This window comes from Antennarius striatus, chromosome 20 (assembly GCF_040054535.1).
Source record: "Antennarius striatus isolate MH-2024 chromosome 20, ASM4005453v1, whole genome shotgun sequence".
Taxonomy (NCBI): Eukaryota; Metazoa; Chordata; class Actinopteri; order Lophiiformes; family Antennariidae; genus Antennarius; species Antennarius striatus.
Window position 1 is genome coordinate 4,171,148 of NC_090795.1, and position 218,340 is coordinate 4,389,487.

Below are 218,340 nucleotides of genomic sequence, written 5' to 3' on the forward strand. Positions count from 1 at the left end.
CTTTTACTCTTGAGGTTTCTAAACGTCCACTTTCACCTGCGTAGTGGTCATCTTATACAGCCATGTTTAATCACGGATAATAAATGTTCTAGATTAGATTACGTCTCAATCACTGATAAATAATTGTGATTGATTCCAGTCTCCAGCAGATGACAGTCTGCCTCCAGCCAGTGACGACAGGCTGTTTCTTTTTAACCCCCCGTCGATCTGACGTCAGAGAGGGCGGGGCCAGTGTTGCTAGCTAAGCAGACTGCGCATCACAACCAGGAAGTCATCAAAGTTGCTAAATAATTGTTATTTCGCTCTGATTTTCCTACATTAACGTTGAAACAACGGCATGAGTTCTTCTGCCCCACCGGTAAGCTCGCAGATCACCGAGCTGCGTTTGCCGTGACACCGTAGCGCGCGTTGACTAGCTAGGGTTAGCATTAGCCTCGTCATCGGGGTCCATCAGCTGTGAATGCTAACGTTGTTTACAGACAGCCTGTACCGCATCAAAGCTTCCCAAAGTACCGTTAGCTTTACCTTAGCTTGTTGCTATGTTATTTAAAGTTACTTTCCTTTTGGTTTATTACCGATTAATCCGGACTGACTGTGATTAAGATTAAAAAGTCTGGACGAACATTAACTTAGAATGAGAGGGACGACAGTGAAGGCCGGCCAGACGGACGACATGCTAGCATGTCGGTAATGAAGGACAGTAAATGAGACATCGTGGGTTTAACTATTCGACCTTTCTATGTCTGTGACCCGGTTTACCAGCATAATACAGTATAGACAGAACACATTGATCAGACAGTAGTAAAACATTGTAGAAAACTTAAAACGTAATAAATGGATAAACGACTCAACAACTTTTAAACGCGTCATTCAAACCGGGAGTGCGTCGATGTCACACGATTCAATTCAATTCATTTCAATTCAAAAAACTTTATTTGTCCACTGAAAAGTTGCAGAAGAAACAAAATACAGTTTAATGTAAAGATAGATGTAATAGAGGTGCAGGGTCTTATGATATACAGTATAACACATTTACTACAGATTTAAAAATGAATGTGGCATAGAATAGGCATTGGGTAATAAATATAACTTGATAATATAAAGTTCAACAGCCTAAATGTGTGCTTTAACTCAAAATATAAATCTGTTTGTTATCCTGATCCAAAATAAAGAAAGCCTGATCAGCTGTACTATGCTAATCATTGTTAATTAAGGCATCCAGTTTGTGCTTTAAAGGTCGTTCAGTTGTTGTTTGTATTATTTTTTTGTAGACTATTGGGGAGTTGTTCCTCATCCTGAGTGAGATGGGTTTCACAGAGGAACAGATCCAGGCAGCTATCCAGGCCGGACATTTTTCCGTGTCTGATGCAACTGAGTGGTGAGTTGTCGCAGCCTTTAATTTTTAACATCTTGAATAATTACCATCCTTTAAACGTTAATGTAATTGTCTTTAAGTTTGCAAAAGGCAACTCTTTCAGGAAATGACATTTGTGTCTTTCTCTCAGGCTCCTTCACGGTCAGTATCCACGACACAAGTTGGTGAAACAGTCATCGCAGCCGGCTGAAACTGCGTTTTCAGCATTCAACCCTCCCAAAGTGGCAGCAAGCACTTCAGGCACACACACATCTGCCTCAGGTAGCAGCAGACTCTACTTGCCTTTAACAAGAATGTTTTCAATACAGCATTATAATATTCTGTGAACATTTCTGTGTCATCGTGCAATTGAATTTTTCTGTGACATTTAAAGAATGGTGTAGGGTGTGGTTTTAAATGTGGGAACTTTTTTTTTTTTTTTCATTTCAAAAGCATCTCCTTCATTGTTGCTGAGACCGTCGCAGCCATGCAGTGAATCCCCACACCCCCTACCCGTAGAGTCCCGGATTAAACCTGACAAGAGTGACTTTGAAGAGCAGCAGAGACAACGTGTTGCTCAGGAGGCCAGAGCAGAGAGAAGACAGAAGAAACAGGTCGGCGCTGTTAATCCTTCCCATTCAGGCTGCTTTGCAGTTTGTTGTTATGCAAATGACAGAATCTTCAAAACCAAACTTTTTTTCCCTGCATAGAACAAAAATTTGCGTCCACACGACAGCATTTTTGGAAAAATCTCCCTCCAAACGTAACCGCATAAGTGCGTTGATCAACATGTTTATAAGCAGAACAACTCCGAGAACGACAGGAGAGAGGACCGGGATGGGTGGAAATTCACGCCTTTCCTCCTTGAGGATGACCTCCATCACAAAGTTCTCCCACCAGCAGTCAGCGCATCCCGGTCTAACTCAGAACTGGCTACGGCGTCTTAGGCGAGGAACCAATGAATGAATAAATGAATAGATATATAAACATAAAGAAAGAAACAGACGAACAAATATTCAACCGTCAAGCATGTTTATCAACGCGTCTTCGACGTGGAGCTGTTATGCGTCAGAAAATAGCTGTTTTTAACTCCGTTCACGGGTCACACACACTAACGTCACAGCGGTTTCCCTCGCGGGGAGACGCCCCCCAGATAGAAAAAGTTTCGGTTACAGCATCCACACGACAACGCAGACCCGGCATTTTCAAAAAACTTCACTTTGGCTGGCGTTAACGAAAGTTTGTGTTGTCGTGTGGACAGAAGGCATAACCGTAAGAAAAACTTGCATTTTCAGAAAGAGCCGGCTAAGCGTGAATGGGGCCTCAGAACCGAACGTGTGTGTGTGTTTTCCTGGCAGGAGCGCGAGCTGGTGCTGAAGCGGATAGCTGAGGATCGGAGAACTTTACAAGAGAAGACCCAGACGAACGTCAACGCGGAGTCGTCTCCTCCTACTGGTCATGGGCAGAAGCTTGGGGGGAAGATGCAGACCAATGTGGATAACAACTGCGTCCTCATGGTGAGGCTGTGGAGAATTTCAGACGTAGGTAAGGAAAATGAAAGAAGAGTAGTTGTTAAAAACTTTTTTTTTTAATATGCTTCAGATTCGCCTGCCGACTGGGGAGTCGATGCGCGAGCGCTTTCCAGCCGACGCACCTCTGCGGCGTGTCGTGGAGCACATCAGCGGACGCCACCCCACGCTATCCTCCTTTTCCCTTCTCCAGGGTTTCCCACGGAAACGCTTTGGGGAGGCAGAGCTGGCCTGTTCCCTCCACTCGCTCGGCCTCACGCCCAACGCTGCGCTGTGTATTCAGACCACTCCACCACAAAGCCCTCAGGACGCACCGAGTCCTGCAGAGCCGCCACCAGCGCCGCAGAATGTACCGTCATCGTGTGACGTGTCGCCTCATGTCCCGGTGCTTGAGGGGGCGGGAGGGCAAGAACTCGTTCTGCCCCCTCCACTCCCCAACCAGCTGTGGGAAGAGGCTGTGAGTTACGCAGGGATACCTGGAGCTGGGGCTTCACTGTCTGGACAATCTCATTTCTGGGGTAAGTTTAAATGAATCTCATCGTATTGTTCAAGTATTCAGCAGATTTGCTGTTTTACATCTCAATTTTTATTCATCAAGGCTTGTTTGTCGTGTGCAGTTGTGCAATTGTGGCAGCCTGCATAAATTATACAAGGAGTTGCAAAGTGGAGTGAGATGGTGCTTTTCCTCCGTACCAAGTTCCTGTCTAGAATGTTTCTTTCAATTATTTCCCGTCACCAGTGTTACGTGTTTGTGTTATGACCTGGAGATTAACAAAACATAGTTTAAGAAGGCACTAAGCTTTTAATTGCAATGCGCTGGATTGTTAATTCTATTAGGCGTGTCTCCTTCCTCCTTCTTCGGTATGTAACAATAGTTGCAGTCATTTCATCATTTTCTTTCCACGCACACAGAATTCTTCCACTTTACGCAATGGTATTTTCATGACAATAGAGCTCCAGCAACCATTTAGCTGAAATGCATTCGGTTGTTTGTTTCATCAAGGAAATCCTTGCCAACCTTTTAACCCTTCCACCTGCATGTTTTGTGAAGGCTTTGCTTATATATCGTTAACTTATACATAGTTAACGTACAGCAGGATTGAAGAACATTAAATATGAGCCTGATATTTTTTTTCTAACATGGTGAAGCAGCACTTTGAAAATATGAGATTATAATTGAGTTCAATGAACATGTATTAACATAGTATTTATATCATTATGTTACAAATAACACAAAAAATGATTCGACAGGTATGGATTTGCTTTTGTTATTAGTAATCAATCAATCCGTTTGTGCTGCCGTCATGTGTCATGGTGATGTTACAAGATAGAGTACAACGGTGAAAAAGATCATTTTCAACAGGACGGGGCCAGAGGTTGGTTCCTGATAATGCGGAGGAGGCTGCTGATGAAGAACAAGAAGAGGAGGAAGAACCACCTCTTTTGCTTAATGGTACCACTTCCTGTGTCTGACGCCCCTCTCCACTCTCTCACTCCTTTTTCCTCCCACTTAACGCTTTCCTTTCACCTATAGGATATTTCCTGTGTGTCTGTAGGACTTATCCGCCCACATCAATCATGTTTACATACATCTTATAGAAAGTTTCAATTGTCCTTTCCAGAACCAGATAATCCTGGCTTCTATTTTTAGCCTTATACTCATTTAAATACTATGTTGCGTGTATGCTTCATTGTATTTACATTTGACTGACTACCCTAGTAATTACTTTCAGTTTTAAGACTGATTGGGTTTATGACTTGTGTAGGTGGAAGCTCCCCTCTACCAAAAATTGTCGAGGTAGTCCTCAACATACAAGCACAATTGGTTTCGAGAGGTTGTTCGTAAGTTGAATTGTTCTTAAGTTGTGAAAAGTTCTATCCATACTCACCATTTGAGGTCATTGCTACTCTAAATACGGAAGTACAATTGCCTAAGACTTATTAGAAACAAGTACAAGACACAAAAACAACACATAATAAAATAAAATGCATGTACAAGTTATTTTGGGTTAAGTCGTTCTCAATTGTACGTCGGTTTTCAAAAAAATACAAAAATAAAAATCAGGTTTACGTCACTTCACTCGAATTTACTTCTGTCCACCACAAATATTTGACTCTTAATCACTAAATCACATGAAAACCACTACAAACACATAATAATATGTTATTGTACAAAAAATAAGGATAATAACACATGATCATATTAAAATAAGTACAAAAGAGAATTTCCCCATTCGAGGGATCAATAAAGTGAATTTAATCTTTTAATATTTAATATAATTCCAATATGTATCATTAAGCATCACTCGGGATTCAGTCGATTGCTTTGAAATCAGATTAGTTTATGGTAAACTTTTGCTCCTTATAATTTAATCCTTGAGGAGAAGAATAAAAACACTTCAAGAAACTTCAAGTTTTTCTATGTTGAGGACAACCTGGACAAATAAGTTCAGGGCTGCTGAGCTCTATGGAGAATTCCTATGCTAGTTATTGAAAGTCAGCCAATCATTGTCAGCTCATCACAACCTGGGGCTCTTTTATAATGTAGGGCGTAGCCTACATTAGTTGTTGAGAGCAGTCGAATCACATCCAATGCCTGATAGGACAATAGCAACATTCAGAGCAGTTGATGTTGATAATTTCTAAAGGCATGAGTGCAGAAATGGAATGTTAGCTATTCACACAATAGAATCAGCCAAACATTCAAGAAGTGACCGAGACTGTAAATATATCAACCGGTTGTGACGCAAAATGACGACTTTGAGGGTCATCTTGTTGATACTAGATCGTCCTCTGGATTGCAGTTTTATCTGTATTTTTTTTTTTTTTCACAGGATTGCCAAGGCTGCCTTTCTTTCCAGAGAATAGGTTCAGAGGAGAATTTGAGCCCAGACACCGCTGGCCAGAGCAAGGCAATCGACTCAGGTGGGTGTCTGGACTGAATGGCATGTATCAGTCCCGTAGGCTCTGGGAAACTCTAACAAGAGATTTCTGCTTGCATTCGTATCTCAGTTTTTTTTTTTTTAATCTCTGAATTTAAAGTTACAAGGAAAATTGCTCTCTGACAGCGACATCCTGATAGTCATCATTTATCAATATTAAAGACGTACAAGGCAGAGACAGATGATTGAACAGTCTTGAGGTTAAAGTGCAGCGATGTGAAATGTTTTCAATTTAATACCATATGGTCCACTTGTCCTTGTGAAATCCTCTCTTGTAGCTTATCTGCAGTTCAGATTTAAATCCCAGGTTCAATGCAGTATAAAAGTAAAAGACTGTTGTTGTTCTCAGGGAGGCTCCAGAAGAGGAACCAGCAGAGCCTGAGGATGCTGGAGTTCGGGTGGCGCCTGTAGCTGCAGGTCTTGCAGCAGTGGAGCGTCTTCAAAGAGCCGCACAGCAAGAAGACCCCCGTGTCTCGCAGGCACAGCCATCGCCCCCTAAAAGACCTTTCAGGACGCCCCGCATGCCGTCCCTATGTGCCTTGGCCACTCGTGCAACCGTACACCTCATGACTGGTAAGAAGACACGCAGAATGCTACAAGATATGACGTCTCACGGCTTGGTTTACACCCTGTTGTTGTTGCGTGTCGCTACTCAGCTCCCAGCATGCAGTACAGCAGTAGTCTGGCATGCCTCACCCCAGAACTAGCAGAGCTTCTGCTCAACCACATGTCCCGCGAGCGGCTCCTCCGTCCACGCACCCTGGAACTGTTCTTCGGCTGCCCGTTGCAGACGTTTGTCCTAAACTGCTACCCTTACTCCACCAACGAGCTCCTGAGGCAGTTGCGGGCCTTCACGTCACTGAAGCATCTGAGTCTGGTCAACTCGCCTCTCATCACTGGTACGGAAGTCTGTCCAAGGACGGACATTCTAGGCTGATATTGTCTGTCAATCATGTGTTAATTCAGTCCAATCTCCCAAAACCTGTTCTGTTCAGACTCGGGGTTATCAATCCTCTCTAGCCTGACCAAACTGCAGTACCTGAACGTGGCCTCGTGTAGCAAACTGACTGACTCCTGTCTGCAGCATATCACCGGTGAGGCTTTGTGAACGCTCTAAACGTCACATCTCTGCTGCTCTGCTTGGAGCTCTGGTGTTTTTGCCTCTTCTCACTTCTTTCCTTTCTGTCTTTACAAGGTTTAAAGAACCTGTGTTTCCTGTCCCTGGATCAGACTAAAGTGACCGATGCTGGGATGGTGTTATACCTCCAGTCAGCTCCATCATGTCTCTCCCAGCTCAGCCTGAACCAGACAGCTGTGACGGAAGCTACACTGGTGGTCTTATCCACCTGTGTTCCGCAACTGAGACTCCTCAGCATCAAACACACGAAGGTCCTCGAGCTCTTTTTCTGTCAACTAAGTCTGCCTCTTAATTTACAGAATAAGGTCAGTTTTGACCTTTTGAATTTTATTTTTTTTGTCTTGATGGGTGTTCCCTCAGGTAAAGGATGTGACAGCTCTGGCAGAGCTGCCTGGCCTGCAGACTCTGAACCTGGATGGGACAGGGGTGACAGAAAGCTCCCTGGAGCGGCTGGCCACCCATCCTACCCTCTCCTCCATCAGTTTGTCAGGGATTCCTGTTGCAGATGGCAACCAAGCACTGCAGATCATCTCTGGTGAGTAATTGGAAATGCGAGCAGGTACAACAGTGTTTGAGCGTTCAAAAACTGGAGTGGTTGAACTTCAGTAACCTACACACACACACACACACACACACACACACACACACACACACACACACACACACAGGAATTTCCCTCCATCAGAAACACTGACGTTGCAACATAAATCAATTAACCTGAGGAGTGGTTCTGACTGTCTTCCCAGGTCTGAAGTTGACTCAACTGACACTCCCAGGACGTCACTCTGTGACAGACAGCGGCTTGTTGTTCCTGTCTAGATTGTCTCTGTTGTTGGAGTTGGACCTGACAGACTACAATCAAGTCACAGACCAGGGCGTCAGCCAGCTGTCTACCATGACCAGGTGACCTCACCCCTGCTTCGAAGCTGCTTCATATCCTGCGCAAAACACGCAGAAGCTTTGGTGTTATTTCCAGTGGGATATTAACCTCAGGACTGCGTGTAGGTTGAAGAAGCTGTCACTCAGCAACACTCAGGTGACAGATGCGGGGCTTCCACCTCTGTGTGGCCTGCAGGAGCTGCAGGACCTCTGCCTGGACCGGACAGCGGTCACCAGCCGAGGGGTGGCGGATCTCATCATCTGTCTGCCGCACCTCCAGGTGTGTTTGTGGGTGAAGCGTGCATAGTTAGCTGATTGTGCTAGGAGAGGCATTTATTTTATATTTCAGTTTTCAATTACATGATAGGGTATCTGAAATTATCTGATTTATGGTGTTTATTCCTTTTTCAGGTGTTGGGGTTAGCCAGCACTCGGGTGGGAGACACAGTAGTGAGGAGAGGTCTGATCCACTGTAGTCAGCTGGTTAAACTCAACCTCAGCCGCACCCGGATCACAGACCACGGTAACGTCAGATTTGATATTTTCACTCCCTCCATCATTACAGCAATTTAATAAACAAAAAAAAATGTATGTTTTTCCCCCAGGCTTGAAGTTCTTGAAACACATGCACCTGGCTCAGGTGAACCTGGACGGCACCGGCGTGAGTCTGATGGGCATCGCTAACCTCTTGTCCTTCACCAACATCAGCAGCATCCGGGCCAGTAACACTCGCACCGTCCCCCGAGACGAGGTGTCCGATGAGGAGTGGCAAGCTCAGTGAGCACGGACGCTACGCAAAACTCTACCTGAGTGCATGTCCTGTTGCCCCAGAAACGCGCTGCCAACAGGAAAAAAAAAAAAGTCCCTGCAGAAGTGAACCACTCCAATTTGCACTGTGGATAGCAACGCTAATCTGTCAATCAGTTTGAAACCCTAAATGGGTTTGACTTGTTTAGGTCATTTCTGAAGTTTACGTATACAGTTTTTAATCAATCTGTATTTACTGCAGCCCCTTTTCTCTGCATAACTCCCATTTAGAAACGTTAAAGCTTTATCTGCAGCCTTATAGGTTGGAGCATTCGGTTTCTCACAGTTGGCACTTTTTGAGCCGACAGGCAGGAACATTTGATGCTGGGAATGTAACATAACGCAGCATGTCTCTTCAGACCGTATCCACTAAGAGGTCTCTGTAGTATTTAAGTGAAAACCGTAAATTGTGAAGTCAATCAACCACACGTGGTTGAATCTTTTCAGAGAACGTGAAGGCAGATTGTCTTCCAGCAATCAGAACTTTTGTCAGTTGCGCAGACAACATCAAATCAAGCTGTGCTCAAATTTTTTTATTTATGGGATACTTGAAAAAATGGAACTCTAATCAACAGAAACCTGTGAAATGACAATTAGAAATTTCAATTTGACATGAATACACCTATACTGATTATGTAATTAGTTTGGAATGAACATTAGGTCTATAGCTCACCTAAAACCCTATTAGTTTCCCCTTCTGGAGATGCTTTGAATTTTAGTTGACTTCTCAGAACCTTATAGCAATCTTTAGTTCTGACAAGAAGTGCCATTGATGTTCAACGGTGCAGCCATTTTCAGTTTACATAGTAGGCGAGGTGAGCTATTCAGCTAACTTGCAGGCCGCAATCCTGACTACTTTAAATCTACCAATGTTATCCTCTTGTTTACAGAGATGTAAATGTTTATTTTCCCTACTGTGCTTTTTTGATTTTAGATATGAGTTCATTAAATTAAAAACTCTTCAATCTTCAAATGCTGTTTTTATGTTCTGTTTATTCAGACAAACCTTTATTGCATTACATTGTTAAATAAGGCAGAACTGCTTTTTTACAGAAAAAAAAAAAAGTCAACTTTTAAATATCATAAAATATGACCTAAAAGCTGTTGCGTACATGATAGGGATAAAACAGAACATTCGGAAAAATAAAACTTTCCTATGAAGACAGCACAATGGAATGCATTCCAAAATGCACTGAGACGCTTCGGGTGATTCAGCCAATCAGAGTGCAGCCTGAGGTGGTGGGAGGAACAGTACGTACAGTACAACATGTACAAGAGACGTTTCCAATAAGATGCATAAGAGTTTCAGTTCTACAAATCCAACCTGTCTTCGCAGGCTCCTGTTCAAAATGCAAATTAAAGGAGTGGCTCAGTGATAATTTTTTTTTTTTTTAAATGTCATGCGTTTGCTTCTCAATCTTCGACTTCAAATGCTCCTTGTAGGCCAGGATGTCCCTTTTCCACTTTGTGATGGTTTGATTTTCACACACCCAGATCTCCTGTGCCACCTAGAGAGGAAGACAAATCGTCATGACGATGGAAGCTACGGCTGAGTAATTCAGATCTTGTTTACGACGTCATTTTCTCATACCTGCTGAATCAGCCTGAAGTCGTGGCTGACCAGCATCATGCCGCCGTCAAATTCGTTGACCGCTTCTGCCAGCGCGTCAATGGTCTCGATGTCCAAGTGATTGGTGGGCTCGTCCAGGAACAGCATGTGAGGGTTCTGCCAGGCCAGCCAAGCAAAACACACCCGGCACTTCTGACCGTCCGAGAGGTTCCTGATCGGACTGACCTGGAGGATAATTCAGGTGTGAGGAGTCGCGGACGAAGACAACAACATCTCGCATTGTCTGGACGAGCATCCGGACCCTACCTGCTGTTTTCCCGTCAGGCCATAACGACCAATGATCTTCCTCATCTCCTCTTTCTCTTTGATTTCCGGGAAACACTTCATCATGTATTCCAAAGGAGAGAGGTCCAGCTCCAGCTGCTCCGTCAGATGCTGTAACACAATTGAATTGTATTAGCCTTTTAAAGATGAAGAATCTCATTTTAAGAAATGTTTGAAATTAGTCCAGAAAACATGCCCGAGGCAAAAGGTTCCACGTATTACCTGATGATATCTGCCTATCTTGACATGAGAATGTTTGCGGATCATCCCATCGGTGGGTAGGAGCTATAGAAGGAAAAACAGAACATCCTTGACGACTTTGTGCGGGTTGCTGCAGCGTAATACGGAAATAATGAAACACCTACCTCTCCCATTAGGAGCTTCAGGAGCGTGGACTTCCCCGCTCCGTTGGGCCCCACGAGAGCCACTCTTGTATCCAAGTCAATACCAAATTCTAGGTTTTTATATATGTGCGGCTGTGAAAAGACATTAAAAACATGAACCAGACTGAGAAACCCTTTTAAAAAAATATTTTAAAAAACCATGACATTAACTATACTCACCGTGTTGTCGCTATATTTGAAGCTCACATTCTGAACCATGATAACTGGAGGAGGAATCTTCCCACAGGGAGGAAAATAAAATGACAGAGTCTGTGGGAGAGAGGCAGGCCATATTACCATCACATAGATGTGACAGTAATATCGTCACATCTATGTTACGAAAAAGCGTCATTTATTCCTATGCCTCACGAAAAAAAATCAAAATGACCAAGCCGGTGATGCAACACTCTACCTTGTCATTCACTACTTTTTCAGTCAGGCCAGACGCCACCATCTTCTGCAGCGTCTTCTCTTTGCTCTGTGCCTGTCGTGCCAGCTTTGCAGAGCCGTGACCAAACCTGGCTATGTAATTCTATAAAAGATGGAGGGGAGGGGACACAAAAACAGACATGGCAGATGTCTGTATGGAGAAGCCTGTTTTGTCTGACATGTGCTGTAAAAACTGTCTCGTGTTGCTCCTTTACCTTCATGTGTGCTATCTGGTCCTGTTCCCAGTTGAAGCGCTTCATCTGATTCTCTTCCAGCTCCTCTCTGGTCTTCACATACTGGTCGTAGTTACCCTAAAGCAAAAATAGATCCGCATGGTCAGCGGTGATGCATAATTAGCAACAGCTCATCCCTGTTTTCCTTCTTTAGCACAGACTCCATTCATGATACTCCTTGAAGTTGTTCCGAGGCAGATGTACTGTACGACGCCGGGTTCGAGTTCAACACAAAGCCATGGTTTCAGTATAGTTCTTACCGTGTAGTATTTCAGCTTTCTCTGATGCAGGTGGATGATGTTGGTGCACACACCGTTCAGGAAGTCTTGGGAGTGCGAGATGAGCACCAGGATTCGCTTGAACCTGGCAACAGCAAGAAAGATGAGTAATACAAATCCACTTTTTGGACTTGTGTCATGGCGTAGGATGTAAACTTACGACTTGAGCTCCTCCTCCAGCCACACACAGGCATCCAGATCCAAGTGATTCGTGGGCTCATCCAGTAATAGCATGAAGGGCTTGATAAACAGAGCTCTGAACAAAATAAAGAACAGTCAGAAAAATCTTTACAGATATGAAACTAATAATTGTAAAACGTTTTGTATCAGTGTTTAGTTTGAATATGACTAGTATTAGTTGTACATTGCAATTTAGGAAGAATGAATGCTGCCTTTACATGTAGAAAAACATGGACTCCATCTGTTCAGACAAAAGACTAAGACACACCCAAACCAAGTTGCTGATTGATGTAATAGTGTTTTTTTTAACCTGGCCAGAGCAACACGCATTCTCCATCCTCCGCTGAAGTCTTTGAGCTTCTTTTGCTGCATCGCAGCAGTGAAACCCAGACCGTGGAGAATCCGAGAGGCTCGCACTTCTGCCTTGTCCGCATCCAGCTCCTCCAGACGTTCATATAGCTCCATCAGCTTCTCACACTCCGCTGTGCAGTGATGAGAGAAAGGAATTTAAGAGCCATTACACTAAACATCAAAGCGCTGTGGCACAGCTACCTTCTCACCTTGTTAGCTGTACTCGTTTGGATTATTTGTAGTCTTGACTATTTTACCTCTGTGACATACTTAACGACATGTGCAGTTATTACATAACACTCGACTTACAGTCCTCATGGGCAAGTCTTTCTGCTTCCTTCTCCAGCATAATCCTCTGTTCATCCACCTCCATGACACACTGCAGGGCTGTTTTGTCACTGGGGGCCATTTCCCGGGTCAAGTGGTAAATATCGATGTGCTCTGGGATAGGAACCTCACGATGCCCGATGGCTGACAACAGCATGGATTTTCCTGGTACATAGAAATAAAATTTATTTGTTTTTGTCAGCGCACACTCCATCAAAACCTCATTTCAGTTCTGTTCCTTTGGTTGAAGAACTCCAACTTTTAGGATGTCCAATTTCCTGGACCAGTTCAAGAAAAGCAGAGAAGAATCAACCGGACTTGTTTTAGGTTTGCTGAAGATGTTTCACCTCTCATCCAAGTAGCTTCTTCAGGTTTGACTGACTGGAGCAGAAAACAACATACAGAAACCACTAAGACAATAAGTCAGGTTAAGAGTTCACGTGACCGCCACACTCTTGTGAACAATAACGACTCATTGTTTTGGTGGTTTTGTTCTTTTGTATTCTGCTCCAACAGGAGTATAGGTGTCTGGTCTCCCTACCAGCCAGTCAGAACTTTAAAAAATTGGACGATAGTACTAAAAGAAACTCCTGGCAACATTGCTACGAACAAACAATTACCTGTGCCATTAAGGCCAATAAGCCCATAGCGTCTGCCAGAGTTGAGCTCCAGGCTGGTGTCTGCTAGCAGCTCTTGTCCATGGAAGGTGAGTGATAGGCTGCTGATGTGAACGTCGGTGCTATTGGGGTGGGATGCCAGAACGCCGGTCACTGCTCGTGCCTCGGTCTTCGCCAGCTCAAATTCATCCAGCGCCTCTGTCAAACTGGCGATTTCTGTTAAAATCCAAGCATTTAAAAAAAAAAAATTTTGCTCACATTTCTTCTTAAAAATGAAACTATAACAAAGAAAAGCAGTCCAGACATTAACAAATCATTTCAAAAACTGATCTCGGCTGTGAAATCGGCCACGTAAATCACAGCAAAGATCATGATTTGATGAAAAGGTGTGTAAACTTACCATTGCTCTCTGCTCCATTAGTCTGGGTCTCAGAGTTATCACCATTTATCACATCATCAGGTTTCTTGGTTCGTTGGCGAGCTTTAGCAGCTTCCTTCTTCTTAGCTGCCTTCTTCTTTGCTAAATCTGATGGCATGATCGCGTAAGGCTAGGGGGGAAAAAAGAACAAAATACTGATCAATAAACCTATTCTATACATTGATTCATACAAGTAAAATATCACTGGATACCATTAATTACAACATCGATATTATAAGTTGTTCGTGGATTCAGTTCACAGCAATATATTTTAGTTATTCCTGATATTTCACTGTCCTTTTTGGTGATAACGGTTACGCTAACGGTTCCCTTCAAGTAGCACGTTGGTATCTTACATTCATATAGCTCGCTAGCCCAGCTGTTGCTAATGCTAATGGTTGCTTTTGCCGCGAATATTAACAACAGATTTGTCACTTAACAATGAATCAGCCCACGGTAGTACCAAAAGAGTTATGTTATCTGGCTGAGATCAAATGTCATTCATGGGAGTTTTTTTTTTTTTTACAATTTAGAAAAACCTGCCATTGACTACGTTAGCTCGTTAGCGTAGCTTCTAACGGCAGTTAGCTAGTCATTTACAGCCTAAAGGCCTGAACGGTTAGTGCTAACTGACACAAGGCCCAACAAGCTACTCGTTCTAAAAAAGAGCTAATTCGTCGATAAATTATTATTTTTCAAACTAAGTATTATTTTAACAGATAATAACGTATAGTAACTACGTAAGACGAAGCTGTCAGACAATGTAAATGTCCGTATTACCTTTAAATGAATTGCTGATATCCGGAGCACACCGTCGTCGCGTGTACAATTTTCGCCGGGTGAAGGAAACCGACCGACACGCCGCGAGACTAACCATAAATGGTAAAAAAAAGGGCGGCGAGTCAGAATGGACCCGCCCCCTTCTGGAGTGATCGCAGTAGAACATATAAAAGCTCTGCCAAAGCGATAGGATATTAATTTGACAAATTGCTTTATGAAAATAGTTACTATAACTTGTCACAACTAAACGTGGCAACTGTGTTCTCTTATTGTATTTTAGGAACAGAAAATACAAAAAGAGTTTTGTTTTGTTTGGTTGTTTTTTTTTTTTGAATCGAGGAGATAGATAGACACGACTTGAACCAGTCAGCGGGCCGGGTTGCGGAAGCGCACGTCCGGGCAGTGACGATGACGGTTCGGGCTATCAGAGGGGGGACGTCTGCCTCCACGGCGGTTGTATGTGGCACGCAAAATTTCGAAAGTCAACAAAAAAAACGATGGATAGCGGATCGTATAGAATGCAACTAGCTGCCTTTTACCTGTGGCAATGACGGCAAAGTGGATGTATATCTTTAGCTCAGTGTTCGACGGGTGATGGATCGGGGGGGTATCTGTAGTAACAACGGACGCGTTGCTAGCTTGCTTTCTGATGTTTTGTCCACCTTGACACGCTATTTAACGGCTAATACAAAGGTTATAACTTCAAATGCGTTTCCCCGGAGACGGTAGTTTGTAATAATGGCTGTTATTACGGCGCTACCTTTAGTAGGCTATATTTAGCTTGTTGCTAAATCCGTCGACCGCTTCAGACGTGGCTGTTATCGGTAGCCGGGATCTGGTAAACTAAACACAACGACGGCTTTAATCAGCAAAACCTCGTGTTGCTTTTCATGACTTAACTTTAATACACAGAAGTTGAAGCCACGTGGATTATGGAACTCTGTTTGGGTTTTACGAAATAACGTGAATCCCATCGCTTTTAACAGTTTAAATTCAATGACCCGAAGCAGCTTTTTTTTTTTTTTTTTTTTTTTTTTTTTTAATATATTTTGAGAAGGAAGTCTCAGGTATGAACACAGTAGTTTGTTATTATGGTGATTGGAAAGTTGGAGGACTGAAAGTATGTGACCTGTGAGGCGTTCCTCCGTGGATTAGTCTCGTCAGTATTTCATTCAGGTGAAGCTCTCAAAAATGCGGCTCTCCCCGTTTCTGGCCGTGTTCAGGCCTGCGTTACCCCTCATCCTCGGGCTTTCTTTGGGATTTGGTCTGAGCCTCCTGATGGTGTCCTGGAGGCAAGGGGAGACCGATGACTCCTGTCGGGATAAGCTGGGTGTCGGGATGGCTTTTCTGGACAGAGATTCCCAAAGTGACCCCAAGGACGGATCTAGAAATGAAGACGTCCAGCCACGCATCGTCCCCTATCACAAAGACCCCAACAAGTTACACAAGAAAGTTCTCAGGTGAGTTTCTGGGGCAGTTTCTTAACGATGTTAGGGACAGATTTGTTGTGGAAACACCATCATAGCACCTCCATACCTTACCGGATTTGTTTTAAGAAACAAAACGATTTAAATCCAGAGGATTACAATTTGTAATCCTATTTAAATAGGTGTACATGTCAAACTCCACCCGCGATTATCCAATCTATCATCCTCTATTTTGATGTCATATGTCAAATACTGGATGCTGATTATTAATAGGATCAGAATACTTGATCTGATCTATAATCATTCAGAATTATTGTGTCAAAATCCTTGTTAAAGTCTGTATTCATGTGTTAGAAACGAGCTGAAAATATGTTCTGATCTTTATTGTACCTGTAGGGGAAATTGGATTTGCAGCAGAGCAGGCTATTGTATTGCAAAATGTATCCAGAGTAAATAAATAAGAGCATGTCTTATAAATAAAATGCTGCTGTGCTGTATTAAACTGCTGTGCAGTCGAGTTTTAACTTCAATGCAAATTAAGCACATTTATTTCCCTGGAAACAAATGGAAATTTTAGCCTTATGCTTTTAGGCCTGGGGGAACCTTTATCTTGGTCCTGATGGAAGAACAACATATTTGTAAGCGGGTGGTCAGGGTTGTAAATGTCTGTCGGGAGGGCTGCGGAATGTCGACTGTCTTACTTTTTGAACATTTCAGTCAGACGAGTTTTCCTCGCACCATGAGAGGTTCCCAAACCAAGAGATAAAACCTAAAGTTAAAATGACTTAATAAAAGGTCTTTAAAATAAAACCACCAAAGTCTTGTCCACATTAAAATTTTTTAGTCTGCACAGGAATTATAGTCTGCTGGCTGTTTTTGCAAAATGAAGAGGTGTTAAAATTGTGATTCAAGCTTTTGTCGGTTCAGGTATTTGTAACAATCCACTGTCTCAACGACCTTAAGACCTTTTTTTCCCCCTGTTCTTTCCAGAACGCGGTACATCCTGTCTGAACTGGGCATCAGGGAGCGACTGCTGGTGGGAGTGCTGACGTCCCGGTCGACTCTCAACACGCTGGCTGTGGCGGTGAATCGCACCGTCGCCCACCACTTCCACAGCACCTTTTTCTTTACGGGACTGCGTAGCCCTAAGGTGCCCGAAGGCATGACGGTGGTCGCTCATGGCGATGACCGTCCGGTTTGGCTGATGTATGAGACGGTGCGTCACCTCCACAGGAACTACGGCGCCGCTTACGACTGGTTCCTGCTAGCCCAGGATGACACCTACATGCAAGCGGATCGCCTGACGGAGCTGGTGGGCCACCTCAGCGCGGGGCGGGACCTGTACATGGGCCGGGCGGAGGAGTTTATCGGTGGAGAGGAGAAGGCGCGCTACTGCCACGGCGGCTACGGGTATCTGCTGTCCCACAGCCTGCTGGCCCGGCTGCAGCCCCACCTCGACACGTGCCGTAACGACATCCTCAGCGTCAGACCCGACGAGTGGTTGGGACGCTGTATTATTGACTACCTGGGTCTGAGCTGCGTGGAGATGCACCAAGTAAGAAAGCAAGAGAAACTTGCACGTAAATGACAAAACAAATAGCAGTGTGAAGCAGTTTTACAGAGTTATCTGCAAGATATTCGTATTAATATTTCTTCTCTTTGTCAACATCTGTGTGGCTCACAGGGGATGAGCTATCGCTACTTCGAGCTTGGAAAAAATGCTGATCCAGAACGTGAAGATAGCATCCAGTTTAAGAACGCCTTCACAGTCCACCCGGTGTCAGACCCCAACCTCATGTACAGACTCCACAAACGCTTCAGTCAGATCGAACTGGAGTCGACGTATCAACAAATTCAGCAGCTGCAGGTTTGTAATACCTAAAACGGTCCCACCTTGTTTTTTTTTTTGTCTGTCTTTTGTGCTTTGATGGATTGTGGATCATTGCCAACAATGCATACATCCCTCACAAAAACACCTACAGTCTTTGACTTTGACTGACATCAGAGGAAATAAATTAGGTTACAAGTCAAGGTGGCATAATCAAGTTTAGTCAGAGAACTCTTCCGGAAAGACGAGGTTGATACCCCCCCAGAGAAATCACACTCTCCACGTCACGATGTCATCATACCGTTCAGGTTGTGTTTTCTTTAATCGCTTAATTTTAAACCTGACGTGAGCTTCTGTGTCTTTATCAGGTGCAGATCAACAACCTGAGTGACTTGACACCCGAGGGTTCCGCCGGAGTTACGTGGCCCATCGGAATCAACCCTCCCTTCAACCCCAGAACTCGTTTTGAAGTCATAAGCTGGGAGTACTTCACTGAAGAGCACATCTACTCGTGCATCGACAGCTCCCCCAAGTGTGAGATGAGAGGCGCCGACCGGGCCGACGTGAGCGCCGTCCTGGAGGTGGCGTTGCAGCACCTGAACGAGCGCTACCAGCCTCAGCTGCACTTCCGGAAGCGGCGCCTGCTGAACGGCTACCGACGTTTCGATCCCACCCGAGGGATGGAGTACGTGCTGGACCTGGCGTTGGAAGCCTACACCCAGAAAGATCACAGCCAGGTCATCTCCAAACGGGTCAACTTGCTGCGACCTCTGAGCGCAGTGGAGATCATCCCCATGCCTTACGTGACGGAAGCGACCCGAGTGCAGGTCATCCTACCCGTCACTGCCCAGGATCAGGATTACGTCGGGAACTTCCTGGACATGTACGTGATGAACACGCTGGACACCCACGACAACGTTCTGCTCACCTTCCTGTTCATTTACGATCCGTTCGACGCACAGCGAGTCAGCCAGACCGACGTGTTCGCCGGCATCAAGGCCATGATCGGCGAGGTGGAGAAGCGCTATGCCGACGTGAAGATTCCCTGGATCAGCGTGAAGACGGAGGTGCCCTCGCAGGTCAAGCTGATGGACATCATCTCCAAGAAGCACCCGGTGGACACGCTGTTCTTCCTGGCCAGGGTGGGAACAGAGGTCAACGCCGACTTCCTGAACCGATGTAGGATGAACGCCATCAGCAGCTGGCAGGTTTTCTTTCCCGTTCACTTCCAGGAGTACAGTCCCGCCGTCTACCGCGATCAGCAACCCTCGACCTCCCCTTCCTCTTTCGATTCGGAGTCGCTGAGAGGCGGCCACTTCGACCGCCACGTCTTCGACGAGGCGTGCTTTTACAACGCCGACTACATGACCTCCAGGACCAAGATGGCAGCCGACATATTGGACAACGAAGAGCTGCTGGAGAGCATGGACGTGTACGACATATTCGTGCGTTACTCCGGGCTGCACGTCTTCAGAGCCGTGGAGCCGGCGCTGATCCAGAAATACGTGAGGCGAACGTGCAACCCACGTTTCAGCGAGGATATCTACCACCGCTGCGTCCTCAGCAACCTGGAGGGGCTGGGCTCGCGCGCCAACCTCGCCATGGCTCTGTTCGAGCAGGAGCAGGCCAACAGCACCTAGAAGTCTGGACTTCTTGAATGCAGGCACAAACTGAAAGATGTGAATTATAACGTAGGACTTTTTCTGCGCCTACTCGCTGCAATACTCACATGTGTGTGAAAGAGAAAGATCCGGATCAACTACAGACAAGCACTGTGTTTGTCGCAGAGATGAAACAAACGAGTTCTGCTTACGTGCGACTCTTCGCAGCCGCAAGTCGAAAGCATCTTTACTCAGTATTATCAAAACCAATTGGTTCTTAAGTCTGACAGTTAACGTCATTTCCAGATGTATCTCGAGACGTCTCCTCTCATGACTCCCTGAATGTAGACTATCTATGTTTTGCAAGCGATCAAGCATGAATATTTATGTCCCAGTGTCAAAAAGAACAATCCAGGAGGTTGCGTCTTGTAGTTTTTCATATAAAAAATGCCTCCATTACCTAGTAGTTAATGAAAAACCGTGAGCCATAAGTCGTCTTACTGAAGATGTTGTAAAACAATACTGGAAACAAGCTGAAGCCATTGGCTGCCTTTACTTTATTATGTTCTTTTTTTAAAGGGTATTAAAGGATATTTCTGCACAGAGTTCTTTTTTTTTCCTTCTCTTATCTTAATATCAAGAATTAATTTGTTCCATCCTCATCGAAGACAGTTTGTTAACCAAATCAAGAGATCTGCCTGAAGCGTGTTAGAAAAGAATGAATCGTGACAGTAAAAACCATGATGAGAATCATACTTTTCATGTTTCTCTCAAGTTTAAACTAAAACCGTTTTAACGTAAAGGCTGGAGGCACTGAGCGGTTGACAAAAAGTCCTGCCCCACCTCATCTCACTATAAGTCAGTAAATCTCCACCCCAGCCTGGGCCTCCCTCCCTGGGCGTTGGAGAATATTCTGTGCACATATGGCTTTGGGGAGGGTAGCAAACCTTCAAGAGGGAGGGTCACGTATACCTTGCCAAGGTCTGCCTAGGCGTGGGTGGTTAACCTTCACAGGGAGAAGGTAAAAAAAAAAAAAAAAAAAACCTGAATGAGTCCGCTTCACATGGTCTCCCCTCCCTTCCCGGTTAAAGGCGTGAGCCACAGCCAACCAATCCTCCCCCTCCTGTAAAAATTTTTCCACGCGCTCCAGCGAGTGACGAGCAGCAGAGTGAAAGGGGCTCTTTTCTTGGGAGAGAGCGGCGCTTCAGTCGTCGATGCTGCAATGAGGTACGGAAAAAAAGCCCCCACCTGCTTCCTGGCGGTGAGGACGGAACAGTGAAAAGTTTGTCCAACGCCTCTGATACTCGACTCTCTGGCAGAGTGCTCAACCCACCAATGAGCTCCAGCATAAAGGTAACAGTTTACTGATGTGGAACGCTTTTTTTGTGAATTTTAATTTAGCAGGACGACGGTTGCATCACTGGATGTCTCACGGTTCATCTAGAAACTGTCAGAAATGATAAGTGAAAAATCATGCACGTAAAGTCATCTCTTCAAGATGAAAACTACCACAAATGTGAAATAGTAAACTAAAATTTAAATTCTGTCTTTGCATTTTTCAGAAGTATCAGTTATTAAAAAGGATGTTTTTAGCTACAATCTATATATACAAAAAAAAGGCACTCATTTATGTGATGAAATAAAACTTACACACCCTCGATTAGCTTTTTGTTCCAGACAAACCACCTCTAGACAGAATCTGACGCAAAGTTTTAAGAAACACCCGCATCAACGTAAAAAAAAAAAAACACTTCAGAAATGGTGGCATTTACAAACTTTGGCAAGCGCTTTTTATTTACATCCAGGCTGTCTCACAAAGTCACAGCTGTTTTCCCTTTTTCTCTTATTGGTAGAATCACTACACGAGTTTGCTCTTTACAGATATACAGCATCAGGTGTATAATATGGACCTCCCTGTCGGCGACGCTCTGAAAACAGTGTAAACAGAGAGAAAGAGCAGTTCCCGCTCTTCACATATACATGCAGGCGGTGGGGCAAACATGTCGACAGTATGTTTGAGTAACAGGAGACAACAGTAGTCCGTTCATTTGTCAGATATTCCCATAAACCGGAGAGCTCAAGATGAGGTCAGTCAGGAGTTGCAGCTTCTAGGTTCCTCCACAAGAGGGCGCTAGCGAATCAGCGACTACATGACAACAATGTGAATGCCAAGGCCATACAAAGAAGTTTCACCCCAGGACTAAGATACTAACAACGACTGTTTCTCCTCTAGTGAGTGCAGTTAATATAACTTAATAACACAGAAAATCGCCCCTACTGTTAGTTGCTGGTAGGACTTATCATTTTTGGCAAAAAAAGTTCCCAGAAGGCATTTCATCAAGTCTTTTCCACTCATCACACAGATATTCCCGCCAGCTGGTTCGTATGTACATAAAACCTTCTCGTCAGATGTGTTCGTTAACGTCCATGGAGCATGCATAGGTCATTGTGAAATCATCCAATCACTTTTTTTTTTAATGTCCTGACAGAATTACAGCACAGTGCAAAGAAACCCCGATTAAAAAAAAGGGTCCCGGCTGGAAACTGACTACTAGAGAGAAAAAAAAAAGAAAATCGGACATTGCAACATATACATAGGAGTCAGGTGTGATTTTTTTTTTTAAAAAGTGTGAAAGGGATGGTGCAGATTATATCATGTGTTACAGCGACTAACACTGAAAGAGTCGTTCTTTGTTGCAGCTCGTAGCTCCCACGATAGTTACGGGATGGGTCTAAAATAAACCACCCCAGACCCGAGATAGTACACAGAGGAACACTAACATTCCTGCCCTACTAATTCAAAACTCATGGAGCTCCCATACTTCAAACATGTAATCCCCCCTCCCACCCAAAACAAACACACACAGATAGTCTGTTGGCATATACTGTACAGTCGGTCCCCCTTAAGGGACAAAAACATATTTACATTCACATCTCTAGAAAAGAAAAAAACATTATTTTCTTCTTCGTGTTACATAAAAAGGGTAGAAATGAGCAGAATGCTCCAAAATCTGGGTTTGATTCTGACATCTGATGAAGAAAATTTAGGGCTTCAGACACAACAAAACATAATTTGGGATAAATTCTCATTTGTTTGTGTACAAATTTTTGGAATTTCTGTCAAACCCAGACAAGGAGCCTTTTTGCCCACTTCTGCTTCAGTGATCATGTTCTCTTCTTCATTTTGCGACCTTTGGTAATTCCTTCAGAACATAAACGCATCGCAGGCAGGGGGCAGAGAGCGACTCCAGCTTAAGAAAGTCGACAACGTTTTGCTGGGATTAAGAGAGGGGAATAACGTTATTCTGAAAATCTGGACTTTTTTTCTCCTTCATTAAAACACTCCTCTTGATCTGAACAGACCCAGTCCGGTTCATACGATAATACTTTAGCTCATGTAACTAATACTGTAGAGGGAATTACTGTAAAACCACCGTCTACCGGCAAAAAAGACAAATATGAGACACCCATGTTTATGGATTTATAGATTCCCTGCAACCCTCTGAGTCACGCCTGTATTCTTGACTTTGCTGGTGTAATTAATCTTTCTGGAAACGCTTCCAATGAGAACAAAGGAAAAGCACGGACATTAAGAACAGAAACAAAACAACAACGCGGCGTCCAAAAGCCCTGCGAGGGTCCGGCTGGGTTTGTTCTTCGATCCGTCTGAGATGAAAATCCAAAAACACGGCGGCGCGCGAGGAGTTTTCTCGTGATGCGTTTGAGGAATATTTACAAAGCGGGTGGGTGGAAGAGGAGGTTGTGTTTAATGGGCTTGGGACCTAGGATACCTGCGATCTGAGGGTTTGATCTTCTGGGGGGGGTGAACACATGGCGGTTTTAGGACAGCGACAGCCTCACGAGCATCCGGACAAAGACGCCGCCCCGCCATTCCGTTCAGGAGCGTTCGGCTTTAGGTGTTACGTACGGCTAAGGCCTGTTCCAGCTCCTGCCTCCTCTGCTGGATCTGAAAGGAAACCGCAGAAACCTGAAGATGGAAGCGAGAGGCTTGATGGGGGGGGGACGAGAGTAAAACGTCATTTCCTCACCTTGCAGTAGAAATAGCGGCTGACGGCCTCCTGGGACCAGGGCTCGTGGTAAAACGCCGCCCTCCTCTCCTCTTCGGGGTTCCCCACCACATCAGTCATTAGCTACAGCCAATCAGAAGGCGCTCATTAACATTTATATCTCAGCATTTCATCGACTTGCTTTGTTTTCTTATCTTTCAACTGAAACATGTCAGAACGTCTGACTAACTCCAGAAGCAACGGTGCAAGCGTGCTTCGATATAAATAAAGGAATCGAACCTTGAGGTCGCGGCTCTGGGATTTCAGCCAGTCTTGGATGTAGCCCTTGGGATCTCTGGAGAAGCTGAGCATGAAGTCCCTCTGGATTTTCAGCTGGTTGATGGACTCGATCGTCTCGTGGATCTGAAAGGACCGTCAGAATCTCTTGCTAGTAAGAAAAAATTATGTTTCACAACATCATATTTTGTGTCTTTAGTAACAGCTTTAGAATAAAATCAGCCCACGTGGCGACTCATCCCTCACCCCGGTGATTTCCGGGACTGAAAGAGCAGCCGAATCTACCCGGAGCGCGTCGGCGACCTCACCTTGTTGTCGAGCGAGGCGATTTCCTGCTGGTTGGCGGTGGACAGGAGGAAGCTGCTCATCTGACTCTTCAGGGGGTCCTCCACCTCCACGTCGATGTCGTAGCACGCCGTCTTCTTCTGGTCGTTGGGATCCACGCTGCAGGGAGCAGAGGATGGGAGAAAACCTTTCTGTTACCAGTTTCTTCAGAGCTAGCTTTATGAGGTCTAATGGCTGCTGTTTTAACCATATTCTATTCCCTGTCAAGGAATAAATTTCATTGGAAAGAGGAAAATAAACAATTTAGAAAAACCTTGGAAGAAAATGTTTTAAGTCTTGAGGCAACACTGAAGAAAGAAATTTTTTTTTATATTTACTTGAATACAATAACTTTTAAGAAAACACTTTTCTCTCCAACATCTAACTGAAAAATGACATCAATAAGAAATTTTAGTTTTAGGTTTCTATGGAACAGGAACCCACCTGATCACATGGTTGATGACGATGGGGTCCGGGGGTAAGAGCAGGTTGGTGAGGCGCTGAGGAATCTCAGAGAACTTCAGTCGGGGGCAGTCGAAAATCTGTGGAAGCATGAGTGACATCTGTGAGGAAGTCGCTCCTTCAAAGCACAGCTATTAAAACACGAAGTGAAACGCGCCAAAACACATTTCAGGAGGCGTAAGACTGAAAATACTTCAGCAGGTTTATTCCTCCCGCTCTGAGGGCATGTCAGACTTTTATTTGTAATAGACGGATGCGAGTGCTGCATATTTTCAGCAATATTTTTATCAATATTCACACGACAGAAGTGATTTATGGTCCCTACCTGTTGGAAGTACTTGTCACAGTTGATGTACTCCTTGTCATGGGAGTCCTGCAGCTTGTTGGTCTTGATGTACTGCCAGAGGGCCTGGATGATGCAGGAGCGGGTCTGCGTGTGAATGCCAAGCAGGCGAGCCAGGCGAGGGTCCAGCTTAAACTGAGGGGGCTGAGGAGACGATGTAATCGCATTACATTTTACAAATCGCCCACCTCAGAGGCGTTACATCAGCTCCTGACACCCTTATCGCGTTTCCGCCGGCGTGGAACAGATGTCAGCTTTGAAAACGGAGTCTTAAAGACACTCTGGTGTTGATGTAGGCCGGTTTTATCACAGATTTGAGGCGTGCAGGGTGTCGCTATAACCGCTGGGTCCATAGCGCGGATTAGCAACAGTGGGAGGAGTCTAATTCTGGACCGCCCACCCCCTCACCTGGTAGTCCAGCATCAGCAGCAGAGTGCAGCGTACGCTCACGTCTCCGGGCCGCTTCACCTGGAAGCCGTCTGTCTCCTGGGTGGTGGGTGTGCGGTGCCACTGAAATGACAAACCAGCGCACGTTGATCACACACATCGACTTTTTCTCATGCAAACTTGAATGTCGCTCGATGCTAACCACGCGCATGCGCATGTTTCTGTATTCTATTTATACGTTTTAATATCTCAGAGCCTCCCCTGCGTTTCACCGCTGATGAAATATTATTCACAAGTCAGTTTTATCCCAACTGTTTAGAAACGGAAAAGAAAATCACTTAAAAATACCATCGGCGGTGCTTCGCGGTAACTTGGCATGCAACACGGGCTAATGCTTTCCTCCAATCAGCAGCTGACTCAGAACAGATTAAGTACTGATTGTACCTCAAGGTAGAGAAAAATTCTTTTGATGGAAAATCATTCAAAGCAAAACATCTGAGTGCTTTTCTAAAATACCCTCTAAACAGGACGAACCTTGAGAAGTTATAATTTTCACTCAGAAACTCTAAGTGGTTTTTTTAAAGTCAATAGTTTTTGTGGAGACAAAGAGCGAAGGGCAGATAATGATTTGTGTTTTTTTTTTTAAAGTAAGCACTTGTTTCTTCCAGCTTTGCAAAGTTGAAAATTAAAAAAACAAGCAAAAAAAGGAAGCTCTTTTATACCATGACGCAGGTCGGAGAGAGACAGTCGGGGCACTGAGCCACGTTTGGACTGACCTCGACCAGGTGGTTGTCGGGACCGTAGAGGTCTTTGTCCAACTCGATCACCAGGCTTTTGAAGAAAGAGGAGAACTTCTTCTTCTGCTTCCCCGGCTGAGGATATTAAAAAAAAGGAGATAAATAAGACACACAAACAAAAAGGAAATGAAGACACTCGCTGCGACGTTCCTCTGGACACCCTCAAGGTTCCAGCTCCTGAATGCTAAACGGGAACATTTTATAGGCTCGCATTTAAAACACTCCACGTTCAAGATCAGGTGTCAAACTCATTTTCACCGAGGGTCACATCAGCATCTCAACTGTCATCAAAGGGTCAGATGTAACTTATAAATATAGCTAAATGTAACTCAATGTAATGTAAAATAAATGTAACTACTCCTTAATGTTAAATAACTCTGAATTTATTAATGTGTTTGATTACTGCATTGTGGGAAATAGAGTTTTGCTCAAAGCACACTTTTGACCTTTTTATTTTCAGACACCCTCACATTTTATGCTCTCGCAGGCCGCATAAAATGTTGTAGTGGGCCACATTTGGCCCCCGGGCCTTGATTTTGACACGTGTTATAGATGAACAAAACTCACGTCGTCCAGCAGCTTCCCCTCCACTCGCAGCTCCCACGACGCAATGCTGCCGTCTGAGTCGTCGGCATCGGGCCGGGCGGGGTTGAACGTGTTGGATATATACAGCCTCAGTTTACGCTTTTGCTGCTGACACAAGGGCCAGTCAGAGAAGAGCAGGTTAAACCAACAGCTCAGCAGGAAGGCGGGATAAAAAGTAAGACCCTGGTGTCCTGTCCTAACCTTCATTGGTCTCTTCAGTGCTTCCTGGATGTCCACACGCTTGCGCATGATGGTCTGGTCCAGTTTGCGCTCAAACGCCAGCAGATCCATGTAGGCCTGAGACTCGGGGACGAGCTCGCGGATCTGTTCAGAAGGAGGACAAAGTTTTCAAACCTTCAAATCACCACAGCCACAAAATTTCAAGTTAAAGCAGTCAGATTTTTATTCATATATGGATATATGATTTGAATGTGGCTCAAAATCTTAAGCAGCTGAGCCGCGTGTCCGGTCCTGGTTCTGTAGGGGGTCTGACGTCTGGTTTCAAGGACATTCATAAACAGATTTTCTTTTGCAATTTGATTGGAATCTATCCGAGAATAAAAAAAATTATTAGTATGACTAGCAGGTCGATGGAATCCAAACAGCCTTTTGTGAGGAAATTCAGGACTTTTAAAAGAAAACATCTGATTGAAATCTCTGCAGCATCTGAAGCAGGTTTAGAAGCCATAGACAGCGTTTGACTTATTTTAGCCAGAAGCTTTACATTCATTAACTTTTCAGGGGCGGACGGGAGGAGAACCGTCCTCTAGCTGATGCTCGGTCCATCAGTGAGATGATGTTGCGCCATCATCGTCAATGCAGGGATAAAAATGAGATCCGGACTCGACCAGCCGGGACTCCAGACATCAGCATCGCGCTGAAAGTCGTCGGCGCATCAAGGACTGCCGCTCACTTACCAAACTGTGCACATATACCCCCCCAGCGCCCCCTCCCTCCCTGCTTCATGCCTCTTTCTAAATGGCTGCCTTCATTGTTCCCTCTCATTCCTTCTTTATCTCCATCTCGGAGCCTTTCGCCAGGGCTGAGGTGCCGAGCAGACGGACAAGTGCGGCAGACATTCCCCGTCCCTGACTTATTATTACGACGTGGCGTCCCCCCCCCCCCATCCCAGCCCTCCCCCCACTGGCCACGCCGACTGTTATCTCACTGTCTGGGTTATGTCAGAGGATAAGACCCGAGCCAAGACCTCCATCGCCAGGGATAAGCCCTCCATGTGCTGACCTGGAGGCGTGGGGGTGATAGAGAGCTACAGGGGGGCGGTGGCCTCAGTCGACACATATTCACCTGTGGAAATGTGTTGGTTCCGCCACCTCTATTGACTCTACTGACGGGTCAGCGTCCGCCTCATCCTGATGACTATTTCATATTGACCCCAATGAGACGCCATCTAAATTACAGACCCCCCCCAAACCCCCTGATATACCCCGATCGCTCCCCTTATCCTCAGTTTGAAGCAACACATAATCATCTGGCCCTTCTGTCTTCAAGCAACAACCCCGACATTAAAAAAAACAAAACTAAACAAGAAGAAACAACCAAGATTTTTTTTGTTCTGCACACAAAAATAACACACAAAAAAAAAACAAAAGGTAAAAAAAAAATGCAGCCTCACCCTTTGCGGAAGAATCTTGTCTGCCATTTTCCTTCTCTTAGCACTGGAGAGGGGGAGAGAAAGACAGAGAAAGAGGAAAAAGATGTTACTATGGTGACGGATAGCGTAGCACCCAGGCCATCTGCTAAAATGCTGGGCCATATCCAGCACCCCAGCATCCCAGCTGTGTGTGTGTGTGTGTGTGTGTGTGTGTGTGTGTGTGTGTGTGTATGCGTGTGTGTGTGTGTGTAAAATGCAGCGGTTCACTTGGGAAGTGAGAGACTACAGCAGAACCAGAGGATGATAGAATGTGTCAGAGGGGAACAGTTCAGGTTAGTGTGTGTGTGTGTGTGTGTGTAGGTGTGTGTGTACGTGTGTGAATATGTTTTTATTGATGAATTCCTGTATCTACGTTGGTCTGAGAACAACAAGTGTTTACAGGAACCTCATAAAGTTCTTACCAAGGACGTACAAGAAGAACACGACCCAGTCTGTGTCAGAACTTTACTATTAACTATGATAAATATATGTGCATATATGTATTAATGGAGCACTCATGAAAATGAAAAGTCATGCAGTTGTTTTAGTCGTGGGGTTTCAACCTGGATGGAACTACACTGCAAAAATAAAATAAAAAAAGTTAAAATAACTGACATTTAACAAATTGCATTATGCGTAATGGAGCCTCTTTAATAAACAGGTGTAAAACGCAAAGGAAGTCACGCCTCACTTCTGAGGGTTTTATTCTATAGTTGTGTTTTAGCGTATTAGCTGTTCAATTACGCTGAACCTACTGATTAGCAAGTTTAATGTGTTTCATTGCTTTTATCACCTCATTATGCAGTTTATTAATGGTTATTCATTGGATTATTAGTAGATTTGTCTTGTAAGAACTGAACAAGATATTTAAAGGTGAGACGTGCTACATGAGGTTTTATGCTAAGCTAGGCTAACAGTGTACTAGTGAACTTGAGTAGATATGTTACAGTATTTAAATTCGGAATCAAACTAAATCTACTTCTGGAATATTTCATATATCATTTTACGGTATAATACATATATTATTAACCTTATTTGTTGGATAAGATGTTTTTCTTGTTTTGTAAGAGGATTTTTTGCAGTGTAGAGGCATTTTACTGTCACCGAGCTCTGGAACGATCTGTGAGGCGTTACATCAGCATGCCACATGTGCAACGCAATGTCGCTGAATTAAGGGTTTATATCCGTCTAGAAATAACAAATACGCAAACAAGTCTGATGCAAAAGGAGCGTTCAAAGATCCTGGGGTGCAAAGGGGACACACAAACCTGCAACACAACAATCCGTCATTTCAAAGTGTTTCTAAAGGGGGGGTTTGAGGTTGGATTCTTTTGATTCAGGATGGTCATGCCATGCTCCAGTCCAAAGCATGCACAGCTACATATTATGGGTCAACTTGATGGCCCTTGTGTGCAGCTGGCCAAAAATCATTCAGGGGGTGCTGGGCTCAGGTGAAAGACTCATCAAAAGGAGGAAAACGGACATGCAGCAGAATAAAATCCTACTTTGATCCGAGCGTGGGATCTGATTGGGGCTCTCTCATGTCCATCTGCCTCGCCGGCATCTCGCTGGCTCCGGGGAATCCGACCGGCTTCCTAAGAATCAGTGAGGATTCGAAGGTTGTGCGATTAGAGTTGTGCGCGAGACACGCACTCGGTGGCACCTGGTGGTTCTGGTTGTTTGGTGTGCTTGTTGGATGTGTTTCGAGTTCAAGGCTCTGTTAGTGGGTGGGTGCAGACTTGAGAAACTTAGACAAGGGCAGGCACTGGGATGGGCGTGTCGCTGTGTCCATGCACCGGGACGAGGACCCGGGAGGCGTCTCCTCTGAGGAACGCGCTCCTTCAACACAACGTCTCCGGGGGAACCAAAACAAGCATGCTTCACACACACAGACAGACAACACACTGGAGATGGGCACGCTGTGAACCCGAGCATCCTCGCGTTTCCACGATCAGATTACAGGCAGCACAAAAACTGGGACTAGAAAAGCTGCGCTGAACAATTTTCCAGACGTTTCCCGTGGCGTCGGCTATGCTAATGAGATGTTATTCACCTGCATTGATTTTTTCAGGAAAGAAGAGTCAATAAGTGTTTTTAAGAACCATTTTCCAAATATTTCCTGCTGTGAAAAACATGTTTATTAAATTACACACCTTTATCGTTTCATGTTTTTTTTAAGAAAAGGAGGAAAAACAAGAAATGACAACAATATTTGGAAGGGGTTTGATCAGTGTTTTTAAAGGAAAAATATTTCAAAATTGCACGAGGTTTTATATCTGGAAGGATATAATATGTGGTTTTTCCTGCTTTCATGAGAGTAGACAGAAACCTCTGAGGTGATTCTATTGTTTCTATTTCACTGTGAGATCCTCATGGAAACAAAAAGTTGTCTCGGAAATTAAAAAAAAAAAAAGCTGCTTCTCTCGTCTGCCAATCATCCTGCTCCATTTGGCTCCGCCTCTGATTGCATCCGGCCGGGCGCCCGCTCATCATCCAGTCATCAGCCCGCCGACTCTCCCGCCGTTAAATCGACAGATCCGTCTTTCTACTCCAGACGATTTATTCCCCTCCTGATTTTTTTTCCTGCTGTGCTCCAAGATCACTCCTTACCCGCTCCATCCCATCACCTTCTTGACTCTCATCACTCGGTTTCCATGGTTACACAGCAACCCGATGATGAAAGTCATTCCAAAACCTGTGCTCTGCGTTCGGACTGTCCACAAACGTAAATTCTACCACACTTAACACAAAGCGATGCGGAATCAGGTCCTTTTCCTGCAGTGGCGCTGTGAAGGGGGGGTTGCTCTGCAGAGGCAGCCGAGCTGCAACCAGAACGTCTCAATGACACTGCAGACGACCCGCCCTTCACTGGACGCCATGGGGGGTCCGATCTGCACCGAGTAGAGCCGGAGCAAACGCTCCCCACAACTTCACAGGTCACCCTGGACCATTGATCAGACCCTGAAGCTGGGCCGCTCCAGGAGAGAGGGGGTGGGAGGGTGGAGCCAACATTTCTCCTGACCTGTTCGACAAGCCTGCTTAATTGTAAATGGATCAATCGTGCTGCAGATACTGAGAGGATGAGACAGAGAGAGACAGAGGTCCACTGAGTGTGCATATCGATCTCCTTTCTAATGACCATACCTGCCACACACTTGTCTCCTAATAGACATGCATCCACTCAGTGCGTGTGTGTGTGTGTGCCTGGGATACTGATGTTCAGATCCTTTCCACCCGATAATCAAACATCAGACGATCGATGTCGTGAGAATAAAGACGAAGCAAGGCGTTAGCAGACAGCAACCACACGGACATGAGCAGGGGGTCAAAGAGACGACGAGTAAAAAAGACACATTCAGAGTGAAGAAGAGAAGGAGGAATGTTCAGATGATGATGATGGACAAGGAGGCAAGGAAGACGAAAGATGCAAAGAGGTGAACGGGTCGCGGTTTCACTTAAACTCTATGGGATTTTGATGTAGTTTTTAATCTCTCAACACTTATATAGTCTCTTTTCTTTCGTAAATAAATCACAAAATCATGCCATCTGCATAGAGAGGTTTACAAATCTGTGGCTTCTTGATTACTTCAGAATAATAGTTTAATTCAAGACTAAGAAAAGGAGAGAATCTAAAACACTTCTGTCAGCTGGAGGTGTGTTGGTGGGGATGGGTCCTACTGATTTATCTGTTTGGATCCAGACAGTAAGACCGGTTTACGTTTAAAACCATTTAACTCAACACATTCAACACAAGCAAGCACACGAGCATTTTTCCCGTATGACATAAAGTCTAAGATTAGCAGAATTATGAGGTTAATATGGAATTGTGGGCGCAAAAAAAAAAATTCTTGCACATGATCCATGACTGTGTCCATTTTTGGATGGAAGGAGCTGTGCCAACATCAGCAGAACCAGTGGAGTTCAAAGTGTAACCGCAGCCGCTGCAGCCGTCGCACACAGGAGCAGACGGACGGGGAGCCATGCGGTGTTTCGGTAAGGGAGGGGGGGCTGTGATGGGGCTTTATACTCACTTTCTGGCGCGGTTCTGGACGGCCTGCTGCTGCTGCTGCTGCTGTTGCTGCTGCTGCTGCTGGACCTGCTGGGAGGGGGCGGGCCTCTTACGGCTAGGCTCCATCACCGGGGCGGGCAGGCCGGGCCGCACCGCCGGGCTGCCTCCATACGGCGGGCCGGGGGGGCCCATCGGAGCTCCCTGGTGGGGCATCCTCGCTCCAGACGGCATGCCAGGACGCTGCGGCGAGAAAAGTAGAAGTTAGGATTTATATTCTGCACGTTTAGAAAGAATTCGGATTAATTGACGACAAAATGTCGCTTCTAAAAATACAACTGAGGAAACGTGAGATCAGTTGAATCTTTTTTTTGTCAGATTGATGTGACAAAAGCACCAGAAACAAAGACAAGCACAACTTCACAGATGTAGCATTTTTTAAACCTGAGCACCCCCCCGTCTCGCTGTGACCTTCGGTGACCTTTCGGTAATCAAACACGAGGCGAGCCGATGGACCCCAACACGCGTGACGTCAATTTGGATGTTTTTGAGTCTTGAATCTTTTCACTTTGACCTCACATACACAAAAAGAAGCCAGGGAGGGGGGGCTTCAACATTGCCATCCAGTCAGGGGGGAGGGTTGTGTTTGTTGGACGGTTGACGACACAAACCAACATGAACTATGGAGCCCGAACGGTTTCAGCAAAAGCCGTTTTGGTGGAACACAAATAACTCGACATCTGAGAAAAAAAAGAAAGAATCAGCTGATCCTGGTGCAGCTTTATTTTGTCCTGACTAAAGATAACACAGCTAAAAGGAGCGGTTCTGAGAACAAACAGCATTGTCTCGCTTTCTCTCTTCTTCAGACTCCACTGAGTTTTGGGTTTTTTTGGAGCTCAAGAAACACACACACACACACTCCTCCTAAACAATGCAAACAGTGTCGGAGTCCAGGGTCCCACACTCCCATCCTGACGCCTGGGAACAACTGGGGGAGCTCTCACCTGCGCTTGTCACTCCCATAGCAACAGCTGCCTCCCGCTTCACTTCTTTGTCCGAAACCACTTTAGGGTTTGTGCGGTAGAAGGAAACTTTGACCCGGACCGGAGGACAAACCACCGCCGAATAAAAGAGGAGATAGAAATATTCCAATGGTTTAACGTAGGAATAGTAGCTGCAGTTAAAATGTAAAAATCCTACATTTTCACTGACAAGCAGTGATATTTTAATTACAGCAAAAAGTATAGACTCATGGAGTTATCACTGATGAACTAACCTGTAAACATTGGATTTGATGTAAATCAGAGATTTTAAGCTAAATTTAAATTTTCACTGAATTGATCATTAATTCAATTCATATCTTATTTAAAAAATTCTTAAAATCCTCTATCCTGTCTGATGGGAATTAATCATAACATTGATCTTGATCTATTATAACATAAATTAATTCAATGAAGTCTGATTTATAATGTTAACAACCTCTATCCCATAATACTGGACTGTTAACAACTCTTGTAAATAGAGGTCAGTGCTTCCATGGCTGCAAAAAAAAACCAAAACAGTTTGCATTTCCAAAGAATGTGGATAAAGTGTCATTTATAATTTGAATCCTTATCGTCCTGATAGAAGGAGTTCAGGGAGGTGTGGGCGGAGGCGAACAATCCAGCAGCTCCGTTTCTACCTTTGCTAATGTGTGCATACTTCCCTCGCAATCCAATCAAACTTCAAGGACTTGATTTAAACCTTTGTTCAAACCTCCCTGTTTCACTTTAAATGCTTTTTCGAAGTTTAATATTTCAATTAGAACAAAAGGATTTTTTAAATTTTGTTACTTTTGGGGAACGACGCACACTTGACATTTTCCTTCAATATTAAAATCAAAACAAAATTCAAATATATTTCTTTCTTGTAGAGACATTAAGATAAAAAATTAATGATTGAATTGTATACTATAAAGGTTGCGCATTAATTCATTTGCTCCTGACATGTGTGCCAAACAGTTGGCTAACTAGCTTTAGCTTTCACACAGATGCATTAGCAGCTGCCTCTTCTTTCCATTACCTTAACTTTAAAAAAAACCTTTATAATTTCTAATAAATTTCTTTTATTTTTAAAAAGTCTACATCTACATTTCGAGTTTTAATATTATTTAGAATTAATTAAAGCTAACTTGTGTAGCCCAGGATGGAGGCTCTGATTGGGGCCCCCTGAGCCTTTCTTGTAGACCCCAGGCGCGGGTTGAGCTGGCCCTGACTATTGTGTGGTTTGATCTACAATGATGAATATTTCATAAGTCTGTGACCGGGTTTGCAAAAATGGAGTGAGGTAAAAGAGGAGTAGGAAAAACATGAATCTAAATAAATAAATCCTCTATGAAAGGCAGACAACGGGTCACTTTGCATGTTTTATGTCAAAAATGATCTTCTCTCTGCCTCCGTCACACAAAAGAACATCCAAATCTTGTTCAGCAGACTTCATATTTAACAAACGCCTTACAAAAAGATTTCTTTTTCTTTTTCAAACCACCGAAGAAAGCTGCTGTTACTTCTTTATAACAGATGACAAGGACAGCTGAAGGATACAAATCAGGAGTTTCATAACCTCCCATATTCTGATGTTAATTTCCCAATATTTCCCACTGTTTGTGCGTGGATATACGCATGAGATGTGATCTTTAGACTGTTCACAAACATATGTGAGCGTCCCTTTGGAAAACAAAAAAAAGAGGGGTGGCACAATAACACAATAACGGCGCCGGTGATTGGAAATGCAGACACAGATTTAATAAAAACAGCGTCTGACTGCTGAATTGAACGTCCTTTGAAACAGTGACCAAGCAGAGATTGCGCGATAAGACGCCCGAGCAGGCGCTGCTGTCACTCCAAACCCGGGTTGTTCAATGGGGGAGGGGGAGGTTTTGTAGGGGCAACTGAGAAGGGTAACCAAACAGGACAAGCTAAGACAACATATGGCAGCCGCCTGCTTCACTGCAGACTTTATAGACCCCTTCTTTTCTTGGACCCCCACCCCCACCGCTAAGATGGGCAATTACTCCCAAATGGTCATCAGACTGGACGCTCAGCAGCCGGACGGATGTACATTTACACCCGCCCGGAAAGTCTGAGCCTTTTCAGATGACGTCTACAGAAGAACGACAGCTGGATAAGATGAGTTTCAGCTCCGCACAAACACACACGACTCGTATAATCTGACCCGCTGAACTGGCTCCAACACTTCGCCCGGAGCTCAGCCAGCCAGCCAGCAATCGAATCCGCCATGTGGATGGATATCTGAGAAGTGTGCTGGCATCTATGGAGGGATTTGAAGAGGCCAAACTTAACCCACACTGTACTAAACATATGAGTCTGTGGGCTGAACCGCCGACAGACTATAAATGTGGAGTTGTTGGTTTTTTTGAGGGCTTTAAGCTAAGATAATTGATTTATTGTTTAGTATATAAGTAATACACCTCAAAAAAACTTGAAAAAGTTTATATTTGTTCAATAAATTCTAGTTTTACAAAGATATATAAAGCAAATTAATTTTTCAGTGCAACAATGATTGCTGTAAGTCTTGATTATGTCAAATTGATTTATCAACAATCTCGTTTAAATATTGTTTTCACATTTTGAAATTGTTGGAGAAATATTAACTTCATTGACGCTCAGACACAATGTGAATTATTACAGCTTTTTTTCGACAGCCATAAATATAGAATAACAAAACAGAAGATGACATAAATCTTATTGTTCATGCATATAATTATACTGATTATAGGTGAATCTTTGTATTCTGTCACTGTTTCAGTCATTTTCCAAGCCAAAAAAGGAAAACAGTGGTTCATCCTCTAGTTTCAGCTTCAGTCATGTGTTCTTTGTTGCTTTCTTTACATGTCTTGCATTTCAAAAGTAGTTATTTCACAATCACTGGCATCCAAAACCTTTAAACTAAAGTCAGTTTCTGATTTATAGGGTTGAATTTTGTATCTTTGGCTTTTACCCTGCTGGTCAGACAACAAAAACAGTCAAAAATCAAGTCATCAAGAATCTCGAAACAAATGTTAAATGTATGAGGGCTGATTAGTGGACAGGACGTTCTATGCAGATGATGTGTTTGTATTTGCAGATGATCCACAGAATTAACCAAGCCAACAGAAATATATCGACAAAGCAAAAAGATGAAACTATACAATCTGTTTCTATTATAAACTGTTATGCCCTCCCCTAATCTTACCACAAAATTAAGTGCAGTGGGATTTGTTGGAAATATTCACATCTTTCAATAACTTTGATGAAATTCTCATCTTTCAAAAGATCCCATCACAGGAATTTTATTGACTGTCGATCAAGGCAAACTATGCAGCTACTTTTTGTTCCTTTAAATACCACGTTTCAATGCTGTGCACATCATTGATGAAATCTCCATTAAACTCGAATACCTCCCAAACTATCTTCTAAAGATGAATACCGCCACAGGTAACGGGAAGAAAAGAAGTTTCTGACTTTGAACCCTTTTCAAAATGTGATCCAAGTTATAATGACAATCTGGATTTGAGAGGAAATGTGAAGCGTATGTTCAAGAGTCGCATCGGTATGATCTGGCGTAAACACACTGGCACACAAAAACATTTGCAGATGACAAAGTCGCAGCACGCCGCATTGTGTTTCGGTTTATCGTGGATTTCCCACGCAGAAGGCCGGGAGGCTTTTTTCTTCAACGCCACGGACCTCGCTGACCTCCACACCTCTGCACAAGCCAGAGAAGAAGTAACACGGCAAGGGGGGGGGTGAGGGCAAGGCAGATAATGAAAAAGTAGAGCGACCTGATCCGGGCCTTCAGCCCACCCATCGGTCCCGGAAACTGGCCAAACGCTCTCCCCCACAGCACACGCTGTCGATGGGAGGCAGGAACACTCTGACCTCCTGAAACCACAACAATACTGACCTATAATGTACTTGGATATAATCTTGTGTGTGTTGATGCCTCCTTTCCTTCATTCGCCCATGACGGGAAAGCAAACGTCATCCAGACCGCCGAATCTCCCCCACATCTTATAGTATAAATATTTCTCCATTCTGCAGCACACAGTGAGGAACCTGTCCTGAATATTATAACAAGACTTTTCCATCCTTAAAATGTGGGAGGAGAGAAAGAGGAAAGGGAGGAGAGGGCGACGGAAGAGGCAAGCAGGGAGAAAATAATCAGAGGGAAATATTTGGCTTGGAGCAGCCAGCTCCTCATCAAGGTTAATTGGTCTGTTGAGAGGACACATTCATCTGGATCATCAATCACCTGCTCCATTGTTTCCTAAAGTCTGTCGGTGTGTACAGGGCTTCAGCCGCTGTAATGACCGCTCCCGTCAAAGACACAATACCTCACCTCGTTTCAGTGTATAAATCTATCCGCCCCAACATCAGCGCTGATTAAAACAGACTATTGCTTTATATCGGGAGTCACTCCAGCTCCTTGTGAGAGTCTCAAAAAAACAAATGACAAGGAGTCTTTTTGACCTTCTCGGTGTACTCGCGGATTTAAGATGCGGTGCCAAGTTTCAGCATCCCTGCAAAGGTGAGGTACAGTCTGACGGGAAGTTAAAATAACCTCCAGAATGATGCATCTTGACGACAGCAGGAGAAGAAAACCTAAAAAAATCATTAGCTGTCATCTAGAGAAGTCCCGACCAGGCAATTCTGAGTCTTTCTGCTTCATAATCAAGCGTAAGAATCATTTTTAATGAGTGTTCTGATGCTAAATGGCTTCAGCTCTGGAGGCTACTTTCCAAGCAGGAGATGGGGACCACACAGTCTGTGTGCTTTCACTTCCTCATGATTAAAAGACGAGCCCCAGCAACGACCATGAACCTCAGCATCCCCCGGCTGATGTCTGCTTCGTCTCCATCCAGCCCCCGATTGTCCCGGCTACCCCTCCCTAACATTACATAGAAGCAATCATAGAATAGAAATTAATTTTTTTTTTTTTAAATATTACAAATTCGGTTTTGGAATTATTTTCTTTTACATTTTCAGAGTACTGGAGCATTGGGAAGTGATTCTAGCTTTATGGGCAAGCAGTTAGGTCAATGTGTCACAACAAGCCATACAAATAGATTACTTTTTTTTTAAATGCCTGAATAAATGAAAAAAAGAAAGATTTTTTCATCTATCATGCGTCACTCTGCGTTTTGAGGTCCTAAATCCATTTAAAACGGTCATAAAGGCCTGAATCGACTTACATTGCAATACATTTTCGCCTCCTCTTCAGTCGACCGATTTATCTCCACACAGGTTAAAAAAAACTTCAACAAATATTACAGCTCAAAAGGTCAAGCTAATTAGCTTAGCATCAATCAACATTTTGCTAACAGTCCCCTCCTTCAGGCAAAAGTGGTAATTGAAAAGGTCACATTACTTCTAGCCTCTCTGGGGGTTGTTGTTTTTTTTCTTCATTTATCAAAAGAAGCTTAAAAAAAATCATGAAATTACGGTGAAAATTTAAAAGACTGAATGGTTTCACCTTGAGCTCTGAAAGCGTTTTTTGATTCCGTTCTCCGCGGAAACACTCGGCGGTGAGCCTCGTTCAGCCGAACGGGCAGGAAAACATTCCTCACGCGGGCTCGAGGACGCGAGTCACGAGCGCAAATCAAATGTATCAAAAACACGTTGTGTCAGAGTTCGTGAAGGCACGAGCCGATGACAACCACCCTCCTGCCCGCCATTCGAACCACAACAAACCACCGCGGCTAATGCTAACCCCACACACACACACACACACACACACACACACACACACACACACACACACACACACACACACACACACACACACACACACACACACACACACACACACCCCTTTAATCCGTGATGAGCGACACTTGACATTTCACGCCGGTTTTCGCGTGAATGGACCGATTGGTTCTGCGTGATTTCCAGCAGCTGCGCCCGGTTAGCATCGCGGCCCACAGCGGGTTCGAACCCGCGACCGGAGCCGCCGCCTGGACGGAAGGTGACGCCGGCTGTATGGTGGAGAACGGAGCCGTCGTCCCCTCCCCTCTCCTTACCCCCCACCCCCTCCTCCTCCTCTGGATGTCTGACTTCCACGGTGCGAGCCAAACGGGGGAGCTGGCTCCTTTATTTTTTATTTTTTATTTTTTTCTTCTATTTCTACACATTTTTTTGTCTTAGAAATTCTCTGCCCCACATCCCTACTCCGGCTCCATCCATCCATCCATCCATCCATCCATCCATCCACGCTGCTCCGCCTCTCCTCCCGGTCTCCTTACCGGGCTGGGATCCGGAGGGGGGGGGGGGGTCGGAGGGGGGAATGGGGCTGGAAATAACCTTCACATGGCCGGCTTTACCCGGCTATCTCTCACACACAGACCGCCGCTACCGCGCCGCCTTACGCGCGCACACACACACACACACACACACACACACACACACACACACATACAAATACACACACACACACACACACACACACACACGCATGCCAGAGCCCAGCTCCCTTCACAGGAATGACAGACAGCGCCACTCACCACTCCATGGACCAGGAACTCAAACAGTTTGCTCTTGGTGGCTTTCCTGGCTCCCCCCGCCGTCTCCTCCGTGGCCATTTGCTCGGTCCCCTCCGATCACCCTGCTGCGTCTCCCCGCTCCTTCTTTTGTCTTTCCCTCTCCCTTCACCCAGCCTCCTGTTCCCCTCCCCTGCTCCACTTTCCTTCTCTTTGTGCTCTCCTTTTCAGCACTGCTTGTCCCTGACTCTCTCTCTCTCTCCCTCCCTCTCTCTCCCTCTCTCTCTCTCTCTCCCTCCCTCTCTCTCCCTCCCTCTCTCTCTCTCTCTTCCCTCCCTCCTTCTATTTCCAGTGTGCGGCAGCCCCTGTCGAGTCTCACTGTCTCGTTCACTTTTTAGTTGCGCTGCCTTTCAGGAGCCCGGCACGTCGCTCGGAGGAGGAGGTAGGGGTAGTATGGGGGGGGGGGGGGATTCGCAAGGGGTCTAGCAAGGGGGTTTCAGCCAACCCACCCCGCTGATCTGCCCCCCCCCTTCTCCCTGCACAGCTGTTGCATTCCATTGGTAGATAAGGACACCCAACAGCAAGCAAGCAAGGCTGCCTCCTGGCTTTGAGAGCCATTCCTCTGGTGGCCAGCCCGGGGGCCACGGTCGGCAGGCAGAGATCATTCTCCAAAAAATAAAAATAAAAAAGATGAAGACTTTTAAAAGGGGGGCACGTCTGCCTCCATGTATGTTCAAGTGACGGCGTCACTTCAAAAGCACCTTCATGTCCGGCGTTCCTGTGTCGGACTTTGTCAAGAGTGCGTTTGGAGGTTGGGGATATTTCCTGCTCTCCCCTAATTAGCTTTACCTTTAACCTATTAGTCAGCTAACAAGGCTACATTCAGGCGGTGGACAAACTAGCCCAACCAGGTGACGGCATTCAAGTCCCCCTGAAGACTCTACGTCTTGTGATTTATTGATGAGCATTGGAGGTGGTGACACCGGTCTGACCGGACCCACATGATGCTTAAAATTCTGACTCATTCACATACAGAAAAGTTTCAACAGTTCATGTTTCAATTTGAATGTTTTCGTGTCGCAGGAACAAAAACAAAAACAAAAAAAACAGGCGATATTGTGTGGACAGCTGGTTAGTGGGTCTTTAACCTTCGGGCCAGAGGTCACGACCTTCTAGAAGGAGCTTAAAATAACTTGAGCTGTTTATTCATGCACGAGTTGTGTAAAACGTAGGACATAAACGCACCCTTACCAACAGACAACACAAGATCAAGAGTGAAAACACACCTGATTATTGGAATCTACTTATCGATAAAGCAGGCCTGTCAATGTGTTGCTTGGTGGCGCCACCTGCTGTTGAATGGATCGCACTACAGCTGCTATGAATGAACTGGGATTGTTTGAGGAATCTATAGAACCCAAAACTCTACTGCTCAATCTCCAAATGCAGCTTCGACCCAGAGAAGTCATCCCTGTAGTAAAATACCGCAAGACCGTCAAACCGTGTCAACATCACGCAACAGACTAACGCCGAGTTACGTAACACCTGAAACACGCATTATTCATCCACACAGGTGTAGGTCTGGATTTGCTGCAAGGTCAAAGCGTTTGGGACGTTTACCCACGCCGATTCAGAGATTGTGTCTATCTCCCGTTACTCCAGCAACTGCATGTGGGTTCAACGATAACAAAGAGATCCAACCACTTGGTCGATGCAGAAAGGAGCCTTGAGCGCAGGAGTACTCCCTGCCAGAGCCCCACCGTCTCCCTCACCAAAGCCAGTCAGTCTCACCAAATGGTAATACTCCTGTGTGCAGCAGACAGGGGGTAGAGGGGCTAACAGGGGGGTAAGGGAGCAGCAGTATTATTCATGACCAACAGAGGGAGCAGCCAGGCAGGTGGGGGTGCGACTGAATGGAAGGAAGGTTCAAGGTTCGAGGCCTGGTTGAACAAACGCACAAATGATTGAACATAAAGCATCGTCCATGAAAGCAATGACTGATTTTTCTAAAAAAAAATAAAAAATTCTCATCTCTTTCTTAAATTTTCTCACCATAATCATGTTTTTTTTTAAAATAACGCACTTCCCTACTTGGCCACAGGAGGAAGACAAAGAGCCCAGTCTCATAATAAATCAATACAAAGTGCGAAATCTGTCTGGTTTTCCTCTTCTTTTGCCAGTCCAACAGTCTTAAGAAATTCAGTTTACAGTAAAATAAAACAGATTAAATCCGAAATTACTCATATAGCATGCTAAACAGGCAATTCAATAATTACAAAAAATAGCAAAACACTGACATTTCATAGCTATGATCAAAAATAAAAGCTCAGGAAAAACATCCTTGAGTTAAACACACAAGCAATCTGTGAGGTTCGATCGAAATTCACCAGCATGAGTTGGTGACATCCCTGCTGCTTTGCCTCAAGTGTTGTTGAAATCTGATTGGTACAAGGAAGTAGTGACGTCATCCTTTCCACATCTGAGCCCCACCCACTTTCAACAACAAAAAAAGGAAACAAAAACTCCAATTTAAAATCATCTAAACTACTCTGACATTAAAAAATGGTGTTAATATATGAAAATGGTAAAAAATAATTTAAATACTTTCACCTGATGAGTTGTACATTAAAATGTTGCAATAAATATTTCAAGCTTTGTGTGTGGGAAGATCTTTTTAGTCTGAGCAGAGACAAATGAAGAGAAATCCATAAAATTATGACTGTCCCTCCTTTTTGCATGCTACGTATAATTCTCATTCCCAGTAGTAAGGCCTCAGAGGAAGCAGGAACCTGCCCACCAGAGCATTATTGTCCCAAACAGATGGGGTGCATGAAAGGGAACGCAGCCCACACCGAGGGCACCGAGCGAACTCCCGCCCACTGCTGGACCGCTCCATTTTTCTCTTTCTTCAGTTTGAGAGCGGCACACAAAACCCAGCTCAAGCTGCTTAACTGCCAGAGCCCTCCAAAAGCTGCCCAATGGCTGCCAGCCACCATCAATAGGAATGCACAAAGGCACGCCGACATGCACCTTCACCGAGGGGGGGATTAAGTACAATTCTGAAGGGATCTCACGCAGCTTGGCAGGTGTAATGGAGAGGAAAGAAATCTCCCATGGTGGCAGAAAATAATAAGGCATCTGCTCATATTTGGTGATCAAAGTGATTCTGTAGGAAATACCGTGAGGACTTTGGAGAATGAGGTCACACAAAGTGGCGGCCCCATGCTAAGAGCCTCACCTGCAACGCCACAGATAAGAAGTTTCTCATAGACGTTGGTTTTGTGGACTTGTTTTGGACAAAGCATCTTTATCCAAACGGCGTTTCAGACTCAGATCCCTGACAAAAAACAAAAAAAAACTACAAAAAAACCAGGCGTCATTGTGGGAACAGATGGGAAGATGGTGCAAGAGTAATGAGCCCGTTTTCCCCCGCAGAGCAACGATGCCATGCCAGAAGAAGGCCTAAGGCATTACCTGCTTCGGGGCATTTCCTGTTTGCTGTAACCATGACAACGGAATAATCTGCCTTGCACCCAATACGAGCAACCAATCTGGTGAGAGCAGCGGCTCCAAAACTGGAGCAGCAGCTGGCAAACGGGGGGGAGGAGGAGCTATTCTGGGGCTTAAAATGTGAAACTCAAAAGAAGTCCTCGGTCTGGAGGAGAAAAGGATTCTGGGGGGCTCGTTCACCAGGGTCAACTTTGACGCAAATCGACAGTGAGAAATGGTTAGTCTGAATAAACCTGACTCAAAATCATCCCATCTCTTCTGTTTCCAGATTGTGCATCCAAGCATTAACCTGGATTCATCAGCACCACTAATCCCTCGCAGGATGGGGGGAGAGAGGAGACAGAACCGGGTCGGGATCGGGCTTCAAATGTATGAAACAACTACATGCTTAATGTGAAAATAGATCCACTCCATGTGGATCGGGAGACACCATCCCAAAAGCCGTTTGAGATATTTTTCCGTCCTCTGGTGTGTTATAGTTACACGTGAGCCATTAATTAACCAGCTCATTGAAACATTTAACGGGGAGGCTAGCTCCGCCCATTCACAGCTCTGCATTCCAGCACAGAGACGTTGAATTATTCATGGTTAACATATAACTTATTTATTTCCCTGGCCTTCAGCGCTACATCTCATCCTCCGCCTCAAACAAGCCGGGTTAATTCTAGTCTGGTTAAGACCCGCCTCCTTAAAAAGCACACTCTCTCTCCTGATTGGACAAATTCCAGTTCAAGGGGCCACACCCATTGATTTATAAGAATAAAATATGAAATAATACATTTGTAATTATCAATTTTTTTTCAATATTTATCGATAGTACAATAGTACCTGGAGATACGAATTTAATCCGTACCTTGACTGAACTCGTACAAATTTTCCGCATTCAAAATTACTGAAATAATTTTAACCTGTAAAGCTTTGTAAAAGAGCCCCAAACCCTTTCAATATATATTTTTATCAACCAATAGACATGCAGACTCTTCCTGTCCAGTTAACTATATATTAGTTAAGTAAACAATGATAAAGTATAAAAAGAAATACAAAAGTCACGAGAACACACAAGCTATGTCTTTATTCCGCAAACACAAATGAGATCCGGTCTTAGCTGATATTGTATCCATCCGCCAACTAGTGGTGGCTCCTATGTCATTTTACACGTATGCTAATCAAAAATATGGACCGACTGATGATTCGTATCTAAAATAACTCGTAAGTCGAGCAGCTTGTATCTCATGGTACTACTGTGTGTTGTTAATGTAACATAATATAAAATATTAGTTTATTGTTATAAAAGATAACTTTTCAAAATAAAACTCAAACTTAAACCAATGCTTGGTTTAATTGTGGAAATAATGATCAGATCACTTGATAATGAAAACAGATATAATCTGCAGCCTTAAAATATTTTGTGTACAATAACTTTTAAAATCGAAAAAACCTTTTAAATTATATTTCCATAACTCATCTAACCAAATGTTTCTCAGCAGAAGAGAAAATAGTCCATTTACTTGTGTCAGCTGTGTAACTGTTAATTGGACTACGCTGAATCTCTATTGCAGTATTGAGTGTTAAAAATCTAAATGGGTCAAAGCAGCTGCTCGGTGAACTGTAGCTCCATCCAGACCCACACAATTCATCCAAATCTCATTACACAACAACACTAGAAATGGGAGAAACATACAATAAAGATAAAAACACTTTGATTATCTGACGGTAGAGGATGAAGATGGGAGCTCAGCATGTCTTATTTAATATGGGTCAAAATGCTGCCTTTCAACAGTTTTAAATATGTTTTGTCCAACAAAATGACAAGTTTTTTGATTCAATAACATCAAAAATAAAGAAAAGCAGTAAATCTTCATGCTTTTGAGGCTGGGACTAGTAGTTATTTGGCAAAAAAACCCAAATGATTCTTTGATTATTAAAATTTTAGTGTTAAATTTTACTCTTGATCAACTATTTGTCTGATTGATAAACATTGAGCTCTAAAAGCTCGCAAAACGCTTTCCTGTGTGCTTGTTTCTTTCCGCCATTGAGCAAGCACATTCTTCCTCTACCAAAAAAAAGAGAGGAAAAAAGGAAGTGCTCCATTGTCCATTTATCCCTCGGAATAACACCGACCCAAAGCCGGGAGGGAGAGGCTTAATTGGGTGAGCTGCTGCATGGGAAGCCAAACGTGTCACGTTTAGAGTCAGAGTAGAAAACAAATCCTAAAAAAAAGAAAGAAAGAAAGAAAGAAACGACAGAGCTGAGAGCTTTATGCTCAGCGGAACAATGATCGACCTTGATGAGTCTCCCAAACTAAATTTCAAACATGACTTAACAAAGTGTCTGTGGTGTGTGTGTGTGTGTGTGTGTGTGTGTGTGTGTGTGTGTGTGTGTGTGTGTGTGTGTCAAGGGAAGAAGGAGGGGGGTTCCTGTGCTGTTTTCCTTAAAAAGCCAGGTCAAGCATCCAGCAGACTGTAAAAGGAACTGATCCTCTATCAGAACTCAGGAGCTGTGACGGCACCTTGCACACGAATGGGAACGCTCCCCATTTCTTCCCACTGAGGGAATATCTGTCCTGTCTGCTGGGTCAGGGAAGACTGGGGTTTGGAAATGAGCTATTTTAGTCGTATTAGTGCACAGAGGGCGCACCTGTAATGAGAATCCATCCATTAATCTCAGTATACAGGACATAGTTTAAGATCTCAAGCGTGGACCGGATGAAAAGGTTTAAAAGAGGAGCAGAGGAGCGGTTATTTGGAACAGTAAGGAAATCTAATGCATAAAAAGCCTTTTCACTCAGGTAAAATCAATGCAATGACTTCTAAGGGATGAATCCTGTCAGAATGGTTGCACAGTTGTCTGTGGATTCAAACGCAGGGGTTTTCTTAAGGGGAGCTTTATTCTGAAGAGCAGGACGGTGCAGCTGAGTCACCAAGTCCTCCATAAGCAAACGTGTCTGTACGTGAAACCAGAGCAGCCAAGATGGAGAGAGACGGAGGGAGGACGGAAAGAGAGAAGAAGATTTCAAAGACGCCATGAGTTTGGTGGAAACCTTTTCAAAATAAAAGCTGAAATGTGTTTTTTTTTTTCTAATTTAGCTCTAACTGATGATGCAATCATCAGGAAGCAGGGATCACAAGTTAACCAGGAAGCACCTGACTCCACAAACAACGTTATCACTAATCGATTGCTGCATCACTGAGCCCAGGAAGTACAACGGCACACGCTGTGATGCTGTCATGATGACATGGCACTGAAATCCATCTGAATCTGCATCATCCTGGTGACGCAAACGTGTGACCAGACACACACCAGCCTCCTCAGGCAGATATCAACTGGATCTGGATGTTAAGGCGATCCAGAATCCACATCCGCCTCGAAATTTGGCTCAACTCACTTCACCCAAAGAATACAGCTAAACACAAAATTTCATCAAAATCCATCAATGATATTTTGAGATACGGTATGGAAAAACACACAACAATAAACCAAAGCCGTGATGACACAAATCCTCTTTACACATGAAAGAAGTTCGATGGGGAGACCTGACTAGAACTTAAACTATCTTGTTCTAAACTAGGCCTACCGGCTGCTCGCTGTTTGCTTCATGCATAATTTAGAGACAGGAGAGATAATGTCATCTCAGCAGCAAAGTAAAAACGTCAAACTATCCCTTTAATACGGAGTTTAAAGCAGCTCCTCCATTAAACAGTCAAAAGGAGCTTTAATTCCAGCAGAAGCGATTATGTTGCAGTTGGAATTAGATTTTCCTTTGGATCAGCAAATCTAGGACTGGCTTCCACTGTACACCCAAAATTCCTGTGTTGCTGCATGTGTGTGTGTGTGTGTGTGTGTGTGTGTGTGTGTGTGTGTGTGTGTGTGTGTGTGTGTGTGTGCGTGCGTGCGTCAGCGCGTTAACGCTGAAAGTTTTCCTGCAAGATCCAAAACACGCTTGTAGACTATGTGGGTATCAGAGGAGATGACTGTGTTGCGCCCTGAATCAAAGTGTGTGTGTGTGTGTGTGTGTGTGTGTGTGTGTGTGTGTGTGTGTGTGTGTGTGTGTGTGTGTGTGTGTGTGTGTGTGTGTGTGTGTGTGTGTGTGTGTAGGAGGAGGAGGAGGTGGAGGAGGAGGAGGAGAGGGGAAGGAAAGGGGTGACGGCGACGGGAATAATGGCATGCGTAAAGCGGCGGAGAAGCACCGTCCGCGCTCACGGCGGGGCTTCGCGACGCATCCACGCGTATTGCTCCTCAAGTGTCTGTTTCCCACTCAAGTCAAGGTTAACAAGCCGCGCTGGTGTCTGCGTCGGCTGGAAAAAACGGGGAGGGGTGGGGGGGTGGAGGGGTGAGGTGCTGCAACTATACAGCGTGATGCAGACAGACCTACTGTAGCCCACAGTCCCCTTAAATATTCCCAACCACATCCCACTCCCTGCTCAGTATTCTCCGGTATACGGTGCACCATGCGCCTCGGGAAAAGAAAAAAAAAACGCGTGGATACACCACGAGGTAGACATTAATCCAGGCTGGGTTTTTTTTTTTTTTTTTTTTTTTTTTTTACATACACAATAAATTACAGCGAGACGGGGGAAAAAAAAAACTACGGCGCGCACTAATCCGGCTCACAGGATGAAAATACCCGAAACAATAGTTTTAATGGTGGATGGGGAGACTGAGCGGATTCTGGCGTGGCAAAGTGATGTAAAATAAGACAAACGTGCTATCATAAGGTAGCAGAAGCATCCATACCTTTCTCTCCATCACTATGCGCTCTTTTTTTTTTTTTTTTTTTTTTTTTTTTTTTTTAGGCTACTCAACAACAGCAACTGTAGGATGTGTCTCCGTGGAGATGTCCGGTCCGGCGCGGCGCGTAACGAAGCTTCCCCGCACTCCTCAACTTCCTCACGGCTTGTCAGACGGCAGCGCCTCTATCACTTCCCCATTACTGGACGGCTAGGAGACTTATTAGCACTAGCCTGTGAGACGCCGAGCCGGGGATGGAGCGAGCGCCAGGATTGGCGAAGCCCAGTTCGGAAGGGGAGCTGGAGCGCAGGCGCGGTCTCTGCTGGAGAGTCGATACACTGAAATATTACCGATCGCAGGGAGCGTCCTCAAATTATCCTCCCGGATTGTTTCTGTTTGTTTTTGGGGTTGTTTTTTTTTTAAACAGGGGGGTCAGATGGAGATTTAACAAAAGACGACACCGAGGAGGGGATTTTGTTTGTGTTTTTAATAAGAGTTGTATATTTTTAGTTTTTGTAGGGAAAAAAATGTGAGGCCTCAGGTTGGATCAGTGAGACATCCTTCAGTCATTTCATTACATTCTAATACCTGATGGAGCAGGTCAAGGCATCTGATCATAGTACAGGTTGGTTTAGAAGTTGTGAGAAGACAACAGATGATCGGACCCCCCCCCTCCCCAAAAAAGAGAAAAGAATTGATGTGAAATCAAATAATAAACAGAGAAGGTTGTTTTCTGTATAGGAAGCCAAGGGGATTTTTGTTCTGAACATGGCAACCCAAAACGACTTGAACGCTTACAGAGCACAGAGCATAAGTAAAAGGTTATTGCTGCTCATCAATAGTGTAATATGAAATATGGGATGTTATGCAGTTATTATACTAAATTCAGTCCATGCAGAAACATGCTGAATCACTAGAATTTTTTAAAAAAATGAACCTGCAAGTCTAAGGAATGTTTTGTTTTTGTAGAAATTTTAACTCTTGGTATGAATTTTCTTGATTGACATTTTAAGTCTGTATGAAAGGATTATTAATGAGTCCCTTGAAATCAGTGAAAAATTGTGCACCACAAAGAATGGAAATGAAAGTGTCAGCGGACCAGCACCACTGGTTTAATGAAAGGCTCACAATGTGAATCCAAACTGTGTCGAGGCAGGATGACGTTAACACCAGAATATTAAAATCTGAACTCTTCTAACCTCTCTGGCAGAAACTCTCCATTAATTTGAGAACAATTTAAAAACTATCAAGCTAACTGAAAGTGCCCTGAAACAAGTTAAACCGACCTAAGACATCCATCGGGTTTGGTGGAAATGCTTTCAGAAAGGGCAGCTTGACTGTTCTGACAGTAGCTGTTAAAAGCAAAGCTCTCTCTTCCCTACCAGCCGCCCACAAACCCCATCAGAGCTGCAGAGGTTTACTACCCAACCCTTGGCTCCACACCAGCGCCGACAACAAATAAAGGTATCCTCTGGCTGAAAATGCTTCTGGCACATAGTTTCAAAATCTTACAGAAATCTGAAAAAAAATCTTCAGGTCAGTTATGAGTTAAAAAAAACAACAACCTCAGTCTTTATTTAGTAAGGTTGAGGGACCGGCTGCACACAAAGGAGGCTGAGAAAACAACCGGCATCTTTCAAAAATGAAAAGATGCCTCCGTTAACATCCGTGCAGGGTTTATCGTATTAAATATCTTGATTCAACGGTAGCACAGCTGTGTGTGTATGTGTGCGTGCAGTTTTCCTTAAAAAGCCAGGTCAAGCATTCAGCAAAATCACATGCAAGAGATTTATTATATAATAAATCCTGAGGATTTTGTATTGATCTGTGAGGCCGGCAAACGTAAACTGTAATTTTGGCAGATGTGTGCTGATATTATGAGAGGATCCTGAGGGTTAGTCCTGGACATCAAAGTAATCTATGACCGGCTCCTCTTTGACCATCTTGGACCAGCTGCTTCCGCTGGCGGCCCTGGGAGGAGGAGAAGGGGAAAAGCGGTCATAATCAGGAGAGCAAATCTAATAGGAATAAGAAGGACGACGACCCAGGATGCTCCTGTGGCGTCCGGCTGCAGTCAGGAACCTCCCTCACCACAGAAGAAGACTCACTTGCTGCTGTGCTGTGACCTCTGCCAGCTCGTGGATGATGTGCCGGTGCTCTCTGTTCATGTGTGTGTGTGTGTGTGGGGGGGGGGGGGGTTGGGGTGTCAGTGGGTCCTCTTTGGCTGCTTTCCCTGCAGGCCCATCAGGCCTTAAGGCAACGTAACAAAGTGATTTGAAAATATGGCTTCAAGTCAGACCTGTTTTTTATTCCACCACTGAATCACATTGACAATTCATCCTGTAATAGACCAGGAGGCCAGAGAAACTCAATGCAACACAGAGACTCATGTGACCTGGAAACAAGTGGCTAATAGCATTAGCTTCTCTTTAAGGGACTGTCTGTCACAAAGGCCTCCAACCTTTTTCTCTTCTACTTTAAACTGCAGACACTGAATGCAAAACTTCTCAATCATAATTCAGACTGTAGAGTAATTCTAACCCTGTTTGGGGAAGACCCTTTCCGTCCGCAAAATAAAATGTCCCACTGCAAAAAAAGCCAAGTCCCCAAAATAAATGGCCTTCCCAGGCTGGGTGTGTTTTACCAAGCATGTTATTGCTGTTTATTACACATAGAGAGGTTAGGAGGGCGAGAACCGGCATGAAACGTCTGTTCTTGTTGCCAGATGCTAGTTAGAAAGCAAAAACTGCCAAGAAAATAAGATTTAATACCCTTGGATTTGACATCGCAGGGGCTCACTAGAGTAGAAAACAGTAACGACAGAGCCGCATGCAGAGCGTTCAACAAGAAACACGTCTGACGACAGCTTTCATTGGAAGGCAAACGCAGGAAAGCGATTCCTTGTTCCAAACAGAGGCTCAGCTGGTGATTAACAAATCTTTACAGAGAAACCAAGGCAGTGACCTTGAAGCCTCATTCTTGATCAAACAGAACTGCAATAAGAATATGGAGACATTTTTCCAACTGTCCCCACGAGGCAGCTACTAATTTAGTTTGTTTTAGGAACCGTTACCAGACAGGCCTCGCCGTCCTTTCGGAAACCTAAAAGCGACCGCAGCTGGATCTGAGCACCGGGTCCACCGAAGGTTCGGCTTCATGCAAAAATAGACGAATGTCTGACGTCTGGTTGAAGAATAATTTACCAGTGATGTCATTTTAGGTTAAACTTCACACATGAACGTCAAGGTTAAGTAGTTTAAGCCGTACACTGTTTTCTAGTCTGACTCTAACTCTAAGCAGTGAGTTAAAGTGTATTTGACAGGGTTGGTGTAAAGGAACTTTAAGTCCTGTATTTTATACAGGAGCTGTTTATGGTTTAAACCTCTCTGATCGATTTAATCAATCATCTGTAGACCATTAAAAAAACATCAGTGAGCAGCATTATGGATAGTAGTCAACAGTGAAAACACACAAACAACAAGGCAGCACATTCTGAAACAGTAAATGCGACGTGCTGCCTTCAAGTTCACGCTGCTGAATGCTGCAGCTGGTTTGGTTCCTTCTGTGCTCACATGGCAGCTATAAATCCAGCATGAATCACGGTAAAGGTCGCGGCGCTGCAGCCAGCCGGGGTAAACCGTAAGTCTGTGTCAAGGGGGGGTGAAGCTACTGTCCCTGCTTCTCTGTTTGAGGGGATTTGTGGTGAAGCCCAAGTAGATTGTAGAGTTGGATTTTGTCTTGTGGTCGTGACCTGGGCTCTAACTGAACCGTTACAGGTTTCTGAAGGGAAAACACTCGTTCATTTTTTTAAAACTCTTGGGAGTTTTTCACATTTGCGAATACATCAACCAACCAAAAAGAAGCAATTCATTAATTTTTCATTTTAAAAAAACAACAACAATCAAGAGTGAATGTATTTGTCTGTTTGTAAACAAAAATTTAGGCTTGAAATTTAAAACAAAAAAGGGGATTTAATGTTTCGCATAAGAAAACACAAGCTTGAACATCTATGATGGAACACTGAACAGTCCAACATTAGCATCTGGTGATGTTATTTAATGTCTATTTCACTGCAGCTCACAACTTGCTTCACTTTGTTTATGCTTTACTTTATTTTCTTCCTTTTAATGACTTCATCTCATTCGTCAGTTTGGACTCTGGCTGGCAAAGTGTGAAATATTCCAAAAGAGAATGATTCATTCTTTTCGAATATTTTAAGCCACATGTGGGAAAAAGATCCAATTCCACGTGTAATCACAGAAACTACTATTACGATTTACCATCGTCTCTTCTTTTCGGAGCCCTACTTCTTCAAGAACATGATAGAATGAATGAAATTTTCATTTTGCAGTTCTCAACGCAGCCAGCAGAGGGAGCTGCATTAAGTGTAATAAAGAGCAATAACACAGCCTGGGAAGGCCATTTATTTTGGGGATCCTGCTTTTTTTTTTTGCAGTGGGACCTTTTATTTTGCAGAGGGAAAGGGTCTTCCCCAAACAGGGTTAGAATCTCTCTCCAGTCTGAATTATGATTCAGAAGTTTTGCTTTTGATGTCTGTCTGCTGCTTAAAGTAGAAGAGAAAAAGGTTGGAGCCCTTTGTGACAGTCCCTTAAAGAAAAGCTAATGCTTGGAGAAGGAAATTCAAATAAACATGACACAGAGGAGGGTTTTTTTCTGTTTAATAGGAGTTGTTTATTATATTTTTGTATGAACAAATATGAAGCCTAAGGTTGGATGAGTGAGACATCCTTCAGAAAGGCTTCAAGTTGAGATAATAATCCTTTCAATACATTCTAATAGTTGATAAAGCAGGTCAAGGCATCTGATCACAGTATAGTTTGGTTCAAATGTGAGAAATGCTTTCAGAAAGAGCAGCTTGACTTTTCTAACTCTCTCTTCGGTAACAGATGCCCACAAACCCCATCAGAGCTACAGAGGTTTACTACCCAACCCTTTCAAAATCTTACAGAAATCTGAAAATGTATCTTCGGGTGAGTTATGAGTTTAAAAAAAGTCACTCTTTATTAAGTTGAGGGACCGGCTTCACACAAAGAAGGTTGAGAGAACAATCGGCATCTTTCAAAAATGAAAAGATGCCTTTTGTAACATCCGTGCAGGGTTTATCAATTAAGTGTCTTGATTCAAGGGGAGCACGGTTGCGTGTGTGTGCGTGTGTTGAATTACATGTAAGAGATTTATTATACAATAAATCCTGAGGATTTCGTAATGATCTGTGAGGCCAGCAAACAAACTAATTTGGCAGATGTGTGCTGATATTATGAGAGGATCCTGAGGGTTAGTCCTGGACATCAAAATAATCTATGACTGGCTCCTCTTTGACTATCTTGGACCAGCTGCTTCCACTGGCGGCCCTGGGAGGAGGAGAAGGGGAAAAGCGGTCATAATCAGGAGAGCAAATCCAATAAGAATAAGAAGGACGACGACCCAGGATGCTCCTGTGGCGTCCGGCTGCAGTCAGGAACCTCCCTCACCACAGAAGAAGACTCACTTGCTGCTGTGCTGTTTTCTATGAGCGATGGGAGGCGGAGCTCTCGCTGCCATCTCTCGTTCTATCACTGCTGTCAGGGTGGAGGTGGGACAGGTGGATTTTCCCCTTAAAAAGAGAAGCAGAGCTCGTGTTTCCACCACGGTATCCCGACGGCGTGAGCCTGCAAACATGCTCGTCTCTGAACGAGGACTTACTTCTGGGCCGTGATGACCACGTTGCGCTTTGGCTCGCTGTCGTAGCTCACGCTCTCCACGCCGTAGACCTCTGCCAGCTCGTGGATGATCTTCCGGTGGTCTCTCTTCATGGGGGGGAAACAGTGGGCCCTCTTTGGCTGCTTTCCCTGCAGACAGAAGAGATGCAGGTCCATCAGGCATTCAGGTAACAAAGCAAAGAGAACTGAACGTATGGATTCGAATCAGTGCTTTCTTTTTATTCCACCACTGAATTAAATCGATAATTCATTCTCCAATAAACCAGGAGGCCAAAACCACTGAATGCAAAGAGCTCGTCTTGCACTGAAGAACCATCTCACCTTATTAGCAAGCTCAACAAGATTCTTGATCTCCTCTTCCACCTCTGTGACAAATTTCAGGTCTTTTCTGTTGAAGACAAGGAGCAGAGATGTACAGAGTGTTTGTGTGTTGGACAAACTGCACAGACAATAACGATGAGCCTTAAAGGACTGACCTGGCATCCTCTTTGAGGCTGTCGCTGTAGGTAGAGCGGATGTGAAAGGGGTCAGAAGACGAATCGATCTGTAAAGCCTCGGCCAAACGTCGGTTTCTCTCAAGAGTGGCGCACTCCTGGTCGCATTCAAGCCTTAGAAGACAAACACCCAAGAAAAGAATCAATTCAGTGCTGGAGGCTGAGTCACATCCAGATTTGTTTGCACATGCTGTGGAAAGCTACTTCTATCAGCAATTTTAAAATGTGTCATTATTGCATCTTGTCAGGCCTTGAATCATCTCTTAATAATAATACTCTCTCTCAAATTATCTTGTGTTTCCCTTCAATCATTTTTACTCTACCTGGTCTGTTTCATCTCTTTCTTAGCTAGAAGTGGGGCCATGTCCATGGAGTCGCCCAGCTGCATGTCAGATAGTTTGCTCGCCATGGCGATGGCTGCATACCTGAAGAACGGGGGAATGAAAGATATTTCCACCGCTTCGTCATTAAAAGTTCAAATAGCTGAGTGCAGAAACCATTTGACTGACCTCCGATAAGAACTGGCTGCTTCTGTGCAGTTGACCATTTCCTTTCGTCGACCACAGTCACACTGAACATCCACCTGGGACACGGATGAAGGGTTAGACTCAATTACAAACAGACATTGTGTACAGGCTGCTCTTGGCCTGTTATACCTTGGCGGTGCAGGTGGTGCGTGGACAGCTGCTCCCCTCGTGACAGGGAGCGCTGCATGGATGGCCGCACTCTGGACGAGGCAGCACGCAAGGCTGCTGGCATCGGCCTTCTGGCAAACACTCGTCTCGGTGGCAGATCCTCTTGCAGCGATGCTTTTCACATGGAAGCGTTTTGTTACACGTCAGGCCGCAAGAAATGTCTTTTAGGTGACACGGGATGTTGCTGCGTTGCTGTGGGCCAGAGGACAAGAGTTTAATCACAGGAATAAAAACAGTTATGTAAATGTATGACTCAGGAGGGGAGGTTACCTCGTGCTTTCCCATGCACCATTTTTCAGTGAGGTAAGTGCAAGGCGGACACTTCTCCTCACTGTGGCAGTTGTGAAACACTAAAAGAGAGGGAGGGTTAATAAGAACAATCGAGAAGATTGGGTGTTAATGCACTGTAATTATTCCCAGTTTTATCTCACCTGGGTGTTCACACTCATGTCTTCTTGTGCACATATTTTTGCACTCTGGAGGCTTCGTGCCACAAGAGATGGGTGGGTACAAGACAGTGAGGCCACAGTGACACGTCAGCTCGTCAAAACCTACACAAACAAGTAGTTGCAACAAGGAGGAACATCAGGAACCAAGGAAGAACAACAACACGTCATTTCTGAGACTTCAGAATTACAGAGCTTTTGGGCTGGATCAAACAACTCACTAGTCTGCCAGCAGGGCTCACAGTTTCCACGGTGACAAGGCTCCTGGCATCGATGGAGGCCACAGTTAAGCTTGTAGCCGCAGACCAGGAGGCACTTATGCTCCCCACTCTGGACAGAGATACAAGATGCCTCCTCCAATATTTACAACTGTTAACTTTACCTGTACAATTTACTATAAAACCATTTAAATATTTTTCCGATGTTTGCTGAAAGCTAAAAGTGTTAAAGCACAAATCACAACTTCTGCTCATGTTTAAAAAAGTTTTACCTTAACTTTTTGTTTTTTGGCTGGTATAAATCACAAGACTGAATACTCACAGTACAACACAGCTCGTTACACTTGTGTCGGCCGCAGGAGCGCTTCTTGCTGCAGCGCTTCTCACAGGTGAAGACGAGCTCCTCTGTGATAGAAAAAGCCAGAAGTGAAATACAAACGTGGGCAGTTGCTGCTTTTACTGTTTCAACTCATCAGCTTTACTCTCACCCTCTTTTTGGATTGTTGCACAAGGGACCTCCTGAAAGCAGAAGGTCTGGTTTAGTCTCTGATGCCATAAATACTGGCTGATAAATGATGTGCCTTCTGCTGGTGGTTCTGCCTACCTTGGTCTTAGAGCCACATCTGCATCTGATGGTGGAGGTCAGGGAGCAAGGCCCACAGCTGCCTTCATGGCACAATTGCTCACACAGGTGGATGTCATCTGAAATAACACAAGCTCAATCAATCAGTCCTGAAAATTTTTAAGAAAAAAGCCTGTGAGGCAAATCTTGTCAGGATCCCTCTTTAAGTCTCAGCAGATCGTCAAAGCGTCCAGTACAGAGTCCCAGCATCCTTACCATTGGAGCCACAGGCCATAGGTTGGTTGCACGTCTTCCCACAGGAGGGGATGGGATCGCAGCAGCTCTGCCGCTCAGAGTATCCCAGCTCCATCAGTTTGGTCAGCGACGTCTGACCGCAGGGACACGTCTTCACCAGGCTAGGGGAGCGAGGGCAGGGCTGGCACTGAAAGCGGTGACAAAGCTGCTCACACTGGTGGGTGCCACAGTTTAACATCCTGGGTGGAAGACGGTAAGCGTCAAGCTTTGGTGGGAATGGTCACACCAAAATACGAACTTTATCAGTAGCAGGATTAACTTACACCCCGCATATTTTCTGACAGGAAAAATATCCCGAACCGTTAAATCCTTCTTTATCTGTGCCACAGGGGACGTCACGATTCGTAAAACCACAGTAGCACACTGGAGAAAACAAAAACAGACACATAATACACAAGTTTAAAAGACATGCATCTGTCAGCACTGCAAAGGGCGGTGAGGGCAAAGACTCACCCTGCTGTACTTGCAGCTGACATGGGGGACAAGGCCCACTGTGGCACACCTGGGCGCAGGTGTGCTCCCCACAGTTCAGTAAGGCAGCACACACATTCCCACACTGCAACAATGTGTTCTGGCCACAGCGCATTGGTTGACTGCAAAGAATCAGGCAACAATCATGCATTTCATTCAAACGCTAGCAACCAACTGATTGACAATTGAGATAGGATGTGATCCTCACTATCAGCATCAGTTTCATTAATTCCATCCAAAACCACAGCGTTCAGATATTACACCAATAGTTGTTCTCTTTGAGGTCTAAAGCTCTCACTCTCGTTTTAATGCCGCAAAGTCAAGACAGAAGATCAACACAAATAGAAAGTATGATTAAAATGTACCTGGTCTTCCCACAGATACAGAATTTTGTGACATAAGTAGGACACTGGGGACAAGGTCCAGGGTGACACAAACTAAAGGGAGACACAGAAAGTTTCGTTTAACACAAACACAAAAATGTTGGATTGATGACATTTAGAGAAACACTAATGTGAAAAAAATTGGGTGCAACTTTAGAATAATATGAGATAAATTTGAAGCATACTGGATTAACCAAATGTTTTTTTGAAAAAAAAAAGTTATTTTTTGATTTTCTTCCTGCTATGTTTACAGTAAACTTCAAATTTCATCTTTGACAGATAATAATTCTAAAACAACTCAGCCTTCTTCACTCAGTTAATACCAACGACAAGCTTTGTGATTCCCCATTTCTTTTGATTTTCAAAGCTCACATGTTACAGGCGTGGTTGCAGTCGACTCCGCTCCTTTTCTTCCCACACACGTTACCACAGCTGTGAGGAATCTCACTGCGCTGCCACTCCGGATTTGTCACTTTATCTGCCATTAAAATGTGGGAAAAAAAATAAGATAACAAAAAGTTACTTTTTAAGATTACTTTTTATAGTTAGTATTTAAATGCATGAATGAAACTGTCACTCACCACAGAAGCAGGTGTAGGAGGTCGGCACCTTCAGAGCAACATTTTGGCAGGCTGGACAACGCCAACCTTCAGCTGAATCTAAACAGAAAAAACAGCTCTAGCAAAAAAATATTTTTTTATGTAAAGAGGACAGCAGATATTTCCACTGGTTTCAAACAGCAATGAAACATGATGCGTTGATTGGTGCAACAGGCACACGTAAACCTCACAGCTGTGTTTTGTTGTTTGTTAATGGGGCATCAGCGGAGCGATACCGTCCATCTGCCCAACATTAGTATGCATTGCATTACACAGACTCCCTGTCGTTATGTAACCTTGGTGATAACTGCGGGAGGGGGGGCTATACCATCTGCCAGAGAGGTCGGGGATCGAGCCCACTTCTTGATGCAGTTCAGGTGGAAGACGTGGAAGCAGTTCTGGCAGCTCCACACCGGGGCCATGAGCCGGATGACATCACAGCAAACCATACACTCGTACTTCTCCTCTGACAGCTGTTCAATCAGACACCCTGTGGAGGGATGAGGTCAGAGGTTAAGGATGCTGGAATACTTCAGACATCCACTTGCAAGGTTTCCCAGGGCCAGAGCCCATCCCAGCTGACACTGACCGACAGGCACGGTAGAACTTGGACATTGAACAGTTCATCACACAAGCTGACACAGAAAAACAAAAAACTTTCACTCATCCAGGAGCTTCAGACAAGTGAGCCACAATTCACTTCTCTAACCTAAAGAACCCTTAAGCAGCTCCATTAGACAATATTTATCTGTTAATTACAAGCAGTATTCAAGCAGATTTTTGAATTCATGCAATTCAAAACTTTTCCATCTTTAAAGTCTTTGTCATCACATTTCAGTACTTAGTATAATTACACAGATGTCAGCTGTGATTTGCCCGTTTACTTTGATTAAGGAGGACATACTTTCACCTGTGAAACTGAAGGTTTGTTTGTATGTTTTTCAATATGGCTTTCATTTCTTGATAAAAAATAACAAAGACTACCTGTCTGTGTCTCTTTGCTCTCTGGTATCCTGGCAGTGTTCCTCCTAACCAGCCTCTGGTTTTGATGGTGTATTCTCCCCCCACCTCTGGCCTGAAGTGATGTGTGTCTTCCTGAGTCACGTCCATCTTTATAGTTAGGATCCTGGGATGATCTGCTGGGCTCAGATTCATCTTGAGCACAACCTCCTCCCTCTGTGCTCATCTGGTCTTGAGTTGGTGGTTTGGGTGGTTTGATCGGTCCTTGGCGTCGCTTGGAGTCGGTGTGTTTCCTCTGGTGAATATCATGTTGGAAATCTGGACCTGTCCTACTCCTCTGAGCTGTTTCTCTGTTGTCTGAAGGAGGGACTTCTTCTTTGGTGCTATTTGATCTCTGACTCCTTAATGGTTTGTTTTCTTTGTAATGAGCACTCTTTCCATTTTGTTGTCCTCTCTTCTGCTCTTGGCTAATCCTCCTGTGTTTTTTAGCCTGGACATCCTGATCTTCATTGGTTTGTTCTAAAGTCCTGTCCACATTTTCCCTTTGCCAGTTGGGTCTATCAGGACTAGCAATGGGATGTGCTGCTGAGTGAAAGGACTCAGCACCTCTGCTACCACCATATGGGCCAAAGTCATTTCCAGCTCTTTCCTGCCAAGAGCCAGAGCCACCAAAATTTCCATTTCTATTTCCTTCTCTTCTCCCTCTACCTCTGCCTCTACCTCGCCCTTTGGCTCCATCCTCATTTGGGTAGGGAGAACGCAGATGCATTGCATTATCTGAGTAATAGTAATCGGATGTGGGTGTCAAACCATGATGAAAGTGTCCATATTGTTGAGGAAGACCACTCTGGTTTCCTTCATTGTCATACCGGGGTCGGCCTCGTCTGGGTTTGTGCTGATATGGTTTATGATTGAACGCCTCATCTGGAGCGAAGTCGGGTGGGTCTGCAAACAGAAAACAAGGACTGCGTTGAAGCACTAAAGCTTTGTACATAATATAATTGGAGTTTGAGAAGGTAAAAAGTAGTCTCAGTCATTTTTGAAGTGGTTATTACTGAGGTTCTCATGATTTTACATTTTTAGCTGATGGATGTCATTCAAATTTAGTGACTGAGGATTCATCTGTAAATAATCCTTAAGTTTAATTCATTCTGTGATTGTACACGTACTAGTTAAGCAATAGGATGAAATCAACAATAAATAAATAAATAAATAAATACACATTGGGTCCATAAATCATAACATACAAGTTTTTGGAAAGAAATAAAGTTTATTTCCCTCAGCTAACAAGCTCCTAGCTTTTAGCATCTGATGCTACTGTGAACGCACAAGCCAAGTACGTGATTGTTAGCTTCTCTCCATCATGTCAGGTGTATCCAATGCTTTTAACTGCTCTTACATTTAACACGTACACTCTTACCTCCTGCTAATGGTCCGAGCTCACTGATTCGCTAATGTTAACAAAGCTAAACGTGTATCATAAATGGGAAACAAGCCAATACGTCAACTCGTAAATGTTTGGCCAAGTTGACCTGGGCTCACGTTAGCATTACCTCCAAGTTGGTCTCATCTAACATTAGCTCAAGTCAAGCTAGAATGTCATGTTAGCAGTTGAATCAACAGGACAGTCTAACGTCACAGAAGTGACAATCTGATATTTATATGCAAAAAAACAACAACTATATTTATATAACTACATATACGTATACAGTATTTCTATTTTTATGGCATTTATCAGTTGGGCAATACTCATGACACTCACCCGAGTTCCCCTCAGCCATTGAAGTTGACGTCTGGTTGTTGCGGCTCCTACGCCGAAAGTTTAACAACAGGCTGTTTTATGAAAGATGACGGGCCTGTCCACGAATTCCACGACAACGTCCTCCCTTTTCAAGAGTGTTCTGGTGATTAAAATTGAGACGAACTCCTTTAAAAGCGGCAAAATATCACCTCCTTCTTCCCCGCTGTACTAACGCTAGCTTGATGCTAATGCGGCAACTAAAAGCGGAAGTTCCGGTCAGACCTGATTAAATAAAACACAATTACAAGATACTCTACAGTACCTGAGATATTTTAACTTCTATGAATAGACTTTCCCCGCTATTAAAATAAATAATTTCAAAAATATGTTTTGGACTGTAGATAGAAAAACCCATTCACTAACCAATGCAGTAACTAATTCGATGATCCGAGAGACTTTGAAGACGTTTGCTCCAAGCGGCCACAGGGTTGCGCTCCAGGTTGAATTGTTTCAGACTTTAATCCCTTTTATTCATTTTATTCCTTTTATCCCCATACTGAATAAAAGGAATATTTACATTATATGACAGAAGAAAATTTTATTCTAATCGGGACGATGTAATTTTAAATTAGTCTGACGGTAGTTGTTTAACTACTACACATTTCTTTAGCCAGTTACTTTAAAGATTGTTGAGGCTTATATCCAATTAGTCCAAATTCTGCAATTATCATCATTGTAAAAACCTGGCAGACATTGCAACTCAAGTTTCCAGAAAGCCCATTTTAAAGTTTATCCTTTCTTCTGAAGTGAGAACTACATTGAAATAATCTCACCTGGTAATTGCCCCTTGAGGACTAATAAAGTTTTTTGAGTTTTTAAATTTGAATTGGCACGTTCACCACAACCGATTGTTATTTTGTGTTAGTTCTTAACATTTTTTGCCTTCGAAAAATAATGGAATGACCGCTAACGTGTCTCACATCACGCATGCGTAAAGCGACTACTCGGCCCCCTAGACCAGGCAAGGTGGGTGGGAGAGAAATGCGTCAAAACTAGCTAATGGGGACGAAATACCGGACATGAAGTAATTTGATTTTCTAAATAAAATAAGAAAATTCTATCACGATGTGAGCTATTTTCTACCTGCACTTGTTACGAGAAACAAAATACAACCATTGGTATTAATTATTATAGCGATTTGAATTAATACCAGCAGGTGTTGTGTTTTGACACCCTAATGTTTTATATTTATCATCACATAATCTGGTCAATGATTGATTACAAATATAATAAAGTGCAACTGCAGATCTGAGTCGTCATGAACCTTTTACGTGTGACAAGCTTATTGCCATAACTTCATAAACATAACTAGTTGAAGCATCAATTACTCGTGTTGCTGTTAACAAAATAAAGTTACCGTCGGCTTTTATTTTTACAACCCTAACCGGAAATCACGTTATAGTCCCCGGAAGCTTGACGTCGGCTCCGAGGAGCTAGAGCGCGGCCGAGCAGAAGAGAGTGGTTGTGACTGTCTGCAGCAGCGTTTAGCATAAAAATCACTAACTACGGCTGAAGACGAGAGTACCAAGCCTATTCGCGGTTCGAGACAACCTCAGAAGAATATGGACTATTAAGAATTCTGAACGGAAGCTTGTGAAGGTGGGCTGTTTTGACGACAAGCGGTTTATTGAACATCTGCAGACCAAAATGAGGGCATCCGTTATTCTTTACGTTGCTTTTTCCTCCGAGGTTTAGTTGAGACGCAGAGTGACACTATTTATAAATGCGTCGCTTTTAGGCAACCCTCCGAAGAAATAGACACATCCTTTAGAAATATAGTCAATTCCCTCCTCCCATGGACCCAGGAGAACAGTGAAGTCATTCGAGAAGTCACCGGGGAAGAAGACGCGTCCTAATCATCTCTTCAGTTTAGCTTCAGTTTTGCGAGAACAACCCGTCCGTCCTCCATCGGATCGCTCACACCAGCCTGCCCCCCCCCCCCCCCGGCGTTTCTCTCTAGTTTTAAATCGTACATGGTTTTGGTTTTCTGAGCATTCATCGCCAATCCTACTGTGGGCATTTCCCCCCGTGAAAGGATGCCGGATCAAATATCGGTGTCCGAGTTTCTCTCGGAGACAACAGAGGATTACAATTCCCCGACCACGTCCAGCTTCACCACCCGACTGCAGAGCTGCAGGAACACCGTCAGTGTGCTGGAGGAGGTAAGGCCTGTCTGTGTGATGAATGGGGTGCACAATTAAACTGCATAAAGAAATAAATAACTATATTAAAACCCTTAATGGAAATACAACAGGTTTTAATCATGGAGTTCAGTTAATATCCAGCCAAGGTAATCAACCCCTACATCCAACTGGGGACATTTGTCAGCATTTCAAAATCCCACAAGAAGCCAAAATGGATTATAATAATGCACATCCACCCACATGTGAATGAAAATAATTGCATCTGTGGAGACACAGTTGCTGTGAAAGTGTTTTTTAAAAATTTTTTTTTAATTCATTACCTGATAAAAATCTGACATTTCCCCCACATATAGTAGAAGCTGGTTTGCGTGGGTGAACACTCCTGTTGTGTATTTGTGAATCTGCTGCTCTTGACAGATATGTAGAGCAATAATAGGGGGGTGGATGGCTTTGGTGAAAGAGTATAGAGCATAGGAGGATGTGCACTCAGGCCTGCAGCTTTCTGTGTTCACTATTACATAACTGAGCTTCAGAGCAGGCTGGTAGGCTGTATCAGTGTGTCAGAGAAAGGCCTTCTCTAGTCACATCTAGTTGGTTCAGGATTGTAAAGATTCTTCAGTCTCATATAGGCCAGATCTCTTTTCACATAAGTGGTACAGAAACAGAACAGAAAGACATCCAGTCACATTCTGGTTTTTGTATTACCGTCAGTCTTATAGGCCAGGTATGGAAGTTATAATGTGTGTTTCTCACCTTCTCACCTCTACCACTATTGCTGTCCATTAGCATCCTTCTTCCTATGATAAAAATGTTTGAAACACATGTTGCTGAAGTCGCAAGATTACTTAAATATCATGTTTGTTTGTCTAATCAGTTAAATCAACTTAACATGCTACCAACATTTAATTTGTGCTACTTTAAAGTGACTAAATTGGAGGTTATTTGCAATTTCTAAGTTCAAATGTAAACATAAAGATGAGTGGACAGCAACCAGAGATGAATGGTTGTAAAGGAACAAAACCAGGCCTGTTCTTCACTTTAACACCCCCAACGTTACAATCCATCAGCCCTAACGTCAGTCCTTTACAAGCTTATAATAACTTAGTAATAGAAAATTTATCAAAACAGAACCGGGACAGGAGTTTGCGTCTGCTGAGTGCGAGGGAAAAGGGGCTCGCATCATGTATCCCCTCTCTGGCTCTGCGCCTCTGAAGCAAGAGAGACTGCAGCAGGACAAACGAAAAACATCTGTTCGAAAGGGTCGCCATGTGCGATGGGCTTCGGTAGCCACTCTGGAATTTTTTTGCAGAGATCACATGACAGGGAAGAGCGTTATTCTGGTATCAGAAAGGGAGCAACATGCTTGTCAATGTAAATGTAAGATAGAACTTAAACATTTCAGCAAGGATAGCTCACTCAGCCTCTTGGGTTACTTGGAAACATCCATAAGATGCAGATTGCGGTCAATGCACAAGCAGCAGACAGCCAACCTAAAGTCATTAGCAGTTAGATTAGTGCTGGTTTTAATGGGCTGTTTTAACCCTTCATAGACATGTGAGGATTCACGTGCATCACACACCCAACAGGTCCGCTGCAGCGAAGGATGAGTGCCTTCGGCGTCGCCTTGCCTCAAGTACAACATTTAAATGTTTTGTGTTCTTACTGAGCTGTGTTCCCTTGCTCAACTTACAGCAGTCAACCCATTTCCTTGTTGACAAGGTAAATTATGCAAAGGAACGACTTGAATATTTAATACTGTAACTTGAGTGTGTGAGTTAACCCACCGGAAGGTAGACTTCATTCTCCAAGTCGTGTGAAGGTGCAAAGAAAGGTGCAAAAAGAAGTCGTCACAGCATCATTTCATCTTAATTCAGCAACACTCTTTAATTATTGATCTGTGTATAATGAAACACAGGCTTTCATGACTCATCAGCCTCCACCTCCACCCAACATTCCGCTCTCTGGTTGCAGCAGGGCACACAAAGTAATAGAATTGAAAATTGAATTAGATTTTTTTAAACTCAATTCCAGATCTGAGCACCTTTTTTTTAAGTAGTCACACGTTGTGGTTATCAAAGGGAGAACCAGAGGGGGAAAAAAATGCTTAATGGGACCTTCCTACCTTCTCTTAAGAGCCACCCTGAGGACAAACAGGACATTTTTAGCATCACTATGAAACCAGAGAGAAAGAGAATCACCGTAGGTATCTCAGGGCCTCGTTCATGAGTGAACATAAACAGTGAGATGGACAGGCGGTATATTGAATGCCAGACTGTCATGTTGAACAGGGGGCTGAGGTAGAATGCAAAGTCCTCAAGTTATCAGTGGGCTTCCCTCAGCTACAGGTATAGTCATGATCCCTGGGTAGTGATCAAAATAACGAGATTGTGAATACAAGCTGTGGCTATGAGCTTCCTTCATTGACTGGCCATGCTGAGCTTTAGCGTTAGCAGATGGGATATCCAGAGGGAGTCGGGGGCTCCTTCACATGGAAAGGAGCCAGTGGAGATGGTTCAGAGATGTGATGGAGATCCCTCTAGTTGCTTATCTCCTCAGATTTTTCAGTGACATGTAACAGGAAGGAGTCCCTGGAGAAAGACCCAAAACTGGCTCAATGGATCACACATTTTATCTCACGTAGGGATCCCAATGGGGGCCGACACGACCCAATCTCAAACAAGTGAAAGGACATGGAATGAAAAATCTCCCTGAGTATTTTTTAAATTCTTGTCAATAAGAATCTTCACCTTCACCAGATGTTTTTCTGAGAGCCTGAATCGTGTGAAGTAGTTTCCTTTAAGACACTGGTTAAACATTACCTTGCACTGCCTGAGTTCCTTATCATTAACATAGACTATTGATCATCTAATTGATTAGTCACCAGACAGAAAAGATTTAATCAAGTTTGATTAAATCAGTCATTGTCTGCAGAATTATCAAGTTTCTGCAACTGTTCTCTGTTCACCTTTGACTTTTTGACTTGGTGTTAATGATTGCAGCCTACAATATTGCACATTATTCCTGATGAGAAAAGAAGGGATACTCCAAACTTAACAATTTAGTATACATCTAAACAAATGTTCTCTTTCCATGCAGCAGAAATATGACATTTTGCTAAAACGGATGCGTTCAAGGTTATTACCCCGTGACCCTCCTGCTCTCTCAGATTTTCTCTGATACGAGTTTAAATTGACAGCGGGGGGCACTTGTTCTACCCCCGTGGGCATGTACCTTCTCGCTATTTACCTCACAGATGTCACTTTGCGTCATTTGGTTTGCTTTGCTAAACCGCAGAGCCCCAGCAGCGATTGAGGGGGAAGCCCTCATTGCGTTGGCATTCCTTTGAGCGTGCCTCTGTCCACATCACATGGGCCAGAGCAGGAAAATGTTGACTTTTCACAGTCATTGTATTCAAGCATGGCTGAGCTTGACTTAATAGGCAGCGGTCCTTTTATATTCTTTCACTTTTACATAACGTCCTTTTCAATGGCATCATTTTAAGCTTGAGTCTCTTCAGAGGGATATTGCTATTCTGATGCAAAAAAAAAGTCCAAGAAAAAGAATCAGTCGCGACCCAGAAAGAGTGTGTAGAAAATGAATTCTATGTAAAATGAGTTCCTTCTATGCGAACAGCATAACCATGTTTAATTATCATCACACAATCACACACAACTTAAAAGACTTTGGGTCATCACTGCTTCGTCTCGTGGAAGACTTTTTATATGTAGGGTTGTTGTTTGAAGGGCAACTTAGGCAACATCCTAGACGAGCCGCAGTCATGTGAGTCTTCAGCCGGTCACATGTAGCATCCAGTGGACTGTCAGAACAATGCCTGCACAGATAGCACATAAGGTTAGCTTTCTTTCCCTCGCATATTTGGTCGTTAAGGATTAGAAGATGAGTTGTCTGCTTTTTAAACCATTCTTGATCCATTTGAAAGTCTTATTTAACGGGGTATAACGGGAGCATATGTGTTCTGTCCGTGGGGAATGCATTATGTTATATACTACAGTTTGTATCCCAGTCTTTTTGTGAAACTTAAGTACTGTACTCTAACAGATTAAAAAAACTTGTTTTATGTTATGTTTAGCTGTGTATGGTAATTACACAGACTTTGACATGTCTTTGCTTGATTTAGCTCTGTATTTCAGGCCACTTTTAGTACCCGCTTACCACAGAAAAGAGGTAGAAATGCTGAATCTCTGAAAGAATTGTAGGTGTTTATAATACTTTATAATTAACAATGTATTGGAGGCTCCATTCTGCAACATTGCAGCTGAGGCACACAGCTGTGGCTGGATCAATTATTGATGAAGTTATAGCTTTTTATTCATTACCAGTCCCACTGTATTGTGTGAGAGAACAGGAACGTTTTTCATCCAGTGGTGGCACTACTCACATGACGTATTGTTGTAGTTAAACTGAACTGTAAAAAAAAAGTCCAAAAAGCAATGCAAGCGGACATTTCCTTGATTCATAAACTCATCTTTGACGTTTTTAGTGCCCATGAAATGGTCTTGTTGAAATGGTGTTGTATAATACAGCAGTAACACCACTCATTGGCAATGCGTGTGTATTTCTTTTTGTAGCTCAGGTATTATCGACCCTTTTGACCTAGTTTTTTTAACTTTTCAGTGTTAAAGCAGTAAAATCGACTTCTCTGTGTGGATATGTTTCAGAATGTTCCTTCAGATTGGAGCTGCGATTTTGGCTCGCTGACTGCATCCAGTCGGGCAGCTTCTCACAATTTTATCAAATTTAATTCTTTGCCTCAAAGTAATCATGTAATCAATTGCGTGATTATGCAAACATCAGTTGATGCTTGTTGACCAAAGTAAAATTGGAGCAAAGAGAAAATGCAAAAGAATGAGTGGAAGTTGATGACGAAGACCAATAAAATGTTAGAATTCTGAAAATTTAAAATCCAATTTTTCTCCTCTAATTTGGCTGCTTTTATTTGCTAGCATAGGACAAGTTCCCTGGTAACAGTGAATTAATTGAACGCATGAATATAAAGAAGTAGAAAACAATCTGAACAGCTGAGGCCATATTTCCAAATGGTTACTTCTATCACCAGTCTTGTTGCATCATTTAAATGCACATTGATACTGAGCCTGAGTTTCTTCTGCAGTTTCCAATGACATATTTATGCAAAGTGAGCTCTTAAAGGTCCACTTCCATCAAGAACAAGTGCCGGCAGTGACGTGTCTGCCTCTCTTCCATCCCTGTCAGAATAATAGATGGGTTGTGTGCATCCTCCGGTGTCTTAGGTTTCCTGCTGATTATTCTGGAGGGTTACGGCATTACTTCTAAATGGTTACATCAATTAGAAGTCTCTTTGTTGCATCACTTTAAATGTAAATTAATTCCAACCAGAAGTTTCTACGACAGGGTTTGGATATCATCAGAAAGGGGTTACGCAATGATTTTAAATAGTACCAGTTTCGCAACAGTTCTCAGTGATGTACTTGAGTGAACCGAGCTTTTAAGACCCAACTTACATCAAGATCAAGCACATAGAGCGACTGATCGAACAATATGTCTGCATTTCACCCATCCCTGCCAGAATACAGACTTAGGTTTCTCACGAGTAATAAATCACATTTACCTCCCATCTCAACATCCACTTTGTATGAGTGTGTACGAGTGTGCGGTGGTTGTCAGAGGGGATGTAGAGCGTTCAATGTTAAATGCATTTTGGACTCAGGTGAGTCCAGATTTTTGCATCCTTTGAAAGTGACCACAGCGATTAGATAAAAGAGCGTCCGAACGGGCTGTTTTCAATCTCCCTCTATAAATACTAACAAACCTCTAAGCTCTGCTGTGGTCGGGGTCCCACAACGGGAGGCGAGACTCTGTTGTGTTGCTTGTTTGTCGCCTTGTTTGCCGTCTGCGGCTGCAATCTGATAATCAGTTTGTGGGCCACAGCTGTTGGCCTACCTTCCTGCCACAGCTGCACTATGTATATCATCAAGGGCTATTAGCTGGCAGCGGATTAGCCTCAGACCACACTACTCCAGCTCTCTGATCCCTTTGCTCTCACCCAGATTTAGGCGAGGAAGACTGGGCCAGTGTTCACATCTGTCTTCAGGCTTCTTCGCCCGGATAGATGGTGTTAAAGTCTCCCTCCCATCAGCAGCCATTTTAATGACTGATGGAGAGATTCAGTGTCGCTACCAAGAAAGATTCAGCCTCAGAAATGATGTGTTATGTCTGCTTTTAATGAAGGCTAATGACAAGAATTGAACCATTGTACCATTGTAGTCCAGATTGTTGTATCCCAAAAACTACTACATGGACTGAAAAGTCAGACGGTTTCTTGACTGTGCAGCCAGCTTCAGTGTTGTGGGTTGTGATGAAACACTTGCAAACCTAATAACATCTCCATCTATTCATCCTTCTTTTGCAGGCTAACTGCAGTGACAATTGCTAAAGTTTATACATCAGGGTCTATAAACAATCCATCCTGTTCTACTGTTTTTTTGTTTTTTTTTACCTTATTATTTTATGTGTAACTGTTTGGCTGCAAAACAACAATGGCTCCACTTCATCATTTCGTCTATATTTCTTCATCTGTGATTTATTTCAGTGTAGCAATAACAATGTTAGCCCTGCGGAGACACAGCCTTGTCCTGTGATCATCGTCTATCTTGCTGAGGCCTGAAGGATACGTGGTTCATCTCTGTCCATGAGCTTTGATGGTGTTTGGCCCTGGAGCATATCTGTGTGTGTGCGTGTGTGTGTGTGTGCATGTGTGTGTGTGTGTGTGTAAACCACAGCTAAACATTTGATGAAGCTTTTCAACGTCCAATTTCCATACTGTCTTTCTCTGGACCACCAGGGGTCTGCCGAGGTCATTCAAGCCTGGAGGAATCTGCTATCCTGAAGTTGTTTACATCTTTGTTCTAATGACTTTTTATGTCAGTAAAAGGTGTTATGTCACTTACTTTCCTCTGCATCAGCAAAAAGCTGGAGCCCGTATTCTCTGGATGTTGTCAAATGAGCAGTTGAAATGTAACAGCGGTGCAGGTTTTGGTTGGGAGTTGTCCAGTCTGTCCAGTTGCTCTCAGATGAGCCAAAAAGCCCGTGGGAGTGGATACACCTGTGGGTTGGGAATAGCTGGTCTTTCACCCAGCAGTGTCCCATAAAGTGTGAAATTCGAGACTTGTCTGCAGGAAAACTTCAAGGAATGCTGCAAAGCGCTCTGCAGAGCCTGTGACTTTGGCCAAGGACTCATGACCGAGTGGTGCGCAGGAATGTTGCTCAGAGGCCAGAGGAATCATTTCACTTCTGATTGTAAATGCTTATCAAGAGATATTCATGGCCTAGTGTCCAAAAGATTTACAACACAGATAGCTGCTGGTTGAAAACGGAGCTGATAATAAAGAGACCAAAACATGTAGTGGTTTATTTAAGTATTTTTTTTATCAGCCCTAGTTTGTTACGCAAGACAATTTTTGATCTTTTGCCAGTTCTTTTGCGGTTCTTTTTAACTCTATTATAAATGATCAATACTCAAACATAGAGGATTTAATGTTCATATAATCAACCAGATTCTTTTTCCATCATTGTTTGACTCATGTCTGAACAGCCTAAACACATGTTTGTTACTGATTAACAAGATGACAATAGTGGAACAAAACACGCAAGAACAGTTTTGGTTTCGGTTTGCTATTCATAAGAATAAATCTGTTTCAGTTAGTGATTTGTTCCATGAAGTTCCCAGAAAACCTGACATATTGAACTATCCTGTTTTGTCTAATAATGGTGTCATAATGAACTAAAAAAACTACTGTATTCCCATCTGACTGTCAACAACCCCCAAATGTTTGATTTGTTCGATAAAAAGAACAGATTGCTTGGTAACAGAATATTAGCGAATTAATTTCCTGCTGATCACGGTGTCATGCAGCCTGAACTGCCGTTATCACAGAAAGACAGGTTTTTAAACTTAATATCAGTGAAAAATGATAATATGTGATGTGTATTTAGGTTTGTAGGTTCATATTCCTCAGGAAACAAACAACCTCTTTTTTGTGCTGCTTACTGTTTTGTCATTATATCAGATTTAACGCTATGACAGCTAACACTTTTAAATCAACTGCCAGTACCTCCTACTATTCAATAATGACATGAGATTAAGGTTTGCATTGTGTTTCACATCAGGTGAGTGTGAGTGTATTTGTGAAAACATGCTCAAAGCTCTGGAAATGAGTGCTGAGCTCGACGAGAGAGTGCTGCAGAGAGAAACCGACGGATGATGTGTGAATGTAACACCCCAGCACGCACGGCTTGACTTTCCTGCTGCACGCATGCGCTGCCAGTTCCTGTGTTAAATGTCTGGAGATCTGGAGCAAAGAGTGAGGATCTAAGCTGTTAGACGGCCTAACCAAACTCATTTCTGTTTCAGAGAGCAGCGCTCTAATGGAAGCAATGTAGACTGGAGTCATCTATGACCTGTATTGACTTCTTATAGTGACCAATAGCATTAGCATGTCCGGTATGCTGGCTCATTAGAGCAAATGTGTATTTCAAACCACCATGAAGAGTGTTTCTATCACTGCTAACCGCTGGCTCAAGTTTGGTTTTCAGCAGCTTTTGGTTTCACTCCGTTTAATCTATGGACTCATATTTTTTAATTCTCTGTCAAAGTGAGTGGTTTGAGCTTTCCCTGCAGGGCATTTAAAATGGAGGTCAGCATAAAGGGAATTAAATTCAAAAAGCATTCCGTAGAGAAGCCACATCTGGACAGCAAACATTATAGGTCCTCTATGTTCAATTTCAATTTAAAATAGTGTTTTGACATTTTGTTTAGCATTAGCATAAGAATTAGCGTCTGTTTTCCATCCTGGAGAGAAAAAGAAATATAAGTAGGTGCAGGGGCATATATAAAAACATTGATTCAAGTGATATTTACATCACAATACACCAGGATGTGTTCAAGTGATTGCAATTTTATTGCTATTGATCGGTAACCCCTGCAGAAATGTTGCACTCTGCTTGAACAAGTTGAAGATTTCCCCTTTCTCCTTTGTTCATTCTCAGAAAAAGACAATTAAAAACCCTGAAATAAGACTTTTCCGATGCGCTACATCATTTTGCGTAGCTGCCTTAACGACATAACAAAAACCACTGGCAGTCGATCACTCTTTCTCTTTCATTACAGCGTGTGTGTGTGTGAGAAATAGGTCATCTGAACCCAGCTGCCTTTGGAAATGTTACATCCCCCTAATTTTTCCCATTCTACTTGGAAAGCTGAAGGCCTCTTCAGGCTGCAGGCCCGGAGAAAGGGATGTACATTTGTTTCCTGCCAATGAAAATGGCTCCCCACCCTTCCTGCTTGAGTCATGCCACATGGACTCATCAGACAGACTGACCGAATGAATTGACAGACCGACTGGATTTCCTCTTCATTCAGACTGAAATAGAATCAGGACTGCCTGTATTACCATAATGCACCTAAAAACATACACTTTTGCTAAGGAACCGTGAGGCAGAGAAGAAAAGAGCAAAGGAAATGCACTGGCATGAAGAATTTCAACAGTTATCATCACTTTCCTCTCTTGACATTCCAAAGCAGATGTTTCTGAACCCTGCACTCCAGCTCTGGGGAAGTCCTTTCATAGCTGTGCCCTTTCCTGTTTTCTTCATCTATGACATATTTAGCATATTAGCAGTTCCTGATGTCCCTGTCTCCTCTGATTGGCACAGTTGATTCCCGGCATACTGCTGAGGAACAGAGAGCGGGTTAGTTAGTCAGAGCTGCTTCCCATAATCTCCACAGTTAAGAATGTTGAGCCGCTACGTGAGACAGCCAAATCACATCTCCTCAGCCGCCCACCAGCGCAATGCCAAATACCAAGGTGGAGGAGAAGAGCGAGTATTCATAGCTGGAAAAGATGAGTTCGTGGAGGAAATAAGAAAGACAACTAACGTTCCATGAAAACTACGGAGGAGGAATCTGAAGAGCGGATCAGCGAATCAAGAAATAGTGCTTCCCAGCCAGCAAGGAAAGCATGTTTATTCCTCAGCTGTCAGCAGAGAGCAGTTGGTGTCATTAGAAGGAGGGCTGTCGACCCTGGACAGGACCGTGACAAGCCTGGCTGGCTTCCTGCTTCCTGTCCGAAGACGGCTGCAGGGGAAGCAGCAGGGCTGTGGTGGGAGGATAAGGCCTGGGGCAGGAAGCATGAAGCTGAGGTATGGCCTCCAGTCAGTCATGGCTAGTCACTTCAACCACACTTATTCCCCGAAGATTTGACCTCCCGGGCACCACTGTGGGTATTTGTGTGGTTGTTTGGGAACCAGGAAGTCTGTCTGCGTTCACCTCAGTGGCAGCATTGGTCGTATTTAATGGCTTTTGCTCTGTTTCCGAGCATACTTTTATTTTCAGTGCTCCAGCTTAGAATTGTTGTCTTGTTTTTCATTTTAAATAGAGGAAAGATGCCTTTAGATATAAGTTATGTGGAACTAAAACGGTGATGTATCACTATGTCAAATTAATTTATATAAAACAGAAAAATAGTTGTTTCCTCATGAAATTGAAGTCGTAATAGTTTTTAATGATGAATAGTAGGTTGTAAACTATGAAGGTGATGTTCGAACAGGATGAGATGGTTTTCCTGATTTTTTTATTCCTCACACCAGAGATTTGATGACCTTGGGAAGGTCATGAGAGGAAATCTTCTGCTGAGGCATCATGAACGGCCGCCGCCCTTCACCCCCTTCAAATCAGCCCTTGACCATTTTGCCTCAGTCTCTGATGGACGTCCACATTAAAGCATTGCGCCATGGTCATGTTGGCTTTGACACAACAAATTGTTGTTTCTCTGTCCAGTAACTCATGGCTGTAGAATTTATGCTCATGTTTCATGGCTGCACTAAATAAACACACAATGAGGAAGAGGCGAGTTGTCGCAAATCATTTAGCATTGTCACAAAATCAATCCCTTCTGGTTGATTCACTAGTTGTTGGTCTTTTGGAGAGCAAATATTTCTATGCATTCCTGCCTTTTTGCTCAGGAATTAGTAAAAACCTTTGTGTAGGTATGGATTGGTTTTGGCTAAAGGTCCAGATTATGTTCAACTAATGTGAATAAATACGTGCTAAAGAAGTGAATCTACTAAACGTGTCGGTGCTGAATATTTAATTTGGTGCACAGACAGCATGGATTACGGGTGACCCTTGGGTGGCGGTGCCAGCTGCTCTCAATACGAGCGCCCGGCCACTGTTTCGTGCTCTTCATCCTGATCAACTCATCACTATAACCTCTTTGCAGACACAGATTTACTGCGGAGGCTTTAAACTGCAGACGGACTGGGATGGAGTGATGAGGGTGTGGTTTTGTGCGGTGTGGAGGAAAAACAGCTTGTTACTAAATGTGTCTGTGGTTTGGGGGGGATCTAATCTGCGACTTCTGCTGCGTCTAACCACTTAGATGAGGTCAGCTTGGCACAACTGTCATCCGTTATGAAAATGAGTGATTGCCTTTCAGCTCGTACAAAAATATCAGTTGTATTTCTGAATAGATTTCTTCAGGGACAGTAATTTGATGTGTCTACACAGTTTAAGGGTTGCAACTAATGATGGGCATTAATCAGCTTTAATTTTTTTTTTTGTATAGTCATAAATTTATCTGCCTTAGTTTGGTGCTTTTTTTGATACCCGTGCGAATCAAATACAGGAAATGACTCATTTCTGATTTGTCTCTTTCTGTGGTAAAGACTTGGCTAAGCTGCTAACAAGCTGACACCTTGTCAGCATCAGATGGTCCAATGAAGTGCAAGAATGCAAAACAAAATGTGGGGAATTCTTTATTAAGTTACATGGAGGAAGAATCCTTCTATGTAAAATAGATTCCAAGTGGCTTTTTGATTTGTTCTGTATAGAAATGTGGGGTGTTGTCTTAGTTTACCAACTTCTCATGTCTGCTGTACGTAAAGATTATCTAGGGCTGCAACAAAGATCCTTTTTTCATCACCTTTATTTTTAGCTGAACAACAGTGTGACGTTATAACACACAAGTTTTTGCATCTTTTATAGACATGTATGTCATCAGCATAGTATTTACTTTCCCTTTTTCGTAGAGGTTGAGTCCATCACTGCTCAGAGGGTGATGAGCTCCCATATTTCACAGTATGTCCCAAATTTAAAGATATTAGTAGCTGATTTTCATCTTCTTTAAATAAGCAGTCTCACCTTGAATAGGTTGTCTAAATGGGGCTAATATAAAGCAGTTTAACCAATAAGTATGATGGTGCAGCGCTTCACTCAAGAGAACAGGGTTTATAGAATAAGTAGCTTCAACTTTCTACTGTTGCTCTCACCATTGAAGTCTGTTTGCCTCCTGTTTAAATTTTAATTATAATGATTACCACCATAATATATACAGACAATATTGAGATAATGGTTCCCTAAAGCGTCATATTATCACAAGCCTGTTTGGCCCAAACATCCACCGGATAATGAGGCCGTCGCAGCACCAGGTCGGGTCTGTTCCCATGTGCTGGGGTGGGGGGGGATCAAAGGCCTCGGTCCCTGCAGAAGGAGCCCCGGAGCGACAAACTGCTGCTGTCATAATTGGGGAAGAGCCATGTAAAACTGTCCAAGGGAAGCCAAGGACGGCTTAATTACGTTGTGAAATTTAATTAGCCCGCTGTTGTGTGTAACGTGTGTGTCTCTTCACCAGCTGACCTCAGTCTAATGGGGGGTTTTGCTGGCGTTTACCATCTATTTTACAAGCAAACATGACAGAGTTATGGTCCCATGGCCTCCGGGATGTGAAATGTTTGTGCCGTCAGAAAAAAGATGATTGTGAAAAGGGCTCGGTTTCAGTCGACGCCGGCCATTCAGGTGTGTGTTCTTGTGAATTTTGTCCTCTTTTTGTGAGTCCAGCCATCTTAACTTTCTCTGCAGTAGATTGGATTATGTTAGGAGTCACAAATACACATGGTCTCCATATTGGTTGACACAGAAATACATGTGTGACTGCTGTCTTTATTCACAGTATAGATATACAGGTTATATTTTAGTACAGATAATAACACTGTGATTACAGATAATAACACTATTCACAGAGAAGCTGCTGAGCAGTTGTAATGGTCTAGTTGAATAGACACTGATCGGTATTCAGGATACTTCCTAATAGCTCTCATTTGACGTATAATTGAAGTATATTGCATAAAATGTTTTAACACCAGGGTGTCTTCACAATAGAAGAAGACGATTAAACAGTTGCGCATTTAAGTAATTAAGTAATTATAATTATAAAAATAATTGAAAGTTATTAAATGATGATAAAATGAAAATCACACAAATTAAAAGCAACATGATGCCAAAAAGAAGTGAAATGCTACGAAATTATAAAAACTACAAATGTGTTATGAAGAGATATGAATATGTTATGAAGTACAGTAGTAAAAAAAATGAAAACAGCTGGGATGAGAATAAAAGCATGAACGTTAATTTTATCACAAGATAGGTTTATAAAGGAACGGTTTTCCTTCACGATGCTGAATTTTGGTCGTGTGAAGTTGTTTTTCAGGGGAGGGGGGTGTCTGGATAAACCGGTTCAAGGGTCACGCCGGCTTGGCTTTGCGGGATTTTCTCTAAATATATCCGTGCATTATCGCTAAACGAGTAACCACCATTGGCGTGATCTACGGCGTGTGAAGCGAAGTGCGAAGTGTTTCTATTTGTGTTCGTCATTGTTTTAACTCCCCGGAGCTTTTGATGAATGAATTCTGAGCATTAATCTCTGAAACTGCGAAGAAATGAGACAGATAGCACACAGTAACAATAGGTCAGTAGCCGTGTTTATTGTTTCTAGCAGTTGAATGCTTCATTGTGAATAATGATCTTAATAAATAGCTTAAATGTGGTAAATTTGATATACCGCTTGTGTGTTTGGCCTGTTACAGTGCACAAAGGCTTTGCTCCAGCTGCCAACAGTGTTGAAATAATGATTTATGCCATATTCAGGTCATGCAGTGTATTGTGCTCTCTCTCTCTCTTAGCTCTCTGCATGCTCAGCTACTAGCAGATAATATTTTTCATGCCATTCTTTAAAAATCAAAATATCTGTCTTTGGTTGTGAATGAATTGTAAATGTCCCTAAACCACCTCTCCTCTTTACTCAGGCTTTGGACCAGGATAGAACCTCCCTGCAGAAGGTGAAGAAATCAGTCAAAGCCATCTATAGTTCAGGACAAGGTGAGTTCCTGGTTGCGAACGTGTTGCCAGTGCTTCTCAAAACAATATTCCCAGAGAGGAAAATCCAGGATTTCTTCAACATCCTTAATAAAAACTAGGATTGCTTTTTATGGGACAGATGGTATTCTTTTTTGTGTGTGTTTGCATCCAGTCCATCCCAGAAAACCAACACCTGAGCTTTTGTTTGTTTGTTTCAATGACAGAGATCCTCAGTAATTTCCACTAAATACTTCTGAGAGCAGCCTCCTCCCTGTAAATTGACAGTTTCAGATGTTTGTCCCACAGAAAACTTTGTTTGCTCCCAGACTAGACAGCTGACCTCGCTCTCGGGATGAATGTTATAGGATGAGAAACAGCTGGAAGATCCTGACGTCGAAAATTCAAAGAGACTTGTTGTGGTTAAAATGAGATAAATGTTTATGATCTTAAAATACATGGAGGAATGTGATTGTGATGCATCCTGAAACTCTAATGAATACCTTGGCTTTAACTGTTGGCAAGGCTTTTTAAACACGCAGGTCGTAAAGTTATAATCATTCAGATTTCAGTCGTGGCTGATCTGGAGACCCTTGTGGTTACCGTTGGAAACGGGAAGAGCAGTTTAGCGCCGCAGCAAAACACTTGTTGAAAAGATGCTTTGCTAGAAAGGCAAGAGAAGAGCAGCTGGCGCGTCTCTCTTTACAATGCAGTCAAATAAACACACAATGTTTTAATCTAAAGAAGTATGTCAATAACTGGCTTGTTTTTTTCCCATCATCCTTTGAGCAACCACAATTTGATTTCATGATGCAATCGACCCGAGCAGCTTTCTGCTCTCCAGCTGGTGCCGGTGAAGTCGGTTCAAACACGGCATCAAATAACTGCAGCAGTAAACTGCAGATAGCAAATACAGTAAATACATATCTAAGATTATAACTTCCAAGAATAACACTCCTCCTACTGTTTTAAAACACATAATAAAGGTGGACTGGCAACTTTAAATTAGTTGGGTGTGAATGGGTGTTTGTCAGTCCAGGGTGTGTCAGCTGGGATGCATCCAGCCTCCCACCACCCTGCGCTGGAGAGGCGGTTACAGAAAATTGATGGATTGGTTCTTAAACATGTCGGGGGAGGACATGATTCAGTGTTATCGCTGGTTAACTGCAGCGCTGCTTGGCCTGCTTTGGAGTTTCCAGAATGACAAAATGTCTGCTGCAGGAACACGCTCCACGGGGCGCTCATCTCGCCCCACATCCCTCTCAGGAATCCCTCTCAGATTTGGCAAGGGTTTGAAACATCGCTCCCCCATCCAGTTCCCCCTCTATCGCTCGCTTAATGACGAGGACAGATGGACGCCTCCGTTTGACGGACGGCTCCCGCCGAGCTGAACATACCTTGAGAACTGTACATCTTGGAATGCTGACATTCGCTGTGCATAAAGATGACTTAGTGTTGACCAAATGTATAAATCCAAGGTCTCTCCGGAACCAAGTTGATCATCTATCGTGTGTTAAGGCTTTCCATCCTGGGATCTGTTCACGATTTGTTAATTATGAACCCCAGGAGGACTTTAAAAACCCGTTTGTTCCAGATCTGCTTCCAATGAGTCAAATATTATCCGTAGCCCTTTCCTTCACGTCACTTTAAGTTACATTTTTGTGGTAAAACAAATCTCATATTCAACATTCTTGCTAGAAACACCAGCTCCGCCTGACCTGCATGGAATCAGCCTCATGAATCAAAAGACCACCAACTGCTTTAGCATTAAATCGCAATGAAATTATCACATTAATAATGAATGAATCCTGGTTGGAGGTAACATCATCATTACTCCATCGACCCGTGTGACCTGCATTACACCCCCATCAGGACATCGCATAGCCTGCTGGTGTCCCCCAGCCATCTCCACATGTTAATTATGCTAATCATGCGCTAGAGTTCCTGTCAGATGAAGTAACCTGTGGGGGGGGGGGTGTTTTCTATCCAGACCACGTCCAGAATGAAGAGAACTACGCCCAGGCTCTGGATAAATTTGGCAGCAACTTCATCAGCCGGGATAACCCCGACCTGGGAACCGCCTTCGTCAAGTTCTCATCGCTCACCAAGGAGCTGTCCGCCCTACTGAAGAACCTGGTGAGCGCCTCTAATCCAATCAAAATCAACTCGGGTCTCTTGATTTCAGGTGGATGGAAAGAGCGAAATTCTCCAAAGAGATTATATTTTCTCGTCTTTGCTCCTATAAACAACAAAGGATTTGGGTTTGAGGTTAAGATTAGGATTATGTCGAGGGTGGAATCAAGCATCATCGTTGTCTGATCTCTACCTCCAAGGTTTTATTTATTTTTTTCCACCAGAGGTTCTTATCTGCCTGATGTGGATTTCCCTCTGGTGTTCCTGTTGAACGGTGTGCGTCCTGTTTGAACCCTATGAGCGCTTGTTTATGGAAGAAGAGCCGGTACCCTCTCTCTCTCTTTTTCTCTTCCTCTCTCTTCCTCTCTCTCTTCCTGTGTGGCTGAAAGCGAGATTAGACTCCATAAATACACTTGGCAGCGCCAGGAACAACTCTGTGTGTGTCCGTTTGGAAAACGCTCTCAAATCACCCACCTGTTGACCACTCGAATGCTGTGGGAAATTATTTCTATTCATCAGTTCTTTGACTCTTTTCATTTTCAGTCTTTCATTGAATTTTTTTAGACTTCAATAACCCCGAGTGCTGCTGCTGTGCGCCTGCACTGCAAATGGGAATTGACAAATAGTGCCTGTTCTAGATGTCCTACATGTGTTATCATCTAAATGTAAGGATTTTATCGACAGATCGGTCAAGCTGATGCCAGAATTTCTGCACATTTCTCCGCATTTATTGCCTTTTTTAAGAATCGTACACACTTGTAGTAAGAGAGAGTTTCCTGTTCCTGCCAATCGGCAGTCGAGCTTCGGAGGATTGATTCTGACGTTGGCCGTATGTAATATGAGCACTTAAAAAGCACAGTAGCTCCCATTAAATGTTGTTTACTTCCCCGATGTGTGTCTGTGTCGGCTTGGCTAACAACAACAACAACAATAACAACAACATCGGGGATTGAAATGCCAACAACTGTTGTAAATGAACTTGCTGATGCTAGCTGAACACGAGCTGCTGGCAGTGTCCATCTTTAGCTAATTCTCCAATAAATGAACTTGCACTGTGGTTGTTTTTGGCAGCACCTTTGCCATTATTTTCTGATTTCTCTTGTAAGCAGCAGCATGATTGTGTTGTTGCATAGCGTTATAAGTGAAAGGACAAAGCCAGCATTAATCTTTGCAGAACTTCCAATGCGTCACAGCTTTCAGTCCTTTTCTGAGTTATCTGTTAATATGTAATATTTTCATATTTCTGTCAGCAACATTTCAGCATCTGCACATAGATTACAATATGGATTATCCTCAGCCTTAAGCCATATAAATCTGCCGCTGCTTTGTTTTATGACAGTATTTTCTCATGGTAATCACAACATTATAACTCACCGTGTTCTTCTATGTGTGTTCCAGCTCCAGAGCCTCAGCCACAACGTGATCTTCACTCTGGATTCGCTGCTGAAGGGCGACTTGAAAGGCGTGAAAGGGGTGAGATTTACTGTAAAACAGTTTCCCTCTCTCGGGTTTTTATTCTCTCCCTCGTCTCTCCCGGGCCATCAGATCGCCTGGCTCAGCAATAGGATGGGGGGAAAAAATGGACGCCTTGTCAGCAAATCTCTATATTAATCTCTCAACATCTGTGCATGTGCATTTTGGAGGGTGTAAGCGAGAGGAGAACAGAGAGATGGGACAAAGCTTCCTTTATTAAAGATCACACTGCAGATCCCTCGGGAGTAAACACCGCCTTTGCGTTGTGCTTGAGGAGCGTGGCGAGGAACTGGGTCATCAACCTTTGATGTTTGGGGCAGGATGAGGGGTGTGGCCGCTCGCTGGCGGGGTAGAATCTGTGAGCGGAGCGAGGCATAAGCTGGAACTTTGTTTGTGAGCCACAGAACTCCGTCCCCTCGGTGACCTCTTTGCAGTTTGCTGATGCTTGTCCTTCTGTGTTTCTGCAGGATATAAAGAAGCCCTTTGATAAAGCATGGAAAGACTACGAGGCCAAGTTGTAAGTAGATCATTAAAATGGACTTCTGTAAAACCACATGTTTGCACCATCCAGCTTATTAAAGCACTAAATCATGCATTGAGACCTGCAGCAATAAAGTCTTAAGATATGTTGTAGAGCGTGAAACTACTTCCATTAGGTAAAAATCTGACAAGGTCAAGCAGTGCATCCGTAAAGCGAGCATCCTTTTGTCTGTGCCAGTACAAAAATAGAGAAGGAGAAGCGAGAACACGCCAAACAACACGGGATGATCCGCACTGAGATCACCGGAGCCGAAATTGCAGAAGAGATGGAGAAGGAGCGACGTCTCTTCCAGCTCCAGATGTGTGAGGTAGGTTGGGAAAAGGATTATAGAGGGTCAGTTTCTCAGCTGTAATCACACCTCTTGAGGTCCCATAACCGGCAGGTCACAGGTCAGATCTCCTCTAACTGTGTTGTCTTATTTTGAAACTTTTAAGCTGCTGTGTTTTAAATCACTTACACTTGTGTTGGGTTGTGGTCTCACTACTTGTGCATTCTGTCAAGCAATACGGTCTCATCGTCCTTATTTGTTCCAGCAAGACAAGAGCAAAACAAAAACCACATTGTCATCTGCTAAAAGAGTTGAACCCTGCTTCATGTATGGTTTAATATCATCTGACAGTTTACGCTTGGGATTCCAAACATGCATTCATTCCATTATTTTCCCTCCCTGCCATTAGACAGACTTGTTTCTAACACCAAGTCAAGACAACAAAGTTGTTTTTGCAGCGCTTCTCAAAAGATTAGATGAAGATCATACTCTTTCTTTTACACAGATCCAACAATATCCCTTCAAAATGGTTACGTGTTAGCATGGAATCAATTTATATGAATTTTAAAGTTGGGGAAAAACATTCTAATTAAAGGGCAGCTCATGAAAAGACGTTCAGCCCCATGTTCAAGGATAATGTATGATAACATACTGAGCCAATCCTTATCCCCGCTGAGGGTTTTCTAATTAAGCTCATAACACATCATCATTAGGAGAGAGTTGACACAAAATGAGGGCCGTTAAAGATCCCCGGTTGTGATCGAACCGGAGACGACGTGAGTCATCGTCAGCTTTTGGATCCCTGGTTTCTTAAAAACACATTTCATCATGAAAACCATCCAGTTTTATGAAATATTCTAAACCACTGAGCCTTCAGGCACGCGTCACCCAAACTCTACTTCCTGGATCCAATTTGTCTTCTCATGGCTGCTTGCAGCAACACCAACGCGTTTTGCTATTTGTGGTTTGAACAACTGTTTGCTAAAATGTGAAGCGTTCTCTGCTCGCCGCCTGTAAACCAGATCTCAAACTGGAGTCGACTCTTTCTCTCTGATGATTTGAGCATTGTATGGAACAGCTTTAACAGTCATGGAGCTCCAAGTGCAGGGATTAGAGCAGCCCCTAAACATGCAGCTGTACCGGCATTAATTCATGTAGAAAGATCGTATTGCACTGGTTTCTAGCCTGTAAGCTCCACTGAATCTGGTCATTACAATGATTGTTTTTAATGGACAAGATTTTAAAATATAGATATTCTTCCTGGTATTAAATCCTGAACTGTTTTGTATTAATATAAGCATTTAAAAAAATGTTCTCCTGGTTGTATGAACATGTTTCTTGTGACTACTCTGAGGTATTAATGCTCTAAAGGCTGCATTTAAAGAACAGCTAGAATTAAGTGTAAAACAAACGTGAGTTCTTTATGTGCCTGAGAGAATCAGAACTAACAGTTAAAGCTTACTCTGTCTTGCCAAAAAACCTCTCTAGTGGTGGGTGGTGACGCCTACACATTGTTCACTGTTAGGATTTTTTTTTTTTAACTCAAATTACATAATGGCTGTTGCACTGTTTTTGGTCGTATGAATAATTCACCACTGAACGGACTCTCTGCAGTCTTCTTTTTTGTGCCGACCTGCTCTCTTCTCTGAGTTCCAGGTGTTTCTTTGCCCATATTTATCACATGCGTTCCAATTTCTTAGAGTGGTTCAAACTAGCATTGACAGCGCTAACATGTGGATGTTCGGCACACATGATTTCAGAGGGATTTTCAAGTGCTCTCAAATAGTTTCAGACATGTTTACACCAGAAATAAACCCAGACTACTCGTGCTTCTAATCTTTACTTTTAATTCTTCCAAGTCAACAGTCGTCCTGACTGGAAGCAGAAGGCGTGTGTCGGCCAGTGGCTTCAGTCAGTGGTGCAATCCGTTCATCCCACTTAACCTCGTTTCCCTCTCGCTCTCACTCCCTCTCTCACTCCTTGTTACTCAATCGCCAGATTACAGGATGCTCTCACTCTCTTCCACCTTTTCACCTCGCTTCGCCGCCGGTCATAGAGTGTGGAAAGGTCCGCTTTCAGCATCTGGCTTTATTCTCTGCTTGGATGCTGGCGATGCTGCTGGTTTGCACAAAAGAGCCCAAACACGTGGCAGCACCGAACCTCCACGAGGCCCAGACAAAATGTGGATAATCTCCCTTCCGACGGGAACTGTTCGCCAGACAAAGAGACAACACATGCGCGCCTGCAAGCACATATATTCACATACATGTGCGTTCATGCGGATGCCAAGCTAAGGGCATCCACACACGTGATATACAGAGTGACTGTTGACGTCAGAGGGCTTTTGTGTAGTAGATTAAATTATGCCGCAGCACTGAAAGTGGTCTTTAGCCATGACTCTCGGTGAATCTCTGGATTTGCATCCCGTGGGATTAGCTGAGATTATCCTTTATTTGTTAGTTTGGTGGGAAGTGCTGTCTGAAGACGTCTTGTTTGTTGAGAATCCACAGACGCCGAGCATACAGTCCACAAAGCGCTTCCCCCTCCGGAGGCTTTTCTCTCTTTTATAATGCTAATGTGAAAAATATTTCTCATCATCCTTTTGAAACTTTATTTAGATCAAGACAGAGGCACGGTATTTTCTTGTTCTAGAAGTGTGTTCATCTGTCTGGTCCCCCACACACACATTCTCTCACAGTTTCGAGGCATCCTTGGCTCGTACTTCAAAGCCTGCATAAAGTATATGTGCACTCAGATGCGATTATCATAATGCAAAATGTTCGTAGTCTTTACATGTCTCAGGCAGAGCAGAAGTCTTTATTCTCAGCCTCATTACACCTCATTAAACCCCCCCAAAAATCCTTTAAACACGCCCTGAATTTGGACTCCTGGTTGAACTCTGCTCCTCTCTTCGCTTTGCAGTACCTGATCAAAGTAAACGAGATCAAGACCAAGAAAGGAGTGGACCTCCTCCAGAACCTGATAAAGTATTACCATGCACAGTGCAAGTAAGTAGCACCTTAATCCTCCTTAGAGTGTGGCATCACTTCCACTCAGACATTTACTGCAATACATGTAGAAGAAAACACACACACACACACACACACACACACACACACACACACATAGAGAGAGATATCTATGTTTGCTGGTGTAGGATTTTTTGGGTAAATAAGTAGCCTCTCTCTGCCAGAAACACATCTTCACGCCAACAAGTGACAAAATGACAGATTTTTCCTCGGTGCTCTGGTCCTGTCATCATAAAAAAATATATACTCCTGTGTTAATCTGTTCAACCTGGGTCATGATGGATAGGGAAGTCGCAGCACTGATGGATTAAAAACATGAAGACAGTTGACGGAGAACTGCGGGAAGCTCGGTGCTGAAAAGAAAAATAAATTTATGTTCCTTTTTACTGTCTGAACAACTTCCTTCGACAAATTAAGGGCGGGTGTTTTTTTCTTGCATGGCGACACGCGGATTAAAGCGAGAGCGACATCAATCAGGCCCAAATGCTCACAGCTTTCCAAAAAAACAGCTCCAAACCAACATAAATAATCTCAAACACTTTCCATTGAGTCCAACAATAAACACAGAATAAAGATGTTCTGAAAATTCTCGCTGCAGTTTGTTGTTAATTGCGTCACAATTATAGAGCAATTAAAACTGACTTTTGATCTTCTGAAAGCGTCTGAATTCCATTTTTCTTGCAGTTTCTTTTTTCCACTTTGCAAAACAATTGGCTGGGTTTATAAATATGAGGAGAAAGGCAAGGATTTAAATTTCTTCCATCGCTCTTTATGTGCACATCCAACAAGACATGCAGCGTTCCTTGCTGATCTGGGGAAGAAGCCTGGAAGCTGGGCTTTCAAGTGTGGCCATTCAAAGCTCTTTGAATCTTTCAAACAAAGTCACAGAACCTCACTCATGTCAAGGATCAGGAGCCCCAAGGCTGCAACGTGAGTGATCCTGAATTAGATTATATGCAATATACTTTAATGATCCCAAACTTGGAAATTCACAATTATACACTGATGTTGAAATCAGCTCAGTGTCTTGCTTGTCATTATTCACACACTTATCAGAACATTATTCCTCCGGTTCCTGGCAAGATAATCAGCATCCTTCAGTCTCCTCACTAGTAAAACTCATTCCATATGTACATCAGCTCACAAGTTAATCCAATCCAATCCACTTAATTTCTATGGCACAATTTAAGTAAACAAAAGGTTTCCAAAGTGCCGCGCAGTCAATAAACTGACAACACAACAGACACACCATAAAAGCAATGAACACAATGTGTTCAAATAAAATATCAAACAATAAAATCCAATAAAGGAAGTTAAAAACGGAAATAGAATCAGATAAAAACAATTTAATAATGTGAAAAAATGTACAAAATCAACACTCTAGATGGTGTCAAACTCCAGGGAAAAGTGGGTTTTAAGAAGAGATTTAAAATGAGACAGAAGAAACCTGCCTGATGTGCGGCCGGAGCCCATTCCATAGGTTAGGAGCTGCTACAGAAAATGCGTGTTCCCTTCTGAGCGTCAGCCTGTATAAATATACAGGATGTATATTTATGCTTTAGCTGCATGTCTATATGTGCAAAACAAGTCAGCTGAGGTCAGTCTTTTCTCTGCCGTCCTACCCATGATGCATAGCTGTCAGTAATTGACACTGAGAGCTGGATGGAGTGGGAGGGACGATGCTGGATGCTTGATGAGTAGAGGAAGTGAGAGACATGTTCCAAGAAGAAGAGGGTGGTGGGCAGAGGGAGGTCATTACTGGTGATTTACTGCTGCAGCGCCACATCGACATGTAAGCTGCCGACAGATCCGTAATGGATTTCAGGACCAGGAAGCACCTCTGAAAACACGCTGCAGATGCAACCAGCTGCAGTTTCTGAGCCAAGAGTCGAAGTTGCAGGATGGAGCTGAGCCTTACATTAAACATGAACTGCACCAACCTCCTCTCTCTGTGCGACGTTTGCAGTATTACACCTGAAAATGACAAAGCAGTAAAACACTCAAATGATGGACTCATGTTGACTTTCACATGTACCTTTTGTGCTGCAGTTTTTTCCAAGATGGCTTGAAGACGGCGGATAAACTGAAGCAGTACATCGAGAAGCTGGCTGCTGATCTCTACAATGTAAACCTTTTTCTTTGTCCTTTTCATCTTGGGTTTTATGAAGCCTGTCTTTTGCATATTTCTCTCAAATTTTCTCTGAATGAACTCAATAAATTGGATTTGCTTACAGAATGCCCACTTACTTGCTTTTCCCATATCTAATGCCTCTTTTATTGAGGAGATGAAATTCTGGTAGTGATGCTTTTAAAGCTCTGAAAAAAAGATAAGTGGGCCTGAAGTTGAATTTTTGAGGATTGTTACTTTTACCTAGATTAAAATAGCAGAAACAGACACGTCATGTTGTTAGAAAGAGTTTCATTGTGCTCAGCAAAACATATTTTGCTCCATCATCACTATAATGCAGCACGTCTACCGCAAAGACGATGATTCAGAATCTCCAGGAAACTAGAAAACGTCACATATTCAAAGGTGATGCCAAGAAGATGCCAGGACAATGTCTTACAGTGTTCACACAGTTTTTTTTAAATGTTTCTTTGACCTTTAGACGACTTTTTGAATGTACGTCACTTGACTCTAAATTTGTACACCAGTGTGAGAAACAACAAGGACAATTAACTCAGGATACGTAGACTTTCCATGTCAAAGGTCAAGGCATCAACACGGCATTTATCAGAGCAAATAGACGGCTTCGTATAAACACGTCTAGTAATCTCTCAGATCTCCTGGTGCATATTTTCCTCATCCTTCCATCTGTTCTTTTCAGATCAAACAAACTCAGGATGAAGAGAAGAAGCAGCTGACTGCCCTGCGCGATCTGATCAAGTCCTCTCTCCAGCTGGACCAGAAGGAGGTAGGCAGGCCACATCTGGAAGGACACACCAGGCCAAATTTAAACGTAGGCGGTGGAGTTCTTAACAAGATCCTCGCAAAAATCAGCCATCAAGGGTTAAACCCAAGAAATGGCAGAAAGAAAAGTCCATTAGAAACTGATTTATTACCACGCACCTCCTGTCAGTGTGGCCGCTACCAGGCTTGGAGCTTGTCTCCTGCAGCATGGAGCGAGTGCCCAGTGCTGTACCATGCTGGTAGCCAGTGTGTGGTCGGCTTTGCTGGTAACCAGCGTTGTGCCTCACTGGCTGCTCAGTGGAGAAGCCACTCACTGTCCGACTTAACGCCTAACTCCCAAACATAGCCCTCCTGCTGTGTTTTTCACACATTCACACTTGGCTGTTCTGCATGTCACAATCTATAGTCTGTTCACATTTCATTTTCACTTTCTGGAAGCCTCCCTTGTTAATAGCACACACACACACACACACACATACACAAACACACGTTAAACGTTGACATGAAAAGATTGTCAGTCCCGTCTTTCACATCAATCGCTGGCACCTGAACTGGATATTTCACACCTCTCCCCTCTATGTCCCCCTTCTCCCCCTCCCCTCCCTTTTGCCTTCTGCTTGTCTGGAATCAAGTCTAGAAGAGTAAGTGCTGGTGCATGTTGAGCATGCTGGCGTATATTTGTCTGTTCTGCTTGACAGTAGAGACTTTTGGCCCTTTAGAGACGTTACAGAGCATGCATAAGTAGAATGAGTTTTCCTGTTACACCCTCGCTTTGTTTCTTTTAAGAAGAAATCCTTTTCCTTGATGGGATTGCAGTGTGTGTGTCTGTGTTTGCACGTCTGTCAGCAGCTCGTCTAAATACCCCCCCTTCAGTTTTAACATGTGGCGTGTGTGTTCTGTGCAGGACTCACAAAGTAAGCAGGGCGGCTACAGCATGCACCAGCTGCAGGGGAACAAGGAGTTCGGCAGCGAGAAGAAAGGCTACCTGCTGAAAAAGAGTGACGGGTGAGTCGCCAGCATAGCTGTGGTGAAAAACACCGCAGAGCGTCACGAGTGTTACGATAAAATTCAAAATTTAAAAGAGATTTAAAAAGAGAAACGCCTTGCTAATGTGGTCGCCATCCTTTCTGCCTTTCACAGCCTGAGGAAGGTGTGGCAGAGGAGGCAGTGCTCAGTGAAGGCAGGGATGCTCACCATATCTCATGCCACGGTGGGTAGATAAACACACACACACGCACACACACACACACACACACGCTCTAATACGAACCCGCTGACCCCCGTGAGTGATTGTGGGGATTAAAGGGACAATATGATGTGGGGATGGTGCGTTTTGGACCTCCTCGGTCTGGAGTGTAATTGACATAGATGGGTTGTCATGGCAACCCCCCCATCTCTCTCTCTCTCTCTCTCCCTCTCTCTGGCCCCTCCCCCCTCCGCTTGCTGCGCCTTGGTGACTCACCTCGAAGTGAGTGTGTTACTGTATGTGCCGGCGCGTCCGTGGAATCGTCTCCGCTCTTGTGCAGCTGCAGCCGGGTGGAATCCAGACATCTGGCTGCTTGTGGCAGAGAACTGACAGGCGTCTCATTCGGCACACATGTTCAGTCACCTCTGAGAATTATTTGATATGAAAATGAATAAGGAATTTTGCCTAAATGCTGCAGAATTAAACCCTGAAGAGATTCTGTTCCCAATCTACAAACCAACAGGTTTTCGTGTCGAGAAAACCATCATTTGTTTGTGACAGCATAGACTTGTTTGCGGTGCACATAGTACATAAAACTAGTTTTAGCCACATTAGCAGCAGACTCATGTTGTCTTTCTATTTTATTCCAGCTTACATTTAAATTTCTGGCGCTACCTCGGTCTGAAGCTACGCCTTTAATCACAGATTTGGCCTCCTGCTGTTCATCTAAACGCTCTGGGATTTTCCACAGTTGAAGAAGAGGACACTAAGCCTGTTGACGTTGCACGTTGTGAGACAGGGATGATATATTCTATTAGCACACAATGACAGATATATTGGCTGCAGTTGTCATTTTTATAGTTGTAGGGCGTGAGCGTGATTTCAGCCTTCGTGCAGCTAACAGTAACACGCAGTAACATCATTTCTGTCTTGGATTGACACTAAAGGTTTCCTTATTGTCCTGTTGAGGAATGAAGAATCTTCACCTGGTCTTTCTTCTCTGGTCCAGTTTGTGCTATTTATATATGATTAAAATATTTCCCTGTTTTTATGGAAGCAGCCTGTTTTTTTGTCTTCAAGGAAGTTGAACTCTAGGTGACTGGAATTGACATGGCGGGTTTCCAACAAGCTAGTCAAGCTCCGAGGGTCATCACGGCCTCTTTTCCTTTCATTAGCGCACGTCTTGGCTCCAGCTCGGCTCAGGCGCTGGCAGGAGACGTTGCTTGGTGTACATGAGCCAACTAGGCTCAATATTATGTCAACTGGTGCAGCCGCCATGATCCAGTTTTTGAGAGAGTTCCTGAGTTCAACCATTTACTTTCTCTTTAGATGTGTAAATATTTTATTGTGTCTTTCCTTTATGATGGTTTTGATTCTCCATCTGTATTCTGCTTACAGTCTAACAGGCAGCCGGTGAAACTCAACCTCCTCACCTGCCAAGTGAAGCCCAGCGGCGAGGACAGGAAGTGCTTCGATCTCATTTCTCGTAGGTTTCACACGAGCACAAAAGTCCCAATATCTACAGTCCAGGGATTTCAAAGCACAACACTGTGTTTATCTGAAATTTAGCTTAAATACTGAGTAAGAAAGAGACAACAAGGTGTCCACATATTAAATTTAGCATGTGATCCAACATTTTATCCCAGTAATAATTAGTGTGTTCCCCATCGCTACTGTTGATGGGAGGAATTCTCCTCGGTACCGACTGGCAGCGCTCCAGATTCCCTACTGTGGGACGGTGACTCTCTGGAGGCACTGCTGAGCCTGTGGAGGATGTTCACGCTGATGAACTTCCACATTCAAACAACCCCGCAGGTTTTCAATTAGAGTTCAGGTTGCAGCTCATTGATGGCCAGTCCAGTTCTTAAAATAGCTTGAGTAGTCCTGCAGATGTCATTAATCTCTGCAATCTTCATTCTTTTTTTATAGGGGTGGTTGAAGAGGAAGGATTTTCCCCCAATTTTTCCTACATATGGAGGAATAAACTTTTATAAAAAGGAGAAAAGCTTCTATCAAATTGGGCCAAAAAATTAGCAATATGGTTTTTATTTTTTTCTAAATGTATGTCCCTGCTTATTACAAAATTAGATGCTCTTTTGTATTAAACAGGTATCACACACAAAACCACTGTCTTGCCCCTTATTGTCTGTGTTTCTGTCCCGTAGATAATCGGACATATCATTTCCAGGCTGAGGATGAACAAGAGTTTGTCATGTGAGTTTAAAAAAAAAAACTGCTGTTCTCTTCTGCTGAGTTTTGCTTTATGCTAACACGTACATGAACATTCATCATGCTGTTATTTATTGATGCCCTCCTGTCGTGGTGGACCTCGATCCACCGGTGCCTGAGCTCTCTGTCTTCATGTTCACGCTCATCCTCCGGGATGCAGCGTTCCGTTCCGTCACGCGTTTCTAGCTGCAGCATCTTCTTGGGATTTTCCATAAAATATTTAGTATTCCTGATCCATGCAGTCACGCTCCTCACACCCCCCCCCCCCCCGAGCAAACCAGAAGCATATTTTAATGCATGAAATAAATCAACACACAATGCTTTGGATTAGTGTTTGCACACGCACACATTGTGTTTGTGTTTTCTAACACATACAGATGAATGAGTGTCGCTCCCTGTCTGGCCTCTGCCTGTGCAGACAAGGTGGACTGACAATGGCAGTGCTGACGTCAGCTTAATAACCCCCAATGTGTGTGTGTGTTTGTGTGAGGGGTGTAGTGCAGGAGTGGATTATACTGTGTAGAGCGGCGGGAGGCCATGTTTGAAAGGCAGCTACGCTGTTTCCCATCTGCATGATTCTTAGTGACAACAGTGTCATTTGTATGGAGGGTGTGTATGTGTGTGTGTGTGTGTGTGTTTTACCTTTTCAAAGCAAATAAATCTTCCAGCGCAATAAAGAGTGTTGAGGAAAAGAATCCGACACAGGAATGTTTCTCACGGTATAGAAATAATAAACGAGAAATTGATCCTGTTTTTGTCGTTACTAAAGGAGGTTTTTCGTTTATCTTTAGTGCAGCTTATGTTCATTGCTTAGTTTTTGCCATCTAATAATAAATTACGTGTGTGGAATGAAGTATACAGGCAGGTGTTGTTGCATGCCAGCTGTACAAAGCAATGAGATCTTTCACAGCTGTAATTATTTTTCTGTTATTTATGGAGAAGTGTTCTAGAAAATAATTGATTTATTTACAAAGTGAAGTTTCAGGGAAAAATAGAAGTATTCTTTTCATCTCAGGGTTCTCAGTTTTTTGCAGTTTTTTTCATATGAAAATAAATAACTGTGCTTGATCGTATTTTCAGACCCAGGAATCTCAGGAATTCCCGGAGCTTTAAGGAATTTTAATCGGTGTTTAACTGGAGATTTGAGAAATTTCAGGCAGTTGTAGTCGTAGATATGTCATTTTTTAGCTCAGATGTTTGGTATCCGGTTGCAATTTTGTGTTTTTCTTATAATTAACATACTTTGATGTGTAAAAAGTCTTATTTTTCCTAACAATTGGGATTGTTCTTGTGAGCAGCTGGATCTCGGTCCTGACCAACAGCAAGGAGGAGGCGTTGAACATGGCATTTCGAGGTGAGCAGAGCACCGGCGGTGAGGACGGTTTAGAAGACCTGACCAAAGCCATCATAGAGGACGTCCTGCGGATGCCAGGCAACGAAATCTGCTGCGACTGCGGCGCTGCAGGTGTGTAAGACGTGTGGGCGTGAGTGTGTGCATGCAAACCTGATCCTCCCCCCGCATTAGGAAGCTGAACCTCAGCAGCAGCGGCGCAGACGTTCGGGCCCTCCAACGCAAAGCACGCAACCTTCCCTCTGTCAGCACAAACACACTGAAGCTCAGCAGCGGTGGGACAACTTTCTGCTTTAGGGGGGGGGGGGACATTTCTGTGCTTTTGAGAAACATTACATCATGTTGTTACATAAGTGACACGCTCTCTGTTGGCCCCTGCAATTTGCAGAGGGAGGAGGTAATTTTTCGTAGCTGTGTCCTCTCTTGTGTTTCAGGAGTTAACTCATGCTCCAGATGTGGATCCAAATGTTTCTGCTTTGGATCCTATTGTTTTTTTTCCCCCCTCGTTCGTTCTCGATGGATGAAAGGCGTCGCTCTGACAGAGTTTCCTGTCCTCGACACCATAAATTAACTTCACAGTTGAAAGGTCATGGCGATGACCTTAAAGATCACCTCTTTGTTCCCTGCGGTCTGAGTTCTCATTTGATATTCTCCCAGCATCTCCTTCTATAAGACATGGCTTTGCAGCTTTAGCCTTAAGCAGCTATAGAGGTCACCGTGCATCGACTCATGCTAAACGTGTTCTCTGACCTCTCACCAGCCTGAATCTGTTCATCACATGATAAAATATGTGTGCATCGCCTCCTTTCTGCCTGTGTTTCCATGAATGACTCACTGGTTTTTGGGCTGGGTTCTCACATTTCCACTGGCGCTGCCCAGCATTCGTGCATCACACACAGACAACAGCATCCATGAGCTCACCATCAACACGCTTTAAAGCTTACTCTAACTCCCCCCCTTACGTTGCGTCATGACATCGGGCGGTGATGCTGGTCAGTCTCAGCGGTTTAAGGGGGGGGGGCCCTGCGTGAGGTCATCCCTCAGTTTGGTTAGCTGCAGGTTATGCAACAGACTCCTCGGTACGATGTGAAAGTGATGACAGCCCTCCAGTCATCTGTTATTGATTTATAGATAAGAGGACTACATCTAGTCGAAAAGTGATCTTTGATTTAAGCACCCACGTCATTTATAAGTTATGTTTACGTGTCAAAGTTGTACGGTCTTCAAGGATGACATGATGGTGGAGATTTTTGTTGATGATTAATCGTCGTAGAAATCATTGCCGTCAGCTCTTAGCTGTCTTCTGTCTTCTGCATTTCATCCTAGGATTGTAGTGGAAGTTTAAGACAGCTTAATAAAAACACAGTTCATGAGGACACAGAGCCCTGGCACTGTCACGCTTATATTTAGTGCTTGTTTGAAAGCTTCAGTAATAAGCAGCTACCTGGATGGCTCTGCAGCTGCACCCGTCTGCCCCGGCTGCAGTTTTTCACCTCTGCCTTATGGCTGCAAATTCAACAATCAGCCTTGTCCGAGTTATTTCGCCATTTGTCTTAAAACCAAAATATAACCACAGCCCTGGATCCCCAGAAAAAAAGGAACATCACTACAGACAAACAGTTGTGGGTTCCAAAGACCAATTTAATTCTCCGTTTACAGCAGAAAGTGCAACCAGATGATGTTGTTAATGAGGCCCCAGTCAGAGTTGGACATTTTAATGGAAATATGACATTTGTGCTTCATCCAGCTGATTTTAAAGAGATTAACAGAAGCTATCTAACAATTACACCCAATGATTGGGGTCGGGTCGGGTAATTGCGACCTGGCAATTGGGTAATAATTGTGAAGGGCTAGCTTGCCTCATCAGATGAAATCCTGTTTTATTAGGTGGATCATTCTAAGTGTAACCGGGATCAGAATGTTGTCTGTTATCTATCCTGTCGGCTTAAATGTGTGTGAAAATGTAAAGATCTTTAAACCCACGTTTAGTGTCAAGGTTTGGTGTCAGTGCCTCACAGGACTAAAAGCTTCTAACAATTTTCTACAATCAGATGGAAATAAATCACCCGGGAAACCAATTTCTCTCCTGACAGGAGCCCGACGGGACCAGAATACCGTATATCCAGATAAAATAAACCTGCAGAAATAAAGCAGGGCTGGTGCTTCATACTCCATCCATCCATTCATACCACCACTGATTTTGTCTTGTGTGTTCTGTATTTATAGATCCTAAATGGCTGTCCACCAACCTGGGGATCCTGACCTGCATCGAGTGCTCTGGCATCCACAGAGAGATGGGGGTTCACATCTCCCGCATCCAGTCCATGGAGCTGGACAAACTAGGAACCTCAGAACTCTTGGTAAGCTTGGGATGATCTACCGCTTAAAAAAACACTGGAATCCCAAACATTTATTGTGAAAAACAGCAGATTTATGATGTTGTCTTTTGTTTTCCTCCTACAGCTGGCCAAGAATGTAGGTAACAGTAGTTTTAATGAGATCATGGAGGGAAACCTTTCTTCCCCTTCACCAAAGCCGACTCCGTCCAGCGACATGTGAGTCCTGCCTGAGAAGAAACTGATATTTACATTTGTTCATTGTCCAAACAGCTAAATTCCTCTTTTCACGCGCAGGACGGTGAGGAAGGAGTTCATCAACGCTAAATATGTGGACCACAAGTACGCCAGGAAGACGTGCACGTCTGCAGCGGCTAAAATGATTGAGCTGTTCGAGGCGGTCCAGACCAGGGACCTGCTGGCCCTCATTCAGGTCTATGCAGAGGGGGTGGAGCTGATGGAGCCGCTCCCAGAGGTTGGACCGGTGAGTCGATGGACGGGTACTAACCTCAAATGGTGGGAATCGCCCACGTCACAAAACATGTACTTGAAATCTTGTTTTCCATTTCCAAGTTGATTATTTCTGGAAGAAATGCAGTTAAGATGGAACAAAGGCGATAAATAAAAGATTTGGGTGAACTGAGCCTTTAAAATATGTGCAATTCTCACATGATTTGATGTCATTTCAACAAAATTTCACACATCTCAGTCTCCTCATCCAATGGTGCAGTATCTCCATCACACACCGTCGTCTCATCTTTCAGCCAAGCTCTGCATAAATCTTTCTTCCCACCAGGACAAGCCACCGTTTGACAAATTGCACCAGTTGATAAAATATTTGTCGGGTACAAATGTGCTGAAAACAGTTGGAAAATTTTTGACTCATGCAGATAACTCCACCAGCAGGTGGTGATGTCCAGCAGCCTCCACCCCGAAGTACAGGCATCATCTCATTCTGGGTTTTTATTTACTCGAGATGACGACGCGCGTGGCAACGTAATCCATGTCTCTGCTTTATATTCTGCGGTTTAGCCTGCTTTCTCTGTTCCCCCTGCCTGGTTTTTTTTTTGGTTTTGGCACAAATGAAACTTCCATAACAAGATGGTGAAGATGGTGTGCGGTAAACAACATGTGTGATCAGACTTAATCTGACATAAATGGGTCAACACAGGCATGGTGGTTCTCTAATAAAAAATTAAGTGTTCTCCGCAGCAGCAGAATGAAAGAATATTGGTTAGAAGCTGCTGCTGTTGTCAGTTTCACCGATATGTGATCTGTTGACGGCTGTAGATGGAGCAGACATCCCCTCCCAGACACAGATGGCAAGACAGGGATTTACCCCGTAGATTCCAAAATGCCACTTAATATGCAGTTACAACATTTCATCTTTTACGTGCATCTCAAATGTTGCAGCTAAAAATTTAGCCTCAATTTGCAGAGATAGAGGAATTCTGCCAAAATGGTCAAATCTCAGCTTTTGTGCCTGCAGAAACATTATTTTTAGGAGCCATTTTGTTTACCGAGCCTTTTTTAAATGCTCAAAGAGACACAGAGAGGCAGAGAATACAGAATGGATGCTGCCCAAAGATTGTCTCACCGTGTCTTTTTTGTGTTTGGTCTCCCCCTGCAGGAAGCCGGGGAAACAGCCCTGCACTACTCCGTACGGACCGCTGACCAGACCTCGCTGCACTTGGTGGACTTCCTTGTGCAGAACAGGTATACTGTATTTCTAAGAGGTGTTTTCAACCTAAAACAAAAAAAAGTTGGAGCATTATGCATGTGTCTCATTTGGACCTCAATTTTAACGACACATCTGTAGAAATTTCTTAAAAAGCTGCAGAGGTTTGCAGGAAATTGTTGTAGTAAACAAGAATTTTGCACAAACATTCAGCATCAAATTCAATCTGTGCTTCAGTCTGGAGGGAACGTTGAAGTGCAGAGGAATGCTTAGCGCCACACAACTTGCTTTCCCACAAGGCAAACAGAAATGGGTCAAGCACTTTTCTTCTCTGCCTTAATTTATTCCCCTCTTTTCAATTGTTTACCCACCGCTGCTCCGATTGCACACAGTCTCCACAGAAATAAGCGGGGCCCGTCTCGTTAATTAATAGCGTTGCCCGTATAGCCCTCGCTATTTAAAATATTCCTCTTGCTCCTTCTGGGTGTTACAGGAAATCTGAAAGGCTTTTTTTTTTCTCCCCTTTTAATGCATTTTAATGGAAACCATTTCTAGCTTTAAAGAAAAAATTTTTTTTCCTTCCCTTTTGTACTCATTCAAAATAATGATTCATGAAGCTGTGTGTCGGTGGAAAACATCATCAGGCGTGTGACCCCGTGTCCTGACTGTGTTTCTCTCAGCGGTAATCTGGATAAGCAGACGGAGTGGGGGAACACCGCCTTGCATTACTGCTGCATGTACGAGAAGCCCGAGTGCCTCAAGCTGCTCCTGAGGGGGAAGCCAGCCACCGATATCAGTGAGTCACATGTCCAGGCTGTCGTTCAAATCTTCTGTGCGCACATATCACACTCTAACTGTTGATTATCCCTCTGCTCCCCTTCAGCCAATCAGAACGGAGAAACGGCACTGGATGTTGCCAGGCGACTGAGGAACACTCAGTGTGAGGAGGCAGTAAGTACAAGACCGTCCAGCTGGTTATTTTGGACGATGTGGTGGATTTTAACCATCTGAAATGTGACAGAATCCCTGAACATACAAACAGCTAATGGAACAAATGAATAAAAATGGTTGTGGAGTGTAGATTATGACAATAAATGTGTGTTAACCAATCACAGGGCTGATTATTCAGGACACTAGATGGCAGTCAAATGTCTGTTTGAAGCCCCAGGCAACAAAGGAGTGGAAATATATGTTCAATTTTAATGCTAATGTGAGCAGTCAGGAAACACACATTTTAAATATAAAGTCGAATGAAATATATTCACATTTTATTTGCCTTTATATATTTGTACTTATATATATTATATATATTAATATATATATTAGAACATTTCATTTTCATCCCCCCTCTGTGCCCATTGTCTTGGTCATTTTAATTTAACTTTACGTTGCTGATGCCAGTTTGTATTCTACACAGTTAATTGCTAGTTTTCAAGTGTATATCTCATTGTGTGTGTGTGTGTGTGTGTGTGTGTGTGTGTGTGTGTGTGTGTGTGTGTGTGTGTGTGTGTGTGTGTGTGTGTGTGTGTGTGTGCGTGTTAGCTGGTGCAGGCTGCAGAGGGGAAGTTCAACCCTCACATCCACGTGGAGTACGAGTGGAGCCTCAGGCTGGAGGAGATGGACGAGAGCGACGACGACCTGGACGATAAGGTTTGAACAAACCTTCAGCTCAGGAAGGTCCTCAACCTCCTGCTACTGAAACTAACTATGAATAACAGAGTGTGAGTCAGCGTCATGTTCTGCTGTGAGTCAGCGGTATTCCTGTGGAGGTCGGCGGATCAGCTGCTATAAATGTACCTGCATTAAGTTTTAAGTTAACATAACCAGCAGTAAAACCATTAGAATGTTTTTTTTTAATTTTCAACCTTAGGTATCATGATGTTACTGCTGGAAATTGAAACCAAGAAAAAAAATTGAATGAAAAACTAATTTTGCAGCTGTTACTATACAGTAGGAGAACCTGGTGATTGATTACTGTTTGGAGTGGAGCTGAAGGACGAGTTTAATCTGCTAAAAACAAAAAAGAATTTCATAATACTCTCTGTAAGGATGAAGCAATCTGGACTTTATTTATAACATCATCAATTCATGGCAAAGAGACGCACAAATTAGCAGAAGATTCAACGCACCGTGAAGCACGTATGGACCGAGCTGAAGGCAGATGGGTTCACTTGAAAGTAAACCAGGGTGTCTCAGCTGTTTTTCTCTCCATCTGCAGCCCAGTCCCATCAAGAAGGACCGGACCCCCAGGCCCCAGAGCTTCTGCCACTCCTCCAGCCTCTCCCCCCACGACAAGCTCTCCCTGCCGGGCTTCATCACCCAGAGGGACAAGCAGCAGCGTCTGTCCTACAGCGCCTTCACCAACCAGATGTACAGCGTCTCCACCGACCTCAGCTCCTCGCCCGTGGCCGACGGCCCGCCGCTGCCCCCCAGGAACCAGGGCAAAGGTCAGACCTGCCTGCTCTGAGTGCTTTTTAAGCCTGCATCCATTTCCAGATGAAACCCATAAACTAACCACCTCTATCTCAACAATGAGAGTCAGTAGATTCAGATAACTGAAAATGTCAGTCTGTAGTGAAACTGTATAAAAGGTTATCTGTGTGTTAAATATAACTGATGATTGGAGGGAAGTTCTTCACTTCTGTACTTTATTGTGTCTGTCAATGTTTGATTACAACCAGGGCAAGATGAGGTGCAGGGAAACGCTTTGTTAGCAGTTTTCTAGCACATCTAAACTCCCGGCAGTGGAATGTAGTTTCACCAGATCAGAGGGCGGGAAGCAGGTGTCATTAGTCTGCTTACGCAGTAAAGCGTTTGGAAAGCAGGGCCACGAGAGAACGCAGGGCAGCGGAGGTTCGTCACGAGGTCGACAGGGAAGCTGGATGCACATTTCATCATTAGCCTTGACACAATATAGACAAGATGCACTGTGGGTATGCTGTCGCTGCAGTATCAGAATTAAAAATAACTCCCCTCCCTCTGTGGAGGGGTTTAAAACAATAAGAGTTTCCTTAGTACACCTTTGCCAAAAGCTTACACTGCAAAACATCCCTGTCAACAAGTCATTATAATCCATAAGGGAGCATTTAAATCCTATTTTTTTAGCAGAGGTGTTAAATGTCACTTGTTTCCAGTGCAGTTGAACACATTTCATCTGCTCCTGTGCAGCTACAACAACCACACCAGTCATTCTGTCCATCCTCACACATTTGGCTTCTCATTTCTATCTGACAGTCATTAATTTTGTCGACTGAAATCACGACCATTGCTATCAGATATTGTAAGAAAAGCAACATAGAGATTTAAGGAAGGGAAGAAAACCTTCTGTTGCATTGATGTTTCAAAAATAGTTTTCATGTTTAATTCATGCAAAAATAAGATTGTAAACCACGATGGTTTACACACAGAATAACACGAATAACACACTACCTCTTCAGATTACAGTAGCTGCAGATTAGCAGTGCATCTTCCGCCCTGGCACCAGCATTAACACCATTGTTCTCTCTCTCCTTATTTTGATTAAGTTGTTTTATTCTTTTATTTATTTGCCTGCCACTGATAAGATTTCATCTTATATTTTACAGTGTGTGGGAGCAGCCGCTCGGTTTGAGACTTGACATCCTGTAGATTCTCTCCCACACTCCTCATCTCGCTCTCTTTTCTTTCTCTTTTTTTGTTTCTCTATTCTTTCAGCTCCACACTTGGCATTCCTCGGCTCTCATTCGCACTACGCCACACTGGCTGGCACCCGACCATACATCAGTGAATATCCTGTTTTTACGTTCTCCCCATATACAGTTAAACCCTCAGTTGTTTCTGCCTTACAGCTCAGATTCTGGCTGGTGGGGGTCTTTTCTTCACTGAACAGTAGGACCATGCAGGCCTTGTTATTTCTTGCCTATGTTAATTTTTTATCAACGTCCCACCAGCCTTGAGCTGTAAACTCTTCACCACAGCTGAGTCCTCTCTGGCTGAGCTCTCTATTAGCTGATTACGTCTCTCTACACAGTCGACCCCCAGCAACTTTGTGGATAAATAAATTCACCGAGAAAAAATATTCCCCCGCCCTGAATCATCAGGTCCCATTTCATTATTTTGCATCGACGCATCTCCTCGTGTCCAGTAAACTCCTTTCTTCATATTTTCCTCCTCCTCTCCTCTGTTATCCTTTCCTCTACCTACTCTGGGTCTCAAAGGGTGGGGGTAGGGGTGGGGGTGAACAGGATGACTTTTTCCAGCTGGGGATCATCACCTCATGTGTTTTATGTATCGCTCCTCCAGCTCCTCCCCCATCTGGCCCTCCCTCTACACTCACACCAGGAGGCAGCTCCACCCTGTCCAAGAAGAGGCCTCCACCCCCACCTCCTGGACACAAACGCACCCTGTCCGACCCACCCAGCCCGCTCTCTCACAGTCCACACAGTAAAGGGGGCTTATCTGGGGGTGAGAAACAAAGCACACGTGTGAACAGTATGAACTGGTTTCACTCCGACGTGACGCCAGCCTGGAGGTTGAATATTATGATTGTCCAAAACTGCAGGGTCTTGACTCTGCACTGAAACAGGAATGTTTTAGGTTTGATAAGAAGGTCCACAGATGCAACAAATCTTAAAGGTTTTTAAGATGAACCTTATTTATTTAAAATGTAAGCCTTTAATTTACGTGTTCAGATGATTAGAGGTCTTGAGAGGGATTGGCAAGGTTGAAAACAATAGTCGTTTGGACTAAAAAAGTATTATATATCAAAGATCGAGTATTATTACTATGAAATATGAATATTTATAGCTTTATCGGGTTACTGTTATATATAAGAGAAGAAAAAAGACTACAAATTTTGTCATATGAAAAGCTGAAAGTGAGATTTTTTTTGGTCATTTTTGCTCGACAACAGACTAAAACTAAAATATTTAAATATCTGCTGATTAGTTTTCTGTTGATTCTGTCCTTTGAGCCCAAAATTTATTTCGAGGCTAAGAGAGCTCATCTTAAATAAAGAAATATGGATTCTAGGTTTCTCCCTGTGACATAGGGGCGTTTTTCTAAATACCTGCAAATATGTTTGAACTATTTTACCATGTTTCACAATCATCGTAACACTAACCCAACTAATCAAAGTCATTTATGATCGATGATCTTAGGGTTGGAACACTTTACATAGATATTATTGTACTAAATTGATTAACTTTAGATTAATAACCTTGAATTATAGACATCCATCCTGAATTCTAGATGTTAGCTTGAATACCACTACAGAAGAGAGCTAATATTTACGGTAACTTAAGATAGCCTTGAACGCAACTTGAAGAATACCTTTTGCTGCTTTTCGTTCAACCACTAGTTAAGTCGAGGTCACCAAACAACAGACTCCCAAACTACTATACGGGACGTCGGTGAGTTTGTCTCATTCTGGGTTCGATAGAAAACTACATCATCATTTTGATTGATTCTGGTTGATCAGCAGTGAGGCACCACATGGAAACAAACGACGATCAGATCAAGCGCACCTCAGTCATCTTACCTGCACGCTCTGACGGGGATGATTGTACTGTTAATCCATGTTTATCATTTGTCATCTTTGGTGTTGTGTTCATTCTGTATCACTCATACCGTAACACACCAACCACTGATTGAAAGACGACCCTAAATTGGACAACGTCAGCTTCCAAACAACTGGGGCGTATGGAAAGCTCAGCCAGACGACGCCTCCCTCATTGTTTTGTTTTTTTTAAACCATCATGGCATGTTGAGTTATTTCCACATTTATATTAATTCCTCCCGTCGGTTATGCTGTTGAATAAACTGTCGTCATGGATGATATTCTAGGGAGCGACTCCACGCCTCCTCCTGTCAGCAAGATGTCACCTGTTTCTAACAAGTTTGAAGGAATTCCCCAGCAGCAAAGGTAAAGAAAAACGATTCAAGTGAAATTTGAAATTCTTTAATTTCTTATAACCACTTATGAAAATTCTTTTCTCAGCACTACATCAAGCAACACAAAGTCAACACTTGGTCCGAGGGTTCTTCCCAAACTACCTCAGAAAGGTATCATCTGTAACGTTTGTTGACACTTGTTGGATCGGGCTGCGTCTTGTGTGTGACTGTCGCCTTTCTCCCTCCCCAGTGGCACTGCGGAAGATTGACACCATTCACCACCCGTCTATGGATAAGTCCAGCCATCCTCCAGAAGTCTTCCAAAAGTCACCACCGGCGATCGACACCCCTCAGAAGACTCCCGTAGCGGACAGGCCTCAGCTGGGAGACCTGCCCCCAAAACCGCAGCCGTCTGAGCTTCCTCCCAAACCCGGGGAGCTTCCTCCAAAGCCGCAGCTCTCCGACCTCCCCCCCAAACCTCAGCTGGGAGACCTCCCACCCAAACCCCAGCTCAAAGACCTGCCTCCCAAGCCTCACCTCGCAGACATCCCCCCCAAACCTGGAATGGCCGAGTCCGCTCCCAGGCCGCCTCCTGGAGACACGGTGCAAAGGCCTCAAACGCAACCTCCGCCGCCACCTCAGACTTCGCCTCAGCCGCTTCCGCTGCCTCAGCTGCTCGACTCGCCATCGCCGAACCAACAAATCAACATGGGTTCCCCCTCCCAACAAGCTGCTGAAGACACCAACGGGACCCCACCCGGGACTGCAGAGACCCCAGTGCCTCTTCCCAGGAAGATCAACACGGTACAAACATGATTTCCTCTTGGTTTTTTTTTTTACTATTTTGAGCTGCTGTTGTGGTTTTTGTGTGTTTCTCTCCTGTTCCTCCCAGTTATTTTCTACTTCATGTAACACACATTTGTTTTCTAGATTGAATTGTAGTTTATTATCATCCCCTAGTTAGTGCATTATTTTTGTCAGATCTCTTTTTATAAACATGTTTCTGGACTCCATGCGTGAAGCTGAGAGTGAAAACAAACTCATCCGTTGGTGTCTCCTCTAGGGGAAGAGTAAAGCCCGCCGGGTGAAGACCATCTACGACTGCCAGGCAGATAATGACGACGAGCTGACTTTTGTTGAAGGAGAGGTAATCATAGTAACAGGAGAAGAGGACCAGGAGTGGTGGGTGAGTCCAGCCTCGCTGCTCTGCACTCTGCAGCATTCCACCATCTTCACCAAAAACACTAGCTAATTCTAAATCCTCGTTTTCCCAGATCGGACACATCGAAGGAGATCCGGAAAGAAAAGGCGTGTTCCCCATGTCTTTTGTTCACATCCTGAGTGACTGACAGCCGGACAGACTTGCACTACACCTTTCCCTAAATTGGGAGGTCCTGTAAATAGTTATTGTAACACCCCTTGTCGCTTGACAAGCGTGGTTGAAGAATTAAAAACAATGAAGAAATCCCAGAATGCTCATCGAGCCATGGATGCTCCTCCATGCTGTACAAAGAATGTGTGTATTCTTCCCTTACCAGTATTATCTTAACCTTATAGTACGGCTGCGACCAAGCCACTCTCAAAAGCCCTAGCACTTACCTAAAGTCTATGTTTATGCTGTTACTGTGTATATATGTATGTACATATATATATGTATATATATATATTTGTGTGTGAGTGTATATACATGTTTATTGTACAAAACATGTACCGTTGCTCTCCCTACCTGAGTTTTAATTCAATCTGTATTCATTTTATCGGCCCTCGAGTAATTATCAGCTTATATTTCTGGAATAAGGACAAATGAGAAATGGAATGTGAAATACCTTCATGTCACTATTTGCGTCTTGCATCCATGTTTACCACCGTATTTGACTGGAGAAGCAGGAATTTCTCACTGATCTTTCCTGAAATGAGAGGACTTTCATTCAATGTGCTCCTTGTTCTTGCTTGCTTTGTGTGTACATGTATTATGGTTGTTTTACAGTATAAAAACCTGCTGCTACTGTGTGGTGGAATATCAAAGCCTGTGGTTCACTGTAGGTCACTAATTTTCTCCTTGTTACACTGTTCACTGTATGTGTGTTCTGTGTGTGAAGTCAACGTCATCTTCCTTCGGTCCTTCAAAATTTCTGTGCATGGTGTAACAATGACTGGAATTGAGTGGAGCGCTGCATTCAAAGACTGTCACCTCAGGGTTTGAAGAGCCACTATTAACCAGGCAGGACAACACAAAGGGTCTCCTGTCGCTGAAGCCACTATTAATGACAAGTACGAGAAGCTCAAGAAGACATCTTAGCAATAACTTGATTTTCCGACAGGCTTAAACATTTTACACTAACCTGTGTTTGATTCAGTGTCTTGTAAAAACCTCATGAGCTTGAATTTTTTTTTTTGAAGTTTGAGTCATGTAATATCATTCCGTTTTACTGGATTCAGTGCATTTCCAGGTTTGCCTGTGAGCCAGAGATGTATTTTAGAAGTGGACTTTGTAAACGGCTGGAAGCAGCCGATGTATTTTCACCAGGTCCTCACTGACTTGCATTCCCCCCCCCCCAATGTTCAAGAACAAACCCATTGACCCATTGTATCATTAAAAAGTGCTGTACTTCAACAGTGAGCTGGTTCTTCTTGCTGTATTGCATCTTTGACATATTTGTGAGCCGGTGGAATTCCATACATTAGATTTTTAAGCAAATAACTGGAAGTACTGTTAAACACGAGAGGAGGGATGCTTTATGAAATTAACATCAATACTTCCAATGCATATCTGTTCATTTATTGTGAGACCAGCTAGCAGCCATTAGCTTAGCACAGGAATAGACACACCTGTAATAAAGTCCCAACTATCAGTGCATCTGAAAAGTCCAACTCAAGAATTGAGATGAAAAATGCGTATTTTAAAATGTTTTTAAATTATATTAACTTTAAGCTAAAAAGGATAGAATGGCAAATCCCATCAGTGCTCCATGTTTCATTTACTGCTTTAGGAACGTCATCGCGAGTTCAGACTTCCAAATTTAACAAGAATCCTATGCATGTGATTGTACATTTTCATTAACTTGTGACCCTCTGCAGTCAACACCAGTGGTATGTTCTTGTTTGTTAAAAACTAAACCCACTTTCACACATCTTTCACCTCACACTGGTTTAATCAACTTTCAAAAAAAGGACAACATACATTTACAACATTAAGACCAAGTTTCAAGAATGCTCGGAATATTTATTTCGAAATTCAACCATTTACATTTTAACTAAACATCTCAATCCAATTCTACATCTTTTGGATTTAACCAACACAGGAACAATTGTATTCAAAATAAATATTTTGTGTAACACAAAACACATCTAGCCAAATGAAACTGTTCTCAAACTGGTCGTACCAGAAATACTGGTAACAAAAACTTATTTACACACTTGGGCTCTGAACTTGGACCCGTGGTCCTTCTCCACCGACTTAATGACTCCAACCGCCACGGTCTGCTTCAGGTCTCTTGCAGCAAAGCGTCCTGGGTAAAAAGCAAAGTTCACAGTCAGGCGTTGCAGAAAACGACATGGGTGGAATTTGTGGTGATAAAAATCAAGATTCCAGCGGCATACCTAAGGGAGGGTATGTGAAGAAACTCTCCACACACATGGGCTTGATGGGAACCATCTTGACCGTCGCTGCGTCTCCAGACCTGAGCATCTGTGGATGGTCCTCCAGCTTTTTGCCGGTACGGCGGTCCAGCTTCTCCTTCAGCTCAGCAAAGCGACAGGTCACATGGGCGGTGTGGCAATCCAGGACGGGTGAGTAGCCCGTTTTCAGCTTTCCTGGGTGGTTCAGGATGATCACCTAAATTTAGGGCAAAGGCATCAAGGACAAGTGGGCAGCAAGAAATTCAAAGTCTCAATTCTAACTCGACCAACCTGAGCTTCGAAGCTGCTGACATCCGATGGAGGGTCTTGCTGGGCGTTCCCAGCTACGTCCCCGCGTCGGAGGTTCTTGACGGACACGTTCTTTATGTTGAAGCCCACATTGTGTCCTGGCAGAGCCGTCTCCAAACCCTGGTGGTGCATCTCGATGGACTTCACCTCGGCAGTGAGCTTGGCAGGGGAGAACATCAGAGTCATGCCAGGTTTGAGGACGCCTGTTTCGATCTTACCCACTGGAACAGTCCCGACTCCTGAAAGGACAAACATGTCAGCCATGCCTCACACTTATACTGCATTTTCTTGATTGGTTCCAACTCTAAAGCAAATGGCAAGGCAGCAGTTAAAATAAATTTCAAGCACCATTTCTAACCTCCAATTTTGTAGACGTCCTGCAGAGGTAACCTTAAGGGCTTGTTGATGGTGCGAACTGGAGGTTGAACAGAGTCCAGGACTTCAAGCAGAGTTCTCCCACTCATGTTCCCTTCCCTGCGTCTGGTTTTCCAGCCTAGGAACCAAGGCATCTGCGGAAAAAAATGCTTTCAATAATTAAAAAAAAAGAAAGGGGTTTCAAGTTCTGAGTCGGTACTTTTATAAATCACCGTTACCTTCTGAGTTGCTGTGATCATGTTCTCTCCCGTCCAGCCAGAAATCGGAACAAAGGGGACGGTGGCTGGGTCGTAGCCGATCTTCTTGAGGAAGCCGCTCACGCCTCGCACCACCTCGTCAAAGCGTTTCTGGCTGTAAGGAGGTTCTGTCAGATCCATCTTGTTCACACAGACTATAATCTGCTTGACACCCAGGGTGTAGGCCAGCAACGCATGCTCTCTGGTCTGACCGCTCCTCGACACCCCAGACTCATACTCCCCTTTGGCTGCAGAGACCACCAGGAGGGCAACGTCGGCCTGAAACGACATGGTCGGACAATAGAAGGGACCAACGCGTTCAGAAAAAGCCTCGTTCTGACGGGCCTTACCTGTGAAGTCCCTGTTATCATGTTTTTTATGAAGTCACGATGGCCGGGCGCATCAATTATAGTCATGCAGTACTTTTGAGTGTTGAATTTTAACAGTGAGATGTCGATGGTGATTCCTCGCTCCCGCTCAGCCTTCAACTTGTCCAACACCCAGGCAAACTTGAAGGAACTTTTCCCCATCTGTGAGAGCAAATAAAACACATCTTTAAGCAGGTTTTTAATATTAATTTGACTTTATTAAGAGGGTCTTTATTTCTCACCTGGGCTGCAGCTTTCTCAAACTTTTCAAGTCTTCTCTGATCAATCCCGCCGCATTTGTAGACCAGGTGGCCAGTGGTGGTCGACTTCCCACTGTCAACATGGCCAATAACCACCATGTTAACATGAGTCTTCTCTACTGGCATGGCTGAAGGTTGGGTTTTTTTTGGTTAATTTATCAGGCTAAATGTAAGACTTCTCAGATTACAAGCAAAATGGTCTCTGTCTTCTAAATGGATCTGGCCTGCCTCTAAAGAGAGAATTTATAAGCTCCCGATTGGGGCGCATTGAAGACAGGTGTGCTCTTAAATTAGGTTGATTAGTGGCACATGTTCTTTTGGGGAACCTTTGAGCTTTGCAAAATATTTGGCAACATAAATACTAAAATAGCTTCTAGAAAATTAATTTACCAAAGTGTTCGGGGTTTTTTTTATTAACAAGGATAGACGGATCGCTGTGAAATCAAATGTTTCAGCTTGATCTCCCACCAGTCTGCAGAGGCAGGCAGTTGTCTTTTAACCCTTAAAGCCCGACGATCACGGCGCCGTGATCTGAGCGCATGTGTTTTTAAACCCTTCTTAACTAAAGAAGTCTGTCATGTGGGTTGCTGTGGTCATGTTTCCGTGACAGTATAGATGTGAAACTTTCTTCCGGTTTTTATTTGGAGCCGATTGACCCCGGAAAACCGGAGATCTGATAATTTACATAAGAACAAAGGAAAGCGCTTCAAAGCGCTCCTTATCCACAGGCGGCCGACGCCGTGTTTCTCTCCATGTAGTCGCCATTATACAAGTGATTCACGTGATGTAAACATGTTTTGCGATTCGTACATGCTTGTCATGTGATGCAAAGACGTACCATGATTGGTGCATCTTGTTACGTGACGTAAACGTCACAATAACGCACGCCATTACGCGCACGATTTACGCTTGACGCATGCGCATTCTTACTTTGAAGCACTCCTTTGTAGAGTGGCACAAGTGACAGAAACTACATACTGTATAGTAATGTTAGAAGTCTATGGCAACCTTTTTTGAGTTCAAAATCAAATTCAATGAGCATTTTTTGGGGTTTTTATGTACAATAAAATACAATTTGTTCCACTTTCGAATTTGACTGTGTCTATTTGGGCCCAAAAAAACTCCTTCAAGAGTGGCACAAATGACACAAACTATAAAATTATGTTAGAAGCCTATGACAACCTTTTTAGAGTTCAAAATGAATTTGATCAGCATGTTTTTGGTTTTTATGTGCAATTACATAATATTTTTCCATTTCCGGATTTGACTGTGTGTGTGTATTTTGCTCCAATATGTCAATATAGTAAGTTATATGGAAATAAAAACTATCTTCATATAGCTGAGGTTGTGCTGAAGATAAACATACCAAGCATGGGTATGTTAAATCATTTTAATGTGGTATATAGAGACAAATATCAAAAGTACCAAAAAACGGCCAAAATAGGTCAGTGCTAAAAGGGTTAAGGACTCCAATGGATCACACCTGATTATCTCTAATTACAACCAGGTGTGTCATTGAGCGGTAGCAGCCTTTGAAGAGCTTTAATAAGTTACCTTTCTTTCCTTCTCTTTTTTTTTTTTTATGAGCGATGGTAGTCGGAAACTTCATAATTTAAATTTAAACTTTCGCCCTTTTTTTTTTTTCAACCGATGCCATGGGACTGACAACCGCGGAGAGACATAATACTGTAATAGGCAAGGTCAGGACTCAGTAGTAATCCGGTGGAAATGGGAAATATGAGCGGGGTCAACTATCCGGGCGGGGTCACCTTCATACTAGGAAAAGGAGCTCTAGACTCCCCTTCCGGGCTCTGAGCGTGAACAAGTCGAACGCCCCTCTTGCGTGACGCCGTAATGACGTTCAGAACCTAACCCGGAAACGGCAACAGCGATTCGCTTTTCTTCTCCTCAGAGCCCGTACCGCTGACTCCTGGCGTGGTATCCAGACGGCGACTCCCGAATCTCTCTCTCTACGAGCATCCAGGTAAAATTTAACTACTTTATCTCATCTTATACCTTCTTTTCAATCACAACCGTCACCGCTAACTGACTGCCATTCTGTACGACCCGTACTGAGTGTTAAATTATGTTCTTTCGAGGTGGAAAAAAAATGATGAATCACAAATAGTGAAATCAAGTCAACGCATCGTCAAGTCACTTTAAAATTAAAACAGTTGGAGGAATTTTTTTTTATATTTTTAGGTCACGTAGTCGCTGCACCGTTAACTTCCCCTTTTCGGGACATTGGTAGTTTTCTCTAGGTAGACGTGAGGCGACATTGCAAGCCTGGTTTTCCTTTATTTGGTCACGAATGCTACACGCTTGACCCACAACTACTGATGCTACGTTTAGCCCCGTTCATACCGCGGAGCTGCAGGTAATCTGTAACGTTACATTAACAGCAACCATAGAACGCAGGTAAAGACAGGCTGTAAACGATGCATCATTAAAGCTCCATTAAAACAAATGCACACGGTGGCAGCGTGGAGATAGAGCAAGCTTTTGATCATTAACTTTCTTATCAATGCGTTATCGAACACCGGATCACAATCAAAAGAAGAGGGTGGGATTTTTCTTTCTTCCACTATTTTTTTGACGTGAAAATTGCACAATTTACCCCTTAACACACACACACACACACACACACACACACACACACACACACACACACACACACACACACACACACACACACACACACATGTGATTTCCTTTCTTCACGGTTTCTGCAAAGGTTCTTAAAAGTGGAAGTGAAACGAGCAGAAAGGGAGATGTGATGGCGAGAGCTTCTCTGTTGTGGTCCTGATACTCCTTCTATAAGTGTTTAATTTATGCCACAGTTTTCAATTTCTTTATGCAAATGAGTTTTGCTCAACTGAGGTTATTTAGTTCACAATAGATGACAGCAGAAGTCATTTCATTTCTGAACTTTGCCTCTGATTATTATGAACTCTTTGGTCCGTAAACATTGCTTCATTGCAGAGATCACACCTACGGGACCTTCTGATTTAACTTAACTTGACATCTTGAACTTTGATCCTGTTGCTCATACATCTGACTCAGTCTGAAAGAAAAATTTAGAGTTTATAATATGCAATTTAAATGCAGCCAATGGGGTGTGTGTTCTCGCTGAGGCTTGGCCCATATGACACATCCGTTACACAGAGGACTGAGTCACAATTCCAACGTATGCTGGCATGCATATTGCAAAATGCAATCAAATGCATCCTCTAGTATTTTCAGGCAATCATTTGATGCAATATGTATTGGATTACGCTGAATCTCTTTCTGGAATGCCATTTTTGTATAGTAAGATGGTTGCTGGAATGCAGCAGCAGATTTACAATGTGAAATACTTCGCCTCTAGGTTATTTGAGTCTCCCTCATATCTTCTTTCACAGTTTCACCTTTCTCTTTGTCTATGGATCGACACACCATTCTGTCATCCTCAGTGTCGACTTGTAAATAAGGGCTGGAAAACACTCGACAAACCCCCTAAGTTGAGCCACGGCGGTGGGACCGTGAGGCAAGGTGGGACTTGTTGCACCACGTCTAGGTCTTTCTGCAGAGGTGTGGACAGATGGGATAATAGATGGATAAGACATTGAAATCACCAAGAGCTAATTCTTCCTTATTTTGATTAGCGGCACATGCAGACGTTGCTGCAGCCGTTGGGAACATTGCAAAAGAAAGGGGAACGGCTGACTTGCAACAAGATAGTGAAATCTCATGTGGAGCGTTTGGTAGGATCAGGAAGTAACCGCTGGGCGCTTTCTACTAACAACTACAGCTTGTAAGGCGGTTGCCACAGATATGGCTCATTTGACGCAGCGTCTTCCTTCATAAATCAGTTTCATGCAGGCATGGGCACGCACGTGCATTTACGCATTGCATTTTTTAAACTTTTAGACATCAAAGTTTTGGGGTTTTTTACAGGAGCATTATCATATTAAGCAGAAAGAATTCTTTTCTTCTACTTTTGTCAGTTCGGTTTTTAATTTACATATGACTTTTGCCTGTGCTTTACAACAGCGTTTGCATAATGGGTGCTCAGACATCAACAGGACAGGGGATGTGTTTCCGGAAGTCGTCGTAAAGGCCTTTAGTACAGGGCAGCATTTAAATATTACAGCCCTGGAAACAGACCTTCTATTTATCAAGTTAGAAGGAAGATTCTGTGTTAAATTTACTAAGTAAAAGGGTTAATAATAGCCACGATTATTGCAGTGGATACATTTTCCAGTGAATAAACTGTTTTGCTTCACTGGAATGTCTCCATGGAGGGGTCCAGATCCCCGCCCTCCTCGTGCACGCTCGGCGTCAACTGAGCTGCTGACTTGAGTTTGGGTTACAGCAGTCATCCTCGGTATGAAGCTCTCCTGGGAAGAGGATCCGCTCGCAGAAGGCGCCTCGTCTCGTCGAGCCATTGTTGCAACACGTTCGCCCACTGTAACGCGGCACAGTCTGCACTGTATTGCTGTGACGCTTCAGGTTGTGCGTATTTATTCTAGTGCTGATATGATCTTTGATATCAGCTGCTGCAGGGCATCTCCTTTAAAAGGGGAAATATGTTTACTAGAGTGTTTTGGAGCTGTTGGGGTTTTTTTTGCTTTTTATTTGCAGCATGTTTATTGTGTTTTTCTGATCTGTATGTGAGGCATTTACACATCTACTCCAAGCTGGTTGGATCACACTGATTGTGTTCACACGGTTGTGCTCAGCCTGTATTCTCCATACCACAGGCAGCAGGCTATGCTAGCTCAGGCGTTCTGCTTCCTGCAGAACGGATATTCATCGATCCTCCTCCTGTGGCGTCGGGCCGTTTGCTCACTTATTTGGATCAACTTCCTCGAAGTGATTCAGTCTGCTCAGCATTTCCCTCCCAACACACTGTTAACATGACTAAGGCTAAATCTGGCAGAAATGGTGAACTCAGCATTATCTAAAACCGTCTCTTTTGATTTTTGAGGCATGTAACCTGAAATGTAGAGTCTTTCTTGTTTTACAATTTATGATTTCCCTCTTCCATCACTGCTGCGTGTTAGCTCTTGTCCGTAACAGATCAAAGTTGGATTGAAATGACTTCTCACCTGGTTGGGAAGGCGAACTGTGCCCCCCCCATCCTATCTGCTTCTTCACCGGGCTGAAGCATCAGAGCCAATCTCACCACCGATGTCTTGATTTAATTATCTTGTCTGCAATCTGCTTTAACAGTCCTACCTGGTTTTAATGGCCGATCATGTCTGTAGAGCTTTTGATGAGTCTTTATACGAGGAAGCAGGAATGTAACGCCGCTTGTTACGACCACAAAGGGATTCATTTGAATGCTGCCGCGGTGCCACGGAGGTCCAAGCCGTGATAGCTTTGCGTTTGTAGCCTTTTGGCTGCGCCGCGTATTGTACTTTTTGATGTGCATGAGTCAGCATGTGTGCCAGCGTCTGATCTACAGCCCTGCCTGAGCCGACTGACTCGAGCATTCCTCTCAACTTTCTCACATCCGGCCCGTGATGCAGCCCCCATCTTGCACATAGACGAGGAAAAGGAGGCCGTCGTTTCACCTCTGCTTCTGACTCCGAATTGAATGGCTGTAAATTATGTGACCCATTCAAAAGGGACAAAAGCTGATTGCTTTGTTTGACCCCCCCCCAATCGCTTTTCACAAGTGCATGAGAAAGCTCTCCAGGCTCCAGATTTATGAGAATGTACAGTAGAGACAGCTGGGATGAGGAGTTAATCACGTCCTGCAGTTTATCTAAAAATATTCAGACCATCTTTAAAATGTGGACGATGAATTTCCTGCAGCATGCTAAACCATGCGAGATGCTCGTGTGGCCGTCTACAGATCTGGGGAGTTGTTACAGATGGCAGAACAGCATGCTAGAAATTCAGCTTTTGCATGAAACGCCGTTCTGCCCCCACACAGATCCGCCATCCTCACATAGAGTTTAAACCGTTAAATCATTTCCTTTTTACCCCGATGGCCTCCACTTGAACTGAACCGGGGGAAAAAATAGAGCTGCAGCCAAGCAATTCTTCTAAGAACAATTAACCTGTCGATCATTTCAGGAAATGGTGAAAAGAACTTGGTCGACTTCTTTCCTGCCTGAGGTTGTGTCCTTAAATGTCTTAAAGTTTTCATTTTACTGCAATGAAGGACAAAAGGACAAAATAATTCAAAATGAGAAACAACATCGCAGTCACACAGCTCTTACTTTAAAGATGTTTTTAACATTTACTGCCCCGGTTAGCAGGGTGTATTTAATGGCGATGCCCCACTTATGGATTGTATTGATTAGCTTGATGCTCTGTTGTTACATTCTGCACATGTTCTGTCTGTGGCACACACAGATTACACATGTCAGACCATATTAATTGTTTCCGTCATGTGGCAGGGTAAACTAAAACCAACCACAAAACTGACCCCCGTGTCTTTTCCGCCCCCCATCAAACTGTTTTTGCACCGAAAAAATTTCAAATTCAGCAGGAAATATTTGTTTGTTCCATTGTCTCTTATCCAATAAATCCAGTTGGTTCTTCTTAAACCCTCATTTGCTTCCACTGCTCATCTCCTCCTGTGACTTTCGAGTTTCATTGGCACAAACATCTTGTGGATGCTTCCCAGCCAATGGGGGCACAGAAAACCCTGGTCCCACACGGGGATGCTGGTTAACCGGCCTGGAGTTTTCTCCTCCGTTTAATTGTTGCCTGAAGGAATGAGCGCAACACACACACACACACACACACACACACACAGAATGATCTCATCATGTGAGTGTTTTCCCACAGCAGCACTGAGGTGAATGACAGTAATCCTGTGTGCAGCGTTAGCCACAGATCTGATGAGCACAGCGCTGATGTCTGCTGTTTACTACCGGCTCATTAAAAATTAAATATTAACGGTGGATTCTGGAAAGTTAAGACGACGGAGGGCTCAAGTAACCTTGGATTTATCGTGCCAATTGTGGATGTCTGAAATTTCATTTCCTAACAATCCCGCTCTGTAGCTCGGACCGCTAGCCCTGTAGCCTTGTGCGCTAATTCGAGGGATGCTCTGACCTCGTGCCGTGACCTCCAGCTACAGGCGTGATGCATAGCTGACTCCCACAATGCCCTTTGTTGAACGTCTGCCGTGGCGTGCGGGCGCTATCGTATCAGGCCCAGTGGTCAGTTTGCGTCTATCAGAACCAGGGATCAGCGGAGAGTCCGTCGCGGCATCGTTTTCCAGGTCAAGAAGAAGGCGGCTTCCTTATTAAATCAGCATCCAGTGGACTTCCTGCTTTTATTTTTCTTGCGTTCCACCCCCGTCCCACTGCAGGTTGGAAATGTCGGAGTCTGATCGCATTCAAGCATGACCGGCGTCGATGCCATTGCGACACATTTGTATGCAGACTGGGAAACAGAAGCGCCTCACAGTCTGCTGAGCTTCTCCTGTCAGGAAGAGTTTGTGGTTGTCATGGACTATAAGCTACTTTTGTATTACATTTTTTTATTCTAGATTTTTTTAAATACAGTCACCCGTTGATTGCTTTTTTCACAAACATAAGACTTGGAGTTATGTTGTCAAGCTCAGGAGGTAACAACCAGACTAAGTGAATCGGAGGAAGTGTTACACAATAGGAAGTGGTGTGTTGTGTTTTTTGTTTTTTTTTCTAATGCATTACTTTGTTCCACATTTGTGTTTGAATCGCTGCAAATTAGCTCACGTTTCATCAGGAGGGTGGGACACGATAGCTGCCCTGTTCCCTATTTGGGATGTTAGTATTGCCTTGTCATGTGTTTTTTTTTTTTTAACATAACTGCTGCATCATGATTGTCTCCACTCTGAGCTCGTCTGTTTTATCCGACTCTTCTGTTTTTACTTTTGCTTTGATGTTGTACCTTTTTTGCCGGCCTGTTTTCCAGAGGCTGACCTCTGCTGGAGGACTGCGACCCGGGGCCACCAGCCAGGCCGGGCCTCCCTGCTCCCAACAGTCACACAGATCCACTACTGGTAAGACCGGAGCGCTTTTAAAGGATTGTTTTGGGGATACAACAAAATTATTTTCATTTTGAACTCTTTTCCAAAGTCCAGTTTGTGGGCGACTTGCTGCAAAACTTTTTTCCACTGTGGGGGTAATTCCCATGCCGATCGGGGCTCGGCTTGGGTCGTAGGGGAAAGATTCGGCCCCCTGGCTTTAGTTTCTCACGTAGAGGAAGAAAAATAAAAACCGTTCCCTGCTACTGACGCCTATTTTTTTTTTTTTGGTTTGAAGCGTGATCTCACATTCATTTTCAGATCTGTGGTAGTTTGAGCGCAGACACAGAGTAGTCATTATGTAAGACAGGCTGTGGTGCAGCTACGCCTGTTATAGCCTCATGTGTGACTGCTGTGGGTGTACGTGTAATGCTGTTCTCGCGCAGGAAATGAAATGTATTGTGGGCCATAAAAAGAAGTTGAGTAATGTAGGTGCTTCCAGCTTCCTGTCCCCACCCCCCAACCTACTTAGGGTCACCGCTCAGCATCTGCAGCCCCGACTCTTCCTGTTCCAATGGTTCTTTTTTGCCGTTAATGATTTATTATTTATCACCTGTAGGTTTCTCCTTTTTAAACCACCACATTTGATCGTTTCAGGCTCATGTTTCCCTATTTTTTTTTTTAAATCCTGTTTGCTTACATCTCCCCATCATTTCTCCACCTGCTTGCGTGTCTGCCCATCCCTGTTTGATTCTCCACCGTGTCTCCTTGGAGATTGTTACCACGAAGACGCGGCTATCCTTTCAATTGGCTTGGCTCCGTCGCTGGAATCCTGTCCTGTTTTTGACAGCTGAGCCTCAGGTGGTTCACATAAGATCATTAAGTCAGCGCATCCACACAAGATGTGTGCGTGTGTGTGTGTGTGTGTGGGGGGGGATAATGTCGAGCTGCTATGATGCTCGATTAAGACACAAATCCTTTCCCTGAAATAGCACCAAACGACAAGCTATTTTAGCGCGCAGGCCAGCAATAGCTGTTTATAGAAAACGAGAGGGGTGCTGCGCTAATGCAGAGGGCCAGGATTCGTGTGATGTACACACAGGATGGATTAGCCCTGTTAGCCGGGGGGAGGAGGAGGAGGAGGAGGTGTGTGGAGGTTAAGCTTTTCTTGGCTCTCCTGTTGCTATGATCATAATTGGATCAGTACTGCCTCCTGCTGGTGACGAATGGTAGTGTCACACCTGTCAAAAACATACCTGTTTTGGTGCTTTACGCTCAGGGATTCCCCAACTTGTGAGACACCTTCAGAAAGCGCCAAAATAGTCAAACATATTTTTATGAACGTGGAATTTTCAACTGCTCCACTTCTTTCCTGACTCAGCATATGGCAGACGCTCCATCCCCTCTCGACCTGCCCCGCCTGAGTAGGTCATTGGAGATGATACGTCTGAGTGGGGTGTAATATGTAGAGTGGCTTGTTATGTCAGCTAAAAGCTCCCAGCTCCTCTTCAGTTATCTATTATTTACGCCGCCGGAGGGCCGACATTGTGTAACTTCCTGCACAGGTTCCCTGGAGGAGCTGCTGTCGTTTCTCTGCAAACGGCTGATAAACGTCCAGACGCTCTGAAAGCGTTTCTCCTTTCACCTGCTGTTGCATTGTGCATTTTTTTTTGCCTTACACGCTATATTTTTGTGTGGATTTGAAATTTGAATCTCCTTCATGTTGTGTGTGTGGGTTTTTTTTTTTTTAGTGTGTGCATCTTATTTATTTCTGTTTTTAGTGAATGAGAATTTACTCCACCTTAGCCCTTTGTGACCACAGGGTGGCGCTCTTGCATCACCTCTCTGCTCTGCCTCTAATCCAATGATTCTGACGGGGATCCTTGAATTTAAAATGAATTATCTTTGCCGTTATTTTATGTAAATTAGAGACATTTGAGTTAAACTTTAGCTGCTTATCATTTATTAATTTCATCACCAGCGTTGTTGTTGCTTGCAGCTATGGATTAGAGCTTTGGGAGTGGTCCCCCCTGCTCCTCTTTCCCAGCCTGGCTTAACTGTCTCCATCCACCAGATGTCGCTCCTCTCCTACTGGATGAAGACTGGTCCTCCTCAAACTGACACTCATCATCATCCTTCCTAAACCTCCTGCCTGCCCCACCCAAAATCCTGCTAGGAGGAATAAAACACTTAAACGTAGGTTTTAAAAAAAGCATAATTTTAAGTCAGGTCTTTAGAGTTTAACCCCCTTTACTTGTGGGAGGGGTCGTGCTTCCCAACGCTCTAGAGGGGGATTTAAGGACGCGGTGACATTGGTGAGTCACAGGGAGTCAGAAGGTCACTCCAGTAATGATGGTTTGGGGCTGTTTTAGCCCAAGATCTGCGTTTCAATAGGTTTTAGGAGACAGCTGCCCTGAAGGAGGGGAGGGTGGGGGGGGTGATGGGTTCTGCTTGGACACCCACCCCCTCCCCTAATAATAAATAACCCATCCTAGGAAGGAGTCAGATGTCTCTCAAGGGCAGGTCGATGAAGACTCCCTCATGAGGCAAATGTTTAAAGTTCATGCAGGCATCATGAAGAGATCTTAAGACTCTTTCATCTGCGTCTGTCATGAGATATTTCCCTTCCTGCTTTTTTTTTCTCTCTTCAATTGAAATCCAGACTTCCTGTTGTGTTTCTGTTAAAGTCTAGTCACCGCTTCGTTTTCAGTGAAACGCATTGATGTGAAATGAACATCGGTCGTCGGCGTTGCCGCATCTCTCTGCACGTTTCGATGCCGGAACGTGTGCTGGTGCGACTGAAGAGCGCCGATAAGAGCCTCTCCGTTTCAATAGAGCCGGCGTTTCGACTGAATCTTGTGTACGCGCCTGTTGCCATGGTTTCCACTTTTCATCAGGTGCCGTCCAAAGCCGAGGACGAGGCGCTTCCCCCGCTTTCATCCCCGCCTGTGATCTGCTCCTGTGGACCAACCCTGGGGTTCATGTGTTTACTGTTTACTCTGACCGGGTTCATCGTAAATTTTGAATTGGGGGGGTGGGGGGGGGTAATATCTTAAGCTGCTGGAGTAAAACGGAACAGCTGATGCCGGATGTCACTTCAAGTCTCGCCATCGGTTGCCGTCCCGCAGTCTTCCTGCGAGCTTCACTCTGATTTGCCAGAATCTGGGTGAGGGGGGCATTAGCCGATGTTTACTCAGGAGTAACAATATAGAGGCGTGGCCACTAGAACATCCAGTTCACCCCCATAAACAAACAAATGCCCCCTCCCTGTCTCTCCTCCATGTGCCCCCCCTCAAGTCTTTTTTTTTTTTTTTTTTTTTAGTCAGCTGCGTCGGATTGGGAGGAGATGTTCGAGGGTGAAGTGATGTTGAGTGGGATAAAAATGGGGAGGAGGATTGGGCGGGGAACCAGAGGGAGGGGGGGGGGGTGCACATGCCCGCCTCCTTTTGGGAAATGCTCCCCCCCCCCCATTTTCTGCCTGTCGAATCGGGCCAGTGTCAGCGAGCTCCGGCGGGTCCGGGTCCGGCTGAGTGGGCTAATGCAATGTGGCGTGTCACCCGGGAAATCTAGGTCAAGTTTAAAGCTGCCCGGCTCTGCTGCAGTGTGACGCTTGACAACCCCCCCACCACTACCACCACCCCCATTTTACACACATGCGATAAAATTCATTCAGCACCATATTTATATATTACATTTTTACTTAAATGTCATGCTTACATAAAAATGAGGCGTGCATTTCATTTCCCCCCCCAGACGCACATCATCTCAGCTACTATCGCACTCGCGCCCCCCCCCCCCCCACACACACACACACACCCCAAGCCGACTCCCAGCTCCTCCACGGCGAAGCCCACGTGACACCGCGTCTGGGAGGTGGTGGTTGAAGGGGGGGGGCGTTGTTTTGCTCCATAGTAAAGCAGTGGGGCACGTGGATCCTCACGCTGCATCCGAGTAGTGGAATGTCAGCACTCTGAACCCCCCCCCCCCCCATCCCAAGCTGTTTTTGCAGGACGTTGCGGCAGTGCTCGGTTTCAGCAGTGCCCTGCTTGTCGTGGTGGTGGGCACGGGGTTGGAGGGGGGGGGGCATTAAGAAGCAGAGCCAGCTAGAGGTCAGGCTGCTGCATGGGTGTGGCATCAAAACAAGCAGCAGAAATTTCATGATTTTTTTTTTTCCAAACATGCATCCTATCATTTGTTTTTTTTTTTTAAATCATAGCAAAGTGTCAAAATATGTCACATTTCAGCAGAAACGAATATTTTTCATTTTAAGAATTTATCTTAATGACAGGAATTTTGCTGAGCTTCACAAAAAAGACCCCCTCAAATCACATTAAACCATTAAATTTTCAATAGTGGAATTAAATATTTCTCCATCATCTCCAATTGACTTCACCCCCGAACTAATCCTGTGTTTTTGGCGCATTACCTCATCTGTATTAATGCATTCATGTGCTTTCAAGTCCTTACTATTACTGTACTCTCTCTTCATCCTGAGAGCTCGCCTCCCATTGGCTGCTGCAATGTTTTCAATGGCACTAAAATTTTTTTTGACTCCATGGATACAGTGAGCTGTTGGGTAGATCGGTGCAGCCAATCAGAGAGCTGCGCGGGCTCCTGCTCGCTAGTTTCTGCACCCCCACCCAGCCACCCCACGCCCACTTCCCCTCGTTGCGTGCACGCGATGGCTCAGTGGGGGGGTTCAAAACAACAACAAGGCTGTCGTCGGGGCTCTGGGGTGGGACCCAGGACATGCCAGCGCTCCTGGGTACCACTGCAGCCATCAGAAAGGAGGGGGTGTGTGTGTGTGTGTGTGTGTGTGAGAGTGTGTGTTGGGGGGGGGTTCAATTCCTCAAATCTCACTCTGACACAGTATCTATAGACTTCCAGCCAGCTCTTCATCCTCTCACTTCTCTCTTACGACGCTATCATGAAGCCGCCAGTTCCTCCCAGCAACACACTGTTTTACAGTTATCTCTAAAGGGGGGGGTTGTTATCAGAAGTGCTTAAAGTTCCTTTATAGAATATTTATGTACGATTTAAATTAAACACTAAAAAAAATTTAATTTGAGGAGATGGAGAGATAAAATTTAATCTTTGTGCTACACTTGAGAGAGTCTCTGTTGGAGTTACAGCAGCTCAGATCCCCGTCCTGAAAATGACCTAATTTCGCGGCTGCCGTGGAGACGCCCTGTCCCCGGCAGCTCCGCCGGCCTCGGCCCGGTCGCCTCTGGTCCGCTTGCGGCTGAACGGTGGCGCTAGAGGACCAGAGGAGGAGGAGGCACGGCGATGACTGGCAGCGCCCAGCGTCACCCAGCAGGGCGAGGTCGGTGACAGCTCGCGTCCCTGGCGAGATCGGATCAGGTGCTGCTTCTCCAACATCCGGCGAGGTGCCAGCTCCGGCACAGTCGGACATTCAGGTCACATTAGAGGAAGGGGAAGAAGACGAGACTGGACAAGGTGGGGCGGGGCCACGCAGGTGGTCGCCGGGGTCGAGCGGACAGATCTGCCCACAGGTGTGAACAGGAAACGTTTCCTCCATCCACATTTTTAGAAGTGTGTTTATGCAAATGCGAAGGAAGAAGTTCCTCTCCGAGTGGCATGAAGCACGTCGTCTGATTTGCATTCGGCTTACGTGTCAGGGTTCTCTTCCCCCGCCGAGATAAGCAGCAGATGTTGCGAACAATTTTTCTGTTTAAAGGGATTTCACCATTTCAACCAGCAGCTGCAAAAGTCCTTCGAACTCCCACTTTAAAAATGCAGCAGGGTGCAGAGTTGTCGAGTAAGGAGAAACCTATTGGGTGTTTCTGTAGAAAGGTTATATCAAAATCTTCATATTTTGTGCCTTTTTAGCTTTATATGCATCGGATTGAGATTCTTTTAAAAATAAAATGAGGCTGTTGACTTTGACTTTTGATCTGTTAGTCAAATTCATGAAGGCATCAGGTGATCTTTCCGATCAGAAGGTGTTCATTTGCTTTTGGAGCTCAAATCACCTTCATGGATCCCTTTAGAAAGACTTCCATCTGAGAAGCTTCTAATGAATGTTTTGTGTGTGTGTGTGTGTGTGTGTGTGTGTGTGTGTGTGTCCCGTTGGCATTTGGATCTAATATTGGTCATGTCCATCGACTCTTCCTCAACTCAGCTCTCTTATAAAAACTGGCCATTCATCAATAATATTTTCACCTTTTAAAATAAGGACGTGACCCACTGCGAGCTTTTTGAGATTACATGCCCCCCCCCCCATTCCAACGCTGCTTCTCATGCATTTTAAACCACATCTACCTCTGCTCGGGACTGCTGAGTGTGTACTTTGCTCTGTCACCTCCCTGTCTCCTAACATTACCTGCTTCGCCCTGACTCGCCCCGTCACCGCCCCCCCCCTCACCCGTCGCTCATCTCGGCAACATCTGCCTGCTGAAGTTAGATTTCATCATTGCTTTGCATCAAATCCCCCCCCCCCTCTCAAGGTGCGTCCTGTCCAAGTTGGTGTCTGTCGCTAAAGGTTAGATCCGTCTCAGGTGACGGAATCCGCCGCCGTTTTCGCTCTACGGAACCGCCAGAGATCTCCTATCTCGCGTCTGTTGACCTTTTGCGAAGGAGATGGAGCTCGACTTTAGGTGCTTCACACCCTCTTCTGTTTTTTGAATGATTACACGTTCAACAGGAAAATAAAATATTTATTATTGATTACCATGTGTTAATCAAAAAAAGTCATGCTGCTTGATGTTACGAGTTTAAAATGTATTGACGACATCATGACCGTCTTGGAATTTTTGATGTTTTGTGATGTGACCATTGATCAAACAATGACACAATTCTGTTTCAGCTAGCTTCCCTAATGTTTCCACACACCGTTCTCTGAGTAAATATAAGAAACAAAATGGCTTCATCAATGTTTCTGCACATTTTATAAAAGTTTAATCTGGTGTGTCGTATTATCTGACGCTAACATACCGTCTGTGAATGCTCGTAGCTGATGATGATAAATAAATGAACACTCCAAGGAAAAAAAAACAAAAACCCAATGGGTTTGGTTTGAGATGTGGTTGAAAAGCCCAGACGCAGGAAGCGTGTGTGTGTGCGTGTGTGTGTGTGTGCGTGTGTGTGTGTGTGTGACCACAGGGTCCATGCAGGTACCAGAGCGGTGAAGCAGAAAATTGGCACACGGATGCAGAGGCGTCCGAACACCTGCTCTTCTGACCACTGCCTCCTTTCATTTATCGACTCTTCTCCTTCCAACAGGTCCACCATGGGGAACCTACTGAAAGTTCTGACCTGCACAGATCTGGAACAGGAGCCCAATTTCTTCCTCGATTTCGAAAGTGAGTCTTTCCCTTTTTCTAGTAACTGCTTCTTCTGCTGATATCGATCACATGCACGTCTTAGCATAGCATTTATCAGCTCTTCTCCCCCCTCCACCCCCCGTCAGCACTTACATATTATTCTACATTCTTCCCAGCAACAGAAAAAAAACAACCCCAAATCTGACACTCGAGCGTCTGCTCTTTGCACCAGCCTGCATCTCCCGTGCCAGAATGTGTGCAGAATATCAATGGGAGTTGCAGCAAAGCCCCTTCCTCAAATATAAAGCACTGAAGTTCAGTTGCTGCACAGCCCAAAGGCCTGCAGCTCCATCCTGTGCAGTTTATTTTCTCACACTTGGCAAACCCAGACTCGTTCGTACCTTCAGAGAAAAAGTATGATCCGTGCATCACACGGATCATACTGTTTCCAGGTGAATATTGTATTTAAAGAACACCACAACAGTTGGGAAAGGTGTAGCATACTCTGAAAACAAAGGAAAAAAATGGAGAAACTGAGTTTGCTCTCAACATTTTTTCGTTTTTTTTTTTTTATTTTGCTGCTTTGTCTTCCACTCAGCCAGGAAAAGTGTGAATATTATTGAACCTTCATTTGCATAATTGAAAGTTACCTGTTTTAAACTTGCGAAGAATCTAAAATATGGATTTGGTCCTGTCCCTCTGCAGACGCCCAGCCCACAGATGCGGAGCGAGAGGTGTGGGAGCAGGTGGACGTGGTGCTAAAGGACGCTAAGAGCATCCTGGACGAGCTGCAGGCGTACAAAGGAGCCGGGAAGGAGATCAGAGAGGTACGGCCGGCGCACTCATCCACGTCCAGCTGGACCGCGCTCTGAAAAGAGGCTTCATGCCAGTGGGTTTGTCTTGATTCGTGTCACAGTGATCCCTTCATACATTTGCTTAAAAACTGTTGCTCGCATTACCCACAATGCACCTAGACTGAAGGCGGCTAATGTAACCACTAGCCTCAATCGATGACGAGGAGCTGCAGAAGTCTCGATTCGTATTTTCTCCCAGACTTTTTAATTAAGTTTGAAGTGTGACTTTCATAAAAATTCACCAAAACCTTTTTTTATCATCGACCACGAGATGAAACTTGTGTTCGTTTCTGTTTTTCAGGCGATCCAGAACCCGAACGATGAGGCGTTGCAGGAGCAGGCGTGGGCGGCTGTGGTTCCCTTGGTGGGGAAATTGAAGAAGTTCTACGAGTTCTCCCAGAGATTAGGTGCGTGTCCGTCGTCATGTCGACGGGAATCTTATTGAAACTCAGACCTTTTTAACTACGTGCAGCATTTAAACGCAAACTGAATGACCTGTGACTCGGATGCGACTGGTTTTGGTTCAGTTGATGTCTCCAAGCGCCTGACATTAAAGCCTGAAGGACGCCAGCACACGACCTGCATGTAAAAGGTCTTTTAACGCGGCGCCACGCGGACACACCCTCCATACATGACCTTAATTGTTTGCCAGCGCATCTGGGATATCGACTGCTGAGCTGCAAAAGTCAACATACATGCGACATGCACAAATAACATGCACCGCAGGCTTATATAAACACGCTTTGAACCCCCCCTCCCTCCCCATTTCGCCGGGCGTGTGGATGCATACGCCGTGCTTGCGTCGCCGACCTCTGTGCAGGATCAGACTATAGGTTGCTTAATTAGCACAGATACATGGGGGGGGCTCACGTCGCTCTGATCTCCTTATGACCCTGAGGCTGAGGATTGGGGGGGTTGAAGCATAGAGCCCTCCACGCCTCAACGCTCTCAGTCCTGTAATCCCTGTCGCCGTGGTGAAGGTAGTCAATGGGAGCGGTGGGCGGCAGCAGCTGTTATGTAAGGAAGGCCGGCTCGCCGCCGTCCTGAAGCCTCCGTTCAGCTCAGATATTTCCTGTTGCTTCAGTATTTCTGAAACCTAAATTTACTGAAGATGATCCGACGCGAAGAAAAAACTTCAAGTTGTTTATTTTGTCCAGAAAAGTGGAATCCCTGAAATATTCACTGACAAAAGAATCAAGTCTTTCCTTTTTCCAGATTGAAAACTTGTCCGGAGTAAATCTAGCCTGTTAGGCATGATGGGATGTAAGCCAGACCAAAGTCCCGCCACTCTCTGGATCCCCCCCCCCCCCCAATCCCGCCTACATTCCGCCTGCCTGCTCCGCCGTGACCTGATGAGATCAGACGCCCGCCCCGCTCAACATCCCCGACCCTCCAGAGTGTGGATCGTTTCTAAAGGCCTTAAAAGCAGCTCCATCTCAACTCCTGTTGTGACTGGGAGAGAGAAAAACAAAAACCCCTCCCGCTCGGGGGCCATTTTTAATCAGGATCGCCCTAAACGCCGGCCAAAGCAGATGGGAGTCATTACCCAACGGCAAACGAGCTCAATTTATTGCGCCGCTCTGCCAGCGCTCCGACTGTCTTCCAGAAGTCCCGTAACGATCGTCTCAAAACAGACGTCCGTCTGAATCCGTCCTGCGGGGGTCACGCTGACGTTCCCCTCCCTCGATGTAATCATCGAGAATCGCAAAAAGCACATCTGAAATGAATTTATCGGCGCGGCCTTATTGCTTCAGACGTGCTCGTCTAGGTCGTGTCATTATTGAATCTTCTCCCCTCTCTTCATCTAGATTGGATCTGAAATGCTGCACCTTTTATAAAGAGACCCCCCCCCCACCAGGGTGTAAAAGTTTTGTTTATTTTTGAACCGGCTGATATTTTACTTCCATAATACCGTTTTCTGGGAATCCGTTGGCTAAGTTTCACTTGATCTTTTCCTGGTTTCCGTGCCGACGCTCCTCAGGCGTGCTTTTAATGGCTGGACTGTGGGCATGCTAGGCTAGGTCGCGTACCCCCCCCCCCCCCCCCCGCGCAGGCTTTGTGTTTACTTACTGCCAGGGCAATGAGCGTAATCCCCCTCCAATGAAAATCCCCACCATTATAAGACAATGAGATAATTAGGCCCATGTCTCATCTGCATCTGAACAGGAAAGCCCCTACCCCCCCCCCAACCCCTCACACACACACACACACACACAACCTCCCCCCATGGACTCGCAGCGGCCTGTGGGCAGTTATCTGTCCGTGTCTTATCAGAACGCTTCAGCCGCTGAGTGGCGTTCACATATCTAAGTGTGGTTATCGTGGTGGGTGGTGGTGGTGGTGGTGGTGGTGGGGGGGGGGGGTTGATATTTAAAACCCCTGTAGCCAAATTTTAAATTATGCTCAGCGTAATTAAAATTGGCTTCGTAGTTAAGGGCTCTGAACATGAAGCACCGTTTCCTGTTTTCTGTTCCGGTGTGTGAAGTGAACACTGACAGGTGTGAAAATGAGATATTGATCAGATATTTGGTTTTAATTTACCGTCATCACGTAATGATCAGTGGAGTTTTTAAGAAATGGTTGTTTTAAAACGAATGAATTGAATGTTAGAAGATGACGAGTTCGATGAACGTGAAGGACAATAAAATATCTAAAGGTCTAAAATCGTTTGTCACGGCTGCATCAACGTGTTTTAGTTCAAATATTTTTAATAGAAATCATTTTTCTATTAAAAAAGCTGAATTTTATGCCTCTGATTTTTGTTTGACTTGAAGAAATCACTTGTTGTGAAGTAGATTTTCTTTCTGCCTCTGGACCAAACACGACATTCTGAATATTTGTCTCCTTTTTAATCATTTGATTTGATTATTATTTTCTGTTAGGGTTTATAATTCTGTTGATTTTACGACCTGAATCTTCCTCCCTCCGCTGTGCTTCACGTGTTTCCTAATCCGTTTGCTGATGTTGCGGCGATGATGCTGAACGCCGCCCGTCTCACGCAGACGCGTCCCCTCTTGTCTTCCCCTCTCGCAGAGGCGGCGCTGCACAGCCTCCTGGGAGCTCTGACCAGCGAGACGTACGACGACACCACCCAGCACCTGGAGCGGGAGCAGGCGCTGGCCAAGCAGTTCGCCGAGATCCTGCACTTCACGCTGCGCTTCGACGAGCTGAAAGTACGACCCACGTATCGCCCCGCAGACCGCTGCTGATGGTTTAGCGTCACAGTTAGCATTCATTAGAATTACATTCGATATGATCTGGTCAGACAGGGGATGAACTGGTGCTCCTGCTCCCTCCCGCTTAGAAAAGTAAAAAAATAAATAAATGTGCCCCGTCACCCCTCGGGCGACTTGCAGCGACGCCCCAATTAGTGCCCAGCACCCAGACTGGCAGAATAAAAACATGACAGCGGGGGGTACAAGGTGGCATACCAGGCCTTTTCATCCATTTTTCACACCCGGCCGCAGCTTCTGACCTACATAATGTGTCTGCGTGGCATGCGGCCCCTCCCTGGCGGACACAGGCTGCATACCGACCTATTGTAGCGGGATTAGCTCGCTGCCCGTTCCGTACAGGATTGATGGTAATTAGCTGCATGATGAGCCGTCGGCGCCGGGCGGCGTCTGATGGGAGGTCATCGATTGGCCGGTTTACGTTTGAGAAAGTTGATTTTTACCTGAGTCTGTGTGTTAAAATAGTATCAGACCCAAAGTTTCCACTCCTTTTCTCCACTTTTATGAGACCTTTGACTCCCTCGTCACAAAAAGATACCATTCACATCCTGAACGTAGCGGGAAAATAGCCAAATATCTCCTGACAGATCGAGCAGATGTGAGGAAGGGGTGAGCGTCAGAGATTTAAATCCGCTCCAGCAGATACTTGTTTTTTTTTTTTTTTGTCTCGACGATCTTTTTGTGTCGTTTCTCCCCAAAGCTACGTTTCTGCCTTGTCGGCTAAAGTATCGTGTCACGATGATAGCGTGTTTGATCCGGAGTCGGCCGTCTGCGTGTCTGTAGGTGACACATCCTGCAGCACTAAGAAACCTCCGTTCCTCCGCAGTATTAACATTCATTTCTGCTTCCTTTTTTAATTTTTTTACACAGATGACAAATCCTGCCATTCAGAACGACTTCAGCTACTACAGGAGAACCCTGAGCCGAATGAGGATCAACAACGTACCGGTGAGGACGCTGGGATTAAAGGAACCCCAGACCTGCTTTTAATCCTCAGCAGTTTCATTTCAGATCTCAGCAGAAAGCTGGGATGGATTTGAGCTGAATGTTAAGACTGTTAAAAAAAACAAACACAAATTTTTTTTGGATTACAAGTAACTTTTCCGTAATTATCATGTTAATGTAGGTAGAGTAAAGGTGGGATCGATAAAAGTTTGCAGACAAATGGAGTTTGAATTTTTACCATCGGGGTCGTAAAACCATGAGCGTTTAATCGACCTAAAAGTCCGACATGCCAACAAACTTTAAAACCACAAATAAGAGAGTTAAGTGCTGCCAAAAGGAAGCAGCTCTCTCAATTCTGTTTACGCGCCGCTTGATGTTTCCTGTATTGATCGAAGTCAAGTTGGGTAATGTGAAATTCAAGCACCCCGTCCCGTTTCCTCCGTGGCCCCCTCCAACAGATTCGCATCTTGATTCGACAGCTTCAAATGACATCTAAAAGGTACTCCGATCGGAAAGGTTTCATTTTCTCAGAACCAAATTGCGGCGTTAGCCAAACGGACCCTAACCCATTAGGACCTGAGACCCCGTGAGCGACCCCCACCCCACACCCCCCACCGGCCGCCATCCTCCCTCTCAGCTCAGAGCTGCAGCAGCAGTTTAGTCGGCGCTAGAACGACCGGATCATTCAGACATCTGAGATGAAACGTCTGAGCTTGTGTCATTGCGTTCCGAGCCCTTTTGGAATTTTTTCGGCAGATTATTCACATGCTGTCGTTGTTATAAATAAAAGCAGGGAAAGTTTGGATTGTTTAAATACGCTGACAAATTTAGAACAGGCTCTTCAAGAGACGCCTTGTTCTTTGTCACCTGGCAGGCCTTTTCATTGTGTCTGAGTCTGAATCTATAAAGCAGCGGGACGCGTCGGACGAAACCATCAAGAGCAGCGCAGCTCAGTGACGTGATTTATGTCCCTGCTTATCAGTCAGGGCTTGATTTAATGATGTGGCTTTAATGTGAACCGAGATCTGGTGGTGACAATTATACAGAACAAATATACAGCAAATAAAACCAGATCAGAATGTGTTCTAACAGCAGAACGCGCCACAGGAAGGGGCTGGATGGTTTTAATGAATCTCATCGGTCTCAAGAAGTCTTCAGGGTTTTTTTTGCAACCTTTTGGTAAAATATTGGTGGAAATATTGTAAATATAGATTTTACACACACACACACACACACACACACAAACGTAGTACGTAGAGTCTGGTTCTGCATCATAACATAAACTTTGATCTGAAGGAATTTCACAATAAGACCTTTTTTATTAAATTTTTTATAATGTTCTCCAGGCGGAGGGTGAGAATGAAGTCAACAACGAGCTGGCCAATCGGATATCTCTGTTCTACGCCGACGCCACGCCCATGCTGAAAACATTAAGCGACGGCACGACGAAGTTTGTATCGGAGGTGAGGCACGACGGGAGAACGAGGTGAACCTTTACAAACGTGTTCTGTGAAAGCGTCGTCTCAGTTTTGTTCTTCTGCCTCCTTGCAGAACAAGAACCTTCCCATTGAGAACACGACTGACTGCTTGAGCACGATGGCCACCGTCTGTAAAGTCATGCTGGAAACGCCGTGAGTAACTTCCTGCTCTACAGCCACGCGGCAGAAGCTTCTTTTTTCACATCACATCTAAATCTCCACTTCGCTTCCTTTCAGGGAATACCGCAGCCGGTTCACCAGCGAAGAGACGGTGTCGTTCTGCCTGCGGGTCATGGTCGGGGTCATCATCCTCTACGACTACGTCCATCCCGTAGGAGCTTTCGCAAAGTCGTCTAAAATCGACGTGAGTGCTTCCGCCTCAGCTTCAGTCATGCCGCTTCGCATCGCTCTACGTGACGCTGACAGACTGTTTCCTGTTCACAGATGAAAGGCTGCATCAAGGTCCTTAAAGATCAGCCTCCCAACAGCGTAGAAGGCCTTCTCAACGCTCTCAGGTGGGCGCTCGTTGAAATCGAATCGTGTTTTCAGCCCAGCGTGTAACACGATTACAGCGACAGCCTGGCGGCAGCCGTCCGGTCGCTAGCGAGAGCGCCGCTCGCGTTGAATCGAATAATGCCGGTGCGTTCAGGAGCAGCAGACGCTCCGTACAGTCCCGCGCCGGTTTCAAGGCCGATGACTCGTGACTCCTCGTCCTCCTCAGGTCTCCTTTACTTTAACTCGCTTCACCCGACAGCAGCAGCTGTTCAGGCAGACATCACATCTGTTTCTCCACCGGTGCCGGGGCCCCATGTGGGCAACAGAGCGACTTAAAGTTCTTCATTTTATTTTCTACCAAACGTAGAATAATAGACTTCTAATACTTTTACCTTTTGAAAGGCATTTCTTTTCAGAGAGAAAATTGACCAATATTACAAATATATGTCATGTTTTAACTGTAACAACCAAATAATGCAGTAGAAGAGGTGTTTAAAACTCTCTTCTTCAGTTTACTGTATTGGATTACCAATGGAAGTATAATTTTCTACAAATACTTTTCCTGCATCAGGACTTTGGATACTTGCGGTTGTATTTTTTTCATTCTTGTGTTGCTGTCTCCTCTGCAGGTACACGACCAAGCATCTGAATGATGAATCAACCAATAAGACTATCAAGAGCATGCTGCAGTAGGACCGAGCTGCTGCTGCTGCTGCTACTACAACTGCTTGCCTCACACCCTGCTGGGGAGGGAAGGGGGAGGGGGGGGAATGCCACTCTCCTGACTGATGTCGGTGCACAGAATAAAAAACTTTTAATTTTTTTTTTGCTTTTTATTTTTTATTTTCTAATGGAAAAAGAGCCACAGCTCTGCCATCTTTTCTAATGCAAAATGCTACTGCCATTATGAACGTCTTTTTCCGTGCCAAAAAGATGTTGCTGGGATGCGACGTGTTTTCCGTAGAAGGCCATGCTACAATGGCAGCTAACGAAAGCGTCACGCATCCTCTGGTGTGTTTTTTTTTTTTTTTTTGGATGTGTCTTGTTTCCCTACGTGAGGGACTGGAGGGCTTTGACTTGAAAATTTAAAAGAGAGATATATAGAGAAGTATATAATATTTTTGTTTGATTCGTTATTTAATATTACATCTTCTGCATGATGAAAATGTCTTTTTCCTTATATTTAAAAAAACCCTAAATGTTCTGTTCAATGTGTTGGCTAAGTCGTTGCATTATTAAGTGTTTTGTTATTGAGATGGTACTTGAAATGAGATTTAGAGTACTGTTTTTATATTTTTTATAGGTTTTAATTTGTGCATATCTTTTTTTTTTCATAGTTGTGTTGTATTTTTCATTTGGAAAATTTTAAACTGTGATGTGTGTAAACTCTGATTAAAGTTGGGCGTCTGTACTGTAAATGGACAGTATGATGTCTCTAGAGAAATTAAAAGGAGAACTCTTGTTTTCTACACCTCCACGTGTCTCGTTTGGTTTTCTCTCCCCATGAAAGTTTTATTGTGAAGTTTTTCTCTCTTGAAGATGAGTGTGATACATATTCTCACACTCAGCTGGTGAGGAAGAGCATGTTAGATCTGACGCTGTGATAAAACAAACCGGATGATACACGCTGAGGAAATGCAGTTTCTTTGAAATGAGGTTTCTCTTACATACGCTACAGATGAAAGTGATAACTCTCACATCTGTATGGTAAATATGCAGCTAGTTAGCTTAGCATTAAAGAATCAGTTTATTGTTTCAAGCCCTTTTTTTTTAAATCCCTTCAGGGCAGATTTTTTTCTTAGTTTGAAAGTTAATAAATGAACATCAGATGTTTTAGAATGCAGATTTCATTTCTAGCTGAACTAGCCCAATGCTAAGATGGTTTATCCAGCTAATGGCTCTACACACATCTGGTGATAAAGAGCTATATCTCTTTTCATCTCCCTCTTCGAAGTAAATGTGTTTTCTCTAAATATCAACCTAATCCATTAAATCGACATTGGTCCGGCGGGGATTGATTAGCTCTAGTCATGAATAATTGAATAAATTTGAGAAAACAGGAAGTTTTTCCATCTAATAGAGCAAAAAAAACATGCTTTTATCATGATGACATGACACCCAGGCTGTTGAAATGACTCTCTTAGAAACATTCAGTGTGAAATGGCCATCCCTCTTTCATTTAAAAAGATTTTCTCTCCATTATTCTCTCCTTCCACATCAAGGTTTTCTCCCTTTTCTCTCTGAAAACCCAGCAGCTGTATTCATTTCCAGCCTTCCTCTTTTTTCCTCCTCCTCCTCTCAGCGGCGCTCTAGTGTGGGAAGGGGCTCCTCTCTCGGGTGGGCACTGCAGCACTATCAGCGATCCGCCGGAGAACTTCTCAGGGTCAGAGAGGATGGGTGTGTCCTCTGCAGCATCCCTGCACTGACAGACGGGAAAGGGAGGAAGCAGAGAGGGAGGAAATAAAGTGGTTTAATCTTGAAGGTGGTGGGAAGTGGAATGACTTTGGAAGAATGAGAGCACCTTGCACATGGTTGTAGAATGCACACACACGCACACATACACGCACACACACACCGCTGACCTGATTCGATCTTCCACCTTGACCCTCTTCACTCCTCCTCATCAGCTGAGGAGGCGACTCTCGCATCCAGATGAAAACCTTTTCTCAGAGAGGAACCATCCTAAGCTTCCCTCCACACACACACACACACACACACCTCAGCTTTAAACATGAAGGTTTTATATAAAATATAAATATTCAGTTTATAATATATGAAGTATTTCATATTTTATGCTATACAACAAAATATCCAGGAGAAGGAACAGCAGTAAACCTCATTTTGATTGTCTGCAACATAAAATGCAGCATATGCGATAATCTGTGTGTAACTAGCAGGGCATTAATCCCTAATAACTGCATAAACTGTGAGGCAAACTGTAATTATTAACCGTTCTACGTGATGCAGCTTGTAAAAGAGTGGTTTGGTAATTCAAAAGATTTCTCACTTTGCTGGAGCGTAAATAATTTTTCTGGTTTCGAGAAATCTCACCAAGTGTGATCTCAGCAGGAGCGGAATTGTCTGCACTCCTTCTTCTTCTTCTTCTCTTAAATTTGTCTCCTCCCAGCAGAGATGTAGGACACGTTGCTCTCGGTTTCTTCTGCAGCTTCTCTTCAGCTGTGAACTCAGACCCTCGGTGTCGTCAGAGGTGATAATCTGTTCCGCTGGAGCCAGCTGGGGCCGTGGATTCTTCTTCATAGCTCTTGCTTGTCGACGTTTCTCTGTTCTCTACGCTGATTGTGGAGAACAATCAGCTCTTGGAGCAAAACAAAACACAAATTCTGCAGTTGCCAAGGAGATTCAGTTGTTGTGATGTGATGGAGACCATGACGGTTGAAACCTTCGAAATAAAAGGAAAGAGGTGAGGTTTGTCTATCATAAAGCTCCAGACGGTCAAGAAAGGACAGTTCAATATCAAACTTTTCATTCGCTCTGCCGCTGGAGAGAAAAATTTAAACAGGTGGAAGTTCTTGTTTGGATTTAATCTTCCTCAGATCCGGCTCTTTTAAAACGACACCGTTCAGCTTCATCCCCCTGACGTCTTTGTCAGATTTGTTGAACTTGGAGGCTTATATGATTGATTTGCCTGGATGCTGTGCTAGGTGGGCTGGGAAGCCTCCCAGCATGCACTGGGGTAACATACAGGCGTCTCAGATCATGTGTGTTCTTGCATTATTGATACCGGTGTTATTTTCTTCCACTCCGTGCTCCACATTGTTTCCACTCCTTCTGCACTGGAACAGATATTATCTGACTTATTACTTGTAAATGTGGTTCACAAGATAAATAAGTTCTAATCGTTAAAAATCTAATTTAAAGCTATGCACCATTTGAATCCACTTCTTTTTTGGTACTATATTATCTTTTTTTTTTAATAAAATGCTGTTTAGATGCAGATATAAAACCTAGACCTGACTGTTTTCCCGCTCAAACGGAACAGGTTTTGGTCGGATCCCACGTCACGTCTCTCAGACGTTTGAAAGCGATGCTAAATAACTTCTTGCATGCTGATGGGGAAGTGAACGTCCTTTTGTTACCTCCACATGGGGGCCCCTGACAGGCATATGAGGACATCTAGACGGCGGAGGAAGTGAATTATGATGTCGGTCACACCTGACAGAGAAGATCTCATGACCTTGATGGCTCTGAGGCTTCAGGCCCGTCGTCCTCTGACGCCGTCACGGCTCGGAAGCGAAGGCTGCTGATGTGGAACGGCGGCGAACGGGGGGGAAACATTTGAAGCGCAAATCTGCAGCCACTTAATGAGGCCTTTTCCTCGCGTTGCTCCACAGTGTGACATTTGTGCTGTTACTCTGTCTGCCACAATGAACTGGCACAACTGTCAGTTATTTCTGAGTAAAGCGTTTCTTCTTCTATTCCAGCTAAAACCCCCCCCCCCCCCCCAGTCTGAGAACTGAGATCTGTCCATAAACCACAAGACCCTAACATGTTGCTCATCTGTCTCTGGGGGGTGAGAACAAGTTCGCTTTTCCGAGAAAGACAACGGCTATCCTGTGAGACCACCCTCTCACGAGCTGTCACAGATGCAGAGTACCCCCCCCACCCCACCCCCCCCACCCACAGAATCCCACTTCCTCCTGTACGTTGCTTTAATCGGGGGGGGGGGTGTCTTAGTTAATCAGTCGTGTCAAAACATTAACGGCTGGTTGGGGGATCGTGTTTCTCGCCAGAGAAAACTGAACCAAGGGTGCTGTAATCTCTGTCCGTTGGGCAGATAGGGGCATCGGGGGCTTTATCAGGAACTAAGAGTCAGTGGAAGTGTTGCTTCACAGGAGTGAAAGGGCACTGGCCAAGTTCCTCTAAAACACTGTCAAAGAATCAAACATCACATGCCACTTCTCTGTTCTCGACACTTTTCTTCATGCCACATACTGCTGAAGCCATTATCTACGAAAGGCTGAGCCCCAAATCGAAGAATCAAGAGCTAGTTTCGTGATTAACAGTGACAACATTTCAGATTCTCAACTAAACGTGTTAGCTCGGCTGGTAGATGTTCCTGTTCTATCACACTTTTCATACATTTTAAGATTGGTAAAATTTTAGATTCAGCTTTCGAAACGTTTGTTGACAGAGGTGTGTTATCACGTTTGTTTTAGTCGCGTTGTTGTGTGCTTCACGGGACGACGCCATTATGTCTTTTCCTTGCCCTGTCTCTATCCCCATTGCGTTTCATTTCCCACCCAGCTGGTCAAAGCGGATGACGGCCCTCCAGAGTTTGGGTCCTGCCCGGAGTTTCTTCCTCAATGAGGGAGTTTTTCACCACCGCTGTCTCTTATGCTTACTCTGGAGGGTCCTGTTGGGTTTCTCTGTCTGTCAAAGTGCTTTGAAATATCCGCTGATGTGATTAAGCGCTATAGAAATAAAGGTTGATTGATTGATTGATTGATTATTTGTTTGGTCCACCGTTTGCGTCCAGCTTCAGGACAGACTTCATCGAATGGATGGACTGGTGTAATATGTGGTGTGGCATCCACCGTGACCCCCGCTCCACCCCTGGGATTTAATTCGACTGGTCATTAAAAGTTTTCATGCTAACACTTGATCAGAAGCTCCTCAGGGTGGGGATGCATCTCCAGAGGTTGTTGTTTCCCTGTTTACATGGTGACCAACCTCTGCGGGTCGCCATGGCAGCGATTCACACCTCTCAAATCTGTAAACAACACCTTGTCAGGATGGTGTGGCGCTAAAGGAGAAAGAACTTTTGATTCCTGTGGTTCTTTCTCTCAGACAAACTTTGTCTTCTTGATGGCTTCCGCTGGACGTTTCAATCAGTTTAAAACATTTGACACAATAATTGTCATTGTCAGCTTTGGATGTAAATAAAAGCTTTGGAATTGACTTTTAATTGGAGTTTATCTCCATATTGACATTCTAAATTGTAACTGATTAATTAGAATCAATAATTCATGTGTTTTTTTCATTTGCAAATTATTGTTTTACAGTTTAAAAATATAAAAGCATGTAAATAATAGTGGATGAACTGATATGTTGTTAGCTGTAGTTGATTCATTAAGCATTAAGAGATTATTTACTAAATATGAATGGAGCCAAAACTTTTATAAATGAAAAGAATCAAATCAAAATGAATCAAAATCTCCTGAACACATTTATAGAAATTTTTTTCAATTTATTTTTGAATTTATAATTTGGCAATACGTAAATGACATTTTTCACTTATGGCTAAGAGTTGTGATTTCATCCTGCCATTTCAAAAACTGTCCGATTTTCTTCATAAATTATGAGCTTGTACATTTAAAAAAAATGAATTATAATTCATAAAATTTCTTTAAAAGTTAAGGATTAATGTCTGCATTAATTGGAACCATATCTCCAAATGAATTTAAGCACATCTTTTACGAATTCAGACTGATCTTCACCCACTGCCATCTTTAAATCATTAATCACAGCAAAAACGTACACTTTAAAAAAAAAAAATCTCTTGCCATCTAAAATTTATGACCACATTCACTTCCATTTCCAGTTTTGATTCACCCTGTCTCTTGCAATTTCCTCCGACGGAGGTTTGAAGGGAGTCGACCGTTTTCTGTCTTTTCTCAAAGCCTCATAAATCATGGCGCTGAGTCTTGATGACTGCGCAACCGTGGTTACAGTCTCTTCACTGGAGGCTTGTCTGCAGTCATCCTGTCACTGAGTAACACCCGACTGAAAGCAACAGCATCCAACAACAGAGGCCTGGCTCTCTGTCAACTCTGCCGGTGTGCTCTCCTCAAGTTGTAATGTTTTTTGTGTTTGTCCTGTTCCTGTTCAGGCGAAATTGTAAAATATTTTTAGCTTATAAGAAGAATTGTGTGACAGGGTGGAAATATTGTGATATATGAGATATGAGACCCTCATAGCACTCCATTTAGCTTAGCTTGGCGTAAAGACAGAACAGGTAGAAACATCAGCCTATCAGCATCTTTTAAGATAATTATTTAGCATCTGTAAAGATAGTATGAAAGTGATAATCTCAAAACAAGAGAATGGAGGGAATAAAATGAGAAATAAAAGAGGCTGGAATGATTTCCTCCAGGCTAGGCCCTCGCTCCTCTTGCACCGGTGGAGTTGTTGGGTGTTTAGATGAGATGAAACTAGTTGGAATGCGTCCGGTTTGGGATGCACCCTATAGTTGCAGAGCCAGATCTCGCTGGAAGGATCACATTTCAAATCCAGTCTTTGAATGCGTCAGGATGAAGAGCTAGAAAATACTACTGAATGAGCTGAAGAAGATAGATGGATGGTCAAATCCACCAATGGATCTTAAAGTGACCTGGTATGTCGGTGGGCTTGCCCCCCCCCATCAGCTTCTTTTTGCTGATGCTAAAGTCAGCTCATGTACTGGAACATTACATGGCACCTGGTCAAAATGTTGATTTGACACGCAAAAGACCAACATATCAGTATTTACAGAGCAACACGCTGCCAACATGTTATTCTAGCCATCGGGCCGTGCTATTTACTGAAACTACTAGAGCCAAAAAAGACCAATTATATGCATGTTCTTGTACTCTTACTGGCCAGAAGGCAGATCTAGAATTATGGAGTAGAAAATGTGACTGATTATGAATTATGAAGCTCTTGAATGTGTTGTGACAGGACTGGCCATCCTGATGGGATTTATTTCTATTGAATCATGAACTAGGCAGTGTGTGTTGTATGTAGGAGGGAGGGTGTGTCAGGCGGTGCAGCGCTGCTGCTGACTTTAGCCTGTAAGCACCAGCTGCTACTGAGTCTTCACATTACTGTAATCAAGCCCTATTGGCAGCATCCACACCGTTCCTCTCCACCTCCAGCCCTCATGCCACGCTCCAGGATTATCTTACATTATTAGAAAGGATGCTGTAAAAGATATCCAGCTTAAGTAATGCTTGAAGGTGGGCAGATTTTATTTATTTAATCATCTTTACACACGTTATCACTTTTCTTTTTGGGTGTTTTCTGGCTGGTGTAATCCATTTCCTGTTCAAGAAAGAGGATAAACTCACTCATGTCAAACGCACCGGGCTAAATTTAGCATTGAATGAAATTATCTCATCATTTTTTATGATCGAGCATGAGTAAGAATTTAGGATGCAAATTATTCGCCAGCAGTGCTCCCATCCTATCTTATCTCTGCTGGGTGTGTCACCAGGAGCTACAGCTGCTGTGTTTCCTGTGATATTTGTATCTCCAAGAAGAATTCTTGAATAATAAAAAAAAAGAAAAAAGGGGAAAAACATGTTCCGTTCTCATCTGTCACATCCTGACTGATGCAACAACGATGATGACAGAAAAACTTCCCAATGTCAAGATCATTTTGACTTATGCACACACACACACACACACACACACACACACACACACACACACACACACACACACACACACTGGGTCTGGTAGTGGGCCTGCAGGTGGTGCAGTAACATCAGCTTTGGCTGGCAGCTCGTCTGTCGGCCTCTCCCTGACTGAGAGCAGAGCTGCTGACTGAAACACATTTTCTCCTGCTCTGCTCTGCAGAGGCAAAACACTTATTCAGCTCTTATGGGAGAACCCCTTCTTTTAGCAGGGGTGGGGTGAGGATATCGCCACAGCAGCCCCTGCAGAGAGAGACACACACACGCACACACACACACACACACACACACACACACACACACACACACACACACACACACACACACACACACACACACACACACACACACACACACACACACACACACATCCTCATATGACAGTTTAGATCAAGATATTGATTTGCTATTAAAAACGCCTAAAATCGATCATTTAACTGCAGGTAATCCACTTTATCTCCTGATGATGCTGATTTTTTTTTTTTTTTTTTGCTCATATTTCTTTATATTAGCCAGCGTTGATCTTTTATAGTTTGTCCAAACCATAAATTTCCTTTCCACAGTGTCTGCAGTGTGGATGGAAATCATCACCAGTGATGATAACTGAGTCTGTGAGCTCAGCTGCTGAGTGGACGACCTCTGGTCTTTACATCCTGGCAACACGCTCACACCTTCACGTGCCCCTGCAGATCACCCCCCATCCCCCCTTCCGCCTCCTCTTCCTCTTCCTTCTACTTATCCCCTTCCAACCACCAGCATCACCACTAACCCCTCACTCTCGCCCGCTCCTCCACATGAATAATGCAGGAGGCCTCCTCCACCGTCGCCACCAACATGCCACGGCATGTTTTATTCAAGCCAGAGTCAGACGGATCACTCCTCGCCGCTGCCCAGATCCGTGAGCCGCCGCCGCCGCCGCCGCCGCCGCCGGCCTCTGAGATATCGGCATCAGGTCGGCGCGTTCACTCACTCGGTCTCCTTGACCTGCTCATCCTCAGCCGAGGTGAGCGACCCCACTTTTTAATGGAAGTACAGAGCTGCGGGTAAATATTTGAATTTAATTCTGCACACCCTGTCACATCCTGCTGAAAATAAATGCTGCTCATTGAGTCGTCCCTTTTTTTCCGTTCCATTTAAGCTTCCGTCCTCTCCCTGTTTGCAACTTTTCAAGGTGATATTATAGTCAAGGGAACATCTTTTTTTCCCAGGATTATTTCATTTATGACTCCTGCCAGTACTAATAAAGAAGAATTACACTTGATTTTTCACATATAAACATATTTCTTTGCAGTAGAAGTTGGGATCCATACCCATACATCCGTTTTAATCACAAACTTCCCACAAAGAGGAGAGAAATCTAACCTGGAAATCATCTAGAAGGCAACAGAGCTAGAAGCCAATGTTTCCCTGTCCAATCCCTCCAGTCGTGGATGCATTGGAATTAATCCCAGGATGAGAATAAAACACCCAAACCAGGGATCAAATCACATCCATAAAAAACATCAGATCAAGCCCACCCTACTCCAACCGATGTCCAACTGTTTTGTGTATCATGTGAACATGCATGCATGAGTAACCGCCAGTGTTCCTGTTTTGAAAACAACACGCTTCCCTTGCTCTAACAGACGCTGTTGCCACATCAGACTTTTTCACCCTTATCTGACAGACCGATCTCCCCCCCCGCTCATTATCTTATGGCACACTCCGAGGGGTAGCTTTGGTTACGCATTAGCGACCCTCCATAGCCCCGTCATGTGGGACTGACAGGACCTTTGATGAACCATTTGTTGCCCTGCAGGACTCGGGTCTCCTCACCTTTCTGAAGTGGCTGATTTGTAAAGCGTAGGAGTTCCTCAAACCTTCATCCACCGGAAGGCCCCCCAGGTCCAATTCTGACGCTGTCTCTGCAGGGTTGATACAATTTCTCCCAAACATAATCAGCTCCGATGGACTCTGGAGTGTTTTCACCAAACACAAGTAAGTCAACCTCCTCAGCGGGTGAAACAGGTTCAACACCAGCGACTCTGTTTCTGTTTTCACCAACAATAATATCCTGCACCTCCCGTTTCTCCTTTGTTTGTCTCTTCACCTCTTGACTGGAGAAACGTCCAGCGTCCAGATGGTCCATCATGACCGCCGCTGAGGGCTGGAAGTGTGTGCGCCACCGCTTACCGGACAACACCGGCGCTAAATGACCCTACTGTCACGTTAAAGACGGTTTTCTGTCTGTATTTTGTTAAAAACAAGTCAAGAATGGTGATGTTATATTAACACCGTCTCACTCACTGCTGGTTTATGTTTATGGACAAACAGTCCAGCTTCATGTACACAAACGCTGCATGCAGATGACTATCTAATTTAAAAACCACAGTAAATACAGCTGACCACATGCTGACCCCAAGTTGGAAAACACAAAAACAAAATCTCAATCTTCAATCATATTTATTTATATATATGCTGCCTTGATGGCTTCCATATTTATTTGGAAATACTTTGTTGTAAAACCAGAGAGCCTCCATCCTATTTTGCAGACTTTAACTACCCTTCTGTATGACAACATCATTTAACGGTCCTTGAAGCGCTCGTTTATGTCTAACATGCCCCATTTTATGGATTGTGGATGCTGAAATGCCCTTTAGACCCAACAAGGAGCCTCCTGGGAGCCTCAGAATCTCCTCCTGTACATGTCCGGCAAAGCGCAGCCTGAAAACAGATGTCTTCCCTCGGATAACTATCAGGAGGAAGGACATTAGAGCCGGCGGAGCGATCCCCGGGTCATCTCCTCCGGTGGGAGAGCGGCTGAGCACATCGTTGAGCACTCGACTTGACCCTCGGTGAGTTATTGTGTGGAGGTGGTCTGGTCTGGAGGGAGGGAGGCCCTTCCTCAGATCGCTTACACCCCGTGCTACCTGCAGCGCTCCAGAGACTCTGGGTTTGCTCCTGCTGGAGGTGCAACATCTACGAAACATCCTGAGAAAGCTGAGGTCAATTTTGTGTTTCCTCACACTCAAGTCATTGAAAAACGGAGCTTCTGTACATCCAGGTTTCTGTTTTTACCCTGCATGAAGTGTTCCCATCATTCACTCAAGGCTTACTTACTTAACCAGCGGAGTGGAGATGAAAGCTTGAGCATTCGAGGACCCCCAGGATCCTTTGATGCCTTACCATGAAGTATGTCTCAGAGCTTTTAGCATTCCTGACTCTGGAAATCAGTTAGAAAGATTTTTCTTTTTAGTGTGTGTGTGTGTGTGTGTGTGTGTCTGTGAGTGCAGGCGGTTCCTCACGGTGAAAGGTTTTCCTGAATCGAGTGTATGTTGTTCGGCTGTTGAAGCTGAAAACGCAGAGTCAGGGTCTAATCTTTACCGTACAACTGCTGGATATCTGTTGTTGTGCAACTGCAAAAAAAAAAACCCAACCAAAAACGTTTTGCAGCTTGTTTGTGATAATGCACAGCAGTTGTGCATTGTTTGTTCTAGATAGACAGAATACTTTATCTACTGTTTTCCAACCGCAGCTGGCTATTAGCTGAGCGCCCGTAAGCCGGGGTTTTCTGCGCTCGGCTTTTTGTCAACTCTGCTGAGATTTGGGTAATGGCTTCCGCTCAGCTTAAGGAAGGGCTCTGGATGTGCGGACAGACCTCATCTTCTTTCCTCAACAGGCTTTCCTCATCAAAAAAAGCAGGGCTCCCAGGGGCCACTCGCGTGGGCCCTTCCTTGGTCTCAGCTGTTCAGGCTCTAGAGAGCACCGGGCCCACTCAGCTGTCTGTTCCTGTCCCGAACCCCCCCACCCGTCCACTAACCACCGGCAGTATAACCCCCACTAGAATTGACAGCATCTGTCAGTGTCACTCATGGAGCGGCTTTCTGATGTTTGACCTTTTGAGACGGGAATCTGCCAGCACTGTTTGTTTTATCGGGATTTTTTTTTATATAGCGCTGTAAAATATATGTTACTCAACCGGTAGCTAGATGATAAATAATTTTATTTCCGTCAAGGATAAAAGCAGGAAAGAGCCACAGGCTTCCTGACGCTGGTGCATAAGATCACGCCTTCACTCTTCTTATTAAAGGCACTCAATGAGCCGCAGACTCCATTCCCCGAACAGGGGAAGTCGTTTGTCAAAGACAGATCCCCTCAGGAGCTCCGCCGGATTAGAGGTTTCCTCGGCCGTTCATGGGGGCACTTTTCCCCGAATTACACTCATTCATGATAAGTGAAAGCATCCAGAGGAAAAAAAAAATTTTTTTTGAAAAAAGGAGGTGCCTCTCACCTCCATTCAGGAGCCGGGGCCTCTAATCTGAGACAGCCTACGATGAGAAAGGAAGGCCGGCGTTCACATGGAGCACCGGCCTCCACCATAAAGGCAGCGTGACAATAACGACATTTTAGTGTGTGTGCTGCAGAAAAACTTCAAATGCATTCCAGTCATTATGATTATTAACCCTTAACATTGATTCGTCACGTTTTCTTTGTCTCTAATTTACCATTATGTTTATTAAAATGAGCTATATGATATTTAGAACACTTGACGTGTTTAATTAAACGCATGTTTCTGTGCCTGAATAGAAACAAAATCATTTGTTTCATTTCGATGCACAACCCAGACACCCTCATTTGGTATCTTGCAAAAAATTTGGGATCTCTACCTGTAATTTAACCAAAGTTGCACGCATTTGAATAACGCTCGGCAACGCGGCAGGAGCTTATAATGACTGACTCATCAGCAGTTCTTTGAACCAAGACTGGATAAATTTTAATCTTTGTGGCAATATGCAGAAAGGTTTAAATAAGAGGAGCCTATGAATTCAGAGATTTCATAATAAGTCCGTGAAATGAACTGCGTAATTTTGTGCAAATTATTTCCTTGAGCTTTTTTCCTCCACTGTAGCCCAAGTAAATATTTATCCCTCTCTAACTGCTGTAACTATAATTGTCTGCGTTGTATGTCTGCCTGCTGTGCACTCATTTCTAATTGTACTTTTACAACACAATTACTGTAACTGGAATTAATGACGTGGACTAATCTGAGACATCTGCAATTATCGCCAAATTACACAACATGCTTCTCAGAAACTCGAGGGACTTGCAGACAAAAGTGTTTATTTGTTTTTTTTCCTTTTTTATTGTTCATTAATCAGATGTTATTAGTACCACTAAAATTTGCATTTGGGTGTTTATTTTGGGAATTTGCGAAGTTACGAAGCTGAATATTGCTAAAATATAAATCATTCATGCAACGTAGAGTTAGAATTCTAACGATAGAATAAATAAATCTGTTAAATTCAGCTCTGAACTTTACTATATCTCTATTTGCATGTCTTCATATATTACTTTGAATGAAAATATACTTCACTTTTGTTGTTAAAACAGTTTGTGACCAAATCTTGGGGCAGTACATGCTGTGAGTGTGTGCGTGTGTGCGTGCGTGCGTGCGTGCGTGCGTGTGTGTGTGTGTGTGTGTGTGTGTGTTGGTGTCTTAATGAAATGCATTAACAGACTGGCTGGAGGCGTCCTGCAGGATATCTGGCCTGGAAAAGCTTCACCCTGTGGCCCCGTGACCCCCCCCCCCCCACACTCCCCATCACTTGGAATAAAACCAACAAGCACGCTCCACTCATTTACACTTCACACCTGCTGGAACACACAATCAAACACACGCTTGTTTATCTTTGCCCATTTACTAGAACAGCCTCCAGAAGCGGTGGCCTACTTTCTTACCTAAATATCCAAACAAAGCCAGAGGACATTCTGGTAAATAGCAGACCCCTCGGAGCTGGTGGCGCTCTCTCCTTTTCTGGTGTTGTTGCTAGGAGACGGCGGATCTAAAATCTAGCTTCTGTGAGGTGCACCTGCTTGGTGAGGTCTGGCACATTCAGCACACGGGAGGAAGAGCCGGTCTGAGCTGCAGGGAGCTTTCAGGGGGGAGTTTCACTGCTGCTATTTATTAGCTAAACACGTAGAGAGGGGTGAAACCTTCACGGACAGGTGTGTGTATGTGTGCGTGTTTCTGTATGTGTGTGTGTTATTAAGGTGCAGCAGAGGCTGCTGGTAAACGTTCGCTCCCAAAAACGTCCTCCGTGAAGTGAAGCGGCTTGATCTCAAAAGTCAATAAAGGACAAAAGGTTTTAAAATCACAAAGCTAAAACGACTCAGAGGGGAAGCGGAGCGTCCTGTGTGTGAAGCTGCCACACCCTGAAACAGCTCGTCTCCATTAGGACTGGGATAGAAAGGACTTGTGTGAGAAGATGATGATCCAGTCGTTTCACCGCTGACCAGTCAGGTGTGACCCGAGACAATCCGGATCACGCTTCTTCATTTTGTCACGAGGAGGAAAAAAAAAAAAAAAACGAGACTCGAAGGATCTTTAGCGTCCAAAGTGAAACTAGCTCTTCATCCCCGTGACGATGGAAATAGAACACGAGCGTCCCTATCTGTGTCACCCCCCACCCACCCCCAGTCTGAGCTGCCGCTGGGCTCCTTTGTGGCCCGCATGTGTCAGACTGGAGCGCCTCCAGCTCCGGTCTGGAAGACGATCAGCTGCGCGCCAACGGAGTCCGCCAAACAAACAATAAACACGAGCGTACGCGCACGCTGAGCGGCGGGGTGTTAATCGGGCCGTGGGTCATTAGGCTGAAGACGGCGCCTTGATGTGTGCTTTGACCTTCTGGCCGCCATATTGGATGATGTTGGAGACGGGCGCCAAACTGAGTCGCCAAGCTAAAATTATCTCTTTCTTAATAAGTAATGATGATGGGAGTTAACCCAGTGGCCCTGATAGAAGAAACACACAAGAGTAAAGCTGGTTTTTAGAGAGGATTTTATTGATCAGCTGATTTTTGAAGATGGATTTTTTATCTGGCGGATGTTGGAGCATCAAAGGAAATGAAGGTTTTTTCTGCTTTCTCGTTGGTTCCACTACTCGTTCATATTCACTCGCTGGCACAAATAATTGGTAAAATCTCAAAAGCAGGTGAGCAGACGGTTCTTTCCAAATACTCACAACACCATTTCCCTCAGTAATGTGAACAGCGTGTTCCTGCTGCAGCTGGCAGGCAAACTTTTTTATGTAAAAATACACCGTTAAACAAATTTGCGGGAACATTTCAGCGCCTTTTCCGACAAGCTCCGACTCCCCTCAGCACACGTTCAAAGGCGTGTGGCGGTGATGCTTGTCTCAGGCTCCAGAGCTCACTCTGTGCATCCCACATGGCATCTGTTCAAGTTCAGCTCAGGAATGACCTCAATGTTCTCCAGTAACTTATCGGCTCAGCGGAGAAGAATTTGCTTGCTTGTCTTGTTTTTGTTTCAATTCTGAACTCCCTCATCTGTTGCCCTTTTTTTTTTTTTTGGGTTTAAAATTGCACACAAATGCTTTTCTAACCTGACACTTTTCCATGTGGCCAAAATAAATAAAACATTCTTTAAAAAAATGCTGACGGACATACAGAAAGATTTCTTCTTTTTTTTTTAAAAAAAAGTGGAGGAAAAGGGATGGAAAAAGGTCAATTTAGTGACACTGCTGCCTTTCAGAGGAGCCACCTCTGGAGGCCATGCCGGTGATTTACGAGCCGGCTCAGGTCAGCGGACAGCTCCATCTGAGATGCTCAGCGGAGCAGATGGGGAGAGAGTACAGTAAGTCTTCAGGGAGGGCAGGAATCATCTACTCTCATTTGATGTGTCTGCCTGGACCGGTGGGAAGATGACGCTCCAGGCGCGTCTGATGGGTCGACGGTGACCGATGCCGATTTATTTTTTCAATTTTGTGTAACAACAACCTACTATCTTCTTCTTCTTCTTCTTTTTTTTTTGTACTGTTAATTTGCTCACTGGGGCAAAAAAGGTTGCAGGAGGGGAAAGTGAAGTAAGAGACAGATAACGGCCTGCAGCTTCAGACCCACTTTACCCAATATCTCCCCCTCTCCAGGGGTTTCCTCTGTAATGGGGTGCTGGCGAAAAAGAAGTGAGTGTGCAGAGCTGGCGAAAGCAGATTCTCTTGTTTGTTGCAATGATGACACCAGAGAAATGTTGGTTTGCATGTAATTTCATGCCTCCAGTTCCCATATCCCACCCATCCCTTTCCCCGAAAACCTCAAAAACGTACCACCACAAGCAAAAATAAAGTTCTCTCTAGAACAATCTAATGGCTACAGGCGCAAAGATTTATTATGGAGGGGCATAAATAGATAATAAGCACCTTTCCTGTAAACACACTAGTGTGTGTAAAGGATTTCCTTCTTTAACCATCTTGCAAAGAAATCTTTTCCTGCTGAAAATATAGTTATCAAACGTCAAGGCTGTAATTTACTAAACCTATGCTTGCCAAAGTAATTCAGTCTGGTTGTGCATTTAGTTTATTCTGTTCTGTTATCAGCTGCTCTAAGAAAAGAAATAAAGTTAAAACCTACACTTCAACACCCGTAAATCTTCATCATTATTGAACTCACATTTTATTCATCAGTGACGGTTAAACATCCGTTCTGTTAGCTCGTGATAGCAGAGACATCAGGGTTTTAATTTCCTCAGGCCCATTGAAGGAAGAAAAATAACACCGGCGTGATGAAATCACCTACGGTGGGTTCAAGTTATTAAAATTCAGTTTAAGTCTGAGCAGATATTTTGTCTGACATTTTCATTCATGGTCCAAACCTCAGGGGTGATGCTCTGTAAATGACAGATCAGTGATGTCAGGAGACGGCGTCTGTGTCTCTTTGCTGTCTGAGAGACACCAAGGAGGCTTTTTGTTGAGCGTCAATCCCACTTCCTCTGCTCCCACCGTGGCAAAAGCCTTTTAACCTTGGCTTCTTCCACGCTAAACACAATTTCCACCGCAGAGTGCCCTGATGGTTTGCATTGATGTCACAATAAATCTTCCTCCGCCAGCCAACAGAGACCTTTCGCAGGGTTTGGCGTGCAGGAAATCAAATGTGAAAGCAGCTACCTTGAATCGTCTTCAGATTGTGCTCAGAGGTTCAGTTTGAACGTCACGTTTGACGGGGGAGAGATTCTAGAGTCATCCTGCAGGAGAGACGAGGAAACAAAAAAATAGGGAAAGTTTAGGAAACAGCAAGGAATTGTAGAAATGCTGGAAAAAATATGTAATAATGCAATGATTGCTTCAATTTTAATTATGTTTATTTTAACCAGAGAAAAGAAATCTGGATTATGGATCCATCCATCCATCCATCCATGCATCCATGCATCCATGCATCCATCCGTCCATCCATCCATCCAACAGACCAAATAATCTGCACCATCTACTTCGTATTTTTCAAATCTACAATTCTTCTAACATTTATTCCTACTGAAATAAAAAAGCTCCTCTGAAACACTTCCTCCATTGACTTCCAGTGTGATCAAATTCTTGATTCTGATGATCTATAAGGAGATTCTTTCAGGTTACTGAAAGAAGGGGGGGTGGGGGGTGTTATGACTCTACATTCCCCTGGGGAGGTGTGGGCTCTGGGCCACGGACAACGGGTTCAAGTGCTGCCTCATGTTCAGGATTCATGCGCCCCCTCCCCCCCCTGCTCACAGCCTCACCTGCCAACCAGCTTCCCATTCCTGAGAATCCATTACGGTCAGTCCCTGGATCTGATGGGGGGGTGCTTTAACTCACCAGTCAATAAATGGGGGTTACAGAGTGTACCCAGTCCTGCAGGCGCGGATCTGACTCCTGATATTTGTCTTCCAGCATTCACACCAGCTGCAGTGTCATTTAGGTTTGTGTTGTGTTTGACCTCTGGCCTGATTGAAAGCAAATGCGCAGACAAATGTCGCTCTGACGGATCGCTCGCTGCAGCTCTTTTGATGCTTTTTCGTGACACGGCTGGGGTCCAGTGAGGAAGTAAAAATACTTTCCTGGGTGAAAGTGGGAGAAACTTTTTTAGTTGAATCACCAGGAACAAATAATGAGATTGCATAAAAGACCGGTAGTGAAATTTGAAAGGTGAAAAACAGGACGAAAATTAAATTTTTTTGATGGTCTCCTTTATCTTCACTGGATTGAAACCTTGAACATATAATGAGTCACAGCCATCATCTAAGTCACAATGTGAGTCACATTTACAGTTTTTTTTAATACTTTTATTAAATGAAATAAAATGAGAACAAAAGCATTTCTTTACTCCTGCTGAGCGCCGTGTTTTAACAGGTATAAATGTGTATTTTCCTCAAAGCGGAGTATCACAAATACAAGTAGAGGAGGAAAAGAAAAACGTTAAAGTTAATGAGAGTCAGGCAATGAATTATGGGATGCTTCATTTGCTGTAATTGTCATTTGGCTAATTTAAAAGGCTAATTTAGCAAATTAGCCAATGTTACGGCATCAGTGTTTGCTTCATCTGCATAAACGTGGAGCCAGTGGAGTTGGTTTGCTGCTGGCTGGCCTGATCAGATGGGACCGACTGAAAAGGATAAAGTTCAGGTTTCCTGTCGCTTCTTACCTCAATAAGTTCCACGGACTTGGATCCAGGATATCTCAGAGTCACTGATGACGATCCGACTGAAGGAGGAGACGGGCTGAATCACGAGAGCGACCGTTTAAATACCGTGACCCTGTTGCTGCCCTGACATTTCAGATCTAAGAGATGATAGCAACAAAAAAAGATTTTCTGAGAAAGAACTACAAATACACAATTCTTAGATAATTCTGTGAAGCCTCTGTTGTCTCTCGATGTCATATTTCCAAAAACTTGAAACAGCTCAAGGGCACAGAGCAGTTAACATTCTAGGAGTCGTCATTAAACGCATCATTACAGGGAATTAAAAAATAAAACAGCAACGAATAAATCCGTTTAAATACGAGCTCATATATTTCAAGCCCATGCAAATCAAAACACATAATTAGAGTGAATTTATGCTTTGATTTAAGGGATAAATTTACAGCCGTTGAATGTTTGTGCACTCGACTCGAGATGCCATCATGAATTTACAGCCCGGATCCGTCCCGCACCACCAGCCACGTGTAGACATCTCAGGGCTCCTCCAATAATAGGAGTTAATAAGCACAACAACCTAATTACACTCCATAATGGTGATGACTAGCATGTCTCAATAACACAGAGGGGGGTCTTCCCCGAACAATGGGATCCATCGCTGGCGGGGGGTGGAGACCTCCTGAATGTGACCCTGACACATTTCACATCAGATAAGTGCAGACAAAAAAACACGTTTGGGGAGGAAGCGTTTAGTGGGTTGGTTTTATTGCCGCAGAGAGGACGATATATGTGATGGTTTTTTTATTGATAGGGAAAAGACTGGAGGTTCCAGCAGGTAGAGGCCAAAACCTGTCGAATTCAATAAGAGAAAAGACGCAGGAAATCAATACCGATCAATGATACTGAGGATTAAACCCGGTGAGTAAAATACATCTAATAAATCACTTATCAAATAACAGCAGAGTGTTATAATCCCAGTTCCAGTTCTCCCTCCCTCGCTCCCACCCAATCCACTCATTCTGATCACCTGATGGCTGCAGGACACCTGACTCCCATTGCTAATCAGGATCCACCTACTTAAACTCGGCTCAGACATCAGTTCTCCACCAGATTGTTATCAACTCTTCCAAACCCTCAGATTTCTTTGACTTTTTGAGATTTTATTAGTTTCTTGGTTTTTCCTGGTCTTCTGGAACCTGTTGTAGGAATTTATGTTCATGAAACATCTCCTGTGGTGTTCTGCATGTGGGTTCCTATCTCACCTCTAACAAAGAGTTTCAAAAGAAATTAAAGATGACAGTGCTGTCTCCTAAAAATATCCAGAAGCATAAACCGGTAATAAGTTTTGCCGTAGAGAAAAAATAATAAATAGAGAAGGAAATAGAAAGAAGGTGCTCCAGTGTTGGAGTTGAGGGCGTTGCTCAAGGGCGCTTCAGTGTTGAAGATTGGGATTTATTGTGCCGGTAAAGGGAAGTGAACCGATGACCTCATGCTTACAAAGTCTCCTCTAACCTTCAGGGCAACGCTTCCAACAATTGGGCACTTTCTTTAAATTTTGTTTAATTGTTCGATCGGGTTTTTCTTTCCTGAGCTACATTCTGTCTTATGAACCAAATCGGTTCATTTGGAATATTCCTACTTGGTTTTATAATCCTAGGTTCCATCACTGGTTACAATTAAAAAATAAAGAAAAGAAAGGATTTTCCGTTAGAGTTTAGATTATTTTTTTGCTAAAGTCCTAAAGATTAAAGTGAGTGAGCGTAACCTCTTGTTCTGCTCTCTGGCCACTCTGCCTTCGGGCAGCGGTTAACAATGTGCCGTTTCATGTCCGGAACAAAAGAGTCAAACTAAATCCTCCTCATATGTGCAGGTTGTGGGAATTCCGAGCCCTTAACCTGGTCATTAAAGCCGTCTGGTAATGAAACCAGACCTGCTGTAGTCAAAGAGTGACATGATACAAAACTAAAATCAGGTAGGGAGGGTCTGGTTTACCTCCTGGAAGGACATGTTAGCATTTAGCTGACCAACTCCACTCCCATTTTTAAAAAAAATTCTGGTTCTAAGTAAAAAAAATTCCATATAAACAATACGTTTCTTTGTCTGGTAGAAATATGAAAGGATCCCCTCCCTGTGAGTCACGTGTTCGGTGTGTTTTTGTCGGGATATTTGTCTTTCTCCTCTTTTTCTCAGCTCCCGTGTGTTTTTACAGAATATTTCCTAACTAGCTGATTTATTGGGCTCCACCAGCGTCGTACAAACCCAAACCGCATGTGAGCTAACCCCTCGTTTTCCTCGGGGCTACTCTTCCGGCCTCTCGTGCCCCTTATAGAAATATGCAGGGGGTTGCAGGGGTCGGCAAATTCATGGCGGTGAAGGTGCTACAAGAGAGAGCGACTTGTTTGATCTCTCTATGGTGCTTGTCTCCAATAAATTAACCAGCAATCAGGGCTATTTAGTTTGGTTGGGGGCCGTTTGTGCAGGCATCATTAACTGGCCCAATCCAGGTATTTATGGGAAACGTGTGCTCCGTCCTCATTGCTGCTCTTTGTAGAGGGTAAACGTGAGCAGAGCAGGGGTCCTGCCTCAAACCACGGTGACTCAGTACCCGGATGATGAACTTTCAAGAGGAAAGTATGATTCCGTTTTTTAATGAACACATTTGCAGCGGCGCTGCTTTTTCTTTCCACTTCAAAAGCCCCTTGTTTCCCATATAAATGAAAGGCACTTATTGCAAACAGAAGCCACTGCGTTATGCTTGTCTCAATATATCATTGTGTCACTTTGCAGCCAATAAAAGGTCTTGAGCAGAGCTGCTACATCATCATTCCGGCCAGATGCCCAGTTTTCCATCAGCGTTAATGTAATGCAAAAATGATTTATGTGTAAATTTACAGTCTTAATTGCCTCTTGTACACCTTTAAGCTCCGAGCAAACACCCATCATAGGATTGTCGCATCGCCGAGACAACGGCGCTCGCTTCCCCAGCCTTTTTTCCCACCGTCAATGGATTTCACATTGCTTCCTCCGAGAGGTGGAGTCATCTGCTAACGCGCCGTCACAGGTGGTCAAAGCATCTGCCTGTTCGCCCACGTAACGGCAGAACTCCTGGTTTCCATGAGAAGGATGACTTGACTCTGAAGTGCCATCATCAGTTCAGATTTCCTTCCTGGTGGAGCATCGGAACAAAGACTAAGGGAAAATATTCTTTGCTTTGCTCTGATTTAGATGCCAGAATTGGTGGAGAAACACGTAACGCCATGCATTCTCACCCCCCAGCCATATGGGAAGAACCCAATATGCATCTTCCATGATACAAGTTGTAGACGTACATAAACACAGACTTTTTGTCATGTGTTGGTAATGATGCCAAATGTGCATTTAGAGGGGGAAAACAAGCCAAACCTCCAACTGTTCCCTCGGCTCAACAGTTTATGGTCGGCACTCAAACTGACAACAGAGGGAAGACGGATCGTCGGCCAATCCTTTCCTAGAAAGACTTCCCTCAGCCTCAGGACCTCGTGCTCGCCATGAAGCAATGCTTCCTTCTGAGGACGGTTTCATGTTTTTTTTACGTGCACAGATGCAACTAAATCAAACATTCTTTTACTTTTGGTGCAAAAATGTAGTATTTTTGCAAGGGAAAATGCCGATGATCAAAAAGTACATCGATAAATCACCAAATAAACTCCTTTAGAATGTTTTATCAGGTCGTACGAACTCCACAAACGCATCTCGGCAGCCTACAAAGTGATGTTCAGCTTCATATCCTGGTGATTTACATCGTCTAACGGCGTGTTGAGCTCACCAGGGTCATTCACAACTCGACCCAAGTGGTCCCGAGGGATGTTTGTCTTTCTATCCGGCGAGCTCCATATTTTCGCAGCACCGGCTGTGGCTGCTTATCTGCTCCCCTCATAACTGTCTCTCCTGCTCAGTGGGACCTGCTTATGGCGTAGCCGCCTCTCCGGTGATTTACAATGGGGGGGAAGGAGCGAGACTTAAATGGGACACCTCGAGGGGCTGAAAGGTTTGGAGTGGGAAAGGTATGCGTGGTTGACGGTGGTGTATGAGAAAGAGCCGACAGCGCTTGATGAACATGCATGACTCGTGTCCATAAATACCCACAAACACTTGGATGTGTGTGTGCTATATCTGAAACCAGGTATAAGATGTCCCCTCCCTGTATATTTGTCGCTGTGTGTGTGTGCGATATGTACTGTAACAGAACCCAACAGACCCGATCCAGATTCACTCTCTCTCTAAAAATGGGGGGAAGTCAGTATCGTACAATTTCTTGGAAACCGAGGTTGCTGCATCGTGTACTTTGCTAAGTTAGGACACATCTGTGTGTGTGTGTGTGTGTGTGTGTGAGTGTGTGTGTGCATACATGCCGTCACACACACATGCACGGCGAAGATTTATGAAGCTGTCTTTCGGAATGCGGAGCTGGCTCAATACTTCCTTACAGAACTCACATTGCAAGTTAAAAAAGACACAAAAGTGCCAAGGGGCTGAAACTCAATTTGTATCACATGTTGGAATTGGGTTAAGTAGGGTCAAAGGTTGTCAGAGGTTGAGCAGTATGGTACACATGTGTTGGACTACCCCTCACACCTACAAACATCCATTATAACCATACAGTACATGTCTTTTATCGCAGCAGCAATGAATCAAAGGAAACCCATATATGGGCGATGTTGATGTGCGCTCATGTATATATTATTACACAACACAATTGTCATCATCATGTGTCACATGTAAATGTACAGTCAACTGTGTCCAGACAGGATAAATAGTGGTTGCTTCGGTTTCAGGGGCAGTGAAGGTAACTGAACACACCACCGGAGCGACGCGTGTCGTAAAAACACCACGTACATGCAAGGGATTGTGGGATTTTCGCGCAAATGTAAGCGATGTAAGGTCAGATGTTCTGAATATATGTCAGATGCAGTAAAGCTGGATCCGAGGCTGTCAGGGCGAGGCAACGATGTGTAGGGTGGGGTGGGGGGGGGGGAGATGGTCACAGTATGTCCCATCCTGGCCCCTGTCCTGCAAGCGAGGGCCCGCTTGCTGACAGCGGAATGACATCACCGGTAGGGGGGCCCTTTGTCCCCCTTTTTGGGAGCGGTGAAATTTTGCACACAAAGGCTGCGCAGCGCTTCTATCTCCAGATCTGAGCGGACGCAGCACTTTTGAAAATCCCTAACAAGATTAAACCATAGAGCAATCAGCTGTCAGTCTCCACTCACGAGCTGCTTCTCAGAACTCACACAGGATCTAAGCCCCGCTGCTCAAACTGAACACACTAACCCTCATCCTGTGCTGATATAGGAGGTCAGATGGGATGAGGGGGGGTCACGGAGGCACAATACTGGGAGACATAAGTGTGAAAAATCAGTTTAAACTTATGTGATGTCAGTTTGGGCTTTTCCGCCGCTCTGGATTTAGTTATTCTTTCACCACTGTTTTGTTTTTAACCTCCTATAGCTTGCATTTAAATCAATTAAGAATTACTAATTCAATATAAATATGTGAAATTTCTTCTACTTTTATTAAATTCCCTCTTGTGTGGATTAACAAACTGGAAAATTTTAATTATCTGTGACCTAAAAGAACTTTTTATTACTTTTATCAGTCAAAAAGGTCAAATTCCAGCTTCAGTTTTAAGAAAACAGTCTTCTGGTTGTTCAGGTTTGAGGAGGTGTGTGTTCATATCTCCTTCAGCCTGAGCTATCTCCTTTTGATCTGCCACAATCAAAATAATAAAAACTTGAATGCTGTCATGTTTTAGGTGTGTTAACCTGTTTCTAAATGTCCGTCTGGGCTCTAGGTGCGGATCCATCCCTGTTGCATCACTGCACCCTTGAGGATTGCTGACTTCAAATCAGCAAAAGCCCTACAGTTCCTTTTTATTCTCGTCCCTGGTGAACATAACCCTTGTACTAATTTCCAGGAACAGATTATTGGCCTAACTGTTCCTGCTGCTGTCGTCCAGATGTGTCTCAATGTTTTCTCAGAATACGACATAACTCATGAAGGACAAGCACACGTGATGTGAATGAAGTTCAGCAATGAGAAGGAGGTGGAGCATGTGTTAGGTCTTCACAGTTCGTGAAGGGGTTTTCTCTTTTGGCTCGCCTCCCCCTGGAGAAGAGATCGTTTTACCTGTGATGTTGATCGTTTGTGTTGGAAGTCATTTTTACTGTCGTCATGTGGATTTAGAATTCAATTCTAAATGAAATGATAAAAGTTGTTCATCACAGAATGTTATTCTGTGATGAACAAGAAACTTTTTCATAGAGGGAGGAAAATCTAAACCTGATGCATAGTGTGATGATTCATCTGGTTGCCATGGCAAAGCATGATCATCAGTTCTTGTCCTGTTACTGATGTCTAATGTTCACAAACAGCTGATGAAAGACACCCTTATTATCTTAATGTGTTCCTCTTCATTAATGTTTACATTTAAACTGTTATTCTTAATACACCTTCACTGCCAACGACTAAAATCTCCTCAAGGATGTTTTCAGTTCAGCGTCTTCCTCACTTTACATTAAACGACTGCTTTAGAACAATCTGCTTCGCTTCTCAGCGACTGTTTCTCTCCAGAAGACTTGCTTTGGGATGGCGTCCTTTGAACGTAGTTACTGAACATTTGAAGACTGTATGTATTAGCATATATAATCAATACTATAATCAATATGGAATCAGTGGAAACTAATTGCTTTTTGAGACAAGGTCCTTTCAGGATGTCATGAGATGTTCATAGGGATGAGAAAATGAGAGAGGGCGTTAAACACCGACCGTTGGATTAGTGGGTTTTTATGGATGTGGTTAAAAATAAAATACCAGCATCAAGTGTATTTTTCCTGAAAATAATCGTGAGTGCACTGAATTACAAATATGAGCGGAACAAAAGCAGGTCTTTATTTACTCCAACTCTTCTTAATTTCATTAAATTTTGCACAATGAGTCTAAAGTAAATCTGCCCTTTAATTCTGGTGCTGAGACATTTAGAGAGAGACGAGTTGACATGAAGTCCTTAATGAGGCGGCCAAAACAATGGGACAGCAAATAGGTCAGCTTTCATTGATGGAGATAAAGGGCTGCTTTTATTAGAGAAGGCATTTTCATTGCTGACAAAAGGGTGTCACTTGGTATTTAACTTTAAACGAACAGATTCACGCGGCACGTGAGGCTTTCTGATTGCCATTTGTCTGCTTGCGATATTTACGACAGCAGAATTTTTAAAGGAGAAAAAGAATCTTTTAGCTCCAGATTAGCTACAAAGTTTTAATCCCTGTATTCTGGAGGTTTAAGGTCACAGTTAGAGGTTCTAATCCATGCTGTTTGCATACTCAAAAAGAACTTGTACCATTTTGGAAAATCCATCAAATGTAAGCAAATCCTTGACAAATTAAAGGCTAATCACGGTATGGATGACCTCTTTGCCCCGCTGACCCCGACACAGATGAGTGTAGCTTCAGCCGAGCCGGTCAGACTGGTGGACGGCCCCCAGTTCAAAGGTGAGAAGAAGACCAGTGCCATCCTGGAAATTAGACCAAACTAATTGTCCACCAGTCCAATTTAATTAGAGACGAATCAAAAGCAAACCCAGCTTATCCGTTCAAGGGCCATGACACCAGCCATGGGCGGGGGCTGGGGGGTTATTATGGATGGAAAATTGAATTATGCATGCTGCAGTGCACTGGACACAAAAGAAAATTCACAATTTAATCAACTAACAAAGATCCTTAAGCAAGAAGCATGCACGCTGCTAAAGGCTTCCCCATAAGAGGCCTGTTTGTGGTTTTTTATGCAGTAGAAAAATAGTCTCTTCATTCATGCACCAGTCTGTAGTTTACATTAAAGCTGAAGTCATTAATTTCTTTTTTTACGACACACTCACTCTGATATATGGAAAAAGGTACTTGCATGCTGTACATTTCTACTTTATGATTGTAATTTGTTTTTATCTGAACTGATTTACTTTGTCTTACATGTAAATCAATAAAGCTTTAAAATGATGTTTGTAATGCAGAGCTATCCCAGGGGTGAAACCTGACCCTCTTAATTTGCTCGTTGCCCCGGCCAAATCCTCATACCTATGGGGGAATTGTGATTAGAACATTAGCATATTAGCATGCTTACTGCTAGTTAACGGTCTGGATGATCCCCCCCCCCCTCCATTTTTCCCAGTGCAGCCAGTTTTACTCCGTCAGCAGCAGGCGTCTCCGTCTGCAGACGGCGAGCGCTGCCTTCGCCAGAGGTTTAGCGCACTCGCTTTGATCAGTTCAAACCTCATGCCAATGGATGCACCACGCCTTCCTCCACCGCCGCTGCATATTGAACCACATCTGGAAGATAAAGCCATCGGCCTACACTGTTGTTAACCCGAGCTGTAAATATAGAAGTGCTCTGGCATCGCAGCATCTCCTTATTTCGGTGCAGTAAAGGAAAAGTATGCGCGGCACTTAACCTCAAAGATGCTCTGAGTGCACTTCAGTCTTTAGTGTTCTTTTTCCTTGAAAGTGCCCTCACACTTATGACAAGAGGGGTCAACAGAAGCAGCACAGACTTGTATGGACCACTTGCTGGCTTGTTTTGGTTTACCCGATCTACGCGTTTGCCCAAGAATGCTCCGTGTTGAGCTGGCAGCCACATTCCTTATCTATGCTAAGTTAACCGCCCGAGTTTTGAGCCACGTGAAGCTTTGGGGAACTGCTATAGAATATCATCCTGCAAGCAATTCCTCACAGTGTGGAATGCCTATTTTGGGCCGCTGCATTTTTCTAGGGGGGAAAAAAGTAAAATCCTTCTGACAGCGTTGTCTAGCAGTGACAGCCAGCTGTGAAGTGTTGCGTTTAAGGGGTCTTACTGTAAAACATGTGGCTGCCTTCCCCACATCAAGCTATTTATGGCTACATAATTACAGCCCAGACGTGTTTCTGCTTTTTAACGTGAATGTGGAGTTCCACCTGAATCCTGAGATAACATTCAGACTTCAGGCACTACAAATATATGGAGTCTGGTACCTTGTTGGTCACGCAAAAGATCAGAGGCTGTTTGAAAATGTTAAAACTAATTGGTATTGGGTGATTGACCTTTTTTTTTTTTTGGATATATGTTAAGTTACTTTTAAAAAAACAAGTTTTAGTTTGATAAAAAAATCAATATCACTCTGGGAGCATAATCTACAACCACTGACAACGTAGCTTAGCATTCGCTGAATGCGGAAAGCAGATGAAACACATAAAAATTGCTGATAAGAGTTGTTTATATCTGCAGAAAAACTGAATTCCATGAGTGTTTTTTTTAATATGCAGAAAGCCATTTGCCCCTTTTTGCATTATTTATGCTAAGATACGCTAACTGCTGTAGCCTTGTGAATAGGATTCACTCACGAGAATGGGATCAGCCTTCGCTCAACTGAAAAGTACATTTTAATTTTCTAGGGGGAAAAAAGTGAAAATACATCCCACGTCCATGTAAAATAGTGAAGTGTCTGGGAGTGAAGAAGAAAAAAATTCCCGGGAGGAAAAAAAAAAGAATTCCAGAATAAAGCTATTTTTAACATCACAGCTGCAGGAACATGCCCAAGTAAAGGAGGAGTGGGATGGAAGAGGGGATGTGGAGTGTTTCAGGAAGAGAATTTTTCATCAATTTACGGAGAAGGAGAGGCAGGATTGTCTGTTGCTTAATGAAAATTTATACACTTGAACATACAAAGAACCTCGTTATGTAAACATCACATGTCATCACTTCAGTTTAGCTCCCAATTTAAGGCTTTCAATGCAGGTGATTTCATGTCTTAAATACCGTGAGGAAAACATTCAGCTGACATCTGTTGAGCTCTTTCCATCTGCAGACTTATATCAATCAGAAGAGCACGCATTATCTGGATCGCTGGTGAATCCGTGAGCCGCATGATCACGACTAAACGTAGGCTCAATATACAAGAGAAAGTCCATCAGTCTTGGGGGGTGGAGGGGGTGGGGTATGACATACTCGATGTTATGCAAACAGTAATTTGACTCGCCGTACCTCTTAAGGGCCCCTGACATTGTCACGTAGTCCTAGAGATTCACAGTCGGGGGCCAATACAGGAGTCCTGCGTCTTTCTGGAAATGCCTCCTAGTTTGGAGAAGAGTCCTAATGGGAGAAAATGTACCACCTCATCACCACCTCCCAGGCCTGCCATAATGGAGCATCCATGGTCATTAATGGCGCGTACCTCCCACCTCAAGAGTCTCTATTCAGTCTCTGCCATCATTCACGGCCATCACTTCCTCAGAATTTAATGGTTTTGGAGGTCCCTTTTATCTCATTGTCTCTACTCCTCTGTGTCCCTTCCCTATTTAGGAGCACAAACTAGAGAACGGGCCTGTTAGTTGGGCGTTGGGGATGACCTCTGCGCCCCTTCACTGGGGACTCCTTCAGCTTTGTTTTGGGCCTCTGTCCCCCTTGCCAAGGCAAATCAGACCCCTGGCAGCTCACGGAGAGAGGGAACCACTGGGGGTCTCATTGTCTTCCCATTCACATCATAGACAAGTGGCCAGGAGTGGACATTAGACGCTCCCTATAGCCACACACTCTGAAGGGACAATGTCCACACAAAGTGACAGCTCCTGTTGGGAGAGGAATGCATGTGAATCAAGAAGGTTCAAAGAAGCACGCCAGTAAACCAACGACATGGGAATATTTGATTGCCAAGCGCTATTTCCCACTCTTCCATCATCTTCCACGCAACAATGAGGAAGATTACAGTCAAAACGATTTACTGTAATGTAAAGTTCGTCATATAGCATATTTAATGCAACAGGAAGGTATTCAAATGAAGCTGGAGGTTTGCATTTTCCACTTGCTTCATCCCATAAAGGAAATCAGTCAGACACCCACCAGAACTGACCGCTACAGTCTGGTTCTGTGTTTTGTGCTTTAGGGGGCAGGAGAGAACCAGAAGACAAGATTGGCTGGACCGCACAAGCAGGGGCCGAGGGGTCGGGGCAAGCTCCAGGCTGGGGGGTAAGATTAGGAGGCAGCAGAGAGAGGGCACGGGGCCTTCCTGTAGTACACATTCCCGCCATGGCCCAAAGCCAGGAGCTGAGGATTAGGGACTGAGGAGAAGGGCTGGTGTTGGCAAGTCACCGACAATCATTTCCATGCATATTTTACTCTGATGACAATGTGCATTTGAATGCATGCAAATCGTGGTGCAGGGGTTAATTTAGAGGACTGTGAAGAAACTCATGCCTTACTCATTTAATTACAGAGTCATCCAATTACCCTCTTGGACACTTGGCAGGCTTTACACATTTGCAGATCCATATAAAGTCTGGGTCTATGTTGGCTCCTGTGCATCATAGTGGCATAGTCTCCCACCTGATACTGTATATATATATATTTTCATCTTTAATTTGTCATCTATTTTGAAGTGATAATGCTGAGGGATTACAGAACCAAAGCCTCCTGTAGTTCTATTGACCACTGATTCACTGGCTCATCACAGGACATACTGCTGTTTTGTTAGTCTTCTGAGAAGCAGCTTAGGAGGTTCATCCTTGATGATACCTGCTGAGAGTTACAGCTGAATTGCACTCTGTGCTATAATAGTCTTTCCAATGTCTGGAAGGAGTGCTTTCAATCTAAGTGTAATCACATCTGCAGACCAGAGCAAACTGGAAATCACTGACAGCCAGGTAAGTGGGAAACGGGACCAAATCAAACTGCTTCCTATTGCTGTTTGCAGCCGAATGAAATGAAGGTAGAAAGGCAGAGGATCAGTAGTTAAAGCAGTCCCTGAATGAAGTTTCCTATGTAATTCTTTTTTCAAATTCAAAGGATTCGCAATTATCAGCTAGCTCAGACACGAAGAAAAATCAGCATCTTTAAATTGGGGAGACAAATCAAACGAGGATCCTATTCCTTCAAGAAGAATATTTACAAAGCCCAACCCAGAACAATAAACTGTGTCTTTTGCCTGATTAAATGCTGGTATGGTGTCTAAAACCAAAGAGGGAGGAAGCTTTATGCCACCTTTGGTTTCGTGTAAATAAACAAAGGTGATGTAGAGAAGGTCTTTTGCTCTGGGACTGTAGCGTGAAAAGGTCAAGGGTCCGAGTCACAGACCCTGAGGAACCTCGATTCTGTTCTACCTGCCATGAAACTGGCCTTCTTTGGTCTTGGAGGTTGTGATAAGTCCTGGAATGGTCATATTCACAGGCATGTATTAAAACACACTAATAGAAGCTAATAGAAAAAACTAGTTGCATGGCAACAAGTTGCATGGCAACAAGATAACTAGCAGCTGCATTTAGCAGCACTAGCAGTTACACTGATTGACCGCCAACCGCCTATTTGTTTGAAACATTAATTCAACAGGGTTGAAATTCTTTATCTGTATATTTTCAACCGTGTATGAATCATAAAACACCGGTGATGCTGATAACAACTGATAACAATTAAATCAATCATGAGAACAAGAAACTTCAAAACAAAACAAAAGCAGGCCTTTCAGACAAATAAATAATAAAATGAACATTTTCAATAAAGTTTCCCTCATAAGATTTTTTTTTTGGCTTAAAAAGCAACAATAAAAAAGAAAACATGCTGTTGTGTGCAAGTTTACCCCCTCACCTCTCTCCCTTTCATAACCATCACATCAACGTCATGGAATGTGTGATGTCATCACTAGTGCACACACACACACACACACACACACACACACACACACACACACACACACACACACACACACACACACACACACACACACACACACACACAGCCCATGCTCTCACCTGGTTCCAGCCTAACCACAGCTGTTTCCTTCCTTGCACATGTTCAGTGAAAGGCCTCACTCATACCTAGAAGAAACACAGGAGAGTCAGAATAAGCGTGTGTCTATATGTGCCTTGATAACATTTGTTTTTTTTTCTTTGGTTTTGTCTTTTTTTTTTTTTGTCTTCATGAACTTCATCTTTCATCTTTCTGGCCACATCTGATTCAAAGGCTGTGAACGCAAAAAGAAATCATGCTGAAATTTTCTTTTCTGACAGCATTAGCTCTCACTGAGTTTTTATATTCCGTAGATATTAAACAAAATCTCTATCAAACTTTTGAAAATAAAATAAAACATACGTCTTTTCTCATCTTTCACTTGAATTGCAACCAAAATGACATGGCTCCTAAATTTGACTTTGTTGGATGAAAAAGTCATTTTTATGCCTTACTGAGGTAGAAAAAGGACGAGTTATGTAGTTTGATCATTTCCAGACACAGAATTTAATAAGTGACTAAAGGTGGTGACTTCTATTAGAAATGTTGCCAAAAATCCTGGCATGCAAACAAAGGCAGGAGGCTTCTTAAAACAACCGATGTGAGTTATATAATCTACCCTGTTAACTCCGTGTTAATAATGTACCATGGTGACTTGATCTTCATTCAACCACACATGAGAACTAAATGGCTGAGCAAATACACAGTTCTATGAGGCTATACACACCCCACAGATTCTCACATACTGGACACGAAGCCTGTCACTCATCATTTCACATTTTATTTGTTACTCATTGATGTCCGCAAAAACTGAAAGTTTCTCTCAACTGAAAAAAATCCAAAAATAACATCAGTGTTCCCCAACAGCACATAAAAACCTACCTTTTATGTGAACCGTTTATATAAACCACCTGCAGCTTATTGGCTTAGCTTTTCTGACTTTATTAGCTTTGGACAGACTAAGATAGCTTTCTCCCCATTTCCAGTTTGTAGGCTATGCTAAGCTAACTGGTTGTGTGTTTACTCAACAAACATGTGTAATTGTTTTATTTTTCCATCTACATAACAGAAAAAAATAGTAAACACTTGTTGTTGTTGTTTGGTTGGGAGATACCGTCAATTGCCCCTTGGGAGCCAAATAAATTTTTTTGAATTGAACTGAAATGAATTTTTCGGATCCTAAAATGACAACTTTAAAAATGGGTAATCCGGAAATGGTCTTAATTTAAACAGAATAAAATTCTTCCTGCCCGCATTGCATTTTCATCTTAACCGCCATGAGTAGACAAAACAATTATTTATTCTGTGGTGTTCATTCTGAACATTATACCGCCAACCGCTGGTCTGGCATACATACTGCAAAACTTTCACCCGTTTTTGTGGCTCTATACACTCTATGAGTTTTTAGCAAAAATGTTTGGGCTTCTTTCTTGTAAATGTAAATTTCCATACTGTCACACACTTTCTTTAAATTACTTTTCCCAGTCCACAAACAGCCCTGAATCTGAACAGCAGCTGCAAACACTGGCTCAATTATGTGATCTGGGGAGCACAAAATGTCCCAGATGCTATGTCTTTTAGTCGGCGCCATATAGGAGTTTCGTTTTCAGGGTGTTTTTTCGGCTCATTTGCTCTTCATCAAGTCAGCGCCTGCAGGCAGGACGAAGGGCCGCATGGACTAAAAAGGAAAGAATGCCTTTCATTGTCATTGTCTTCCTTAAAAACACAACAGAAGTTGGAGATGAACAGCGGAGGGTCGTCTGTTCTGGACTTTCTGAAATGATGAGCTCTTCAGTCGTTAGTCTTCATGCTCTACAACTAGACAGTCACACAAAAGCTAACAGTCGTTTGACTTTGACCAACTCTCTTGTGCACTTTGTGTACTGACACAAACACAAAAAAAATACTGTACAATGCGTAACCACTTAGGCTCAGGCAAACAGCTGGTAATGGCAGTTAATCAACAACTTTTTCTTTCTTTGGCGGTTCGACTTGTAATAATACAAACACACATTATCCAGGCGCACTCGGCGCGCACACGCTCACAACACTCAGGCTGCTCGGCGCTACGCCAGGCCTTATGTGTAACTGGCATGACTGGTTATCTCCATGGCAACCAGAATGTTGGCCTTGGCAAGTGCCAAGAGAGCAGCTGGTAGGTAGTGACAGATTAGTCTCCAAACAGATTTACAGCCAGTCAAGTACTGCATGCCCTTTGAACAGAGGAAGAAATCATAAAGAAGCTGTAAGAGTGAAAGAAAACAAAGAAGAGATTGTCGTACAAATGAGAGAGTCCACTGACGGAGAGGAGCAGAAATCTTTTCCTAGTCAATCTGCCAGCTCAATGGAGGCGTTGAGGAGGAGATGCTCCGGCTTACAGCGCAGCGCCGCGAGGTCTAGGAAAGGCTGGGATGAATTTCAAAGGAATTGATTGGAAGAGGTTATCTTTCCACTTTAGCTATTTCTTTGAATAGCTAGAAGAGGAGACTTTTTTTCAACCATTCGCAATTGAGTTAACATAATTCTGATTGTCAATACTAGACAAATCTGAATGTTGCCACCAGTCTCACACTGGCACACTGATGGCAATGCATTTCTTATCAACCACAGGGTGTGCCAGAGCTGAATGGGGAAAGCCAGAGTGAATATCGCTGTAGCAGAACCTACGGCATCTCAAAACACGTTGGCGGCATTTGTATGAATTGCTCTCACTGCCAGAAGGTGGAGGATATTCTTTCCATACCTCAAGCTTGAGTTAAGATAGTTTTGTTATTACAACTGTTAAAACCTCATTCATCACAATTTTGAGTGTGGAAATTGCAAAACCTCCGCAGAGGAAAGCTGGCCTTTATGAAGCTCTACTTGCAGGATGACTTTTTAAAATTGTTTGTCATACCATTGTGTCAATCTCACCTCTCCTACATGTTCAGTCTTACCTTCCATCCATCATTCTCTGAGTCTGGGAATTGAGTTATTAGCTGTTCACACCAGGTTACGTCTAGCCAATAGCAAAGCAACACACCTTCACTGGTAACCTATCATGTTGCGCTTGTGGTTCTGTAGCTCTAGTTCATTCATGCATCTCTCATGCATTCCCTCCACCTGCCTAACTCCATTCAAGCTTTGCAGATTCACCAACGTCACTTCACCCTATCATTCTCAGCAGAGTCATCAGCCACCACCACCATCACCAGCGCCATCAGTGAAAGTTTCCCTGTTAATGCTATTAACATTAAGGGTGCAGTCCCAATTTACAAGATTGCTGTTACCTAGTTACCTACTTCAGCCTTGAAATCAAGACTAACACTAAGAAGGTGTGTTTGATTGTGGAAGCAATGATTAACGGTTTGTATTTTATGCTTTTTTTGAGAGGTGTCTTTTTTATTAGATGTCTGAAATGAATTCCAAATCAACTGAGAGCCTAGAATTTACATAGATCTTAATGTTTGGATTTGATGTAGACTCCCCCGCTGTCCTGTTTCAGCTTTATGTCAACATACTGTCACTGATTTAAACAAGTCGGGTTGATTTTCCTTTGCAGAAACAAGTTTGAAATAGATTATATTTAGGTTCCTTGTCAGTCTAGACACAGTATTTGCATGAGTTTTATCTTTTGATCCCCTCAGGATTTATTTAATGTCATATAATGTTTCTGTCACACATAGTCAAATCTCCAAAACCAAATGATCAAGCTAGTTTTATCCTTAAGCACATTGTGCATTTAAATAATACAAAGAAATGGAGGCACAGGCGCAGCTACAAATGGACGAATACTGACATCATCAATGAAATCTTTACGGATAAATTCACATCTAAAGGATGAGTGCAGCTGCACGCACCGGCTAAAACCTCTATAAAGCTGTAAACAAATTCCTGCTAAAATTTAACAAGTTCATTTTGTTTGCTGTTTCCTTTAATAATTCAAAGTAATCCTTCAAAAAAAGCCTATGTAAACAGTTACAATGAACTAATCATGGGCTTTTTGGTTTATGTCCTTGCATTTGTGATTGTTTGAATAAAAACAGATTTATTTTAAACTGGCAGATGATTTAAATTCAGAATGAGTTTATTCTTGAACAGTCTGTGTCCATTAGAGTGTTTTATGTCTGCTGCTGTTGTGATTTACCGACTTTAAATGCAGCATCGCAAAGAATAAAGAGCGAGAGCATCCGAGGCATCATTCTGAGTGTTGCTTTAAGTGCTGATGAGATTTTAAAGGTGTAGATGAGAAGGACGGCAGCAGATGTTTGTCGGTTCAATGTGTTTTTATCCAGATTGTGTAACAGCAATGTGTCAGTGGCTAACACCTCCTGGATCTTAATCTTCCGTTTACTCCCACTTCACGGGAAGAAACACATAAATCATGCAGCGTAATGCAGAAGGGAGTGGTACCCACACGGTATTTCATTTATTTATTCACAAATCATCATCTCAAATAGTTTCTGTGATGATTATCACTCAGCTGCAGCTAAATCCTACTTCTGATAGCATTGCCAAATCATCCATTACCAGTCGCAGGGTGCCACGGATGATTACACTGATTCAATTTGACTTGTTGCGGTATTCCCAATCCCGTCTGACTCAGGAATATCCGTCCTCGCTAACAAGCCATTTTTGCAGAGCTCATCATGTTAACACTTCGCTGCGCGCTCCAGCAGCTTGACGGTGGCAGAGCAGATGAAAGGAAACGAAGCCAACAATGAAAGCGATGATTAGCGCGCTGTTCCGAGTCTATGTTTGGCAGTCAGAGTTTCTTTTAATTCTTGAACTACTTTTAATTCTTGAGTGGAAAATAGGAGTTTTAATGTGTCAGAGTTTGATTGACAGGAGGTCAAAATCACCTCCCTGCAGGCTATATGCACTTGACCTCACCTCCTCTTTCTCCATGTCAACATGACCATGTGTCAGCTTATCATAGGTAATCACCTTTATGTGCAGAAGCAATTTATGGAGATAATAGATGAGGAATGAGCAGAATCTGACCCCCCCTCTCCCAATGAACAATTAGGAACAAGTCTGGGCAAGTCTGCCGAGCGCCCCACTGCCATCCCACCAGTGGGTGAGCATGAAGTGCAGCATGAATCCACCGACTGTTAGGAGTTTGCACCCTTTCTAAAGACCAGCAGCTGCCTGCTGCAGCTGTCTGGGGATGCGGCCCGTGAAAGATTCAACAGAACGGGTCAAAACAACACACAAAATCAGGGGGAAAAAAAAAGGGTCGCCACCAGCAGGGTGGCTGCACGAGCCCCATAACTGGGAGCATGTCACCCTTCCAAATGACTGCCAGTTTGTTGTTGAATATAACTGGATGAATTGATGGATTATAAAATGGGCCAACTGGGCACAGTTCCAGGACCCGAAGCGGTCAGTGGGGTGGGTGGGGGGTGTGCTCTGGGGTCACAGCCGGTAAAACAAAGATATTTTCCAATGTAAACTGACGCTTTGGCTCCAGAAGAGCCTCCGTCCTGTCATTTGTTTCTTTATTTTTGCAAATATTGTAAACACTTTTATTTAAAGTCAGAATTCAGGTTTTTTATTTAGGTTTTAATAACGCAAAAGATCTTCTTTAGACTTTTGCCTTTAAAATCAGAAATCAAATAATCACCTTTCAGGTATGCTGCACGTTTACATCCGTGTAAATAATCCGGTGAGTCATACGGGGGTGGGAATTTCTGTTGAGTTAATTGTATTAAAGATGAATCAGTTTTCCTGTCATCCCCTATGAGGCATTGCTTTCCTTGAACAGGAGTGATGTCGTTGTTCAGTTTGATCTTACACACACACACACACACACACACAACACACACACACACACACACACACACACACACACACACACACACACACACACACACACACACACACACACATCTGATTTCATTATTTCATACCAAAACGTTTCATTTACTGGTGACATAAAAGAGTGACTAAAATGTTTTGTCTTTTGGGGGGGAGGAAAGGGGAGGAAATGAGAACCACATTTCTTTAGCGTGTGTGAAAGAAGTCGGTTCACTGGTGAAAAAGTTAAAGCAATGTTTTCCATCTACCTGTACAAGGCAGACTTTCCATGGGGTGTCGGAGTATAAATTTGTGGTATGTTCTGAAGAAGGAGAAAGGAGAAAAAGCACCGCTTCTCGTTTCTAGTGCAGCGGTTGCTCGGTAAACAATGGACTGCCTTCTCCCCGGTCTTTTTATAGACGCCTCTTTTTCTTTTTAATGTCTCCCTGCCTTCCCCTTCGACATAGGTTTAAACCAAGCCATATCATTAGAGAGTCAAGAGCATCTCTGTTGTGCCTGTGAGGTTTCCCCTCTCGGTTATATAATGATCTTCCCGTAGGCCTCTTCTGGTTTTGGCGGCTCTCCCTGCCTGCTAACCCGGCCCAGCTTTGGCTCCTCTCCAGTCCAAACAGAACCCACTTTGTCCTCGACTCTGTTTTTGGCACCAGCTGTTCGTACACGACTCCAGCAGCTGACTCCTTTGTTTTACTTACAGCCGGCTTTTTCTTCTTACATCACCTTCTCTTCTGTCCTCATACCCTGATGTGATCTGTTTCTCGGGGCACGCCGTTCCCTCTCTTTCTGTTTTCCTCTCTCTCGTTTTTTTTTTTTTTGGTCTCATTTGTATTGACATTTTTTCCAGCTCTAGCCTGGAGCACTTTTTTCCCCCCACTGTCTGCAGAAGAGGCTGTTAGTGCTGTGATGTATGGGGGCAGCTGACGCCCACCTGCTTCCCAGCAGTCAGTCTGAAGGGTGTTCCTAAGCTCCACTATTGGCGATTGGCTATTCACTCTGCTCTACGGATGAATCAATACCAACTGTCACACCTGTCACAGCTCCTGGTAAACACTGGCACTGGACTTAAATCATTAGTAAACATGACTAATGGCCATATAATTGTATTTTTCTACCTTTGCCAACATGTCATGATTACTTGTTTCCTCACAACTTCACAATAGCTCACATAATCTGGACTAAGATGTATTTCAGGAGGAAGGATGGCCAAACCACATAGAAAATCTGAAAAATAACCCTGATTAAATGATGTTATTGCTCAATATGTTTCTGTCCTATAAATACAATGTTTAACGGAGAGCCTTCAGCATCGGTTGGTGGAGACGGCAGGTAAAAGCGTTCATGCAAAAACAACTATTAAACCTTTTAAGAGCACTCTTTAGCTCTCGAGAAGATACCGGTACTTTATTGTTCGAAACAACAATCGTCAGTGAGGTTGGATGCCAACATGATTTAATTCTTGCCTCAGCGTCTTCTGGAGTAAGTGAGAAGAAGGGTATCGATTTGATCTCCGGTCTAATTGTGCAGCGATGGTGGATAGGTGCGTAACTGGCAGATGTGACAGGTTTATGGGCGGGCGATGTGTAAACTTTGAATTTTACGTGGTGCATCTGTCGGATCAGGGTGTGAGTGTGTCCCTCTGTAACGCCTCAATGTGTTCCATTGATTTGTGCTGCAGGCGCCTCTCCTGGTCGGCCTGTAAATCTTGACTGACAAGCACTTCATGCAGGTTTTATGCAGACAACACCATTTACTGTTAGCATTCACGGCTTAGGTTTAAATATTGCATGACCCTGCGCCTCTTAAATAAACAACACAAACTGTTGCTGTACGGCATCAGCTGACAAGAATGAATTCTAATTGGCTGAGGTTGGGTTTGTCATCAGCAGTATCTGATCTGAGTCTAGGATGGATTCTGGATTAGCCAGGGTATCTATAAGAGAACAGTTTGGTATTCATGGTTCCCAGAGGTTTTTTCCTGTCTGGACAATGGGGTTTAAACTCCATACACCCCCATTTCTTGGCCTACCCCTCTGTCTGTCTCCATACTAGTGGAATATCTCCAGTTACACCCCATCCCATCCTACCGTCTTCATTTATGCAGACGTTGAAAGAGCGCTGACCCTCTTATGACCCCATTACCAGATTCATACTTATGAGCGGTGAGGATGTGCTCTTCACTAATTGATCTCGAACTTTTAAGCGTTTTATTAATGTTAGCACACTTAAGTCATTTTTTATTGCTCCGTCTTCACCTTTCTGAGTCGCTGCATTTGATTTTAATAGCCATCTTTTTGTTTCTGCTCACATGTTGTGCAACTACTTTCATCCCAGTCTTTTCCAACAGTTGCTGTGTTTGTGCAGCGCATCACCGGGAAATGTCCAAACACAAATAAACAAAGCTGGAAACATTTCATGTGCGCTGGAGGGATGGATGCTGCTTATCGCTCGGCACTCGCTCAGACTGCTCCGAGAGATTAGAATGAAAAGGAAACTCAAACAGCGACGCGTTCCTCTTTTAGAGACGCATCTAATACCCAGTTGTTGCACTAATGGCCCCTTCTGCCCTCACCCCCTCCCCCACCTCAGTCGACAGCTCCTCTTAAAGAGTGATGAGGAAACGGCCCCTTCCTGATGCACCTCCACAGGATGAGAGGAAAGTCTGTAAACGTGTGTGTGTGTGTGTGTGTGTGTGTGCGTGTGTGTGTGCACTCAGCTGCCTGTGGCGAGAATTTGCTGTATAATTACAGAGGAGGGAAAATCAGACAGACAGAGAGATAAATAGAAAGTGTGTGTGAAGCTGAGAGGAATGTGCTGATTAATGGGCGATCGAAGGCAGCGTCCCTAAGCAGCCCGTCTCATTACTGTTCCGTCTGACCCAACAGTCCCTTCATTAGGCCTTAAAACAGCCTGTAAAAGTCCTGAGTGTGTGTGTGTGGTACTCTCATTAAAGCTACAGATGATAACCAAACAAAGACCAGATTCTCTTTTGTCTGTTCAGACTGCTGTTCTTTAGCCAAAACAGTAAAAAGTTTTTCAGCTGTTTACTTTTGGTGCAGCGTTTTCTAATTTGATTTTGTTGTCACGCTTTAAAAAATGACTTTTCACACATTTTTTAGGTGTTGAATTCAAATAAAAGGAGTCATTTGTAATTAAGAAATGACTTTGCAACTTTGAATACAGCTCATTGTTTGGATGGTACAACTTGATCCAGTGTAACTCGTCACATCGCTGTGTGTTCAGGCAAAATAATTCAAAAAGAAATGCTTCAGAAAAAGGAATATCATCCAATCATCTCGCTAACAAAGAACTTTTTTTACCTTTGATTTTCTCCAATTTTAAATATTTGTTATTCAAATAGCCTCTAAAGCACTGATGAATGAGACGACAATCAAATGAAAATCAAACACAAGGAGGTAGAGCAATAAAGGACTAACAGAGTACCTGTCCCGTCACACAATCCTCATCCGTCAACTTCCAAAGCCAATAATAAAATTTGAATCTCATAATACAAAACGACACGCTGGTGATCTCACAATTAACCCGTGAAGGACTCTTGATGGATTTATTGGCAGACTTTAAGAGTGATTACACTTTTGATGATGTCATTGGAGTCGAGTAGATGTCAATATGACATAATTGATGTCTCAGCGTATTCTGTGATGATTTACTACCAGCATCCCAGGAGCTCCACGCTCATCCAGGACCTGAGAGACTCTGACTGGACGTCTGAGTTGAGTCTGATTGCAATTAATCTGTAGGAAACTGATGCTCTGGTTCACCTGTCCATCATATAAGTACCGTATTTGTAAAGGTACAAAATTAATAAAATAAAGGTGGAGTCCATTTTTGTGCAAAGAGATAAGAACTGCAGGTCAGTTTTTCATGTTTTCTGCTGAAATCATTTGGATTCTGTACTTCCTCTGCCGTCATCTAGAAAAAAAAGGGAGTTTTAATCTTGTCTAATATTTGTAAAGATGGGAGATGGATTGATGATGACTGAACTAAATGAAAAACAGCTGAGGCCTGAATGTTAGGTCTGTGAGGGATGGAACATTGTGTCCAGCAGCAGCCTGAGTTCACCGTCTGTGATCCACTGAGAGATAGTCTGAGATCCTCGTCTGAATCCGCGGAAGAAAAAACATCAAGTCTGGCTGTGCCGCCCTTAATGCCAGCGTCAGGACACGTCGATCGCCAGATCAATGGTGCTGCAGGTGGTGTCTGGAGGATACATCACTGTGGTAACAGAGTCGGCCTCGCTGGTCAGGAGAAGGGAAAGACTGACTCATCGTGCTCAATAAAACAAAGAGCAAACAACAAGTGCGTCAGGGATGGATGTGCTGCAGCTATAAATGTCAAAAGCATCATTTCCCAGGGAGCGTGGCCGTCGGATCACAACAGAGCTCTTCAGGCAGGATGTTGTGTTTCATCCTGCTGACATCACCAACATTTTCCATACCTGAAATTAAAGAGAATTACATTTAAATGATGACAGATAGATGGAAAAAAAACGTTTTAATTTACCACAAGCTTGGTTTAAGATAGAATGAAATATATGTTATTTAAAGTCCTTGGATTTATTCACTATTCGAGACTGATTTCTTGACTCCAATTGCACTGCAAAGTCCATTCAGTAGCTGTTATTGAGCGTCCAGTTACGTAACAAGATGTATTATGTGCGTGTGATTTAAAAGGCAAACATTTGCAGTTAGCAGCCAGCAGCTAAATCAAAAAAAGAAGAAAATAAACCAAATATTATTGATTTGGGAGACAAATGGACTGATTTTCATATCAAAATAACCTTTAGCCGATCAAGCTTTTTACTTGTTTGACCCTTATTTTATTTTTGCATGTAAGTTAAATCTCTATTTTATGTCTTGGTTTTGTTTTTAATGATAAACCAGTTGATTGTATTCAATCTAAACGTGTGTAACAAAAGAAAATTTCACTTTTTTACTGAATATGAAGAATTTTATCAGCATAATATAAAATGCTTAACATTCAAAGCCATTACTCTTCATGTTTATTGGTCCAACTTTCAGTATGGGTGAGGTAAGCAGCGGTGAGCTGCACTTCTTATGCGCACAAAATATGTCAGATGACATTTGATTCAAATTGCCGAAGATTATTCAAATTCGATTGTGTCACCTCATTTCCCCGCAGCTGTTCAAAGGCAGAATAGACCTGACGTTTCTTGACCACAGACGTCTACGTTCTGAATGATGCACCTCCGTGTGGGAGGTTGCTGTCAGTGGGTGAGAAAAATTCCCTGCTTTGTTTCTCAAAGCTTGAAAGATGTTTTGAGGAATTTCCACCATTAGATGCCAGCAGAATCTGTCAAAAGGAAACAATCTATAAATAATATCAAAGTACCTTTGTTATTGAATTCAAATGAATGTATAGAGAATCAAATAGTGCTCTGTGCTGTGTCTTTATGGGGTTTAGTGTCTACTGCTGCTGCAAGCATGTATTTGGAAGTATCACTTACTTATACGTATATTACTGTTTGTCAACAGTCACTTATTGCACTACATGTCCCAGAATCCTCCTTCCTCCTTGTGTTTCAAAGGTTTTCCTTCTTTTCAGTTCTCCTTGATGATTCACTGCTTAAAACATGTACCTCCAGGTTGTTAAATGAGATTCACTATGATGTGAGTCTCTGAGTCATCTTTAAAAATCCTTAAAAACAAACACAGCTTAAGCAAAAACCATGCAAATAATGAATAATGTTGGGAATGAGTTTGATGGTCGTGTCATATGCATACTTTATGATGATGTGGAGTGAAAATAGTTTCGGGCTGAGACAGCAGCCCTGTAGGATCCCTTATTCCCATCATCCAGTTCTGTTTTTGTCCTGTTGTGGTTTTCCCAGAAGCAGGTCTTTAGTCGTCGGGTGAACCTCGTCTTTGCTGCTCAGATGGATTTTTGGGAGCTGGTATCGGTCGTACCTGTTTTCTGACTTTAAAACATTGGTTTCTGATCTTGTCTCGTATGTCATGTCTCCATATTTATGTTTGGAGATGCTGTTCTGTGTTGCTGGGGTTCCCCCGCTCAATAAAATAGACATAATGAAGTTGGAGTGCTGATGCAAGTGATTTTTCTGAATAACACTTTGTTCCATAGAAGAATTTAAAAAATCTTTTCTGAGTAATCACCAGTGTCCTCTTTCTCTTTTTGCTTTGGTAGATAGAGGGAGCTACTAACCTGTAGTTAGCCTCTCTATCTCTTTGTGAGTCCCGGTCACCCAGTTTCCAGTGTACGCCTCTCTCTGGGGGGAAACTTTAAATGTCATCACCTTCATTCTAAATCGTCTGTAACACTCATCTCATTCTGTGTCTGAGGCCGACCTTCGTCCTGTTTCATTTTTTATGAGGCGGGATTGGAGGGTCGGCTCCTGCAAACACTTTCCTGTTTCTACAAGTAGTCATATTGGTTTTATTTGATTTGAGAACTATTTAAATGCGAGCTCCATATGCAGAATGGCCATCTGCTCTAACCTTGTTTCATCGGCCATAAACAGGCTGGCTCCATCATTGAAAAAAAAAAAGTCCTGGCCAAATATTTGCTGCTCTTCGACCCCATTTGGTTGAGTGTGTTCTCTGTTTGCATTTCAATGACCCACGGTCAGTGTCAGAACGATGGCACGTGTGTCCCTGACGAGCTTTCCCCCTGATAAGACGCCAGCAGATGAGAAAGGGGCTGAGGCCTTGTGGGATAAGAGCAGGGTGAAGGATGGAGCAAGTGCAGGCAGCCTGCCTGTTCACACACACATACAGACAGCCCAGCTCTGGTGCTGATCTCCTCATACACATCACACACCCTGCTGCAACCGCCAACCAGCCCTCCCACAGCTGCCGAAGACTTATCCCCTTTTCCTCGTGCAGCATCCTCACCCGAGTGTCAAGAAGATGCATAGAGGAACAATTGTTATTCATTGCTTTATTACCTGAACAGCACTTGTCGATTTAGTAACACCTCTTCAGTCAAGCCCACTCCATACTTAAAGGCAGATACTGGTGCCTTTAATCCCCAAGCTTCCTAATTATTGCTCATGCAAATCACAGATCAGGGTTCGCCAAAAAAAAAAATTGTGGAAGGGAGGAAGAAAGCGAGAACGCGGGAGGATGAGGGAATCCAAGAGTGCGTCTGTTCATGCATGGGTGTGGAGCAGTTTTTTGTGAATTGCAGCAGATATGGAATTAGCCGAGGAGGACGGGATTGTGTGGATTAGGCGGAGAGATTTTACCAAACGCAGGATCCGTATGTGTAATTCATTTTGGCGTCCTTGAAATTGCTACTGTGAGAAATTCAGCAGCTGCAACGGCAGCAGCACTGAAAGTCCTCAAATAAGCAGAATCCAACCCCCCCCCCCCCTTCTTCCTCCAACAGCCACCCACATCACCACCAACACCACTCCCACGTTCCTCTGAAGCATGATTGCATGAAAGCCACCAGTGGTGTGAATGCAGCGGTTTGGGTTTTTATTGTGAATTCTGCAGCTCCCAAAATATTTCAGGCTTTGTGTGGAGCAGACGACATGTCCCACAGTTTCAGTAGGCTCCCCTAATCCTGTGGAAGCTTCTGGGAGACTTTTGGTTTCATTTTGCAGATGATTTTAGATAGCTACTCCTTTTGGATGAACGTAAACAGAATTAATGAATGCCAGCTGAGAAGCGCCCAACGGTGAACCACGAACGCTTTGGTTCATGCTCATGTTCATGTAATCTCCAGTAAGGACACAGATCTCATTCCTAACAAGGAATCCAGTCCCCATTATTACATGTAGATCCAAAACCGGGATAACAATTTATTTTGGGTTGCAGAGAAATCAAGAGCTGCATTTTTACATTTATAATGCAAAAATATAAAACCTACAATTACAGTTCCAAAGTGTTGCACAATAAATGATCAGACTATCAAGTGTTGTATCTTACCTGAAATAACTGCGTGAATTTAGATGGATCCTTTAATAGCTGAATTTACCTTTATGTACATTTTTTTCCCCAAAGCTAAGTTAGGTGCCAATTTGTTGTGTTTATGTTGTTTCATTCATGGTGATAAAAGACAACAATCACAAAGAGCAGAAATCTGTTCTGGAATCTGGAAAATACCAAATGATTACTGAGCGTATTCTTGAGCCGGCTTCCGTTTCATCCTCACCTCCAACAATATTGAAACACAAGCGCACAAATTTGACCCACCATAGTCACGCTTTCACAGGCAACCATATCTAAGCCGTAACATCTTATTACACAAGTATAGGTCCGTCTTTCCTGAAGGAAGTATGCTGGTTTGTTGTCCTGTCAAGTGTAAAATGTGAAGATTAACACCAAGCTTATAGCTGCTCTGTAAGTATGAAGCGTGGAGACTTTAGCTTAGCATAGCCAATCCCAGCATGCTGTTTTCACACTGCAATCAGGCCTTTTTAGAAAACAAAATGTGTTTCAGTGCTTTAGATGAGTAGAAATGTGACTTCTGTCACGGATTTTGGAAGTTTATGCTATGCTACGGTCGGCTTCATCTTTATTTATATAATTAAAAAAGCGAGAGAGCCATTCGCATGATGTCAAACTTATTTCAAGCAGACAGAGGACACGAACTGACCTTTTAAAAAACCCCAGCATGTCTTCTCTGAAGAGACGCTCCTCAGAGGCGTTTAAAAAAAAGAAAAAAAAGAACAAGAACTCATACACAAGACAAATTACAGAAGCCAACGTCCGGGAAGGTGCAGCAAACAGAGCGCGGATGGTGTTCATAAAAGGTGTAACATGCAGCAATAAAAGATTATTGCACTGCCGTTGGTAGATAAACACTGTTATGCCCACCTTTCAAGGCCACTTAAAAGAAAAATGACGGCTCTGTTTTGAATCTGTACCTGGAGAAGCATCAGAGGACAATGTCTCCACAAGCTGCACCTAAACGGATGATGAGGTGCATCATCACCATCAAGATGCCCCCTCCCCTCAAGAGGATCATGAAGTTTCCAGCTGCTACCATCCATCCAGTAAAAAGTGGAATATGTCTTAGCTTTGGTTACCTGTCATCTTTCTATCTATTGCCTCCGCTGTGCCAGGCAGCCAATCAGAGGTCTACTCCTGTGCCAAGCCATTACAGCACACAGAGGACAATAAGAGGATTATATCACCAATCCCCTGATGTCACTGTAAAGCCACAGAAGCCTTAGCTCACGGTTGCCCCCTCTTCTATAACCCTCCCACCCTCCCAGTCTGAAAGGGCCCCCATCGCAATCTGGCCATCAGTTCACAGGTTCAAAGCATTTCCCCCCTCAGGCTGGTGATGACAGGAGCTTCTGCACATGCTCAGATGCTTGTTTCATTCTTTGGCTGTTTGAGTGTCCGGACAACTGACAAACTGCCCACAGGAAACAATCAGCCATATGGTGTCAGCAAAGGTGCCACATAAAGCCATCAAGCCATTTGTCTTGTGACACCGAGCTGCTCCGGTTTGGGATCAGGAGGACGTCCTGGATGGAGACGTTCAGTCAGGTGTTGATGATCGCTGAGCAGATCTTCGATCTTAAACTTCACTAAAGTCAGAAAGATTAGCTGTAATCTTGCCTCTCATATTTGCCTCTCAAGATTTATTCAAAGCAAGCAAATAAAAAAAGATTTTGGTGTTCAAGAGTATGCATATCTAGATTTTCCCTTTTGTTTTTGCTTTCCATCCTTTAGGGATTTTGTCCTCTTTGAGCCTCTGTAGTTTGGTACAACATCTGTTCCTTATACCATCCTCTAGTTTTGGTGGAACCAAAGGCGATGCCAAATCCAGGTGAGGCTCTCTGTCCTGTCGATGTGTGGACCACAGAAGTCACTCTAATTGTTTAACCCTGACCTGTCACCCGTTGTGCATCATCCTGTTCTGGGAGCAGCTGTACTTCCTGTCCAGTCCTGTTCTACTGAACACAGATGGCCCTCATGAGTGACGTCTGCCAGGTGACGGAGGTCTGGCTTCTGCAACTCAGCGTTTTTATTTGAGGTTAAGTGAAGGCTGTTCGTTGTGAGCTTCGGGCCCCGGCGTCTGACTCTCACCTGGGATTAAGTCCCTCCATTAGTTAATCACCCTCGCACTAAACCTCCTAAGCCCGGCGCTCAAACAATAGAAAACATCTCACACAATCAATCAGCGTTTTACCACGACAGTGAAATCACGGCTGCTCAGCATCTTGTTATTCATACGAGCGATAAATTGTGACATCTGTTGAGTTTTATCTCTGAGAATAAAGTCTGCCGCCCACATGGCAGACATTTCAATCAAATTACCAACCCCACCCCCCCTCCCATTGCTTGACTGTCATTAAAAAGGTGGTGCTGCTTTAACATCTCAGGCCTAACATCCACCAGGCAGTAAATTCCCAAATATGGAAAGAGGACTGTTGCGTAGGTTTGTTCTTTCTAGATAACCCATATCGCTCAACAATGCTTGACCCATTGCTCAATTCCCAGAGTTCAAAGCGGAGGGTCAGTCTGACCAGATCTGTTGTTTACACAATTTAAAGGGAAGAACGAGCAAAATTCGATGTAGAAAAACAGCATGTTCTCACTTTATTTGATAATGATTGACGGAGCTTTCCTTGAAATGACGAACCCGAAGCGGAGGCAGATTTGCTCTAGTTTCTGACAGCGTTAATTAAAGCAGGATAAACTGCAGTGAAGGATAAATTCATGCAAAACACAAAACATTTCAACCACCACAAACCCAAGAGCTCTGCTTTAATCCTCGCTGTACTTTTCCAAGGTGAGAGAGAGTTTAAAAAAAGAGAAGGCATGGGAGAGTGTTAACTGTCTTCAGTAGAGCCATTCATAGTCTCTCCACCGCTGGAAATGCTGGTGAGGAATTCGTGGAATGCGACTTCTTGGCAGAGATCAAAAGGGCTGAACATTAACTGCGCTGAACTCTTCAGCCCTCCAGCACTGCTCCCAGGGACTGCCTCTCAAGTTCAAGGGTCCCACAGGAGCCTTGTTGAATGCTCAGTGTCAATAACAGGTACGTCACATGGAGCGGTTACACGTGAAGCCGCGAGTCATCCCCACACACACACACACACACACACACATACACACACACTCATACACACAAGGCGGCGTGTTCACTGGGAAACACTGGGTTGTATAGACGGCGGCGCACACCTGCCGCTGCCACTGTGAGGCAGCGCAGGGGTGATGCAGGAACATGTGAGCGGTTTCTGAGGAATATCACACCCCTGGAATGTTTTTCTGAGTACGGAGAGGACAGAACATGATATAAAATAGTTTCCTAAGAAGCTTCACAGTTAAAATGGTTTTGCAATTACTAAACGTGTTTTGCAAGAGCTGCCAAGTCTAGTGTTTACCAGATGAGCTCAATGCATGTCTTTAACGCAACCCAACTTTTATTTAGTAGGAGAATATTGCATGTCTGTGTTAGTTTATGAAATTTTCTTTCAGAGGTAGTTGTAAAATAGCTTCTGGCTCCTTGATGTCCCATCAGCTCATCTACCTGCTGAATGTTCACCAACAGATCATTGCCTCTGCTGCAGCGGGTCATCTTCTATCTCATTCCACGCTCCTGCCATCATTCCCTGTCATCAGGTCCTGGACCAGTAACCACGACTCCTTTGTCCTTGTCTGGCATTTTTGGGTCCATCATGACTTCATAGAACACAAGGCGTTTGTCTCTAGGCTGCCCCCTGTATCTACTAACAGGTCAGAACAGGTCAGGTCAGAGATGGCTGAGAATGAGCGAGCCTAAAGATAAACCATCCAGATTACTGACCATAAATAAGTGATCTTTGTACTGACATGCCTTCGGTCCTTCCAGTTCACCTACTGGCAATTGTTAAGAGCGATCATTCAAGCCTGATTAGACAGCAAAGAAATGGGAAATTCACCTCTGACCGATTGACTTCTCTCGATTTAAACCCACACACGCATCCAGCACTCACACAGAAACATAATAAAGCTGCAGAGGGATTAGATCTGAATGTGAAGACTAATGTACATGAAATGTCTTTTTGCAGAGGACTTGGCAGCCTTCCCACCCTGTTACTACTGAACAGTGTGGGTGCCGAGTTTTGACAGTGAGGGATGGGGACATCCATACAGCCAGCTGTGGGTGTCTGTCACTGGGTGGGACCGGGAGGGAAGAGGGTTCACTGGGTGAAGCTGGGGTGGAAGTGCAGAGGTTCAAACTGCTTCACACTGGGAGTCGGGACAGATTTATGAAATGATAGAGCAAGTAGCTGAAACTTGGGAATGGACATGTCTGTGTGTGTCCCCAAGGCGTCAACTGTTTGGGTAAATACTATACTAGAATTCTACACCACAGGAACCGTAAACATGATATAATCCTGTCAGAACGTCGAGATTTAAAGGAGGAATATGCAGGTTTTTTTGCTCGCTGTCGCCCTCTCTGGTGGCAGGAAGTAACAACTTCAGCTAAGACTGAACAATCCTGCCCTTAAATTAAGTTTTCCTGCTCCCACAACCAACCAACCCACCAACCAACCAACCAACCCGCCAACCAACCAACCAATCATCTTTGGAAGACGCTAAAATCCATTGCAAATATAAACTTCATCATATTTTTGTTTATTCATAATAATCAGTGAAGCGACTGGTAATTAATTAATTTAATCAATATACCGGGATTTAAAAGAACAACATAATACATCTCCTGTTAATTGTGTTCGAGTTGAAGTTAAAGGTTAATGGAAATACTCGAGTACCTCAAACCTATGCTGGAGCCCTCCAGTGGAGGACAACTGTGAATTCAAGAATGCATGGCCAATGAATTTATTGTCATAAATAGATGAGTGTAATTTAGTTAACCACAGATTCTGATTGTCCTTAGTTTACTGACCGTCTCAAAAGAACCAAATGGAGCTTCAATCCCCTTCCTTTGTCAAAGGACATCACCTCCTGTCAACCGTATGATCACTATGACGACGTACTGTATGTATTATTGCTGCCATGTATAATTTCCCAGATTTGAAACAGACCCCTGTATTGTTTCAATGACTCCCTGCTCATGCTAATGGTTCCTACACAACACGAGTTGTTGAGTCAATACAAACAGTTCTTCAGGGATTTCTGTTTTTTCTTTTTCCCCCTGCTTTATTGTTATTTAATCATATTAGCTCTTCAAAAAAAGGGAAAAAAAAACTGTGCCACCAGTGAAACCATAGTATTTATCCAATATTTGATAGTCCAACATGATAATCCTACATGCACTATTTATACCCTGAAGATTTGCATGTGTTTTAACATAATATTGGGAAGATGTACCATCGCCCAGACATGCTGCTTCGCATTGCATCCTCATTTGGGTTCTGATCAAAAGCTCCAGAATACACCTTCAGCTCTCCATGGGGACGGCGGTCGTAGTCCCACATCCATATTTGACAGCTCATCAAAAACATGTGAGCGGAGTAAAATGCAAAAGAGGCTGTGCTTGCAATTATCAGGGGCGCTTTTTGCCTTTCTATTTTACAGGGACTTTTTATGAACCTTCAAGGACACGTTTGCCCTGAGCCCTTGTTAATTAATGACCCTGGTGAGGGTGTGTATGAGTATGTAAATGTCTTCACTTATCATGCAGTCTATTCGTTAGATGTGCCGTGGAATCTCTCCATCAGGCAATAGTCTCGGGAGAACCGGGGCACGTCTTCAAATTTCTGAATGGAGAGAGTTGAAAAGGCCGTGTCATTTGTGCCTGTTTTCTTGTTACAGTATTTTTGGGCTTGTTTTGCATCTCCTTGTGGTCGTTTTTAATTCTCTGAGTGTTATTTTGTCCTTTAGTGGTTGTTTGGAGTCTCTTTTTGTCTGTCTTTCCATCTCCTTGGGTCATTTAACTTCTCTTTGTGGATGTTTTGTGTCTCCGCTGCAGTTTCAAGTCTCTTTGTGGTGATTTTGCATTTATTTATGGTCGTTTTGCTTCTTTGCGGTACGTTTGAGGCTCTCTGTTGCTGCTTTTAGTTTCTTTGGGATATTTCATCTTTCTTTATGCCTCTTAATGGTCATTGTTGTGTGTCTTTGTTACCATTGTGCGTCTCTACATGGATGTTTTGAGCCTCTTTGTGGTAATTTTGCATTTCCGTACTAGTGTTGAGTTTTTGTTGTTGTTCTGAGTGTCTTCGGATTGTTTTACCTTTCTTTATGGTCATTTTGCTTCCCTTGCGTCTGTTTTTGGACTGTCTTCAGTATCTCTTTGGTCATTTTGGACCTCCCTGTTATCTCTTTGGGTGTTTTTGTTGTGTTTTGATTGACTTTCATAAAAACACCACGTCACACAGAAGCTCTGTCTGGGTACCCGAGGCGTGTTCCCAGTTGGCCCATTCAGTAGTTGGCCCATGACACTGATAAGTCAACAACTTATCAGCGTGTGACTCTGCCCTCCCATCGCCGGAGGAGAATTTTGTACTTGCAGAATAGAGGAAACACGGATGACGCTGGAGGCTCACGTTTCTGGACGGCGCAGGTCACGTCTGAGCTAAGGTGGTCTTAAACCTGAATCCCTGAGCTGTGGAGTTATTTCATTCCAAAAATTCCTAATGAGATGCATACTTGTGTGCACGGTGGAGACACAGAGAGTCCTTCATGTGCACAGCATCACTGAGTATCCTAACACAGCCAGCCATTCACTGTCCGTCACACTGCAGCACATGATCCTCACACCCACAGCTCTCCTAATCAGTCTGCTGCTCAATGTGCTGGCATATAAAAAAGACATTTTGTCTCACGGCTGTGACTTTGCACAAAGAAACTAATTGATTCATTCGGTTTGTATAATAAAACCTTCGCCGTGAGGTCAAGAGCGTCGTTCCCCCCCAGAGTCATCCCTGTTGCTGGAGTAATTTACAGTGTTGAATAATCAAATGTTCTCACTTTGTTGGCCTTTTCCTGCTGCATTCAATTGTTCGGTAGTAGAAGAAGAAAGAGGGAATTAATTTCAGACGTCGTTCAGTTGCACTCTGTGAACTCAGTCTTTTTTTGGGGGGGTTGAGCTGTTATTTGTGGAAGCACATGATCCTGTGCTGCTTTTTTCACAACTACATTTGTCCTGAACAACGGGCGTAAGATCAGATGGGAGATGCCTGAACGCCACTTCAGTGAAAAATTACAAGCTTTGATCCAATTGTGGTTTCAGCAAGTATGTGAGAGAGTTTGAGCCTTTTTCTGGCACAAAGGTCGCAATGTGTTTTCCCAACAGATCACCAACCAGCACAGTAGGTGGAGAATACGACTACCTCTCCATGTTCTTGATGTCTCCATAATGTCTGAGACAAATCATGAAAAAATAATTAATTGAATTAGACGGACAATTTGTTGTGGCTACCCTTATTTAAATCAGGAATTCCTGTTTAGGAAGGCCTGCAAATCTGCAGACCTCTTGTTTGTTATTGATGAAACTGTCAGTAAAAAGGCTGTCATGCTTTTTTTTTTTTTAAATCAACCTACAAGAAATAAACAATTATTGAAATTACTGGAGGAAAATCTGCATGAGTGACCTGAAAAGCCCACACACTACCATGCCCTAGAAAATCTTTTCTTGCGCTGAAGTTTCCCAAACTTCAGTGTGAAATTAATCACAATTAACTCTTTACTCTAAATCCCTTAACAAGCATATATAAGCAGTATCCAACTTTATCATTTCAAGCATGAATTCATGTATTTAATTCCCTAATGTGACAAAAAGTGGTGCTTAAATATGGATGAACACTTAATATTTATCAACATCGTAAGAATAAGGCAGGAAACAGATTTTTATGAAGTGCTGTAAATATTCTACTATTTTACAAGTTGTTTTCCTGCGCAGGTAGATTTATGTAGGTGAACCTCACGGCCTTTCTCAGCAGATGGACATCCTGTAGGGTTCAGAGGTTCTTGTAAGAAGCAAATACTTCATCAGAGAAAATTCCTCTTTTAGCTCCATTGTCAATAAAACATTTTATATGTTTGACCAAAAAAATGACTGAATTTATTAAGATGTTTAATATCGTACTGTTATTACAATAATGTCCTTTGGCTATGTTGCAATTATTTCACCACTTGAACACTTTTAATATGAAGCAGCACTAACATAAGCATTCTGTTAGCTGTAACATAAGTATTCCCTATGGTTTCAGATATAGAATTTATACAAAAATAGATTATATTAAATGCTAGTCATTGATATTGATAATTTTTTAGAATTTTGCTTGTGTGCATTCATAGATGTTTTTTAACCGTAATGTCCAGATGAAGAGAGGGTCTGGAGAGAGTGGTGGCAGTTTGAGGAGATGTAATGCAAAATGTAATTTCCAAAATTGTATCTCATCTGGAATTCTGCATTCAGATGGGAATATCCCGATAAATATCTCCTGAATAAATTGTTCTGCATGTTTGATTTCATGCACTTCATGTCTTTACGCCGTTAAGGTCAACGTTAGATGTTAACCTCTGGCTCATTATTCTGGGATGTTTTTTTCAGGCTGAAAGTAAACATAAAAGCTGCAGTGGATTTATAAAAAGCAAACTTGCATTTCAAGACTTTCAAGAGGAAACAGTTTTATTTTCAGTCCATTCTGTGAAGACCTGACAACCATCATTCTTAGAAATCAGCAGGGTGAAAAACATGTAAGGACTGTGGTAGAGTTGAAACACATGCGCAGCCTGGACGCCATTCACGATACAGATTTGTATAGTTGCAAGTAAAGCGGTTTACCACATTAAATTTGGAGTGTGCATGCTGACTTCCTTCAGAATAGTTTATGATGCAATTTCCTCTTGTGTAATGTAAATGTTAAAGCTGAAAATCTGCAGTATCTTTCAGTCACAGAGATAAGAGGCAGTGAGTGGGTTCAAGCTTGAAACGTCCGTTTTCAGGTTTGAGTTTTCTCTGAGCCGGACAGGAATCTGTTGTTTTCTATATTTCAAATTCCATCAGCTTTACAACCGGTGTCAGAGAGCAGCTCTGAGGGATGTTTAGTTTGCTTAACCAACATTCACACCCTCACCGACTGACCCATTCCCAGGGAGACACCCAGGAGGGGGGGGTTGGAGGTTGGGGGCAAAGAGCAGCAGCGACACCCACTAACACCAACCTGGCAGGTAAACAGACAATCAAGATGTCCCGTAGTCTTCCCGGTTTTTCTGTCAGCTCATAACAACACACTCCAGCATAAACACAGAGAATCCGAGCCAAACAAAGTGATTCACCGTCTGCAACCTGATCGCTCTGTCTTTCCCCTTTCTCATGGCCCTGTCTAAATGTCAGCATCTGTGTAAACGCTGAGGTAATTCACTTGTTGGCTCCCTGCTGTCACAGTGGAAACAGGACAGAATGAGTGGATCATTGTCGGCACATCCTCTTGGATCAGCTGCTAGAATTTCTGGTGTTAATGTTTAGAAAATAATTCCTTTCGTTTTCAAAGATGTACAGATTTATGACGAACACCTCACATTTAAATATACATTTCAGGACTGCTTTGAAATGTGAAAGAAATGTCTTGAGTCAGATAATATTTTCCCTGACAGTAAAACACAGCAGTTCATTGAGGTAATGGAGTGAGTAGATCTGAACCTTTCTGAGAAGAACCAATACCTTGGCTGACCAGGGGGACACCCCCCAGGCAGACAGTAGCATTTCTAAATGAAGCAGCACTTGTTTTCACAACCGCCACACATGCAAAAAAAAAAGGGCGCCAACTTCCCCTAATGAGTCAGACGGGAACATGCTGAACAAAATTAAATAAAGCTCAATTTTTCAATACCTATATAGCTGTAAATTTTCCACAGACGCCAGTGGTGTCTAGATTTTCTTTTCTCTAGAATGAAAAATTACCTGAGGTGGTTGACTTCTTGTCAAAATGCAACTCATGTCATGTTTTAGGCTTAAAAATAGTAAAAACAAAACATACATGCAAATGTTTCATATGTGTCAGAAACAGGAATTGGAGAAGTTATTTATCATAAACTCAATGCAATTAAAATACTTCAAGATATTTTATCTACTGAGTTCAATGTAAAATAAAAAAACAACATGATTGGTTGGCTTGATAATAAATCAGTGTGATTTAAATAAACTGCTTATCAATATTTTATTGTACTAATATATCGAGATAAGTAACAAAGAAGATAAAGATCATTGCACAAAATACCATCCAGTTGGCTAAATGTCTGCAAAGCTAATGGCTGTAAAGGTTAATAAATATACAGCGAATACTGTCCTTTAAGGGTATAATGTACAACTAATTGTTTCCTTTCTGAGATTTGGAGGAGAACATTTATCAATTTTATTTACAGTATATGAACACCAAGTATGGAGCTTAGCTTAGTTTAGCTTAGCTTAGAAGCCCCGCCATCCCCAAAGTAAAAAAAATAACTTCCATCATCGCCTCTAAAGCTCACAAACACTTTAGGCCTATTTCAGTCAGAAGAGGAAAACGTTTGCCTTGAGCAGCAGTCAGACAAATCCAGACACTGGTGGTGGTGGTGGCTGATAACTCTGCTGGGACTGATATTGCCGAGGAAAAACTAGTCTTCTGGTTTTCTTATTAACATTTCCATTAGTAATTTCAATTTCAATTTAAAAAAAAAAAATTTAGTAGGAAGAAATAAGACAAGGTGATATTTGGAGACCTTTTTTTCGTCATCGCTGTTTCTTGTTTTTCCGTCAGTTTTAGCTTTGGCTAAGCTAACTATTTGCATCTTAGTTTAAACAGAGAGTCAAATACTAACTGCAACTAGCTGCTTTTTAAATCTCCTATTTTTGCGTCGCACACATAATATATCTCATCATCACACACCCATCAACTACCTTTTCTTCTAGAGATGTTGGTATTGTCTCTACCTCCAGTGACGGCCCAAGTGTTTCCATAGAATGTTGTGGTTCATACGATCGTTAATGTAGAGATTATCTCCTACTGGTGGACAGTTATTAATGATCACATGTAGCGGTTATAAACGTTAAAACAGGTTTCACATTACAAATGTCAGGAGTCCTGTGGAAGGTCTTAATTTAAACCCGAGGATAGCGAACTGAGTCACACTTTACATATAGTACTGACAGTGCTCCAGGCTTCAATTTCTCCTCCATCATGCAGCCGCATTAGGATGCAGCAGGAGTGAAAAGCTCACGGCCGTGACAGAGGGTGCTTCGACTGCTCAATGCTAAACTTTTGATACAGTGCAATGGAAATATAGAGCAGGTTAAAGTCTATACAATATGCGACAGCTCTGTGTACGTTGACACGCTCGGTGGTATGGCGTGTGCTCGCCACATTGGATTCACTTTCGGTTATATCACCGTTATTTGCAAGTCGGAGCCAAGCCTTTGATTTAAGGCCGCTGTCTAAATTTACATTGGAACTTTATAGCCTTTTACAGTACCTTACTGTACAGAATGTTATTTTAAGGACTCTTTTTAACCTAAACAAAGCGGTGGGTTTAAATGAAATAAAAGTGCCGGGTTGGGCATGGAGATCAGTGGAGCATGATTCCTGGAAAGTGCTTTCCCATGTGTGGGCGGGTGGATCAGTTGGACAGGAGCAAGTAGCAGCCTGCGCCGGTGTTTGACTTAGGAGGGGGCATACTTTTGAACGCACTCCTGCCAAGTTACAGGCACTCAGAGACCTCCCACAGCTGTCTGACTGGGAAGCCTGGGAACACAGGGTTTGCTGCTCACCTGCAGCATGACTACACAACCACCTTCAGGGAGTTGTGGAAAGTATTGTAAGATTAAAAAAAAATCTGTAATCTGTAGAGAGGGTGGCTGTGTAATATTCCATGATGGGGGGGGGGGGTGATAAAATGTCCAACACGTATGTGCACATGGACCAAATCCATTTGATAAAGGGGATTACGTGATTGGCGGTCCTAATTGAAGATTTGCTGATGAAGATGTCCTCATGCTTATTGGGTCTCTTCTATTTTTATCCCACTATACCCTCTCTGACCCTCAGTAGTAAAAATACTATGCTGTGAAATAGTCGCAGCAAACTATATCACTGACATTAATAGTGTTGAATGAGTCCGTTTTAAACTGTGAAATCCGATCCAGGGAGCCACATGCTACTGAAAGTATGGTACACGCTGTGATTCCAAGGCTTACACTATCTTTAAATTCAGAATGCAATAAATCAAAAGTGAAATTCTGAGGCAGCAGAGTATTTTTGCACATGCATGAACTCTGCTCGCATTTTTAGTTGTATAATTGTGCACAGGAAATTTGATATTGCATTAGGGATTTTGGCGTCTTCGTGCATGTGTTTCATGGTGCGTTTTACAAGCGATCCAGTATCTGACGTACCGCAGGGTCAAAGGAGTTCAAGCCTGTGAATGAAATGCTCTCCACGAAACAAAAGGAACTGAACACCATGTTTTGGTTTCCTCCTTTCGCTTTCTGCTAAAATCCACAACACTTTCCTGTAGTATTGTTGTGTTTCAAGAGTTCATTGTGAAAAAAGCAAATGGACAAAAAATGTAAATATTGAATCATTCATTCTTAAAAATTATGTTGATGCCTTGCAGTCTGGAGCTCATATCAATGTGTAACCAAACATTGTTGAAGACAAACTTTGCTTATCTTTAATGGTTCCTGTTAGTGATGATTCATTAAAATTTCAGTCTCACTGGCAACTCCAGAAAATTTCCTGTGAACTACTTTTATATGGTAAAAGCTTATCCCACTTCCTGGGAGTGTGGATGAGCAACATCTGAATGATGGCTTCAAGTTTATTTATGTTTGTTGTCATTAAATACCAAAATAATTAAGTTTGGCCAAGAAATATGAAGGTCATCTTCTTACTCATCAATCTAAGTCCCTGTTTCACTATTTTGCTCAAATGAAGGAAATATGAAAATATCACTTCTAAGAGATAAGACCTTTTTTTATGATCTTTCACTTAACTAATTCACTTAACCTCCATCTTTCAAATGCAGATATTCCGTTCCAGGTGTGTAGGAGAACAGATGCTTGACCGAAACCAGTCGATCAGCAGTGAGTCGGTCACGTCTCTCTGATTGGGAGCCTCAGTTTGATTGGTACACAGGTGAGAAGTCACACCTTATTTCTGCAGAATGAACTCCACAGCCGGGCTCAGGAGGTGTGAAAAAGATTGCATGTTTCTCACCTCCTGGTGCAAAATGCAAACAATGCTGCCTGCAGCCTGGTCAGAGCGAGGGATTTAGCAAGAGGCAGATTGTTTGAATGGGAGAGAGCAGACCGCTGGCGCTGGTGAACAAACAGAGCAGCCACATCAAAAGGCAGAGGGTGTCAACCAAGGCTGCACAACGCTGACGATGAGGTCAGACAGGCAGGACATTTTCTTTGACTGAAAAACTCCGGGTGATAACTGCTGGTGAGGACTTTGTATTAGTTACACATTTCTGCTAAATTTGCCAATAGGACCATCAGCTGAACTGATTTAAAATGAAGAATGTCTGTAATAGAATAAAAACAGCCTGACAAATTAATTCAGTAGAACACAAAATCGAATTAGTGTGAATCACATACATTTCCTTATTTACTGTCGGTCTGCAACCCGTGGCTTTGAAAAAGAACAGACAGATGGGGCCATAAGATGTTGAAAGAGATACAAAAGCAGGACCCACAACATCAAGCAGTTCATCTTAATTTATTTTTCTGTTCCTTCTAATAAATGTAATTCCCAGTTCTTCTCATGTCTCAAAAACATTTTAATTTAAAAAGGGGGAAATGTGATTTTTTTTTTGTGAATGAGAATATGAATCTAAAATATTTCTAAATATGCGGGACTGAAAGAGATTTCCAATCACTTGTCTAAACTCTTGCCAATTCTACCTTTTGTTTTCGCCGTGTTATTTCATTATCATTGCTCAACTTGACCCTACATGTCAGTGCCGCTGTTACTCATGACGCCTGTTTTGGTTTCAAAATGCCGACATGCCATCTCAGATCCCACGCTGGGACGCCATTGGTTTGTTTAGGTGAATAAACAAAACCATCACAGAGAAGGGCATTCTTTGCTTTTTATCTCTGTGTAAAAAGAGCTTCTGATTGGCCCCTGGAGTCATGTGACATCACATAAAATGAGTGAGAGATAATATTTCTCATTAAAAATAAGCAAAAACATTCAAAAACCGTGGGAAAAATATTTTTAAGCTCAACTTGCTAAGGAGCCTATAGAGTTTATAGTCTTGAATTGTACAGAAAATTTAATGGAAAGTTGATTTCCCCTTTTCCTACAGTGTTTGATGGTAATAAAATTTCTAAATGTGAAACTTGGGGGAATTTTCATTTCTCATGTATGTAGATATCAATAACAAGGCCTCTTGGTTCTGTGACTGTGGGCGTTGAACCATTCTGCATAATGAGGTGGTGCAGCGGTGGGAAACTCACTCATCCTTTACCAGCCGGGAAGTGAGGGCTGTAGTTTTTGTTTCCTGGTAGCTGGGTGGGCACCGCTGGTTCATCCATTACCTGAGGACCTGCAGCAATTCTGTGTGGGATCTGAAGCAAGACGGCACATTCCTGAACCTCAGAGAGAAGGAGTGGGAGTTTTATTTTAATGAGGTTTGTGTTTGTTTAACCTCTCTTCTGCTCCAGATATGACCTGGGCTTCAAATGTAAAAAATCAGACAGTTTGAAACGGGATGCACGACACAGACTGACACCTGCACTGAAATGAACTGAATTGGATGTGTCAGGTGGTTAAATAATAACTCATCTGCCTCTTGAGCAAGGCACATCTTTGCCTGTTGCAGCAGCTGCCGCTTCGCTGTAATGACAATGTGAAAGGAAAAGTTATTTGGAATACTTGATTGATTTCTGGAAGGGAGTTAGAAGATACTTCAATTACGGTTAAATGTGAAGCTACCGCTAAAAGGCGGGTAGCCTCGGTCAGCATAAAGACTGAAAACAGTTAGTCTGGGTAAGTCTCATAGTCATAAACCTAGCAGCACTTCTGAAGCTCCACATCTAAATGTCTAACATTTGTTTAAAATATGAAAACAGTGTTTTATGGTTTCAACAAGGATTGATGGAAGAAAACACTGTGGTGACCAAACTGGATCCAGAAGCAAGAAGAAGAAATGTTGGACTATTTCTTGTTCTACTCCTAATTTCATGGATTCTCTCAAGTTAAAGAATTGCAGTGTAGATTCAAAAGATTGCTTTATTGTTTACTTTAACTAACCAATTCTGACTAAAACTTGGTGATATTCATGAATGTACACGAGTTAAACCTTAATATCTCACTTCTTGTCACTTAAATAGATGTAATGACTGTACACCACAGGAAAACTGTGTACACATGGATGTATGCTAAATACAGTATGTCATCTGTGCAGCCCTGTAAACCCTGAGGTATGTATAAACAGTCTTTGGTCATAATTCTACGATTCACCTCCAATCATTTTTTTTCCAAAGCGGCTGCATAGTTCTTGCACTGCTTCACTAAAACCTCGACGATTACATAACCGTGCTGTCTCATGGATTCGGTGCATGCCTCTCAAAACGTGAAACGTCTGCACTGTCTAAACACGGCTCCTTGGCAATGATTGACTTGTTGCTGTATGTTTCCTCCAACACAAACACTTCGTCTTCTGCCTCGCTGGCAACAGGACAGCCGACGCTTTCTGGAATATGAGGAGAACTAGGACTCCACAGAACCAAAGTCTGTGTGTTAAAATGACCGCATGAAGCCATTAGGAAAGTTTTAATAAAGACACATCACAGGCTGCTTGTTTGTGTGTCCGTGGGCTTTAAAAAGCTTGCTGTAGCTCTGCCGACAGTTTTGCCAGTAGAGTGTCTGGAGGCGATGTATGTACATATTCATAGAAACAGCAGGAGGTTTTTCTTTTTTACATTAATTTTAATTTCTCAGAAAATAATCCAAGGATCTTGATGGATTTTGGAGGTTTGAGGTCTATGAGTTTGTGCAACTTGGTGCAGATTTGCATTCACCAGATTTAAATAGCTGCTTATTATAAATGCTTGAGTTTAGCTACTGGGCTGCAGACTTGATTTTGGAGACTTGATTGAATTAAAAGGGACTTCTGCGCCTCTGTAGAAGTATGAGCTCTAATGGGCGCCACTCTAGTTTACCTCTGCCAAAGAGGTTACACTTTAACCGTGACTTTGGATGGAGAACAACCCAAGTATTTTTGGTGCAGACCAGGATAAAGCGGGCCGATCAAAGAAGTTTTGTTTTTTTTCCCCTCCGATGTCTTAATCGTGGTCAGAAAAAGAAATCCATAAAATGACACGTTATCCATACTGCCCATTTGTGGTCAGGATTTTGTATTAAGCACAGATATGTGTTCGTACAGATTAAACACATTTACTCTCTGCAGCTGTAAACAAGAAGCAGTGATGCAGGACAACTGGGACTGGCATCGATGTAATGAGCGCTCCTCGCTCGCTGGATTCTGAAGAAAAACACAAGTCGACTGAGATTCTGCAAAAATGAAATTTATTCAGACAAGCTTTTTCAACACATTCAACAAGATAAAGAGCCAGAAAAACACACAGAGGATTCAACTGGAATAGGCAAGGAAAGATCGATGTGGTTTCAGACACTATTGCGTAACAAATTCTTCTTTAACCTGATTGTGGTTTGACTTCATTTACCCACATCAATAAACATTCAACATATTCTGACCCAACTGTCTCATGATTCCAGTAATAATAGAAACCAATTATGAGATGCACAACTTTACCTCTGCTCACTCACCATTGAGGAAACATCTAAAAGATGTACTTAGACATAAAGACCCTGCATGGGAAAGTGATCAGCACTGTCTCTTTAAGCATTGAAGCGTGACAGTTGTAACACTAGGTACTTCCCAACCACATCACCACAGGGGCCCATTCAGGGTGTATCTGTGTCCTCTTACAGAAAGCAGGAACTGAATGCTATTCAAAAATATGCAGAGTCCTGGTACGAGTGCATGACTCATTAAGACCCTGCGAAACCAAACACAACGCTGTCACCATCCACCTTTGCATCCTTCCCATTCTGACGATAATCTCCAGTCATCTGTGAGCGTGACAGTTGACTGAACGGGGGGGGTCCGCAACACCGCCCACCCTGCAAAACAGAGAGAGGGGAAAACATGTTTGACTATTGATATGACTGAGCTGGAAGAAAAACTTTCAAAAGAACAATGAGCTGAAAATGAGACAATTCTTTCATCATGAGTGGTAAGAGGTGTTGATGGTGAGAGATTAAGAGAAGATAGAGAGAATCAACGAGAGGAAGCATAAAATAATCAAAGCTCAAATGTTAATTTATTTATTTTGTTGCATTCAGGAACAATTTCAATGCTAACATATTGGACTCCCCTTTACTTCAACTCTGGGGTAGCACCACGGCTAACTCTGCAGCAGTTGCTCAACAGCTGCATGTAGGATAATAGCAACTGCTACAGTGAGACATAACAGACAATAAATCAGTAAATTAGTCATTTCAATAACACCACTGTCTCTGTAAAACCTGCCACCATCAGCTACTGGTTTTACTATCCCTCATCTATAAAACCTGTGAATGTGTCAACCTTAAATAACGTTTCATTTCGAAGAGGAAGTCCGTGTTACTTCTTACACCCAGGTACCAGAAGATAAATGATTCAATCAATTCAATCAGGAGAGAAAAGTAAATGAAGTACAGATAACAGAGCTGAGTGATAATTACTCTGTAAGAAAGTATTAGGAACTTATGGCAACAAGATAAATACTCGTAAAGTCTGGGCACTGGTGGTGGTGGTGGCTGATGGATCCGCTGAGACTAGTGACACGGATGAAATAGTCACATTTATAAACATGTCAAGAGATTGTGCATGACAACATGATATTTCAGATAAAATTAGGTGAAAGGGGAGGTTACCCCTTGACTAGAGAGACAACTACTCACAATGTTGGCACAGCATCAATATATTTTTGTGTTATGGTCGGAAGCTGAGGGAATCAACAAGGACAGCATTCACACTTCACACTACAAAAGCAGCCGGTTTCAGACTCAGAAAATTCTTCTTGTGCCAATCATGGTTAAATAGAAATTAGAATTTAACTGAACATCTTTGCCGTATTTTCTAGGAGTACTTTCGATGACTCTCCTGCCAGCGAGGTGTAAGATAAAACGTCAAGTGGCTTTGACACGTTGATGAACTTGTTGAGTGTGTGCTCATTTTACTCGGCACTCTAGTCATAAAACACACAAGGGTTTAGAGAAGCCTCTGGCTGTAAAACTAAGGGCAACACTTGACAGAAGAGGCATGACACTGAAACGGACAGTCTTTAAGCTACGACTGCTTACGACACCAGAGAGGACATCGCTTTAGTTTAAACGGAGGTAAAGCAATTAATTATATGTCCTGAAAGGATGTCTAAGCACAACACGCTTTTTTATACAAGCAATAAAACAAGCTCAAAGACACATGCGAAGCATGCAAGGCCAAATATAACAAAAAAAAATCCCCATGGCTGTCACTACATTTTATCCTCACTTTTAGAAGTGAATTTCTGAAGGCGATCAACAAACTCAAAAATTTCACGAGTTTTGTGATTAAAGTTGGAATAATCAGACAACAACAACAACAAAAATTTTAAAAATCTACCTGAAAATCAGATTCTAACCATTCGTTGTGTGAATCTGGTGACGTTTTCTCACTTTTGCGTCACCATTTTTTCAGACTGGGTGACTGAACATTTCCCCTAATGAAAGATGAAAGAACCAGAACCTACATGAACCGAAAACAATCAACTTGATACCGTGAACTGTACGTCTTATACTGTTATATATTTAGTGCTTCCCTCATACGAGGTTCCCACCGAGGCTGACTTCACCAGCAGCTGAGCGGCTGAAAAAGGAGGGACGCCACGTGTGGAAGAAAATGTATTTCCAGGGGGCTGACAGCAAATTGAAAGAATGTGGGCGAGGTCGTAACCAGCACGGCCCATCTGGTATCCCACGTCTTCTTGTGATGTCACTCTATTTGTGGAGGTTTGGTATCTGAGCGTGGCCCGGCTAAAACTAGCACTGGGATGAACTCCGCTCGCCAGCAGCCGGTCTCATGCACCTTTTACAGCTCTAATGGACGAGCGGCTCGGTCATATCTGAACCAGACGGCTCATTTATGCACAACTGCTGTTTATATATGATAAGTAAGATTCATTCTTACTGCTGCTGAAACAAGGCGGCGTGCATGACATTTCCAGCTTTGACTTTGGTTCATCAGATGCTGATTAAAACGAGGGCAGTCACCTGATAACAACGGCGCTCTGGGGGGAAAAGTCTCGCCTACAATAGGTCACCAGGGACCTGATTGGCTGCCGTCCATAAAAATGGTTCACATTAGATTGGAATCAGCATCAAATGAGATTCAACGAAACTCAGTCAAAGGGGACTGAGGTAGAACAACTGGGCAGGGGGTAGGAAGGAACAATCTGTCTCATAGCAACCCGTACTTCTTAAAAAAAAAAAGTCTTACTCCTCAATAAATCCACATCTTTTGGGTACCCGGCGATGGATGATCTGCTTCAAACTAGTTCAACGAAAGCAAGGTCAGCCCCAGTTACTAAACCCGTCAAACTCCAGCTGCTTCACGTCTCCGCTGAAATGCGAGCCGGCGGGAATGTACGGCATCGCCGACGCCATCGGAGGCCGCTCCGACGGCGATGCGCGACGCATCTTTCATCGGCAACAAGCTCATTAACTGGCAACCTCTTGACCAGGATGAGAAGTACAAGGGCAACTGTCAGCAGAAAGAATCCTGGAGCAAGGTTAGGGGTCTGACCCGGACCTGATTCTGGGTCGGGAAGACCACCCGGGAGTCCCGATTGAGCACCGTGACAACATCTAAAGATATAGTCTTAAAAATAATGATAGTTTACCAGGAAAGACGATTTATCGGACGTCAGAAACCTTCCAGATGGTGCTGGAGAACTTTATCTCTTAAAAAAAAACGAGTGAGGAGTTCAGGGTCAGGCCTTCCTCGGACGCTTCGGCCTCATTAGCAATTTGTATTTTGGGGATTTACCCAGTGACATGCTGACCGGCAGCTGCTCCAGAGGAAAGCCAGCAGGCAGGAGGAACAGCCCTTTAAATGGGGACACTTCCTAAAATCATCCATTTATATAAAGCTGTGATTTCTTCTCATGAGACCCATTCAGGAGGAAGCGTCTTTCTCTCCAGAAACCAGAAATAAACTGGCACACTTTTCAGCTACTCTTTGTAATGAGTCAGCATTGCTAATGTTTCCCTTCACACAGCTGCTAGCCTAATAAAAAAGTCCATTTGCAGTTGCCAAGGGCCACACATATGAGGAGCCGCTGACATTTTCGCAGCCTCTTCCTGCCTCTTTTTGACTTGCGTGAATAAGACACAAATGGGACCACAGGGAGAAATGAATACACATTTTTTAAAAAAGTCTTTTAAAGTCAATTCAACCGGATAAAAACTAACAGCTGATGGAGGCAAACTGCCAAAACCGGGCCGCTATCAGGTTCAAGGTGCAAGCGAGAGCTTCCCCTTCCTCAATGGCTTTTTGCACGAGGAGCCAGTGAAGTCATCACAGCTGCCGCGACTCTCCCTCAAAGTGAAAGGTCGCCCCCCCCCCAGTTCCCCACCTTCAGCTGAGGGCTGTAAATTCAAGAAGCAAAAAATGGGGGAAAGACATACGCTCTAATCAACAGGTGCAGACCCAGAATGAATGTGGACCCATTTTTTTCCCCTAGCTGAAGCAGCGAGGACAAAGAGGGGAGAGCGGCGGGAGCTTTAATGGCTTTAATTAAAACAATGGGAGCCCTTCATGAAACTTCTGCAAATTTAAGCGGACGGACAGAAACTTGGCTTCGTTTGACTCCTTCTGAGGCTATAATTTTAGGCTGAATGGAACACGTGAGGAATGTAAACAATCACACACCTACATCTGAAGATTCTCTCGGCGGGTTCTCCAGTGGAAATACTTTTTGCACTTTTCAACTCATTCTTGATGAGAGATTTGTCGCCGAGCTGCGTCTAATGAAAGCGACAATGGCTGGATAATGAATAATGCATGATTGCCAGCATTAATCTCCTTCTTCACTCTCATTCTTCTGTCCTAAATGTAAGACAAGCCCATACATCTCATCAGTATGTGTGTGTGTGTGTGTGTGTATGTGTGTGTGTGTGTGTGTGTGTGTGTGTGTGTGTGTGTGTGTGTGTGTGTGTGTGTGTGTGTGTGTGTGTGTGTGTGTGTGTGTGTGTGTGTGTGTGTGTGTGTTAGTTGTACATGCCCTGCCTCTTGATCATTCATTGGTTTTCTTAATTGGCACTAAGGCATGACCAGTCAAGTGACTTCCTCAGTATCCCTTTGTTCGCATCACATGGGACGAGGAGAGATGGGAACAAATTTTTATGGCTTCCGGTGGAACGATTCCAGATGGTTGTGTCGATGTAGTCGATCATGTGAGGGTTAAATATAGTGAGCAGCGATAGTAAAGCAGATTGACTGATCTGACCAGAAGGAAATCAAGATGCACAGATTCTGATTATGTCTTATACAGATGTTAAATAAGAAGAAAAACAGAAATCATTTGTGGTATTAACCAGACAGGATAATCCATCATTACATCACTAAAACCATTACCAACTGGTAGCAGAAACTCCTATAGGATTTGAACGCAACATAAATACGTCCTACTTTTACATTTAGTTGCTGGATATCCTGTTTTATCTGATTTTTGCAGACATTTCCCTTGAGTTAGCTTAATTTATTTTGGAAAACAAGACTGTAGATATGACCTTAAAGCCACCTCAATACTAATAAATAAGAGCAGTACATGAATTCACCAATAAATAAAACATTTGATTAAATCTTTTACAGCTTAAAGGAGAATCCTTTTGCACAGTACAGACACGATTTGTTCAATTTTAACTGGAGACGTGGAGGAAATATTTTACTGGAAGTGAGTGAATGACAAAACTTGAGTCATCCTTGGAGCCCAAACATAGACGTTGTGTCATGAGCTGAGTTCATACAGCCCTGGCATTGTCCTCAGTGTACATCCTTTACTGACATCCTCTGAAAATGAGTACATTTGTGTGAAATTATATTGGACACAGCTAAAGTAGTTGTGAGCTGCATGTGATTCCTATGGACGTCCCATCCCGCTCACCCATGGTGTTAAGAGGCGGACTGTTGTCGATGGCATTCATGGAATCCAACTCTGTTTATTCATGTTTCATCCTCACTTCCAGTCATTTAAGAAACATCCCCACTCAAATCCAATAAATGAACAAACCGGGCCTCGCATTAGCATTCTCCTGGAAGTGTTGATTTCCTGCTGAAAGAATGAATCTATTATCATCCTCAGAAAAAATCAGGGAAGTATTTAATTTGGGTTTTTCCACATCTCGACTCCTAAATTGCAGAAGGAACTAAAATAAATCCTTCATTCTTTTGCAGTTTTTTGAAAAGTGTGTTTAACAGTTTGGAAGAATGTCTCTGACTGTGAAGTGCATCTTTTTATCCCATTGACAGCTTTGACATTTTCCATGATGTCAGTTGCTCTGGTTGACCCAACCGTGAACCACCTGATGATGTAGATAATGAAGATATATCTAATTCATCTAAATGTCACAAGGAGGTCTGTACAGTTTTTCTTCCTCCAGGGCGGCAGCTGAAGCCTTGCATGCTGAGGTAATGAAACAGAAACTGGGCATGGATTTGACAGATGCTAATGTGAGAGCTGACAGAAAAAAAAAAGATATTATTCTCATATCAATAAGTGAGAATCATTGAGTTTTCTACTCTACAAGCTGCAGCAGTGTTGCTTCTTGATACTCAAACAGACAAAAAATTTTTTTTACAGATATGTGACATGTCTCAGCTGTGTACAAGCGAGGACGAGGTACAGTAAGACTGATGGAGGAGGAGGACCTGAGTTGGCCTGAGGGTGTGAAGGTGTGGAGATCACACAGATAAGGAGGTGCCAGATTGTGAAGCTATTATATGCCCCGCTATTAGTATCAAATTCAACAGAGGTATTTGAATGCAGCATTGGCATTATTTTTTTTGTTTGGTACGTGATGGGCTCTCTGTGTTCCCACACAGCTTCTACGCTTTAAAAAAAGGCCGTGACCTTTCCGACTGGACAGTCCGGACATTGGACACCCGTTGGAATTTTCCAGGAACAGCAATACTCGTGTCTGAAATGAGGTCCAGGACTCTCTCCCTTATACATCCCTCTACGTCTGTCATATTGAGGGATCCCTAACCGAGCTTTACAGGACAGCAGAGTTTGAATTTGAAGAGCATTAATCAACAACTTGAACGTGGGAACCTGGAAGCGTTGGCATTCTATATTTAAGACCGCTTTGTGATTAATCACCGGCCGTCACAATGGAGCTGTAGGTTTAGCTGAGAAGTTTTTTCTTTATGGACATTTAATTCAGCTTCTTTTTATCTGGGTTGCAGAAGTTGGAGCTTGTCCTCCATTCATTTCTTCGGCCGCCTTTGAACTCGCCCAAACATGGAAGGCTAAATATTTACATGTCGGTCCTTGCTTGTTTAATGTTGAAGGCGTACTCACACAGCAGAGTAAATGAATGAAAGCGCTTTAGACAAAACACCTCCAGCAGCTGATGAGGACCAGGCCACTTTGCAGCGCCGCTCCCACAGGTTCGACCTCCTTTTCAGGGCATTGGAGACAGTGACCCAGGGGTCCGTTCGGGGGCTCAGCGGAGAAGCTCAGCCCTGCTGACGCAGCTGTCTCTGTGAAAAGAGGCGATCTGTGCATTTAGAATTGGCTGGGGTCCAAAGAGATTAAACGGAGGTGAGCTGGAATACCATGTGAGGGCATGACAAAGACAACAAGCCAGCTGATCGGCCGCATACTGTTCCTGATCGCAACACAATGAGGTGTGAAGAGGCACCTCCCAGCAAGTGTGTTCTACCTTTCCTTAATAAGTCGCCCGCCCCCAACACCATCTGTTCCTGGCTTAGCATCCTTAGGCCCCGTCCACACGATGCCGGAACTTTTTGAAAACGCAACTTTTTTGTTGCATTTACGCCTTCCATCCACACGACAACGCAGATATCTGGAACGAAAACGCAACTTTTTGAAAACGCTGGCCGTTTTCGATGCGTTTTTAAAAAGTTGCGTTTTCAAAAAAAAATCCGTCATCGTGTGGACGAGGCCTTAGCTACCCTTTTCATTGTCGGACTACTAAGTCTGTTTTGTGCTGCAGACTTTTCTGACTTCCTTAATGGACCTCTAAAGTAGATTTCCAGCACATTATAACTTCAACTGTGCATTTTAAAAAGCTGCAGCGCCAACTACTGGCCTGGCATGCATACTACAATCTTTTGAGTGTGATGATCAGCAAAGAAATGTTTCAAAAGTACTCATCCTAAAAGTGTAGAAGCCTATGTACCTCTGTTATATGAAAGATGAGGGTCAGGTTGATAGGATTATTTAAACTGTAAATGACCTGTATGTAGAAAAGGTTACATGGAAGCACTAGAGGTATGGAAATCTAAGGTTTAATCTCCTCCAGTGATAACACAATCAGAGATGCAATGTTTTGTTTCAACTAGATCTGTCCTGTATTTTTAATATATATATAACAGTACTGAAATAATACAGGCATGTAAACAGTAAAAGGAAAATGCTAAGAGAGCAGGGATGATTGCATTTACTTGCTCTTCAATCAGTTTAAAGATCAAGGAAAAAAGCAGGAGGTTGACTCTCAAGAGAAATAATGTAATCAGCTGTCACTAGAGCTTCAGACACAGTCTACATAGAAACAAAGAAGAAATACTGAAGTCCTCAGAGATGTATGCATATCGGCATGCATTATAACCCATGTTATAACAGCTTCATGCTTGGGGACGACAATCTAATCTGTTGTGGATCAGCAGAAACAGAAAAAGTCCCGTCCTGCTTCTCCCTGATAGTGAAAAGAACAACAGCCATCAGCAGGAAGAGGAAACAATGTCCAATGTCACCACAGAGAAGAGACAAGGGGAAGACATGTTTAGCTCCCCCAAATCTGCAGCTTGGACAAAAGGATCCAATTTGTACATTTGTAATAATTAGTGGGGGAGTTTCTGGAACGCCTCCTTGATCCAAGATGCAGAATCCATCATGAATCTCAGACAAAGACAATCTGTTGCGTGAATGAAAAGCTCATGAGACGTGACGGAGCGCAGACGGAAAGAGGCATCCTTCAGTCTGGTGCTACATTTGTCTCATTTGGCAGAACCTGATGATTAGATTTTACTATTTTATCACTGTTCAAATGTTAGATTCTATTCAGAGAGGAAGAAAAAATAGTTTCTGGCACAAAAAAAAAAAGCTGGCGTACGACTGAAACTACAAAAATGTTAATAATTGGCTGCTAGACTTCCTTATTTTACAACTTCTTACAGCATTTGGATCGACCAGATGCCTAAATCTATTGACACAAAACCAAATCTGAACCATTATTGGGTTTATTTTTAAACAAAAATTGCGAAATTTTCTGTTTTAGCGAGGATGATGCAATCCTTTCACACATTTTTAAATTTCATTGGCGATCAAGAACGAACTGATTCAAAATGCTCCCTCCTGATCTTCAGATCAGCCGACAGCAAGTTGCATAAATTACAAATTTCTCCTGCAAATTGAGGACAAACGTGGAAAACTTAAAAACCTTCAGTCGCCTTCTGAAGTCGTGCGACCCCCTGAGGTCACCTGTAGGTCAGGTGGCTCTGCTCAGGAAACTGTTCGCTGATTAAGATGAAGAATGCTGCGCACATAAGGCCCAGGAGGTGCGCAGGAGCTGGTGGCCCCAGGGGGCCCATCTGTTGTGGGCAAATAAATGGGGGCTTCAGTGAATGGGAGAACAGCCCCTGCGCATCTCCTGCAAGGCCCAACAGACAGCGCCATTAATCAGGACCGGGATGAGCATGCTGGGCTCGCAGTGACAAGTCAGCAGTGGCACAAACCCTCCTCCTCCTCCTCCTCCTCTTCATCACACTTTATCCATTAGAGCCTGGAGGCATCAGCTGACTGCAGCTTCTGTTCCTTGTTGTCATTATCCATGTTTTCTCAACTGTCCTCCAAGAATAACTTTAAAAAAAAAGTGACATGGGAAGAGAAGGAAATAATTTATGAGCCGTCGTAAATGCCACCAATAAATAAACATCTGTTTCAGGAGTCGGGTTTGTTCCCAGTGTTTCTTGTCTGTTTCACTTTCTAAAACTTGGTGTGAGTTTGACGGTAACAATTACACACAATTGACTCCTGTCTTCATGAAAAATCAGTCAAATCTAAGTGGAAATGGTCTCGACGCAATCATCAGGGACGACAAAGGAACTAGAAAATGATTTTTTTTACAATTCTGAATCTCAAAATTTTTTAAAAGCAGAAATTTTTTTTTGCTCGGGTTGCAACCAGTAATTACAACTCAAAAGTACACATTTTTACTCTCATATGAGACGGAATTTGTCTAAATGTGACGAAACCACATATTTTTTTCCAAGTCAAGAAAACAGTTGGAGAACCGACGTTAACAGAATGGTACATCTCATAAGTGTCCATCCTCTCTGCGGCAGCAGTAACGCTGACAGCCATGCGAACCGTTTTCATAATGCAGCGTTATTTTCAGTCTGAACGGGGCCTTAGCCCCAGTTGGCACTCCTGCATCTCTAGCAGTAAGATAAGAGGCGTCTCCGGAGCCCGGATTCAGAAAGACAGGGAGGAGGGGACGGGGGGCGGGGAGGGGGGTGCGGGTAGAGACAGTGGAAAGGAAGATGGAGGAGCACTTTAATAGTATGATTCAGCAGAGGTATCAATTCCCACAGATGGCAGGCTGGCTCCTATTGACTTACATAGGAGGGGAGTAAAGAGGCAATCAAATCCACCCCTGGGAGAGACAGTCAGCACATCAAAAGGGAGCCGGGATCTGAGCCCCCCCAGGCCCCGAATCAGGAAGAACTAAGCCTGAGCTCTGTGAAGTGTGAAGTCACTAGTGTGCTATTAAATGCCCTAAAATCGAATGGAGTAAGTGTTTTCACACAAAGGCTAAACCTCTAAATTTCAGCACACACACAAATATATTTTGCTCTGGATTCATCAGAATCGATCTTTCCTGCAAAGAGAAAATAAATGACTTTTAGCGGCTGTGCCGCCGCTCCTCTCTCAGCTGGAGGCGGACAGCTGGAGATCCTGAGCGACGGCCCCAGGGGTGGGGGTTTGGGTGACAAGGGACGTCCTGCGATGACGAATACTGAAGACAGGGTGGACTCACGCCTCCATTTACATAAAAACAAAGGAAAAGTCTCCACTTTCAATAAACCAGGGGGGGCTCAACGTTCCCACCTGAAATGTCCACAACAGCACAGGCCGGCCTCACTGCAGGTGTGGGGGGGACTATTAACCTGCTGCAGATACTTCTAATTAGCCTGATGAATTCCGCCAGACAAGCAGCAGCCTGACCTTCGACCCCTGATGAGCGAGCGATGGAGAGACTTGGCACCGACAACACTCTATTAATATTTCAGCAAGAGTGTTTTAATGATCATCAAACTGCACTGTGATCTCATCTGGCAACATGTGATCCAGGGTGGATGGAGCCTGGTAACCATAACAGAACCACTGCAAATGTCCTTATTAATTAAATGCACGTTTTAAAATTTTGATCACATTTCCCCTTATGCTAAATGCAGGGAAAAGGAAATTAAACGACTACTTCATGTGTAAACATGCTGGCCAATCCTTGACAATGGAACCTTATTTACAGGATTTATATAAGGATTTCAGTTTTTATGAGCTCTAAAAATACTTTTTCACACACAAACGCAACAGTTAAGTGTGTGATCACTAAAAACATGCGTGAAAAATCCATCCAGAAACTTATCATCAATGAGAAACCAGCTGAAATAATTGCACTTATTGCACTCATAGCTGCAAAAGAAACTCCTGGACAGTATAGCTGCATCCCTCTGCTTGCTTGTTGCTATTTTCATCACAATTCATCACATTTTTGAACTGCATTTAAAGTTCTAATAGTTTAATCAGACAATGGTGCAGCACGCCGCTCATGCTTTGACCCCATTTCACAATTAGCTGCACATCCACTGTACTACGTGTTTGGGGGCAGGTTCCATGATAAATCCCGTTATATCAGGTTTGGTCACACTCGGTTGATTTTTTGCGAGCTTGGGGAGAAAATGACCTCTGTGGGAATACCACCACTGGGGCGGCATGACCGCGATAATGCCATCGGCATGCCGGAGGTAGAGAGGTCTACCACATGAGTCAGCGGGGTGGTGGATGCTCACCATTCCACAATGGTGCTTCTACACCGTAGTTATGCACTCAAGGGAAACAATGGCGGACCACCCGCGCCTGGAATCCACACATCCACCTGCTGCACCTTTAGAAAACGGTTCGACAGGCCGCCGCTGCAGCAGCAGGGACCACCGGCTGCCGAAACGGTCTCGGAAATTGACAAAGCAATAAATCGTCGGCGATGGACCACATGCGGCTCATCTGTGCGTCCCGTTTCCAGAGGAAACTGAAGTCACGGTTGCGGATCGGCTCAACGATGAGTGCTAATGAAAATCTGTGGATTTGGACGAGCGGGCAATTGCATCAACTCCATACCAGCTGGAACCGACACTGATAGGGGGCATAATGTACTAATACCCGACTGTGTCATCTCAGACCGATTCAGTCAATCAGGCCTGAAGAGGTCAACTGGAAACCTTTCAAAATAAAAGCAGCAGATATATCATTCTGTGTCTTATTCTGTGCACCTCGTGAACCTTCAGGCTCACCCTGTAGGCTGGGAACCACAGGAAAAGAGACCTCTTTGTTTGAAAGTCAAGAAAAAAAAAGGTAAAAGTGGCCATACTAGTATTACATGTCATATTAGTCATCTCAGGATTTTGCATTGACGCCGCCTGGAAACCATTCCGATTGTTGAGGATTTAGTGACAATGGCGTTGACGGAGGTGTGAGCTGTGTGAGTGCTTTCTGGCTCGCACGGCGACAATGCACCGACACACGTGGGCTTTACCTTTCACTTCTGTGGGTAAACATAGGTGTCTATCCGTCTTGCATGCCTCCTCCACTCTGTAAGCTCAACAATGGGTTTTCTTGAAACACGATTATTAAATGCGTGGGGTAGTTTCCTTTCTGAGCGGAGTTCCTCCACCAACACAGCAGCATCAGGACTGGCAGAATGTAGGTCAGTCAAACAGTTGGTGTCTGTTCTCAGCCTGAATCAAACTGACGGTAAAATCAAACAGTGTTTGTCGAGAACTTTGAGGAAGGTGCGCGTTTGATAATAGAATAAGTGACTTTGACCATTCTTAGCCTTATAATCAGTAATAAAACTGTAGGAACACTAAGTTCTGCCTGGAAACACAGAGAAGGTCACATGACATCAGTTTCATTCTTTTATGGAGCAACAAACACCTAACTTCAGAACAAAACTTTTTCCTTACATAATAATAGAAATATAAAGAAGCTGGAATGCCATCAGTCAGCCAAAAGCTAGATAGAACATTAAAATATGAACTTTAGTTCAAATTTATTCTCATATCAGCCACTCATTTTTGTCCCGATTGGAGAAATTATTGTCTCTCCTTAAAGATTAGTTGTGCAGAAAAATACAAAACGATGTGTTTAGGGACACCGGGGCTGAGGCAGCGTGACTGGGATCACGCCGTTGGCATGCTGGAGGCGGGGAGGTCCACCAGCCAAGTCCCCAGGGCTGTGAATACTCGCCATTCCACAATAGAGAGCCTACGCCAGAGATGTGCAGACAGAGTGACGGATCGCACACGTCCTGGTGGACCACGTGCAGCGAGTCAGAATCAGGTTCGACACATCGCTGGATGACATCATCAGGAGGCTGTTCCAGTAGCGAGGATGATGGGAAACACACTGATGACAACACCAGCTGTGTCACCTGAGACTTTCACCCGGGAATACAGATTTGGTCTTGTTTTTTGTTTTTATTCCTGTTTTGTGTGTGTCTCCTTATAACGTTAGGATAATCACAAAAGTTAAAAAGTTTAAAACATAAATCATTTATCTTCCATCTCCTCCATCAGGCCCTGGCAAACTGCCTGGGTGAAAATGAGGAGGATCTTCAGCAGCGTTTTCCTGTGATATGACCAGAATGAGATCAGAGAGACCGAACCTTTGAACGTGGAAGAGAACCCCCGCCTCCCAAAAACAAAACAAAAAAAAAGAGTTTTGAAATGGGACTTTGGAATGTAAATAGTTTTCCCATCTTGGTTTCTTTACATTCTTTATCAGATCGTTCTCATTAAAAGCATGTCAGGTTAGGCCATGACATCATTCACCAGAGGGATCTGACGCTGTTATATAACATCCAGACGCTACAGCGAGAGCCTCACAGCTCCTGATGGTCTCCCTCTCCATAAATAAAGAGCCAGCTTCATTATTTAAATGTGAGAAACGAAAATCTGAATCAGATGCTGGTTCATCGTTTTAAGTTGTTCATTCACCCTCGATCACATCCAGTACATAGTTCTGCATATATGAACCCATTTTAGGAACATTTCAGGCAACTTGGAAAGTTCTTGTGATTCAGGAGTTGCTTGGATAAATTATGAAACGCATGAAACGCTTCTAACTGGTGCACAATTCAAAATCCATTACAGAAAATCAGGCTAACAAACTTTTGCTAGGTGTTTTTTGGGATTTTTAACAGAAGTTGTATGGAACTTCTTCAGCAGATTGTTCCATCACATCAAACGTTTGCTGGATGCGCTTGTTTTATCTTATCTGGTCATCTGAAGACGGTGAGATGACGCCTGGGAGGCATAAAGGGGGAGATCTGTTTCTTCGATTTCTCTTTTGTTGGGTATTTGCATAAGAAGAGTTCTAATAATGGTGCTAGGCCATGCATGGAGACAGAAACCAAGCATGCAAATGAGGATTCTCTTTATTCCCAAAGAGGAAAGTGATGTCATTCAATCATAACAATGTAGTAATGTGAGACGCAGAGCCAGAGAGAGAAAGTCTAGCTGGCGAGAAGCTGTAGTTCTGACTTCAGGAATATGAAGAACTTAAATCCATTCCAGCTTCCAGCTCAGAAAAAAAAACATGGATTACATAAGAGTGGACCTCGTATGAATCCCCGACGCTCTGAAAGTACAGAAGAAGCATGTGTGCGGTCATTGTGGCCAGACGGGGGAAGTTTACGTTTGCCAGGAAATTGGAAAACACACAGATCTCTAAGATGCGCAAACACACCGTCACTTTCAGGCAGAGACCTCACGCATCCATGTGTCATCATTAATACACATCACTGTTATTCTGCATGTGTGTGTGTGTGTGTGTGGGTGGGGATTAAAAGGACACAACTTCTATATAAACATAGCAGTTATTCTAAAAACATAGGTTGGGGTTGTTGTTTTTTTTCTTACTTTTTCATTTCCTGAAAAGCAACGGATTTGGACACAGAGGGTTCTGGATGGACAACATATGCTTTCAAACCACAGCAGTAAAAACGCTTAACAGTCTGAGCCAAGCCGAGAAGCAGCAAAAATAAATTCTCTAACTTACTGGAAAAACAGCATATATGTGTTGGATGTGGCTCCAACGTATTCATTGATAGCTTGTACGTTTCATGTTTATTTTTTTTACTGCTGTGCATCAACCTTGAGAATTTGGTTACTTTCACATTATTGTCTTGATCTTTCTGACCTTTACAGTCTTCATTATTAGTCCAATTCTTCACCAGAAGAACTGAAACTGAACCCAATCCTTGGTTTGAGCCAAGCTCCAGATTGTTTGCTCATGTTTGTAATTGTGATCTCTCAGAGTTTTTTATAATAAAGAGGCAAAGACCCCACAATGTCCTGGTGACGCTTGCAGAGTGTACCCCCCCTCTTAACCGTAGCCAGCAGGGATAGCCTCCAGCAGACCTGTGACCCTCAAAGTGGGTATGCGGCTGTAAGAGAAACAATTATGGTTGTCACGTCTTCAAGAAGATGGATGGATGGAGAAGAGGCAAAGTTTTAGTGTGGATGGAGATGATGATGGACGATATTTACTGCATTCTCAGGCCCGTTATAATTATTACATGATTATTTGAGTGGATTGCAATCATCAGAATCATTTTCATCGATATAATAACAGCTGGATCAGACAAGAAAGTTGTTTCCAAGTCACTTTGCACCATTTGATGCTTGACTGCATTCATTAATGATTTTGTGTGGGTCTCCTACGGTCGAGGAATTAAATGAGCCCACCAACAATAGTTCATCTCTTGATATGCTCAAGTTTTCGATGAGCATTTATCTATGAATTATTGAAGTTGGAGGATGAGATTTGTTGCATTTGCAACAAATAGACGGCAATCAAAACTTCAAATATCTCCAGATCCACCACTTCACTGACTGAATCCACCGCTGACTGAACTAGGACATACGGCTGGAGCCCCAAGAGTCTTAGAATAAATGACAATAAATGGCTCCTCACCTTCAAAAAGGTGTTTTGAAAACTCTTTGTTAATCCTTAAAGGATGACCAACTTGAATAAAAAAAATACACCCAAAAAAGATGTGATCAGTGCAGATAGTTGGCTATCTGCTAGATACTCAATTCAAATGTAGTCTAATGAAGTACGAAGTATTGCAGGAAGCAGGGAGCAGCGCTGTGAATCGATTCAAAGTCATCATCCGTGCAAAGCAGTTGAAATACTGTCGACCATTTTACAAGAAAATAAAATAAGAGTTTAAAGAAAACTAACTTTTTATCCAAGTTCAGCTCTGTTTTAATGGTTAAAGCACACCGACGGGGGATTAATACCCCTAACCCCTCACCCATATCACAAAGGAACACCTCCACCCTGGGATTCAATGTTATCCTGGAGTGGACACACACACACACACACACACACACACACACACACACACACACACACACACACACACACACACATGGAGGCTCGAACCCGGGTCATACAGTCACAGCACACCCACAGTGTCCACACAAATGACCCAAACTGATCTGTGTTTCCAACACCATGCTCCAACATCCTCCTGCTCCACTGCATTCACACACACACTCCAAAAAACGCTCCTTCCTTTGTTGCACACATGCAACCTGAACAACATGCAGAGAACGTGGTGGACCTATTCTAAACCTCTGTGTCGTCACATTGACAGAAGGGGTAGAACAATGGAGAAAGCAGCACTCGGACTATGGAGACCAGAGGGTTTGGAAAGACTTGAGCAGAACATGCGCAACTCTGCAGCTTTAACAGGACAATAGGGAAACCGGACGAAAATAAGATTTATCCTGAGAACAATAGTTTCAGACAGCTTGCATGAAGAGAGGCTTCATATTCACCCCGGATTAAACCTCTGCAACCCGGATCTCCCTCCTACACAAGTATCCCCCCTTATAATCAGAAATTCACTGGATAGATTGGAAGATAAAGGGTTTTACTTCCCAATATCATCCGGTAATGTTTAATCGGATAATTAAAGAGCTGGATCAATAATGATGAATGCAATCGGTAAAAGACCTCAGAAAGAGCTCTTACCGCGCCGATCGGGATGTTTCCGCTGCTTTTTATATTCCTTTTTGCTGATGATCAGTGGCGCGTCTCACACACACACATCTCGACCTCTCTTCCATGTGCTTGCGACCAGGACCATGCGCTCCGTGGAGCGCTCCGGAGACTGTGCGTGACGTCACGGCGAGGCTGGAGCGCCAGTGGAAAAATCGATGCAATATTATCAGTAATAATAAAAAGCAGGATCGTGACTACAGTCAGCGGCTTCAGTCATGTGGGTAATGCGTCATTCAACCCGAAGTTTGAATCTATCGACTTATTATTTGATGTTAATGATAAATTTCCTTTCATATTTCAAGTGATTTCTTCAGTTTTGACTGTAAATGTCTCCTAAAGCAAAACTGTTTGACGAGCTTCTTTTGCTTTAGATTTAAGTCTTTTCCTGACATGAAATGAACACATTATGTGAACAGGATCTTTAAACGCCCACAGTAAGCAGCTGAAGCAGCTTCTAAGGATAATATTCGGGAATTAAATAGTTTTTAAGTCTATTAGATTGGTTGCATTACATTTTTCTGTTGCTTATTTAGGGTCCAACAAGTCAAACTGTGATGTTTTAGTTACCTGAAAAGGGCTGATTGATGCTGAACTTAATCAACATTGGCATCAGTAATATTCAAATATCTTCAATTTGTTACTCATTTGGGTTCAAATGTTCCATCATGTTCTTCTATAGTTAATCTGAGGCATACCTCGTCACCTTTGTGATGTCATCAACTAACTCTAAACTCTACATATAGTTCAACTGGACTACATGTTATCAAGTTGCTCAAAGTGTGTGAAAGTTTTCATGGAAGGACAAGGACACAAATTCAAGAAACATTTTTTATATTTCAAAATGAACCTAGAAACATAATGAAAAAAAACAAACACTGGGTCTGAACATCCAGACAATTGAGATCCAAAAATACAATTTCTTAGGAAATATTATATACAAAACATAAAAATTTATATTTTAGTTTGGGCCTTCAACAGGATAGCCCTATTTTTTTTATATTTTATTAATAAAAATAAACTTTTAAATATTTAATCCACCCATAACTTCAATTGAGGCAGTTTTAACATTGAAATCAAACAAGATTTCAAACAACTTAATTCATTTTGCATTTGCATGCAACAACTGTACACCCTAAGTCTCCAACTTGCATTAAAAAAAAAAAAGCCCAAAAAAAAAAAAAAGTCTGATCAAACTTTAAGCGCGAGAACTTTGCAGATGTGCAAGCCTCTGCTTTAAAAGTTCACTTTTCCTGCTCAGCTGTTCCTTGAGCGACAGGAGTCTCTGTTCATCCGACTGCATGCTGTAGATGCACTCGGTGGCCTTCTTCAGGATCACCACTTTGGCTGCCTTCTCGTTGTTGGCCACCTCTGGGATCTCGTCCCGCAGGGCGAAGAAGCTCAGCTTGAGCTCGTTTCTCCGCTGGCGCTCCAGCACGTTGTGAGTCCTTCTCTTATCGTAGTCCTCCGTGTCCGACGTCCGGGGACTCGAACACTTGCGGTTGCTGCTGATCTGCTTGAGGACCCTGCTGTGGCTGCTCCCACCCCCTCCTCCGCCAGTCTCCAGCTTCAGCCTCTTGACGGCGGGCTGCTCCTGCCTCATGGATGGATGGGCGGCGTAGTTGTGCTGGTGGGTGGAGACGTGGCACCGCTTCAGCACCAGTGGGCTCGGGTGCCTGGTCTCTGCCGGGCTGGGGTCGCACCGCTTCACGGCGTGCCTCTTCTCCACGGTGACCACATCGATCTCCTCTTCCTCCTGGTCCTCCTCATCCTCCTCCTCTTCTTCCTCATCATCATCATCTCCATCTTCATCTTCTGCAGGATAAAAAGCAAAAACAATTACACCTTGCTCCTATAAGAGTCACACTGCATGCACAAGTGGACAGGGTGGGGTGCTCCTTCCACATCCTCCTCTCACTACACCCACTAAATGACACGGGTGGACCAGACAGCATGTCCACACCTCATGCATGCAAATTCAAGGTAATTGAACCCACTGATGATCTACTTCCTTCTTCAGAACCATGCACACACACACACAGGGCCATTCCTAATTCCTCAGGGGGCTGCGATCCCATGACGACCATCCCAGCTTACCTGAGTCACTACAGCTGCTGCTGCTGCCGCTGCTGTTGGGCGGAGTGTCCAGTCCCAAATCCTTACTAGGCGGCGTCCCCACGCTGTGCTTGGGCGTCTCAGCGATCGGGTACGGGAAAACCACAGACGGATCGATACACTCCGACACCGACGTGTGCAGATCCTGCAGGTAGCTGCTGTTCAGCCTCCACGGGGCCGCGCCGGCGGGCTCCGCGCAGTCCCCGCCGCCGCCGGCCGCCGTCGGCGCCGACGTCTCCTTCCGGGCGGCGTGAAGGGAGGCGAGCCGCTCGGAGACCACCTTCTCCAGCTTGGCGGCGGCGGAGAAGCCGCTCCACATGCAATCCTGGATGATGATGGATTTGAGGAAGGTCTGGGAGTAATCTGCGTCGCAGATGATGCTCTGGTTGACCATGTCGTCGCCCAGGAACTCGGTGACCATCTCCAGCTGATCCGCCGTGGAGGGGAACAGGCTTGACAGGGACGGCCGGCGGCTCGGGGAGAGGGGAGGGGTCGGCAGGAGTTCGAATTTCTTCCAGATGTCCTCGCTCGGAGCCGGAGGCTGAAGCTGCTGAGGATAGAAGTCCTCCTCCTCGTTGTCGTAGTAGAAATACGGTTGCAGGGAGTCGTAATCGTAATCGTAGTTTTTACTCGCCAAACTTGAATTTAGCGGCATGGTGACGCTTTTCCTCAGTGTGAAACTGGATGAATGGGGGAGAAAAAAACAAAACAAAACACAAGCCTGATTAGAAGCTGCAGAACGTCGCTCTGCAACATTCTGTGTGCGTAACGTCACATGGCCACTCCAAAACACCGACGCGTCTTTGCGCGCTTTGCATGCATGCACGGGTGCTGCAGCAGCAGCAGGTGCTCAACCGGGAAAAATGGTCAATTATTTGCTAGAAAAAAGGAGAATTAGGAAGAGGAGGAGGGGAGGGGGAGGGGGGGGTCTCCTTACTAAACCGCTACTAGCGACAAACTCATTTGACTCCAACTAGTACGACAAGATGCTTACCTTTATGATAAATCGAGCCAAAATGCGGCGCAAGGGGCAACAAAGTTATTCCAACACGAAAGACACATTAAATCCTTCCACGGGGGGTGTTGCGGTCGGTCTCGGTGAGTCTGGAAGACGCACGCATGGGGGGCTGAAAGGGCTCCACGGGCGACACGCAGTCTGTCATCAGCAGCGTGAGAATCACAGCTGAGTACTCTGCTGGCCGCAATAAAAACGGCCGCAGCACGCACCCGCTCCTCCGCTACATATCCCTGCGCCACTTTTCCCGCGAAACACTCGCCGGCCTCACAAATCACACAGAAAACACTTTGTTTTTCCGTTTTTGCCACTCATATTAATCACAGTTGTTCATTTAAGTCGATTTAAGCAGAGAAAACGCGCTTTCGTCCGTGTGTTTTATCAGGGAGTTGGGTTTCTTCTTACGCCGGGGTCTATTTTTTTGGTTTAGAAGAAGTAGGAGGGACGTCACAGTCGAGTAGAGCTCCCATGCAGCTCATACTAATGTACTACAAGTATTTTACTACTACCCCGCCGAAAACGTGACTGCAAATCCACAATGTCATGAAACGCACCGCGGCGGTTTTGTACGAGCCGCGCGTAATTACGCAAAAGCATATATTAGCGCCGCGTTGCACAGATTTGCACCGTTTGTGCAGCAAATTCAAGCAAATGTTGCGAATGTCACAGGTGCAGGAGTTTACCTTGATCCAGCCTCTCTGCAGACACTGACAGCTTAATTCAACAATCAGCAGACAACCACTGCAATTTAGGGAACATGCACAGAGGAAGGAATAGGATGCACGCACTCGGTCGTGTTCGGTAGATCAGGTTTAAATTGGACAGATTGGCACTAATTAACCACAGGAAGGGGACAATTAAAGGAATCAGATGGGTATTAAAAAAAAGGATGGAAGCTGCCTCTGGTGTGCAGGGAAGAGGGGGATTGATCGGGCTCGGCGCGCCCTCTGCTGGCCGAAGCGCCTGTGGATGTCAATCAGGTTAACTAGAAGCTACAAACTATTGATTAAGCGAAATATCATTGAGTGGGGTTAGAAAGGCAACACCGTGAGCATCTGTAATTTAACATCTGGACTATTTTTTAATGGCTGTCGTCTTTAATCAGTAGCCTGATAGAACAAAAAACAACTCACAAAAAAAAGGAACTCACCCTGCATTCTTCGTTGAACACCCTTGATCCAGCAGTAATCCTCCTCTTCATGGACTGAAACAACCTCCAGATGTCCCCCTGAAAGATGGTGGCCCAGTCTTCAGGTGAGCTGCCTGCGGTTTGGTTACTTGGCTACAAGTTTTGGTGAATACTGATTTGTGATTTCCTCTAAAACGGCAGAGAAGCACCTACTGATGTGTTTTTGAGTCATCATTAACCTAAATGCATACCCTGGTAGCAAATGAAATTTTGTTTAGGATGATGACGATCATTGGCCGATCATATCTGACTGTTCAAAAAGCCCCATGAATTCCTGTCTGACCCTTCTCAGTCTTGATCATGAATCAGATCTGTATCTAACCTGTGCCACATACGAAAGTGAATCAAATGCTATTGTGTAAGATAACAGACAAAAAATTTGTCACATCAAGGAAAACGTCCTCAACCTGGAAGTGGAGGATGTATAATCAATTTTAAAAATTAAGAAAAGGTTTTCAAAATTGGGCCAGAAGTTGTGAGCAGTGTTTCTTTAAATCCCTCGAGTTCACGTGAGAGAAACTGAGAGATGTTGGGGTTGAGTGAGGGTGAAACACTATAAATGGCACAGTGATAAATTAGGCCTGTCCAGTGGGTTTGCATATTAGGGTTATTGGATCTCTTCGTTAAAGCACCTGGAGACGGAAACTCCTCCTTAACGGCTGAGCATTCCTTAACAGAGGTCGCCTTTCCCCTCACAAGTTACATTCCTATTCATATATAGAACACCTATATGTAGATTCTTTCACCAGGAAAAGACACACCTCATTCTCAGATCCGTCCGCAGTGTTTGCTGTGGGGAAAACAGCTGTTTCAGAAGAACCACCGTTTCCTTTCCCTCTGGGCAGATTCTTGTCAAAACCAAATCACCTGCTCCCATCCCCAACGTCTGTCTCTGGAAAATGTTTCATACATATCTGTCAATAACTTTGCGAGTTAAAAGGCTGCCCTCGGGGAACCAACGGCGAACAGAGTGCAGAAATGGAGAGAACAGAGATAACATTTTCTTATCGCTTGAAATCCAAAGTGAGCGGGAAAGAAACTGAAATGACACCCTCCGGCCTGTCTCAACTCATTCCCGCCATCCTTTCCCTCCCTTCTCAGCTTTCCGCGGTGTGAGGATCGTGTTTGGCGGGACGTGTTGTGGTCATTGTGGTTATCGGTTCCGGGTGTTTCTTACATTGATGTGGAGACAGAGGGAAGCTTTGAGAGCCACCGGCATCATTTCCTCTGATAAGCAGCGGCTGGACGTACCGTCTCGTTTCCCCTCCCGTTCAAACCGGTTCTACCGCTTTGACACACTCTTACACACACACACACACACACGCACAGTCAGTGATATGCAAAAGGTTGAGTTTACAATAACACTCTTATTGTCCATCAAGAGCAGAGATTTCCATCAAGTTGTTCAAGTTGTATAGGATAAAAGCTGCTTTTGGCACAGATGATGTCACTTTAATACAAAGTGATGCAAAAAGCCTAATTTTAAAGATCATGTAAAATCAACATACACTGAAATGTTTGTAACTTTCATGGGGTGCAGAAAACGCTTCTTTTCCCCCCCCAAATGTCTAAAAATGTTTCATTCATTCATCTTCTCGACAAATTTTTCTGCTTTTGCGGGTCACGGGGGTTGCCGGAGCCCATCCCAGCTGACTTGCAGGGTGAGAGTCGGGTGACGTCAGTGCACCGCGGAGCCACACAAAACACAAACAACCACTCACACCTGTGGACAATTTGGAGTCACTAATTCACCTAAGCTGCATAATTTTGGAGGTGGGCTGAAACCGGAGAACCCTGAGAGAACCCACACAGACACGTGGAGAACATATGAACTTCACACAGAAAGGATTTGAACCCGGAACCTTGTAGCTGTGAGGTGGCAGCGCTAACCACCACCGTGCCACCCCAAACGTGTAAAATGGGAACTTAAAAATAAAAGCTTATAAAGCAGTTTAGAAGAAAAACTCACTTATCTTATCCACAGGCCATGTTTGAATGTTGTGCATACAAACAAGAAGGAATCCGAATTATTACTTCAAGCAAAATAAAGATACAACACACAATATGTTCCTCTTAAAACAGAACAATTCTGATGTTTTTATGAATGAAAATACATCACAAATTCATTCATTCATAAGATTAGTATGCATGAGTCTGCGCTCAAACAAATGTGCACTTTGGATTTTGCAAAAGTTCCATTTATAGCATAACTTATGCTAATAATAACTTTTTGCCAGTAAAAATAGTTTAAAATTCTGACAGGAACTTTTCATTTATTCCCATAATTCTTACTTTATTCTAGGAATTCAGGCTTTAAAGATTAAGATTAAAGATTTCCCTATTCATCCCCCATAGGGGCATCTTTTTCCACTTCTTGGGAACGGTGCCTAGCTCAAGAGAACCTCAGCAGTGCCTTGGAGGTCAACTGGCACCTCTCCACTGTCAGTTCACGCTCCAAAATTTTTTGCCCGACATGGGTCTTGAACCAGCTACCCTCCAGTCCCCAACCCAAGACTTAGTGGACTGAGCTACTACTACATATCATCTAAAATATCTAAAAAATAAACTACAGGGTAAATATGCAATAAAATTGTCCTCCTGCCTGAATGCATGTTAAGAATCTGATTTGATTAAGTGATTGAAATGATACCAGAGTCACATTCAAACTAAAACTTATCATATTTGTTGAGGAAACAAAACCTAGCAGTCTTCTAACAGACATTAATATACCACAACCTGTTTTTTATTTTTGCCTTTGGACTATTTATCCATCTCTATAACCAGTGTGGATTTATCACTCATCACAGAATTAATCAGAACCAATGTTTCCATAGATATATATATTTATATATACACATATCGGAAGATTCATCGTTTAACCGTCGGATGACTCCTTGGGGGTATTTCCACATTAGGGGCCCCTTCCTTTTGACTCAAGGGCTGCATTTTTTAACTTCCCTCATTTCTGACCACAATTCCAGCATCCTGTGTTCTGTGGTCTCACATACATAAAGCATATTCAGCAAACTCTGTCTGAACAACCTGTCCAGAGTGGGTGACGTGTCACACGGCCCTAAGTTAGCTGGAATAGGAAGTTTGCATCGCGTCGTGTGTGCAGAGTTTGACAGGCCTCCACTTGAATTCATTCAAGGCCTCGCGCATCAGCAGACAGACGAGGGATGCGTTCAACCCCATCAGCACGATGCCTCGGCGCAAAGCAGGAAATCAATAGTTGTTCAGCTTACTCATTGAAAGATGGCTGCCAACTAAGCAGCCAAGAATGACTGCAAGGCACATTGTTGGTCAGACCACTCAAGAGCTAATTGTGTCATTCATTATCAACACAGACAGTTATCGACGTGGCCTTTAACGGTTACATCACCTGACCAACGCCTTAACCTGCAGCATATCTCTACAATTTGGTATTTTATCCATGACATTCTCTGTAATTCATTCTAATGTTCAAAATTGATTAAAATTGCAAAATAAATACTTACATGAGAGAAGGAATGGGAGAAAAACTAATTAAATTTAACCTTAACCTAAATTCTAATGATCTTAACTTCATAAAGCTCAACATCCACTATCATAACAACTATATTTGGCCTCTGTGTTGGGAATGAAACTGAAATATCAGCACTACAACCAGCTGTGGAAGAAAACCTGGTGGAGGGAACAGTTTGTGCTTTGTTGTGGCGAAGCTCTATAAAAAGAGCTTCATGCTATAATTATCAGACTAAAACCAGAGTGGAAATAAGTCAGGTATCAACAGTAATGATCGGAGCACCTGCAGCCACAGAGCTAATTCAGTCCCCACAATGCACCCCCGCGGTGAGGCTGGTCAGATCTGTTCAATCAGCACGTGGAATTTATACATGTCTGAAACAATTGGGTCAAGTTTACTTCGACAAAAAATGGTGCACACCTGCAGCATCAGGAAAGCCAGTGGGTCGGTTTTGTGTGCAAAGAGCTGATGACGCTCCATCAGAGAAGAAAGAAGAGGAAGAGAAGCAAAAAAAAGAAAGTTTTTATAGTTTTGTGCAGCTCTACCAAGTTGCTCTGGGTTGCTTTTGTTTGGGTGTTAGCAGATTCATGCAAAACCAAATAGATAATGCTCCATATGTTGCGAAATATGAATGAGTAGTCACGTCAATCCCATGGATCCACCACAAAAAAATGTTTGACTGAAAGCTAGACAATCAATTCTAATGCTTTTAGTCGATCCGCTGACTTTCCATTATCAACTGTTGTCCCTCTACACATGAACTCCACTTTGATGACATCTTCATCTCCATTAAATATTCATCTCAGCTGGATTAGTGAAGGGGATGGTGTGGTGCAGGGGGGATAGCACTTTGCCTAAATTGCCTGAGAATGTGTGATTCGTTGTTTCCCTGACAACACATCTGTTTCATATTGTTTTAGGAAAAATAATGCTGCCATCACTTTGAAGGGGCTATAAGAGTTTGGGTCTCTCTTGTGAGATTGAGGCAGAAATTAATCATCAATCGTGTGGATTTGGAAAATGAGGGAACAAAAGTTTACAGTCGAACTAGGTCTGTAGTTAGAGCTGCTTTAACCTTAAATGACCACTAGAAGGAGCTGCCGTATCACCTATCGATTATGCACATTATTATTCTTATTATTCTTATTATTGCTATTGTAATTACTATTATTGTTATTATTATTATCATTATTATTATTATTAAAATGTAGAATAAAAAGTGAACAATAGTCACAATAAAAAAAAGTTTGGAACTGTTTCTTTTTTGTGATGCATGAGAACATTTAAGGTTTTACCCAGTGGTTCATCATATGGATTGGCGCTTTAAAAAATTTGTTTTTTATTCCAGGTCTTTGTATTTTCAAAGAGATCATTTTCTCAGAGCCAATTCTTCTAATTACTGCTCTACTTTCAGAAACAGATCCTCGTGTCTGTGTTTCCGATCTCTAACTGTTCTGAGTTTGCCGATGTGCGTAATGTTCTCTAAATGTTCTGGCGGACAAATGTGATGAGAACACAGATTACTGAGATAAAAGACACGCGATGCCCTGGAATCCCACAAAAAAGTCGTTTTCATTCAGTTTGGAGAAAAAAAATCTCTAAACAATCACAGTCATGAATTTACTTTAGTAATTCATGGAATGTGAACACCAAAAGGAACGCGCTAATTTTGTCTTCTCCATGTAAGAAGTGAAAGTGCAGCGCTCTGCTACAAACAAAAGCTGTTAATTATAGTTATGATTTATGTGTAGCAAATAGACAGACATTACTGCTTTGGGGTTTTTGGTGAACACAGGATTTTCATTACAGCTGTCAAGGAAAGGCGCGTCGACGAGAACGTCCCTCAGGCATCGGGCAGACGCACAAACAACTTCGTGTGTTGGATGAACGTCGCGTACGCTGTGGCTTTTACGCACAGCTCTTTACACTACAACAGTGTCATGTTTCCATTTCACACCAACAGGTAATAGAACACTTGTGTGTGAAAGGGGACAGGGTGAAAGGTCAACTCACCTGTCCTGTTTGACGAGAATCCGTAAATTAAAAAAAGAAAAGAAATTATCATATTATTATCATATTAATTAATATGATCCAGCATTGACTTAATTTTTTATTAATTTAATGATGAGACAATTTG

At 43.6% G+C, this 218,340-nt stretch overlaps 9 protein-coding genes and 2 long non-coding RNA genes across 28 annotated transcripts; 5 read left to right on the forward strand and 6 right to left on the reverse strand.

The window, feature by feature from the left end:
- Window positions 1–221: 221 nt before the first annotated feature.
- si:ch73-173p19.1 (uncharacterized) lies at window positions 222–9,603 on the forward strand. Its single transcript, XM_068304182.1, has 17 exons — window positions 222–358; window positions 1,272–1,378; window positions 1,506–1,636; window positions 1,808–1,968; window positions 2,713–2,871; window positions 2,957–3,401; window positions 4,247–4,336; window positions 5,718–5,808; window positions 6,175–6,398; window positions 6,482–6,724; window positions 6,821–6,919; window positions 7,021–7,214; window positions 7,324–7,498; window positions 7,710–7,866; window positions 7,969–8,122; window positions 8,254–8,365; window positions 8,448–9,603. Exons 1-17 carry the CDS (start codon window positions 338–340, stop codon window positions 8,621–8,623), a joined length of 2,739 nt encoding a protein of 912 aa, XP_068160283.1. The 5' UTR covers window positions 222–337; the 3' UTR covers window positions 8,624–9,603.
- Window positions 9,604–9,624: 21 nt separating this feature from the next.
- Window positions 9,625–14,647, reverse strand: LOC137587635 (ATP-binding cassette sub-family F member 2). The gene is made up of 15 exons (XM_068304185.1): window positions 14,540–14,647; window positions 13,742–13,889; window positions 13,345–13,557; window positions 12,707–12,889; window positions 12,357–12,528; window positions 12,027–12,122; window positions 11,849–11,951; window positions 11,571–11,666; window positions 11,339–11,458; window positions 11,107–11,196; window positions 10,909–11,019; window positions 10,766–10,828; window positions 10,526–10,654; window positions 10,241–10,444; window positions 9,625–10,157 (listed from the first exon to the last, which is right to left on the reverse strand). Exons 2-15 carry the CDS (start codon window positions 13,875–13,877, stop codon window positions 10,041–10,043), a joined length of 1,833 nt encoding a protein of 610 aa, XP_068160286.1. The 5' UTR covers window positions 13,878–13,889; window positions 14,540–14,647; the 3' UTR covers window positions 9,625–10,040.
- Window positions 14,648–14,742: 95 nt separating this feature from the next.
- On the forward strand, window positions 14,743–19,996 carry chpf2 (chondroitin polymerizing factor 2). Its single transcript, XM_068304183.1, has 4 exons — window positions 14,743–15,999; window positions 16,957–17,521; window positions 17,651–17,833; window positions 18,163–19,996. The coding sequence occupies exons 1-4, from the start codon at window positions 15,731–15,733 to the stop codon at window positions 19,432–19,434; spliced, it is 2,289 nt and encodes a 762-aa protein (XP_068160284.1). The 5' UTR covers window positions 14,743–15,730; the 3' UTR covers window positions 19,435–19,996.
- A 1,161-nt stretch (window positions 19,997–21,157) lies between these two features.
- On the reverse strand, window positions 21,158–48,613 carry smarcd3b (SWI/SNF related, matrix associated, actin dependent regulator of chromatin, subfamily d, member 3b). 6 transcript variants are annotated; one of them, XM_068304188.1, is made up of 14 exons: window positions 48,015–48,613; window positions 32,280–32,497; window positions 29,754–29,843; window positions 28,231–28,273; window positions 26,799–26,921; window positions 26,580–26,705; window positions 25,992–26,087; window positions 25,237–25,338; window positions 24,811–24,972; window positions 24,468–24,565; window positions 24,008–24,143; window positions 23,703–23,825; window positions 23,445–23,546; window positions 21,158–23,362 (listed from the first exon to the last, which is right to left on the reverse strand). In XM_068304188.1, exons 1-14 carry the CDS (start codon window positions 48,024–48,026, stop codon window positions 23,309–23,311), a joined length of 1,485 nt encoding a protein of 494 aa, XP_068160289.1. In that variant the 5' UTR covers window positions 48,027–48,613; the 3' UTR covers window positions 21,158–23,308. The 6 variants fall into 6 exon arrangements, with proteins under 6 accessions (XP_068160289.1, XP_068160288.1, XP_068160287.1 ...); XM_068304187.1 differs by lacking the exon at window positions 48,015–48,613 and adding an exon at window positions 39,795–39,992 and having other exon boundaries at window positions 26,580–26,702; XM_068304186.1 differs by lacking the exon at window positions 48,015–48,613 and adding an exon at window positions 39,795–39,991.
- Window positions 48,614–52,678: 4,065 nt separating this feature from the next.
- nfx1 (nuclear transcription factor, X-box binding 1) lies at window positions 52,679–60,856 on the reverse strand. The gene is made up of 23 exons (XM_068343931.1): window positions 60,634–60,856; window positions 58,896–59,816; window positions 58,240–58,401; window positions 57,894–57,971; window positions 57,685–57,790; window positions 57,295–57,366; window positions 56,912–57,051; window positions 56,722–56,821; window positions 56,420–56,637; window positions 56,186–56,283; window positions 56,070–56,100; window positions 55,904–55,986; window positions 55,585–55,693; window positions 55,349–55,468; window positions 55,188–55,267; window positions 54,879–55,109; window positions 54,732–54,805; window positions 54,546–54,647; window positions 54,205–54,336; window positions 54,050–54,116; window positions 53,712–53,857; window positions 53,518–53,622; window positions 52,679–53,380 (listed from the first exon to the last, which is right to left on the reverse strand). The coding sequence occupies exons 1-23, from the start codon at window positions 60,650–60,652 to the stop codon at window positions 53,305–53,307; spliced, it is 3,270 nt and encodes a 1,089-aa protein (XP_068200032.1). The 5' UTR covers window positions 60,653–60,856; the 3' UTR covers window positions 52,679–53,304.
- A 1,256-nt stretch (window positions 60,857–62,112) lies between these two features.
- On the forward strand, window positions 62,113–104,609 carry asap1b (ArfGAP with SH3 domain, ankyrin repeat and PH domain 1b). Of its 5 annotated transcripts, none has more exons than XM_068343667.1 (29): window positions 62,113–62,834; window positions 76,953–77,025; window positions 78,992–79,137; window positions 80,533–80,607; window positions 81,075–81,124; window positions 81,326–81,455; window positions 84,339–84,424; window positions 86,495–86,570; window positions 87,274–87,360; window positions 88,261–88,361; window positions 88,497–88,566; window positions 89,941–90,028; window positions 90,708–90,756; window positions 92,070–92,236; window positions 94,349–94,482; window positions 94,586–94,677; window positions 94,756–94,942; window positions 96,089–96,174; window positions 96,817–96,932; window positions 97,020–97,087; window positions 97,679–97,786; window positions 98,355–98,583; window positions 99,830–99,898; window positions 100,418–100,579; window positions 101,960–102,038; window positions 102,114–102,178; window positions 102,258–102,811; window positions 103,071–103,193; window positions 103,282–104,609. In XM_068343667.1, the coding sequence occupies exons 1-29, from the start codon at window positions 62,709–62,711 to the stop codon at window positions 103,354–103,356; spliced, it is 3,471 nt and encodes a 1,156-aa protein (XP_068199768.1). In that variant the 5' UTR covers window positions 62,113–62,708; the 3' UTR covers window positions 103,357–104,609. The 5 variants fall into 5 exon arrangements, with proteins under 5 accessions (XP_068199768.1, XP_068199770.1, XP_068199765.1 ...); XM_068343664.1 differs by lacking the exon at window positions 62,113–62,834 and adding an exon at window positions 72,627–73,013; XM_068343669.1 differs by lacking the exon at window positions 99,830–99,898.
- A 591-nt stretch (window positions 104,610–105,200) lies between these two features.
- Window positions 105,201–115,068, reverse strand: eef1a1l3 (eukaryotic translation elongation factor 1 alpha 1, like 3). 3 transcript variants are annotated; one of them, XM_068304559.1, is made up of 8 exons: window positions 112,394–115,068; window positions 107,156–107,246; window positions 106,896–107,075; window positions 106,528–106,824; window positions 106,293–106,443; window positions 105,917–106,173; window positions 105,608–105,842; window positions 105,201–105,516 (listed from the first exon to the last, which is right to left on the reverse strand). In XM_068304559.1, the coding sequence occupies exons 3-8, from the start codon at window positions 107,073–107,075 to the stop codon at window positions 105,413–105,415; spliced, it is 1,224 nt and encodes a 407-aa protein (XP_068160660.1). In that variant the 5' UTR covers window positions 107,156–107,246; window positions 112,394–115,068; the 3' UTR covers window positions 105,201–105,412. The 3 variants fall into 3 exon arrangements, with proteins under 3 accessions (XP_068160660.1, XP_068160657.1, XP_068160659.1); XM_068304556.1 differs by having other exon boundaries at window positions 107,156–107,301; XM_068304558.1 differs by lacking the exon at window positions 112,394–115,068 and having other exon boundaries at window positions 107,156–108,428.
- fam49bb (family with sequence similarity 49 member Bb) lies at window positions 108,660–130,886 on the forward strand. 5 transcript variants are annotated; one of them, XM_068304560.1, is made up of 12 exons: window positions 108,660–109,157; window positions 115,076–115,163; window positions 122,370–122,449; window positions 123,116–123,237; window positions 123,566–123,671; window positions 126,298–126,437; window positions 127,368–127,445; window positions 128,789–128,905; window positions 128,994–129,073; window positions 129,158–129,284; window positions 129,365–129,435; window positions 130,045–130,886. In XM_068304560.1, the coding sequence occupies exons 3-12, from the start codon at window positions 122,377–122,379 to the stop codon at window positions 130,106–130,108; spliced, it is 978 nt and encodes a 325-aa protein (XP_068160661.1). In that variant the 5' UTR covers window positions 108,660–109,157; window positions 115,076–115,163; window positions 122,370–122,376; the 3' UTR covers window positions 130,109–130,886. The 5 variants fall into 5 exon arrangements, with proteins under 5 accessions (XP_068160661.1, XP_068160666.1, XP_068160662.1 ...); XM_068304565.1 differs by lacking the exon at window positions 108,660–109,157 and adding an exon at window positions 111,541–111,664; XM_068304561.1 differs by lacking the exon at window positions 108,660–109,157 and adding an exon at window positions 117,202–117,323 and having other exon boundaries at window positions 115,083–115,163.
- A 528-nt stretch (window positions 130,887–131,414) lies between these two features.
- Window positions 131,415–133,936, reverse strand: LOC137587737 (uncharacterized). 2 transcript variants are annotated; one of them, XR_011033966.1, is made up of 4 exons: window positions 133,589–133,936; window positions 132,467–132,815; window positions 131,998–132,107; window positions 131,415–131,837 (listed from the first exon to the last, which is right to left on the reverse strand). It is a non-coding gene; the product is annotated as an uncharacterized lncRNA (long non-coding RNA). The 2 variants fall into 2 exon arrangements; XR_011033965.1 differs by having other exon boundaries at window positions 133,513–133,936.
- A 5,613-nt stretch (window positions 133,937–139,549) lies between these two features.
- Window positions 139,550–143,114, forward strand: LOC137587715 (uncharacterized). The gene is made up of 2 exons (XR_011033960.1): window positions 139,550–139,806; window positions 139,932–143,114. It is a non-coding gene; the product is annotated as an uncharacterized lncRNA (long non-coding RNA).
- Window positions 143,115–209,189: 66,075 nt separating this feature from the next.
- Window positions 209,190–211,653, reverse strand: myca (MYC proto-oncogene, bHLH transcription factor a). Of its 2 annotated transcripts, XM_068304025.1 has the most exons (3): window positions 211,489–211,653; window positions 210,477–211,174; window positions 209,191–210,194 (listed from the first exon to the last, which is right to left on the reverse strand). In XM_068304025.1, exons 2-3 carry the CDS (start codon window positions 211,147–211,149, stop codon window positions 209,578–209,580), a joined length of 1,290 nt encoding a protein of 429 aa, XP_068160126.1. In that variant the 5' UTR covers window positions 211,150–211,174; window positions 211,489–211,653; the 3' UTR covers window positions 209,191–209,577. The 2 variants fall into 2 exon arrangements, with proteins under 2 accessions (XP_068160127.1, XP_068160126.1); XM_068304026.1 differs by lacking the exon at window positions 211,489–211,653 and having other exon boundaries at window positions 209,190–210,194.
- Between the last annotated feature and the right edge of the window lie 6,687 nt (window positions 211,654–218,340).

What these genes read in the sequence shown, in the direction of transcription:
- si:ch73-173p19.1 (XM_068304182.1), top strand. Translation starts at nt 338, where the DNA reads ATGAGTTCTTCTGCCCCACCG. An exon ending in TGAGTTCTTCTGCCCCACCG is followed by an intron (nt 359 to 1,271) that starts GTAAGCTCGCAG and finishes ATTTTTTTGTAG; the next exon opens with ACTATTGGGGAGTTGTTCCT. An exon ending in ATAACAACTGCGTCCTCATG is followed by an intron (nt 2,872 to 2,956) that starts GTGAGGCTGTGG and finishes AATATGCTTCAG; the next exon opens with ATTCGCCTGCCGACTGGGGA.
- LOC137587635 (XM_068304185.1), bottom strand. Translation starts at nt 13,877, where the DNA reads ATGCCATCAGATTTAGCAAAGAAGAAGGCAGCTAAGAAGAAGGAAGCT. An exon ending in ATGCGTGTTGCTCTGGCCAG is followed by an intron (nt 12,123 to 12,356) that starts GTTAAAAAAAAC and finishes TATTTTGTTCAG; the next exon opens with AGCTCTGTTTATCAAGCCCT. An exon ending in GAAAGCTGAAATACTACACG is followed by an intron (nt 11,667 to 11,848) that starts GTAAGAACTATA and finishes TTTTTGCTTTAG; the next exon opens with GGTAACTACGACCAGTATGT.
- chpf2 (XM_068304183.1), top strand. Translation starts at nt 15,731, where the DNA reads ATGCGGCTCTCCCCGTTTCTGGCCGTGTTCAGGCCTGCGTTACCCCTC. An exon ending in TTACACAAGAAAGTTCTCAG is followed by an intron (nt 16,000 to 16,956) that starts GTGAGTTTCTGG and finishes TGTTCTTTCCAG; the next exon opens with AACGCGGTACATCCTGTCTG. An exon ending in GCTGCGTGGAGATGCACCAA is followed by an intron (nt 17,522 to 17,650) that starts GTAAGAAAGCAA and finishes TGTGGCTCACAG; the next exon opens with GGGATGAGCTATCGCTACTT.
- smarcd3b (XM_068304186.1), bottom strand. Translation starts at nt 39,872, where the DNA reads ATGGCCACGGAGGAGACGGCGGGGGGAGCCAGGAAAGCCACCAAGAGC. An exon ending in GTCCAGAACCGCGCCAGAAA is followed by an intron (nt 29,844 to 32,279) that starts GTGAGTATAAAG and finishes ACTGATTCTTAG; the next exon opens with GAAGCCGGTCGGATTCCCCG. An exon ending in GCCGCTATTTCTACTGCAAG is followed by an intron (nt 23,363 to 23,444) that starts GTGAGGAAATGA and finishes GTTTCCTTTCAG; the next exon opens with ATCCAGCAGAGGAGGCAGGA.
- nfx1 (XM_068343931.1), bottom strand. An exon ending in GATGTGGCTCTAAGACCAAG is followed by an intron (nt 56,101 to 56,185) that starts GTAGGCAGAACC and finishes TTCTGCTTTCAG; the next exon opens with GAGGTCCCTTGTGCAACAAT. An exon ending in GGTGCATGGGAAAGCACGAG is followed by an intron (nt 55,110 to 55,187) that starts GTAACCTCCCCT and finishes TCTGGCCCACAG; the next exon opens with CAACGCAGCAACATCCCGTG.
- asap1b (XM_068343664.1), top strand. Translation starts at nt 72,756, where the DNA reads ATGAAAACTACGGAGGAGGAATCTGAAGAGCGGATCAGCGAATCAAGA. An exon ending in CCGCCCTACTGAAGAACCTG is followed by an intron (nt 79,138 to 80,532) that starts GTGAGCGCCTCT and finishes TGTGTGTTCCAG; the next exon opens with CTCCAGAGCCTCAGCCACAA. An exon ending in TAGGAACCTCAGAACTCTTG is followed by an intron (nt 94,483 to 94,585) that starts GTAAGCTTGGGA and finishes TTCCTCCTACAG; the next exon opens with CTGGCCAAGAATGTAGGTAA.
- eef1a1l3 (XM_068304556.1), bottom strand. Translation starts at nt 112,589, where the DNA reads ATGCACATCAAAAAGTACAATACGCGGCGCAGCCAAAAGGCTACAAAC. An exon ending in TTGAGAAAGCTGCAGCCCAG is followed by an intron (nt 107,076 to 107,155) that starts GTGAGAAATAAA and finishes TTGCTCTCACAG; the next exon opens with ATGGGGAAAAGTTCCTTCAA. An exon ending in TCAGCAGCTTCGAAGCTCAG is followed by an intron (nt 105,843 to 105,916) that starts GTTGGTCGAGTT and finishes CCCTAAATTTAG; the next exon opens with GTGATCATCCTGAACCACCC.
- fam49bb (XM_068304560.1), top strand. Translation starts at nt 122,377, where the DNA reads ATGGGGAACCTACTGAAAGTTCTGACCTGCACAGATCTGGAACAGGAG. An exon ending in TGAGGATCAACAACGTACCG is followed by an intron (nt 127,446 to 128,788) that starts GTGAGGACGCTG and finishes AATGTTCTCCAG; the next exon opens with GCGGAGGGTGAGAATGAAGT. An exon ending in CAAAGTCGTCTAAAATCGAC is followed by an intron (nt 129,285 to 129,364) that starts GTGAGTGCTTCC and finishes TCCTGTTCACAG; the next exon opens with ATGAAAGGCTGCATCAAGGT.
- myca (XM_068304026.1), bottom strand. Translation starts at nt 211,149, where the DNA reads ATGCCGCTAAATTCAAGTTTGGCGAGTAAAAACTACGATTACGATTAC. An exon ending in CAGCAGCTGTAGTGACTCAG is followed by an intron (nt 210,195 to 210,476) that starts GTAAGCTGGGAT and finishes TTTATCCTGCAG; the next exon opens with AAGATGAAGATGGAGATGAT.